A 288358-nucleotide genomic window follows, 5' to 3' on the forward strand; every position below is an offset into this window, starting at 1 on the left:
CCGGCTACACATCACCAATAAATAGCAGCTGTGAAAACCAACATTCTACTGGTAAAATCCAAAATGCTTTTGATATGAACAGAAAAAAAAGATAATAGTATGACAGGGCAACGTTCTCCATTTTAGGAACTAAAAATCAAATGCATCAGTGTAGGATGCTAGATACCTCAGCTGATGATAGTACTTTTTAAAAAGAATATGAAATAACAGTTGATTGCAAGTCAGCTGTGTGATGAGATTGCAGCAAAGGCAATTTTAAGTTGCATCTATGGAAGTATAATTTCCAAATCATAAAAAGCTATTCTACTTTATTTTGCTTTTGTAGTCCTCTTTTTGAATAATGTTTTCAGTTCTAGGCACCACACATTTTAAATAAAGATTCAGAAAAATTAGATCATTTTTTTTGAAAGGGCAATAAAGGTGATCTATGAACTATAAACTCTTAGGTCTAATTGAAAGACTTGGCTATGTTTAGCACTGAGAAAAGATTGAAGGACCTGGTTATGTTTAGCACTGAGAAAAGACCATTGACAGAGGATGCAATAAGAACTCCTAAAATAGCATTCCTAAAATATGAAAAAATTCAACATGAAAGGTCTAGACCTGTTCTTTCTTCTTCTAAAGTACAGGATTTAAATTACAGGGGGAAAATCCAATTGAATGTTAAGGGAAAAACATCCTAAACCTAAGGGCAGTGTGATACTGGTACAGGTTATCCAGGTAGGTGCTGGGTTCCCCTTCTGTGGGATGTATTACAGAGTGGAAAAACCGTCTGCTGTGGATATTTTAATCTAGATTCCTGGCTTGTCAGGGGATTGATCAACTTCATTTCACATCACTGAAGCCATTCAAACATGTATACACCTCAAAATGGCAGAGTTAGAACTAAACACATGATATTTCAGGTGATGCCTTATCAGTACACAATAAAATGAATATGTTCCTATAAATGCAGATAGATCTACAGTAGTGCTTACATTTTTTTTCTCCCTATATCACCTTGTTGATTCAAGTTTAGCTTGTGGTTAACTGTGATACCAAGCAAGATCCTTTTCACTTTTACCATTGACAGGTCAGATAACTGTTCTCATACCTGTGCATTTCTTTTATCTCCAGTGCAAAACTTTGTATTGACCCCTGTTGCATTTCATTTTGATTATTTCATCCTTGGTTTTCATTCTATTGAATTAATTTCTTTTTCCTGAAGCATATCTCCCCTGCATGAGATGACAGGATAATATCTAGCATCCACTTTACAGGCATAATTCTGTACATCAAGGCTGGACACTAGATTAATCACTAGCAGGACAATTGTACAGTTTACTACAATATAATATATGTTTTGAAGACTGAATTACTGGAATGAAACTTAGAATAAATATCCAGAATTCAACTTTATATTGTATAATTTGACTACCACTGGAGACACTAAACCCCTTTTTAAGGGACTTAGAATAGATATAAAAACATTATTATTTTCTTTGGCATTATACAAGTCTAAGCTAGGTGTTTGTAGCATTAAATCAGTCTTTACCCTTGAACACCTGCTCATACTTATCCTTAATGGTGCCAGGAAAGAATATACCAAGTAATGTCCAAAATATGTTTCTTCTCTGTGTAACTAGAGAGGCCATTTTACAGTAGTTAAATAATATTTATGTTGAGGAAGGACCTCCATGAATTATTCACAGGCACTAGCTTAATCACAGTCATTTTCTGCACAACTATGTCTTTTGAAAAGCCCTTGTGAAGGTCAGCTGCCCCCATTAGATGGCAGCAAAACCTGATGTTGTGTCTGGGTACCACTCCTTCTGACGACACATTTTGCTATTCGCTTCCCCTCCTTCCCCTAGCCTAGAACGAGATAGTCTGCCTTTTCAGAACATGTGGAAACCTCTGAGAGCTATGTTTCCTATTTTTCCTGAAGCAGCAATCTCTAAATTGCTGAGCAACTGGATTGTTCTTCTGTCCTATAAGTCACCTAAAGATTTCCCATTTATAAATTGCACATGTTGTTATGTTATTCATTATTCTATTTTAAGTCACTCTGACTCTTGTTTTAATCAGGATTACAAACGATTATCTCTCTCCGGTTCTGACACTAAATTGTTGGTGGGTTTTTTTTAATATATATCTTAAGACCGCTTTCTAATGAGAGAACATATTCCAAGAAGTGAACAATTAGAATGAAGACAAAACCTTCCATTACATTCAAAGGACATTAAAATAATAAAATTGAAACAAACTGAACACTTTTTTATATTAAACCTGTATAAAAAGCTATGGTGGAGGGAGGAAAAAACCCATTCAACCAAGGGCCATAATTATACATGTCTCCTAAATACTAAGGGAGGGACAATTTCAAAACAGAGATGCCACTGCAGGCAAGAATGAAGGTGAAAGTGTGAAGTCAAATGACCTAGACTTTGAGGGACTGGAATGATAAAAAGGCAGAGCTGTGCTGGCTAAAAGGAGTATGGCTTGGCAGCACAAGCCCCTGCTTTTGGAAAGCTAAGATAGGTTGTGATCAAGAGGGTCAGGCAGATTTCCTAGCCCTGTTTTCCACCATTTCTCTGGCACTGTCTATGATTTGAATTATTCAGCACCTACTTTTGTGCTGGGCCAGCTGTGGCTGCATTATTAATTCCATTAGCCCCACGGCAGCTTTCCAACAAACAAATTAAAGACAAGGGAATAAACAAGATGAGAAGAAGTGAAAGCAGCATGCAGGCAAGTGAGTGCCCTTGAGCATGGAGGCATCTTTGCTGAGATGACCTGCACTGAGAAGGGAACCTCAGGATAAGTTTCCTCCTGTGCTAGGTGCATGCTGCTTTCCACATAGTACATAAGCAATATTAATTCAGGTGAGTTTGCATATCCAAGACTACTGCAACAATAACTGCAGAGAGTCACTGTATTTATTAGTTAATAATTATTTGTAACATGCCTACAAATTCTAGCAATAGTGATTATGGGTTGATTTGTTCATAGAAGATACGGGAAAATGAGGAGGAAATTTTTTTCTTCCAGTTTGCAAAGCTCCTTTTTCACCTGCAGGAGAAAAGTTTCCATCCCTAGTGATTAGAGAGGTTTGTGGCTCTAATACTTAATAAATACTAGTTTGGGCCTGATCAAACTCAGCCCTCTTTTAGGGGGAGGGGGGCAGGGAGAATGCTTCATGTCAGTACTGATTCCTGGTTAACTGCCTGGACAAAGCCATGCAAGAGTTCAGAAGTGGTCTGCCATTCCTCAGCTTCCAAAAAAAAGCCAACATTGGTCAGTGCTCTTCTCTCCAGATACATTAGACAACTGCAGCTATTAGCTTTATCTCATTCAGCAAAAGGAGCCACAGCTGCTAATTAGGAAGGCATGACCTTGGGGAAGAAATAATAGAGACTTTGCCAGTTGATAAGATCTAGGTCAGAGGTCACCTCCAAAGGAACTTATCAAGGATTTGTGGTGAAGGAGCCAAAAAGATTGGAAATGGATGAAATAAAATCTCTTTTATCAGCACACACGACTATAGTGATCATTTGGCTCCCAGACAAAAAGAATGCAAAGGAGACCTAAACAAACAGGATTACAGGTTATATACCTTTTATTTCGACCCCAAACCACCCCAGTGATGCCCTCAACGTGATGTCCCGTTGCCTGGAGGCGGTTCGGGTCTGGATGGGGAGGAACAGACTTCAACTCAACCCCGACAAGACTGAGTGGCTTTGCATATCTTCATCCCGGGTCTATTCGGACATTCCACCTCTTGCTATGGGGGGTGAACTATTACCCCCCGTAGATAGGGCTCGCAACTTGGGAGTCCTCCTAGATTCACGGCTCACCCTGGAAGACCATATAGGAGCTGTGACTAGGGGGGCTTTCGCCCAGGTTCGCCTGGTGTGCCAGTTGCGGCCCTATCTTAGCCGGGATGATTTATGCACGGTCACTCATGCGCTCGTGGCCTCTCGTCTGGACTACTGCAACGCTCTCTACATGGGGCTGCCCTTGAGGACCACCCGGAAGCTCCAACTGGTACAGAATGCAGCCGCGAGAGTTGTGTTGGGAGTCTCCCGATACTCCCACGTTACACCTTTGCTCCGTGAGCTGCATTGGTTGCCAGTTGCCTTCCGGGTGAGATTCAAGGTACTGGTAATGGTGTTCAAAGCCCTTCATGGCATGGGGCCAGAGTACCTTAGGGAACATCTGCTGCCGGCATCAAGCTCCCTGCGCCCTGTGCGTTCCCACAGAGAGGGCCTCCTCAGGGTGCCACCGATCAGAGAATGTCGATTGGTGGCGCCCAGGGGGAGATCCTTCTCTGTGGGTGCTCCGGAGCTGTGGAATCAGTTGCCGGTAGAGCTCCGGATGGCGCCCGATCTTCGCTCCTTTCGTCGCGATCTCAAGACGTTTCTGTTTGTACAAGCCGGCCTAGCCTGATGGGGATTGGTGGGGTTTTTATTTTTTTTGTATTCTTAATTTTATTTTTGGGGTTTTATTATTGTATTAATTGTTTTAACTTGGGCAATTATTTAATCTCTTTTTAATGTTTGTACTTTGTATTTGACTTTTGCCCTGTGAACCGCCCTGAGTCCTCAGGGAGAAGGGCGGTATATAAATATTATTAAATTAAATTAAATTAAATTATTACATAGGAATGATGAAGGAAATGTTGTAAGCCATACAACTGGAACATAGCATCTGTCGATACTATGAAACGAGAGCCAGTTTGGTGCAGTTAGGCACTAGCTAGAAACTGGAAGACCGAGAGTTCTAGTCCTACCTTAGGCACAAAGTCAACTGGGTAATTTTGGGCCAGACACTCCCTCTCAGCCCTAGAAAGCAGGCAATGGCAAACTACTTCTGAAAAAATCTTGCCAGGAAAACTCCAAAGATTTGGCTAGGCAGTACCAGGAGTGATCTCTGACTTGAAGGCAAAAAACAAAACTCTCCCCCTAAAACCAATGGGATCATCTTACTACAGTGCCTCTATAGTCCCCTAAACCAGTGTTTCTCAGTCTCAGCATGTTTAAGATGTGTGGACTTCAGCTCCAGTCTTAAACTTGCTGAGGTTGAGAAATGCTTTGTTCACTCAACAGGACTCTAATACTCTCCTAATTACAGATACAAACACCCTGGCCTGTACCATAACAGCAGCATATATACTGCCTCTCTTCACACCAAAAAAGGGACCACACTCTGGTTTCAGTTATCTGTCTCTTTTTCTTCCAAGCTCACTCACATTGCCAGCTCATCCTAATGCCACATACAAAACCACAGTACATGTTATTAAACCTCCACACATCAAAGAAGTCTGACATAGCTATGTTTTCTTTCTTTTTGAAAGTAGCTGCCCATTCAGATTGTTGATTATGCAAAAAGATTCCAAAGAGTACTGCAAAGAAATACACCAAATATCCCAATAAAATCTAAAGTCACAAATATATTTATTAGTTATGGTCCTAGAGAAAATAAATGAAAAGCAACAGTATTTACAGGTAGTCCTCAACTTATGACCATAATTGAGCGCAAAATTTCCGTTGTTAAGTGAGACATTTGTTAAGTGAATTTGCCCCATTTTATGACCTTTCTTACCTCAATTGATAAGTGAATCATTGCAGTTGATAAGTTAGTAACCCGGTTGTTAAGTAAATCTGGCTTCCCCATTGAGTTTAGTTAAGGTGATCACATGATCTTGGGACACAGCAACGGTCATAAATATGAACCAGTTGCCGAGCATCTGAATTTTGATCACATGATCACATGCTAGAAAGGTCGTAAGTGTGAAAAAATGGTCATAAGACCCTTTTTTCAGTGTCATTGTAACTTTGGTCACTAAACAAACTTTTGTAAGTCAAGGACTACCTGTATTAAGATACATGCTAAGAAGAGCACCAATCAATCAGGCACAATATTAGAAAAGAGAAACCTTGCCATCAATCCAGATTGGGAAACTAAAATTAGATATTATGTGGCAGTGGAAAAATTTATTGGTTGGAGATGCTATCTTTCACAATGATGGCTGTTGTTGTTGTTAGCTGCGAAGTCGTGTCCGACCCATCGCGACCCTATGGACAACATTCCTCCAGGCCTTCCTGTCCTCTACCATCTTCTGGAGTCCATTTAAGCTCACGCCTACTGCTTCAGTGACTCCATCCAGCCACCTCATTCTCTGTCGTCCCCTTCTTCTATTGCCCTCGATCTTTCCCAGCGTTAGGCTCTTCTCCAGTGAGTCCTTCCTTCTCATTAGGTGGCCAAAGTACTTGAGTTTTAGCTTCAGGATCTGGCCTTCTAAAGAGCAGTCAGGATTGATCTCCTCTAGGACTGACCGGTTTGATCGCCTTGCGGTCCAAGGGACTCGCAGGAGTCTTCTCCAGCACCACAGTTCAAAGGTCTCAATTCTTTGGCGCTCAGCCTTTCTTATGGTCCAACTTTCACTGCCATACGTTGCAACTGGGAAGACCATAGCCTTGACTATACGCACTTTTGTTGACAGGGTGATGTCTCTGCTTTTTAGTGTGCTGTCTAGATTTGCCATGGCTTTCCTCCCCAGGAGCAAGCGTCTTTTAATTTCTTGGCTACAGTCCCCATCTGCAGTGATCTTGGATCCCAGGAAAATAAAATCTGTCACTACCTCCATTTCTTCCCCATCTATTTGCCAGGAATTGAGAGGGCCAGATGCCATGATCTTGGTTTTCTTAATGTTAAGTTTCAACCCAAGTTTTGCACTCTCCTTCTTCACCTGCAACAAGAGGCTCTTTAGTTCTTCTTCACTTTCTGCCATTAGAGTGGTATCATCTGCGTATCTTAGGTTGTTGATATTTCTTCCGGCAATCTTAATTCCAACTTTTGATTCATCTAGCCCTGCCTTTCTCATGATGTGCTCTGCATATAAGTTAAATAGGCAGGGCGACAGTATACAGCCTTGCCGGACTCCTTTCCCAATTTTGAACCAATCAGTGGTTCCGTGTCCAGTTCTCACTGTTGCTTCTTGACCCGCATATAGGTTTCTCAAGAGACAAATAAGATGGTCTGGTACTCCCATCTCTTTAAGAACTTGCCACAGTTTGTTATGATCCACACAATCAAAGGCTTTAGCATAGTCAATGAAGCAGAAGTAGATGTTTTTCTGGAACTCCCTAGCTTTCTCCATGATCCAGCGTATGTTGGCAATTTGATCTCTAGTTCCTCTGCCTCTTCGAAATCCTGCCTGCACTTCTGGTAGTTCTCGATCCACATACTGCTGGAGTCTAGCTTGTAGGATTTTAAGCATGACTTTACTAGCATGAGAAATGAGTGCAATGGTGCGATAGTTTGAACATTCTTTGGCACTGCCTTTCTTTGGAATTGGAATGTAAACTGATCTTTTCCAATCCTGTGGCCACTGTTGAGTTTTCCAAATTTGCTGGCAAATTGAGTGTAGCACTTTTAAGATTTTGAATAGCTCAGCTGGAATACTGTCACTTCCACTAGCTTTGTTGTTGCTCAGCTTTTCTAAGGCCCACTTCACTTCACATTCTAGGATGTCTGGCTCGAGGTCAGTGACCACCTCATTGTGATTATCAGGGACGTTAAGCTCATTCTTGTATAGTTCTTCTGTGTAATTTTGCCACCTCTTCTTAATCTCTTCTGCCTCTGTTAGGTCCCTGCCATTTTGGTCCTTTATCATGCCCATTTTTGCATTAAATGTTCCCTTCATTTCTCCAATTTTCTTGAAAAGATCTCTGGTCCTCCCTATTCTATTATTTTCTTCTATTTCTTTGCACTGTTCATTTAAGAAGGCATTCTTATCTCTTCTAGCTATTCTCTGGAATTCTGCATTCAATTGGGTGTATCTTTCTTTTTCTCCCTTGCCTTTCGCTTCCCTCCTTTCCTCAGCTATTTGCAAAGCTTCCTCAGACAGCCATTTTGCTTTCTTGCATTTCTTTTTCTTTGGGATGGTTTTGGTTGCTACCTGTTGTACAATGTCGCGAACCTCTGTCCATAGTTCTTCAGGCACTCTGTCTATCAGATCTAATTCCTTAAATCTATTTGTCACCTCTACTGTATATTCAACAGGGATATGATTTAATTCATACCTGAGTGGCCTAGTGCTTTTCCCTACTTTCTTCAGTTTAAGCCTAAACTTTGCAAGGAGAAGCTCATGGTCTGAGCCACAGTCAGCTCCTGGTCTTGTTTTTACTGACTGTATAGAGCTTCTCCATCTTTGGCTGCAGAGCATATAACACAGTGAAGTTGTTGCTTCAGATGCAAATTCCGGAAGACTGCAGAATTGTGTTGGAGAAGAAAACCTATCTTGCTTGCTTATTTATTTATATCCTGCCTTTTTTTACAAATAATTCAAACATATTAAACAAACATTCCTCCTATTTTCCCCACAACAACTGCCCTGCAAGGCGAGTTGCGCTGAGAGAGCATGATGGCCCAATATCACCTAGCTAGTTTTCATGGATAAAGCAGGAGTTGAACTCATAGTTTCCTGCTTTCTAACTATATACTGTCAGGGGTCTTCAAACTTGGCCCTTTTATGACTGGCTGAGGAATTTAAGGTGCTGGTACTTACCTTTAAAGCCCTACATGGCTTAGGACCGGGATACTTGCAGGATCATCTGCTGCCAGGAACGAATTCCCATCGCCCAGTACGCTCACACAGAGAAGGCCTCCTCAGGGTACCGTCGGCTAGACAATGTCAGCTGGCAACCCCCAGGGGGAGGGCCTTCTCTGTGGGAGCACCAGCCCTGTGGAACCAGCTCCCCCATGAGCTTCGGATGGCCCAAGATCTCCGGTCCTTTCGCCGCGGCCTCAAAACACTCCTTTTCCACCTGGCTGACCTGGACTGACAGGGATTTTAATTATGTTTTTAATTTTTAACTCTAACTTTTAATTTATTTTAATTTTAATTTTAATTTATTGTACAGAGGCCTTTAATTTTAATTTTTTTATCTTAACTTCTGTATTTATTATATGTTACTGTTGTTAGCTGCCCTGAGTCCTTCGGGAGATAGGGCGGCATATAAGTCCCAATAATAAATAAATAAATAAATAAATTCTGGGAGTTGAAGTCCACAAGTCATAAAAGGGCCAAGTTTGAAGACCCCTGCTGTAGACCAAACTGGATCTCCAAGTCTGCTGCCTCCAGCTGAGGTGGGAAAACTACAGCAGCTCTATTATCCCAAAAATGCTTTTCAAAAAGGCAACTGGACTTTCTTGGGTTTTTTTCCTTGTTTCATTCTCATCCAGGAAACTTCTTCAGAACAGTTCTGAAGAATAGTTCTGAAGAAGCTTCTTGGAGGAGAAGTAAAACATTTTCAAGGAAAAACAAAACCATGAAAGTGCAATTGCCTTTTGAAAAGCACCTTTGGGACAACCATGACCTGGATGATTGAGAATCTCCATAGCAGCACTATTACGGTAGTTACCTCAGGAAATCAAGTCAAAATTATTTTCCTAAAACGGAGCCTTTTCAGCCTCCCACCCCCTGTGCAGGAGTATAATTTTAACTAGTTGTTTAGCAATAGCATCAATAGGAACTTTTTCAAGATGCTGCAGTCTAGTTTTTGCATGATCTGCTTAGAAAAAAACTTGGCTTTTACTTTTCTTTTCTTCTCTTGCCTCTTAAGCATCACAGATAATCCATTTCTATCCTATTGGTGCTCATTGTTCTCCTCCTCTTCCTCTTTTCCCATCTACTCTGGAGAAAAACATCAGACTTTTCCATGTAATGTAATTATGTATAATAGTAGTAGGCAACATTGCTTCCGTGTTGTGGATATTTTCATATTTCCCTTTTCTCAAAAGTGAAAGCTGCTTCCCCAATTGAGATCTAATTCTGAATACTCAGATTACAATGATGAGCTATCACGTTCAAAGCATACCTCCATTATATCCTAACCCCATAAGAAAGAAAAGAATTTTGTAATGGTAAATGTTGAGATTCATCTACCCCAATTGTCTTGCATAATATGCCTTGGGGATAGTAATTTTCATGGATCAACTTTTCTAGCTGACAGCTTGAATGAGGGCCAACACCTAATCTTTAAGAAACAGGTCGCAACAAAGGTGCTTGCATGGCATATTGAAGTACAAACCACAATTTAGTTTACATGTTGTAGATCCAACCTGTGTAGTTAGTCTAATTCTACTGTATGTGCTGAGCAAATTAGTTTTCCATGGTTAGATAACTATACCGAAAGTAACCATGTTGTACAAGTAAGACTTTGTGTGAATAAGGGCTGCAACTTTTCAGATGTAGATAAACTCCAGCTACCATTACTCCCAATGTTCAGAGAAAATAGTAATAAACTAGATCACCATGACTTGTTGGGTCATTGTTTCAGAGATATTTCCTTGGCTAAACAAGCAATGGGAGCAGGAGCAACTTTTAACTTCCTGTGGGCTTCCTTATTGCCTTTGCTTGTCAAGGGGGGCAAGGGAGTGTTGGAAATCATAATCGAGTAACTTCAGGGATACTGCAACAGCTACACGTTTGTGGATAAAAGTGATCTGAAGATCCTCGAAATTTCAGTACATGGGTTTTGCCTGACTGAAGGTCACAGACGGGAGAGATTTAGCAGTGTATAGAAAACTCATTCAAACTAATCTGATCCCCATCTCATCTCTGACTACAGGTCTCCCATACCATAAGACAATGATAGTTCTCTTGCCTCTTAAAATACTTTGGCATTTTTAAAACTATCTTGCATTATATCCTTTAACTTGGAGGTACCGTAATTTTGAACATGGAATTAAAGAGGAAAGCAATTCTTTACTAAAACTACTGAGTCACAGATGTTTGAATGTCAGTATAGCTGTTATCTCCAGTTCTTAAAAAAGACATATATGCTTATGTAAGAACTCCAACTTTCTTGAATATGGAGATTCTCAATCATCCAGATCATGGTTGTCCCAAAGATCCTTTTCCAAAAGGCATCTGGACTTTTAGGGGTGTTTTTTTTTCTTTGAAAACATTTCACTTCTCATCCAAGAAGCTGAAGAACAATAAACACTAGCTGTATTCTCTACACACTTAAATCTGAGTTCTGAATCCAGTTTTGAATATTTCTGGGCACAGTATGTTCCATAAACTAACCCAATATGGAATGAGGTTACACAAACACAAAATCAGTTAGGTTTACAACCGCAGCAGCTAGATTTCAAAGTTCCACGGTTAAGCATATGTGGAAGAAACCCATCCACAGAAGCGCTTCCACCGCGCAGCATTTAAAGCGCCCTCCCCCAGTGGGCGGAGTTGGCGCACGTGCAAAAACCAGGCAGATTCCGCAGAAATAGCCAATCCCATCAAAGCGAACGCTCCTCTACCACTGCCTTTCTCGCGACAGCATTCCTCCTTCGAGAGGAGGCGTAGGGGCAAGGGGAGAGGAAGGAGGGGGGGAATACGGGAGCGGGAAAACAGGCAGGGAAAAAGGGGGCGTGTCCAGAAAGTTCGCCTCTTTGGATCTGAAGCCCAATTAGCAGCGTGGCCAAATGAATGGCAGCCTATGAGAGCCAACCGGAGGAGCGGCATTGGCAGTCCTGTCAAAGCGCGGAGTGGGCCTTCTTACGCGCCGAGATGGAGCGCTCGAGTAGTTCCATCAGGCACGGATCTAATCCGCTCGCCAAGAGTTTGCGGGGCCGCCGTCGGCTCTCCGGGCCGGTCTCGGCAACAGCCGTGAGCAGCGGAGGTGGTACGGCCGCGTGGGCTGCTGCTGGAGGGGGCCTGGCGGATGTTGCCGAGCGCGACGCCTTCGAGAGAGGGCAGGTACCCGGCTGCGGGAGAACAGTTGCGGCGTGGAAGAGAAGGGAAAGTTGCCGGGGAAAGCGGAGCGGGGTGTGGGTGTGTGTAGGTGGCACAAGGCGGTCCAAAGGGTCAGGGTGTGGTTGGAACTTACCAACTTTTTCATCTAGTCCAACCCCCTGCTCAGGCAGGAAAGTTACACAGATTTTTATGTGGAAGTGGACTTAATTTGTCATAGACCGGAATAAAGAAAAAGTTTGTGCTTGGATGGAAATGTTTCAATATTAACAGCTTCTCTTTCAGTCTTTCCTTGCCTGTCTACGTGAGGAAGAGAAGCGGCGTTTTGCCAATGTCATTTTGAAGCCTAGTTGTTACCCGTCAAAGACCCCGTCAAAGACTCCTAACTAAAGAGGGAACGTGGGTAGAAATATGGTGTGGAGGAAGCTTTTCGGGGGGGGGAAGCTTGATTTTTCCTTATAAGAAACAAATAGCCCTACCACACTTTCAAAAGGCTGGGTGGAGGAAGCTTGTAATTAATTCCATGGTGCAGTGGATTCCTTGCATGAAATTAAAGATCGGGGCTGGAGAAATGGATGTAGCTAAGAAGACCATTTAAAAAAATGTTTTAACCTACCTAAGAAAGTTAACAGTACAGCATCAACAAAATTTCATTTATTTGTTGGCAGTAATAGATGTGGCTAAAAAATATTGATTAGCAATGTGATACTTGTTCAGTTCTGAAACAGAATTGTAACTCTTCATCTGTTGCTTCAGAAACTCAAAAACAGGCCTATGATTTCTTGAAAACCAATACTAGATACTGTTGTGATATGTAGTGAACATTGCCACCAAGATAGGCAATGTAATGAACACTAATAAACTTTCATGTGCTATAACCGATATTGTTACTTATGAAAGTTAGTTGCCAAAATGGTAAAATGTATGCTTTCTGAATTCAGAGAACATTTTAGTGGGCAAGTTAGGCCAAGGCCAAACCACACAAGAGAGTTTTATAGACTGGAGCAGAAATGAATACAAGTCTGTATGTGGATGACCTAATTCTGACTAGCAACAAGTGGTAATGATAAAAATAAAAAAACAGATTGTTTATCATGAGACCTTTGCTCTAAGTCTTTTTTAGGTTGAGAGTGTCTTTGTCAAATTTTCCAGGTGGCTGGTAATGGGTTTTGGAAGATCAGAAGATGATTTGGAAAGACAGAGTGGGAATAGAGGTTACTCTTGTTTCACAGAACAACATTTCGTGTCACTGATGTTATTTTCCTTCTCTCTTATAAGAAACTCTGCATGTGAACAAAAAAATAATTATGAAACTAAACCATCTTATGGTTTCTCTTCTCCTGGTATATAGGATAATATGCCAACTCCTGATGGCATTCATGCTAAGTGGAGGAACCTCATTCAGAAGTGTTGTACCATATTTATATGGCTTACTTTTTTGTATTACATAACTTTTTGGCTCTGCAGGCTTTGAGCAAAGAAAATAATTAGTGACAGACCATAGAAAAAACATAGAAGCATGTTGCCTTCCTAGAAATGAATACAAAACCTATAACTAAATAAATTTTATAAATAAATAAATGGCAAATAAAAGCTGTTCTGTAGGTGTACAATGGTTAGTTGCACACTTTTTTGTTTTCTAGGACTTACTTTCTCTCAACTATTCATTTACAGTGCTAACTGGTAAAGAGCTGGCAAGAATCTCATTTATACCTATATCAGGAAAGCTGTTGCTCATGTCTGTTAAACATTCTCATTTTCTGTTAGAATACTTAATTGTAAAGTTGCAGAATCAGGAATCCCAAACCAAGTGCTCTTTAGAGTTATTAGAATACAGTGCTTATCATCTGGCACTTTCACCATGGCCTTTGTGCTGATAAAATGTAATGGTAATCCAAGATGAGTGAAGGCATCCAGTTATCGACCATTGTGGTGGCTAAACACCAATTTCTGTAACAGCCTTTCTCAATTTAGGAATCCTGGAATTCTGGAAATTTTGATTCCAACATGCAGGACAGAGATTAAATCTTGTTATGGGAGCCTACATTACGGCCTATTGTGGTATATGAAGTTAGCTGTTCTGTTGGCAGCACATCTAACTGCTAGAAACAAGCAATGATTATTAATCCCAAATAAAAATATGTGAGGTATTTGATATGTTTTCTCTGACATGTATTCTGTTTATATCTTGTGGTATCATTGCACAGAGGTGAGCCAACTCTCTTGGTGCAGTATAGGAAGGTAAATAGAGTGTTGCTGAGGACTGTCATTATTAAATACATGTATGTGGCCTGGTCACCAGGTTTGTGAACAGATTACAGTTATCATATAATTTTCTCTAGCTTATATTATAGGGCTTCTTTAGAAATAAAATGTTATATATGAGAGAAGAAAAATATTTTGCTTCTAATACACACACACACACACCCCAATATATACACACATACACACACACACACACATACACGCATACTTCTGAAGGAACTCTAAAATATAAGATGAAGAGCAAATTTAAGAAAAGTAGAAGTGTGAGTTTCTGCATTGGGTTATATAGGTGTACCGAATTCCATTTACAGGTAGTTCTCAACTTATGAACACAATTGAGCCCAAAATTCATGTTGCTAAGTGAAACATTTGTTGTGAATCTTGCCCCATTTTACAACTTTTCTTGCCACAGTTGCTAAGTGAATCACTACAACTGTTGTGTTAGTAACCTGGTTGTTAAGTGAATCTGGATTCCCCATTGATTTTGCTTGTCAGAAGGTTGCAAAGGTGATCATGTGACCTCGCGATGCTGCAACCGATCATGGGGATGCTGCAAAGGTCATAAGTGTAAAAAAAAAGTCATGTCACTTTTCCAGTGCTGTTGTAACTTTGAATGGTCGCTAAATGGACTGTTGTAAGTTGAGGACTACCTTTATCATCTTTATTATTTTTATAAACACTTAAGGTGCCAACATACCTAACATTCCTTCCTCCTCCTGGCTACATTATGTCTTGACTGTACTATCTATTCACATCCCCTCATCTTTGTTATGGGGAATGTAGAGATTTATGAAACATTGTTAGAAATGCAGGGATAAGCAAATTTGTGATCCTATTGAAATTGGGTTCGGTTTATGTTATTGATGAAAGCATCCCAGCACTATAAAAGAGAACCTTGTAATACAATATGGTAGAATTATGTAATATGTTTAGGCCCAGAAACCTGATGAATCTGAATGATTTCCTGCATTTGAAGACTTTTCACTTCAACCTCTATATATTGTGAAATCTTGATTGATTTTATTGTTTCTAAGCATTCACTGCCCTCTTGCAGATTTGCACCAGTCCCATTTACTAAAGAGCTAATTGTAATGAGGAAGATAGAACATTAGCTATAGTACAAGTAAATTATCTCAGGATGCAGCACATTGAGTACACAGTCTGTTTAAATAGAGAAAGCATGCAGAACATACTGCTTCACTGGCTTTATTGCTTCTGCGCAGAACAAGGTGGCATTGCTTTTTCATATTATGAATCACTTATTTTATTAAGATTTACTAAGAGTGGAGGACTGAAACAATTTATGGTTCATCATGGACAGTAATTTAATAAATTTATTTCTGAATAAATTGGCCTTGGATTCTAATGTAGGGGGAAGTCATAGGAATATAAATTGGCAACCATTTATGCTGTTATTTGGATTATTTGGGGCTTGTAAATCTCAAGAAACTCAACAAGGTGTATAGAGAAATTTGGACTGCTACCTGCCTACTCAACACTTGCTCTGACTAGCTGCTTAACTTGGCCAAGATGAGACTTGCCCTTTGATGAAGGAGACAGTCTGTTCTCCTTGCAGATGGCTTACATTTCCCCAAAAGATTAATGAGACTGTAGGTCAGCTTCAAATACTCCATTTACTGGAAAGACCAATGAGAAGACAGTGACCTTGCAGCTTCAGACATAACTAAATGATATTGATTATCTGATTGCTAACTGAAAAGGGCAGTTTGAGTATGTTTTATTGTATGGGTGAATGGGAGGATAGTCTTACTAGTTCATTCTGGTAGCTTTCGGTATGGTATACAGTATTAATGTGAAATTGCTAACTGTTTCAGTGTTTTGCAGAATTCTGAAAGTTGGTGAAATTCAACTCAACTATTCCAGGAAGCAATCAATACATTAGGATTTTGTCTAATAATGACCCAGATGAGGGGAACAAAGTACTATTAAATTTGGACAAAATAAAGATATTGTTCTTAAATGAAAAAAATGGACTTGGAAACTGAGGTGGGTGGGATGGGGATACTTGCCTCCAGAAAGAGCAGTTCCATAACCTAAGAGTTCTTCATCATCAGCTGTCACAGATCCTCAGGTTGGGTTCATAGTAAGGAATATATTTGCACCAGCTATGTCCCTTCCTAGGCTTGTTGAACTTGATGGCAGTTATCCATATCCTGGCTATGTTATGCATTGACTATTGCAACATATACCACATACTGCCTTAGTGCCCAGAAGTGTCAGTAAGTGAAAGGTGCAGCAGCTATGCTGCTAACAGTGCAAGGTACCAATTTTACCTGAAGCTTATATTCCATTTGGTTCAGAGAGTACTGAAATAGCATAAAGAAACAAACAAATCTACCTCCCTTAGCTACCAGTTGCTTACCAAGCATTATTTAAGATGTTAATATTTCTTTAAGTTGATATACCACCAACTATCAAACAACAAACAAAATCTTTTAAATCAAGACAATAACAGTTAAAGTAACAAAACCACAAAGCAAGTAAGAACCAACAGTTACCAGTAACAATATAAGATTCCTTGACTCTGCAGGGAGTCCATTTCAGAGATTTGGTATGGCAAAAGTTAAAGCTTGATCCAGAGTCACCGCCAGATATGTTAGCTGCAACAATTGCTGATCATCTCAATACAGTGTGTATAGAAAAAAATGCTATCTCAAGTAGACTTAATCTTAAGACATACTGGGCATTACCTAATTGTAATAAGCAGGACTTGTTTTTTGCTCATAAGGGACGCGGTGGCTCAGTGGGTTAGGACGCTGAGCTTGTTGATCAGAAGGTTGGCAGTTTGGCGGGTCGAATCCCGAGTGCCGCCTGTTACTCGTCCCAGCTTCTACCAACCTAGCAGTTTGAAAACACGTAAAAATGCAAGTAGAAAAATAGGGACCACTACGGTGGGAAGGTAACAGCGTTCCGTGCGCCTTTGGTGTCTAGTCATGCTGGCCACATGACCACGGAGACATCCTCGGACAAGCGCTGGCTCTTCGGCTTTGAAACGGAGATGAGCACTGGCCCCTAGAGTTGGAAACGACTAGCACACATGTGCGGGGGAAACTTTACCTTTACCTTTATTTTTTGCTCAGAAAAAAATGGCACCTAGTTCTGTGCCAAGTACTGCATGGGATTTCCTTATTTCTGCAAATTCTGCTGCTGAGTTTTATATCAACTGAAATTTCCAGATGATAGCCAAGCCTAAAATCTAAGCTACCTACAAACTGACCAGCCAAGAGATTGCCTTTCCCATTGTGAACTTTCCTGGCTTTAATTTTGCAGGACAGGTTACTTAGAAGATATCACAATCATTAGACAACCTTGGTTTTGGTACGAAGGACCATATTCTTGGCTTTTCTTATGTTGCTCCTGGATTATGGACTGTGCTTCATGGGTGTTGCATCTTTGACTCCAGGCTTTTAATTATAGATTAATTTTTGTACTTTTATTTATATTTTACTCTTTCAATATGTTGTTAATTGCCTTTATTCATTAGAATAGAAAGATAGGATATGTAGTACATTGGATACAGAGTTAAAAATAAAAAAAATCTATAAATAAATCACAAAGGTACTACATCCAAGACGGTATCTCTACTTAAGTAAGCAAATATTAATTGGCCAGCAAGGAAATATACCAAAAGAGAAATGCCTTTAAAAATATTTGATCAATTGATTAGATTTTGATTAATTTGAATACCACCTGAAAATGTATGAAGTATGGCAGTGATCTTAATGGGGAATAGATATACAGATGACACAGACTTGCTAAAGGACAGTTAAAATGCAGTTTTCATGAAGGATGAATGGGATCATTCTCATAGTAGTATTTTCATTTTTTGTGGGCTTCACCACATGTGTGGCAAATCCATTGCATGTGAAGATGAACTACTTCCTGTATGGCAAAGGCATGCAGATTCTGAAAACTGAAGTTATAGCTTCTGATAAAAATAGCTCCATTATTGTGGCCAATATTGACAGCCATCAATTTGTGTTCAGAAGATACTACATTAAATATTTATTATGCAGAAATAAGGCAGCTTTTAACAAACGAGGGGTGGGAGGGGAAAAAAAAACCTCTTAGGGTTTAATGCTTTCCCCCCCAGTACAGATATTGTAGTTCTATGTTTTCTAGAAAGTGCATGGGGTTACTCTGACTTTTATACACTTGAAAACAACCCAATAAAATGGTTTTGGAGAAGCTAATACTGTATCATATGATGGGATTTATGTAGTACATGCGTTAAATATGAAGTATTATCTTTGATGTGAAAGAGTGCATTTCTCACTGAGCTTGATGGTCATAGTGCAGAAATATTATAGGCACAGTGCCAAGCTGATTTATAAGAGGTCAAATTTTCAGCACACGGAGTACACAAAAAAGAATCAAACCATGGCTAAGGGCAGTTTTATACTGAAGTCCAAACTAAAGGAAATAATTGTATAAATTCATCTTGTTAGAGCATTTCATTTAATGTTCTTAGAGGTCTAGTGATAGGAGTACTCTGTAATTCAAAAGTTAGCTTCCCATTTTATGCTAGAAGCCATAATATGATTAGTTGAGCTTTAGCTTTATTATATACATGTAGATTTATACCTTTTTTCCTGAGAACTCAAGGAGGGTGAACTTAGGGTCTCTCCACAATAATATTCTTCAGATATTGGTTGGGCTACAAGAGTATAACTGGTACAGAATCACATAATGAGCTTTGTGGTCAAATGATGTCTTGAACCTGGGTCTCTCTGATACAAGTCTAACAATCATTACAATTATGGTTTAGTGTTAAGTGTCTTTATATTCAACAAGCTATGTGTAAACAAATCATGGCTTAGCACGATTAATGAACTTCAACTGTTAAGCATCACAGTCACTCAAACAAATGTGCTGTTCACAAAGCCATTGAGCTGAATAGCATCTACCATCTTGTCAGGTGCCTTGCCCCAAACCCCAGTGCAGATGAAGACCAATCAAAATTGAGACAATAGCATCTCCAAGAATCAATTGATCAACACCTCATAGGAAATCTCCATTCACCAACCAACTCCTCTAAGTTCATATGTGATGCAGACTACAAATGCTACAACACACCTGTCCTTTCTAAGGAAGTCTCACAGGGAAATGGAGTGAAACATCTGCCAGAAGCCTGCTTAGCATGTCAATACTAATCCCCTAAAGTCTGGAGAAATTTGAGCACAAAGTATGTACAGTATAGCAGCATAGTACAGTACAGTATAGTCATGAAAGAAAACTACATTGCTATCATTAATGGAAGAGCTGGTATTGTAGAAAAAAAAAAGAACAAGCCTGGAATTTCATGAATTTCTATATGCTTCTCTACAGAATTTTGGATTGCAAAATTGGAACTGCCTACAGTCACTTTATTATGAGATTGGTGGCTATATAAATGCAAGAAATAAATAAATACATAACTTTTAAGCAAAATGCAAGAAATAAGTAAATAACTTTTTAAGCATGCTGTTGATCATTTATTTTTCAAAGTTCAGGGACATATTGTTTCCAGAATGCAATTTTTGGACAACATTCAAAAACCCTCATGTTTCTGAAGTCTAGGATGAGCAAAGAAAATATATAAGTACAAATAACTTTCAGAGACAAGTAGGGAGGAATAACATGATATATACATTTCTTTGTTATGCACTGAAACCAGGCTGCATTGGCTGGAGATTATAGTGCTCTGAAATCGGTCTTCATACTTCTGTATTTGATGCTAAATGTCAAAATTTAAGATGATCCCATTTTTTGTGATAGTACATAACTAAACCTGCCTTATTCAAGGCAAGTGAGTGTTCAGTCCTGGTCACATTAAGTTGAGTGTCTGGTGGTAAACATCCTCTGGAGACTCTTGCTGACATTTTCTCTTATTTCTGAAGTCCCAATATAGCATAGCAAATGCTTCAGAAAACTTTACCGAAATTATTGAAAGCTGGTTCTTTCATAATTTGATTTAAGGTTTATCCCCTCTTTTTTCCCATTACTCTTTTTTTTTCAGAATAATCATTACAGTATATGGATTTCCAGTTAGCCCTTGTAAATTCTGCATAATAGCTATTTGGAGTTGTCTAGTAGATTCCAAATATATTTTTCCTTCCTGAATCATTTATTATTAACGAAACATTAATGTCCATGGTTCTGCATTTCACAAATAAAAATTGGTAAGTGAATGCTGCTGATTTATTAAGGGTCAGATCCTCCTAATCTCTAGGATTTTCTGGGTTGGTAACTGTGAATTGACAGATTTGCTTCTACCAATGAAGGAGAATATTTGTAGCTCAGGTTTAAAATGAGGGGTCCTTGGTGCTCTCTGAGCTTGCTTGTTTTCTTGCAAACATTTCATTATCCTAATTAGGTAACATCAACAGTGCTAGACCCCTCAGATTTGCTTCTCATTGCATCCTTTATTGAGCAAGTATCCTACTTTGTCATCTGTCATTTTTTCTTTCAGAGAAAGGCCATTAAAGAAAATATGGTAACTAGCACAATGCATTTTTATAACCATATTTTATTATTTTTTTTATAATCACAAATCCTTAATATTTTATCAGCAACATGTTGTCTGGGTTCCAATATTTAGCTTACTAATACATGTTAAACTCCTTTCTTTATACTTCATTTTTCTAGCCATTGGTAAAATGTATCCCATGTTCTAAAGCAGCGGTCCCCAACCCCTGATTCGTGGACCGGTAGTGGGCCGTGGCATGCCAGCAACCGGGCCACACAAACTAGCAAAGCCCCATCTGCAAGATGCAGGCAGCACACAAAACTACACACCCTCCAGTCCATGGAAAACCTCTCTCCATGGAACTGGTCCCTGGTGCCCAAAAGGTCGGGGACCTCTGTTCTAAAGTATTCTGAATCTTCTTCTTCATTTTCAATGTAAGTCTGTCCATTTCTGCACAGTCCAAAATTTTCCTGATTATCTCTTCCTCCTCTGGTAATTCTTCATCTTTCCAATGTTGAGCAAATATAATTCTTGCTGCCGTTAATACATGTAACATTAAATATATACATTCTTTCTCATAATTTCCTGCAATTATACCTAACAGAAATAATTCTGGCTTAAAATCTATGGTTTTTTTTTGTCATTTTCTCTAACCATATATATATACTTGACCAAGATCTTTTAGCCTTAGGGCAAGTTCACCAAAGATGATAATATATGCCTGGTTTTTGTCTACATTTCCAACAATTGCTAGACATATCTTTAAACATTTTTGCTAACCTCACAGGTGGTAAGTGCCATCAGTAAAACATTTTATATACTATTTTTGTAAGCCACCGCCTTTGTTATTTTAGAATTTCTTTCCCAAAGTCTTTGCCAGTTTTCTAGCTCTATGTTATGCCCAAATTTTTTTGCCCATGTTATCGTTTCTTTAACTTGTTCCTCTTCCATCTTTAAACTTAGCATCTTCTTATACAGTTTCTTAAATCAATTTTTCATCTGATGCCAATAGTATCTGGTCAAATTCTGTTTGTTCTTTATAGAATCCAGATGTTTTAGCATCTTTCATATTTCATTTGAATTTGCAGGTGTGCCACCATGATAGATCAATCCTTGTCTAGATTTTAGTTTTCCTTCAAGCACAATGCATTTTGACAAGTAGCATTAAAAGGCTTTCATCTGGGATCCTTTCTTTGTCATAAAACATAAGCTAAAAGCCAGTGGCAATCCTGAGCCTCTCAAGAAGCAATACTTAGGTGCTGTAGGCATCTCTGCTATAACTTTTTTCTTAAAGCTTGTTTTTCCCCCCTCAAATATACAGCTATAACTTAATAACATTTTTTAATGTTTTTGTTTGATTTGTTTGATTTAAGCAGTGGAATTCACATGCTGTTGGCATCTGTTCCCTGACAAGTTAATCCTAATGCTTTTGAAGGAAAGTAAATATAATTCATGTTTATTTGTTATAGTCTTTTCTGATAGTTTTGTTTGAGAAGCACATTAATCATCTGGAATATTTTTGGCAGGAGTTTGATTTTATGAAAAAATAAGAAAAAGAAGAATTCAGACAGGGATATGGTAAAGAAAATAAACCCTTCACTACTGTTTAAAAACAATTTTGGTTGCTCATGTATGCTCTACTTGCTGTATAGAGAAACAAGTCTTCATGAGATTGGTGCTTTCTAATTATTTCAAAATGTCTTCCCCCTGTAAATTCCATTTTTTAGGACTCACGTCTGAGGTATGTTCTCTAAAAAATGCAGGAAGTAGCTAATGCTAAATAAGTGTAACATTAAAAATAAACTAATGGTATTCATTCATGTTTTTATATGATATATGATAAGGGTCCCGTAAGGATAATACAGTATATGGTATTATCATATAAACAATACTTATATATAAATAAGTATTGTTTATATGGTGAGACAGGATAAATGTTTTTTAAACGGCATTGTAATAGTGAAAAGACATTCTAGACTCTAGAGCAGGGGTGTCAAACTCAATTTCATTGAGGGCCATATCAGCATTGTGGTTGCCCTTAAGGGGCCGGGTGGGTATGGCCAGGGTGGGCGTGGCCTACTGGGTGGGCGTGACTAGAGTGCATATGGCCTACTGGGTGGGCGTGGCCAGCTCTACATCGTTCGCATCAAGGGTGCCTATGGGGGCCTGGGCAGGAGTGGGACAGATCTGAGGGTCTCTGGTAGAAGGAGGGTCTCTGGGCCAGGGCCAAGGCAGTGGGGGCCATTCCCTCACTGTTTCCAGGATGGCTTTGCGGGCCTTGTGTTTGACATGTCTGCTCTAGAGAAAGAAAAGGAAAGAAAACAAGCCACTGGAATAGACAAAAAAACCTACCCTGATTATGCAATCTGCACACACAGTAGAAGGGCCCCCTAGTTGCAAAGCATTGCCTTAGGAAGAGAATCAATTTACCTGCAGTGATTGAAATTATGGACTAAGATTGGGAAAATCCAATCATGAAATCTCAATGGACTATGTTAGGCCTGAGAATATTTCTTAGCCTAGTCTCCCTTAAAGGACAATTGTAATGGTAGAACTGTTATGTATATTACTTGAAATACTGGATGAAACGAAGCAAACAAATTGAATAAATAAAAGCACAACTTATCACACATACCAGTTGTGTACCTGATGTTTGCTTAGATAACATGCACTGAAAGGTTGCAGGTAGCTGTTTTAAGTTGTAAAATTGATAACCTATCAAAGCAATAATTAACTCGTAGTTTTAATCTGATTAATTAATGGGAAAAGATCTATTAAGGGATATAGTCTTGAAAACTAAACTCTACCTCCATGTTGGGCACAGCATGCTTCCAAAAATCAGGTGCGAGTGAACAGTTACAGAAGAGTGATACATCTCTCTTCTGTTTACAAGCACCCCACAGTTAGTGACCAGTATGAGAAAATAATGGAGTAAACAACAAAAACTTTCTTATGATCTTATTTAAAAGTTTACCAGCCATTTGTTCACTTATAAAGCCAACATGATATTTATATTAATCTTTGAAAAGCATGCATAATGCATTGAAAAATAAGCATTTTGATATTCATTTTGTAGTACATTATGTGCCGTAATATGTAGACAAGATAAATTGATGAGGTAGTGCTGCATGATGGGTCTGTCAAGTCCATAATGTCCTCATGAGTAAGAGCTGAATGTCCTATTTCAAGCCACGTATTCCACATATTCACAAACGTGCAGAGAATTTTGTACAGTTTATTAGGGAGTTTTCAAACAGATAAACAAGTGGCAAAGGAAAGTTGCATACAAACATGCACGCACACCCGTGCACAAGAAATCAAGTCCCCTAAAGTCCAGTAAGCATGTCCTGAGAGTCCAAATCCAAAACAGCAGGCACAAGAGTGGTCAGGCAAAGTCCAAAGGTTGTAGCAGGGTTATCAGCCGATCTATATCCAGAATCACAGTCACAAGATTTCAAGTCAAGACACAAGGCACATGGAATCCAGGTTAACAAAGGGTTGTTGCCAATGGAAGGGCTTGAGCTCGCTTCTCTTCTTATCTAGAAGCAACCCTGGTGTTGCTCATTTGGAAGGATGAGGTTCTTTCTTGCAAGGAACCTTTGCTCTGCTCTCCTGTCCTCACAGAGAGCCCTTGCACTAGGAGGGGGTGGCAGCTCAGACTCCTCATCTTTTGAGACCAGCAGCAACAGTGTCTCCTGGTTGGGGGGTGGGGGGTGCACAGGCTCCTCTGCCTGAAGCTGCTCAGCTGTCGGTTTCATCATCATAGAGTGAAGTGGGCATGACATTGAGGATCTTTTGGAGTAAGAATGGTGTTTATGCCATGGCTAGACTACAGCATGGTTAGATTAGAATTGCTGATGTTCCTATGCAGGAAAAGAAAATCTAAAGGAAACATAGTGGAAACATAGAACCATGTACACGGAAAAGCTCAACACAGTGAAAGACTAAGTGAATTGACTACACATTGACATCTTAGGCATCAAAGAAAAGAAAAGGACTTTCAATCAGAATATCAGACTGATTACTACTCAAGGTACAAAAGAAATGAAGGAACAATATTGCTTTCGAAGTCAGGAATGATATAGTAGAGTCTACTTGGGTACAATACCATCAGCAATCAAGTATTATCAATTATACTTTGCAAATAACCCTTTAAAATGATGTTTATTAAGAACAAAAATATACTTAGATTGCAGAACTTAGGAACCTGAAAAGAAGTAGGATTTTTGCCAATCCAAGAATTTCTTCAACCCTAAAACAATCTTCCAACAATTAAAATGATGCCTATATGCATGGACATTACCAGATTCGGTACACAGAAATCAAACTGGCACATTATTGGCACAAGGAAGTGGAGAGCAGTCATAACAGCAAAGAAATGACTAAGGGCTTACTATGGAACAAAAGGGACGCGGTGGCTCAGTGGGTTAGGATGCTGAGCTTGTCGATCAGAAGGTTGGCAGTTTGGTGGGTCAAATCCCGAGTACCGCGTAACAGAGTGAGCGCCTGTTACTCGTCCCAGCTTCTGCCAACCTAGCAGTTCGAAAGCGCATAAAAAAAGCAAGTAGAAAAATAGGGACCACTACGGTGGGAAGGTAACAGCGTTCCGTGCGCCTCTGGTGTCTAGTCATGCCGGCCATGTGACCACGGAGACGTCCTCGGACAAGCGCTGGCTCTTCGGCTTTGAAACGGAGATGAGCACCGGCCCCTAGAGTCGGAAACGACTAGCACGCATGTGCGGGGGAACCTTTACCTTTATGGAATAAAATACAAACTGCTTACATGCTAGTTCCAAATCAAGCTAAAGTGGAGGAAAGCCAATCAGTTTCCAAATATGTTGAACATACATCTTCCATTTTCCAGAAGAGTAATAATCATTTTGAAGTCTTAAACTTCAATGACAGAAAAGCAGAGTGACTGTGGTATGAAACTGAAAAGTTGTTAAGAATGTGAAGAGACATTGCCAGAAACCAAAGTATAAATGAAAGGAAATTGGATGTCAGAATAAATTGAGAATTCCCAAGAAGCAAAGAAAAGCCGAAGTCAAGAAAGAGAGAGATTTCAGAAAATAACAATTTCAGAGAGCCGATTGACAAGAAAATAAGCAGTTTTATGATGATATCTGTAAAGACATGGAAGATTATCTGGAGATCCAGAAAAACTAAGGAAAGTATTCCAAAAGATCTTTGAAATCAAATGGAAGTTCCAGCCTCAAATTAGCATGTTAAAGGATGCAAGTGGACAAAGAACAACTGATTCAGGTATCAGTTAAAGATAGGAGTACACTAAAATTATGAACAGATGACACCTTAGAAGATACTATTTAGAATGTTGAAGAAATTAACTAGATAGACTGTCTAGTACTAGAAGGTAAAGCTAGACCAGCACTCCATTCATTACCAAGTTGGAAGGCTACAGGAATTTGTACAGTGTCTGTAGAAATATAGTAAGCCATTGAAGAATCAATAAACATTCTAATCAAACAATGCCAACAAATCTGAGATTGGAAGAGGTCAGTCTACATTGAAATAGGCAGTAGGAATTGCCTTAAGGCAGGGGTGTCAAACTCAATTTCATTGAGGGCCGCATCAGCATTGCGGTTGCCCTCAGGGGGCCGGGTGGGTATGGACAGGGTGGGCGTGGCCTACTGGGTGGGCGTGGCTAGAGTGTGTATGGCCTACATCAAGGGTGCCTATGGGGGGCTGGGCAGGAGTGGGACAGATCTGAGGGTCTCTGGCAGAAGGAGGGTCTCTGGACCAGGGCCAAGGCAGTGGGGGCCGTTCCCTCACTGTTTCCAGGATGGCTTCGCGGGCCACATGAAACCACTTCGCGGGCCGGATCTGGCCCCCAGGCCTTGTGTTTGACATGTCTGCCTTAAGGAATAAGAGAAAGAGCTACAACTAAGACAATGGTCAGATAAAACACATGTGAATCCATCACAGAAATATAATTTAGAAAAGCATCTCAGACTTGACCCTTCCTAGTTTTCCTGAAGATAGAGGCAAGGAAGAAGGAAGCTTATTCAGACTTGCAAGAATCTGCTACTGTAACCTTATATAATAAAAGTACTATCAACATTGATAACTTTGGTTTCCTAGTCTGGTCTGCCTCAAAAGTGCTGACATACATACCAATACCGAAGAAAAGAGATTGTGCAGTCTTTCATAAAATATCTTTAATTTCCTATGCCAGCAAAAATAATGTTTAGGATTATCCAATCCAGATTATACATCAAAAGGGAGATAACCTCTGTCTTTTAGGATTCACTATTAACAATAAAGGAAGTAGCAGTCAAAAAAAGCCGTAAACTGGCACTTTGTAATTAGCAATGAAAGTCTTGGAAAAAGATAATCAGTATGCAAAGATATTATGACATATCTTTGGTTATAAAGATCAGAATTGTTCATGCAGGCAATGGTTTTCTCTATGACACTCTATGGCAGTGAAAGTAAAAGAACAGAAAAAGGCAAGAACATAGAAAGAGAATTGGCATTTTTTTAACTGTTGAAAATAACTCCCAAGAATGCTATGGACAACCAAGAAAAATAAATGCTTTGTAGAAAAAAATCAATTCAGAATTCTCTCAAAGCATAAATGACCATTATGCCTAGTTCTCTTGAGAAGTCTATAATGTTAGGAGCCATGGTGGTGCAGTGATTAGAAAGCACCATTGCAAGCTAATTCAGCTCATTGCCAGGAGTTCGAGTCTCACCGGCTCAAGGTTGACTCAGCCTTCCATCCTTCCAAGGTTGGTAAAGTGAGAATCCAGATTGTTTGGGGATAATATGCTGACTCTGTAAACCTCTTAGAGAGTGCTGTAAATCAATATGAAGTGGTATATAAGTCTAAGTCCTATTGCTATGGCTAAGGTGGAAGAGAAAAGATGATCAGCAGCAAGATAGATGGAGTCTATTACAGTGATGATGGATGCACTGTTTGAGGATCTGAAAGGGCAGGTTAGGAATAGGTCATCCTAGAGAAAATATGTGGTTGCTAAGAGTTACCATCAATATGCTGGCACATAATCAATACAATATATACTATATATGCATTTTAACAGAATAACAGAGTTGGAAGGGACATTGGAGGTCTTCTAGTTCAACTCCCTGTTCAAGCAGGAAACCCTGTACCATTTCAGACAAATTGTTGTTCAGTCTCTTCTTAAAAATCTCCAGTGTTGGAGCACCCACAACTTCTGCAGGCAAGTTGTTGCACTGATTAATTGTTCTGTCAGGAAATTTCTCCTTAATTCTAGGTTGATTCTCCCCTTGATTAGTTTCCATTCACTGCTTCTTGTCCTGTTCTGCAAGGTGAAAAACTATCACAAATCTTTTTTAAAAATACAAAAGCAAACAGAAAACTACAGTCCAATCTATATGTTAGTTTTGGAGTTGTGAATCATGTTGATTCATTTTCAGTTGCAGACAAAATCAAATTTTCAAGTGTGCTTTGCTACAAGTTGTTCTAGCCTTTGGCAACATCCTGTGATTACATGTTCTTAATGCAGAGTGTAGCCTGGTTTTAAACATAAGTGTATTTGAGTGGCTACTTCTTTAGAATTTGGCAGTCCACTTGGAAAGTGCCTATGTGGATCATTTTCTCAAGAGTGAATTAATTGCTCTTATAAGATTACTGTTTCTTCTTTTCCTTGCTGGTAAGCATAAGAGTACCCTTCTCGTTTCAAGTTGTTGTCATAGAAGGAAGATATTTTTTCTCCAAATAAATGTTAGGAAATAAATAAAACAGGAAGGCAATCTTAGATTCATTCAGAATGTAGTAATAGAAGCAAATTTTGACTAAGCTTTGTGGAAGAATATCATTTTAAATTCAGGGGAACTTTTTATAGTTAGCATGGGACTTTGAAAAAGGGAGACTCTTAGTGAAAGGGAAGGAGTTGCTAAATCCAAGGCTAAAAGGAGGGGGAGTAAAATTGTAATTCACTATTTGCCTGCTGTCAAGTGAACAGCAGGCACTAATAGAACAAAATTTTCTTTATGAGCCATACTTCATATCACTTGCTTTCCTCAATACCCTAATGCAGTTTCAGTAAATTTTGATTCCTGGCTTTTAGAAGAAATGTTTTTTTCTGTTATCAGCAGCCTCACTACTTGTTTTTGTTGAGAGGAATGCAAATTGATACTTAATGAAAAGGATGGTAGAAGTCTTCTGCTTTTAACATTTTGTTACTTCTGTGTGTTTGTGTGCATTCACATAGATTAATAATGAGTTGAGTACTACCTGTAATGGTTATCTCTCTCATTTGCCTTTCTAGTTCTTCCTGAAATATAGTGGAGTGTTTTGTAAACCTGATTTTAAGGAAAGTTACCCAAATGCATTACACATTTGCAAGGAAAAATTACTCCTGGATCAGACTGCCCATTTAAAATGAAAGGATATTTTTTTAAAAGCAAAATAAGTCATTTTTAGTAATTGTTTAATAGTTTTTCCTATTTTCTGTTGTATAAGGTGAGCCACCAGAATTGTGAATTTGAAGCATTTTTTCCTGGATTTTATATTGCTTTTGCATTCTAAATATACTTTGGACGCAGACGTTGGTCTTTGGGCCTTCCGACGAAGGAGGTTTTGCCAATAATTTTATTCTTAGCTGTAGAGAAATAAATAATGGTATTTGTGGCTCTCTGTGTTTAGACCTTCCACTACAATTTCTTGGCATATTCTTAGTTCTTCATTCATATGAGATGGTCCTTCCTTCTCAGTTTTGATTGCAGGAAAGTCTCAACTAAAAAGAAATTTCATGCCTGCTTTTCATTTGCTCATCTGTTTCCACGTTGACAGTAGCCAAATCCATTAGCTACATTCATTCATTGTGCCAATATGACCTGTATAGGTCATAAGCAATGTGAATAAACTAGTTTGTGCCTGAGTGTGATATATTCTACTCAGAGTTTGAATACTTTTCTGTTCTTTCTTAAAATAGGGTTCCATTAACCCAAACTGATCCTACTCTTTTAAATCAGTTGCTGTGAAGACTTGATAAGGATGTGCTATCTATCTTGGTTTTTCCCCTTGGTGTATGGTATTGTGAAAAATGTTTATCTTAAGAACAGTACTGCAAAGTTTTCAGCTACAGGTGGGTACTTCTCTGTACAGACTAACAACTGTTGTTTAGAACTGAAAGGAGGACAGAGAGAAGACGTGTAACTTTTTCCAACGCCGTTGAACTGCAGCTGCTGCTTTTCTTTGTAAATTCAGCCATGGATGAAATTGCAGAGGAGGACATGTCCCTTACATTTGATCTGAAATTATCTATCTGTCTAATTATACACAGCCAGTTCTATCAAGGCTACAGTAAGTGTAGGCCAGGGGTCTTCAAACTTGGCCCTTTTATGACTTGTGGACTTCAACTCCCAGAATTCCTCAGCCAGCGTGCCTGGCTGAGGAATTTTGGGAGTTGAAGTCCACAAGCCATAAAAGGGCCAAGTTTGAAGACCTCTGGTGTAGGCAAATTTGTGAGGTAGTAAGAGGAAGAAGATTCATATAACCGCAGGCAAAAAGATGGTTCAGCTTTTTTTTTTAACATTTAAGAGAAAGGTTGCAAGGAAACAATTTTCTCTTCCTTTGCTTCATCCATTCCATAACCTTTACCATTCCTTAGATTGGAAAGAATCTGGCTACTTAGTCCTCTTCCTTGAGGGAAAGAAAAAGACTTGACTCTTATTTCCTTATCTCATAACTGACAAAGGGTAACATACCGGAATTGGAAGTGATTTGAAAGTTTTTCCTTTTTTGTTTCCCCTTAAGAGTAGTGAGAAACAAGTATTATTGTTTGAGAAGAGGTTTTCCTGTAATTTTTGCAGATTAGCAGCTCTACAGTGATAAATGAATGATTTGGGACTGTTTGCATGTTCTTATTGGGTCAGTTGCTAACAAGACTAAATCTATATGATATAGTGAATATTTCAGAGAAGAGATCAGTGCATTAATGCAGGGGTGTCAAACTCAATTTCATTGAGAGCCGCATCAGCATTGCGGTTGCCCTCAGGGGGCCGGGTGGGTATGGCCAGGGTGGGCGTGGCCTACTGGGTGGGCGTGGCTAGAGTGCGTATGGCCTACTGGGTGGGCGTGGCCAGCTCTACATCGTTCGCATCAAGGGTGCCTATGGGGGCCTGGGCAGGAGTGGGACAGATCTGAGGGTCTCTGGCAGAAGGAGGGTCTCTGGACCAGGGCCAAGGCAGTGGGGGCCGTTCCCTCACTGTTTCCAGGATGGCTTCACGGGCCACATGAAACCACTTCGCGGGCCGGATCCGCCCCCCGGGCCTTGTGTTTGACATGTCTGCATTAATGGCTTATAATTTCAAAAGTAAGTTCCAAGTTTCTAAAAACACTCTCTCTCTCTCTCTCTCTCTCTCTCTCTCTCTCCCTCTCTGTTGCTCTTTCTCAGCAGTTTGAAGCAGTTTATATGTCGTTTACAGGCAACAGTCCTGTTTATCTGCCAATCATTTTTCATTCAAATAAGTGTGCCAGTGGCTTAGAATCTGACAGTTACACAGCCTATTCACAAGCTTGATTCCTAACATTCTGGTGTTGTCTTATTTCAAGATGTGGTGCTGCTGCTTAGAGATGTGAAATATGCCTCTGACACATTTGTTTAACCATGAATGCAAAGTTCCACCAGAATATACAGTAACTCAAGAATTTTTTTGTATTGGAAAGCTAACTAGGCTTTTTGTCCTTTTGGTAGTTTGTGCAAAATTTGAGTTTGTGCTGCTGCTGAAATAGCACCATTGATTTTAATATCTGCTGGTAAAATCTTAGCTTTTGTGATTTTTATTATTTTTAATATTTTTTTAGGTTTTATAATCTTACTGTTTGCTGCCCAGAATAACCTTTTCATGAGATAGGCCATATACATTTGATGGATAATTAATTAAACATTGAGATGTTTCTTCATAAAATAAGCCTCCTATATAATGTTTTGGATCAGCCTGTACTGAGATGAGATTTTTTGCTTCTATTTCTGGAGGAGTTGGCTGTTGGCCAATTGAGATTTAATTGTGAAGGAAATTGCATATCCACCCAAACCCCCATTCAACTCCGCTTGGCGTGGGCACTGTGGAAGCTTTCTGCTCTTGTTCAGTGTTATTTGGACAATTTGTTCCTGTTTGCTGCACATTGCAGCTTCCAGCTATGCTTTTTCAATAAAGAAAATTTGAGGTGGGGGATGTTGTTGAATACCCTAATACTTTAGTTAAATAATCAAGTTGGGGTTGGCAGATATAGTCTTTTATGAATATATACTCTGTATTACTCTTTCTCTAGATCCAGCTGGCTTCAGAGCTGTTGAAGCTTTTTAGCTGCTTTAAGCTTATGGAATCATAGTGTGTTTCATAGTGTGTTTCAACTCTCTCTTCTGAATAATAAGCACAAATGTATATACTTCTATCTTCCCTTTGATACACGTACTTTTGGTTGTGACTTACAGATTCATACAGCGTACATACAAAGCAGTCTAAATTTTCAAAGGCTTTTCTTTTGTGTAAGGCATTTCCCCCCTTTTAGCTTTTTTATTAACTTGTTCTAGTTATGACTTGCTGACTATTTCTGCTTGAAATAATTTTCAGGTATTGACTTTGTGGATAGAAGATTTATTAATTTGGGCTTTAAAGACTGACTAAAAGTGAAATGCTTATAGTCAGAATAAATGAAGCCATGTATTGTAAAAGCATCTGTAATAAATATGTGCTCTCTAGAAGATACCCAAAAACAGAAGATCTTACATTCCCCCCCCTCTGTGTGTGTGTGTGTGTGTGTGTGTGTGTATGAATTAACATATTCTACATATTACAAGTCACTCAAGATTTAATCATCCTTTTGTACATTCACGTAAATTCAAGTAATTTCTTATTTGCAAGGTGGAAATTCTATAGAATTATATGCTGCAGGATGGTAATAATGGAAATATGTTTTTAAAGAAAGATTAAAAATAGATTGTGTAATTTGTCTCATTGGCAGAATTTTATTTACTAGATTGTGAGAATAGATAGAGGAAGCAGGCTTCCCAAATTCAGGGGGGGAGGAGAGGAGGGCTAGTTCCTAGATCCAATTTGTTTTTGTTAGAGGTAAAATATTATATAAAATACTTATTTCAAATCTCCCAGTAGCAATTCTCATGTATTAAAAATAGCACCCCAAACTTTTAGACAAAAATATTAAAAGATCCAACATATGAAATTGTACTGAATTTACTTGACATATACACAAATCATATTATTTTGGCCAGAGTGAGAGCTTTAATTCTTTCCTGTCACTTCTAGATTTTTTTGGGGGGGTGGGGGAAGAGAATGACTTAGCATTTGATGAGGGAGAGGAAGTAGAAATAAGCAGCCATATGCAATTTTTGCAAGACTGCTTTTGCAATCAAGTGGGAAATCTCTGCAGATGGGAGCAGAGGAACTTTAGGGCATTGAATCTGTCACTGCAGTACAAAAAATTGCATTTAGTATTTAGCAGGAGTGTAGGTCCAAATCGTTATGTAAAGTTCAGTGGAATAAGAGGAATTAGCCCCTGGGAGTTTTCTCAGTGTGAAGACAAGAAACCTGCCTCTTTAATCACAAGTGCTTTTTTTCACAATTCTGCTCTGTGCTGCTTCAAAATTCTGGCTACCTATCCTTATTTCAGTTTTCATCTAGTAACTTTGAAGAATCTTTCATACATTTCTGTGCTTAGTCAAACTCAGTTTACAGTGAGATTTACAAGTAAAATCCAATGAGCCTTTTTCAGATTTGCAGCTGTGCATGAAATCGATGTTGGTACTTAGGGTTAGCGGTTGCAGTTGTTTTATTCAGATGACATGAACAACATTCTGTTTTCATCACGAAAGTGAAGGCTTTCGCTGGTGAAGTGAGGACAGTGCTATATTGGGAGTAAGGATGCCGATCCAAAACGACCATTAAAGCATCTAGGCCTGATGTAGCTTTGCCCGAGGCTCCCTCCCTTCAAGCTTCAGAGGCCATGGAATTTGATGGGCGCGAAGGGGCGTGTTGGAAAAAGGCGGGAATGACTACTTGACGGTCAAACATTTCAGCGCCTTTCCTGACGACAACCAAGACCGTTCGGCTAATTTACATGGTTGTGAAAGAAGCGTATTTGCTGCGACAGAGCATTTAACGGGACGGGGGAATGAAGGGATTACCCTTCGGACTCTCCGAAACCCGACAGAGTCACGCGCGCAGGACCTCTCTGAGGAAGCCTCAGCGCCCATGAGCGGCGCAAGCCCCCCCCCCCGTTTCCCGCCAGCCAGCGGCCATCCGTTTGCGTGCCAAGTGGTTAATGTCGCTGAGGCGGCAGCGTTAAACAGTGAGCCGCTCTGGCGATCCCTCCAGGCAGGAAAATCCTCCCTCTCCCGCGGGCGCAGCAAAAAATAAATAAAATAAAAATCTCCTCCTCCCTCCTTCCGCTGGTTTTGTGACGGGCCTCGCCCGGCTCTGGCTTCTGCACGGTGCCTTTGTGCCGCCTGAGCATCTGCTCGGAGGAGCCCTCCCTATCCTTCGAGGGAGGAGGGAGGAGGCTCGGGCTGGGCGGGAGCGCCGGCGCCTTTTGTCATTCAGAGCACACAGGCAGACGCGTCCGCGCTCGCTCCGGCGCTGCGCCTGGCGAGGCGTCGCAATCCAGCTGCCGTGGAGGGTCTCTTCCCGGTCGCCCGCACGCACGCCACCTTCCCACTGCCTCTCTGGAAGTCCTGGTCCTGAGGAAAGAGCTTGGCGGAGGGGCCGAAGATGCCTATCCCAGCGCTGCGGTAGGAAGATTGCGAGAGAGACCCGCCCCGCCGGCCGGGGAGGCGCGGAGCTGCGGGACCCGGGCGACAGCAGCCCTCCCACCATGGAGGTGGGCAAGATGGTAAGGCTAGGGGCATGGCCCAGGAGAAGGGCATTCTGTAACGGTCCTAGAGGATTAGTGGACACGGAGCGGTGGCATATGGCGTTTGAACTCGCCCTGCCTTGTGCAGGTGGCTGATCTCGGGATGCTCTCCCTAGCGGGGCATAGGCAGGAGCTCTGAAAAGGAGGCAGGTCAGCTCAGCTGGCTACAGGATTCCTAGCTGAGCCTCCTTTTCATAGAGTCGGGAACCCTCCGCAGCTGTTCCTTTGGGGCTCGGGACCAAATGCAGGAAACCCGCTGAAGCGCTCTCCTTTCTGTTTGTTGGCACTGGAGAAGGGACTTGCGAGCTTGTCGCTTCCCTTCCATTTTCCGGAGAGAGTTCGAGGGAGGTGCTTCAGCCAGGGCTGAGATCACTCACCGTTTTTAATTCCTCTCCTTCCCTGTAGCATTTTTCTCTCGCTAAACGCCAGACTGGCTTTTTTTTCTCTATACAAGAAGGATCCTCCTGGTTGAACACCTTATCCATAATCGTTCCTGGTGCATCCACTATCATCCTTTCTCACTCGTTTTGCCAATGGACTTTGGCTAGAGGGGGAAGAGCATTTATCAGACAGATAGATAGATAGATAGATAGATAGATAGATAGATAGATAGATAGATAGATAGATAGATAGATAGATAGATAGATAGATAGATAGATAGATAGATAGATAGATGATAGACAGACAGACAGACAGACATGGAAAGGCATGAAGTTTGTAAGAAGTTTGCAATTTGTTTCTGCAATGGAAGAATGCCTGCTGTGGAAAAGAGAGGGAATATTTTCTTCTCTATATCCCTAAGCTAGAACCATGTCAGGCCAGTGCTGATTTTGGGACACAACATGCAAGTACAGGTATTGAGATCTCCCTACCCTCCCTAAGAGAAATGGGAGGAGAGTCCTGCTGCAGCTTTCTGCAAAGATTGGAGCTGCTGTTTTAAAGGCTCTCAGAGACTTCTTGGGTTTGTGGCAAAAAGAGTGGGGGTGGGGCACAGGAATAATTTTCTCTCTTGCAATCATAGCACATAAACGGGAGGAATCAGAACTGCTCAAGCAACAAAAAGAAGGCAGGTTTTATAACACTGAGGGCCAGCATGTGGTCCATCACAGTATACATGAATTGTAAAGATTACTGATTGGTTGTTAGTGACATCATACTATTGTGGTTATTAAAACTTTACTCCTAATTAATATTTTAAGGATGGATAGTACATGGTGTTGACCAAGCAGAGAGTGTCTTGGTTAAAGCTGAATGAAAGTGAGTTGCTGGCATGGTAGCTTCAATGGATTATCTTGGGCAAAAAAACCTGATGCATTAAGAGGAAGTGGAGCTAATGGAAAAGCACTGTGCTTCATATTCTTCTTGCACATTCTGATATTTTCAAAAGGCAAAAATACTTATATAATGAAGATAGACCTGAATATCTGATACTTTCTGGATATTCTGCTATAGTTCAGTAATGTTTCCTTCTTACTAGCTGTATAATAGTAGCAATATCAATGTAATTCTCTTAAAGCAATGATCTTTATTGGAAAGACAAACTCCATCTAGTCCTGATACTCAATATAAATTTTTAACTTTATAAAGTCTAGGTGCAAGCTGCAGGTTTTTGGATTTGGGGATTCTGATAAAAAAGCAGGTGGATCCTATAAGCTGACATCATAATGTAACACATGAACTTACCTTAGCAACAGAAAGTCACTTGACTAATAGGATGTTGCAGTGTGTGAGATCTTTTGCAATGAAAATGTATTTGCCAGAAATATATTACTAGTACTTTTTCTTTCCTAGGTATTGATTTAATATGTATATGGACATAATGAGGAGAATGTATGTTTTTGATTTAATAACTGGATATTATTTGAAATGGAGATAATACCTCATTTACCTATTCAGGATTTCCTAGTTAGCATCAATACCTTAAAAACTAAGGAACAAAAATAGATGGTGGGCTTGTCAATGAAATCTCCTTAGCATCACAGCCTTAATTAGAGGGACCTATAGAGTTTAATGGGCAACTGGAAATAATAACCTTTAAATGATCATAGCTAGAATGTAATCAGATTTAGACAAGGTATTTTATTTATATTTATATAGCCACCCAACTCATGGGACTTCAGGCAGCATAACCAGCGACAATTTAAAACCTCAAAAAGCAAAACAAAACCCAACCCCCTCTGCCCTGCAGTTATGACAGACAAAATGGTACAAGCAACTTGGTCTGCTCTGTATCAATGCAGGGCCCCCAAGCCTACTGATAGAATCATGTCTTCAGAGCTTTTCAGAAAAGTAGCAGGGGGGGGGGGCAGAGGAGCAATCATATCCCCTGGGGAATGATGTTCCACATGGAGGGAGCCAATACAGAGAAGGCCCTTTTTCTTGATCCTTTCAGATGTACTCCCTTAATCGATAGGACAATATGCCTTGTCTTCCCATTCTTGTGGGCCAGGTAGATGTAACTGGGAAGAGGCGATCCTTCAGATAACCTGACCCCAAGCTATGTAGGGCTTTAAAGGTGATAACTAGACCTTGAATTATACGTGGAAGCAAATCAGCAATCAATGCAACTCCTGCAGAAGAAGTAACACATGCTCAAATTTAGGCAAAACTGTGCAGCTTGCTCCATTTTTGAGCCCACTGAAGCTTCCAAATGCTCTTCAAGGGCAGCACTGTGTAGTGTATATTACAATAGTCCAAACAGGAGATGACCAGAGCATGAGTGACTATGAGAAGGGCCCATTGATCCAGGAATTGGATGTAAGTGCGCATAACATGCTAGTGCTGACAATTTTAATCCTTCATTCTATGATAATTTTAATCGTTCATTCTATGCTCAGTAGCATCATTTAATACCATTATTGAGAAGTTAATACTAAATCTTCAGATTAGGAGCCCTGAATCTCAAAGGTTGATATAAATATGGGAGGTGCTTTCTTTAACTGCATTTTTTCCTTAAATTTACCATAGTCTAGATCAGGGGTCAGCAACCTGAAACAGTGAAAGAGCCACTCAGAACCGGTTCCCTCACAAAAGGAAAAACTGGGAGCCGCAAAAAATGTGTGTACATGCGCGTACATAGGCAGAACAGGATTTGACTGAAGAGTGGAGCCAAGGCGAGATATGCACCTACCCTGCATATTTGAATTGATTGGTTGAACTTTTTTAGTCCCACTTTTTTTTTTTTGGACTGCACATGGCAGAGGACTGGGAGCTCCAGGAGATGGCTGAAAGAGCCGCATGCGGCTCCGGAGCCGCGGGTTGCAGACCTGTGGTCTAGATGAAGCAGGATGTAAACAGTTGGAAAAAGGGAAAAAAACAGGTATAAGGCTAGATTTTTTTTGCTTTAATATATAGTAGTAGAAAAGTAAAAGAAAGAGCAAAAATAGTATAATACATATAAAAAACAGCTCAGTTTTAAAACACAGCATTGAACCTTAATCACATGGAGTAATATTGATTAGTCCTTCCATTACATCAATAAAGGACCAATTTATAAATAGAAAGTGAATCCATATCATCAACCCAGCCTTGTAAATATAAGGTAGTACTGTCCATCAGATAGGGGGCTTCATCCTGACATCCTTCCTACATCTGTCCATACTTGTCAAATAATCCTAGTCTTCAACCCTTTTGAAGAATTTTGTTGACAGGATTGGGGGGAGGAGCCAAGAGGAAATGAATTATCCAGATTTCGTTCAATCAGAATTTAGGCCTGGGCATGAGATGGAGACTGTATTGACTTCTTAGTGACCTCCTGTACATTATTGCCTACCAATAGTAGGTAGTTCTACACCTTTTCTATGGGCCATTGTAATCGATAATTATGGCGCAGGAGAAGTTGGCGTGTAATGCAGTTATTTTTAATATTTACATTGTCACTAGGGGAGATCAATTTTTAGTTCAGAATATGATGATGTAAATACGGTTATGATACCCAGTTGTATCTGTCTCAAGGCATTGATGCAATTGAAATGTTGTCCTGATGTCTGAATACTTTGAGGATCTGGATGGAATGAAACATGCTGGAATTGAATTCAAGGAAGCAGAGTTGCTATTTGTTCATCAAGATTTTCTCTGCTCCAAAGTTTATTATTATATAAATTTCCTTTAAAGAAGTTGGAAAAAACCTTTGTTCAAAAAACCATAATGATAAACCTTCAAAGCATATAGAAGCAAAAAAAAATCAATACATGTCTTATACTACTCAGATCCAGGACCTTTTCCTGGTTTCATAGATTTAATAGTATCTATTATTTCCTCAAGAGAAAAAAGTGCAGCCACATAAATTACTTAGTCTGATGTAATCTTTGAAACAGCTATTTTTTAAAAAAAAAACAATTTCTCCAGTAACCTTCAACTCAGTATTATAAAGTTAAATGTACAATTGAAGAATTGTTGTTTTTTAGATCAGTATCATTAGGTAGTGTGTTCTGAGGCTTGGTAATAATAGAGATGACATTACTTTGTTGCTGTTTAACTTAGGAGGCTGATGATTTACTAGGGCTTTCCACATCCTTCCAATATCTTTGCTTGCTCCAATTCAATGAATATTCTACAGCAGGGCTTTTCAACGAGTGGTACATGTACCACTAGTGGTACGTTGGCACCTGGCAGGTGGTACGCATACAAGGGGTTGAACAGCACTGTAAAAAAATGTTTTAATAAAAGTGGATGAGGTGAAGCAGCAGCAGCAGTGCCGCACAGGCTAGTGGGAAAGTCAGCTGGAACTACACGTTGCCTGGGTCCTACTGAGGGCCCAGGATCAAAGTGTGAAGCTCCAGCTGACTGGCGACGGCCTTGGGGGTGGCAGGCAGCCGCACACAGTCTTCAGGTGGAGATTCAGCTGGAGCTGCGCAAGGCATTGCTGCCTGGGTCCTGCGGAGAGCCCAGGATCAGTGCGCAGAGCTCCAGCGGATTGGGGGTGGCAGGTGGCCTCACGCAGTCTTCAGGCAGAGATTCTCAGCTGGAGCTGCGCGAGGCATTGCCTGCCTGGGTTCAGTGCATGGAGCTCCAGCTGATTGGGAGTGGCAAGCAGCCTTGCGCAGTGTTCAGGCAGAGATTCAGCTGGAGTTGCGCAAGGCATTGCGTGGGTCCTGCTGAGGGGGAGGGAAGAGAGGATATTAAAGGGGGGTAGGACTACCTGTACTTTATCACTTTTTTCCGTTGGTTTTTTTTTGTTTTGTTTTTGTTATCAGGTTTTTGACACCTTGCTAGGCAACTGGTGGTACTTGAGTATTGCCATATTCTAAAAGTGATACAATCGGTGAAAAGGTTGAAAAGCCCTGTTCTACAGCATGTACACAAAGGAATGAAGTTCTAGTATAGGAAACAAAACTTCAGTCATATATGTCAAAAGTTTCTTAATTTCCTTCAGTTTATTTTCTTCAACAAATTGTTTCACTGAGAAAATAAGGAAGCAATGTGTTACTGAGTTTATTTAGAAAAATAATCCCAGCTGAAATTAACTTAGAGAAAGAAAAATAATAATTAAAACTTTTATGCTAGGTTTTGAACAAGCAACCTGCTGTTTGTATGATAAGTGTTATAACTATTGTGTTGTTATAGCATTCCTGGTAAAAGTAGCTCTGGAAGATGCTTGATAACAAATGCCATTGACTCAGTTGAGGATGCATTCCTGTTTCTATAAAGTAGGCAATGAACTGTTGGGTTTAGTCCAAAGTGAAGTAAAATGCATCAGTCCAAACAGACAGGAGTGCTTGAGGCAAGGTGGGGTGAGAGTGGGGACACTTTAAAACTGTAGTGGAAAAACACATTTGTAACAGGAAGAATAAGTACATAGCAGTGTCCATTTCTGTTCTTCAAAAATAATTACTGGCCCATCCTGTCAAAGGGGCAATTGGGCTGTGCAGATAAGCAAGCATTCAATCTTCTCTTTTCAGAGCTAAATATTTCCAATTCTTTCAGCCTCTTATATCAATCATATAAGAGCTACTTTGTGTCTCAATAAATTGCATTGGATTAACTGGACTATTTCTACTTAAATTAGGTGTTACTAACTTTTCTCTTTCTGTTGCGCATTTCTAAAGGGAAGAAGGGGAAAGATTGATGTTTAGAAAATTATATTTTAGGGAATTGCTGCATCTTTGAGATGATTTGGAAGTTAAAGCTGTATATCATCAACACCATTCAAGGTTTTGGTAATGGTTTTCAAAGCCCTACATGGCATGGGTCCGGAGTACCTCAGGGATCACCTGCTGCCGGCGTCAACTTCCCTCCGCCCCGTGCGTTCCCACAGAGAGGGCCTCCTCAGGGTGCCACCGGTCAGAGAATGTCGGCTGGTGGCCCCCAGGGGGAGGGCCTTCTCTGTGGGCGCCCCGGCTTTATGGAATCAGCTGCCGGTTGAGCTCCGGATGGCACCTGACCTTTGCTCCTTCCGACGCGATCTGAAGACCTATTTATTTGAACAAGCCAGCCTGGCCTGATGGGGGATGTGTTGGGGTTTTTATTGTGGATTTTTTATTATCATCTATTGTTTTAGCTCGGGCTCCTATTTAATTCTTTTTTAATTTTTGTATTCTGTATTTTTATATGTGCCCTGTTCACCGCCCTGAGTCCTTCGGGAGAAGGGCGGTATACAAATATAATAAATACTAAATACTAAATACCATCCTTGTTTGGTTTCATTGTGTTTTCTAAGTTTGCTTTTCTTCCTGCAGACATTTCATTACCAGGCTTGGTAACATCATTGGTGCATAAGAATGCAAAGTTTGGTGGCTGTTTATCTATGGTAAACTATCCCTCTGTGATGTGAGCTAGGCCTGAATGAAAGAGGAGATCCTGAGGATGTGGGCCTCTTGCATATGGCAAAGACTGAAGGTGCCTGGAGATGGGGGTGGATTGTGTACACAAAGAGCTCAATACTTATCAACCTTACTCTCTGGCACATGATGAATATTCATTCCATTACTCAAGTTTAGTTTAAATGGTATTAATATAATGTTTAGGTTTTCATGTCTGCTTTGATGTATAGTTTTTTTAAAATGTCCCTTTTAGATTATTTCATTGAGATATAATGTCTGTCCTGGAAATATTTTTTATAAAAAATGATTACCAAAGAATTTGCTTATACTGGCTTTTATAATCAGATCTGGAACAAAATAAACACTTTTCCAGATATTAATATCATAAAATCTGCATCCATGCTAGTATTTTGTTTTTTTCCTTCTGTCAGTTATATTGTAAACTGGGCCAGAAATATTCAGGCTGAACAGTTGGACAAATACTGTATGGTCTATATGTCTCAGCTCTAGATGAATTGTTGTGTGGGCAAGCATTATTATTTGAGAGTACAGGGACATGTAATCTAAGGCTTCAGGAATACCAATACCCTCTCGTTTTTCAGCCTACGGACAGTTCTCCTAACATAAAATCAGTAATCATTTCCCATCAATTTGAGGCAGAAACCATAAAATATCATACATATAAAAGCATCAGAATGGGTAAAATAGAGTTTTGTTTTGTTTTGTTTAAAAAAAGCTATCAAAATCTCCAGTGGAAAAATACAAGAAACCCCTGACTTTATTAGTACGTTTGAATGTCTACCTCTCATTATAGCTCTCAAACACTCTCAATAATGTTCATACTGCCTCCAAAAGGTTTCCTACATCACATTAGAAAGTTGGAAGAATAAAGAAGCATCCAGTTTACCATGCATTTGCACTGTATTGCTCTTAACAGCCCAGTTATTAACCAAGCTGTCTACAGCTTGTGAGTCACTCAAATTTGGCATTGGGGAGGAAAAAAATCTTCCTTTTGCAGGATTGGAATTGTCATTTGTTCTTTGATTAAGGCCATTTTATAATTTAAGTGTACCTTCTATTAATTTGCTTGGACAGTTGGAAAGATGGCAGAAAGGACCTGAGTGGTACTGAAATGAAACTTGGAAGTATAACCAAGCTAGAACTGAAGAGTAGTCCTCTACAACTGAGGTTCCACAGCCTCATTTCTTAATAATTTAGATACACTGTATTCTATAAAAGGAAGCAGTGTTCACTGTTTATTATCCCTGAACTTCAGGTTCCCCCTTCCTATTTCTGAGTCTACAGACATCCTCATAAGATGTAATTAGCTGACCCAAAGTTGTGTGCTTCTAAATTTTAGCTGTGGCCAATCACTTATAAGTTTAATGTTTGTGTAGAGCCAGTGGTAAATGTGTCCCTCCTTAGCCCAACTGTGTCTAATTTTCAGCTTAAGAGTTCAGGAGCATGAATTGGCAAGTAAGCCATACAGTAGGACTGGGGTAGGCAACTTTTGGATGGCTGAGGCACATTTTCTTTTCATTTGGCAGCCAATTGGGTAGGTGGCTAGGCAATGGTTTGGTGATGCAGATGGTTGGGTTTATCCTTCTAAATGCTATTAGTATCTGAAAGTCAGCAGGAAATTGCACCTCATTTTATTACTGCTTTGCCACTGAATTTTCAGGGGGTTCAGAGCAGTAAAAAAGGGGGGGTTGGATTTCCATGAGAGATACTTGGCTCCCCTCTAAGATTCAGGAGTGAGCTTTTATTTGGGTCCAGAGTTGCATGTCAAAGTATGCACATGGTATGCCTAGAAACTCAAAAAGATTTCAATCCAACAATTTTTTGCAGATCTTATAATTAATAATAGCAAAGCTTCAAGACATTTCTGTTAAGAGAAAGAGGCAAAGTGCTGGCATTTTGACAGCAGAGATTTCCATATTTGTCTTATACTAGGATCTCTTATATGGCTTTACTCTGTTTAGGGGAGATAATTGAAGAGAAGTAGCAATATTTAGTGCTTGGTTTTCTATTGCTATTCTAGCTGGTGAAGGGAAGGGCACATGTGTGTCACCAAGCAGGCAACATATTGCATGTTGCAGCTGATAATTGTCTTTTTGGATTGACTGTTTCCCTCCTTTGTGAGTAATGGAAGCTTTCAACCCTGAGAATGTCCAGTTCTGTATACAAATATAGAAAAGAGAAGGCTGAGCTCTTCAGCTGGTACAAACAGGAAGGAAATGAGGCTTCAAAAGTGGGCCTTGCACCCCCTAGTCTCTCCCCCAGTTGAGTCAGAGAAATCTCATTCACAACTCTGCAGCTGTGATTAGAATTCCTCCAAAGGAAAGCTTTTTCGGAGTTGCATTTTTGCAGTATTGGCTGTCCACTTGGTCCGCCAGTGCAACTTCCTTTTTCCTTCCTTCCTTCCCTCCCCCTCCAATTGATAATGTTCCTTTGTAAAATGTCAGGGGAGGTTTAAATACCTCATAACAAGGCAAAGGATCAAGGATCTCTGTGGTTTTAAAAAGAGAACTTGATGACTTTCCAAAGAGTTTAAATCTAGACTCCACTTGGCAGAGTCAGGAAGAAAAACATTCTTAGCTTCCTAAGAAGCAGGATCCGGTTCTCAAATATTGCAAATGCCCAAGGGAATGTTTCAGATTCCCTGCAGAAGCACAGTGGCCCAGCATTAGAAGTGCTTTCATTAAATGTTTTAGTTTTTCAGTTTTCCTTCTTGTGGTTATGTGTTAAAATAAGAAAGATTTTTATAATGTTCACTTTGGATTTCTGAGTCATGACTATTTTTTCCCCTATGACAGAATCCTAGAAGTTTATAAAAAAAGGGTGGGGAAACTACCCTTCATTCTACTTACTTGGTTGTAAATTAATCAATTATTAATCTTTCCACTTCCTCCTCAGTTTATAACCACCTTTGTTGTTGGTCCCATATTAAAATCATTTTTGAGTATCCCAAAACAGAAGACTGCATCTCCCAGCACAAGAATAGGACATGATGGTCCTGATACTCTACTTTCGTCATTTCCTGAGGCCTTTTGTTTTGGGTCATTCAGGATGGATTCTCCATATAGCTTATAGCAGGACTTTTAAACCTTTTCACCCATTGTACCACTTTTAGGATATGGAAACATCCAAGTACCACCAGTCGCCTGGCAAGTTGTCAAAAACTTGATGGGAAAAAAAGGAAAGGAAAAAAGTGATGAAGTACAGGTAGTCCTCGACTTACAACAGTTCGCTTTGTGACTATTCGAAGTTACAATGGCACTGAAAAAAGTGCCCCCCAAGCCACAGCCGAGCAAGACACCTGCCTGCCCGCCCGACGGCGCTCTTCCTCTTTTCTGAGGTTTTCATTGTGAGCATTTCTGTTGAGGATTGGCAGCAGGGGTGGGGTGGGGGGTGTTTGGTTTTTATTCCCCCCGTCTGCTGGGTGGTTGCAGAGAAGTTTTGTCACTTCACATCACCCTGGGACACTGTGACTGTCATAAATACGAATCAGTTGCAAAGCATCTGAATGTAAATCACAAGACCCTGGGGATGCTGCAACATTCCAGCTGATCGGCACTTCTGGGCTCAGCAGAAGCACCGGGATCAGCACTGAGCTCCAGCTGGAGCCTGGCGCTGATCCTGGCACTTCCGCTGAGCCCTGACAGCCCTGCAGCTCCAGCCGTCTCTCGCTCAGGCTTGACACCAGTTCAGCTCATTCCCCTCCCCCGCTTCTACTTTTCTAGGATGGTTGCGTACCATGTGCCAGGTGCCAATGTACCAGAGGTGGTACCCATACCACTGGTTGAAAAACTTTGGCCTAGCAAGGTGTCAAAAACTTGATGACCAAAAAAAACATGGAAAAAAGTGATAAAGTACAGATGGTCCTCACCCCACTTTAATATTCTCTCTTCTCTCACCCTCTCTAATATCCTCTCTTCTCTCACCCCCTTTAATATTCCTCTCTTCTCTCACCTCCTTTAATATCCTCTCCTCTCTCACCCTCAGCAGGACCCAGGCAATGCCTTGCGCAGCTCCAGCTGAATCTCTGCCTGTGTGAGGCCGCCTGCCACCCCCAATCAGCTGAAGCTGCGCATGCCGATCCTGGGCTCTCAGTAGGACCCAGGCAACGTGCAGTTCCAGCTGACTTTCCCACAAGCCTGTGCGGCGCTGCTGCCACTTCACCTCATCCACTTTTACACATTTTTTTACACTTTTTACAGTGCTGTTCAACCCGTCGTACACGTACCACCTGCCAGGTGCCAACGTACCACTAGTGGTACACATACCATCGATTGAAAAGCCCTGGCTTATAGCACAGGACATAATAAATAAAGACATTTTAAAAGCAGTTAAGTGTTGTAGCAATAAAATGATGATGTAAACCATGTTATGTACATGGATACGGTCAATGTTATCTGCCCCTTTTGTCTCCTTAAGATGCCATTTTCACTATGGAAATCTGTTTTAGGATTTATATTATGTTTTCCTTAAATGGCAGGGAACCATGCTATTTTAAAAAAAATCTTGGCTAACAACTGCTTAGGATCTATAAAAGGAAGTTTCAGTTGCTGCTTGTTATCTTAGATCTTCTGTTCACCAGCTATGGCATAAATGGATGAACAGTATGTTTTGATTCAATTTAGCAGCAGGAGATATTGAGGCTTGGGAGTCCATTTGACCCTAGACTACATCCTACTGTTCTGTGAACTGAAACAGTAGATATCCAATGTGACAATAGGATGTTTTTTAAAAAATGCTGCTTTTTTTACCAAAGATGAAAGCAAGCTATATACTTCCTTTTATGATATCCAAATGTGGAGCGAGGTAATGGACAATGCTGAGTCATTTGGGGTGACAGCCTTAGTTCACTTTACCTGGATACAGAGATGGCAAAACATATAATTACTCCTGTGTTGTTTATCTCCATCAAGAAACCTCACAAATAGAGTTGTTTTCTAATTGTTGAAATTACTTGTTTTTTCTAGGAGCTATATACACTAGTGAAAAATGTCCCTCCATTCCATTTTTGTAAAATGGTAAGCCACTTTAAAGTGATTATGAGACTGTCCCCAGGTCTCCTGCAGGAGTTTTCTTAATGGAGATGGCTACTAATGAATAAAAAAAAATTCTATTAAAATGAAGTTGTAGTATTTTATAAAGGCAGTTCTTTGGAACTGCTTTCAGTTGTGTTTAAGCCAAAACCTGCTGGCTTACATATAAGCAAAATTGCGAGTCTTTCTATCCTATCTCAATATAGTTCTCTTTTCACCCAATTCCTTGCCTTCTATTGGCAGTTTTCAGCACATCATTGGACTACGAGTAGGTGAGCAGGTCTTCCTACATATTATGGTAACTAAATAGACCAGGGCAACTTACTATCTGGTTCTCCCTCTTAAACATGCCATAAAAGTGAAGTTGGTGTCAGTTGGTTGTCATGCTGCATCCCCAAAATGTTGGTATTGATACTCATTCATCAATTTATGAACCAAACAAAACTAACTTTATGTTTATAACAAGTGGAAAATAAGGGGCTACAAATTAACAAACTTGAAAGAGTTAGAGCAATAATTACTATCTGCCTCTGTGCTCTTGTACCAACCAAGATGGACTGATTTTGCCTTCTTCCAGCATAGGAATTCTTTTTTATTTTGACTGGAGTTTTTGCATTGTTTTAAGCAAACAATTCTTGGCAGTTGCTAAATATGGCAACTCACAGTTGCTTCCCAAAAATGTGTCCAGGAATTTGCAGATTGAGTGCTTGCTGTGGAGATGGGCTTCTGTCTTGATAGGATCACATTTTTTCCAATAACATTTGTCTCCTCTTCCTTCTCTCTCCCTCTTTTAAAGACTGTCAGCATCAACAAGGCCATTAATGCTCAGGAAGTTGCTGTCAAAGAGAAACATGCCAGAAATATCCTTTTAAAATTAGAGCTCTGGAAAAAGAATGGTGAAGCTGGAAAGGTGGGGTATATCTGCCTGGAGTCATATTCCATCATGACGTGTCTGTGATGGACTGGAATGAAATACCTGCATTGTAGTATGAATAGGAGCTTGCTTCTAACTTTTTCTTTGTAAAAAAAAAAGTACATGCTGTGACAGTGTGCCCCCCCACATGAGCAAGATTTGAGTTTTAAGACAAGTACCATTAGAAACATCTGGCATGCCTTTGCTCCGGTTTTCAAGGTCCCAGTAAGCAAGCTTTGTAGGGCCATATTGGAGTAAACATGCTGTCAGCTGTTGGTAGAAGGGGTTGACGATATTTGGTTCACTATGTGCAGTTGTTTTACATAGTTCCATTCATCCCATAGTTGCACATGGGCTTAATTGCTGCTTCACAAATTTGTTATTTAGGGGTGGAAAATTTTCTCCAAGATTCTTAGCTTGAATATTGCAAATCTAGTCTGCCCTGAGAAGCCATCAGTTCCTGGAATATCTGGGATATTTTCCCGCATCTGGAAGGATAATTGACAACTCCTAATGAAAGAAACTCCAGCTTGGTATGGATGACTTACAGTAGGTCAGAGCTTTTCCCGTTTATTTTCAGGCTAGTTTCCCATCTGGAGTTCTGTAATTCTTATCATGTTGCTGGAGAATGAAAGAAAGGGATATATCCGTGAATTCAGTTAAGTAATATTAAGATAGATCTGGTAGAACTTGATTTTCAAGGCCCCACTTCAATCCTGCTCATTGCCACTCTTTCTTTTCGTTATTCTATATCCCTTGTGCTGCCTTTCTCTCATTTTCCTTAGCTTGTCTCCCACCATGCATCCTGGGAACACACCATGAAAAAGGAGCCCACACCTTCTGGTCTGTTGTAAACCGCCTACCCCTTTCCAGCAATGCTGTTCTGTGCTGGAAGTTTTGCCATGTCTTCCACAAGCTTCTCCGTGATGGACACCCAAATGTAAGGCCATAACCTCTTTTCTTTTCCTCTAAAACTTTTGCTTTTTTTGGTAAGATGAAATAAATAGCATATCTCAATATAATGTCACCATTAAATTCCTAAGTGAACCTGGTAAAATCTAAAATGTGTAATAGAAATGTTTTTAGCATTAAAAGATAGTATGGGCATCTTTAGATCAAATAACAAGTGATTAATTTTTGAACTTGTTGGTTATAGAATAGGTTCAGATTTAATCTTCTCTCATAATTTCTTAATGTAACGAGACATATTGTTCTAACAGTTTGCTTTACTCCACACAAACCTTATTTTTCAAATCTGGAGACTTCACTTTATGATAGTTGGAAATATTAGTACAATAGAGACATAATGTTTGACCATGATTAACACTAACTAATGTTGTCCTCCAGGTTATAATTCTAAATTGCAAATCCAACAAAAAGAACCTTATTTAACATATTGAACAAAACTATTCCTGATGACACCAGGAGACATCTGTACAATTTGATTTTCGTAGGCAAGCACACAGGCTAGAGAACTACAAAGCTGGCACTCTGGATGTATTTCCTATGTGCCAGTGAAATATTTAAATATACACATTATTGCAAGATCTAAAACCACTTTAAAACCACTTTACAGTTTACAACCAATCCTTAACAAAAGCTCAGATTTGCGTATATGATAGATATATAATAGTTACTTAAGCAAAGCCAACCATTCTTCTCTCTACATGTCCTCCCTTTTCTTTCAGTTGACAATATTACACAGTTGATTAACCTATTTGCCAACCTTAATCTCTTACATTCATTTTTTTTCCTGGTGGTTCTGTTGTACTGTGGGCATTCAATAGCTTCTCAAATAGCCCATTTCCCTTCTTTCTGAAGGTCTTGAAGGATTCTGTGAGATACAAGAGTGAGCTCAGTGACATGAGCCGCATGTGGGTAAGTATTATTTGGGTCTACAAAGAACTGCTTCTCTTAGTAATAAAACATACCTTTCAAGTTCTTGTTCCTTTTGAAATCAGGAAGGCACAGAGTTGTTTTAGGCCATTTGGGTAATGTAATATATTTTCTGAAAATTTAGGCTAGAGAAGATCCATAGATCAGTGAGCTGAATTTAGATAAATTTGGCAAAGTTTGCCAAGAGGATGGAAGATGTGGCACTTCTTTTTGTGTTTCTTTTGTTATCTTATTTGTTGAACTAATACTCACTGGGAAGCAGTGTATATACTAGCTGCTAATAGTTTCCTAGCTTTAAAAGGTAAAGGTAAAGGTTCCCCCGCACATGCGTGCTAGTCGTTTCCAACTCTAGGGGCCGGTGCTCATCTCTGTTTCAAAGCCGAAGAGCCAGCACTTGTCTGAGGATGTCTCCGTGGTCATGTGGCTGGCATGACTAGATGCCAAAGGTGCACGGAACACTGTTACCTTCCCACCATAGTGGTCCCTATTTTTCTATTTGCATTTTTACATGCTTTCGAACTGCTAGGTTGGCAGAAGCTGGGACGAGTAACAGGCGCTCACTCTGTTACACAGCACTCGGGATTCGACCTGCCAAACTGCCGACCTTCTGATCAACAAGCTCAGCGTCCTAACCCACTGAGCCACCGCGCCCCTTTTTTTGTTCCATAGTAATAAGCCCTTAGTCATTTCTTTGCTGTTATGACTGCTCTCCACTTCCTTGTGCCAATAATGTGCCAGTTTGATTTCTGTGTACCGAATCTGGTAATGTCCATGCATATAGGCATCATTTTAATTGTTGGAAGATTGTTTTAGGGTTGAAGAAATGCTTGGATTGGCAAAAATCCTACTTCTTTTCAGGTTCCTAAGCTCTGCAATCTAAGTATATTTTTGTTCTTAATAAACATCATTTTAAAGGTTATTTGCAAAGTATAATTGATAATACTTGATTGCTGATGGTATTGTACCAGCCTGTTTATCTTTTTCTTGCTGGTCAGTTTCTTGAGTGTTTAGTGGATCTACAGAAAGACTATCTCAGGTGAAGAAAGGGACTCCATATAAGAGTGTATGTTGCTGCTTTTTTCCTTTAAGGGACATTGAAAACTTAGGATTGAATAAAAATAATGGAAATGTTTTTTTCATATTTAGAAAGAAATGAATTCGTTTATTATTAACTGTAAAAATGAAATCAAAGTTCTACATGGAAAGAAGCATAAACTGGCACTCACAAGCTCTCTTCTGTATCCCTGCTCTTAGCAGGTATGTAGAGATCTGTGTTTGCCAAGTTAGCATGTAGACTTTTCTCTAATTGTCTTCCGGATATTAGTTACAGCACTATTTCCCAGGTTTTTATTTTTATAACTAAATAGGATACTATATGGAGAATTAAAAAAATTATAGCTTTATTTTAAAATATACTGTTGTAGTTTTAACAGTTATATGCACAAGAATTTGATGGGTGAAAGGTAGCTAAGTGGAGAATATGTGTATCTTTTTCCTCTGAAAGGGGGGAAGGTTTAAATGCCAAGGAAATTGACCCATTGATAGCAGCAGTAGACCCCTGCTTCTGAGTTTTGTCCAAAATGCTGGCAGTTTGTAAGGTTCTTAAAAAACTATTTCTACATGGCTGATAAATCCCTATTTACAGAGTGTTTTGGTAGATGTGGATATGACCTAACCAGCACAACATTTGTGGAGATCAGTGACAGATACTGTCAGTGGTGCCATACCAGTGGGGATAAGAGAAGAAAAAGTAAAATATACATTTAATGTGTCTTTGAGCTAACTGAAATAATGCTCAAGGTGGTTATGATACACTTGTACACAAAGGGCTGTGAGGTACCACTACGTTCTCCCCAGTTTAAACCATTGTGTAAATAAAGCTGTTAAGACAAAAGTTCTCCAACCTTTCTGGCTTTGCGGACTGGCGGGAGCGGAAGAGGCGATGTTCTGCACAAGCGGCCTGCAGGCGTACACTGCTCCATTTGCGCAAGTGGCATGCGCTTGCCCACTGCTTGTACAAGTGGCATGCGCTTGCCCACCACTTCGGGCAGTCTGGTTCTGAATGGCTCACAGCCCAGTAGTGGGGCCGCAGTCCAGGGGTTGGGGACCCCTGTATTAAGAGATTGATCTAGACTTGTTACTTTATTATTTTTTTCCTTAGGGTCATTTGAGTGAGGGTTATGGACAATTGTGTAGCATCTACCTCAAATTGCTGAGAACCAAGATGGAATTCCACACAAAAGTAAGTTTTTCTTTATTGCTTCTGCGCTTCTGTTGGAGAACGGGATATCTCGCAATTTTCTTTTTCTCTGCAAAGCACTTTGCATAGCTGTAGAGACCGTGGGATGAACAGTAGCCCAAACTTGGTGTCCAAACAAGGTTAGAAGTAGGAGCAGTGTCCTTGATGAAAAACATAGACTTTAATTTATAAATAAGATTCCAGAGTTTTTAAAAGTATATTGTAGCCTTTATGCGTATCATTCATTTTGAAGACAACAGAATATTCTGGACTATGGACTATGTTTGTGTAATTTGTAGTTCTGGTTGCTTTTACTGAAGAATAAGCTAATTGATACTCTTTTAACTGCTCTGAAGATTTGTAGTACAGTACTAATTTATTGATCCCATAAATAATGTGCTAGAGAGGATGAATAGTTGGAACTCTGCTACATTTCTTCTTGTTAATTTTTTAATCTGATTGCTATCTTTACAGTATACTTCAGCATCTGATACAGGCTGATCTTGATAGCATTTTAATATCAGAATTGTCTAATCAATATCTCTGCCTGCTTGAGAAGGATTTCTTCCTTGGGAGACAGAGAAACTTTCCCCCAAATTTCTCACCATGCTGTTACCTATTCTCATGATTAACACAACCAAATATATTTTCCCCCATATATCTTAGAGGAAGATATGGATCAGACACTTCAGATTCTCTGATCTGTAAGAGTTGTGTCCCCAGGTATCTGAATTTAGAGTCAGAATTGCTGATTACAGGAGGATAAAGAGGACTGTGATACATGCATATGTATGTGCATTCACTTATAAATAAAACACCTATAAATGAGGTATGCTTAGCGATGTGGGTAGACCTTCGTTTCCCCCCCCCCCCACTTTATCTGTCTCTTTATCATTTGTATATAGCTCTCTTAATGTTATTCTATAGGCTTCCCTCCACTTCTTAACTTGCATTGTAGTTTATATTATGCTTAACTCCAGGTCATCCCATTTGACTCAAGGCTGTGTCACATTTGGGAGTGGTAGTAGCAGCATGTATTTATAGAATGGAATGTGGCTAGTTAGAATAGGAAGCTTGGATTAAATGAGCATCTTCATGAGAGCAGGCCTCTGATTTTATAAGCAGTTTCATAGGCAAGCAAAATGTAGCTCATATGTATGTGTGAGAGAAGGTAATTCCTCTTATGGTTGGAGGATGCCTGTGAATGGAAGAACAGTAATGAATTACTGCTTTTGAATCTCTGGCAAAGCACCAACATTTCCAGCTGCCTGGATTATTTAATTCTTTTGAGATTCTGTTTTCTTAAAGCCTGCATTGTAGGCATGTCTTTGTTGTTAGCGTTCTCTTGTGTCTTTTGGAGTTGCTTTTTATGATTCTCTATCATTAAGAAATGTCCTTTTTTGTCTCCTTCTCTGCATTCCAAAATGAGATTCAAAGATGCACTCACTTCAGTTTTAAGAGTAGAGTGAGGGAAGGAGATACATATGCTTCTTTTATATTCAAAGCCTTATACAGTCCAAAGTGATTAAATTGCTAAGCAGTCTTTCTTTCAACTCAGTTATCCTCTTTGCTTTTTGGGCACTGAAACTCAGCTGAACCTGAGAACAGTATCTGGCAGGAGCATATTATCCATCACCTGCCTTGATCCAGAGTCCTAATAACTATTCTTAATCTTCGTTTCCTTTTTTTTATAGAATCCCAGATTCCCTGCAAACCTCCAGATGTCAGACAGACAGCTTGATGAGACGGGCGAGAATGATGTGAATAACTTGTAAGTGCTACTGGGGCAGTTGTAGATTTAAAGATATTGTTGGATTGCTGTGCAGAATATTGTTAGTTTACTCTCTTGGACAACAAAAAGAGAAAGTGATTCTGCCAAGTTGAACCTTCATTTTACTTTGTGGGAGTCTCTATTCATTCTCTTCTTTCCATTTTAGTTTCCAGCTCACTGTGGAAATGTTTGACTATTTGGAATGTGAACTCAACCTATTTCAGACAGGTAACATTTTACAAAGGACAACAATTTTAAATATTATAGCAAGATATTTTCCAGAAGCTGTTTGTTCACTCTTTGTAAGTTCCTACATTCATGCATTTTCTATCTCTTCCATGGGGATCATGGTTCATAAGAAGTTATCCTAAACTTTTCTAAATTGTTCCAGTGTGAGACAAATAGGCATTTTAGTTGACGAGAGAGAAAACCTAGGTTACGGAACTGGTAATGTTACATATGAACTCCAATTCCCAGCATCCACAACAAGATGATCAGTTGTAAGTGATCCTGAGAAATTTAGGGGCATTGTGAGGGCTGTGAATTTATCACCCTAACTAATGTGAAAAAAATATATTTGTGATTGTTAAATGTAACCTAAACAAATAATAATAATAATAATAATAATAATAATAATAATAATAATAATAATAATAATAATAATAATAATAATAATCACATACTCTTGGGGCTAGGCAGTTGGATTTTACAGGCATCTTCTGGATTTTTTTCCACATAATCCAAACCTTTTTTCAGCTGCTGATTTTTGTGATTCTTCTATGCTTGCTCTGCAGATAAGCCTAACATCAAAAAAGAATTTTTTAAGTTCATTAAACTGAAGGAAAAACTGCAACATCAGTGTTTCATAATTTTATCTACTCCAGACTAAGAGGAGTAAATATGCCCTTTCCAGACGTCTTAAGACTATCAAGTAGACTTCAGGTTGGGAAAAGGGCCCTTCCCCCTGCTTCTCCATCTCCTCCTGCTACTAAGATGGATACCTTGCATATCTTGGTTCATGACATAGAAGTTGCCTACTGCTGATGTGTGGCCAATATCTGTCCCTTTCCTCATTCTTTCACCCTTTCTCTTGAGCAACAACTGTCGCTGCAAATCATTTAGCACTCTGAATCTCATGAAACACAGACTTTTGCTCTCTGCTACTATAGACAGTTGGTTCGGTAGGACTTTGGTTCTAATATGAAAGGTGTTTTTAATAATGTATAGTTCTTATCTTTAATCATTTAGGAATTAAATCAGTTCTTCAGTTTTTAGAGTCAGTAAATCCTTTCTCTTGGTTGACATTTTTAATGCTTCTCTGCTCATTGCTTGGATCCTCCTTGTGCTGCATAATTTTCAGGATTTTATTGTGTTTGTGTTCTCTTCTCTTGCTTTCCTTGTCGTATAGAGTCAGTTGTTCTATTGCAGATTGGGTGGCCCATGGTCTGTGTCCTCCATTACCCTGTTTTTGCACCCCAAGTGTAAAATTGTACTTTGTTTTGGAGAACTTTTGACAGCTAAAACACGTGTCTTTAACATTTGCAGAGATGTAAAGCAGCCGTAAGATCGCTAGCTCTTTCCCCCTCCCACCACCACCCTAAGTCATTTTTTTCCTGTTTTTGACTTTGTATTTCACTTTTACTCTCTCTTTTTGGAGCAATTTTCCTCAAATTTAACTTTGTTAACTTTTGTTATTTCCACTCTGTAGATTCTGTGACCCTCTTTTGTATAGTATTGTTATTTATGGCATTTCTGGAGGGTTTTTTTTCCTGTGATTAGAACATGAATTTATCCATCCTGTCAAGATAATTGAAATAATCCATGCTGCTGCTGTGGTTCCCCTTCAGTGTTCAGTTCCTTGGACATGTCTCGCTCTGTGTCGGTCACAGCTGCCGGGCAGTGCCGCTTGGCCCCTCTGATTCAGGTTATTCTAGACTGCAGCCACCTCTATGACTACACAGTAAAATTGCTGTTCAAGTTACACTCCTGTAAGTACAAATCTATCTATTCCATTTTGGCCTGAATTCCATCACCACTTTCATTCTTTTTAGCTACAGTAATTAGTATGACAAGGACATTCTCCATCCGATCTCCTACAAGGTTTTATTACTATACAGTAAAAAATGTCCTGGGAATAATATATTAATTCATCATATTTTGCTTTTGTTTTAATCTTGAAATTGTTTCACAGATATATTTTAGAAATACAGTCTCATTTGAGATAGGCCAGTATTATTGTTTCCACATTGGATTTGTTTGTTTACTTTTTAAAAAAAATCAGTGAGGGTAGAGGAAAGGTGATAAAGTAAGATTAAATTAAATGTGACGTGAATCATTCATTCAATCATTATAGGAGTGTCTTGGAACATGAGGTATAAAAGAAGACAGTGATATTTTTTTACCATATACAGTATATCACAGAGTAAACTGAGACAGTCCCTCAGTCTGAGCTTAAGAGAAAGGGTTTTAAAGGCAAAGGATGTAAAGTTCTATTGGGGCATTTTGCAACCTGAAAAGATAGGCCTTATATATATCTTTGTAATTTATCCATGCTATTGGTGTAGTTCCCCTTCAGTGTTCAGTGCCTTGGACATGTCTCCCTCTGTGTGAGTCACAGCTGCTAGGCAGTGCCGCTTGGCCTCTCTGATTCTCTTGTTTGCATGTCTACACAGATATGGCTAGCTGAGCCATCCAAATATTCTCCTGTTCATTCTTTCTCTTCATATCTTTTCTCTAGGTCTCCCAGCTGATACACTCCAAGGCCACAGAGACCGTTTCCTGGAGCAGTTTAAAAAGTGAGTGTGTGTGTGTGTGTGTGTGTGTGTGTGTGTGTGCGTGCGCATGCGGGGGGGGAGTTGTTTGTTGAGATGAGGAGGGAATATGCCTATATAATGGCTAGGAAAGTGGTCACTATGCACTTATATTCAGTGGGCTGTGTCAAGGTAAAAATCACCTTTGTAGAGGGCGACGGACCGTGCTTCAGAGAATGCATGATACACTTGCAGGAAGGCAAGAAAAACACGACGCATAATCTTACTAAATACCTTTTACTTACAAAAATATAAAAACTAAATATATATTATACAGAGCTAGCTGGGCTACATCCTAACGTAACAGACAGTAACAGCAAAGTGAAGAAAACAATACAGATAACAACTCAGAACTTTCTCTAGACATGCGCAGTAAACAGACTGAAACCATAACATAGCTAGTCATATGGGATTCACTATGGTTACCAGATAAGTTATCACAACAGGTGCAGAGAACAGGGGAAATGTACAGTTAGAAATGAACTTTTCTGACGAACAAAAAAAACGTGCAGTGACATTCCCCTTCTTTCGTCAGCAAAGTGAAGACTCAAGTAAGGCACATCTTCTCACGCAGATACTCATGCTGGGCTGTAGGAAGTGGTTTGTTCAGCATGTCAGCAATTTGGTCACGTGTAGGCACATACTGTAATGTCACAAAACCTTGTTTCACCAGTTGCCTTATGTTTTGATATCGGATGTCAATGTGTCTGGACCTTGAACCTGTAAAACGTGTTTCAGAAATATAAACCACAGATTCATTATCTTCCATCACTGTGATTGGTCGAATCGGATGTGTCCAGATATCTGTGATTAAAGCATCAAACCAGGTTAAAGAATTGCATGCATCAGACACACAAGCATACTCAGCTTCTGTAGAGGAACAAGAAACAAGATTCTGTTTACGCACATGCCAGTAAACAGGACATCCATTTAAAAACATCATATAACCTGATGTACTTTTCCGTGACTTCTTATCACTCGCCCAATCTGAATCTGCAAAACAACATAACTCTGCATAGTCAGTATGTGTGGGTTCCAACAACAACTTCATGTCTTTGGTGTTTTTTAAATACCTCAATAACTTTTTAACACATGTCCAATGAAACTGTTTTGCCTTGCCTACGTGTCGTGATAAAAGATTAACACTAAGTGCAATGTCGGGTCTAGTCCAACTACTAATATACAGCAGCGACCCAATGACTGAGCGATAGAGTGTTTGATCTTCGAACTCAGGACTTGGTTCGTGTGCCAAAATGTGAAAATCAGTTTGCATGGGTATACTCACAGGCTTAGCGTCCTCCATGTTACAGTGATGTAACAGTTGTTCAATCTTCTCTTCTTGTGTGAGACTAAACCCCTTCTGAGTTTTGGCAATTTGAACACCTAAATAAGTGTTAATACACCCTAAAGACTTCAACGTGAAAAACTTTTGTAAAGCTTTAGCAAAAACCTCACTCATCTGCTTATTTGGACCAATATAAACAATATCATCGACATAAACAAGAATTATCTCATACCTATTACCGGATCTTTTAGTAAACACGCATTCATCTGTTTCGGACTTAATAAAGCCCATTGAATTTAGTTTGTCAGAAAGACATAAGTACCACATTAAACCAGACTGTTTCAGACCATAAAGACTTTTGTGTAGAAACCAGGTATCCCCTTCTTGCTGTCGGAAACCTGGAGGACCTTTGACGTAGATGTCTTCATCAAGATCAGCGTGAAGATAAGCCGTTTCAACGTCGAACTGGAAAACTTCCAGGCCAAGGATAGTTGCAGTGGCTAAAGCAATTTTCACACTTTCAGTTCGCACTGTGGGTGAGTATGTATTTGTATAGTCCTCAGGATAACGTTGAGCGAAACCCTGGGCTACGAGTCTGGCCTTGTACAACGACTCACCATTCGGCTTCTTTTTGATCCTGTAGACCCATCGAGTACCAATAACTTTCTTGTTTGCTGGAGGGCTTGCAGGCGTAAACACTTGGAGTTTCTTTAGACTGTCCATTTCAGCCTGCATTGCCTCAAACCATTTATCTTGCTCAGATTCAGGAAGATGTTTGATCTGTGTGAACTTCTCAGGTGGAAGTGTAACATTACAAATCAAAGGTACAGGTGTTTTTGTTACTTGCCACGAATACCGTTTTGGAGGGATTCCCTTTGTGGACCTCTTGGAACGTCTCGGGCCAACCGTCCATTCTTCTTCCGTGTCGTCCTCGTCTTCATCGTCGCCAGCAGCAACATCGGCGGCTTGCGAAGACGGAACAGTAGGTTGAGAAGAACTCGTGGAAGGAACATTCTCCTGTGCATCTTGATCAGGTTGCGTGGCATCAGCAACATCATCTCTAGGAAAATAAACTCCAGGATCATTAGAATGAATCCTGGACCAGTCAGCATCTTCCTCAAAAGTAGCAGATTGTGAAACCACAATAACATGATGAGAGTCAATGTATTTGCTCCATTTTGAATTATCATCAATGCCCATAAATCTCATCCTCTTTGCTGCAGGACCCCCTTTCTTTCTTTGGGCTAAAGGAATATTCACCATAGCATATGAACCAAAAATATGGAGATGTGAGAGATCAGGCTTGTGTCCATACAACATGAAATAAGGGGTCTGATTTATCACACTACTCCAAGTACGGTTGATGATATGGTTAGCATATTTGATAGCTTCACCCCAGTATGGAAGACTGAGGTTAGCATCTTCAAGGAGGCAACGCATCATGGTTTGCAAAACTCCATTTCTGCGTTCTGCCACCCCATTTTCAGCTGGAGTATAAGGAGCGGATGTCTGATGTACTATCCCATTCTCACGCATCCAGTCCTGGAAACGCTGAGACATGAATTCAGCACCGCGATCACTCTGGATTCTGGCAATGTTGACCTCGAATTGGGTATAGACAAGACTAGCAAAGTCTTTAAAGATCTGAAAGGTCTCAGATTTTTCTTTCATAGGATATACATATCCATATCTAGAATAATTGTCAACGATTGTCAAGAAATATCTTTTACCACCAAGTGTTGGTGCAAAAGGACCAACTATGTCAGTGTGTACCAAATCAAAAATGCGTGTTGACAGGCGTGTAGCGCGTTTTGGAATTGCTGCTGCCTTGGATTTGGCTTTCTTGCAGACAGCACAGTCCAAAAACACCTTACACCCCTTTAGATCCAAACCTCTTGCGAACTCTGGCATCTTCTTCAGAACACGGAAACTGGCATGACCCAATCTTCTGTGCCACTTATGGATACACCTGGAATGCAAAGGTTTACCTGTTAGTGAATTCTCAACATTAGCATTTTTAGTAGGAACCTCAGGCTTGCTGTGAGCAACCTGTGTCTTTTTTGTCTTTTTATCATTATTAGGAACCTTTGGAGTAGCAACAGGATCTCTCTCTGGGACGTCTCTCTCTGGGCCTGTGCTCTTTGGAACGTGTATACTTGCCTGCTCTTGCTGCTTAGGCTTTGGTTTTAAGTAATAAACACCACCAATCAACATGGTTTCAGCAACAATATCTCCGTCTTTGACTATATAACTTGCTTTTTCAAGATGGTGGACCTGAAAATGAGAAAACCTAGACAAATGACTCTGACTAAGCAAATTACTACTGGCAGACGGAACGTAGTAAACATTTGGAATGAGAGCACCGAGCTCTTCAATATAAACAGTTCCTTTTCCCATGACCTGAACAGGATGATTGGAAAAAGAGTAAAGTTCACGAAGTTCAGGTTCAGGCTCGTGCATCTCTGTGTAAAGCTCTTTTCTGTAGGTAACATGTAATGCTGCTCCACTGTCCAAAGTCCAAAGAAGTCGTCTGTCGTACTCTGGTTGAGGCTGTGGATCGTTGGTCACAACCAATGTGACAAGTGGAGCTTGTGAATCACGCCTGGAACCACGACCACGACTTTGTTGTCTGCCTCTACCTCTGCCTCCTCTGGAATCTGTTCCTCTGGGCTGGTATGTGACGGGCGCTGGAACTCGTTGGGGACAATCCCGGGTGGCATGTCCCACACAATTGCAGATGTAGCATCTTGGCATTCTTGGAACGTAGGTCCTTCCACGGAAGGCACGCCTCGCTGAAGCTCTTGATGCAGGTGGTTCCCTTAAATGTGGCGCAGCTTGCATAAGTGCCTCTTCTTCGGCTAAGATCCTGCATACATGATCCACTGTGCGTTGAGCAATAGGCACTTGATTGATCTTGGAAATAGCATCTTTCCACTCATGATTCAAAGAATTGATGATAATGCTGATCATTTGAAAATCATCAATAGGATAGCCTTTTTCACCCAATTCTTTTCTAATACCTTTCATTTTAGTCAAATGTGCTCCAATATGTTCACCAGGTTTTAATCTGGAACCATGGAACTCAGACAAAAGCAAACATGTAGACTCAATTGATGTAGGCCGATAACATGTCTCTAACTGAGTCCAAATTTGTTGGGCAGTTGCATCTTGTAAAAACGTGAGCTGCAATTCAGTGTCCATTGACATCAATAATGTTGTGCATGCTCTATTATCCAAGTCCCATATGTCAGGAGTCCATGGCTGGGCAGGAGGATTAAACACCATCATGTGAGTACCTTCTCTGCGTAGCAAAAGTCCAACTTCACTGACCCATGCCCTGTAATTCTGTCCTGACTTCTTTAATTTTGAGTCACCAGCCAGTGGTACAATGGAAGGTGTTTGATGAGGAATATACAATTGAGGTACTGGCTGTGCAGGTTGTGCAATCCGACCATAACCTGCAGGGGGCACCAGTGGCGTCTGTGCCTGGACATGCGGCAGTTGCATTGAAGCTGCCGGTAGTCTTGGTGCTGGCTGTGACTGTCTTTGAGCTGCTATTCCACCCTGGCCAGCAGGAGGCGCTGGCGCTGGGGCTGGTGCATTAGCATAATCTGCAGATGACACTGGCCTTCGCATATAAGAACCCGGTGGCAATTGCATGTGGGTTAAATATGGCTGTGCTCTGCCAGGTAGAGGGGCTTGCATAGAAGCAATATTAACAGGAGAAGCAACAGTAACAGGAATCCTAGCACCATCAGGGGCTGGAGCCTCAGATAACGGCAGAAATCTTGTATCTCTGAGCAAAGACTCCTCCATAGACAATTGCGAGAGTGAGAGCTCCAATTCATGTCTTAATGCAGCTTCACCAGTAGATGGTGCTATAACATTTGCTTCAGGCATCACTGTGGCTCTGTATGGCCTTTGGGACAGCCCATAATCATGTGACATAGGAGCCTCCGGTTCCCAATCGTCTTGCATGACACTCAATGATGGGCGTGACTTAGGCTTTGGGGAAGAAGGAGGCAATATGGCTTCTCCTTGTGGGTGTGGCAATATGGCCGGTTCATGCTCATAATTCCTCTCATATTGCTGAACCATTGACACATATTTCTTTGCCTGCTGCAAACGCCTTTCAAAAACCCCAATTTGTTCACAGTAGCCTTGCATAGCCCTATCTCGCATAGTTTGCTTGGGGCTTGAAGGAGCAGAAGGAATTTTCTTCGGCTGAACTTTAGGTTTCGCTCCAAGCCTTTGAAATTCATCTTGAGCCCCTGGAGTGTGAACATTTCCAAAAGCAGCTGCCAGGGAGCTTGGAAAAGTAGAAAAAGGAGTGACTGACCTTGCATCGTAGACAGGAGCAGGTGCGTCTTCTCCAAGGCGTGTGGCCGAAGCTATCGGAGTTCTTAAGGTCGAAGGGAGATGCCCAACAGACAAGCTCCTGGCCTCCCGTTTCAGCCGTGGCTTCCTTCCTGACATGTTTCAGCAGTTAATCACCGCTGCCTCACTAGCACTAACTAACTGATAACAGCCGCAGAAACATGCATCTCCAAAAACATAAATCAAACCATCCTCGATACCAAAATGTCAAGGTAAAAATCACCTTTGTAGAGGGCGACGGACCGTGCTTCAGAGAATGCATGATACACTTGCAGGAAGGCAAGAAAAACACGACGCATAATCTTACTAAATACCTTTTACTTACAAAAATATAAAAACTAAATATATATTATACAGAGCTAGCTGGGCTACATCCTAACGTAACAGACAGTAACAGCAAAGTGAAGAAAACAATACAGATAACAACTCAGAACTTTCTCTAGACATGCGCAGTAAACAGACTGAAACCATAACATAGCTAGTCATATGGGATTCACTATGGTTACCAGATAAGTTATCACAACAGGTGCAGAGAACAGGGGAAATGTACAGTTAGAAATGAACTTTTCTGACGAACAAAAAAAACGTGCAGTGACAGGCTGTTTATATTCAGATGTCAGATGTTCTGTCTGATTGTTGGAAAATGCACAGTCCTCAACTTTGCAGGAGGCAAAGTGTTAGAATGAGTGACTTTTGGGGAAATACAGTATTATGTGAAATGTAGAACATCCAGCAGAACATCCAGATTCAGCCATAGTTTCATCCCATACAGCATTAATCTTGTGAAATCTCAAGCTTCCTCTTTCCGTTATACATTCAAGATGGACCGTATTTAATATTTATTTGTTATGTATATGTAGGGGTGTGGGTCTATACATATGTTGTATATAGTATGTTTAGGTGTGTGTCGTGTATGTGTTTCACTTTGAGAGCAGGCAACTAAATTTCATTTTTGATGTGTGCCGTTGTGCCCACAGTAAAAAAATGACAATAAAGGTTATCTTATCTCTAAACGCAGAACCAGAACTAAAACACAGCACTATTCCATTTCAAAATAATTCCTGCTCTTGCTCTGCTCTGCTCTACTCTACACTACTCTACTCTAGAAATCTAAACAATTGGATAAATTGGATAAAGAATAAAGAATTCTCTAGCCATCCATTGAGCCCAAAATTTCTGTTGCTAAGTGATATAGTGGTTAAATGAATTTTGCCCCATTTTATGACCTTTGTTGCCAGAGCTGTTAAGTGAATCATTACAGTTGTTAAGATAGTAACCCGGTTGTTAAGTGAATCTGGCTTCCCCATTGACTTTGTTTGCCAGAAGGTTGCAAAAAGTGATCATATGACCACAGAACACTGCAACTGTTGTAAATATGAGTCAGTTGATCACATGATCATGGCGATGCAGCAGCGGTTGTAAGTGTGAAAAACAGTCATGTCACTTTTTTTAGTGCTGTTGTAACTTTGAATGGTCACTAAATGAATTGTAAGTCAAAGACTACCTGGATTTGAAGTTTCTAAAAATATTTCTACTTTCTGACACTATAACCATTTGGGTTCAGTACAAAATCTGATTTATTCTCATGATATTATCTATATTTGTTATTGAGCTGAAAGTGGTACTGGGTTCACTTTCTTTTTTGAATCACAAAGTTTCCAGGGATCTCCTGTTGCAGTTATGCACTCTTGTTGGTAATATTATCATTGGAGGGAATTTCCCCCCTACTCTCAGCTCCTGAGTCCAACTCAGTCATTGTACAGCAGGTGCAATAAAGCTGCTCTTCCCCATAGACGTTCAGCATCCTATTCTTAAAGCTGTTCTGATCTCTTTTCATATATGCATCATTCACGTCCTGTCCCCTCCCTCCCCCAACTGGCAAGTAATGTGCTGCCTTGGTCACAGCCAAGTACCTGGATGAAAAATTGGTGCATGCTGTCCTGCCACCTTTGTAAATCACAAGGACATTGACTTTCCCTCCACAGCAATTTAAGATTTATTGATTCATTTTGGCAGACCATAAAAATGTATATAAATAGAGTTGTGAGATATGTTGCATACAAATGTCCCAGATAAATAAATAATATGTACAAAAAAATAGAGGTCATAGAAAGGAAGGGTTATTTCTTTTTGTGTGATATGGTAAGGATATTTTTATTTTTCATAAACAGTGGTAATTCATGGAGAGGACACCAATGAAAAAATATTATTTACTTTCTTCTATTGGTCAGCTAGAAGGAAAAAGGGAGAGCACTCATTGGATTATGTTCTCTGTGATCATTAAACTTACAAGTACCACAAACTCTGGTAATGTTCAGCCTAATTGGATGTTAGGATGATGTTGACTATGCTTCAAGTTTCAAATTACCTTGTGAGGGAATGGGTTGTATAAATTTTGATGGTGCGAATGTGCTCTTTCACAGCACTATCTGATTAAGGAATCTCCTTTAAACCTATCTTCAGAAGGAACCAGCCCTGTCAAAATAGGCTGCATACTAGTTCCCAAATGAGCAAGTCCTCTGATCAACACTATTTCTCATTTTGACTATATTTCTGTTTTCTCCTCATTCAACTCCTTACAGCCATCAAATCAAGAGTTAGGACTTTTTAACTTCTGTTAACAAATGTGTCCCTTGAAGTTATATCTTTATTATGGTCATAGACCAGCATAAGGAGAGTGGGATACAAACATTAATTTAAAAAATGATATTATTAAAAAGATATTAAAATGTATACACACATACAAACACACACCAACAAAAGAGGGTGGAGTGCACAGGATTAAAAAGCATAGAAGATATATCAAAGTCTAATTTAAAAGAAAAAAAGCCATAAAAATATGAAATGTATATAAAAGTCTAAAAAAGAGCATAAAGAAGAGTCTAAAAAAATCTAAAAGGAGAGGTAGGAATGTTAGATGGATGTAGGTGACCATAAAAGTTAATACATAGCAAACTAAATCTATCACATTACAAAGCACTTTTAAAGAAACTACTCATTAAGACCAGTTTACGGCACAGGCATCATCTGGCAGATTTTAAGCACTGCTCCACAAACCTTGGCAACATTATTCGTTGTAGTGGGATTAGTATTTTCAAGCAATAGGGAGGTGTAGAATTTTCCTATGCACCCTGGGTATTTTATACAGTGATGATGAGGGGAGGTAGTACCAAATCAATTTTGACTCCTGACAATAGCGTAGACTAGTCTGCAGGTTTCTTGCAAGATCTTTTTGAAGTGGTTGCTATTTCCTTCTTCCTAGAACTAAATGAGTCACTTGCCCAAGGTCACTCATTTAGATGGTTTTGTGCCTAAATCAGAACTAAAACTTATTCCCTGGTTGCTAGCGTGGCGTTTTGATAACCACTCTGCACAACTGGCTTTCCCCCCTATTTTTATAGGATTTAATAAAAATAAGAAATTGTGAGCTTATTCTATTTAGCTTTTTCATCTGGCTTAGATAAGAGGGGATGACCGATGTTATAGTTATTATTTGGTTGGCTCGGTTCTCAACGTACCATATTTGAAAGGCTTTGGTATCTTCCGTCTTAGTGTTGCTTTCTTCAGTTTCTATTGGTTTTTGAATTGTAAGTTTTATAGTTAAAATCAAGATTTGGGCATCAAGGTTCTCAATACATTGCATTTGTTGTTCTTTAGGATCTCCTATTTTGATGTTAATTTCCTCTTCTGTTTGTTTTTGGATTGTCAATTCATCATTTGAAGTCAAAGTTTCATTTGGTGGATTTAAGCTGTCAGATTTATCTTGCAGTCTGGCTTTCGTTTGCTCAGTCAATGCCAGAATTGTTTCAAGTATCAGTTTATAGTTAAATGGTGGAATATAATCCTCCATTTCTTTGATGTTTACAGGTAGGTCTTTCGTGGAGGCTATTTTAATAAGAGTCAGTGAGTGTCCACCTCCACTATTCCTAGAGATTGTTTTCGGTGCCAGGTGTTTCCAATTCTTATCTTTAAAGATAGTGTCAAAGACAAATCTGTGTTTCAGCCAGCTCTCACAATAAAGAAAAGGTTTACTTAGTATACCAGGTTTTGCCACAAGATGTCATCAATAGCATATAAAATAAGATTTAAAATCTTTTTCCAGACTGATATGAAGCTTTTATCCAATTAATCAATATTTTTCTTTCCTCTTCTTTCACAGCTTAAGCAGAAAATAGGGTAGTAGGTCCCCGCAGAAATGAAAGCTTTTTAATAGCCCAGGAATTTCAAAGGTACAAATAAGGTTGCTTATTTTTTAGCTTAGTCATTTGGTTTCTTTTAAGGCTTTAAAATTTTTGTTCTTGAAGTAAGCAGTCGCCGATCTTTCAAAAGAGGGGGAGAAGATTTTCAAAAAGGTCCCACAGGAAAGTAGTTAGGGGAATAAGAAAGGTACGGTCTCACCCAGATCCTCCAGATTGCTTCGTTGTACTTGTTGGTGCTTTTGGCAGGGAACGGCTTAGTGATCAGCCATCTTAATGGCCGATCTCTTCTTCTTTGGGGCAGAGGTTTAGGTTTTATTAAATTTTTATACCGCCCTTCTCCCGAAGGACTCAGGGCGGTGAACAGGGCATATCATAAAACTACAAAAATACAAAAGTTAAAAAAGAATTAAATTATTGCCCACAATAAAAACAATAGAAAATATATATAAATATTAAAACCCTAAATAACTCCCCATCAGGCCAGGCCAGCTTGTTCAAATAAATGGGTCTTTAACCCGCGCCGGAAGGAGCGGAGATCCGGTGCCATCCGGAGCTCAACCGGCAGCTGATTCCACAAAGAGAAGGCCCTCCCCCTGGGGGCCACCAGCCGACATTCTCTGACTGGAGGCACCCTGAGGAGGCCCTCTCTGTGGGAACGCACAGGGCGGAGGGGAGTCGACGCCGGCAGCAGGTGGTCCCCGAGGTATTCCGGACCCATGCCATGTAAGGACTTAAAGACCATCACTAAGACCTTGAACCTCACCCGGAAGACAACTGGTAACTAATGCAGCTCGCGGAGCAAAGGTGTAACATGGGAGTACCGGGAAACTCCCAAGACAACTCTCGCGGCTGCATTCTGTACCAGTTGGAGCCTCTGAGTGGTCTTCAAGGGAAGCCCCATGTAGAGAGCATTGCAATAGTCAAGACGAGAGGTCACGAGCGCATGAGTGACCGTACACAGGGCATCCCGGTCTAGATAGGGCCGCAACTGACGCACCAGGCGAACCTGTGCGAAAGCCCCCCTAGTCACGGCTACTACATGATCTTCTAAGGTAAGCCGTGCATCTAGGAGGACTCCCAGGTTGCGAGCCCTATCTACGGGGGGTAAAGACTCACCCCCCATAGAAAGTGATGGAACATTTTGAATGTCCCGGGATGCCGGAATGTACAGCCACTCAGTCTTGTCAGGGTTGAGTTGAAGTCTGTTCCTCCCCATCCAGACCTGAACCGCCTCCAGGCAACGGGACATCACAGCGAGGGCATCACTGGGGTGGTTTGGGGTCGAAATGAAAAGTTGGGTATCATCAGCATATTGATGATACCCAACTCCAAAACCACGAATGATCTCACCCAGCGGTTTCATGTAGATGTTGAACAGGAGAGGTGAGAGAACCGACCCCTGAGGAACTCCACAAACGAGAGACCTAGGGGCCAATCTCTGCCCCCCTGCCAACACCGACTGCGAACGTCCCAGGAGATAGGAGGAGAACCACCGAAGAACTGTGCCTCCCACTCCCAATCCCCTGAGACGCCGCAGCAGGATACCATGGTCGATGGTATTGAAAGCCGCCGAGAGGTCTAATAGGACTAGGACAGAGGAATATCCCCTATCCCGGGCCCTCCAGAGATCATTCACCAGAGCGACCAATGCCGTCTCCGTGCTGTACCCGGGCCTGAAACCCGATTGGTGCGGGTCCAGATAATCCGCTTCATCCAGGACCAGAGGGAGCTGATGCGCCACCACACTCTCAACAACCTTCGCAAGAAAGCGAAGGTTGGAGACTGGACGAAAGTTGTTCAAGACAGCTGGGTCCAAGGCAGGCTTCTTGAGGAGAGGTCTCACCACCGCCTCCTTCAAGACGGTGGGGAAATTACCCTCACTCAAAGAAGCAGATATCACCGCCTGGAACCAGCCTCGTGTCCTCTCCCTGGCTGCATAAACCAACCAGGAAGGGCACGGATCCAACAAACATGTGGTGGAGCTCAACCTCCCCATAATCCTGTCCACTTCATCAGGGGTCACAGAATCAAACTCCTCCCAGATAACATTGACAAGACCGCCCGTGTCCTGATCCAGAGGAGCTGCTCTGGATCAAATGGAGGGTTGCCGCCCTTCCGTGATCACAAGGAGGGCCTCCTCACGGTGGTCACCCCTCCAGGGCGACTTTCGACCCTTTTCAGGGTCCTCCAGGAAAATAGATCGGACGGTGGGGAGAAGCTTCTTCCTGTGTGTCTGCTGGCATCGTGCGTGCAAACCGGAAGCCGGCTGCTTCTTTCTTTAATTTTCCCTTAACAGGATTATTTTCGATTATGCTTTCAGTATATTTAGAACCTCTCATACACCTTGAACTCTATTTCGTATTTAATTTCTCTAATCCTATTTGTGATTGCTTAGATTATTAAAGTCTACTATTTTAAAGGTCCAAGTTGCCCATTTTCCTACGCTTGCCTTTAGTTCTAATTAAAATCAAAAATTCCATCATTATATGGTAATTTTCCTCCAATATTTCTGTTAGTTCCACTTCCTCAACTAGTGTGTTAGCATAAAGGACAAATATAGCTGATCTTTCATTTTCTGAAATAGAAAATGATTAGCAAGGCAACTCAGGAATTTCCTGGAGGGACCAAGAAATAGTGGCTCTTGCTCTTATTTAAAATTTTTCATTCCTATGCTGAGCTTGCCAGAGCTGCCTCAACTGAACAAGGTCTTGGGTTCATGTTTTATTCAAATAAGAACCTAAGAGAAACACTATTGATGGATTTGTAAAAAAAACTATAAACAGAATATGTAAACAATGGTCATGTATTGTTGTTGCTTGCAACAGTTGATACTCAACCTATTGTTCCTTTTAAGTGACCTGAATCTCATTAGGTGAGTTTAGCTATAATATTATGAAAGAGGGACGGCAATATCTGTTTATACCATATGCTATTTATGTTTGCACCACATGAAAGTAAGAACAATCATTAATGGAACAGCTTGCTTCCTGCAGTTTGGGTGCTTCAACACTGGATGTCTTCAAGAAAAGTTTGGACAGCCATTTGTCCAGAATGCAATACATCTTGGGCAGGGGGTTGGACTAGAAGACCTCCAAGGTCCCTTTCAACCCTATGATTCTATGATTCTATTCGTTTATGTATGCATGTACATATTCAATTTATATGGCTGTACATCTCAAACAAGTGTTTCTGGAGATGCTAACAATAATTACTTTAGAAAAGCAAAAAACAAAATATGCAAAATAAATAAACAATTAGAAGCTGAAATAAGAACAACACCCATAAATGCAAATACAACACCAAAATCTCAAAAAAACCTAATTCACAGAGTCTCACACTGTTTTGTATATTACAGATTTAATTAATTTTCCCACTGGCAGCTTTCTAAACAATCTTGAATCTAGTACCAAAATCCCCACAAATTTGGATTCAGTTTAAATAAATACAAAATTCTATCAGTAGGACAACATTGGACCCCAGTGCTCTTATTTGCTGAATAAGATGGGTTGTCTTTTTAATCTAAAAATTACAGTGAGTGGTAGGATGGGTCAATATGCCTGTACCGGTATTGCAAGTGCTCTGCATTATCATTTCTACATTGCTGCTATTAAATGTCTCTTCTCTGACTTTAAATAACCAGCCTGATTCTGGATTGCCATTTCATTTTGCTTCCCTCTGAATCTGACCAACTGGCCAGATGATTGTTTAAAATTTGCTAAAGTGTAATATATCTTTCCTTAAATTTTGTAGGCTGAAGGATCTCTTCTATCGCTCCAGCAACCTGCAATATTTCAAAAGGTTGATTCAGATCCCACAGCTGCCTGAGGTGAGGTTCATGGCTTTTTGTGAATGTCATCCATAGAGTTGCTATTCTCATTTTCGTTCATGGTATTTATGCTGAGGCTGCTTCAGCTATGACTTAAGGGAACTGTATGACATTTGGATGTATGAATAACAGAATAAAAGGGACCTTGGAGGTTTTCAAATCCAATCCCCTGCTCAAGCAGGAGATCCTATACTATTCTAGACAAATGTCTGTCTGATTTCTTCTTGAAAACCTCCAGTGATCGAACTCCCACAACTGCTGAAGGCAAGCGATTCATTGGTTAATTGTTCTTACTGTCAGGAAATTTCAAGTTCGAGGAGTTCTTAGTTTTTCTTTTGGTCCCTCCTGTGGCTAATGTTGAAATAGAATTAGAATTAGAATTAGAATTAGAATTAGAATAGGAATAGAATAGAATAGAATAGAATAGAATAGAATAGAATAGAATAGAATAGAATAGAATAGAATAGAATAGAATAGAATAGAATAGAATAGAATAGAATAGAATAGAATAGAATAGAATAGAATAGAATAGAATAGAATAGATCTGGAAGGGACCTTGGAGGTCTTCTAGTCCAGCCCCTGCTCAAGCCAGAGAACCTATACCATTTCAGACAAGTGACTGTCTAGTCTCTTCTTAAAAACCTCCAGTGATGGAGCGTCCACGATTTCTGGAGGCAAGCTGTTCCACTGGTTAATTCTCCTCACCGTTTCTCCTTAATTCCAGGTTGCTTCTCCTTTGGTCAGTTTCCAACCATTATTTCTGAAATGCAAGCGAGGTTGCACTGTAGATATAGTTTGCAATCCACAGATGTATTAAAAAATGACAGATGAATAAAAGATGAAAAGTAAAATCTCAGCTGAAAAGAAAAAATAGCATCTCAGCCGAGAGAAAAAAAAGGAAATATTAGCTTATAGTTAGTGTAAAAGATTATAGAAAAATAGTAATTTGTAATAATACTGAAGAGGGTCTTTTTTCTAAAAATGTTGTAGTCTTTATATTTTGTAATCCACAGAAGAAAGTAGAGTGATAATTTCAGATAAATAGAATCTGCAGTATCTTATTGCAGTTTAGGGCAGCGTTTTACAATCCTCGTAAATAAGTTTATAATCTCATAAATTTGCAGTCTTGCTTTGTTATTAGTGTAAATAGCCTTCTTTTGTAATAGCCAGAGGGTTAGTTTATAATTTAAGCAGAGCCTTGTAGTGTAAACAAAGTCTTGAATAAATGATCATTCCATTTTTTTCAGGATCATTCAATATGTATAAAAATTCATATTCAATCCATATAAAATACAGTTCAGAAATTATAATCCTTATAGATCCTTATAAATATGCAGCACTTGTGGCTGGAATAAAACACCTTTGCAAACAGAATTGCACCTAATTCATTTGCAATTATATCTCTGAAAGTATGCAGAGTTGATGGTAAAAAGAACTATGCAGTTAACATTGAAAAATTAAAAAGAATACAGTTTATGTAGAGAAAATAAGGAATAATAAATGCTGAGTTGCTGTGATTTGTCTCCTCTTTCTCTCTTCAGCATAACAAAGGGGAGGGCTCCTCTCTTCCCAACAGTGCCAACAGCCACACTACTCAGCTGAACTCACCAGAGTAAAATTTTGCATCCAAGTAAAACTTTGTTTACCACAAAATCTTCTCTCCGAGTCCAGTCTTTTCTTTATTCACTCATTCTCCTGTAGGTGCAATTCTGTGCTTGTTTGAGGGTTGTTGTTGTTGTTTTTTTTGAGGCTTTTGAAAAGATTATTTTTGGTTATCAGTGGGGATAGAGGTTGTTACACCTCTGCTCCCCACTTGACGTAGTTTTGGAATGCCAAAATGAGCAATGTGCAATAACCTTGGGCACTACAGTATTGACCTAGTATATGCAATAAGCCTCTTCAGTGCAACAGTTCTGTATCATTCTTCGTTCCATGCACTAGAATCCCCCCAACTTTCTGCGGGCTTCAGCACTCTCTGAACACATCAGCCCTGTCGTGGTCATCCCATTGGAAGCCTCATCCCCAGACAGTGAACCCATCATGGATCTTGTTGAGATGGAAACCTCCTCACAGCAGGTGAGTGGAAGGAAGTTCCTTTGAAGAATGGAGAATCTAGACCCATCCCAAGAAAAAGGTATTTGTTCTGGTTATAATGATGTGAAATAGTATTTCAGTTTAGCAAACTTTGTCACTATTTAGCCTTTGCCTGTCTTGTTGACAGAGATTTTCAAGAGTTGGAAAATCAGTGCTAAGATATATTTTTTCTAGGATTTTCTGCTTCTGGAGAGCTATTTTCTATGAAATAGAAAGATCTGATTACTCTGAAAAAGATGGGGGGAAGCAGAGTGGAGAAATCAAGTGGATTTGAATTGTTTTTCTGGTGACAAAATAATGGGGAAATTATTTTCTGTGTAGCTGATTTAGAAATAATGCCTGCTGTTCACTATCTATAAATTCAGCTCCTACATATGCTTCAGTATCAATAATTCTTCCCATCGTCTCTTTCTGATTAGTCCTCTATTGAAAATTCCCTGAGATTTAAGTCAAATCCCTCTTTCCTTGAGTTGGGATGGTGTGCAAGGCAAGTTTATCTTTTCATGAAGCTAACTGCTTCCATCTTCACTTCCAGAATCCCTTTGACAATAAATTTGATGACATCTTTGGAAGTTCTTTCAGCAATGATCCCTTTAACTTCAGCCAGAATGGGATGACCAAGGATGACAAGTGAGTGAGTGATTATTGGACAGTCATTTGTCTTGAAATGATATAGGGTTTCCTGCCTGAGCAGGGGGTTGGACAAGAAGACCTCCAGGGTCCCTTACAACTCTGTTATTCTGTTAAAATGCATATATAGTATATATTGTATTGATTATGTGCCATCATATTGATGGTAAGTCTTAGCAACATTATTAGTATTAGTATTAGTATTGAAGGAAACTTTACTTCCATTATTGCTGAAGAGATTTTTTTTCATATACAGTGTACCATGAAAATGAAAAAAAATAACTTACCAGGAAGCATCTTCATAATCTGTGCTTTATGTATGGGACAGTGACAAATGCAGATCCTCCTTTTGGGATGGGAGTAGAGTAACCTCTAAATATAATTACGCAAATAAGTACCTTGTTCCTCTCTGCAGCATGTGAAAGTGGAATATACAGTAATTAATTTAATTTAATTTAATTTATATACCGCGCTTTCCCGTAGGATTCAGGGCGGTTTACAGGGCATAAAAACGTCAATACAAAAATTAAGAACAATTAAAAAGATTAAACTAAATCCCTGAAAAAATATAAAACATATAAAACCCCAGTTAAAACCCCAATTAAAACTCAGCCTGGGCCGGAAAGCTCGAAGAGCCAGGTCTTCAGGTCCCAGCGAAATGATCGAAGGTCAGGGGCAATCCTAAGCTCCACGGGCAGCTGGTTCCAAAGGGCAGGCGCACCCACTGAGAAGGCCCTCCCCCTGGGTGTTATCCGCCGGCAATCTTCTTTTACCGGCGGCACCCTGAGAAGGCCCTCCCTGTGGGAGCGCACAGGACGAAGGGAACTTGATGCCGGCAGCAGGTGTTCCCTCAGATATCCTGGACCCAAGCCATTTAGGGCTTTATAGGTGATCACCAGCACCTTGAATCTCACTCGGAGGGCAACCGGAAGCCAATGCAGCTCATGGAGCAGAGGTGTTACATGGGAGTAACGGGAAACCCCCATCACAACTCGCGCAGCTGCATTTTGCACCAGCTGAAGCCTCCGAGTGGTCTTCAAGGGCAGCCCCATGTAGAGAGCGTTGCAGTAGTCTAAACGGGAGGTCACAAGCGCATGAGTGACTGTGCGTAGGGCATCTCGGTCCAGGTAGGGTTGCAACTGGCGCACCAGGCGAACTTGGGCAAAAGCCCCCCTGGTCACGGCTCCTATATGGTCTTCAAAACTGAGCCGCGAATCCAGGAGGACACCCAGGTTGCGAGCCCTATCAACGGGGGGTAACACCTCACCCCCCATCGTTAATGATGGAATAGCTTGGTTAACCCGAGATGCCGGTATGCACAGCCACTCAGTCTTGGCAGGATTGAGACGAAGCCTGTTTCTCCCCATCCAAACCTGAACCGCCTCCAGGCAGCGGGACATCACGGTGAGGGCATCACTGGGTTGGTTCGGGGTGGAGAAAAAAAGTTGGGTATCATCAGCATACTGATGATACCCCACCCCAAAACCACAAATGATCTCGCCCAGCGGCTTCATATAGATGTTGAACAGGAGGGGAGAGAGAACCGACCCCTGAGGGACTCCACAAACGAGAGGCCTCGGGGCGGATCTCTGCCCTCCCGTCAACACCGACTGCGAGCGGCCCAGGAGATAGGAGAACCACCGTAAAACGGTGCCTCCCACTCCCAACCCCCTGAGACGCCACAGTAGGATATCATGGTCGATGGTATCGAAAGCCGCTGAGAGATCTAATAGGACTAGGACAGAGGAATAACCCCTGTCCCGAGCCCGCCAGAGATCATTCACCAGCGCGACCAATGCCGTCTCCGTGCTGTGCCCGGGCCTGAAACCCAATTGGTACGGGTCCAGATAATCAGTTTCCTCCAGGAACAGGGGAAGCTGATGCGCCACCACACTCTCAACAACCTTCGCCAGAAAACGAAGGTTGGAGACGGGACGATAGTTGTTTAAAACAGCCGGGTCCAGGGCAGGCTTCTTGAGGAGGGGTCTTACCACCGCATCCTTCAAGGCGGAGGGGAAGATACCCTCCTTCAAGGAAGCAGTTATTACTGCCTGGAACCAGCCTCGTGTCTCCTCCCGGGCCTCAAAAACCAGCCAGGAGGGGCACGGGTCCAATAAACAGGTGGTGGAGCTCAGCCTCCCCATAATCCTGTCCACATCATCAGGGGAAACAGGATCGAACTCAGTCCAGATAACATGCTCAAGACCGTCCGATTCCTCCACGTCAGACTCCGTATCTGAGCGATTTTGTCCGTCAGATGATGATAAACTCCTCGGCCCGACCCTGCAAGGGATCCTCCCTCACCTCCTGGTTAAGAAGGGAGCGAGTCACTCTAAACAGGGCGGCCGGGCGATTATCTGCAGACGCGATGAGGGCAGCGAAATAATTAGCCTTCGCTGTCCTCATCGCCGCAAGATAAGACCTTATGAAGGTTCTTAACTGCAATCGGTCAGATTCGGATCGGCTGGACCTCCAACCGCTCTCCAGACACCGTCTCCGACGCTTCATCTCCCGGAGCTCCACAGAAAACCATGGAGCCCAACGGGATCTGCGCCGGGTCAGGGGTCGCAAGGGTACAACACGGTCGAGTGCCTCGGTGGCCGCCCTTTCCCAGGCATCCACCAAGGCATCGGCCAGGCTGTGAATGAGGGCGATGGGTATAGACCCAAGCGCCATCTGGAACCGTTCTGGGTCCATTAGGCGCCTGGGGCGGAACCACCTGGTCGGTTCCGCAGCCCAGCGACGGGGGGTGGCATAGCGGAAGACCAGCCACAGGAGATAATGATCGGAACATGACAGGGGGAAAATGGCTGGCAAACCCTCTCCCAGATCATCCAACCACTGCCCAGATAAAAACACCAGGTCGAGAGTGTGACCCCCCACGAGTCGGGCCCTGAATTACCTGGGTCAGGTCCATGGCTGTCATGGAAGCCATGAACTCCCAAGCTAACTCTGACAACCCTCCCAGGGAAGGCAGGTTGAAGTCACCCAGCACTATAAGCCTGGGGAACTCCACCGCCAACCCTGAGAGGGTGTCGAGCAGCCCAGGCAGGGCTGTTGCCACACAGCTGGGTGCCAGGTATGTGAGCAACAATACAAGCCAGTAACATAGAAATTTGTTTCATTTTTGGGTTTATATTTTCTTGCTTCAGAATGTGGATATTTTTTCTTCTGCATAATATTTCTGGCACTGGCCATGCCCTAAATCCCCCACATAAATGGCATATAGCAGAAATAATAGCATGACAGCCAAGTATCTATAAACTTCATTGCTTGTGACAGAGGACTTAATGTGTTTACTTTGAAGCACCAAGAACCTTTTCTTAAAATATATTAATTCAGCTCCTTTCTTCATCTGTATATGGTCATGAGGTCTGACTTTGCTTTCCTCCCATCCAATTTAAAAAAAAAATTAATATCCAAATTGCACAAGTGTTTCTCCCTCCTTCCAGGGACAGGTTAATTGAACATCTGCACAGAGAAATCGATACACTTAAGGATGAGCTCAAGAACTTCAAAGCTGAGGTAAATTTAAAGCCTATTACTACAGGGATGTTTTTTCTAAGCCCAAATATAGAAACTCACATTTGCTTTGGTATTTCCATTTCACCTTCTCTGCTCTGAATTACATGAGACCAGGATGAATTGATCCACAGGTATGCTGGTTAAAAATATGGGGGTTTTGCATCTGTTATCAGTAAATATCTCATAAAGCAGCATTGATAGCCTGCATGTAGGCTGCTAGGAAGTTGAGACTTCCTTCACAGACCATTTTTCAAAAGCAGTAACCAGAAATATTGATGGAATTTACCTTTTTCTGTTTGTCTATATGTTGTCTGCCTCTCTCCAACAAAGTTTTGGAGTGGCACTTTTTTTAAACCTAACGGTGGCAGAGTTCCAAAGTCGAGGATCAAGCTTCAGGTTGACATGCAGTCTTGATTTATGTGTTGCAGTGTGTGCTTAGCTGTACATAACCAGAACAGTATACCGTATTTTTCCGTCCATAAGATGCACCCTTGTATAAGATCCGCCCCCCCAATTACTGGTACTTCTCGGTACCATCACACAAGGGAGGCGACTTCCTTCAATCAGATGGTGCTCTGCGGGCTTAGTCCCGCCTACCCCCTCGGCCGTCAATCACTGTACCGAGGTGACTTCCCGGGGTCTCTTGCAGCTTCAGCCCGAGCTGCGCCGGTGAAAAACGGGTCATAGAAGGCAGCTTCAGTGGGAACGGTGGCATCCTTGGGGCAGTGTGATCCTCCAGCACCAGGCAGCATCTCGGGCCAGCAATATCCTCCTGCACCAGGCGGCATGGCAGCGGCATGTAAAGAACCCATACAGGCATGCCCTGGGCTGCGGAGGTTACCATTATTTTTTCGTGTATAAGATGCTGCACTTGTATAAGACGCACCTGATTTTTGAACAGGGTGTTTGTAGGAAAAACTAGCATCTTATACACGGAAAAGTAGGGTAATTGCTTTAATACCATGAGGGTTTCCCAGTGATCTTTCTGTTTCACCCTCTCTTTAAATACGGTACCTGCAGAGTCACCGCCTGGTAATGCAGCTGAAGGGTCGTATCAGTGAGCTGGAAGCTGAGCTGGAAGAGCAGAAGCACCTAAAGCAGCAGGCACTGGATGAGAGTGACTTCTTGCGCACGGAACTGGATGAATGGAAAAAGAGGCACGAGGATACAGAAAAAGCCCAGCGAAGCCTGACAGAGATTGAGAGTAAGCAGTGAAAACAATGCAACAGCTGGACTTTTTTCATCAGAGATAGACTGCAGTTTAGACATCATTCACAAACTGTAGATATGTGGCCCATTCACCTGAACAGTCATTAGACTAGAAACAATTAAAATTAATTTCCTATAGAAGCCTCATAGACCATGGTAACAAACTGATAAATAAGGTAAAGGTAAAGGTTTCCCCGCACATGCGTGCTAGTCGTTTCCGACTCTAGGGGCCGGTGCTCATCTCCATTTCAAAGCCGAAGAGCCAGCGCTTGTCCAAGGACGTCTCCATGGTCATGTGGCCGGCATGACTAGACGCCAAAGGTGCACGGAATGCTGTTACCTTCCCACTGTAGTGGTCCCTATTTTTCTACTTGCATTTTTACATGCTTTTGAACTGCTAGGTTGGCAGAAGCTGGGACGAGTAACAGGCGCTCACTCTGTTACGCGGCACTCGGGATTTGACCCACCAAACTGCCGACCTTCTGATCGACAAGCTCAGCATCCTGAGCCACTGATAAATATTTTGGCTCTAATTTTTAGGGAACATTTCAGAATGTAGTAGAGTAGGCAGCTAATAATCCTGTCAGCCTCCTTAAAATACTATAATAAACCGATTCACTCTGGCTATCTGGCCTGAGTTTATAGAAGCAGGAGTTGTATTTGGATTAAAATGCCGTAATAACCGTGCCAGAGAAGAGTTTAATGAGTCCCCAGTGAGTCTTCTTTGGGCTCTCCAGATGTGCCACTCAAACTGTTCTAAAGCAGGGCTTCGAATTTATAATTGACTTTCCAGCTTAGAATTGGAGCATGTGAGAGAGAAGGATCGTTCAGATACCTCGTGCGTATTCCTTTGGCAGAGGGGCTGCCTTGTGAGGAGGGAAAAGGGCCCAGTCCTCCCTTGTTCTGTGCTGAAGTGAGAGCTGCACTGGAGGGAGGCGGCTGGCTCAGCTTATTTTATGGAGTGATTATCCCTCTCTTGCTCTCAGTCACAGGCCAGGTCCTGTCTGTTTCTGTTACAGGGAAAGCACAAACCACAGAGCAGCGCTATGTAAAGCTAAAGGAAAAGTACAGTGAGCTGGTGCAGAATCATGCGGACCTCCTGCGCAAGGTAATGCTGCATCACTTCCCTCCGTTGTTCAATGCTAAGAGTTGAAATAGGATTATTCACTGATTGCAAAGCAAAAAGCCTGTGAAATGAGTTAAGGTTAAACCCTTATTAACCGTTGACATACTGTCACAAGAGATTTGACAGTCTGGGTCGGCTATACGCCTCTTTGCCATCCTCTGTAGTTATATATTTTTCGTTCACTTAGACAACCAATTATAGTTTTAATTAAATCTGTCAAAGAAAGTCTAAAAAAATAACAGTCAGGCAAAGATGGAAAGAGGGAGGAATATATTTTTGAACTAGGCTAAGTAAAATTTGAAAGAGATCTACAAAATCTTCCAAGTATTAATCAGAAACTAAAACGACTGAAGAAAAAGTTCTGTTGAATATGAGGCTTCTCCAGGAACCTTCAGCATAGCACATGGGCTCCAAACAGAAAAGTTGCTAGAATTCCCCCCAAAAAAACCTTTTACAAGGTGAAGAGGCAAGGGAAATTTTATTTGTTTATTTGTCTTCTGTTTTTATTAGTTTTACAAATATTAGTTTTATGAACATACATAACATTCCTTCCTCTTCCTATTTTCTTCATAACAACAACCCTGTAAGATGGCTTGGATTGGGAGAGAATGATGGGACCAAAGTTATCCAGCTGGCTTTGATGCCTAAGGCAGGCCTATAGCCAATGCACTCCCAGTTTTTAACCTGATGACTTAACTACTAGACCAAACTGGACACTCCCTTTGGACTGTCCCACAAGGTAGGAGGACTCCACTTATTAGGACAATGATGACCAGTGGCTAAAACCTCCCTTTCTTTCTTTCTTTCTTTCTTTCCTTGCCTTCCTGTGCTGCCCTTTAGAATGCTGAAGTCACCAAGCAGGTGACTATGGCAAGACAGATCCAAAGTGACACAGAGCGAGACAAGAAAGAGCTTGAGGACTCCTTTCAGCGGTTGAGTGAGCAAGCCCAGCGAAAGGTAAAGAGATGTCAAGAGAAGTAGAAGGATCATCATTTTTATTGGAAGAGAAATGGAATTCAGGATGATAATGGTAGGAATATAGAAAATGGTAGAGGGAGCTGTTTGGGAAGAACACACAATCATTTTTTCATGCTCCTATTATTTTCTCTGTAGACACAGGAACAGGCAGAGATCTTGGAAACACTGAAGAGAGAGCTAATTGCCAACAAACAGGAGCTTCAGTGTCTCCAGAGCACTGTTGATTCCACTGCACAGGTGGGTCTTTCCTTACCATTCTGTGATAAGTATAACCGTAAAAGAGCAGGACTCCAGCAAACATTCAAAAAGTAGAAATGAGCAGAAACAAAAACCAGAAGCATGTGGAATGAAATAGAAAATTAGATCAGGGCTTTTCAACCTTTTCACCGACTGTACCACTTTTAGAATATGGCAATATTCAAGTACCAGCTAGCAAGGTATCAAAAACTTGATGACCAAGCCCCCCCCCAGAAAAAAGTGATAAAGTACAGGTAGACCTCACCCCCCCTTTAATATCCTTCTTCTCTCATCCCCTTTAATACCATCTCTTCTCTCCCCCTTTTATATCATCTCCTCTCTCACCCTTTTATATCCTCTTCTCAGCCCCTTTAATATCCTCTTTTCTCTCACCCCCTTTAATATCATTTCTTCTCTCCCCCTCAGCAGAACCCAGGCAATGCCTTGCACAGCTCCAGCTGAAGACTGTGTGAGGCTGCTTGCCACTCCCAGTCAGCTGGAGCTGCGCGCGATGATCCTGCTGATCCTGGGCTCTCCGCAGGATCCAGGCAGGCAATGCCTCACGCAGCTCCAGCTGAATCTCTGCCTGAAGACTGCGTGAGGCTGCCTGCCACCCCCAAGGCCGCCGCTAATCAGCTGGAGCTGTGCGCTTTGATCCTGGGCTCTCAGTAGGGCCCAGGCAACGTGCAGTTCCAGCTGACTTTCCCACAAGCCTGTGAAGCGCTGCTGCCACTTCACCTCATCCACTTTTACACCTTTTTTTTTACAGTGCTGTTCAACCCGTCATACGGGTACCACCTGCATACCACTAGTGGTATGCATACCGCCGGTTGAAAAGCCCTGAATTAGATGACTCAGAGAGAGAGGACCAAACACAAATAGCCAATGGCATCCCTGGGGTTCTGGCTGCCATTTTGTATGCACATAAACATTTTGTATTCTTTGGAAATGGTATGCTCAAAGGGAAAAGAAGATTCCACTTCTCCTCCACTCTCCTCCCTTGCCTATCTAGTTTGAAGCAGAGCACACCACTCAGCTGGCTGCCCTGAAGCAAGAGAAAGATGTTCTCACTGAGACCGTGGCTCAGAGTGATCAGCAGATGGCAGCTTTGGAAGCTGAAGTAGAGCAGTTAAAGGCTACCCTTGAAAAAGAAAAAGAATACAGCAGTAAGACAATCCAGGAGCTGCAGAACCGCTTGGGGGAAACAGTAAGTTGGCTGTGACTACATGGATAGTATGTTACTGAGAGTCCAGAACCAACTTTCCTTCAAACCATGGAAGATCTGAAATGTTCTCAGCCTTCTCAGTTGGGATTTTAACTTCTTTCCAGACCCAGCAGAGAAGATGGGCAAGGACATAGATTTATTTATTCCAAAGTTCTCTTCAACATTCTAATATTATTTTATATCTTCTATGAGCCTCACCAACCACAATCCACTTAATTTGCAAGCCATCCCAACAGAAGATATACCTGGTTCACTGACACTTTGCATCACTGTGTCTCTTCCTTTGCTCTTAGGAAGGCAACACACAGGCTCTTCAGCAGGAGCTCCTGGACAAACAGTTTGTACTCCTTCAGTGTGCTGTGAAAGAGGCTGAACAGATGGTACAGGATGCTCTCAATCAACTCGAAGACCCCACTCATATCAGTAGCACAAGCTCTGCAGGTTAGCAGGCAGGGTTAAAATGACTTCTAAAGCCAGTTGCTGTTTCCTTCCCTACCAAAATGTCTAATTTAAAAATGGATATAGTTGTGTATATATACTGCTCAAAAAAATAAAGCGAACACAAGATAAGACATCCTACTATTAAATATAGTACATTGTGTTGTTTAAGTGTTCCCTTTATTTTATTTTTTGAGCAATATATATATCACATCAAATTGTCCTTCAAGTTGTACTTCTTAGAAGAGCTTATGTAATGCATACTTTTGTTGTTGCATAGATTACCTTTTATCAAGGACTCATGCAGCTTCTGAATGTGTGGAGCGGCTACAGGAAGCATGTAGCCAATACCTTTCTGACCAGTCAGGTGAGACATTCATAAATACAAGAGTGTACATATCAAGCATGCAGATAGAAAGCCCTGACAACATATACTACTAAATCATTCCTGAATTGCTGGACTGTAACATTTTGAAAATGAAAGATGGGAAAAAGCATACATCACTGTGTTTTTTGTGTGGCCTTAAACAAAAACCTTGGTGAGCCTAAGCAGACTTCATGTGTTTCACCCTTGTCCATTTTGGTCCATTTTGGTTCAAAAGGTTCAGGATTTTGTTAACATTCCCTTAATTTGGGTGCTGTCTTTTTGCTTCTAGATGTGAGCAGTTTGTTATCATGTGTGCCTCTTTTTGCTCACCTGATTGGTGATGCCATTCTGCAGGCTAGTGCCACATCGCACAGGGCCCCCATGGAATCCGCTGATTGTGAGTATACATGGTAGAGGGCCTGATTACTTAAGGGACTATCTGTTGCTTCCAGGCCTGTAAAACTGGGTAGAATTGGCATGCTTCAGGTTCTTTCCATTAAGCAGTGTTGCCTGATGAAACCTGGAAAACATGCCTTCTGTGTCACATTACCTGCCCTCTGGAACATCTCTTTTGAGTTACATCTGGCCCCCACCCTGGCTATGTTCAAAAGAATTCTGAAAACATGGCTTCTTTCTTAGGCCTTGAGTGGTGGGTCCTGGGCGTTCTATTGTTTTTGAGTGGTTGTTCTTCCAGATGTTGTGTTTTTAATTGTATATCAGAAATGATTCACTGTATGCTAGCCAGAGTCATCATAGATACATAGATACACACACTTGCTGATTGCATGTTTACAAGAAGCAACGGATGGAAACTAATCAAGGAGAGAAGCAACCTAGGAGAAACTTCCTGACAGTTAGAACAATTAACCATTGGAACAACCTGCCTCCAGAAGCTGTGAATGCTCCAACACTGGAAGTTTTTAAGAAGAGACTGGACAGCCATTTGTCTGAAATGGTATAGGGTTTCCTGCCTGAGCAGGGGGTTGGACTGAATTATGATTATGATATACACACCCATCCATATCTATGTATATCTGGGGGAGAAGAGATGTAAGAATCTTTTAGGTCATGCATGTGAAATTAATCCTTTCTTTGCATGCTTCCAGTGTTGTTAGAGACCAGCAAGCAATGTGGGAATGAAACCTTGCACTACCTGGGAATGCTGAAAGATAAAGCAACTCTGGAAAGTGCTGACTGCACTGCTGTCAGGAATTGTCTCAACCAGATCACTGCAATTGGACAGGTGGGATACCCCATGGCGTAACTAAGGATAAGAAGCAGGATTCTTTGTCTGATCCAGGGGCAGCTATCCAGATCAGTGAGCCTACTGTATTATCCACTGAAGAGAAATCTCTCTTTGGGGAGTTTTGAGCTCCTCTTTTGCTACAGTAGAAGATTCATGTGAAGACAGGAGGAACAAGAGAAAAGGTGTGTATTGTCTTTCAATCTGCAGGAACTGCGGCCCAAAGGCCTGGATGTTGAGGAAGAGAAACTGGGGGATCTGGTTGATGAAGAGATGGCAGCAACGGCAGCAGCCGTTGAGACAGCAGTTGCCAGGATCGAGGTGAGATGCAAAAATGTTAGATTCTCGCTCTGCCCCACCCCCTCATGTGAAATTATTATTTTTTTAAATTTTAATTCCATTTATATCCCGCCCTTCTCCGAAGACTCAGGGCGGCTTTACAAACTTAGCAGTAGCCTTCATTCTATGTATATGCCTGCTTATTAGGGCTTTCACACACACCCCAAGCAGCATTATTACAAAGTCAGCTTAATTGCCCCCAACAATCTGGATCCTCATTTTACCTACCTCGGAAGGATGGAAGGCTGAGTCAACCTTGAGCCTGGTGGGATGCGAACCTGCACTAATTGCAGGCAACTGGTGTTACTTAAGGAGGCATTAGCCCACTGCTCCACCAAGGCTCTTACTTTAGAAAGAGTTTTCAGATTGAGAAATTAGAGTTTATTTGCAGTTCCATGTCCTGAAAGAATGGGTTCTGGGGTTAAGATTTAAGTGGAAATGGTTTCCCATTGCTGTTTGAGATATTGGATGTGTTAATCTGAACTCTGGCCCATCCCTTCCCCTTGTTGAAACAGGAAATGCTGAATAAATCACGAGCAGGGGACAGAGGAGTCAAGTTTGAGGTCAACGAGAGGTTGGTATTAAAGGCTGGCACAAATGTCTTCAGATATTAGGTTCCTCCTGCTGCTTATAAAGAAGTTTGAACCTGAGCGATCTGCCGTGCATTTTTCCCCACGTGGCATCTACAGTATTTGAAAACTGGGCTGAATTGCTTTGTCCATTTAGCATCTCTTATTCCTGTGCTTGTCTAATGGATTGCAGGCCCACATATGCCCTTGCAACCTCCCTCCCATTCGCATTGGGATACCAAGGAAAAGTCAGACAAGCAGCAGCTGTATTTATCTCCTCCAAATTCCTAGCATTTTTGAATCTCTCAAAATGGGAGAGAAGGACTAATGCAGAATTCCAATAGGTTAAAGCAGAGATTATTTTTTTAAAACACTAGCTCATTTCCTACTCACACATACAGTTTTATCAATTGCATTTTTTAGGATACACAATTGTAGAAGGGAAAGACAAGCCTCCTGCTGTCACCCTAGTTGAAGTATTTAATTGTATTACTAGAGATTAAGCTCTGCCAAAAACATGAAAAATGCTTTTGGGAATCCTACAGTAGGATTGCTCCATTTGAACTGAAGTCTGTCTTCTCCTGCTACCATTGGTTTTGTATCTTGCAGAATTTTGGGGTCCTGCACAGACTTAATGCAGGCCATCCAAGTTTTGGTGTTGGCTTCCAAGGACCTCCAACAAGAGATTGTGGAGAGTGGAAGGGTGAGTCTGTACTAGTCTTGTAACACCTGCTCTACTGTCACCACAACTTATTTTTATGAAAAAATATACCAGCAATCATGGTAGTGCCGATTAAAGGTAAAGCAGGCAAACATACTAATCTCACTGAATCACAGAGCTAATGAAGCCTCCTGCTGTTCATTCATTTATTGAATTGTGTAATAAGACTTAAGTATTAATATTTTAATTTATATTAGATTTTTATCCCACTTCTATTTGGTCAACTCAAGGTGGCATACATACCAAATACTTCTGTTTTCCCCACAACATCATCCCTGTGAGATGGGTGAAGTCGAGAGAGGCCCAAAGTACTTGTCTAAGGGAGGACAGTCTCCTGGTTTCTAGCCCAGCTCCTCGGCCACTAAACTGGTTGCCTCTATATATTTTACTTATAACACTTAGATGTGATTCCTTTTCTTCTGTAGGGAGCAGCATCCCCCAAAGAATTCTATGCCAGAAATTCCCGTTGGACAGAGGGCCTGATTTCTGCTTCCAAGGCTGTAGGCTGGGGAGCAACTGTGATGGTGTAAGTTTCTGCAGCATGGCCCCAGCCGATTGTGGCATTGTCAGGTTGCCATTCACCTTAGGGACAAAGGTCTGTGCAGTGTTGCTTTGACTCATGGCTAGAAGAGTGGAAGAAAAGGATTCACTGGTTCATTTGTATTTGTCTCCATAGAGATGCTGCTGACCTTGTAGTTCAAGGGAATGGGAAGTTTGAAGAACTCATGGTTTGTTCGCATGAAATTGCAGCAAGCACAGCTCAGCTTGTTGCTGCTTCAAAGGTAGGCTTTTTCACAGAGAAATTCGGTGCTAGAGGATGTAATTAATGACTATTCAAAGTAATGAATTTTTACTAAGTGAAGGAATTGTTTCTTGAACATTAAAGAAGGACTTTTAGTCTGGGAGCTATTTCATTCCTTTTTACGTATTGTCAGAAACAAATTGCAGAGGTGAATGGATCTGTGCTCCCTCAAAATATAAAAAGTTTGGTTCCAATGCTTTCTTGGCTTATGATCTCATAACTCCATGCCAATCATTGGAAGGATTCCCTGCTGTTACCATTTTTTATGGACTACTCTACTTCCATTAATGGTTATAATGACTGAGACATTCTGGGAGTAAAAATCCACATGTTCTGGATGTTGCCAAAACTGAAGAAGATTGTTGAACAAAAACTATAATAAAGTTTTCTGAAAACACAATTTCGGTATCTTGGAAATAGGGAATTTGAGATAGATGGAGAGAGAGAGAGAGAGAGAGAGAGAGAGAGAGAGAGAGAGAGAAACAGACAGACGGAAAATAAGACAAATTGGGATGGACAGAAGCACTTTTTGGTCATTTTGTTTTAGATAATGGCATTGCCATAGTATCGCCCCATATGCTTATGATTAATTATTGAATGTTGTTTTCAGTACCTCCCTGTCTGTCCTGTTTGTCTGCAGGAGATTTGTCTTTTTTAAAAAATAGATTTCTAAGTTTCTGCGAAGGCGCATATTATGGAATGACTATTTTTTTTATCCCATTTGTATCATATAAATTGTTATTTCCCACCTGGAAAGAGTTATCTGAATCTCCCATTTGATCTCACAGGTAAAAGCAGACAAAGACAGTGTAAATCTCGGCAAGCTTCAGATTGCCTCTCGAGGAGTCAATCAGGCAACAGCCAGAGTAGTGACTTCCACTAAGTCAGGAAAATCACAAATACAGGAGAAAGGTAATTTTTTCTTCAGTGCACAGGTGGATGACAAAATTCCCTTTCCTTTCTTGAGAAGTAATTTTATAAGGGTGAGTGTTAAAAGGCCTTTGGCTCTCTCTGAATATAGTTAACTTTCATATTCATCCAGTGGCCTATGGTCCATTGGCACAATTATTGTTGCCAGCTATGTGGCAAGAACTCTCAGCCAATTGAGGGTAGGGCTGGGGAGCGGCATCTTTTAATGAGAATAATAGTGAGATATTCCCCTACAGATAGCATGGACTTCTCTGACATGACACTAACACAGATCAAACGCCAAGAAATGGACTCTCAGGTAAAGTGGGCAAGTAATAGAGAAGGAAGAATGCTTGGCCAGTTGGAGAAGAGACAAGATGATAGTATAGGAAGGGGTCAGAAAAGGGCCTGGTGCTATGAAAAGTAGTATCTTTCCTGCTAGGTCCGAGTCTTGGAACTGGAGAGCCAACTGCAAAAGGAACGCCAGCACCTGGGTGAGCTCCGTAAGAAGCACTATGAGCTGGGAGGCGTAGCTGAGGGTTGGGATGAGAATGGTAAGTAAGGCCTATTAAATGTCTCTCCAAATAGGTGTTTTTCAAGCTCATGTATTGAATTTTGGGCTCCAGAAACTAGAGTTCATTTATTGCTTCAGCCACAAGTTTTATTGTTCAGTTGCAATGCTTTAGCTGTTCTTGCAATTCTTACCTTCTCTGGTATTTTGGAAATTAAGAGGAGAAGGAACATCATTGCCATCTGCCCCTTAACTCTTTGAACTAGAACACTTTGAGATGACACAGTGATCCAGAAGTAATTCATTCCAATCTGATATATCTGTAAGTCCAAGACTAACAAGGAGTCAGTTAATGGGAATGGGGGCTGCGTCTTTAAACTTTGCCTATAAACGAAATATTTATGTACACTACGGCTGGGGATAACTGTGCTAGGATTTTTTTACCCACATAAACAAAGACAATGATTTCAGGACTACAGTCCTGGATAAGGACTTCCATGGGAAGCTATACAAGTCACACCCTTATAATTGGATCTTTCAGGTTTGTAATCCTTCCATAAATATTTCAGTTGCCTTAGCTCACAAAGAGTTGAAACCTATGTGAAGACTTGCCCCCTTTCTGATAGAACTGAAATAATAATTGTTCCTCTTGTTCTTCAGGTGCAGATTAGGATCTCTGAGAAAGCAGCCAGAGAAGATCCTTCAGTTGGTGTGATTACTTCTGCATATGAATGATGAACTCATTTGAATATACCACAAAGCCTGTGCTCATCAACAATGCATTCATACTTGGGGCTGGCCCTGCAGGGTCCTCTGTTGACTAAGAAGAGAGCAGCAAAGCTGTGGGGGAGAAAAATAGTTTCCTAGCCACAACAGCATCCATAGCATTGCCCTGCCATAGCCATAAAACACAAATCCTGCATTCATCTGTGTGTTACAGCATTTCTGCAGAGTTGGATTTCCTCTTCCCAGGTCACTTCCTTATTTTGCACAGCCTCTGATTTGTTAACGTTGGCTCTGTATCAGACCAGGGACAGTGCTGATCTTGCTGCTCATTCTCTTTGCTTGCCTTTTCTCAGACCCAGGATGGTGGCAGGGTGATGGTTAAAAGTCTGAGTCTACCCATACCGATAAAGGTACCCATCTCTCTGAGGGCCACGTTAGCCTCTACAGAAGAGGGGTTTATGTAACCTGGTCTGCCACATCTCAGGAACTGCGATCTTTTCTCTTCTTATTCTGCTGCCCCATCCTGCCGTGCTCCAACAAAGGGGAACCCTGTCCACTGCCTCAGAGTAGTTCACTGTGCTTTGAGCAGCAATAAACAACTGAGAATCTAGAAGTAGGAATTGCTAGTGGGGAAGGGGAGGCTGAAGGGGCCCAAGGAACTGACTTTATATTTGACAGTTGTTAGGGGTACCAGCTGTTAGTCCACATACCAGCCAGTTGGCCTTTTGATCACCTGTACTCCATGAGCAAAGCAGAAGCTGCCTAGAGCCAGTTGACCTCAGCACAGCTTGTTAGCTTTCCTTCAGCCATCGAACAAATGACCAGTAGCAGTAGGCAGCTGTGCCACCTGGAAGTTGACCTGGATTCTTTTATAGATGATGTGGTTTCCCACTGCCTTCTATACCTCTGCCTTCCATGACAGCTGCCTCAGGCACCTCATGATCACTGTGAGACTCTAAGGAAAGAAAAAGCAGAAGAAAGAAGAATAAAGATGCTGTTGCCCATATATTGGATATTTCCTTTCGGTCTTGCTTTTGCTGTATAGGGAAGGGCCTGAGGACTACGCTCTTCCACCAGCATCAGGCAAAATCTTATACCAAAGGAAGTTGTGAGTGAAGAACATCTGTAGTCTGGCATTAGATTAGTAAAAGCTGTCTTAGTGGTTGTCAGATACAGAACGTTTTATTTACTTCCATCATACTTGTGTGGACTAGTACTATTATCAGCCAGACAACAGAAAAACATGAGCAGCAAAACCTATACTGTCTCCTAAGTGAAGCAAGACTGGTGAGGGAACAATCTAACCAAGTCTGCTCCATATCTCCGATGGGGCAATCAGCATGAAGCCATGTATCTTTCTGGTGTTTTGGGTAGGGCTGCCCTACACCTGATTTCTGCAAGCTGGCTGATGTATGTCAGACATAGGGTTGGGGGGCCTTCAGGATGTGATCAAAGTAGAATAATCTGGCTAACTTGTGTTGCCTAAAATGTCTCCGAAGTGGTGCTTATGTTTAGCAGGTGCTGCCAAGGGACCTGGGGTTTTTGGTGGGTTTTTTTTGGAAGTTCTACATTAGAAGAAGCCATGAGAAGGCTACTGAGCCTAGTATCAGCTATTTTATGGAGACTAGAGGCCGTTTTGGCTTTGCCTTCAACTAGAGAAGCTCATAAATCTGGTTCCTGAATGAGCTGCCATGGCCTTTGGCATATCTAACTCCTTGCCAGTCTCTTAACTCTGTCTCCAACTCAGATAAGCTTATCTATTGCACACTGCCATTTGGGGAGGTGGCAAAAGACCTAGGGCTTCTTCTTTCTCCAAGGGTCTTTCCACCTATCTTCTCTTTTCCCCTCAAGTTTTTTCCCCCTAAAAGCACTGCATAGGCCAACCAGCCTATCAAATACCGGTGCCTGCTATGCCCCAGGTCGCCTTGCCATATGGCTGGCAACCCAAATACCAAATAGCACTTCTCCCACCGCCAGCTTGAATGAAGCCAATCAGCTGCCTGTCTGCCTCACTCCAAAACGTCAGGTACTATCCTGCTGCCACAGCACATGAGGCATTTCCTATGGCGCTGAAATGCCCTTGCTCAGCCTTTCCAGGGATGTCCCTTCAACGTCTGGTGCCCTCCCCAACTACCTCAGGTTTTCAGGCTGACTGGCCATGCATGTGGAAGATAAAAAGGAAGAAAACTAAGAAACATTTAATGTGAGGCTTGGATAAGAACAGTTTTGTTGTGCTAGAAAATTGACTTCCTCAGTGCTTGTTTTTTTTTAACTTTCCCTAAACTGAGCAGGTGATAATAAATAAACTTCCATTAGAACACTTTTCCTTAAATGACAAAAAAAAATGCTACCTAGGGCCCAGTCTCCAACAACTGACCCAGGCAGCCAGCTCTTTTCTTTCCAACAAAACTTTTAATTATTGTATTAAATACATTTTTCTTTGTATAATATGTTACATGTGTGTGTTCAATTTTTAAATAAATATTTCAACCCACTCGTGTTGGGTGTTGATTTTTGGAAGTTTTTAAGAATTGTAGTACTGCCTTTAGTATACTTTTTTTTACTAGCTATGAATCCTGCAAAAAGCAGCATCCAAATTTAAATTGGCTGAACAAGATATTATATAGATCAGAAAGGCACAAGTTGAGGGGTCACACCTTGCCCTATAAAATCTTAGCCATAGATTTTTATTTTATTATTCAGCTGCAATTTTTAATATAATAGGGTGGGAGAAATGACTAAATATACTTCACATACATTTAAGTGGTATTAAATGTATATATATTATCAAATATTTTAGTTCTGACCCACTGATTTTCAGGGTGACCTTCAATACATTACTCAAAACCAAGGGCAACCTCTAGGCTAGAAAAAGTTGCATTCATCTGAGAAAGTGACAGTTTCTCATTAGATTGCAGTTCCCATACCTAAAAACATAATATTGTGAAATTAATGTCAGAATTATGTAAATTTGTAGCAGCTGATTTTGTTCTCCTATGTTATATTATGATGGAAAGCTAGTACCCAAGCATTAGTGCAAAAGCATTGCCTGACTACCACAATAGAAATAACCTGTGTAGCATTAAAATATTGATTCTAGTTGTGTGTGGTTCAGATGAGAAACTGGACCTTGCTCTTGTGCTAAGATTAAAAAACATTGTAGAGAAACAGTGAATACTTTATTTTCTATCTTCACAGGAGAAAAACGGGGGCTCACCAGATTCTCAAGAAGGGGATTAGATAAAATGAGCCATACAGGGGTGACAAGGTTTTATTGATCTTCAACAAAGCCACCCAGAGTAGCCCCATGAGATAAGCAGCAAATAAATTTAACTAAATAAAGCACCAGGCCCCAGTGGCATGTAAGATTGCATCTAAAATACTGTGTGCAATTCAGGTTGCCAGTTATTAAAAAAGGGCATAGAGGAGTTAAAGAAGGTTCAGAAAAGGGTAACCAAGCAGGGGCTGGATCCAGGAGGGTACCGCTTATCCTCACATTTTGTTTCCTGCTACCCTTCCTGAACCTCCTCTTACTGGTTGTCAAGTATATACTCAGTGCTAAGACAGGATGAAAAGGATGAAACTGACCGGTTCTATGAAGCCCTACAGCACCTTATAGAACTAACACCAAAAAATGATGTCCTTATCATCATGGGGGATTGGAATGCTAAAGTAGGAAGCCAAAAGATAACTAGAATAACAGGCAAGTTTGGCCTTGGAGTACAAAATGAAGCAGGGCACAGGCTGATAGAATTTTGTCAAGAGAATACGATGGTCATAGCAAACACTCTTTTCCAACAACCCAAGAGACGGCTCTACACATGGACATCACCAGACGGTCAACACAGAAATCAGATTGACTATATGCTCTGCAGCCAAAGCTGGAGAAGCTCTATACAGTCAGTAAAAACAAGACCAGGAGCTGACTGTGGCTCAGACCATGAGCTTCTCCTTGCAAAGTTTAGGATTAAACTGAAGAAAGTAGGGAAAAGCACTAGGCCACTCAGATATGAATTAAATCATATACCTGTTGAATATACAGTAGAGGTGACAAATAGATTTAAGGAATTAGATCTGATAGACAGAGTGCCTGAAGAACTATGGACAGAGGTTCGCGACATTGTACAACAGGTAGCAACCAAAACCATCCCAAAGAAAAAGAAATGCAAGACAGCAAAATGGCTGTCTGAGCAAGCTTTGCAAATAGCTGAGGAAAGGAGGGAAGCGAAAGGCAAGGGAGAAAAACATAGATATGCCCAATTGAATGCAGAATTCCAGAGAATAGCTAGAAGAGATAAGAATGCCTTCTTAAATGAACAGTGCAAAGAAATAGAAGAAAACAATAGAATAGGGAGGACCAGAGATCTTTTCAAGAAAATTGGAGAGATGAAGGGAATGTTTAATGCAAAAATGGGCATGATAAAGGACCAAAATGGCAGGGACCTAACAGAGGCAGAAGAGATTAAGAAGAGGTGGAAAAATTACACAGAAGAACTATACAAGAATGAGCTTAACGTCCCAGATAATCACAATGAGGTGGTCACTGACCTCGAGCCAGACATCCTAGAATGTGAAGTGAAGTGGGCCTTAGAAAAGCTGAGCAACAACAAAGCTAGTGGAGGTGACAGTATTCCAGCTGAGCTATTCAAAATCTTAAAAGACAGTGCAGTAAAAGTGCTACACTCAATTTGCCAGCAAATTTGGAAAACTCAACAGTGGCCACAGGATTGGAAAAGATCAGTTTACATTCCAATTCCAAAGAAAGGCAGTGCCAAAGAATGTTCAAACTATCGCACCATTGCACTCATTTCTCATGCTAGTAAAGTCATGCTTAAAATCCTACAAGCTAGACTTCAGCAGTATGTGGATCGAGAACTACCAGAAGTACAGGCAGGATTTCGAAGAGGCAGAGGAACTAGAGATCAAATTGCCAACATACGCTGGATCATGGAGAAAGCTAGGGAGTTCCAGAAAATCATCTACTTCTGCTTCATTGACTATGCTAAAGCCTTTGATTGTGTGGATCATAACAAACTGTGGCAAGTTCTTAAAGAGATGGGAGTACCAGACCATCTTATTTGTCTCTTAAGAAACCTATATGCGGGTCAAGAAGCAACAGTGAGAGCTGGACACGGAACCACTGATTGGTTCAAAATTGGGAAAGGAGTCCGGCAAGGCTGTATACTGTCGCCCTGCCTATTTAACTTATATGCAGAGCACATCATGAGAAAGACAGGGCTAGATGAATCAAAAGTTGGAATTAAGATTGCCGGAAGAAATATCAACAACCTAAGATACGCAGATGATACCACTCTAATGGCAGAAAGTGAAGAAGAACTAAAGAGCCTCTTGTTGCGGGTGAAGAAGGAGAGTGCAAAACTTGGGTTGAAACTTAACATTAAGAAAACCAAGATCATGGCATCTGGCCCTCTCAATTCCTGGCAAATAGATGGGGAAGAAATGGAGGTAGTGACAGATTTTATTTTCCTGGGCTCCAAGATCACTGCAGATGGGGACTGTAGCCAAGAAATTAAAAGACGCTTGCTCCTCGGGAGGAAAGCCATGACAAATCTAGACAGCACACTAAAAAGCAGAGACATCACCCTGTCAACAAAAGTGCGTATAGTCAAGGCTATGGTCTTCCCAGTTGCAATGTATGGCAGTGAAAGCTGGACCATAAGAAAGGCTGAGCGCCAAAGAATTGAAGCCTTTGAACTCTGGTGCTGGAGAAGACTCCTGCGAGTTCCTTGGACTGCAAGGCGATCAAACCGGTCAGTCCTAGAGGAGATCAGCCCTGACTGCTCTTTAGAAGGCCAGATCCTGAAGCTAAAACTCAAATACTTTGGCCACCTAATGAGAAGGAAGGACTCACTGGAGAAGAGCCTAATGCTGGGAAAGATTGAGGGCAATAGAAGAAGGGGACGACAGAGAATGAGGTGGCTGGATGGAGTCATTGAAGCAGTAGGAGTGAGCTTAGATGGACTCCAGAAGATGGCAGAGGACAGGAAGGCCTGGAGGAACGTTGTCCATAGGGTCGCGATGGGTCGGACACGACTTCGCAACTAACAACAACAACAACAAAGACAGTCAGGTCAGCCAGATGTCCATTTATTTCCCATAACTCAGTTATGCTGGAGAATTTCATCTAAGCCTTTTTATGCCATTTTAATACAAATAAAAATGGTTGTTTCTATTTAAAAGCAGGGATATAATTTTCTATGGTCCCAATTCTCAGCCCTTAAGAAAGCCAATCCAAAAAAAAAAAATTGGAGGCAATTCCTTCAACTTAACTCTGCTTTTTCAATTTAAAAAAAACCCTGAAATTCCCAGTACAAAACAACATTTCCTTCGAGAGGAAGACCTTCCTATCCTGCTTCTTCAAACCTTGGTTTCCTTAACAATGTCGGAGTGAACCATGGCTTGCACAATTCTGATTTTTACAGGTATAGACAGACACATTACGGCATCCAAGGATTTCATGGATGCTCTCCCAAGGACTAGTCTGAAGTGTACCTTACCTACTTGTTCCTTTGCCATTGATGGTTGATCCTAAAATGCAGAAGCTATCCACCACTTCAATATCATCTAAGACAGATTGTCCTACTTGCGGCCATTAGTTCAGCGTTTATATTTTATTTATTTATTTTATTTTAATTCCATTTATATCCCGCCCTTCTCCGATGACTCAGGGCGGCTTACAAGCTTAGCAGTAGCGTTCATTCTATGTATATGCCTGCTTATTAGGGCTTTCATACACCCCCCAAGCGGCATTATTACAAAGTCAGCTTAATTGCCCCCAACAATCTGGGTCCTCATTTTACCTACCTGGGAAGGATGGAAGGCTGAGTCAACCTTGAGCCTGGTGGGATGCGAACCTGCACTAATTGCAGGCAGCTGGTGTTACTTGAGGCATTAGCCCACTGCTCCACCAAGGCTCTTAGTCCCATCATGTTTTCACTTTGCTCCATGACTCATTACTTTGGCTTACAGATCTTTTATATTTTCAGCTATCATCAGCGTAGTGTCATCAGCAAAGCATTGGTGTTTCTTTTTTCCAATTCTCTTCTTCCAACCAGGCTCATCTTCCAACCCGGCTTCCCTTAGTATATATTTTGAATATAAATTTAATAAGCAAGAGGAGAATATACATTCTTTTCTCCTTTGCCAATGTGAAGTCAGTTTCCCCATGTTCTGCCCATACTGTGGCTTCCTAGCCTATATATGTTTTTCATTAGGACAATGAAATATTCTGAGATTCCCAATTTTCTGAGCACTTTTCAGTTTAGTATGATTGATACATTATTCTTGGCTTTCTCAATTATCTGGTCTTCATCAATAGCAATGTCTCGTGTGCCTTGACCTTTTCTTAAACCAGCTTTGAACATTTTGCATACCGAACCTTTACACCAGGGGTCTTCAAACTTGGCCCTTTTATGACTTGTGGACTTCAAGTCCCAGAATTCCTCAGCCAGCAAAGCTGGCTGAGGAATTCTGGGAGTTGAAGTCCACAAGTCATAAAAGGGCCAAGTTTGAAGACCCCTGCTTTACACACTATTATCTTTTGAGAATTCTTGAATTGTTGTAGAAGTGCTTTTCACACCAATAACTTCTCGAAAACATTAATTTTGCCGATAGACATTAGAAGTGCTGGAGACTCTGCCCTCGGCAGTAAGTTGCTCTTTATACTACTACGGTAACATAAAGCGCCATCAGCAGGTATAATACAAAATTATTGCTCCAGTATTCCCCATCGGAAATAAGTGAGAGAGAGAGAGGAGGGATTTTGCTTGTGCAGTGGCTTTTATTTCCCATCTAGGGTGACATGAGCTGTTCCTTCCCTTCAGAAGGAAACGGGCGGAAAGAGAAGCCGCAACGAGCGGGCCTTTTGGTCAGTTAGCTAGTTCAGACACGAGTCAGTAAACGCGCAGCGCTCCCTCAGGTCTCTCTCGCTCTCTACGCCGCCCGCAACGAGACACCCCGCCTCCACGAGTCACGCCTCCTTTCTCTCGCTTCGCGCTAATAACTCCTTCAACCTCAAGGCCACGCCCACCCCAGCTCGCCTGCCCGGCTGCCGCCTCTCGCTCGCTCTCTTTGGCGCGCGGTGCATGCTGGGCAAGGGAAGGGGGAACCGTGAGAGGAAGGAGGGAAGACAGCCGCCGCGGCCTCGATGTCTCGGGCCGGCTCGGCGCCCGGCTGGGGCTGGTGGCCTCCGTCGCGGCGGCGGGGGCGGCAACAGCAGCGGACCAGGAGAAGGGTGGCTGCCGGTTCCGGCTTTCTGGAAGGAGCCTGGGCCTTTCCCGTGGCAGTGCTGGCGGTGGCGGGACTGGCAGCAGCGTCGCTCTCTTTGCTGGTGCTCGTGTTGGGCCTCTCTGGCGCTACGCTCTCTCTGATCGTGGCAGCGGCGGCTGCGGGATCCTGGATAGCATCCTCGGGATTAGGCGGCAGCAAGGACCGGAGGGGGACCCTCTTGCTGACCCACCGCATCTCCTTTGCTTCCAAGAGTAGCGATACGGTCCTGGCCAACGGCGGCCCCTCCATGAACTACTCCTCGCCCGGACTGCTCGTGCCTGAAAGGAGGCGGGGGCAGGTTTGCGGGTAAGGGAATTGTACTGGAGCCCCTCTCGCCCTTTCCGCTTTTTTCCTAAGACGAGCCCTGCTGGGATTGCATTGCAAATCTATACACCTTCCTATTATGCCTGTGCGGCCAGAATGGAGGTGGAACTTGGAACAATCTTGCCCGGGTTCTTAGGGGTTTTCCAGTTGTGAAAGGCAAGAGGCGCATGCACTTGACTGGATGGATGTTTCTCCTTCCTTGGGTACCCAGCAATATTCCAATGACATGCTTTCTCTTCCTTCAAACTTGGTTAGGGAATCACGGGAGAAAATAAGGCTAGAACCTGCTTCTCTTCTCCTCGTCTGCTTGTGTACAGTTTGGGAAAATGTAGCTGTATACATTCAAACTGCATGCGCATATTTGCAGCATGTATGCTCTAATTTGAGTGGGTGTATTTATATGAAAATATAAATACACACACACACACACGCAGAGGCATATGGAACAAAGCATATTTTGGACCAGTCGGTTGAGCTTGGTATTTGGTAGAGCTCTAAGTGTTCAGAACAAGTCATTTCTCCTATAGAAGTTGGACTAACTTTTTGCTGTTCATAATGGCATTCTTTTTGTTCTTTCTGCTTTGTATCTTCTCCTATTTTATGGGCTTCCTGTAATTAATAGTTTTTTTTGTGTGTAATTGTTACAATTTCATCCCGTCCCTCAGATACCCTGTTCTCATCCCATCCTTTCCCCTTTACTGAGGCTCTTTTTCTTCCTCTTCTATACATGTTTCATTCTGTTGGTCAGAGATGTTTGCTGTTTTGCTTGACCTTGGTTTTAGGGAAATAAAAAACAGATTTGGAAAGGTGAGATGCTCTACATTGCCTGGGGAAAAGGGATAATTTAATTACAGCATCTTCATCATACTATGTTTTATTGTTTAATCTCTCAGTTCATTCTGATATTAAACTTAGCTTGATTTCACTGCCTTCTCCAAGATGCTCTTTTGTCCTTTTCCCTCATCCATTACCATTGCCTTATCAGAGCTCTTCTCAGTTTCCTGTTCCATCTGTGCTCTGGGTTTCCTGGTGCAGAAGCTCAAATTCCCTTGCTGCTGCATGTGTCTATGGCACGTTTGCCACCTTTCTCATATTGTATTCAAACCAGATGGGATGGTAGTAGGGAGAGAGCTGGAAGTGGATCATGCTATTGACTAAGAATCAAGGTTTTTCTCAAGGTTGTAAGCCAGGCTGAATATATTAACTGAGGTAAACAGCTATTATGTGTGCATGACAGATGTTCTGTCCTTATTGTAAATCAATATTCTCCAGTGATTCAGTTTTCACTTAAATTGGGTAATTAGATAAAAATTCAACTCAAAAATAAGTGAATGAATTCCGTGACTGAAGTTTGCTGCAAACCACCTTGAGTACACAGTGCTCTCACTATCTAGATTTATTGATCTTCAGGTTGATGTTCTGAGAATAGTGTGATAGATTTTCTATTTGCACTTCTAAAATAACTTTACAGTATGAACTGATGGGAAGTGATATCTCTCTGTTGCTGAATGAGGAAACAGGACTTAAAGCATTTTGGTTTTCTGTACCCATCCTTTGCTGACAAACTAAGTAATGAATATAATGGATATAAAAGGTGCTGTATATTTGGTCTGAGATGCATTTTCTGCTGGCATTTTTTACAGGAACAGGCTTGCTGCTTATATCATTTCTCCATTTTCTTTGATTACATGCTTTATTCTCCATTCTTTCTAGGGATCACCTGAGTCCTTCAACTCGTTTTATGCTGACTCCTCGGCGGCGCTATCCTATCCAGCAAGCCCAATATGCTGCGTTGGGAACCCTGCCTTCAATTTGCTGGGATGAGTATCGGCGAAAAAATAGGCTATCTATTCACCATTCTAGCATGGCCCACAGCCCTGTAACAGTGAAGATTGCTCGGCCAGAAAGCAACTTTGGCCGTTCTCCACTGTGAGTTTGCTTCACTAATTGCTTTTGGGCAGTTTTTAGGATTGCAGGCTTGACAGCAGAAAAGTCTTCTCTTAGAGTGATCTCATTTCTCATTCCTCTTCCTGATTTATAGTGATATATGTAAATATTGTGGAAAGCCTAGCAGTCTCTTAAGCTGTTTCCTTGTAGCCCAGTTACTTAGGACACATCTTGGTTATTTTATTGGTTGAACTGACTGAGCTATTCTTACTGTCATCACCCTCCACAATTCTTGGCCTTAAAATGACTTCTTAACCACTCATCATATTGCCTTAGAAGTGTTTTGTGAGGTCACAAGTAAATCCTGAACTGATGTGAACAGATTACCTATATTCAGCCAGTTTTCAACCAGAATCTCATTGGATAGGTCCTGTGGGCATGAGGAATGGGTATAACTTAGTTCCTGGGGTATCCTATGGACAATGAGAGGAAATTCACATTTTTGTGACTACTGCCATTTCATCTGACAGGTTGGAGCAGTTGGTTTCTCCTGTGGCTTTCTCTTCAGCATCTAATACTATCCTGGATCCATGCGCAAAAGAAACTGTCTTGAATGCTCTCAAAGAGAGCCGGAAGAGAGCTGTGGAGGAAGAAGAGGAGGAGCAGAACTTTCCAAGTGGTCAGGAGAACAAGAAGAGGTAATAGCTAATGGTCTCCTTCTGGTTGCTGCAGAAAATTAGCACAGTAGTTAAAATGCTTTGGTTCAAGTTGAATGGAGCTCAACATTAATCTGAACAAAATACTTTCTGAGATGGATCATAGCAATACTGTTTACATAGGGAAAAGTTTTAGTATTTTAATCCTCAGATCAAGACAGATATTCTTCCATATTTCTTGTAAAGGTTCTGCATGAGAGATTTAGCAAGCTCTGCACTCCAACAAACAAGTAATAGATTTGCAAAACATATAGTTTTGTGTGTAAACAAATTGCGATCAGGACTTGTTCTGCCAAGCAACAAGACTTACAAGAATCAGAATGCTTTCAGCAATATTTTCTCTAGTACCTTCTGTAAGTTACTATCAGATTGCCTCATGCTTTACTTGACTCCAAATACTACCATGCTAATGATTGAAAAAAATCTGTCGCAGGCAGGAATGTGCACCTTAGTATGGTTTTGAGCCATCTAATATCAAATGTTCTCTGTAACAAATGTATCTGGACCAATCATTTGGGCCTGTGTTTTGGGGGATTTTTCATCTTTGTTAGGAAACCAACCAGTTATTTTGACTACAGATAACTTATTTTCAGAAATTGTAGCTGTATTTCTTGCTCTTCTAATATTTTAGGACATTTATCTAAAGCCAATAAATTGTTTCATAGACTTTGTACACATTTTCAATAAGAGTGCTATACCTGGAGAATTTTTCCCCCTGCAGTGAAGGGGTATAGCAGATGCCATAATGAGTACTGGAACTTTATTACTCATGGCATTTTAAGTTTGAAAACAGTTTAAATATTTAACATATTAAATAACTTTTCCAAATTGAAATCTGTTTCTGATTCAACTTTTAAAAATTGCCAACATGTTTTTTCCTTTGATCATCCTCCCTATTGATGGAATTGAGTATGTTCATTATAGTGAACAAGTTGGACCAGAGATTTTTGGGATTGCTGAAAGACAGGATATGTTCTTGTTCCCACCAGAAATCATCCTTTTAATCTTTTTTATTTTCTGCAGGCGCCATGATAGTACTGGAAGTGGTCATTCTGCATTTGAGCCTTTGGTGGCCAATGGAGCACCTGCATCTCTTGTGCCCAAGTAAGTGCCAGGAGCTTTGCTGAGAATGAGAAATGTTTTCCTTTTATAATGCTAACAACTGATCCCATGTATATTCTGGAGAAGAGACCGTTGATTGAGGGACATGTTTAAACCGCTTTCTCCTCAGTTGTTACTTCTGTCAGTTGAAGGATCCAGATTATAGTATGTGTGTAATCCAGTTAAATGAATTAGTGAAGTAGATAAAATGGGAATTTTTAGGAAAGGTGGTAGAGAAAATGGTGACATTGCAATTCCAGAGGATCCTGGAGGAAATGGATTATCTGGATCTTTTCAGTTAGCTTACAGGCCTTTGTCGCACTTATGGATGATTTCTGGCAGGAGCAAAATGGAGGTGGTGCTTCCATCTTTATTCTCCTTGACCTCTCAGCTGCTTTGGATACCATCAAGCATGGTGTCCTTTTGGGCAACTTGAGGAGTTGGGGTTGGACAGCACAATTTTGTCTGGTTTACTTCCTTCCTTTGAGGCCAGTCCCAGTTGGTGTTGATAGGGAGTAAGAAGTTCAACTCATGGCCCTTCCTTTATGGAGCGCTACAGGGTTCAGCGTTCTCTCCATTCCTTTTCAACATCTGCATGAAACTGCTGGGTGACATCATCTATCTCCATGGGGTAAGGTATCACCAATATACTCATATATATATCCGTCCTGGGTGAAGTGAGCGTTGCAGTGGACCTTCTTTCACAATGCCTGAAGGCTGCAGGATCTGGATGGGGAAACAACAGACTTCAACTGAACCCCGGTAGGACAGAGAGGGTTAGGATTAGGGTACCCAGGAATTTATCATCTTTAGTCTTGGATGGGATTGTATTATCCCAGACAAACCTGATGCATAATGTGGTCCTCTGCTCGAAATTCTGGTGATGGCCATGGCTAGAAGGGTCTTTGCCCAACTCTGTGTTGTGCTCCAGTTATGCCTTTTCCTGGAAAGGGAGTCTTTATCTCTGGTCATCTCCTGATTGGACTATTGCAACACGCTCTATATGGGGCTACCTCTGAAAAGTAAGTGGAAGGTTCAGTGGTACAGAATGTAGGTGCACGAGCCATACTGGATGCCTGAAGAAGGGAACATATAATAACCCTTGCTCCGCAAACTGCACTGGGTACCATTTTGCTTCTGGTCCAGTTCAAGGTCTTGGTTATCATCTATAAAGCCTGCATGGCATAGGACCAAGGTACCTACGGAACCAGCTTCTGCCAATCTCATCAGTCCATCTGATTCAACCAGGCAGGGAAGATATGCTACAGACCCTGTCAGTCAAAGAATTTCGACTGGTAGGGTCTAGGAAGAGATCGTTCTCTGCTACTTTCCCCGCTTTATGGAACATCCTGCTCCCAGAGATGAGGAAAGGACCCAGTCTCTTGGCCTTCTGCAAAGGGATCAAAACTGCGAACTTGCATGGAGGGCACACAGGATCACACAACCGTGGGACTGGCTAGTCCCTTGAGAGCCTCTTCCTCCTTTAATAATCCAACATTAAAAGGCTATCTTAGGTTTAATTTTTAATTTTACTATTAATTTTTCTATGTTGTTTTATTTACGGGTTATATTATGTTGTACATCACCCCAAATCCTCCTTGGAGGGAGATGGGGAAGGAGGGGCTCTAGACATATGAAAGGTAAATTATATAAATAAGTTTTTAAATGCCTGACTAAAGAGATGTAGTTTCACAAATCTTTCAAAGGTAGGACTGAGTACAGCACCTGGGAGAATGCATTCTGTAGCTTTGAAGTTACAGAAGAGAAGGTTGTTGTTGTTGTTGTTGTTGTTGTTGTTGTTGTTGTTATTATTATTATTATTATTATTATTATTATTATTATTATTATTATTATTATTGATAAATGGCCTCTGAAAGCTGGAACATAATTCCAAGGGCTTTTTCCCGGAGAAATAATTACAGTTTGGCTCTGCTGGAAATGTATTGTGTAGTCTCTGTGCTCGTAAAACCGTAAGAAACAAGATAAGTTTCTTCATTGGACTTTGGAAGTTGTGCTTCTGCAAAATCCATCTGATTGCCTTGCAGTATGCCTATTATCTCTGTCTCTTTTTCTAGGCCTGGCTCTCTGAAGCGGGGACTTGCTTCTTCCCACTGCCTAGAAGATTGCTCCTCCAAGAGATCGCGCACTTCTTCCCTCAGTTCTGTGAACAGTCTGTCTGTGGGTGGTATACCAAGCTCTCTCCGCAATGCTATTGCCAGCTCATACAGCTCCACCAGAGGTCTCTCACAGGTGCATTGTTAGATGATTAACTCCTTTAATGCATGAGACACTGTAGGTATTTCCCAGCTGTGTTCCCAGAACAAAGATGTAATGATAACTGGCTGTTCTCTTCTCTTGAACAAAACTTGATTAATCTGCATACAAATATTAGTTTTCCAGTGTTCTCACATTAGAAGAACACATGGCAATAAAGGGATTTTACTCTTAAATTGTGAAAATATGACTGCAGATCAGTGAAGTTTAGTTTGCCAGTTTACATAAGTTATCAAAAAATGATCTATGAATTCAACCCAAGCTTTTCATGGGATCTGATGAGTATGAATAGAAGTTATCAGAAGAGGATCTGGAGTTGCTTCTTAGTTGGTGGATTTATCAGCGGTGGACAAACCTTGCTACTGATTTGTATGCTGCGCATTATACTGCTACATTAAATCCTTTCATCCAGTCTGATAATCATTATCCAAGTTGTTTACTAAGATCTTAGCGACTTTGACAGTCCCAGTTGATAGTTGAATCTGCAGGGCACATATGGAAATCCATACCTGGATGATATCTTCATCACATATCCGTCCAAATAATAAAAGTGGAGTACATGTTCAAAGTCCCTTGGCTTTTTACCCGCCAGCCATTGCAGAAAATTATCAGGGAACTTGTAGGCAACAGACAGAATTAGAAGAGCCTATTGGGATCAAACAGCCAGCAAATCCTAGCAATGGCTGACAGTTCCACAGGACCTGAAGGTAGCCAGTTGCAATGGCTATACTCAGGCAGACTCGTCAGGGGAGTAAGTCTAACTTTCTCCTCAAAACAAACTATCCAGGCAGAGACTACCAAGAGACTGAAACAAGGAGATACAGTTGAGTTGGGGAACCTAGTAGAGCAACAGTGTCACGGGGACCAGTAATTGGATAGTGCTTCAAGAATAAAAGTGGCACAAGGGTTCTTAAGCAAGTTTATTATAACTCTGTAAGTTTTAGACGGCAGCATTTAATCGCGGAAAATTCTTCTTGCCATTCAACTCCTGTGTAAGTAGATTTCAAAAGGGACTACGTTAATTTATATGTAAACGTCCTGCTTAAAACCTAAATAAGGTATTAAAGAGATTCTTCTTGTTTCTAATAGTACTTCTTGCTTTGTTTTCTCTCCTTTAGCTATGGAAGAGAACGGGACCAGGTTCCTCTCCTCTTTCCAGCCCGGCATCCTCTCGGTCTCAAACACCTGAAAGGCCTAACAAGAAAGCAAGATATCCCAGCTCCAACATCACGTAAGTGCAGCTTTTCTTTACCCTTTTGATATTCCTTAGACTTAGGGTTATCAGAAACTGGAAGGATCAAGTATGATACAATTCTTTTAAGGCCTTTTTCTGATCTTGTCGTTTTCCATAAACATGCTTTTTTTGTGTGTGCCATCAAGCCAGTGTTGATTTCTGGCAACTGCCTGCACAAATCCATACAGTTTTCTTGGCAGTGGTTTGACATTGCCTGCTTGCTAGGGCTAAGAGTGAGTGACTGGCCCAAGGTATCCAGTTCACTTTTTGCCTAAAGCAGGGCTCGAACTCACAGTCTCTCAGTTTCTAGCCTGATGCTTTAGCCACTACATCAGCAGTTGGCTCTCTGTAGATATATCTGCAGCATATGATTCCTCCCTTCTCTTGTTTAATTGGCAAGGCTGAACCAAGACATCTTTCCTGCATTTAAACATCGTGTGAAGATCTGTCTTCTGCAAGAAAGAAGGTTTTTGTCTGTGGTTTTAATTAGGCAAGATCCTGTCTGAGCTTTTATTTTTATTTTTTTATTTTTTTGGGGGGAAGGGAATGTATTTATTGAAAAAGGAACCGGCTATTAAATTGAAAGCATTTTCCATGACATTTTACCAGAATGCAATTCTAAAGCTTACCTGACCATTAGATAAATTGAAATGGCTAGTAGTGATTGAGGATGTGCAATGTTTTCGGTTGTTGTCTTGCAATCTGTTGTTTGGAATTTTTTGTTAGTGGGGTGGGGTGGGGGTCTTCAGAGGAACATAATCGGGTGACTGCTTTCATAAGATGTCTGCTTGCATTACCCTGAGAATCCTCAAACCAACATCCAAAGGGCATGCAGCCAGCTACTGTCCATAAAATGAATGACAATAGTATATGGGAGGAAAAATGGTAGGGATGAGAGAAGCAAATCTTCCTCCTACCTCTGATCGCCCTTCTGCAAATCTTCGAGCCAGAAGTTCAGAAGAGGAATTGCTTAACCATTCTCTTTCGCTTGGTTTCTCCTGTTGCTACAGTGAAGAAGAGCCTCAGAAATCCAACTCGCAAATGCCTGTGACAGCAGACAAAGACACGCAGGAAGAGAAGAGTAAGTTCAAGGGGTGGGGATGGGATGGGCCAAGAAGGATTGGAGAGCAAAACTGAGGTGCAACTTTGAGTCTGGGGTGTGAAGGGAGGATCCTAAAGCAAAAAAAGAAGTAAATAAAAATTACATTGTCGGTAAGGCAGGAGAATGTCTGTTTCACAACAAGCTACTCTAGAGTGACTTACACAGATGGATTGGGATGAGTTTGCATCTTCTCATAATATAATAATAAAAAAAATCACCTCAGTGCAATAATGGCAATGTGGTGTTTCCACATTTCAGACCTATATTCTGAGTCCCAATTCTTACCTGTGAAGATTGCTAAGAGGACTTAACTCTCTTATCTTTTTCCCCCTCTGTTGAATGCTCTCTAATCAGTTGGGAGATTCCTTTAAGAGCACTTAAGAATATATTGATATCTCTGGAGGAAATGTTGACATTTTCATTGCTAATACTGAAATATAAATATTCTTACAGTACATCAGCCAAATTTCTTTCTATTTACTTTTTTGTAGCCTCTGTGTTCATATTATGCTTGTCTGTTTTTAAGCCTTCAGAGATGTTGCATTCAGACATGGATAATTACTATTGCAGAGAAGCCTGAGCTGCTTCTGATTGGGTAGCCACATGCATAATTTGTCAACTTGGTCTCAGTTTCAGACTCACCCTTGAAGAATAAATGCAACTATGTGAGTTCACCATCATCAGGAAGCAATGGCAAGCGGAAGCGGAAGATTCAGCTACTTTCAGCTCATCATGGAGATAATTTTGCCTTGGTATAACTCTTCAGTGACTTCTTTCTTTCCCTCCTCCTTTCTTCCAGGAATAAGAAATGTTGGCACATAGTTGAGACATCATATGGCAGGTGATAAGATATCCAGCCAAGAAAACAAGATAGTTAAATTGAGTAGGATGGGTGCTGCTACGCTTTTGACTTTAGTCAAACACACCATATGCCTTGATGCTTGAGAAAAAAGTGGGAAGCATTAAAGTAATGTAATCTTTCGGTTTATTTATACATTCCCAGAGCTAAGGGAAGAATACCTCTGTCTTTTGTTTGGTGCTATTTATGAAAGTGCTGTCTTGCTCCTTCAGAACAAATGCTTAAGATATTTTCTTGGCAGCCTCCACCACCTCAGCTGGGCTATACAGTCACCCCAGAAGACTTAGATGCAGAGAAGAAAGCAACACTACAGTGGTTCAACAAAATCTTAGAAGAAAACATTGGTAGGTGTTCTCGTCGTCTGCTCCAGGCTGCACTTTAAGAATCTGCCACCCAAATAAGAGATTTATACAAACTAGATAGGGGGTGCGATACTTCAGTGGTTAAAGAGACTAAGCTTGTCAGCTGGAGAGCTGACAGTCCAGGTTCAAGACCCAAGCTCTACACAATACTGTAGAGCTGAACTCCCATTATTTGTCCTAGCTCCTGCCCACCCAGCAGTTCGAAAGCATACAAATACAAGTAGGTTAATAGGTACCACTTTGGTGGGAAGGTAACAGCGTTCCTTGCACCTTTGGCATATAGCCGTGCTGGCCATATGACCGTAGAAATTGTCTTTGGACAATATTGGCTCCCTCAGCCAAGAAACAGATGAGCTCCGTGCCCTAGAGTCGGATATGACTGACCAGGAAGTCTTTACTTTTATGAACTAAAAGTGGGTAATGATGGTGACTCTCTCTCTGTGCAAGTCCTTAAAATGTCTTCTTTGCTTGTTCTATTGGTTCTTGCTAGTCATAGATTCATTAGTTGGCTTTAATGTCAGCAGATGCTAGATGGTGGACTCTTGTGATATTGAAATTTCCAGAAAGCTCTAATGGTTTCCCCAACAGATTCCGCCCCAAGTCCACCCGTGGAGACTACCTCTTCATCTCAAACTTTGAACTTTTCATTGATGTCCACCAAACCAACACCTGTGTCATTGCCCATCTCTACTGCCGCAACCAATCCTCTTCTGGAGAGCCTGAAGAACATGCAAGAAGGAAAGAACTCTTCAGCACAAGCAGGTGAGCAATTTCAGAGGGAAAGGGGTACTCATTGCCTCTCTTTAAAGAACCCTTGAGTGTGATAAAGGCCTATACCAGGGGTAGGCAACCTCGGCTCTTTTATGACTCATGGACTTCAACTCCCATAATTCCTGAGTCAGCTATGCTTATGGGAGTTGAAGTCCATGAGTCATAAAAGAGCCGAGGTTGCCTACCCCTGGCCTATACTCTGAAACTGGTGGTTCTGAAGCTGTTCTTAAGTATTTAGCAGCTTCCTATAGAATTGGATGTTGATGAATGGATACAAGGGGATCAGGGCTATGATTCCTGTAAGAAATCTAGGTCTAATCTGATGACTCTAGAAAGGGATAGGGTTAGAGTCTTGATTTATGTTCATTAAAATATTATGGATGGTTCCATTAAAAATGATGTTCTGAACAAGTTTCAAAGTACAGAACCTTGCTTCTCTCTTTCTTTCCAAAGATCCAGAGATAGGCTGAATTTCATAGCCTTAAACCTTACCTTTAAAAAAAAATCACATGGTCCCACAAATTCATGAATTCTTTGTATTTATAATGCAGAAACTATTCAGCCAACAGACTTAACTGACAAGGCTGTTCCTTTCTCCTCTTGAGCCAAAGGGGAAAGGCAGAAGCAACTTAAGAAAAAGGGTTGTTCTTTACCTCTTCATATAGAAAAATGTTCTCTTTGTTCAAAAATATTTTTCCAGTTATTAAGAGAAAAGGACTGGAGATCTTCTCGCCCAGCAAAGATCTTCTGGAGACCAAAATGTAATCTTTCCCTTGAACTATGTTCTCCACTCAAATGGTGGGGATACTGTTGAACTCCTTAGGCCTGGCAGATTGCCAGCTTTGAAGCAGAGCTTTTTACTTTTGAGAAATTCCCTCCTCCAGGGACCTATTCAGTCCATTCATTGGTTTTCTTTTTAAATGATTATATTCTTTTTCAGGGGACATTTAGAGCAATTTGGAAAATCCTTAAACATGTTTTTAATGTTCAGTTTTGTAGAATTATAATCTATTTCTTTCTGCTTATTATCTGAAGAATTTCTAATTAGATATTTGTAATCCTGCTAAGCTAGCTCCTAAATGCCAAATAGCTGACTGTTACAGACCATTTTCTAGAGATTAACAAACAAAATGGCCTATAACAGATAAGAGAGGATAAGATAAGATTGCGAAATATTTATCATGCAACCTAGAGAAATGTTCTCCACACTCAATCCACGCTGGACAATAAATCCAGAATATTTTTGCCTTTTTGATGCGTCTAGATTTGAATTTGTCCCAAACTAGAAATTTAATTCTTGAACGTTTCCCTTGGTTGTAATGACAGGTTGGATTGGTTTAAGAAAGATGGAAGTGTGGAAATATCACTCCTTTTCTCTGTCTATAAAAAAGTGAAACAAATTCTATTCTGCAATAAATACAGAAGAGGGGGGGAAGATAACATTTATGCATTCCAGATTTACTGCGGAACAATGTCTCCTAATTACAGTAATGTGCTTTTCTCCATTTTCTCTTCCCTCCATTCTAGCCAAGACAGTTCCAGGGACTAAAGGGAGTCCTCAGATACCAGCCTTCTCTGCCTCGCTGGATTTGAGCTCCTCTGTGCCGGTGACATCCCCTGAGGCACCTAAGCCTCCGACACTCAACGTACCTGTTCCCCTGTCCACTGCTTCTCCTTCTTCAGGCCCTTCCCTGCCCACCAGTAACCCGGGCACTTTGGTGACAGCTTCTTCTGAGCTGGGCCACACTCCGTCCAAGCCCTCGTCTGCTCCAAAGCCCAGCATCCTCTTTGGGATCCTCACCAGTCCTCCAGTCGACAAGCCCTCCTCGGCTGCAACAGCGCCATCTTCTTCTGCACCCAGCACGGTGCCTATTTTCAAACCAGTGTTTGGCAGCCCAGCAAAAAGTGAGAACTTTGGCTTCTCCGCAAGTAGCACCATGGTGGTTTCTGCCACTGCGCAATCTGCGCCTTTGGCACTTCCTGTTGCTCCCAGCAGCACATTCAAGCCCATCTTTGGGTCACTGTCCACACCAGCAACTGCTGTCCTGCCCACAACCACATCATCTTCTCCCTTCACATTCAGTCAGGCCCCTCAGCCAGCAGCAGCAGCATCTGGCCTTCCTGCCATTAATGCCTCAAGCAGTCTAGGGCTCCCCGTTCTCTCAGAAGCGACTATTGCCACCTCAGTGTCACCCCCTGGATCAGCAAGTGTGACATTTGTCTCCATGAGCAAACCTGTGTTCAGTTTCGGGCCGGGCATTCCATCCTCTGCCACTGCCCCCAGCAGCAGCAATAGCACTCCTGCCGCTGTTGTCTCCACATTGGCATCTCAGCCCTTGCTATTTGGGGCTGCACCCAGTGCCAGCGCAGCTGCCATGCCTCTTTTCCAGTTTGGCAAGCAAGCTACTTCTACAGGCGCCACTGTCAATCTCTTGGCACCCCCCAGCACCACTAACTCTGCTCCCACTGTTACTGCTGCTGCTGCTGCTGCCACCACCACAACCAATGCTGGCTTCAGCATTTTCAGTGGCGGCGGCAGCAGTTCCACACAGGCTTCTTCAGCACCATCAGCCACCACACAGGGTCCACTGACCTTCGGGTCTTACGCCTCTGCATTCAGCAGTACCTTTGGAGCCGCCTCAAAACCACCCCCTCCATACCCTGCAGTTACAAGCCAGCTGGCTTTTGATGCAGGTGTGCCTGAGGGCCAGCAGGCAGCTCTCAAGCCACTGGCTGCAGGGCCACTGAACTTTGGGACTCCTTTCAGCTTCACTGGCTCAGTAGCCCAACCTGCAGCCCAGCCAGCATTTGGTAGCTCTACACAGACCCCTTTTGGAGGGCCTGGCCCTTTGGCATCTTTTGGAGCCAAAAATACTTCCCAGCCGGCATTTGGAGTTGCATCGTCCATCTTTTCTTTTGGGACAGCCACCACATCCAGCACTCAGACTACAAGCAGCGGCCCAGGAAGCTCTGTGTTTGGAGGTTCAGCCCCAGCTCCTTTCACCTTTGGGGCATCGAATCCCCAAGGGGTAGCAGGCAGTGCTTTTGGCGTTGGTGCCAGTGCTACAGGCACAGGCGTGCCCACGGTTGGATTTGGCTTTGGCAGCGGGCAGAGCGGAGCCGCAGACGGAGTGACACCCTTTGGAACTTCCTTGGCACAAAACCCTCTGGGTACCCAGAACCAAAACTCTGCCTTTGCTTTCAACGTCCCAAGTACACCTGAGAGCAAGCCAGCATTCGGAGGTGAGTCCCCTTTGCTTGGCCTCTTGGTTCTTCAATATTCCTACTTATTCTTTAGCAGGGATTGCTGTTTTCTAGTTTCACTATTCCTGTAGGCTGTTTTGATTCCTAGGGCGTGGTCTAGAAGTCCTAGCTTTATATTTGAGGCCATCGAGAGGAGGTGAACTCGTATTTCTGTTCAGGCAGATGCACACGGATCAAATTCTGTTTCCATTCTGTCTCCTAAATCCAAGTCTCATTTCCTCCAGCCCTATTTGTTTCCCTATGCTCTCCTTGAAAAGTAGAATGCAGGAGAGGAAAGGGCTGGTAGACTCCTTTGGTGCTCTTGTATTGGGGTAAAACAATTGTCTTTTGTATAAAACATTCAGAGAAAGTAGTTCCTGTCATTCATGTATCCCTGACAGTGTCAGGCAGGGATTGGTGATCTTGTTTCTCCATAATGTGAACACATTCTCTAATAGACACTTCATTTTGCTACTATTTTGTGGTTAGGAACTCCCACGCCTACATTTGGGCAAAGTACACCTACTCCAGGTGGTGGCACAGTAGGGAGCTGCAACCTTTCCTTTGCGACACCCATCACCCCCACCTTTGGAGGAGTGACACCTACTGCTTTTGGTAAGGATTTTGGAACTTGGTGGGCAGGGGGCCATTCCGTTTATACAAGGCGGGCAATCTTTTTGCAACATTTAGAATGCAAGGATCAGACAGAGAAAGTTAAATCACCTCAGAACAGGTTTTTTGGCTTGTTTTGTGGGCAAGGGGATGAGGGGGATTTAAAACAAAATACATTGTTAAAATAAGGAAGGGTTGACATTATAGTTCTAAATCTAAAATTATTGGCATTAAGTACCAGATGCTGATAAGGGACGCGGTGGCTCAGTGGGTTAGGACGCTGAGCTTGTCGATCAGAAGGTCGGCAGTTGGGCGGGTCGAATCCCGAGTGCCGCGTAGCAGAGTGAGCGCCTGTTACTCGTCCCAGCTTCTGCCAACCTAGCAGTTCAAAAGCACATAAAAATGCAAGTAGAAAAATAGGGACCACTCCGGTGGGAAGGTAACAGCGTTCCATGTGCCTTTGGCGTCTAGTCATGCCGGCCGCATGACCACGGAGACGTCCTCGGACAAGCGCTGGCTCTTCGGCTTTGAAACGGAGATGAGCACCGGCCCCTAGAGTCGGAAACGACTAGCACGCATGTGCGGGGGAACCTTTACCTTTATCAGACGCTGATGGCACATTCTTCGAAAGAATCCAGAGACTGAAAGTCACTTAAGAGTAGCATGCTACGCAATCCCACCGGTTATTTGACATACTTTCTATGCCCAAACAACCTCTTGTGAAAACCTTTTGCTTTTCTGTCCCTGCAGGGCCAGCAATACCCACCTTCTCAATTGGAGCAGGATCCAAGACAGGAACCCGCCAACGGCTGCAGGCCCGGAGGCAGCATACTCGTAAAAAGTAACCAGGAGCAGCTTCCTACCTGGACTTCAACTCCCAGTTGATCTGCTGTCAGATCCTCCTAATACTACCCAAGGAAGACTTATTCTGGTGTGCATCTTCAGCTGGACTATCCTGGGAGTCTCTTTTCTGTAACAGCCACAGGAAGCTATTCTGGAGTGATTTTTACCCCTTCAAACGGGATAGGAGAAACTAAGCCCTTTTTACTTGAACAGTCTACAGCTGAGTCTGGATGAAAAAAATGTACATATCCTCTATTTTCCCTTCTCCATGTGGACCTCTCCCATTAATCTTCCCTTCTTTCTCTGCCCTTAACTTCATTCCCTTTTGGCTGCTTAGTGAAGGGAGTAGGGTGTCGGGGAAAGTATTTGGCTTTTAGCCATTTAAATATTTCTGATTGAAACCAATTGTTAGTTCTCATCCTCACTCTCTTCCCTCTTTGGAAGCCTTTTCTAGAGAATCTCCAGGGCTTCCTTGATCCAAATTCTCATCAAAACATAGTCCACAGTAAGACCCCTATGTCCCATTGGGATAGTCACCCTTTCTTGCCAAAACCTTTTGGCTTCATGTGTTTTAGCCAAGTTGGGACAATCATGGTTAGCTGTGGCTACAGAGCCTAACAGCAGAGAAGTGGTTGGATGGTGACATGAAATGGAGAAACGTCTTGGCATCAGAGGTCCAGGGGGATCTCCCCCACTGGTATGCTTCTTCCATGAGCGTTTGGTGAGGAAGACTGCCATTCACCCCTACAGCTTTCCATCTATGCAGCCTTTCCTTTCCCCCTGCCCTTCCCTCTCCTTGCCTTCAAATGTCTGTGTTTTGCTCACAGTATGTTTGTGGTTTTTTTATTGCTCTGTGAATTGAGTTTGGAGGAAGAATTGAATTGTATGTGTGGCGGCATGTTGGTAATGCCGGACTTGTTGTAAACATTTTTCAGGGGACCTGTCTCCAACGGAGACGAACCCTGCCTAATTGGGTGTGGACAGTCACTGCATGGCTACATGTGCTGAATGAAGTGTGAAGACTTCAACTTGGAAGGCTGGAAGTGCCAACTTGGGTCTGGACTCAAAAGCCTTCAGAGGAAGACGGGAAGGATGCCTCCCTGATGTTTGGTGGCTCCAGGACTTTGTGGGAAGTTCTTGTTCTGTGCTGGGTCTTGGAGTAAGGAGGAAAAATGTTTCTAAGGCAGAAGAGTAAAATCATAAGCCCCATGGGGCTCTGGCTGAAATCTGGTGTTTTTTTTTCCAACTTAAAAAGAGCTTGAGTCACAGCAGTCAGCCATTGCGGGTAGACAAGCAGCTCGGCAACAAAAAACGGTTCTTCTCAGCCAATTTTCTTCTTGGAAGTCAGGCCAGCTGCCAGTGGTGTGAATGTGTGCGTGAGCCTGCCTAATTCTAAATTTAAAAAAAAATATTTAAACATTTTTTAACAAAGTGAAACTTTATTTTTATATTTAAGCTAAATTGCCTTTAAATTCCTTCAAGCTTGGTTCATAGAGGTGTGAAAGTACAAAGTTGTTCATTAGCAAATTGCCTGTGCTGTTACAAGACAACAGGGCTTATAGGGAAGTTGTATGTGTGTGGGGGGGGACATCTGCTTTCTTGCTGCCGCCACCCCTCGGGCTTCACAGGTCAGTGTTTCATGTGTTTGTTGAATAATGTGAGTGTGGCTCAGTCTGTTCCATAATGCTTGAGAGCTCTTGCACGTTTAAGTGGTGCTGGGAAAGTGAATTCTGGGTCAGCGTTTGTCATTTGGAGGGAAGGCAGATGTGTGGCTTGTAAAAGAACGGCCACTCCAGTGATTGCTTGGGACAGAGACTAACTTTGTTGGGGGAAAGGGTCATCTTCAGGAATCCCATCCAACATTTAATATATTAGTTAATATTGACCAAATAACTAGTATTCTTCATAATATCAGCTAATATTTCATCTCTCCACCTAAGGCAGGGGTGGGTGGTTAGTCCTCTGCCAGCAATATGGGGAGGTGTTTTCTTGGTGCCCCAAATCTGCAATGAACCAGTCATTTCTCCAACTGGGAAGCAACTGTCCCCACCCACCCTAGAAAGGTAGAGCACCTTTTTGTTACCAAGATATTGCTGTGTGTGAATGAAATGAAGTATGTAAAAATAAAAAGAATGGGCTGACTTTTTTTAAAAGTTGCATTGGAGACTTGGATCATTCCTGTCAAGGGTTTTAGTGTGACTGTGCAATTCCTTTTCCTTGCTTATGTTGATTTAAAATAAAACTGCTTGAGCCAGAATGTTTTTTACTCTGCTTTTTGGCCAAATAGCCTCCTGGAGTGGCTTGACAGATCAATAAAAGATGCTAGTCTCTGTTCCAGTGGTTTTCACTTTCCTTTCCTACCTGTTTCCTACAAATATTGAAAAGAGGCCTCTTCCACAGGATAGGCATCAACTTTCCAGCTCAATTTCTCTCAAGACCTCCATACAGGTGGTCTTTTACACACACACACACACACACACACACACACACACACACACTCAAAGGTAATTACAGCCTGGTTTCAAGTTCTGATGGCTGCCCCAACCTTGGGCGCTCAACAGCTGCCCTGCATTTATGAGTGTTGCAGTATCCTGTGGTTACATGTCCATGGTTTACAATATTTTTGCCAAAAACCGGTATTCTGCAAGTTCCCATTTCAGTATGTCCACACTGACTGACTGAAAAGTTCACTTTTATTTCCATCCAAGGTCTTTCTCTTGTAAAATCCATTGATAAAGACCAGTAAGCTTCTAAAGAATTTCACTTATTTGAAAAAGCCATCTGTTTCTTCTTTTTTCGTTTCCTGGTTGCTGGATTGGGATTTGTTTCTAATTTACTGCCAGCCTCTGAAAGCAGCACTGCAGAACTATAAGCAAAACCACAAAGAACAAAAAGCTATTTCCTATATAAAAAAATGCAATCAGGACATAAGTATTTGAAACATATATTAAGACTAATTCAAAATATGCAAAACCATCAAGCAAAATAATAAAACTCTGAAGATACAAGTTATGCATAGAGTAGATTAACATAAGGGGAGTCTGTGGCCATGCAAATGGAACTTTCATCTAGTGCAGAGATGATGTTAAATTGCACCAAGGACTCTCCCATGACTGACTTGAGAAGACAGGCAGATGGATGTTGGCTGCCTATTTGTAGAAATAAAATCTGTTTCCTGCCTGTAACATTTGAGTCTTGTATTATGTGGAAAAGAAATTACTGTTTCTTCCTAACAAGATGTGCTTTGACAGAACCACCTCTGCACCTGAAAAAAACCTCAGTTTCTATTTAGACTGCCTATTGTCTAATTCAAGACTGGCACATGGCTTATTGGGCCCGATAATGCAGGTTTGTAAGATAAATTGAAGCTTATCTCAATTGTGAAGTAGGATCCTGTTGCCAGGATTGAGGGCAGAGAGTCACAAACTTCATAGGTTTGACCTCCAGAATCCTTTAAGACTTTCTGAAAGATGGGAATCATACTTTTTTTTAATAACAGAAATATAGAGCATAGAGAACATATATAAGAGTATTTATGCTGTAGAGCAGGGGTGTCAAACTGCCGGCCCGCGGGCTGGATGCGTCATGCCGAAACCGCACCCACCCCATTGCCGGCAATGGAAAAAAACTCACGATATGTCGCGACATGTCGTGTGACGTTGCGAGTTTGACACCCCTGCTCTAGAGCATATAGGTAGTTCTTAACTTACAACCACAACTGAGCCTAAAATTTCTGTTGCTAAGAAAGTTAAGCGAGTTGTGCCTGATTTTGCAACTTTTGCCACAGTTGTAAAACGAATCACTACAACTGTCAAGTGAATCATGCGTTTGCTAAGCAAATCTAGCTTCCTCCATTGACTGCTTGTCGGAAGCCAGCTGGGAAGTTTGCAAATGGTGATCAAATGACCCTAGGACTGTCATAAATACATGCCGGCTGCCAAACACCCAAATTTTGATCACATGACCATGGGAATGCTGCAATAGTTGTTCAATGAAAACTGGTCATAAGTCACTTTTTCCCCATGCCATCACTAACTTTGAAGAGTCACAAAACAAATAGCTGTAAATCAAGGACTACCTTTACAGGGTACAAAGAGAGCATTCTTTCACCTTGCAGCATGTGCTTCTGTGTGCTTCCTTTCCAACACTGCTACAAAGAATCCATTAGTCAGTGTTTCTTCTGGCGATGCTCGGAGAAAGCACTTAGCTTCAGGAAAAACAGGTAAGCCACGAGGGGTCCAGGATGGCAGGACTTCTACCAATCTCCAAGGAAGAAAAGCAGAGAAGTACTTTAAAGAACTCAATGCTTCCCTGTCCTTTTAACACTGCTGCCTACTACCTTGCAGTCGTACCAGGGAAGCAAACTTCCACCTTTCAAAATTGTCTAATGAGCTGCATGGCAGCATCTAACACCTTGGCCGATCCGGGGTCCAGACCTTGTTATTCTTGAATACCAGGTAGCCCTCTAGACTGGGAAATCTAACATCCTAGAAAATGGCAATAGCAAACCACTGCTATGCTGCCGCCATGGTACCTACATGGAATATCCCTGAAATCACCAAGAGTTGCGTTTAACTTAGGAAGCTTTACTTCCTAATGGCTATAAAACTGGAAAGTTTCGTCCCTGTCCCCAGCTGTCCCAGCCCCTAAAATAGAAGATAGAAGGATTGTTGATTTCAAATGTATTTGTCATGAATGGCCAACAAGATGAAAGCACTGGAGAAATCCAGTTAGTTTGATCATGTTTGGAAACATCAGAGAGCTGTAGGTCTACACACTAGGAGGGCATCAAGTATCAAGAGGATGATCTGTACCAGGGGGAGGCAACCTTGGCTCTTTTATGACTCGTGGACTTGTAACTCCCAGAATTCCTGAGCCAGCATGGCTGGCTCAGGAATTCTGGGAGTTGAAGTCCACGAGTCATAAAAGAGCCAAGGTTGCCTACCCCTGATCTATACTGATTTCCAAGAGACTTCTAGCTTTATACAGTCGTTTCCACCACCAATCCTTAAAATAGTAGCAAGGAAGACCCAAGCCACTTTTCAGCCCAAGCTCTACCAGCTCCAGGAAGGCAGACCCTGGTTTGACCACCTTCTTGTACCTGAAGGCTTCTCCCTCCTGCTCCAACACATCTTTCACCACATCTTCATTCTCCTCTTTGTGCACCGAGCATGTGGAATAAACCAGCCGTTGAAGGGCAGGGAACCGCAATGCATGTGCCAGCATTTTTCGCTGGAACCCAGCAAGCGACTGCAGTCGCGTAGGCAGGGAGGTGCTTTCCTCCTCTGCCAGGCGGTTGACCATACCTGCCACAGAAACAGACATCATACGCCTCAGTAGCTGTCGAAACGTGGCCTCCAGGGAGGCAGCACACTGGTATATATTGGGCTCTCAGTCTTGATATCTACTTAAAGATACCCGTCTTTATTTACCTGGAGAAGTAGGAAATTTGGCTCTGGAACCATATAGTTATCTTTTTAAAATTTGCTTGTAAATCTCTGTATACAAACCCAGATCAACTCCGTTCTATTACACTTAACCTGGAAAAAAATCATCATTATATCTGAAAGTCAAATCATAAATGGCCCTCCTCCCAAAAACCATTTCCAATTGCTCTAATTGGCTGTCAACTTCCTATCTTGGATAAAAAGGCACAATGTATGGCCTTGGGGCTTTTAGAATATTCTTGACTGTTGCAATTGCAGGCGGCAGAGAAAATACCTTGATGATCTCTCATCCATTTTCCTAATAAGCTTGTATTTAATATAAGTCCAAGCTGGAAATCCACCTCCACCTTTACTCACCTGAACCGCTGCATGAAGGATCCAGGAGAATGTATCTCACTTTGCTGTACTTGGAGTCAGTGGGATCTGTTGCTAAGAAGTCTTGGTGTGCCAGCTGATGGCAGGTGACCCCTGCCCGTACCAACATAGTGCTCATGGTGGCCAGCCGCTTGGCATCAAGATCAAAGGCAAAGATCTGTCTGCATTTCAAGAGACGGAAGGAAGTTTTGAGTGGCCATGGACACATGGGCATAAGATCAGATACCTCCACAGGAGAGAAAGGTGAAAACAGTAATTTCACCACAAGCAGTTTTTCCTTTCCAAGATAAGTGACCCAAAGCTTAGTCATCTGCAGGGCATTCCGAAGGACAGACTTGAGAAGACAGGATCTATTTTCTCTAACCTGACTTCTTTTTGCTTTCTAGTTGGAAGAATCAAATGAGAGCTGCCTCATCCAGAAACCTACAAAGACTGGAAGCTTATTTCTTCAAAGTTCATCCCTCTGTGTGAAGGGTGTCCAGGAGTTACATTACAAAAGATAATAGTAGTTTTGCAGCCAATAGTTAGTTCTGTCATTAAACCAACAAAAATATAGACTGGGTTCAAGCAACAAAAATATCCAAGGTAACCATATTCTTGTGGCTTATAAGGATACACTTTAATTATTTTGTCATCCCATAGACAGGATGAGGGGGAGTGGGCAAAACCAGTTTCCCATTGTGTCTCTTTGGGGCAGTTAGCAAGAAGCCTCCAAACCGTTTTGTGGTTTGCAGGCTTTGAAGGGAAGAAATGGGTGCTTAAAAACCACTCACAACCTTGTCCCAAAGATGCTTTTTCACAAGGCAACTGGACTTTGTTTTTTCTTTGAAGATGTTTCACTTCTCATCCAAGAAGCTTCTTCAGCTCTGACAGGATGGTGGGGAATGGAAGGATTTATACTCCTTGCAGGCAGCTGGTAATTTGTATTTTTAAGAGAGTCCTTGAGGCCACTTGGAGGTTTATCTGTGTCATCAGGGTCACCTGAGTAGTACAAATGGGTGCGGAGCAGGGGTCTTCAAACTTGGCCCTTTTAAGACTTGTAGACTTCAACTCCCAGAATTCCTCAGTCAGGCACACTGGCTGAAGAATTCTGGGAGTTGAAGTCCACAAGTCATAAAAGGGCCAAGTTTGAAGACCCCTGCTGTGGAGCCTTCTTGGAACTATTGAAAGGACTGTGTTGTAGACTGGAGAAGGATGATATCGTATCCTTCCCCCTCTGTTGAGAGAGGGCTGTTCAGTTTTGACACAGATGGCCTCTTTGACCCCTCTTTCAAACCAGCAGTCCCGTGTCCAAAATGTGGACTTTGCTGTCTTCGAAAGAGTGGCCTTTGTCTTTTAAATGCAGATGGACTGCTGAATCTTGCCCTGATGAGTTTGTTCTGCTATATTGTGCCATGTGTTTATAAAGTGGCTGTTTTGCTTCCCCACTGTACAGATCTGCACATGGCTCACTGCATTGTACTGCATATACCACGTCGCTCAATTTGTGTCTGGGTGTTTTATCCTTGGGGTGGACAAGCTTCTTAGTGTATTCTTGAGTTTGAAGTGTGCATGTATGTTGTGTTGGCTGAAGATCCTCCTGAGCTTTTCCAATATTCCTGCAATGTATGGAATGACTACATTGCTTCGTTTATTGTTTTCTTCTTTGTCTGTTATGGAGGAACATCTTCAAAGAAAAACAAGAAAGTCCAGTTGCCTCATGAAAAAGCATCTTTGGGACAACTATGACCTGGAAGACTGAGAGTCTCCATAGACATTCACAACCTTCAAAACTCTTCAAGTAGTGTTCTTAGGGTCACAAATATTACGGGTTCTTTCACCGGTGAAGATACCTTGGGTTCACACACACTATTAATCCACAATCTACAATGACCAGATTCATGCAACATACTAAGCCAATTAAAAACAACAAAAAAATCATTTTAGAATGATTTGTATGAATCCAACTATAGACACAAGCCCCTCTAGATTACAAAAGTAAACTCTCCAAAAATGTTGAGGCCATGGTAAAAAAAAAATGATGAAAATGTTAAATTTAAACAGAAACTTTCTTAGCAAACACAGACCTGACTTAATGTTCTTAATGTATCATTTATAAACAAGTAATATGTTATTTAGTGTATTTATAAAACCTCCAGCAAAATCCAGTGGAGATTTCCTCAGATGATCACTCTTTTAATTTGCGCTTTTGGATAAACTGATGCAGAATGACAAGCATAAATGTATGAATGCTACAAAATAAGAGTTTCATCAAGTAATTTAAGAGGCAGGTGAGATAGATATTTTTTTCTGCTTAAGAATTTCTTGAGGGAAGGCTGTTTTGTATAAATATGATTATTTACATGAATTAAGCTGTGATCAAAGTCTAAACTAAACTAAATATACTAAACAAACAGCTGCAAACTGTGAAATAACTCATATTTAGCCATGCACAATTGTCTCAGGGGTTTCTCGCCTAAATCCCAAAATATAAATTGCAAATGAAAATTGCAAATTTGGGAGTAAATTGAAAAAACTACTGTAATATTTATGACTGTATCCCATGGTTTCTATAAAGATCACTGGCATATTTTAGATCAGGGGTGTCAAACTCAATTTCATTGAGGGCCGCATCAGCATTGCGGTTGCCCTCAGGGGGCCGGGTGGGTATGGCCTTGGGTGGGCGTGGCCTACTGGGTGGGCGTGGCTAGAGTGCGTATGGCCTACTGGGTGGGCATGGCCAGCTCTACATCGTTCGCATCAAGGGTGCCTATGGGGGCTTGGGCAAGAGTGGGACAGATCTGAGGGTCTCTGGCAGAAGGAGGGTCTCTGGGCCAGGGCCAAGGCAATGGGGGCCGTTCCCTCACTGTTTCCAGGATGGCTTCGTGAGCCACATGAAACCACTTCGTGGGCTGGATCCAGCCCCCGGGCCTTGTGTTTGACATGTCTGTTTTAGATAATAATTTAAACTTTTAACACATTGGAAATAGTTGAATATTATTTAGAGAATACAGAGAACTACTATTTTCCAGTAGTAGAAATTGCTTTATCTTAAATGTAAAAATCTAAATTATACATTTGGAGTAAATTAAACTTTGCCTTGGAAAATTCCCATTATTCCAAAAGAGAGTATGGAAGGAGAAAGGTTGCAGAACTGAGAGCTGCTGGAAGAAGAAAGCAGATACTAAGCAGCTAAGAAATGTAGAAAAGAGTTTTGAGATTGTATTATCCTTTCTCATACCACTCAACCACACAAGTGTTTGGTGTTTTTTTTTTTTAGAAAAAATCAACCTGCAACTGGGATGAAATTTAGGTTACAATAGCAGACATGTCAAACACAAGGCCCGGGGGCCGGATCCAGCCCGCGAAGTGGGTTTATGCGGCCCGCGAAGCCATCCTGGAAACAGTGAGGGAACGGCCCCCACTGCCTTGGCCCTGGCCCAGAGACCCTCCTCCTGCCAGAGACTCTCAGATCTGTCCCACTCCTGCCCAGCCCCCCATAGGCACCCTTGATGTGAACGATGTAGAGCTGGCCACGCCCACCCAGTAGGCCATATGCACTCTAGCCACGCCCACCCAGTAGGCCACGCCCACCCTGGCCATACCCACCCGGCCCCTTGAGGACAACCGCAATGCTGATGCGGCCCTCAATGAAATTGAGTTTGACACCCCTGGACTATAGCAAGGAGATCTACAGAAGGAATATATTGTTGGGGGGGGCTGATTTGAGGCTGCATAAATTCTTCACCTCTGCTTCCAGAAGGAGGAAACAAAGGAGATTGTCTGGAGCAAAAGGAAGCTGGAAAGGCAGATACATAATGCTCAGCAGCACCAGAGGTAGGGATTAAGAACTGAGCAACCTTCAATTCACCAATCAGATCTGCAAAATTGACTAGATGAGGGGGGAGGAAATGGGGAAAGGGGGGGGGGAATGCTAATACCATGCAAACCTAGAGAACAGGTGCTCCCAAAATTTATTCCAGGTCTTTCTGGAAGCCTAATAAAAATGCTACATTATCATTATCAGCCGGATCTTTGTAGAAATTATTGTTGTGTTGTAAACTGCCACAGAGGATTCTGTACCCTAGAATGTTGCCTAAAACATTTTCATATATATACATGGTACTGCCTTTCCTTCCCCTTACCCTTTGTTCTTCATGATGGCAGCCAGCTGGCTGGTTTTATTGCCAGGAGCAGCACAGGCATCGATCACATGGGACCCTACAGTAGGATTCAGGAGAAAGGCAGGGAGGCAGCTGGCCTAGGGTTAAAATACACACAAACACACACACACACGTGAGATAAATGCACTTATCCATATATGGCAGGCCCATCACCCTCTTTCCATATCCCCCAGCCTCAAGAGCAGCTTCTCAAACATTGTCAAGAAACATTTAATGCCCACTGAAAGGAAAGCGCCCCAGAGACAGACCAGAGTTGTGATATAAGGATATCTGCTAGAGGGATCTAAAGGCCCTGGGAATGGACATTAACAGCTGGGAAACCTTGACCTCTGATCGCTCAGGTTGGAGGCTAAAGACGCAGCATGGCCTTCTCCAATTCGAAGACACTTGCGCGGCAGGCTGAGGCAAAGAGGCAGTCCCCAAACCAGCGAAATCTGGGGGCTGGACAGGGGACAGATTGTATCTGCCCTCAGTGTGGAAGGGACTGCCACTCTCAAATTGGCCTTTTTAGCCACACCAGATGCTGCTTTAGGACCTCTTTCCAGAGCACGATACCATAGTCTCTCGAGACTGAAGGATGCAATGATGAATGATGTCTCTCTCTCTTTTTTTTTGGCGAGTAACAGCTTATTAAAGCTAAGCAGACATTTCTATATTTCATCTGGAGAATTTATCACAAAATGAAAAGTGGTAAGATATCGCAAGATGAAATAGGAAACACTTCCAATACAATAGCATAAAAGTCTAAAAGCCTGAAACCAGCCAGAAGCTCACTTGGAAGGAAGAGGGAGGCCATCAAAGAGTCTGACTATGTTGGGCAACTTCATCAAGGCAGATCAGCTGGCAGCTAAACAGCTCCACCAGCCCTTCCCACTGATCCAGGTGGAGGGACCAGGCCATCGTGTCCTATCCCAGCTACTCACTTTGTCCTGGAGAATGATGTGTCCAGCCTGATAGAGCTGGTTCTCATGAAGGTCTGCCTGAGGAGGGAAGATCAGCAGGTCAGGAAGATGGAGGTCCAGCAGGAATTTCTTCCCGGATAAGATCACTTCCTCCATACTGAAAATGATAGTAATAAAGATGGAAAACTGTTGCTTCTTCACCAAGCTAAGAAACTCTTCCCTACTGGAGTTAGAAAGCAGAGCTCTCTGAATGCAAGCAGCATGACACAAATAAGCCTGTCCATCAATGAAGAAAGTATCTATCAGGTAAGTAATGTGGAGAGATACTTGGTCTCTTGTCAAAAGCCTCTTGCTCTGCGGCAGAAAAGCAGGATCAGAGATGAAAGAGCCAGCAAAAGTTGCTTCAAAAAAGGGGTTATGGGAGGGAAGAGAGTCCCTTGGGAGAGGGGCGGTATATAAATCCAAATAATAATAATAATAATAATAATAAATTGGTGCAGAGTGGCAAGCACAAATGTATTTGGTCTACTTTTGTATTATGTGGATGAAAACTAACTTCCCCCAGACTCCAAATCCTTTTTCCTCTTTCAATCTGGCCTAAAATCGAGTAAGGGTGCCAACTGCAGCATCTTACGTTACCCTTTACTGGGGTAAACTCAGCTTAACTGTAGCCAGTGAGCACAGGCTAGTTTTAAGCAAACCTAAGTCTCCTTCAAGCCAGGTTTGCCTCACAGGCATGCCTATGTCATCTCCTTGGCAATGGTCTGACAGTGATGTTCTACTGCCTACTTCTAGGTTTGTTTCTCAAAATCCCGCTAGCTTAAAAGTCCTCGCATTTCCTGGTTGTGTCTCATCCATTATAACCAGATTGGACTCAGTTTTTTAGGATAAGCTGCAGATATGAAAATTCAGGCTTTCAGTCTCTTCCTTGTGGCTGCACATGAGAGGAGGAATGGTGAGCAACTGCTGATTCCCCCAAGTCTGCAACACTACAGTCTGGAGACAGAGAGCCTGCCTGTTCCTGAGATACGGAGCAGAGGTTGGAGAAGACTAAACTAACCGGCCTGCTTGGCCCTGGTAAGAGTAACCCTGGCGTTTGAAGTAATCAACGACATCATCCACACATGTCTTCAATACGTTCACTCGGACATAGCGCGGCACCTGAAGTGCTGGAAAACAAAGAGACAGGGATCTTCTGAAATCAAGTTCCTGGGTTTTCCGTAACATGTAACTGCTTTGTCTTTTGTATCCATTTTGATCTGGCAAGAACATCATCTCACATAGCCAGAATACAGATTGTAGCCAGATTGGAAGAAAGCTATTCACAGGCATTGCCCTCGTTCACACATTATACTTAAGTTTGTTTCACCACGGCCTGAGTAGCTTCCAGTTTTCTGGATTCGGTCAGCACAGTAATTCATAAGCCGTATTTTATGAACCATAATGGCTGGTTCATACAAGCCAAACCAAATAAATCTCATTTATGACTTAACACAAATCCAACTTTGGCTGGCTAACTAGCTGTCCCTAGTTTCAGACGCACCGTATTAAAGCCTGCACTATTGCTGCCACATTTGGGCAAACACTTTAGACAGGCTTTCCAAAAGCTGTAAAGTTTTTTTCCCTATTTTTTTTCCAGTTGCAGCTGATATAACACTGCAGTCTATTTAAATTCTACCTCTGACCTCTTCCAAAAATTCCGAGCATCTACCTTTGTCAGAGTTTCCTGCTGGTGGCAGAAGATCTTCATTGCGGCTCACTTTTTTCTGGACTTTCAAGCGGGCAAGCTCAGCCTGGAGACGTGCGTGATGCTTCAATACTAGGGCCTTCCCACGTCCTCCACCACGAAGCCCCTTGCCAATGAGTAAGTCATATACCAGCACCTAAGAAAGGAACGGAGCAGGAGAAAACAGCTTGGATCTGAGCCCAAGAGTGGGTCATCTGGCTCTACATCCAACTGGATTGGATTGAGGAGATACCTGCCGTATTGATTCCAGGAAAGCTTTTTAAAGACCTGGAAGATGCACAGGCCACACCTGGATAGCATCAGCAAGGAAGTAAGAACATGTCTTCAGTAAGACAGAATGAAAGAAGGCACTGAAAGTTTTGAGTCATGGATTTATTTACTTGTCATAATTAAATGATACTTTTTCTCCACATGTTCAAGACACATTATATGGGCTTGTGAATATAATTACTGAATTATCTGTATTCTCAAATTACAAGCTGAGCTGAGAAAGGATGGGCCCAATGACTTTTTATGGCTTAGGGAAGTTGAGTATCCTCAATCCTAATCCAACACTTTTACCACTATTACCACACTGATTATTCTACCCATTGCAATGATCTCCTAGTAATATGAACAGCATATTTAAGAAACAGACTAATGAATTTGGGTAACAGTAATCCCTTGTCTCCCACAAATCCGTGAGAAATGGCTTGGGTGGAGAAAGAAAGAATACTGAATAGAATACAGAATAATAGAGTTGGAAGAGATCTTGAGGTTCTTCTTGTCCAACTCTTTGCTCTAAACAAGAAACCCTATACCAGACATGTCAAACACAAGGCCCAGGGGCCAGATTCAGCCTGTGAAGTGGTTTCATGCGGCCCGCGAAGCCATCCTGGAAACAGTGAGGGAACGGCCCCCACTGCCTTGGCCCTGGCCCAGAGACCCTCCTCCTGCCAGAGACCCTCAGATCTGTCCCACTCCTGCCCAGGCCCCCATAGGCACCCTTGATGCGAACGATGTAGAGCTGGCCATGCCCACCCAGTAGGCCATACGCACTCTAGCCACGCCCACCCAGGCCACTCCCACCCAGCCCCCTGAGGGCAACCGCAATGCTGATGTGGCCCTCAATGAAATGATACCCCTGCCCTATACCATTCCGGACAAATGGCTATCCAATTTCTTCTTAAAAATGGATGGGCAACTTCTGGAAGCAAGAGAAAACAGTGAAAGAGGGGGAAAAACCAAATAGCTGACATTGTATGCTTTTTCTACATTCCACCCCATTCATATTGTTGGACTTTCCCTTCTCTCACTGTTCCACTCTCCATTTCCAAAGGTCTTATCAAGGACCAGAAAAAGGGTCTGCTGTTGCAGATTCCCCCAAATCTGTCCATGTGAGCAACCCAAGGGTTGAAGTCACTTACAAGCCACTGATTGTGTATTTCCATGCAGAATGGTGCCTGCAGTTACCAAATGAAAGCAACCCCATGGAATCTAGCTTGTAATAAAAATGGCTTCAACCTTTCTCATAAGTAATAGTCATACCAGTTCACCTTGGCCAGATGTGGCTGCAGCTTTTTTTCAGCACAGAACAAACCAGCAGCATCTATGATGGAATCCAGTACAGAAGAATAACGAAGTGTTTCTGAAATAAGTGCATAGAGCAGCCGGGTATTCTGCAAAAGGAAGGAACATTGTTGATGGAATCAGAAGAATTGATAACGATACTAAGCGAACAATGCCAACAAATTGGAAGACCATACAGGGGACGACATATTTGAAGAGGCCAGTTTTACCTACCAAAACCAAAAAAGGAGACTTAACAGTTTGTGGAAACTATCACACAGTATCTTTAGTTTCACATGCTAACAAAATAAACTGTGAAACTATGGAAGGTTCTTAGCAAAATGAGAATCCCAAAACATTGCCTCTTTGACACAAGACAGAAAGCCATAGTCCAGATGGAACGTAGGAGAAAAGACTGGTTCCAGGTCAGCAAAGGAGTGAGACAAGGTTGTATTACTCTCTCCTCATTTACTCATTCTATATGCTAAGCACATTTTGAGGGGGGGAAAGTGTGGTTTTAAAATTGGAAGAAAAAATATCAATGACTTGCATTATGCTGATGATACTACTCTGATACCTGACAATGCATATGGTCTGCAATCTCTTGTAAGGAAAGTCAGTGAAAGTGAAAAAAAAACACCTGGATTAACATTATTTATTTATTTAATGTTTCACATTTCTGAACCGCCCATATCCCTCAAAGATTAATATAAAGAAGATGAGGACAATTAAATATAAAGAAGAGAAAATTCATGTCAATAGGTACAGCAACCAGTCCTAGAGTTGGCACTGAAGATACTGAAGTGGTATATTGTTGTGCTTTTTAGGATCAACCAATAGTAAAGGAACAAGCAGTCAAGAAATGAACTACAGGCTAGCTAGCACTTGGTACAGCAGCCGTGAAGATCTTAAAAAGATATTCAGATGCTGTGATTTGTCAAAATGTAGAAAGATCAGAATAGCACAAGCATTGGCATTCCCTGAAACACTCTATGCAAGTGAAAGTTGGACTTTGAAGAAGTAGGATAGAAAGAGTATTGACACTTTTGAATTTTGGTGCTGGACAAAATTCTGCAGAATACCATGGATAGTCAGGGGGAAAAAACAAAGCACAATTGAACAAATCAACTCAGTACAATAACCAGGCTCAAATTATATTTTGGACACATTATGTAAAGACCTAGTGCAGGGGTAGGCAACCTTGGCTCTTTTATGATTCGTGGACTTCAACTCCCAGAATTCCCGAGCCAGCATGAGCCAAGGTTGCCTAACCCTAGCACAAGGGTTTTATAAAGCGGTACTAATACTTCACGAGATCTTGGTTCTACGCCTCTGTTTATGCAACCCAGGATTGTATTAGCTTTTTTGGCTTCTGCTAGGTGATCGTCCACTCTCAGAGTTACTGTTTTTGAGCCAGGTCTCACCTAATCTGTACTTATATCTTTGATTTTTCCTGCCTAAATGTAAAACTTTGCTTTTCTCCACATTTTGAGCATAAGAAAATTTGTTTTAAATTGCACCCAAAATATTCATTAAACTGCTTCAAAAAGTTCGCTTCCTAAAAAAAACCACGAGCACACACGAAGGTAACTATCGTCCCATAGCTAGCACTAAAAAGATAGTCTATCCTCACACGTGGAGGATCTATTACCCAGCCCCACTCCCCATGTTTTTTAAAAAAAACTCTTTTAAGTTGTACAAAGACCGTCTACTTGCCGGGAAGTGACTTCCATAGACTAGAGTCTTAAGGGAACCTTCCCGACGTTCCAGCCTTGCCAGGATTGAAGCAGCGACCCCATAAAGACCAAGCGCCGCGCCGCTTCCCTGCCGACGCTGCCGCAGCATGTTTGGACCCGGACTCCGGGAGCCTCAGTGCGCACGCGCTCAGAAAAGAAATGAATTGCGCGTGCGCAAAGCAGGGAGGCTTTCATAGAGCAATATTAGTTCCACAGCTTCAAGCGTTCAACTCGAGGAGTTTCGAGATTACCTTTTTGTTTCTGAACTAAAGCAAAATGCCACGCACAGAAATGAATGGGGAATGCTCAGTTTTACTGTAGCCATCACTCTACATCCGTAAAAAAATAAGGGTAGGCTTAAACTGAGTGAAAAACAATCAGTTTGAAGAAGCGTTCCGAGTTCTCTCACTTCTGCCTGCTGGAACTGAGGAATTCTGGGAGTTGAAGTCCACAAGTATTAAAGTTACCAAGTTTGAGACCCCGATCTAAGGCTATCAGAACTGGTTATAAGAATCAAGTCCATAGATGGCACTAAAGAGAATAGAATAGAGCTGGAAGGGACCTTGGAGGTCTTCAGCTCCCTGCTCAAGCAAGAGAACCTATACCATTTCAGACAAGTGACTGTCTAGTCCAGGGATAGGCAACCTTGGCTCTTTTATGACTCGTGGACTTCAACTCCCAGAATTCCTAAGCCAGCCAGGCTGGCTCAGGAATTCTGGGAGTTGAAGTCCACGAGTCATAAAAGAGCCAAGATTGCCTACCCCTGGTCTAGTCTCTTAAAAATCTCCAGTGATGGAGCTCCCACGATTTGTGGAGGCAAGCTGTTCCACTAGTTAATTGTCCTCATTGTCAGGAAGTTTTTCCTTAATTCCAGGTTGCTTCTCACTTTGATCAGTTTCCAACCATTGTTTCTCGTCCTTCCCTCTGGTGCTTTGGTGAATAACGTGACCCTCTCTTCTTTGTGGCAGCCCCTTAAATACTGGAATACTGTTTTCATGTCTCCCCTATTACTTCTTTTCTTTAGACTAGCCAAACCCAGGTCCCGCAGCCATTCTTCGTATGTTTTAGTCTCCAGGCTTTTGATCATCTTAGTTGCTCTTTTCTGAATTTTTTCCAAACTCTCAACATCTTTTTTATATATACAAGTTTTATTGATTTTTAATATTTACATATACACGTATTTGTGAAACAATATGGTGGTTGGGTAATTAAAATCAGAAATAACCATTTGTAAATAGTTCAGGTTACATCAACAGAGATACCCTCTCTAATTCCCTTAGTAATTACATAGTCAAAATAAGCAAGTTAGTATATTTCTAGTTATAACCAGGTCAATCAAGAAAATTCAAAATATATTTTCACTAATACATATCAATATCCTGTTTTTAAATTTTATCTAATTGCAATAGGATATTTTATTTTTATTATTATTAGCATAGCTTAGCAAATCACCAGTTATTAAAAATAAATTTTTGCCTTAACAGTTCAACAATTATTAAAATGCTATCTTTTATATATCAAATTCTAGATTCTATACTATAGTTCAAAAATAGCCACTGAATATTCTATAAGGCATCTTAACTGTACATCAATTATTAAAGTATTATCTTTTAATATGTCATTCCAAATTCTATAATATAGTTTGGAGTTATATTTCCTTTACAAATGTAAAAGCTAAATGTAAAATCAGTGATATATTTTTAGAGATTCCCCTTAATCCATAGAGAGATATTTTTATAGTCTTTCTTTAGGAATCTCAAAAAAGAAACAAGTTCAGTCTTTTAAGTCTAACTCTTGCCTTCTTTTTCTGCCAATCATGTTTTGGTTTTGGTATCTTTAAATTCTCAAATGTATCTTCCTTTCTTCCTATACCCCTTATTTGAATCCAGGGAGCGTATCCAAATGTCAGTTTTGCAAGGAACATGTCCCCTTTGTAACTATTGTATTTTTGCTTTGGTAGTTCAGTTTTTGATGGTTGATATAATATAACTGTCATTAAATCAGTCAAATCTTTTTGTTCTTCCAATTCTATCTGGGTTAAAAAAGGAGCAGAAACACAAAATAGAAGAACAGCTTAAAAAAATGGAAAAGAGATTTACCAACAGTATATACCGTAAGTGAATTTAAAAATTCCAGATATTAGATTAGCACTGAATATGAAGATGAATTTACACCAAATCAATCAAATCTTTATTACTGTCACAGATTACCATAATGATACGATATCAATTTAGCATTTTAAAACCATTATTAAAATGATTTAATAATTAACAAAGAAAGCTAGCAAACTAATAATAATGGAGCAAGGTGAAGAGGACAAGGAAATCTGTTCTACAAGGTGAACATTCAAGGAAAGACTGTGGGGTTTGTTTGTCTCCAGTTTTCCAAGTATACATTGGTCAGTCAGCGATGTAGCTGGGGAGTTGCCTCTACAAGTGCCAAGGATTAGCACATGACTGAAAAGGTGGTTGCCATTGCAGTTTGCTTTCTGGAGATCCTCCCCTGAACAGAGGGCCATCAACTCCAGAAGTTCTCTTTTTTGAAATTAGACAGAGAGCCTTTCCTTGTCACTTTTGATGGAGAAGTCTGAAATCTACCATAGTAAAAGAATTATCCATCAGGAAGTCTTAATATATCATTGTACAGAGGTTTGTCTAGATAGAAATACTCTGATTACAGGAGAAGCATCTGAAAGAAGAGCAGCTGAGCTGTAAAAGGTAGGGATATTTTCTTTGACTTCTCACTCTAATGGGTTTAGAAAATATACAAACTAAGAAAGATGTGGTCTGCGGGTGAAGGTGATGCTGCTCCTAGAAGGATTCCAATGGAATTTCAGCAAAAACATCCTACTGGTAATAGATTCAGACCACTGACCCGAACTACTATCAAAAGTTAGATATCCTTGGATATTGGTTTTCAGTTTGTACAATGTAAAGAGGCGGTGAGACTTGCCTGCCCTAAGAATTGTGGTGCATATAACAAAGCATATGCTTTGGGTCATGTACTTCGAGTATTCAAGAGTTAATATAAATAGAAAATGTGGGATACCTTGATAGAAAGATTATGAACAGATCTGGTCTACGTGACTGTTGGAAGGTACTTTCTTCAATTTCCACTCCTCATCTTACAATAAAACAGCGGTCCCCAACCTTTTTGGCACCAATTTTTCCACAGACTGGGGGGATGATTTCAGTTTCTCTCTCGCCCGCCGCTTACCTCCAGCTGTGCAGGCCAGGGGTTGAGGATGCCTGCCATAAAATATTGAAAGACTACTATTTTCCTTCTTGATAATATTTTTTTCTTATTATTTTGAAGTTTGTCGCATTTACTTTCAGTTTAGTTTATTCCAAGAACTGATTTCAGGGCCAGTACTTCTTGTGAACCAAGGTTTCATAAATACATTTATATGGGGGGGGGAACCTACAGAGAGCACAGTTTCCATAGAAGTCTGCAGCTTGGGGCAAAGGATTCACAAAACTGAATTTGGTCATCAACAAAATGTACAAAATTGAAAACATTACCTCCTTCTAGTACCTGATATATCTGTTATGGCTCATTCCTCTCTGAGATTCCTTTCTGGACATTTATACTCCCAGATCATTTATATTTTGGGCTGGCATTTAAATGTCCTAAATTAATCATACATTTGTCAACAATATTAGCAAAGCATATGCCATTATTTTATCAGCTCTATAGCAGAATTTCTCAGAATACGTAGGCATTACTTTTTGGCAAATAGCAGTAGCTGATGAGATCCCAAAATATTTTTTTAAAATATTTCCAAAACAAAGTAGCAAGGAGGCAGAAGTTGTTTTGTTCCTCTTGATAGTTATAGAATAGCAGTTAACTGAATATTACACTTTCAGCTTTCTTCCTCCCAAAACCTTTGACATCCAGAAGTTCCCAAAGTTCCTTAATCTAAGTTTGTTATTACTTTCCTGAGTGTATGTTTTAGGGTACTTTTTTCTTCCTGTACCCTAAGATTGTATTAATCTCTTTATCCTTCCTTTTATTGCCTATTGCAGGAGATAAGAAGGAAGAAAGAAGGGCTATTCTTATCTTTTCCCCAGCTAAATCCACATTTGACGTCTATTCCCTTTCGGCACTGATCTTCCAGGATTCAGCCAAGAAAAGAAGAAGTAAATCAGCCAAATGGCACGGAAATTGAGCATTGATCAACTTGAGGACCAATTGATATGTCCTATTTGCTTAGAGCTCTTCAAAGAGCCCTTGATGCTACAATGTGGACACTCTTACTGCAAGTCCTGTGTAGTATCTCTCTCAGGTGATCTGGAGAAACAGTTCCTTTGCCCAGTATGCCGAAAGGCTGTGGACTATAGCAGATCACCACCCAATGTCAACTTGGCTCGCATCATTGAGGCAATTCATTCCATCGGCAACTCAGATGATAATCAAAACTCTTGCTCTGATCACCACAATCCCCTCAGCCTTTTCTGCGAGCAAGACCAGGAAGTGATTTGTGGTCTCTGCGGCACCATTGGTACCCATCAGCAGCATAAAGTCATGCCCATCTCCACTGTCTACAGCAGGATGAAGGCAGGTGCTTGGAATGTGTATGTATGTATATGACTGCACGGATGAAGTGAGGGCTTAGACCATAGGCAGAATAGAGACAATTGACCATCCTTGGTGGGCCATCTTGTGTCTGTTGATTGGTGGATTAGGTGAATCTTGGTGTGATTCAAACAAACAACTTTTCACTTAAGGGAAAGTTCTTGAGTACTTGAATTCTAGTAAAAAATTGTGTAGCTATTATAAAGCAGAAATCTATACTTCCCTTAACAGAATTTTTGTAGCTCTCTCCCTACGCCGTATATCCCAAGTCCCTCTCTGTGTGAGTAATGTTTTCAAAGGGTGGGAATTATGTAAGTCTAAGGATCATATATAGGGACGCGGTGGCTCAGTGGGTTAGGACGTTGAGCTTGTCGATCAGAAGGTCGGCAGTTTGGCGGGTCGAATCCCGAGTGCCGCGTAGCAGAGTGAGCGCCTGTTACTCGTCCCAGCTTCTGCCAACCTAGCAGTTCGAAAGCACGTAAAAATGCAAGTAGAAAAATAGGGACCACTACGGTGGGAAGGTAACAGCGTTCCGTGCGCCTTTGGCGTCTAGTCATGCCAGCCACATGACCACGGAGACGTCCTCGGACAAGCGCTGGCTCTTTGGCTTTGAAACGGAGATGAGCACCGGCCCCTAGAGTCGGAAACGACTAGCATGCATGTGCGGGGGAACCTTTACCTTTACCTTTTAAGGATCATGCGTGATAGTACCCTGTTCTCAAGGGCAGCAATAGAAAACAATGAATAACATTGTTACAATGAGGGTGATTCGCAGAAATATAAAAACTAGGTGCAGCACTCCCCGTGCCTATGAGTGCCTGATACTGAGTGAGATAAGAGATAAAATGTGAGGCACAAAATCATGCCCAGAAAAGGGAATATTTGAATGGTAGCATAGCCAAAGCTGATCCCACTAGTGAAATACACGTTTTAATAATGTGATAGTTGTAGATCCTGACCTTGATCTCAGATGGTCTCACCTTCCCTTCCATGCTGAGCCAGCTATGAAGGAAGACACGAGTTTGCATAGGAGCTGAACTGTGCTTACAGTTCAGCATATTTTAAGAATTCAGACACTGTCTCACATGTTGTATAAATCAGACCAATCACATGAAGCCATAATTTGACTTTTTTGCTGGAGCATAACCTGTGGCACTTTGTGTTAACCCAGGCTTGAAATTCAAAATGGCTTACAGTCTATTTGAGGGACCACCTTTTCTTGAGTTCAACAGTTAAAGGCTGCAGAAGAAGGCCATCTAAAGATGCTTCTGGAGTCAGAAGACCATCCTTCTGGAACTCTAATTCCAGGCTCCCAGGCTATAAGGCTATAAATCACTTTTCCTTAGCGTAGTATTTGGCCATATTCTCAGAATTTAAAATATCCACAAAGATGCATTTCTTTTACCAGACTTTTAATCATTAAGGTCACAACCTGTGACCAATTGGCTCATCATTTTAGGGATATTTCCCTACCTAAACAGAGAAACCTAATGACCATGGGCAAGCAGAAAAGTAATGGGAGCAGGAACAACTTCCAACTTCCTTGTTTTTTTTTCCTCGCATGAAACTGACAGAGAGCAGTTGAAATTACGATCCTATGACTGTGGCTGATTATAACAGTACAGCAGGGTAATAGCACTAAAAATTTCAATTCCATGGGAGTCCTGGATTTTGGCCACATTCTTTAAGTTACCCCATTTGAAATATATTGATTCAAAAATTGTTGTCCTATCATATACTGTTTCACCCAATTGAAGGTTACAACAATAAACATGAGAGCTCTAGTAGTATATAGACTGCTTTTACATTTAATTTTATATTTTAATTAACAACTCTGAAAAATTGCTTGTCTAAGCACAAAATCAGGATGCAAATGAAATAATAAAATTATTACTCAGATTGTTTCAAGCCTAGATCCTACCACTAAAAATAAGTTCAAAGTCAGAACTGAATCACAAATTAAACTCTGCTCCAAAACTGTCATAATCTCCAGATGTTTCAAAGTTTGTGCTATGATCATCTTTCATCTACTTCCTTTCTTTTAAATGTAAGCTAAAAAAAAAAGAGCCACTGAGTCAGATTAAACGCTGCATTGCAGAATTCATATTCTATAATAAGGCACTGTAGTTTCATGGTAGAAAGATTAGTTTTGCATATTTGAACATTGAATATACCTCAAGTCCTGCATATCCAGTTTGAAGGATCTAATGACCCTTGTCTGACTGAGTCTCTGGGGATTTGATAGTATCATTAATATAGATGACTCAAAATCTTAGTGGAAGGTTACTTCATGTGATCTCTGCAATTTCTCTTTTTCATATCTGAATGTTTTCTAATTTCACAGTCCTTTAGAGCCCTCTCAAAGCGGTTTACAGAATCAGCATATTACTGTTCTGTACCAGCCTGCTACCGGCCCTGCAGAAAAGACAGGGACAACCCCTTTACAAGAAGGCAAGAGGCTGGAACTAAGCCTGCCAAATTTATTAACATAAAACAGAGCAAACAGAGCAAAGAGAGCAAACACGAACCATGAAACAGGAGCTATTCAAACGGTTGCCTTCAGCAAACCAGCCCTCCCACACATTCCCCTTTTAAACAATTCAGGGCGTGGCTTCTCTCTGCCTCCTTCTGAGGTGCCCCATTGCCTTCCTCTGTTTACTCCTGATTGACTGCCTCCTGTGTCGGGCGTCCTTGAACAGGGCCAGCTGTGGGTCATCTTCATCCATGCTGTCAGGCTCACACAGCTTGGTCTGCATCGTAACCAGGTGGGAGGGGCCTGGCTGAGGGCTCTCATCAGCAAGCTCTCCAACACCCTCAGCAACCTCTCCAACACCCCCCTCCTCCTCCTCTGAATCGTCCGACCCAACTACCGAACCCACAGGCTGACCCTGAATCACAACACTATCCCGCACTGCAGGGCCCTTCCCCCGGGTCTGCCGATCCGGATGCGGTCGGGATGGAAATTGTTCATGAAAAGCGGTCACCAAAGCAGGGGCATGAACGGTGGTCGCGTCTTCCCAGGTGAACTCCTCTGGTCCGTAGCCTTTCCATTCAATCAGGTACTGGAAACGACCTTTCAGCCAACGGGAGTCCCTGATGCTGGCAACCTCGTACTCGGGGGTGCTGTCTCCATCATGAGGTCCTGATGGGGGAGGTTCCGCTCGGCGGAGTGGACAGGCCGGTTGCTCGGGGAGCAACAGAGACCGATGAAAAACTGGGTGCACGCGCAGGGAATGTGGCAGAGTTAAGCGATAGGCAACCGGATTGATGACAGCCTCGACTGGGAACGGTCCTAAATATCGGTGATCTAACTTTCTCACCGGCTGTGTTGACGGTAGGTTCCTGGTGGACAACCAGACCCGATCTCCCACCGATAGTGGAGGCGTATCCCGCCTTGACCGGTCAGCAAACCTTTTGTAATCGGCCTTGGCCTTCTCTAACTGACGTCGCACCAATCGATGGATCACCTGTAACTCTGCCATGAAGTCGTTCTCTGCCGGCTCCGGTGAGTCCACAGGAGAAAGGGGGAAAAACCGGGAGTGATATCCCACATTGGCCAAGAACGGTGTCATCTGTGTGGAGGTGTGCTGCGAATTGTTAAATGCAAACTCAGCTATGGCCAGATAGTCCACCCAATTGTTTTGCTGCAGATTGACGTAGCAGCGCAGATATTGTTCCAGGATACCGATGACCTTCTTGGTTCCCCCGTCAGTTTGAGGATGATGCGCGGACGAGAGGCAAATCTTGATATCCAACGCATGCATCAACTCCTGCCAGAAGCGGGAGACGACTATCAGGGAGGCCGTGCAGCCGAAACACCTGCTGAATGAACATACGACTAGTGGCACCATACACTGTCGTAAAACCAGAGGATGGGGGTAAATCCATCAAGACATCCATGGACACAGCCCCCCAGGGTCTTTTGGGTGTCAGCAAGGGCTGCAGTAATCCAGGCGGGGCCCTTGACGCTGACTTGGCCTGCCTGCATGGGATGCAGGAGGTGACATAGAACTGGATGTCATTTCAGACTCGGGGCCACCAGAAGGTACGGGAGACCAGGTTCAGGGTCTTGAACAGGCCAAAATGCCCTGCCGCCGTTTATCGTGACACTGACTGAGGATGAGTCCCCTGAGTGGCCCTCCTGGAACGTAGAGCCAGTCGTGATAATACAAGAGTCCATCCGTGACTGTCCAAGGAGAATCTGGCCCCACCTCCTCCTTCCGCTGAGCCACCCACACCTCCTGCTGCTGTGCTTCCCGGATCCGAGCCCGTATATCAACTGGCTCCCGCACCACAGCAAAAGACTCGACGGGGATCACTGTCCTGGGCAGAAGCTTGTCTTCCACTCGGGAACATTCGGGCTTCCTGGACAGAGCATCCGCTCTTTGATTGTGCCCGCTAGGTATGTACCGAACTCGGAAGTCGAACCTCGCAAAGAAAAGAGACCACCGGATCTGGCGTTGGTTCAAATTCCGAGCGGTCTGCAGGCTTTCCAAATTCTTATGGTCCGTCCGGACCTCAATTTGATGCCGTGCTCCCTCCAGATGATGCCTCCAGGCCTCGAACACCACTTTGATGGCCAGCAGCTCCTTCTCCCAGATTGTATAATTGCGCTCCGAAGGGTTCAGTTTACGTGAATGGTACGCGCAAGGGAAGAGGGTACCGCTGGGCGTCGTTGCCTGGAGTAACACCGCCCCAATGGCAATGTCGGAGGCGTCTGCCTCCACGACGAACGGCCGTTGCAGGTCAGGATGCTTCAAGATGGGCTCCTTCATGAAGGCTTCCTTCAAAGTCTGGAAAGCCCGTTGTTCTGGAGCGTTCCACTGGAACCGAGTCTTCTTCTGCAGGAGCCGGGTGAGGGGGGCTGTCAAGGCAGCAAACCCAGGGATGAAAGTTCGGTAATAGTTGGCGAACCCAAGAAGTCACTGAACATCCTTCACGCGACGCGGGGGTTGCCAACTCTGCAAAGACTCAACCTTACTCGGCTCCATGGCGATGCCCTCAGGAGAAATGCGGTGACCCAGGAAATTGATGGTCACCCGGTAGAACTGGCACTTCTCCAACTTGGCAAACAGCCGATGTTCTCGGAGTCGCTGCAGGACCTGATGGAGATGCTGATGGTGCACCTCACGCGACGGGGAGTAGATCAGGATGTCGTCCAAGTAGATCACGACAAACTGATCCAACAAATCCCGGAAAATGTCGTTCATGAAATGCTGAAACACGGCGGGGGTGTTGGTCAGGCCAAACGGCATCACCGTGTACTCAAAATGTCCATAGCGAGTACCAAACGCCGTCTTCCACTCATCACCTGGCCGAACCCTGACGAGGTTGTAAGCTCCACGCAGGTCCAGTTTCGTGAAGATCTTAGCCTCCCGGAGTCGGTCCAAGAGTTCGGGGATGAGGGGCAGCGGGTAACGATTGTGCACCGTGATGGCGTTGAGTTTTCTATAATCGCAGCAAAGCCGCAATTCGCCGGACTTCTTTTTGACGAAGAGCACGGGTGCAGACACTGGCGAGGACAAGGGCCGGATGAAACCGCGAGCCAAATTCTTCTCCAGAAAGTCCCGCAATGCAGCCAACTTGGGGTCCGACATGGAGTACAAACGCCCACTGGGAGAGGCGCATCAGGGACTAAATCAATGGGGCAATCATAGGGCCTGTGCGAGGGTAATTGATCCGGCTCTGTCTCGCTGAACACATCAGCAAAGTCGGACAGTTCGGGAGGCAAGGAAACCCCTGGGGAACCCTCCACCTGGCCGGCACAGATATGGCGGGAGTGGTCCACGCACTGCAAGCTTGGGAAGGTGACCAAGTTCTGTGACCAATAGATCTGTGGGTCATGCGCCCGGAGCCACGCCAGTCCCAAGACCACGGGGAAATGCAGATCTGAGGTGATATAGAATTGGATGGCCTCCACATGGGAACTGATGGCCATACATAATGGTTGCGTGGCGGCCATAATTGGCCTAGACAGGAGCACTCGACCATCGATAGTCTCCACTAACATGGGCGGATCCACCGGGCACTGGGGAACAGCCGATTTGGCCACAAATGCTGAGTCCATAAAATTTGTAGTGGCCCCAGAGTCAATTAAGGCATGGACTGGAATCCCCTCTGGCTTGCCAGGAAGGATCAGACGTGCCTCCAATATCAGATGCCGTGGAGGTCCACAGGCAGCATCGGAAAGACGTCGCTCAGTTTTGTTGTGGGACGCCCGATCTATCACACCGTCTAGATCGGGCTCGGGGCGTTTCCCGACAGAAAAGTAGGGGACTTTCTCGGGGCAGACTCGGTCACTGATGCCCGCTGTCGCTTCTTTGGGCAAAAAGCAGCCAAATGCCCAGGGTCCCTGCAGTAAAAACACAACCCCCCCGATCGTCGTCTGTTCATTTCAGTCACCAATAGACGAGACCTGGCGGCACCCAGCTCCATTGGCTCCTCCCTTTGAACTGGGGGCTCACACACAACAGGGGCTGCAGGGGTCTGTGGGGTGGCACGGCGACTCCTTCGCTGCTGCAACCGAGCATCGATCTGCAGGCAGAGATGGATCAGCCCATTCAGGTCTGAGGGAATATCCACACGGGCCAGCTCATCCAACATCTCCTCTGACAATCCATCCTGGAAGGCATCCACAAGCGCAGCCTCATTCCAGGCGGAATCCTGGCTAAGCAGCCAAAAATCGCTGATATAGCCCTGTAGGGGGCATTGACCCTGCCTCAGAGCTTTCAGGCGTCGAGTAGCAGTCTGCGTCTTAATAGGGTCCTCATACATCAGACGCATATGATCACAAAACCCCACAAAGTTGTCCAACTAGGTTGAGCCAGCAGAGGCGTGCCCCAACGAGCTGCATCACCCGAAAGAAGGCTTAACACAAACCCCACCTTATCCCGGTCAGTGGGGAAATCAGCTGCTCTCACGCTGATAAAGAGCTGGCATTGTCCCAGGAAAGCAGGAAACAGTTCTAGATTGCCAGTAAATTTATCTGGCATCACAACTTGTCATTTTTTCCTGGGTGGGGGTGATGGTGGGGGTGCAGCATGGACCTGAGCTTGCAGTTGAGCCACCTGTGCTGCCAGCAAAGTGAGTTGCTGGGCGAGCTGGGCATTCTCAGCACGTAGCTGCTCCATAATAATAGTAAGGGGTGGTTGGCTGAAGGCAAACTGTTCTGTACCAGCCTGCTACCGGCCCTGCAGAAAAGGCAGGGACAACCCCTTTACAAACGGCAAGAGGCTGGAATTAAGCCTGCCAAATTTATTAACATAAAGCAGAGCAAAACAAGACACCAACCATGAAACAGGAGCTATGAAACAGGAACTAATCAAGCGGTTGCCTTCAGCAAACCAGCCCTCCCACGCATTCCCCTTTTATACAGTTCAGGGCGTGGCTTCTCTCTGCCTCCTTCCGAGGTGCCCCATTGCCTTCCTCTGTTTACTCCTGATTGACTGCCTCCTGCGTCGGGCGTCCTTGAACAGGGCCAGCTGTGGGTCATCTTCATCCATGCTGTCAGGCTCACACAGCTGGGTCTCCGTCGTAACCAGGTGGGAGGGGCCTGGCTGAGGGCTCTCATCAGCAAGATCTTCAACCCCCTCAGCAAGCTCTTCAACACCCCCCTCCTCCTCTGAGTCGTCCGACCCAACTGCCGAACCCACAGGCTGACCCTGAATCACAACACTTGGCATTGTCCCAGAAAAGCAGGAAACAGTTCTGGATTGCCAGTAAATTTATCTGGCATCGCAACTTGGCATTTTCTCCTGGGTGGGGGTGATGGTGGGGGTGCAGCATGGACCTGAGCTTGCAATTGAGCCACCTGAGCTGCCAACAAAGTGAGTTGCTGGGTGAGCTGGGCATTCTCAGCATGTAGCTGCTCCATAATAATAGTAAGGGGTGGGAGGCTGAAGGCAAACTGTTCTGTACCAGCCTGCTACCGGCCCTGCAGAAAAGACAGGGACAACCACTTTACAAGAAGGCAAGAGGCTGGAACTAAGCCTGCCAACTTTATTAACATAAAACAGAGCAAACAGAGCAAAGAGAGCAAACACGAACCAGGAAACAGGAGCTATTCAAACAGTTGCCTTCAGCAAACCAGCCCTCCCACGCATTCCCCTTTTAAACAATTCAGGGCGTGGCTTCTCTCTGCCTCCTTCCGAGGTGCCCCATTGCCTTCCTCTGTTTACTCCTGATTGACTGCCTCCTGCGTCGGGCGTCCTTGAACAGGGCCAGCTGTGGGTCATCTTCATCCATGCTGTCAGGCTCACACAGCTTGGTCTGCATCGTAACCAGGTGGGAGGGGCCTGGCTGAGGGCTCTCATCAGCAAGCTCTCCAACACCCTCAGCAACCTCTCCAACACCCCTCTCCTCCTCCTCTGAATCGTCCGACCCAACTGCCGAACCCACAGGCTGACCCTGAATCACAACAATTCCCCCCCTACAACCTGGGTCCTCATTTTATGGACCTCGGAAGGATGGAAGGCTGAGTCAACCTTGAGCTGGTGAGAATCGAACTGTCGAACTGCAGACAGACGGCAGTCAGCAGAAGTAGCCTGAAGTACTGCATTCTGACCACTGTGCCACCACGGCTCATGAGCAGTCACATTTGTTTTGGCCCTCCTTGTGAGCTCTAAGAAGCATTTGGTGGTCATCAATGAAAAATACATTTTAAAATGGATAAATAGTTTTGTTTCTCTTACTTCCTTTCCCCACAAATTTAGCTAATGCAAATCTGCTTTTTTCAGGAGGAACTCTCCATGTTGATAACAGATGTGCAACAGCAGAAGAGAAGCCTTGATGAACATGTCAGCAAATTGATGAATAACAAAACTCGAATTACGGTGAGCTTACACAGGCAGATGACATTATGCCAGTGACTTTCTTGTCTGCCTTTCTTTTCATCCAACTTGTATATATGACTGTCGGTATAATATGTTTTGTTGTTGTTGTTATTATTGTTCATTCATGACTGATTCCTAGCTCGGTCTGGACAACTGTCTGGCCAAGTCCCTGAAGTTATCTTGGCAAGGATTTTCAATAGTGGATTGCCATTCCTTTCTTCCTAGGGCTAAGAGAAAGCGAATGATACAAAGTCATCCAGCTGGTTTTGTGCCCAAGCAGGATTAGAACTCATGGTCTCCCAGTTTCTAGTCTGATCCTTAATCATCATGCCAAACTGGTTCATAGTACTATTTTTACAATAAATAAGCACATTGAAGGGAAGGTATGGATGTTCAGACAATTAATTTTAGTTTTCTAGTGATTATCTGCTGTATATTCTTGAGTGTTTGGGGCTGAGTAAGGTGCCTTTGGCAGTTGTCATGTTTACCTCAGTTAAGAGGGGTGAATCTTGCTAAAGTTTCAAATGTGAAATTACCTGACATTTTTCTGTTGCTCCATTTCTTAGACCAGCAGTCCCCAACCTTTCCAGCTTTGTGGATTGGTGGTGCCAGCGGGGTGTGTGGGTATGTGTGTGTGTGTGTGTGTGTGTGTGTGTATGGTTTTGAGCATTTGCATGCCACTTGCACAAATACAGTTTCATTTGCTCATGCGTTCGCCCACCACTTGCGAGGCCTGGTTCCCAATGGACCACAACCTGGTACCAGGCCACAACACAGAGGGTGGGGAACCCTAACTTAGACAGTAGCCAATTTGTTATAGTGGGTAAGACATCAGGCTAGAAACTGGGAGACAGTGAGTTCTAGTCTTGTCTTAAGTACAAAGCCACCTGTGTGACCTTAGCTAGTCATGCTTTCTTACCTTAGGAAGTAGGCAATGGCAAACCTCTTCTGAAATTTTACCAATAAAATTGTAGGGATTTGTCTAAGTCAGGGGTAGGCAACCTTGGCTCTTTCATGACTTGTGGCTGAGCATGGCTGGCTCAGGAATTCTGGGAGTTTAAGTCCACGAGTCCTAAAAGAGCCAAGGTTGTCTACCCCTGGTCTAGGCAATCACCAGGAATCAAGATTGATTCAAAGATAGCAAACAACCCCACCCCCCACTCCACTGTGGCTTAACTGTTCATTTTAGATTTTTGACACAAAACACCCTGAATCCGCAAACAGATCAAGGAGAAATGACTCTGTATGTACATCCAGCACTTTAGTAAATTCTGAAAATTATCCTCTGATTCCTAACACTTCCAGGGGGGGGGGAATCCCTAAATCTTTGTGGAATAATGTTCAGTATGATTCAATACATATTGTCTTTTTTCTTTAGTTCCTACACTCAGCTAAATCTCAGATCTCAATATTGAATCACATGGAAGAACTAAATGTAATTATTAGTTTTTCTGAGGCAGTCCAAGTCAAGAGGATATGCTTAAACTACTATAATAATTTCAAACCAATTAAGTAATAGGAAAAGCCAAAGCTTTCAGGTGAAAAAAGGAATAATCTAGTTTAGTAAGTTGACCAGCATCTTTTCCAACAGAATTCTAGAAAGTCATAGACTTAACAGAAAATACCTCCCAGGAAATTAGCTCATAATAAAGCCACTCTTGGAGTTCTTTTCAAAGCACCTGACATTTATTGTCAATATTGATTTTGTTGGATTACTGGCAATAGTTAGATGTTTTTCCATTTCTAATCTTCGTCTTGAGGACATTAGGTCATAGCTGAAAAATTCTAAATGTGCACCACCAAACACTACAGACACAGAATGCTCAATCAGGGAGTTGCTTTATACTTGTCACAAAAACTCCCTGGAAATGGCCATCTGAATTATATCACATAATGGAAAGGATCCCAGCAGTAATTTTGTACAATCAAATAGCTGAGTTGCTACATATAACACTTTACCCAACAGGCAATATTTGGAAATGATTAAGTGCCCTCACATTGTTGTGTAGTGAGTTCTTCGCACAGGAAAGGAGACGAGGCAAGTGAGTTCAACGAAGCTCATGGTTTATTGCTTGCAAGATCTGAACTGAGAATTGGGCTGCAGCTTGCAGCAATTTATAGCCTGGCCCCTAGGCGGCAGGCAATAGGTTTAAACCATTGCCGCCTAGGGACAACCAATAGCAGCACTGGAGACCTGGAGTCTGGGTTGCTGGAGAGCCGTTAGTTGCTCCAGTTTACCACGTGGTGTTACAACTGAGCCCAATACATAACACACATGATTTCAAGAAATTCTGATAAGTAATCTGTATTAAAGTAAAGAAGCTTGTTATGTATCCAGGTGAAGAGAACACATACACACTTACATAGCAGTCACCACCAGGGGGTGTTGAACTGTATCTGTTTTGGCGGGAACCCAGTTTCAGCGGGAAACAGAGGTTCAAACCGATTGGCCGGCTGCTCACCTGGTCAGGTATAAAAGGAGGGCAGGTAACCCCTATTCCCCAGTACAGTCACTTCCACCTAATAAAGATCTACCATGCTGTACTCATCGTCTCGGTGTACTTCCTGCTCTCCAGAACGCACAACACAACAAAGCCAATATTTAGAAACTCTATATTTAGAAACAATAATCAAATCTTTTTGCATGTTTCTTGTACCCTTCGCTATGAAACTGATTACTTAATAATGGTTTCTGTCTCTTTTTTTGCTTAGATGCATCTTATAGTCAGTGTTGCCTTTCACTGATGAAAGAGAATGCTTCTAATACAGGTAGTCCTTAATGGACCCCTTCCAAAGTTGGAACAACCCAGTTCCAAGTTGCAACAGCTGCCCACCCCCAGTCACATGACCAGGTGCTCAGCAAGCAGCCCGCATTTATGGCCATTTGCAGCGTCTTGCAGTCAGATGACATTTTACAAAGTTTTGTCTGAAACCTGGCCTTTACTTCCATTTTTTGGCAAACACAACTCATAGCAAAGGATGGGTTCAATTTACGACCATTGCACTCACTTTATGACTGCAACATTCATTTTACAATTGCGGCATTTGCTTAATGATCACTGCAAAAAAGTTCATAAAATTGGTTCAACCACATGGGCGACCCACTTTATGACTGTCATGGGCAGGCTCCATTATAGTTAGAAGTTGAGGACTACTTCAATGTACATGCAATCTATCTCTCTCATTCTTTTCTATCATCATTAATTTGGCAGGCAACTCCAGATTCATAGACTGAAGACACATTATGCCAGGCTGTGGCTAATTTAATAACAGTTTGTGTGATAAATTACTGTTTACATAATTCACCATAAATGTGTTAAAAATAATAGTTAAGCTCTCAAAATATGCTAGGTCAAAAATTAACCAGGTACACTGCAGCGTTTGAACTCAGTAACAGAGTATTCAGAAATAGGAAGACACTAGGTTCTGTTCACATCTAAACTTTTCTGGCCAAAAAATTAGCTCACTGGTCCTTGTGTCCCTTCTTAATGCAAACTGTGTAACAGAAGCTAAGCAGTTTAGGCTGCATGGGAAAAGCAAAAATTATTCTTGTAAGGTATTACAAATCCAGTCTAGTCCCATAATCCAATTAAAAATTGTTGAGGGGAGGAGGAATACTGGAGAGTAACAGGTATGTAAAGAGGGAAATAATACTATATCAAATTTGTTAGTGTGCAACCTATTCAAGCAGATTGAATTTATTTCAAGATCAGTGTATCTCATGCTGGTGAGACATGGACAACTGACATAAAGATTTTGTCATATTTCTGCCAGTTACTGATAGCTGCAAAGCAATGGACTCCTGAACTAAGATTGCAGGCAGGAGTGGCTGACAGCATTAGAGTTTACATTGAGATGGTCATCAGATTTCTCACATTTTAGTATTATGCCCACTCCTACCCCACATGGGCCCAACTCAAACTCAGGATTGTATTACTCTGGTGATAATTGTTATATTTTGTCCCACACAGAATGAATCTGATGTCTTCAAGTGGGTAGTCAGAAAGCAGTTCCAGGATCTGCATAGGTATATTGATGAAGAGAAAGCTAAATTCCTGGAGCAGGTAGAAAGGAAAACAACTCGTATCATTGCCTCTATTGAGGTTCAGGTGAGGCAGAGAGCAGACACCCTTCAGAAGCTAAAGGAGCTGGAAGACTCTCTGGAGAAATTCAACAATGAACACCAGCTGGATTTCATACGTGTACGTTTGTCTATCTGCTTGCTATAAATAATCAGGGACATGCTAAGATGTGCTGCCAGCAGCAGAAAATCAAAATTGTTAAAGACCCCTACTCAGAAGTAACAAGCAGACCGAAAGAGGCATACTGGAATCTGGAGAACCTAAGAGACATTTAGCAAATTGCTTCTATTAAAGAGTCCAAATTTGCTTTGCAGTTTGTTGACGCTTAAAGGCCTAGGCATATGGAAGAAGCTTGCCTATTAGGAGAATAAATCTTCGGATGATTGAACTACAGTATAGGTAGTCCTTGACTTACAACAGTTCATTTAGTGACCATTCAAAGTTACAACAGCACTGTAAAAAATGACTTATGACCATTTTTCATACTTATGACCATTGTATGATCACGCGATCAAAGTTCAGATGCTTGGCAACTGACCCATATTTATGATGGTTGCAGTGTCACAGGATCATGTGATCACCTTTTGTGACCTTCTGGCAAGCAAAGTCAATGGAAAGCCGCATTTACTTAAAAACCACTTTAGTAATTTAACAGTTGCAGTAATTCACTTAACAACTGTGGCAAGAAACTTGATAAAAAGGGACAAAACACACTTAACAAGTGTCTCACTTAGCAATAGAAATTTGGGGTCAGCTGCGGTTGTAAGTCGAGGACTACCTGCTCTCCATACTATGAAGGGCCAGGAGCCCTAGTAGCAGAGCAATGATGCAGACTAGGCAGGCTTACATCACACAAGTCACACAGATTAAGGATAGGATTTCTCATTTTCCTCAGGCTTGGTGGAAGAATTTGGAGGGTTTACTTTTTTATACTTTAATATGAACCCTATTTAAGTTTTTATATATTTCAATCTTTAAAATAGCAGAAAACTCTACAGTTTGTGCAATTATGGTTAGAGCAATCAGTTATAATTGATATTAAAAAGGGAGGTTTTCCACTTTTGACCTAAGAGTAGGCCTAATTCCATATAGTCATGAAAGCTTAAGGTACTTGTTTACAGCCTAGATTTTGAAGAGTACATGCAAATAAGGGCTTGTAGTTCTATTGCAGTTAAGGAATGTATACAGTAAGTATGCAAGAATTCCAAAGTTTACCGGAGTAAATATGGATTCCAATTGCTCAGAGAACTCAATAGTCCCATTAATTTTCTCCCATCTTCCTCCCCTCTATACAGTCTTCAGTATACATTTAAATAACACAAGTGCACTAAATCTGTCTACATCTCTTCACAGAAATATGGATCTCTTCCCTCCAGGTATGTAAAATAAGAGTGTATGAAAGAGAAACAAAACACTGTAATTCTAGTCTCTTTTCTATGGATCTTGGAAGGCATTTCAGAAAATGCCTTCACAGAAAGTGTCAAGGAAGAGTTGATCAGATACGTTTGTTAGCTTTTTTGAAATTCTTATTAAGAAACATGGTAACAGAATCCACGCTTTTTTTCAAAGCAAAATATGTGTACAATATTCCACATTGTCCGCAAAGAATACTGTCTCAGCAATTCCAATGTGCTGAAGCATATTTACTCAAAAGTAAACTCTGCCATGTTCACCAAAATTTAATGACAAATATGCAATGGATTGCAAGCTCCTGCAAAGTTGATGCTATGACATAAAAAATTGAAGAAGTCTTAATAGTATTCATTTCCAGCCCTGAACTCCTTCATCCCAGAGCATGTGGCTTCCAATCAAAGTGTGATTTTTAGGCTTCAAGAATGGAGAGATCTGTTTTCCAGATCTTCTAAATGAGATTCTTGAGATGTGTGCTTTGAATCTTGAAAATTATATGCTCTGCCACTGAACCAACGTTCTCGTAGATATATACCGTCCAGCAGAAGGATAAAGTAACTGCTTTTATATTCTGAGTACTTCCTCAGAATTTTCAGTCCCATCAATTAATAGGATAAGATAAGAATTGAATATTTTAAAAGCAGATTTATGAAGTGTTTTGAGTTTGGGAAAATATTAATGGAAATTAATACATATCCAGGTCTGAACTTCTCTATCAGCACCCAGCCGAAGGCATATACAGTGCAGTTTCTTTTAAGCCTGACTTCCACCAAGAGGATGTAAAGATGATGGTGTGGAAGCGTCTGCTCCGTAAAATCCTCCCAGGTATGGCTGCTGCTGGAGGAGAGGAAGAGGGGAGGCTGTTTCATGAGCACTTCCACATACAGCACTTAAAACATTTGTGAATATGTGTCTTTATCATGACGTCCAAGGTCCCTTCCAACTTCTTCTTCTTCTTCTTCTTCTTCTTCTTCTTCTTCTTCTTCTTATTATTATTATTATTATTATTATTATTATTATTATTATTATTATTATTATTATTTCTTTTCAGAGATCAGAGCTAAGATAAATGGGGTTGAGACTGTAAAGCTAGCAAATGGCAATGGATTTTGAAAGTGCTATCTGTGTTTCCTGAGTTCTGCAATCCCATTTTGACTATTACAAAAAACTGAGGCCCATTCATAGAATTCTATTCTATTGAATAGAATTCTATTCTATTGAATAGAATTCTATTCTATTCTATTCTATTCTATTCTATTCTATTCTATTCTATTCTATTCTATTCTATTCTATTCTATTCTATTCTATTCTATTCATATAAAGGAGGAGGCTTGATCACCTCAGCTGATTTTTCTGAATATTACCCAGGATTCCTCAAAGAATTTTGATTTTTATCCCTTCTCATAGCACCAGAAATGCTGAAGCTGGACCCTGCGAGTGCTCATCCTATGCTCGAGCTGTCCAAGGAGAATACTATGGTGAAATATGGACTATTCCAATGGCGAGACAGCAATCCTGACCGCTTTGACTACAGCAATTGTATCCTGGCTAATAAAGGCTTCTCTTGGGGAAAGCACTACTGGGAGATTATTGTGGGCTCCAAGAGTCACTGGCGCCTGGGCATCACCAAGGGCACAGTCAACCGCAAAGGCAAACTGAGTAAGAGCCCAGAAAATGGGGTCTGGCTCATTGGCTTAAAAGAGGGCAAAGTATATGAGGCCTTCAATACCAGCAGACTGGTTTTGCCGATTTCAGCCCGACCCCAACGAATTGGAGTCTACCTGCACTATGAGAAGGGAGAACTAACCTTCTACAATGCTGACAGCCCAGATGAGCTGATACCAATCTATACTTTCCAAGCAGAATTCCAAGGCAAGCTGTACCCCATTTTGGACATGTGTTGGCATGAGCGGGGTATCCATAACAACTTACCCATTATACTACCTACTCCCAAAATGCTGCAGACTGAGGATGACTGCACCAATACTGATGAGCCCACCAAGTTATAATACGATATAATATGCTACTATTGTGTCAAGTTACTGGGAAAGCTCCAGACTGTCTTAGTGGGAGCAATAAATGCAAACTAAACTGTTCCTCTGAATAGAACTCATTCAATTTAAAGAATTCTAGGCAGAATTCTGCCTCAGGACTCTGTTTTGTTTTTAGCGCACCTGACTATATAAGGGCATTTTGGCTTTAAGGGTCCAAATCAAGACTACGTATAAAGCAACAGAGCGAACTCCATGCTGAAGTGTGGAATCTCAATGACATCTATACTTCCCTGCTAATTAACTACTAACTAGGGCAGGGGTAGGCAACCTCGGCTCTTTTATGACTCATGGACTTCAACTCCCAGAATTCCTGAGTCAGCTATGCTGGGAGTTGAAGTCCATGAGTCAGCTATGCTGGGAGTTGAAGTCCATGAGTCATAAAAGAGCCGAGGTTGCCTACCCCTGAACTAGGGGATAGTTTAGTCCAAAATTACAGATCAGTTGAAAGGAACACTATGTTTCCATTGTTTTCAGTGGGTTTTTGCAGAATAACTTCCTTGTGATGCATTGTTTGTGCTTATTTAAATTAAATTAAATTTAAATTTAAATTTAAATTTTAATTCCATTTATATCCCGCCCTTCTCCGAAGACTCAGGGCGGCTTACAAGCTTAGCAGTAGCCTTCATTCTATGTATATGCCTGCTTATTAGGGCTTTCACACACACACCCTGAAGCGGCATTATTACAAAGTCAGCTTATTGCCCCCAACAATCTGGGTCCTCAGATGGAGGAGTTCAACTGGCATTCTAGGAAATGATGCTCAGACTCTTAATGCTTGGAACAAACATCTGACTTTGCCTCTAGGCTGCTTCTGGGAACCCTGCCAGGCAATCTATTTCAAAGGCCATTTTTCCCCCTTCTTTCTGTTTTTCAGTCTTCTTTTTTCCTCTATTGTTACCCATTTTAGCAAGTTTTACAAATCTGAAAGGCTAGTTCTATTTAATGTTATTTAAATTAAAATGCCCAAATTAATATTTTATATTCTAGACCTTCATGCAAGAGTATAATGAATGCAGTCAGTACATATTTCATCAAGATTGTAAAAAAATGGCAAGCCAGCACAAATAACTTAGTGCTATCACAATGCAAGTATAGCCTAAAAGGTTGAGGGATTCATTAATTTCTATCTGTACATATTAATGCATTAAATTTGTTTACTTGGAGGATTTCTTTCAGTTGTGGCACCTGCTTATTATGTCTCGCTTCTTCTCTTTGCTATTGGTGGTTTCTATTTGCTTTTAGTGATTTAAAAGCCAATACTGTTTTTTAATCTTTTATACTGAATAAAGTGACTTTACAATCTTTTTACTGTAGAGCTATACTTTCATATTTTGCAATGCAAAATTAGAAGTTATAGAATTTTATTGCAAGTTGTTTTAAAGCCCTCCTCTCCTTTTTTTATATTATGAGCATAATGCTCTTCCATCATGCTACTCCCTTTCAAGGTAAGAAAGTGCAGAATAGGTGCAAGACTAAGCAAAATAAGTTAAAAGTATTAGGTAACAAAAGCCAAACCTACTTTATACCAACTAATTTCCCCCTTATACATATTTATTTGGAAATTACGGAATTTTCCCAAAATTCATCTCTGGATGTTCCATTACATTTATTACAATGACATGCAACTATCACCAAAATTCCCGCTTTCAGACATACCCACAACAACTTTTGTGTGTGTGTCTTTGAGTCAGTTTTAGACTCCTGGTAACTGCTTGACCAGTCTCTACAATTTTCTTGGCAAGGTTTCAAAAGTGGTTTGCCATTCCCTCCTTCTTAGGGCTGAGAGTATGTAGCAGGTCCAAGGTCTCGTTGCTGACTTTGTGTTTTAGGTAGGACTACTAATCATAGTCTCCTGGTTTCTAGCCTGGGGCCTTAACTATTGTTGGAAGAATCATGGTTCATCATGGTTCATCCAAGCGGGCAATAAACATGGCAACTGCTTTGGGAAGAAGGTTGTAGTTTATTGCAGAGGAAAGCCAGACAGAAAGATGGATCCAACAGAAAAAAAGGGCTGACCACATGTGGGTAGTGGGTTTTTATACCCCCTGGACTCTATTGTTTGGAGTTATTTCCTGTTTCAAGCTTTGTATTTCCTTTGTCACATATTCTGTCCTGAGCCTAGGTGTGCCCCTCTAGGAATCTTGATGGTTGTGGATATGTCCTATTATGTTTCCTGCTTCCCTGGGGCTGTGGCTGATGTTGACTCTAGAGATCTTTCTTCCTAATCCCAGTTTCCTGACAAGATTATCACATCTGCTTTCCCGCAGACATGGTTTCTGCTTGGGACAGAGAGACTTGGGGACAGGGTTGGTTTCTGCTTTTAAAATCCTTTAGGGAAATATATTCTGCCCTTTTAATATTTCCTTCTCTGGGGAGCTGACTTCCCACACTATATGCCACAGTGACTCTCCACAACAATCTAAATATCAATTCATGCTTTCTCTCATATCAGTTCCTAGAGTACACAATTCATAACAGAGTTACAAAGTACTGTTTCCCATGCAAAAAAGTTCTCTAACTCACCTGGCCCACTTTATTTTGTGCTATAAAGCAGAAAAAGAGGAAGAAGCCATATTATGAAAGAGAAAGGCTCGAAATCCATTTGAAACTACGTATTATTAGCCTCACTGAAGCTGAGAATACAAAACACAACCTTTGGAGTTTGAAAAGCCTCTTCAAGGTTATTCTCAAAAGCACAAGAAAGCAAAGACAAGCAAGACAGAATATATGCCACGTGCTAATGTGGAAGTAAACAGCAAACGTGTAAAATGTCAAGAGACAGAAGTGACACTGGCTGCATTCCCAACCCACTTAATACGGTTGCGCCGTAAACTAAACACGCTAAGCCGCAAACAACTAAGTTTGTGTTTCGCATGTTGCACCTTAAGATGTGTAACTGACCTGCTTAAGAGCGTTTTGCATGCACAATCATTAAACTACATATCCGATATCAAAAAAATTAGAGTATTTTTTTTATTGAAAAGTTTTACAATACATTTTTGAATACAACCCCCCCGCCCTCCCCCTCCCCTCTCCCCAACCCTCCCCTCCCCCCTCCCCGACTTCCCAGAGCTAAATACAGGGTATAAAAATACAAACAAACATAATCTAAAATATGCAAACAATAAAATATTAAATTCTATCGCACTTTAACTCTCAGTAAAATAACTACAAGCTAGTTATACATCATATATATCCACTACTTATTCAAATGCTAAGTGAAACTTTTTAGTCCCATATTTATTCTGAATATAATCAATCCATCTCCTCCACTCCACAATGTATCTCTGTTGCGATTGGTCTTTCAAATATGCTGAGATCTTTGCCATTTCCGCCAAGTTAGAAACTTTTAAAGTCCATTCTTCTATAGTCGGCAGTTCTTCCTTCTTCCAATATTGCGCTATTAAAAGTCTCGCTGCCGTAATTAAATTCAACATCAACTTAAGTGTCTACAACGGTGGTATCTGTGGTAATACCCAATAAAAACAGTTGCGGAGAAAACTTTATCCTCTTCTTGAATATTTTTTGCATGTTCCACCAACTAAACAAGTATTATGACCGAATACGGCCCATTATGTTTTTCTCCTCCTCTTCCCTGGAGTTTACGACATGATAATATAGCTCTCAGCTCTTCCATTGTTCACATAAGTTTCACGTTGCAGTTTTCTGTTCATATTTCAACACATTAAACTCCCCAGACGTCAATCTGATTGGAATAGGTGATTAAACAGGATGTTTACATAAGAAGAAGCCAGGTTCGATAGTTAAGCGCTGCAAAGTCCCAGTTTGCAGGATACTCCAGGGCCTTCCAATTTAAGCCCTCAAAGCGCTTGTAAGACTGCGCCGGTGGGTGGCCTGACATCTCGACTATTACTCGCATCCGATTGGTGGAGGGCAACGATTTGGAGGGACGCCTTCCTATTTGTTCTGGCGGGAAAGGGGCAGACATTAGGGGGACCGTCGCTCCGACTGCTGCTTCGGAAAGCCATGGAGAGGAGGCGAAGCGGCGAGCGATACTGGCAGGGCAGTGGAATCGGTCTGCGAGGAGAAGGCACCGGGGTGGGAAATGTCGGGGTGAGCCGAAGGAAAACGTTTCTCGGTGTCCTCCGGCCCCTTTCTTCACGGCTGCCGCCCTCCCCTCTCAATTCCCGCCTTCCGATGAAGCCGCGAAGGAAGGGGTGGCCCTCGACAGTGGCTTATGCGGACTGGTTCTGCTTTGACGGGGATGGAGGAGCCCAAGTGTTTTTGGAAAATGGATCCCGATAGCTCTCGGTGTTGCTTCGTGTCAGGGTACCATACCGATATACAAGCTGGCCTTGAAGAGGGTGTTTTTTTTTGTGTGGCCCAAATCTGGTAGATTTATCTCAAAAGTCGCATCATTTTGGAGGTACTCCTGGGATTGAATCCTAGGACCTTCTTTGCTGGCCCTTCTTTCCTCTAAATTATTTTATCTCGCATCACAACGCATGGGTTTTCACATATTAAAATGTAGTTTGCTCAAAAACCTAGAGATGCCTAGAGTTCCCACATTTCATAACCAATATTTACAAACCGTGGTTAATGGACTCTCTGCCTCCTAAGCAAGAACTAATGACATTAAAGCTAGCATATGAGTTGGCCAGTGTTTCTCCCTTCTTCGCCCAAAGTCAAGTGAATGTGCTTTATATCAAAGAGAATATGTGAACTGTTTTAGTCAACCTTTTGGTTATACATCTTGATAATTTTAAATGCGGTTTTATTGTAATTTACTATTTAAGCCAAATGCAAAATATACAGTATAGCAATGACAGAAATAAAATTTTACATGATTGGCTCGGTAAATAGAATGAATTACCACAAATTAGAGATTAAATTAATAGGAATTTAACTGAAACTCTGAATGCAGTCTTTCTTCAATCAAAAGGCTTATAAACCGCAATCTCGATTCAAGAAAATAAGGATTATATAGTAAATAATACACTAAACAAGTCTGTTGATTCTGATATTTTATGTACCTTCAAAACAGCTTACCCAAAGTAAAACATTTAGCACATATTTTATTAAGTTCACTTTAATGTAAGTGCATTTGATAAAAGGCTAACAGTCGTGCAAAGCTCTTTCAGGATGGATTTGTTTTTGCAAAAGAGATTAATATTACGTTTAGCATATTCTTATGTTTGTTGTTCCAAGTCTTACCAGTGGTTGGGTCAACGTATGCAGGATATTACTGGTGACAGAGGAGTCTTGAAAGAAATAATCCGAGATGGCTCTGGTGAGACAGTCCCTCGTGATTCATCAGTATTAGGTAATGTAGTTGCATTGATTTGTTTGTGGCTTTAGGGTCTATTGAATATTGATATTGTATTATGTCTATTTTCCTTATTAAGAGCTAGTGAAGGATAATTAAACGATCAGATTTTTAATTAGCAAATGAATCATGTTTTTAAATTAATATTTGTACCATATGTTCTGAAAAATTAGGCAAATGATCATTAATTAAGAGGTTCTTAAGGCTGCACTGTGCTTTAGATTCATAGGTAAAAAAAACGCCAGAATACTCACATAGCATTTGTGTAACAGTACAGGTAAGCTAAAGCATATGTGCCTCGAATCTATCCTAGAAACTTAAGCAAGATACCTGACTCAGTCATGTCCTTGATGGATGAAGAATTTTAAAAAAATACAAATGCTTATAGGATAGTTGGTGCTGATTAGTGTATAGTCCATTAGGAGGAATCTGTGTGAAATAAAGTAAAAGTGACAGTATATACATGTTTCTGCTTATATGCATATATAGAAATAAGCGCATGTGGAGGAACAAAAGATGAGTGTAATGGGAACTGAATACTTATGAAATGTGTGTAGAAAAAGCTGCAGATGTCAGGTTAAGAATAAATGGGCACTGAATGTGAATGAAATACAAAATAGAGTGGCAGGTACTTTTGAAGTGGATTGGTCATATAAAGAGAATCAAAGGTTGAAATCACACAAAAAAAGGCAAGATCAAGTAAGTTGTGGTTGGATAGAGTTGATGAGATTAACAAAAAGAAAGGTGTCAAGTTTAAAGAACAAAACATAGCATGTGTGGATATGGTAGAAGCAAGGTTGTTTGCAAGAATATAAAGTTTTGGAGAAGTATAATGAGTGTTAGTATAAAAAGCATTTTCCCCTTTTTTCTTAAGTTCTTTGTCTTTCTTTTAATATTTCTTCTTCCACTTCTGCATTTTGCATAACACCATATTCTGTATTCCAAAAGGGAAAAGCGAAATGGATAATGTGTTCCGTGATTAAGGAATTTAATACAATGCTAAGCATCAACTTCAAAGAAAACATAGCAAAACTATTCCTAAGCAAATTTATGCGGATAAAATTAAATATGTTCAATGCTTTTCATTGAAACTTATTTTGTCGTCTCTGATTCTGATATTTTCAGTGAAATTTTCAGGATATTTGGAACATGCGGACAGACCTTTTGACACAAATTGGTTCAAGAAAAACCCCAGACTCATGAAACTTGGTGAAGGTGAGGGAAAGATAAATGACTTAATGGATATAAATATAATTTGAGTTTAATCTAATCATTAAATGCGTACGTAGATATCTGATCTTGTGCATTGTAACACTTTATCCTCGGCATATTCTCCATTGTCACTTCTTGAATTATTTTCTGTCACTCATTTTCTGTTTTGTTTTCTTAGACATTACTCTAAGGGGTATGGAAGCGGGATTACTCACAATGAGAAAAGGAGAGTTGGCAAGATTTCTTTTCCAGCCAAATTATGCTTTTGGAACCTTGGGTTGCCCTCCTTTGATTCCCCCCAACTCCACAGTCTTGTTTGAAGTTGAGCTTTTGGACTTTTTGGACTCGGGAGAATCAGACATGTTCTTTGGCCTGTCTCCTGTGAGTAGTCAAATTTATATCTAATAGCCTGTATTAGTACCATTCAGTTACATCTTCTGAAATAAGTTAGAGCAGACATGTCAAACACAAGGCCCGGGGGCCAGATGCGGCCCGCGAAGTGGTTTCATGCGGCCCATGAAGCCATCCTGGAAACAGTGAGGGAACGGCCCCCACTGCCTTGGCCCTGGTCCAGAGACCCTGAGATCTGTCCCACTCCTGCCCAGGCCCCCATAGGCACCCTTGATGCGAATGATGTAGAGCTGGCCACGCCCATCCAGTAGGCCATACGCACTCTGGCCACGCCCACCCAGTAGGCCACGCCCACCCTGGCCATACCCACCCGGCCCCCTGAGGGCAACCGCAATTTTGATGCGGGCCTCAATGAAATTGAGTTTGACACCCCTGAGAGGTTTTGACATATAATTTATATAGCAATGGTCCTTGTGAAACTATTTTTTACAAATAAGCCGCTCAGCGTCACCTCAAACCACGAGATGGGCAGCATATAAATTAAATAAAATTAAAATGTTGCCACTGAGTTGCTATTGAAGTTGGAGATTGCTCTCTGCCATGACTATAGGAAAAGGGAAAGCATGAGAATTGGAGATAGCCGTTGAAGGGCCAAAATAATTAAAGACAAGGCAGCTTTCCTTGCTTCTGACTTGTGGTAAAAATCAACTACCTTGTTGGTCTCACATTCAATCTAAGAATGGGTAGATCTTGGCAATTTTCTTTTCATGCATACTTATTGCTTTCATGTTTGATATTAAGTTCTTTCCATATTGTTTATGAAGAAAAATGTTGATTTTGATAACACTAAGAAAGATGAACCAAACAAAATTATCCCCTATTTCTAGCCAGGATACAAAAACACCAATCGGTCATTAATACATAGTGTCAAATCTTGTGGGGTTTTTTCCCATTTAGCTCTCTCGAATATAGCCGGAGGGGAATAGACTAATGGGAAATAAATAATAAATCACAGATAATCCTTGATGCTTGTTAGTTTTGCTGCTGTTATTGAGTGATCAAACTTTTCAGTTTATGGAACTTCCCTAAATGGGCATTTACAGTTACTCCTTGGGTTACAAATACTCATTCAGTGACCATTCAAACTACAACAGCGCTGAACAAGGGGGAGTTACGATCAGACTTTGAAGTTGCAGCCATCATGGTGTTGCACGTTGGCAATCCAGGCACTTGGCATCCAACTTGCTGCTAGAATGGTTGCAGCGATTTAAAGTCACATTATCACTATTTGCAACCTTTCCTGCTGGTTTCACGTAAGGAAAATCAAGGAGGAAGCCAGCAGGAAGTTGCAAGTTCCTCTGGGTTTTTTTTTCTTTCTCCCAAGGAGCTCCAGATGGTATGAGGATCTCATACTCTGTAGCACCCACCCACACTCTGGCCTGTTTGGAATGCAGTTTCAGTGCCTGTTCCTACATCACGGACATATGAGGTCCTCAGAACCCACATGGTCCTTGCTTAATGATGGCAGCGGAGACTGCCAAGATGGTTGTCATTAAGCAATGCAATCACGCGATGTCTTTGCATGCTTAGCAAGGATAGGAAGCAAGCAATTTCTGTAGGCCATCTCCTTTGCCTTTCCCTCCACCCCTTCAGGGCGGATCGATTGGAGAAGAGATTTCAAGAGAGTAAGCTGTATGCCTACAAAACTTGCTTTTTTTCTCCCCATTCGCCTTGTAGAGTGGACAGATTGGAGAGGAAGAGATTTAAAGAGCATAGTTTAAGCTACGAAGCATGCATGTGGCTCTCGGCCCTGGGCTGTGGCATGATCACGTTGCTTTCAATGTGTGCAAGACAATAAGCAGGGACCTGAGCATTCCAAAAGATGGAGGACTGGTTAGGAAGCAAACAAAAGTCAAGATGTGAAAGTGAGTAGTTTTGTCTCTTTCCAGCTGGAAAGAGTTGCAGTCACATGATTTTCCACTTAGTGATATTTCGCTTAGCAACAGAGTTGCCAGTCCCAATTAGGTTCATTAAGTGAGTCTACCTGTATCTAGTGGTGTAACTCTGAAATCCCGGAAGAAAGTAGGGCATGGTTTTTTGGACTTCAGTAAGGACAAGTCTTTCTAATTTCTGCAGGATTACAAAAATGAAACCAAATTTCCATGTGATTCCAGTGTTTCCCCATTAAGTCTAAGATGACTATTAGTAATTAGGCTGCCTTTTTATATCCTGTTTGTAGAAGACAAAATCGCATACACCTACTTATACATTTTCTACTTCAGCTGATATATCTTCATATCAGTCATGATTAAATTTACATTCTGACTTATAAATGTCAAACGAAAAGGCAAATTAATGCAAGTCAATTTATTTAGCAATGATACCTTAACAAAAAAGGATACATTTTTGCATTTTTCTAAATGCCGGAAGAGTGGGCCAAATATACCTTGCTTGGTAGAGAGCATTCCATATTCTGGACAAGACCCTCTCCTACCAGTATGTTCACAATATCACTGAGCTCCTGATAACGGGAAATAATTAAAATGGTCCCTAAAAATTGGGTAGACTTGTAGTAGGAGAGGCAGTCTTAAGCCATTTAGGGCTTTAGAGAATTAACTTGTGTAGGTTTCCAGTATAACAACTCTAGCTTAAACTTGTAACTTTTGGGACTAGTTTCTCTAACTAGATTGTTGCTTCTCTGCATAGGAGCATCAGGATACATTTCCACTGGAGAAAATTATAAAGATAGCAGAAACAGAACGTGAATTTGGCAATTACCTCTTCCGTCAGACACGTTTCCTGGATGCCAAGGAGAGGTACAAGCGGGTAAGTAACATTCGTGGAATACGGGAATGAATCACAAATTACACCTAGAAATTTAAAATAGAAGTATGTAGTACATCCTACACAAAAATCTTCTCTTCCTATTTACACCAAAATGTGAAAATTTTTAAGCCTATGCAGTCCTAGGCTGCATCAACAGAGGGATAGCATCAAAATCACAAGAAGCGATAGTACCGCTCTACCCAGCATAAATGAGGCCACATTTGGAATACTGTGTTCTGGTTGCCTTGATACAAAAAAGATACTGAGATTGTAGAAAGAGTGCAGAGAATAGCAACAAAGATGATAAGGAGTCTAGAGGCTAAACCGTATGATGAAACAGTTAAGGGAACTAGTTATGTCTAACCTGACCAAAAAAAAAAAGGATTAGCAGTAACATGATAGCTGTCCTCCAGTAGCTGAGGGGCAATCAAGACTTCCTGCAAGAACTCCATTGAAGAATGAGGAGGAGAAGGAAGCTAGGGTGCTAAATGGCAGGAAAGATAACCCAGATTGTTGGGGGCAATTAAGCTGACTTTGTAATAATGCCGCTTGGGGTGTGTGTGAAAGCCCTAATAAGCAGGCATATACATAGAATGAAGGCTACTGCTAAGCTTGTAAGCCGCCCTGAGTCTTCGGAGAAGGGCGGGATATAAATGGAATTAAAATAAAAATTAAAAAAAATAAAGGAGGAGGGGGTCGACTTATTATCCAAAGCACCCTTGGGTGGGACTTGAATCAGTGGGTGGAAGCTTGTTAAAGAGAGATCCAGTCTGGAACTAAGAAGTTTCCTGACAATAAGAACAATTAAAATAATGGAACAGCTTGCCTCCCAGAGTTATGGGTGCTCCATTGCTGAAGGTCTTCAAGAAAAGATTGGACAGGGATTTGTCTAGGATACAATAAGGTCTGCTTTGAGCTGGGGTGGGTGGGTGGGAGATGGGCGGGCTAGAAGACCTCCAAGGTTGCTTCTAGCCCTATGATTCTATAAATGTAAGCTCTAGAAAAATGCTGCTTTCTGGAAGTTGTAATAAACATCAGATTTTATACATGCTATCTTGCAGTTGGTATGGTTCTATCATAGTCTTTTAGAAATACAAAGCTAAGTAAAAAAAAGTCACAGTTGATTGGAATCATCATTTATTAAATGTTGGTAACCTTGAGCAGAATCTGAAAAGAATGATTTTTGTTTGAGCACTTGTGAATTTTCTAAAGTCTTGTTCCCAAAATTAATAAGATTGGGGGACAGCTACACAGAAGAAACAATAAAATTGTCGTTTAAAAGCCTGTGTGGTATAGAGTTAAGATGGGTGAAGAAACCCAGGCTCTAGTGCTACTGTAGAAGCCCAGTGGGTGATGGGACCATTCATTCTTTCTCAGCCCAACCAGCCTGAAGGAGTGGTCATGAGAAAAAAAAAGTGGGGTCCTTAATAGAAGGTAGGATAAAACCTTTAATAAATAATACATAAACATTTATTTGAATTCTCTCCCAAGTCAGCATCCATACTACCCAACACACATGGCAGTCAGTACATTTGTCTAACGGGAGCATTTCTAGCAATTCTCTTATCACAGATCTTTTTGCTGATGTAAGCTTATTGTTTTATTTCAATTCACCAGGTTTTTTCAGTACTCAATCGTATATGTGCCAAAGAGACTATAAAAGACAAAGCTGATGCTGCCAGGCTTCTGGTTCTCCTGAACTTATCTTTTGTTTGCTTGAAGTTGGAACGTCCAGATCGAGCCCTAGTCTATGGCGAAAAAGCCTTAGAGCTAGATAAAAAGAATGCTAAAGCCCTCTTCAGATGTGGCCAGGTAAGGAGGTTGTTTCCCCCCCCCCATTTTGTATATCTAGCAGAATTCTGAGAGGTTTTTTTTAATGTCAGACTAGCTTTCCTTCCTGCTAAGAAATTGTTAGGACAGGTTTGGGTATTGGAAACCAAGAACTAAGAGTGTATTAAAATGTTTCAGCTTCTTCCAACATCATCTGACATAATTACTTGGTGTTTCATATTGTAAATTTCATATTGCAAATTGACTAAAGACCTCTGAAATCGGCACAACAATCCTCATTTTAGGATGTGGGTGTTTCCCAAGTTTATTCACCATGAGATACTTAGACAGTGTCAGTGAATGTCATCAATATATGAAGAGATTTAAAGTAAATGATTTTAACAGTAAAACAATTTTGTGGAGAATCTGCTTTACTCTTTACAGATTACATTCTAGTATACGATGTCTATTTCTGCTTTACTTTCCTTATAGAGAAATCTCACTTTGGAAATTATGTTAATATTTTTGCTTTCCTGTTTCTAATCTAGTTAACATCTGTTGACAGAAAGCCAAACAAAAGTAGTTAAGCAATGATTTAAATTACATATCTAATCCATAGTTTGTTAAAACAATTCTTACTTAAATAAAATTTCTGGGAATGCACAACCAGTTAAACCGTGACCCATGATTTACAAACCACAGTAACTAGATTTACACAATATTAAACCCATCTTTTAAACATGGGTACTAATATGGAGACCATGGATGCTTAGTGGCTGCAGATCTCTGCTTTGCTTGTAAATATATCCAATTTGACATAAACAATGGTTTGCAGAAAGTTTTCTAGGGGTGGGAGGAAATAATCTCACCAATTTGACTTGACAGATTGTCTCGCTATGTACTATTTTTTGATAAGTTCCCCCTCCCCACACTGTATAGCCCTCATTCTTTATGTGTCTGCAGCATGCCCTCAAAACTGATGTCCATTGTATGAACCTATCATTATGTGCAAGACTTCTAGATTTTTTTTTTAATCCCATTTATATCCCGCCCTTCTCCGAAGACTCAGGGCGGCTTACAATCTAAAGCACAAATCAATGTGCTTAGCAATAGCCTTCATTCTATGTATATGCCTGCTTATTAGGGCTTTCGGGGGGCCCCAAGTGGCATTTTTACAAAGTCAGCTTATTGCCCCCAACAATCTGGGTCCTCATTTTACCTACCTCAGAAGGATGGAAGGCTGAGTCAACCTTGAGCCTGGTGGGACGCGAATTACGATCAATAAGGCAGAATTGTAAAGAATTCCAGCTTGCTGTATGAACCTGACAAAAAAAAATCCTTTACCTTGTTTTACTCTTCAAGAGAAGTGATCAAACTGCAATTGCAATTTACATACATTCTGCATTCTTAATTTCCAGGCATGCTTTTATTTGGCAGAGTATGAGAGAGCCCGAGAGTTTCTGGTAAGAGCGCAGAAAGAACAGCCCTTCAACCAAGATATTAACAATGAATTGAAAAAGCTGGCCAGGTGACAGAGCACTTACTTGACTGCTATATTTCTGTAACAAATTAGCTGAATTGGAAACTCACTTACCACTTAGATTCATGGTAATGGTTCAAACGTATTCCTTGTAGCTATTCAATCCTCTATTCTTCTAATGACTAAAGGTATATTGGACTGAATAAGGGAGCATACCAAACAGGCAGAAATAGCACTAGTTTACTACAAAGTACAAGTGACCCTCAACTTGCAATCATAAGTGAGCTCGGAGTTGTAGTTGTAAGTTGTGGCAATTGTTAAAAAAAAATCACTATGTAACCATGCCTGATTTTATGACCTTTTTGTGGTTGTGAAGCAAACACCTTATTAGCAATGGACATTTTTGCTGGGAAACAGAAACAAAAGCTGAAAATTATAGTCATAAGACAGGCCCTGCAAATGACCGTAAATGTGAGCCAGTTGCTGAGCACCTAAAATGTGATTCAATGACTGAAGAGAGATGTGTGGCCACCAGGTCATAAGCAGGTCCATCCATAAGGGAGGTCGATCATAATTTCAAATGGTCATTAAGTGACCAGTTGTTAAGTGAGGACTACTTGTAGGTTAAATCTCTTTGAGATAGTGAAGCCCACTGAAACACTGATCAAATGCCAATAAAAAAATCTGTTTCACTTATCCAGAGTTTGGAAACACTCCTCTTAGGATATGGGAAAGTTTCCCTCTGAAGCTCCTTGCTTGTTTCTTTAGATGATTTCCCGCTCTGTTCTTGGTTTTTTCTGGATAACACAGCTGAAAAAATGCCTTTATTTGGACAGACTAAAATGCATTTTCCCCTTATGCTAGACAGGACACTTTAATACTAACTATCTTTATAGCCTTTCAACAGAAGGCTAGAAGGGAGAATTTCATTGGTTCTTTCAGCTTAAAGGCTTTTGCAAACCTACTCACAAGAGAACAGGCAAGGTTTTGGTTGGCTTTTAGCACAACTGGCTTCTTTGTTTAGCAAATATTTTCCTTCTGCTTTTACAAACACTGGGAGTCTTCTGGAATTTCATGCTTAAAGGGTCATTTACCAAGTGGTCATTTTATTGGCCTTTGGAAATGTATTAATACAGTTTAAATGATGCACAACATATTCAGCTGTTAAATTATTAAATTAATTTTAAGTGTTATAAATAAAGATAATATAAATGAGAATAGAGCTATTAAATTTCATTAAACGATGTTCATTATATTCAGCTGGAGACCTCAGTTGTGGCTTCTGATGAGTATTGCACTAAAATCAGTCTGATTTTAAGGCTCATTAAACTAAGTGCAAACCCCAGTTCTTGATGTGATTAGCCACACTCAAACAGTTCTCTAGTTCCAGAGTAGACAGTTGCATGTTTAGACTCTGTTTCAAAATGTCTGCTTTTTAAAAACAAACTGATGGCATTCCAGTGCTGAAACAATTTGCTTTAACTTGCAGCTCTTACAGAGATTACAGGGTGAAAGAGAAGGAGATGTGCAGTAAGATGTTTGCCTCACTGAATTTTCATTCATCAAAAGCAAACTTGGAAGGTAATAGGATTGCTTGGAGAGTTGGAGGTATTGGTCTTTATGTGGTTCTGGATTGCATCTTGAAGATTTACTCTCTCTTATGCATATACACATCTGTTTATGTGTGACAATTGCATAGATCAGACAGTGCCTTGCTCCTTGACAAGAGCATGCCATTCATTTATTCTGCAGTTAGTCAGTGAATAGAACAGAATAGAATAGAAGCTGGAAGGGACTGTTGTGATTCAGGGTCAGCCTGTGGGTTTGGCAGTTGGGTCGGACGACTCAGAGGAGGAGGAGGGGGGTGTTGAAGACCTTGCTGAGGGGGTTGAAGATCTTGCTGATGAGAGCCCTCAGCCAGGCCCCTCCCACTTGGTCACCACGGAGACCCAGCTGTGTGAGCCTGACAGCGTGGATGAAGATGACCCACAGCTGGCCCTGTTCAACAACGCCCGACGCAGGAGGCAGTCAATTAGGAGTAAACAGAGGAAGGCAATGGGGCTTCTCGGAAGGAGGCAGAGAGAAGCCACGCCCTGAACTCTATATAAGGGGAATGTGTGGGGAGGGCTGGTTTGCTGAAGGCAACCGCTTGGATAGTTCGTGTTTCTTTTTTTTTTTATTTAAAAAGTTTTACAATACATTTTAACTTTAATCCCCCCCTCCCCCACCCCCATCTAACCCTCCCTATCCCTCTCCCCCATTCCCACCCCACCCCCCCACCCCCCGACTTCCCAGAGCTAAATACAGGGTATAAAACTTACTTGTTCCAGCAGTCCGGCCTGGCCTGATAGCTCTTAATAGGGGTTTCATTTATTTTTACTATTGTTTTTACTATTGTTTAACTGTATACCTACCTTGCTCTGTACACCGCCCCGAGTCCCTCGGGAGAAGGGCGGTATAAAAAACAAACAAACAAACAAACAAATAAATAAATAAATAAATAAATAAATAAATAAATAAAAACGAAAAACAAACATAAGCATCCATATGCTATCAACAATAAACTATTAATTCTATCACCCTCTGGCTCATGTAAAATGATTACAAACAGTAATAATATTACAGATAAGAAAAAAAAGAAGTAATAATATTACAGATAAGAAAAAAAAAGAAGAAAACAGAAAAGGAATTTTACTCAAATACTAAATAAAATTTCTTAATCCCAATCCTTATTCATATTAATTTCAAAGAAAAAACTTTCATCTACTATTTACATTCTCCCACATTTCTCTAATCTCTAGACAAATTCTCAATTACGCACCAAAAGCGCCTATCTCTATTAACCTTATTAATCTCCAACCAAACTGAACTATAATCAAAAATAGTTCTTGCATATATCACACCAAATATCTCGCAGTTCCAGATCATCCATCTATACGTCATGGACACCATTCCAATCTCCAATAAGAATAAAATAAAAATTTTTAAAAAAATTATAATCCAATTAGGTAACCTTTGTTTATAGTAAGTTAAGAAAAATCAACTTGTTGTTGATTAGAAGCTTGCGTACAAATACTTTTAGTCCACAACCCTAATATACGTTTCTTGCAAACAGATAACATCAGTCTTAAATTGTTTTAAATATTAAAAAGCTTTCTTTCTCTGTGATGAATTCAATCCATTGACATTCTAATTAGAAATTTAGTCACCAATCTTGACACTCCAAAGCTTTTGGAGCATATCTGAAATGACCCCTTCAACTTCTTTAGACCGCGCCCCTCCCACAGCTTCACTGTAAGTACGCTTTGGAGGTTCCATAACTTTCTGCTGGTCTTGCTCTTGCTCTCGTCTCGCTCGTCTTAGGGCGGCACGCGTCATCCTCTGCTCTCCTGCAGCAACCGATGAGACTGTAACTTGATCCCCTCCAGCACCATTCTCCTCTGTCTGTCTATCTGCAACTTCTTGAAGCTTTCCCTCACCATATCCCTTTGCAGCTTCCAAAAGTGGTAGGGGGATTACTTTTAACACATTGCTATAAAAATCACGTGCCTGAGCCACAGTAACCAAACGATGTCTTTTACCTTCATGCATCACCACCAGTCCAACTGGAATCTCCCATCTGAACTTAATATCACATTTCTTAAGTTCCTGTACAAGAAATGCAAAATCTTTCCTTCTCTTTAAAATCTTTGGAGGAATCTCTTTTAAAACCAAGACTTCTTGCTCAGCAACTACCAATTTAGTATCATAAGCAGCTTGAATGACTTCATCTCTAATTACTCTCTTTGTAAAATAGACCACCACATCTCTGGGTAACTTCCTCTGTCTTGCAATCCATGAATTAACACAAAAATTTTTATCCATACTTCCCTCAATTTCAGATGCTGGCTGGCCCAATACCGCTTCCAAAGCTTCAGAGATCAGCTGCTTTAAATCTTCTTTAGAATTCTCCTTTAAGCCCCTAATTCTAATAGCATACTGCATCTGATGATACTGAGCGAGGCTCAATTCTCCGTCCACTTTATCCCTTATATTTTCATTCTCTAATACCTTTGCTTCTAATATAGAGTTCTTTTGACTGAGATCCTCCACTTTTGCATCCAGCTGTTGCACACATTCAGCTACACTTTCAATCATAGACAACATGTCTACCCTCATTGCTCTAAACTTCTCTTCCATCTTCTTCTCCAACTTCTCCTCCAGCTTTTTCAACTTTTCATCCATCATGTCAGATATTAATTGTGAATGCTTTTCAAGGGCATCTTGTAAATCCTTAGGCGTCAACGCCGGAGGAGGTACAGGAGGAAGCAAAGCTTGCAACGAGGTCTGTTGCACCGGGGAAAACCCCGCATTCCGAAGAGCTTTAGAAGTTTTGGCCGCCATCTTTCGTCACTTTCACTTATTGCGCACTTTCACTTTAAAGCTATAAAATCCGTTGAGCTAGAAAGTAAAAATAAAAGTCCACATCACCTTGACCTCCTGTACCGCTCTGCCTGCATCTTTATACTCAAAAGTATTCCTTCTGGCAGGGGTGGTTGCTAACGCCTGGCTCTGCTCCAAAAATCACGGAGCAGAGACACTGCGCAGCTCGGAGCAACCCAGGCTTCGGGGGGGGCTCAATCCTTCAGCCGCCCAAACTCTCAGTTCAGGCGGCCCCGGAGAGCTCAACCCCTACCTGGGGCCTCACCCCCTCCTCTTCTCCCGAGGAGGGGGCTTCAAATCCATCTAAACAGCTGATCGGCGCTGTTTACGATGGAAAAACACAGCTGCGGAGCGGACAGCCCGGAGGCGGCTGTCTTCAGCGCCGCGTCGCCACCGGAAGTCCGATAGTTCGTGTTTCTTAAAGCTCCTGTTTCTTGGTTCGTGTCTTGTTTGTTTTTGTAGCTATAAATTTGGCAGGCGTAATTCCAGCCTCTTGCCGTTTGTAAAGGGGTTGTCCCTGCCTTTTCTGCAGGGCCGGTAGCAGGCTGGTACAGAACAGGGACCTTGGAGGGCTTCTAGTCCAGCCGCCCACTCGAGCAGGAGAACCTATATCATTTCAGACAAGTGACTGTCTAGTCCAGGGGTCAGCAACCTTAAACACTCAAAGAGCCACTTGGACCCGTTTCCCAGAGAAAAGAAAACGCTGGGAGCCACAAAACTCTCGGGCGCTTGCACGGGGGAGCTTGATTGAAGAGTTTAATTAAAAAGAAATAGAGGCTGCTGTGCATGAGTTCTCTCTCTCTGTCTCTCTCTCCCCCCCCCCCTTTCTCTCTCCCATCTTCTGCTCACCTGGCAAGCTGGCTTCATGCTGTTCTCTGACAAGCTCAAACACATTTGTTATTGGGCTGGCTCTCCTGCCCTTGGAGAGAGAGAGCGAAGCGCAAGTGCCTGTCTCTCTGTCTGCTAACGGCGGAGGATGGCTGGGAGCCACAGGAGAAGGCTGAAAGCCACATGCGGCTCCAGAGCTGCAGGTTGCCGACCCGTGGCTTAACCGTCACAAAGAGTTAAAAAAGAATAATCAACATTTTCAAACTAAGGTCAGTGACTGACCAATAGGCCTAACCTAGTCTACATGCTTAGTCTATAGTGGGATTTAGTTATAGTAAACTATGGAAATAGCCATGACTAATATTACTATCTAGTAAGAATGGACAGCTGCCAATTATCCCAGATAGTTGAAGGAACTATAAAAAATGAAAACAGTTTGATTCTTATGCAGGGGTGATTAACACTTTGGCCATTTAAATAGAATGACAGGTGGGTGTGTTAGGGGTTTGATAGCAAAGCAACGTTTAAGTCTAAGTACAGATAAGGTGAGACGTGCCTCAAAAATAGCAACTGTGAGAGGGACCTTGGAGTCCTAGTGGACGATCCCTTGACTATGAGCCAGCAGTGTGCAGCAGCAGCCAAAAATGCTAATACAATCCTGGGTTGTACAAACAGAGGGATAGAAACAAGAACACACAAAGTATTAGTACTGCTTTATAAAACCTTAGTGAAACCACGCCTGGAACACTGCAACCAATTTTGGTCACCATACTACAAAAAAGATGTTGAGACCTTGGAAAAAGTTCAGAGAAGAGCAACTAAGATATACATAGAATGAAGGCTACTGCTAAGCTTGTAAGCCGCCCTGAGTCTTCGGAGAAGGGCGGGATATAAATGGAATTAAAATAAATAAATAAATATGAAGAATGGCTGCAGGACTTGGGTTTGGCTAATCTAAAAAAAAGAGAAGAAATAGGGGAGACATGATAGCCGTATTCCAGTATTTGAGGGGCTGCCACAAAGTAGAGGGCGTCCAACTATTCCCCAAAGCACCAGAGGGCAGGACGAGAAACCATGGTTGGAAACTGAACAAAGAGAGAAGCAACCTGGAATTAAGGAGAAACTTCCTAACAGTGTGGACAATTAACCAGTGGAACAGCTTGCCTTCAGAAATCGTGGGTGCTCCATCACTGGAGGTTTTTAAGAAGAGACTGTAGGGTTTCCTGCCTGAGCAGGGAGTTGGACTAGATGACCTCCAAGGTCCCTTCCAATTTTATTATTGTTATCATCATCATCATCGACTTTTTGGGCTTGATTTACCACCATCATGTATTTGGGAGGGAGTGATTTCCTTCAAGACTAATTTTATCTGTCTAGTACTAGCATGACAGTAGGAAATGACAAAGGCATTTGTTTATAAATGCAGATATAATGATCAGTAAGAGCAGAATTAGGAATAGTTTTCCGTGTAACTTGCATGCTCATTTCCTAACCTAACCTCGTAAAGTATTAACTATACTATTCATTGTTTGATTGTCTCCCCTCATCCAGTTCCTTGCCTTTCCTTCAAAATTAAAAGTTTAATTAGAACTTCAATGCACTGATTTAAAGACACGGGGTCTTGGTAACTTGCTAATTTACAAAATTTCTGTTACATCATTATAACATATTGTTTATAGTTTGACAAAAGAAATTCATAAAGATTAAATCATTATATACTGCTAATTTCAGAATCTGGCTGTGCAGAAGAAAGCTGAACCTAAAACAGAAGGAAAACCATTTCACTTTACCTATGATGCTTTTTTTTTAAATATATGGAAGAGCTATACTTCATTTGAAATATTCAAGATGGCGTGAATTGTATGCAAATTATATGCAAATAAGCACCAAGTTTGCATAAGGAATACTCTTATTAGTGACATTATGTTGACAAGAAGACTCATTGTAAAAGGAACCCTGTCTCCAGTGAAACATTGATAACTGATTACTTGGAGAGAAATTTGTTTTCCCTGTAATTTCCTGCCCTATAGGATTAGGTACCTTAGGAGGATGTAAGTTTGAAACCATTATGTGTTATGATTGTTTGAGAATGCTCTTAAAGGGTGATATTCATGAGTTAGAAAAATAAAAATGGCTTGAAAGAAAGTTTCAGCATGTTTGGCGTCTTATTTATTATCCAAGTTCTTTTTGATGCAAATCATAGAAATACAAAGGTTCTCATTTTTGCCTTATGAAAACAATTCTTGCCTAGGGCTTGAAGTTGCTGTTTATGGGTTGGATACAGGGATACTGTTTATTACTTGTTGTTTTTGTGAAGCTGCCTAGAATGGGAAATGTTAGAAATATAATACCGTAAATAAAATTTAATAGTATAACACCACAGATTTTTCTAGATCAGGCATGTCAGACTCGCGACGTCACGTGACGTTGGGTGATGTATCGGAACTTTTTCCCCATTGCCGGCAATGGGGTGGGGGCGGTTTTGGTGTGATGCATCCGGCCCATGGGCCGGCAGTTTGACATGCCTGTTCTAGATATTAAAGCTTGGTGACTGACATGAACTCTTACATTAGATGTGGTGGCACAGTGGTTAGAATGCAGTAATGCCGGCTAATTCTGTTGGTTGCCAACTGCTGGGAGTTCGGCAGTTCACCGGCTCGAGGTTGACTTAGCCTTCCATCCTTCCGAGCTGGGTAAAATGAGGACCCAGATTGTTGGGGGCAATTTGCTGACTCTGTAAACCACTCAGAGTGCTGTAAAGCACTGTGAAATTGTATATAAGTCTAAGTGCTATTGCTATTAATGCTGTTGCTACAGTACTAGTATTTCTTTAGGTTGCACTGGCAAAATGCAATCATTTTAAAATGTATTTAAAAAGAACAGTGGATGGGCATTAATTACATAGACTTTGCCTTAAGCAGAATTATGGGCATATTATTGTAGTAAAAGCAGTGTGAAAATTGGTGGCAGCAGGTGGCAGCAAATCCCTTCCTAATTTGCTTTTATAATTATAATTTTTATCTTTGCTTTAATATATATTCTCAGATGTATTCACTTTCACACATACTGGTTAAAATTCTACAAAATACTGAATATATTGTGTGAATTGTATCTGTAAATATATCATTTAAACATGCTTGACTTAATTTGATTAATGGGTTATTTTGAAGAACTACTTTCAATTTACAAAATACAGAACACTGGACTGTGTCAAAATTAGTAAACTGATAATGGGACTGAAATCCTCTCTGTACTTTAGAGGGGATTGATAGAAGGATGAATTTCCATGCATGATGGAAATACTATTCTTGGGACTAGAATTTCTTTCAATTTTATATATTTAGTTCAGAACGTCTAAGGACTAAAACCTTGAAATTTATCATCCTAAAATACTGCAAAATGATACAGTGTAGTATTGTGTCATCCTAATCATGCAGTTTCTCAGCTTACTATCTATTGAACATATCTAGAAAATTCCTGGAAGTGTAATGAGTAGTTGTCCTTTCTCCAAGTAACCAAAAGTTTGAGAACCTATATACATTTTTTTCCTGCCTTGAGCTCTATCACCTCCCTAAAAATATCTGTATAATTATGTCCATTAATTTTCCTGTGCTATTTTTATGTTTCCACAGAGCTTCTGAGACACTTTCTTCTCTTCTATTGTATTTCATTTATTAGATAGCTGCCCACCTGATGTACAAGGCTGTGAATGGTTCATAGTAATTAAAAACAATAAAAAATATAAACTCAACAAACATGCAACGATATTTAAAACTTCAATCTATCCAGCTCAAAGAATATCTCTTACTTTGAAGTTTTTAAATCACACTTTAGTCCTCACCCCAATCAACATGTGCTTCAATTCTATTTTATTCCTGCATGGAAGTTGCTTGGCTTTCTCCCACTTCATTAAAATTACATTTGTAACTTCTACAGAACAAATACCACATTTTTCTCTGGTTGAATTTAAAGGGTTGTTGGAAGAATACATCATGTATATGAAGTTTTTTGAATGAGGCTAAGTTTGGGAAATTGAGATAGATTAAAGGGGCGTGATGGCTCAGCGGTTAAAGACACAGCTTGTCAACTGGAAAGCTGACAGCTTGGGTTCAAGAACCAGCACTCTGTGACACTGAGCTCACGTTATTTTCCCCAGCTCCTGCCAACCTAGCAGTTCAAAAATATGCATATGCGAGTAGATAAATAGGTACCACTTCAGTGGGAAGGTAACACCATTCTGTGCACCTTGGCATATAGTCATGCTGGCCACATGACCACAGATAACACTGGCTCCCTCAACTCCCTCAGAAATGGAGATGAGCACCACCCCCTAGCCTAGAGTCACACACAACTGGACAGGGAAAACTTTTTTTTAAAGGAGAGATCAAAGGAACTACTTTACTCAGTTCAATTAGCTGTGGAATTGGCCATCAGAAAATACATCTTGAAGAAACTAATAGGGACAATCATAGAACAGCTTCATTAAACTGAGCTGAAGAACAGGCAATATTTACTGATTTATTTTCTATCCTGCCTTTATTTTCACAAGGTGGTGAACATATCCAATGCACCTTTCTTCTATTTTCCCCACAAAATAATCCTAGAAGATTGAGAGTGTGCTGCCACCAGAAAGCAAATATTTCATCTCCAAAAGGTGGTGGTGGGGGAAGTATTATCCAAGAAACTACAGAGCTGTTGCCTTGATCTCTATACTGGGCAAAGTCCTTAAACAGAATATAAAGGCAACAGAATTGTGAGCCCTTGGGAAAGCATCCTGTTACAGGAGTTAGTGTGGGCTTGTTGCAAACAAATCGTGCCAGATTTAACTTAGCTCCTTTGATAGGGTTATTAGCTTTTGGGAGATCAAGGGAATGCTGCAGACATAATATATCTCAACAGAGCTTTGACAGAATATCTCCTATTCTTAACAAGAAGGTAAATATAGATTAAAAGATATTATTGTTAAAGGGACTCACAATTGGCAGTAGGACTACTCAAAGCATTCATTAATGTCTCAACTTCAGCTTGGAGGAAAATATTGAGAGCAGTGAGCTGAAATGAAAAGGATGAAATTTCACAGCAAGGTAAAGTTCTGCATCTGGGAATAAAAACAGGTGAAAACATAGAATGGGGAACATGTAAAAGAGATCTGAGTGGTTGACCACAAGGTAAACATCTGCTAGCAGTGTGGTGCAGATTTTAGAAGCAAGTGTTTTTCCCCCCTCAATACGTGTGCTATTTTCCCTGAATCCAACTATATTTGATGTGTATCCTATTACTGGGTGAGGAGGAAAGGTGGGGGGGGGGAGGGGAAAGAAGGGACAAGAAAGGAAACGTCTATCACAATTCAAGGCTGGTACTAATAAACAAGTCTTTATTTCCTTCAAAAGGAACTAACACAACAAAGTAAGAAAAAGTACAAGACCAGAACAAAGGGAACGCTCATGAGATTCAGCAGAGATAGCATGACCTCTATACTGTATAAAAAATAGATTGTGATGTGAAAATGCTGAGATTCTTCCAGAAAGCAGCTTTTGGAAATTTCAGCCTCCCTTTCATCTACTTGGCCAGCTAAGAAGGGGTGATCTCCCTTTATTTTCTCTCTACTTTTCTTTATGGAACGAACTGTGTGTATATGAATAGGCATGCGTGTATACATGCTGCTGCCTTCTTTGTGTAATCTTGACAAGTCTTTTGACTTTGTATCTAAAATCCTATATATTTTGTCACACTTAACAGACGTAAAATCCTGATCATAGAAAATAATGGCCCCATTCTGGGGTGTTTTTTTTAGTCTCCACTTGAAATATTGTCAGCAGTTCTGGGCACTGTTGTTCAGAAATGACATTGAGAAATAGGAGTGACCCTCACTTGACACACCCATACCTGACACATCAGACCTACTGACTACATGAAACCCTTATAAACAGAAGAACACTGACACTGACATCCCCTAAACTCTGCTGAAGATGTTATAGCCTGGTAACGAAACGTTTGGAAACCAAGCTCGGAGAACAACTCCTCACCCTCAAATGAGTGAGTTTAGAATGCAGAGAAGAGCAACAAAGATGATAAAAGATCTGGACACTGATGTCATGGTTCCAACTAGTGAGACACTTCAAAGAACATTCAGGCATTGTTTATTCTAAAAAGTCTATAATAAGGAGAATGAAGCATCGGCACTCATGGATGGATGCCAAAATCTGAATTTCCTCCCCTGAACACATCGTGTCAAACACAATTCCCTCCCTTAATTTAAACGTCGTCAATCACATTCTCCAATTAGTTTAACATGCAAAGCTTCGCTTCCGTTCTATTTTGCGCCATGCCTTATCTTATTAAGAAAACAACCGGGGTAGCATTCTCCTCCCCCCAGCTTCATTTAATTCAAAAGCAAAACAGTTTAAAGGGAAAGGCTGCCTCTTATATTGTCAAAGCAAAAACGGACCAATGTTTGCAGCGTTGACATCCGACTCATACGACAATTGGTTGACGTAGTTAAGTATGTCTGGCCTATCAGAGAAAGATTGGAGGGGGTATATGATCACTGTCTTTCCAGTACTTGTGGGATTGTCCCAGAGAAGAGAGGATTGACTTATTCGCCAAAGCACCAGAAAGCAGGTCTCTCTTGTTAAAGAGAGAACAAACCTGGAAGTAAGGAATTGTTTTTTTCTGACAGAACAGTTAATGAAATGGCTTGCCACCCAGAGTTGTGGGTGTTTCATCACTGGAGGTTTTCAAAAATAGACTGGACGGCCATTTGACTGGGATCATATAAGGCAGGGGTAGTCAACCTTGGCTCTTTTATGACTCGTGGACTTCAACTCCCAGAATTCCTGAGCCAGCTGGCTCAGGAATTCTGGGAGTTGAAGTCCACGAGTCATAAAAGAGCCAACATTGCCTACCCTTGATATAAGGTCTCCTGCCTTGAGCAGGGAGGGGGTTGGATTAGAAGGCCCCCAAGGTCCCTTTCAGCCTTATGCATCTGTGATCTAGAGGAGAGCTACTACAGTAAAGTGGTGAAGGCTCTAGAAATTAAATAATTTATTAATGAAATTACTAAAGAAAGTGATATGCTTAATCTTCAGAAGAGATGATTGAGAGGAAATAGGATAGCAGTCCTCAAGTCTGGGTTCACATAGAAGAAGGAATGGATTTATGTTCTATTGTCCCAAAGAGCAGGGCTAGGTGAACTACAGGGAAATAGATTCAAGGTAAGTATCAGGAGGAATTTCCTGACAGCTGTCAAGCAGTGGAACAAGTTTCCTCAGGAAATGGTATGCTCCCTTGCACTGGAGGTCCTCAAGATGGTCGTGCTGGAATGGAATTTGCACTGAGTTGCTTTTTAAGGTGTCTTTCACCTGTCAAGATGCTACTAAGAGTCATACTATCCAAATGGTATGTATAGTCCACCTTCCTTAAGTGCTCATAGATACAGATGCTACATTGGAGGAGAGGGAAAATGTCTCAATTTTTAAAACAATGTAGCCAAGAAATTAAAAGATGCTTGCTCCTGGGGAGGAAAGCCATGGCAAATCTAGACAGCATACTAAAAAGCAGAGACATCACCCTGCCAACAAAAGTGCGTATAGTCAAGGCTATGGTCTTCCCAGTTGCAATGTATGGCTGTGAAAGTTGTACCATAAGAAAGGCTGAGTGCCAAAGAATTGAGGCCTTTGAACTATGGTGCTGGAGAAGACTCCTGCGAGTCCCTTGGACTGCAAGGTGATCAAACCAGTCAGTCCTAGAGGAGATCAACCCTGACTGCTCTTTAGAAGGCCAGATCCTGAAGCTAAAACTCAAATACTTTGGCCACCTAATGAGGAGGAAGGACTCACTGGAGAACAGCCTAATGCTGGGAAAGATTGAGGGCAATAGAAGAAGGGGACAACAGAGAATGAGGTGGCTGGATGGAGTCACAGAAGCAGTAGGCGTGAGCCTAAATGGACTCCAGAAGACGGTAGAGGACAGGAAGGCCTGGAGGAATGTTGTCCATGGGGTCACGATGGGTCGGACACGACTTTGCAACTAACAACAACAACAAATATTCTGCATAAAAGCCAATTGGTTAAGGTATCAGGCTAAAAACTGGGAGATTGTGAGTTCTAGTCCTGCCTTAAGCACAAAGCCAGCTGGGTGACTTTGGACCAATCACTTACTCTCAGCTCTAGGAAGGAGGCCGTGGCAAACTTTCTAAAGAAACTTTGACAAGAAAACTGCAGGCAGTCTCTTAAGAATCAAATATGATTGAACGGAAGGAAAACATATTCTATGTGATGTTTTCAGTTAGATTTACTTCCTGGTGGTCAACATAGGCTAGCCACCAGCTGGCAAAGATTTCAAGGGGGAAGGGCTCATTTTTTACAAAGTGTATTTTAGTTATCTTGGCTATATGATCACCTTGGGTAACAAAGGGCACCTCTGTTGTGATTGTAACTTTCTATCTTTGCCTTTCATTGAGTTGGTAATAGGGATCAATAAAGGTGGTTCTGTTCGGATCCTGCCCAATGGCTAAATTCTTACAAAAGTACGATTCTCTATCGCAACATAACTCCTGAATTGAAACCAAGGAGGTGGCCTTAACTTCTAGCAAAAGCCAACTCTTCCAGCTGTTTCAACCTTTCCGCCTTTGCTGCTTCCGAACAAAAAGACTTGGGTACATTTTCTCTGCAAGGCTGCTGCTTTGGTGTTATAAAGGTAAAGGTTCCCCCGCACAGGTGTGCTAGTCGTTTCCAACTCTAGGGGCCAGTGCTCATCTCCGTTTCAAAGCCGAAGAGCCAGCGCTTGTTCGAGGACGTCTCCGTGGTCATGTGGCCGGCATGACTAGACGCCAAAGGCGCACAGAACGCTGTTACCTTCCCACCGGAGTGGTCCCTATTTTTCTACTTGCATTTTTCATGTGCTTCCGAACTGCTAGGTTGGCAGAAGCTGGGACGAGTAACAGGCGCTCACTCTGCTACACGGCACTCGGGATTTGACTCGCCAAACTGCCGACCTTCTGATCGACAAGCTCAGCGTCCTAACCCACTGAGCCACCGTGTCCCTTTTGGTGTTATAGGCAACCCAAAATTAAGGCAAATGAAGAAGAAGAGGGCAACTTTCTCTGGAATTCTGCTTTCTGCCGGGGTTCCCACTGAAGTACTTCTATGAAGATGCCGGTTGGCACCTTTTAGCCTTCCTGGGTTTTTTTTCTTTTCTGGAGGGGGCATGTGAGGAAGAAAGGAAGATGTGAGGCTGGTTCAAATGGTCTTCTGTGCCGGCCTTTGAGTTTGTGTTGGCAAAGCCTGAGGAATGAATGCTGATTTAACTGGCAGTTGTTCTGTGGCCAGGCATTATGAAAAGGGTTTCTGTCTCTTCTAGGTTAATGCAGAATGTTTTTCTTCTTAATATACTGTTCAGTTCATTATTAGCTGAAAGAAACTCTTTTTTAAGCTTTTTTTAAAAAAAAGAACTCCTTTTTTTCCCCCTTCTCCCAATTCTCCAAAAATATATAAAAGTCCCTTCATAATTCTGGGAGCCGGGAAGTCCTGTGGACAGGAAGTGAGAAACCTGATGGTTGGTGTGATTTATACAGACATTCTTTTCTTCCTCAGTGAGCTGGAACAGAGGGCCAATGTGTCAGTTTGTGGCTGGCTGGCTGCAAACTCCATCTATTGTTGCTCCTTTTGTCCAGTCTAGCAAGGAAGCCACTTTGGTTTCAAATTGGTTTAAAAGGAGGTGTTCTTTGAGCAAGGAATTCAGGCAAGAGTCTTGAAGTAGCTTTAATAGTATGGCCACCTTATTCTGGTCTCATGTTTCGGAGCCTTCCCCTGTTTTTGCACCCAAGGGGATCGCTTCTCTTCTCTTGACCCGCAAAACAGTGGTGGGTGGTTGTGTTACTGTCGCTGTCTTGACTTTCTTTGGCACAGCTTTTCTCCCTTGCTACTTCTGCTGATCAAACACATCTTCAAGAAGTTCTTATTCTTTGCAGGAATTACTCACCCGGGTCTTTCTGTCCTTGTCAGAGCCCTTTTTCCCCCTGCCTCAGCAGTATTTAGGAGGAAACAAATGTCCTGAAATTCTTTCTTGTTAACCTTATTGAGAGAAAGAAATTATGAATCTCAGATGATGGGGAAAAATGATAGAACGCATTAGTTGCATACAGGGAATCCACAATTCAGCTCTCCACTTGGCATAAACTGAGCCAATATGTCTCACAAGACGTTTCTCAAAATCCTTGGAGAATCACTGAGGTTGGAAAAGTCTGAGATAAGCATTCATAGGCTCAAGTCCAGTAGGAAATGGGGCACCCATATACATGTGAATTAGTGTCCCTCTGACTCCTTGATCAGCTTATTTGACTAGTTTTTTCAGAAACGTTTTCTTAAAGGAGACACCTGAGAAGCCATAAAACCCCAGGCTGTTCTTCCAGGCTTATCCTACATTCTGATCTTGTCTTTCTGTTTTTATTTCTACAAAAGTTGGCCAGTCAAATAGTCTCACTCATAGGATATATGTGGACAAATACAGTATTTGTCCATCAAATACTGCTGCAGTAATTCCCATCTGACCGAGTTTGTAAGCTGACCGGTCATGAGTTGAAGTTCAACAAGGAAAAAAGAGTCTTAGTTTCATATTTCTGCAATCAGAAATCCCACTACCATTTTTGCGACTAATCATCACCATAAGAACCCCTACTTAGCTTCTGCCCTGACCTCTTAAGATTTCAGAGTGCTAGTCACATACTCTCAAAAAAGGTTAAGGAAGAAACGGCCTAAAGACCAGGTTTTAATTTCCAAAGTCACATCTCAAAGCCAGTCTTCTGAAGATATGGAATATGCATAACTCCAGCATGGTAAGTTCCCAAAGATTCCCCAGAAAAAAACCTCTGCAATCACGGTAGCTCTGTGATTGCATCCTCTTGGAGAGGAATGTAAATACAGCAATCCTCCCACAGAGAGTACCTGAAAAAGAACAAAAAGCCAATATCATGTTCCCTTCTGCCATGTAATCTCTGTTCTAAAATTAAAGAATGATCCACAGATCAGACTTGTGTCTCTGTGTTAGTAGTGGCATCTAACTGATGCCACTAACTGATGATACAGCCTGCAGACAAGCAAGTGTAGATGATTCCACTCATCGTTTACAAACAAGCTAGTCAGATAAGCAAGCCTAAAACATTTTCAAGCTAGTTTAGTTCAATACTTTTGCAAGGGTTTGCAAAAACAACCCTTTCTCAGGAAACAGTGGGGTGTTTTATGATTCACTTTCTTGGCAATTGATCAGTTGCACAGCTTGGCACTTGGTTTTGGTTTTGCTCTGAACTGTTCTATATGTAGGTTTGGCTCTATTTTAACACCACTGGGTCTGAGATGCTACGAAGGTTGTGCCTCTGATGGTATGCCCTCTATGTTGAATTGAGGCTCTTGAGAACGTAGTTGACATTGGTTGTCCTAGGTTAGTCTTTCTCAACCTTGGTGCCCTTAAGACTTCAACTTCCAGAATATCGTAGGTTACAGAGACCTTTAGTGTGTTTTTTTCTCTCCTTTCATACTTATGATAGAGAATCTTTGTAAAAGTGTGTATATAGCAAAAAAACCCTTTTAGTCTCTTTCCAAAATGGAACTTTATGAGACACTTTATAGAAATTAGAAAGATGGTGGAATAATTGATCACCTTCTACATCTTGTGGTGTGGGCCATTTTCTCATTTGCCTGACCTTATCTGCTCTGTGCCTATACTTTTACTTGCTTATCATCTGTACTGTATGATGTTTCTTGACTGAAAGGCCATATTTTTATGACTTTTCTCTTTAATGGATTCAAGGATTTTTTATTTGTTTGTATGATTCCCCCTGAGTCATCTTTCTGTTATGTAGAGGTATCTTTAGTCTTTAATGGAGTTGCTGTTCTCCATCCAACACCGATGTGCAACCTGTGGGCTTTCTTGGACTCACAGCACCTGCTCAAAGAGCAGGTGGCAACTGCGGCCAAGAGAGTTTTTGTGCAGGTTCAGCTTGTGTGCCAGTTCCGTCCATTCCTGAGTTGGGCAACTCTTCAGGCACTCATACCTTGTAATGCAGTCTACATAGGCTTCCTTTGAAGATCATTAAGAATCTACAGTTGGTCAAGAACATAGCAGAGAGGTGGACAGTGATGGGTGTGTTGTGATATGTGCACATGCCCTTATTAGCTGCACTGGTTGTCAGTTGACTTCTGGGTGCATTTTAAGATGCCAATTATCACTTATGAAGCCCTGCATGGCATAAAGCTGGCTACACCACTGGATGACATCGCCAGGGCTCGTTGCCTTGGAAGAGTGAGGAAAAGTCTCAGGGATGACTCACACCCTGGACGGTATCTCTTTACTCTCCTACCATCGGGTGGGAGATATAGGAGTATAGCCAGCCGCACCAACAGGCTGAAAAACAGCTTTTATCCATGGGCTGTTAGGCTTTTGAATGAGAAATAACTTTTGTGAATTTTATGCAGAATTGACTTGGGAGGCCAGTGTGTGGTATAGTTGGTTCACATGGGGTAGTAAGATGGAGGGTTTGTTGTCACTGTGTGTAGGGGGGTGGGAGCACAAAGGGAGGCTCAGCTAATCTCAATGTACACATAGTCGTACTTTGACAATAAAGGTTCATTTCACTTGGTGGACCACCCATCTCCATTTGGTTCCACCTGTCCAGTCAGGTCAGCTAAGAGTGAGCAGGCTCCAGGCCCTGCCTCCTGAACACTGTCATCTTACAAGACCTAGGAGGCATGACTTTCTCTACAACTGTTCTCACCCTGTGGAATGATATCTCCGGATAGATTCATACCATCCTGTTCTTCTAACCCAGGGGTCTTCAAACTTGGCCCTTTTATGACTTGTGGACTTCAATTCCCAGAATTCCTCAGCCAGGCACGCTGGCTGAGGAATTCTGGGAGTTGAAGTCCATAAGTCATAAAAGGGCCAAGTTTGAAGACTCCTGTTCTAACCTTTCATAAACTGCTTAAGACCTGGTTGTTCTTTCAGACCCTGGTCTACAAACCACTTTGCTTGGTCGGATGCTATGTAATTGTTTCCAGTTAGCCTTTGCCTTGGTCCTCTTGATACATTTTGTTTTCATTTTTATCTGTAAGCCGCCCACACAATCACTACGGCAACAGGCAGCCCCCTCCCCCCCAGATGAAATAGTAAATAAATAAATGAAGCCCATCTTTGTCTTTCTCATAAGATAAAGAGACATGCGCAGACCCAGTCCTTTACAAAGCAAAAGCTACATTGTTGTTACCTTCTCTGTGTGTGACGCCTGTTCTGGCAGCCCACCAGAGCTTGGAACTTTGAACCTGAACGAGAGTAAACAAACCACAGTGAAGACGGTCAGGCTGCTCTCCATCTTATGGACATTTTCCAGAGGGGTAGCTGGATTAGTGTTTTGCAGTAAAATCAAGAGGCTTGTGGCACCTTAAAAGACTAAGAAATTTACTTTGGCAGAACTCTGTGGTCCAGGGAAGCATGGCCCATAATAAATCTCCTGTGGCTGTACTAACTCCCTTCATTCCCAGCATTTCACTTCTTCTCCAGCAGCTTGTTGTCTTCATAGCTTTGCTCTGCTGCTTTGCTCAAACTTTGGCAAAGGGGAGATGAACATGGCAGAAAGCCAGATTCTTGCAAACCTAAGTCATATTGTCTACAAGCAATTACACCCACCTTCTTGCTCAGTTGCAATTATGTTTCACATTGGGGAGGGACAGGGTGAGTTTCTCTTGTCAACTAAAGATCAAACACAGTACATCCAAATACTACTTAACTTGGACTGAGGGGTGGAACTCATGCATATTTTGCACAGAATATAATTGGAGGTGTTGTACACATGTCTTCCCTTCCCCTGTCACAAAATCTATTTTTTTAATGAGGCTTTCTTTTTTTTCAATTTCTTTTTCTGATGCCACTAGCTGAACCCCCAGAATTGTCACATTTCCTTTAAGAACATAGTCTTTTTCCTTGCAAGGTAGAGAGCAGGATTACCAACTAAACAGGCAATTATATTTTGATTTAGCGTATCAAAAAAAAAATCACTGTGAATTCATTTGTGACCCACATTGGTGAATTAATTTGGGGGTGGTCATGGCGATGGCTGAAGAGGGGAAATTCTCTGAATCTTTAGGACTTTAAATAAAACAGAAAATGATCTCTCTGAAATTTGCTTCTTACCTTGTATAAACTGAGACTTTCCATTTGTGTCTGGTTTGTGAGGAAGCAAAAGTTGCTCTCATAGCTTAAGTCTCTCCAAGATGATGGTTCATGCTTGACAGGGATGGGAAACTCAAGGACCCCGATGCCAGTGAAGCCTGCCACTCTCCACGGACCACACTTTGAAAGGGCCAATGCCCCCAATATACCTAAAGATCTTTATTTCACTTAATAATTTTTCATATTTCAAAAATACAATTCTTGAGGTAATGTGCAATTTCTTAAACATACAAAAATGTAACTGCAATGCCCCAAGCAGTAAAATCATGCCCCAAACAAGCATGATTTAAACAACTGAAATGAACTCATGAAAGAGAAAAACCATATTACTCATTTCTGTTCTGCGTCCTATTAGTAAATGGCATAGTAGGAATATGCAGTTAAAATCAAATCCCCACTTAGAACCAAGGCAGAATTAGCTCACTGCAGTAATCTCGAACAGCAGAAAAAGGAAGCAAGCATCTATACAACATCTCCCAATAAAATGGATATCCACACAACCTTATCAAAAAGTGCCTGACCGTTCAACCCAATATAGCACAACCAATACAAGCCATACAACGATGCCATACATCACAACCTCTCAAAAACCAGCAATAGACTAAAGCCACATGGAATCAGCGTAGCACATGACCCTACTAAAGCTCTCTGAAACATCCTAAGTAAACCAAAAGACCCAGCAGCCCCAGGAGAAAAAAAAACAGGTGTCATTTACAACATATAGTGTAATGACTGCAGCTGGCATTTTGTAGGGAAAAAAAGCAGAAGACTGGCAAAATGCACCCATGAACACAGACTAGAAATCAGAAGACATGATGAAAACTCTTCAATTTCACAACACAGAGACGGGCTTAACCATAGTATCAACTGAGAAACTGTGACCATCTTAGACCAAACCAAGTCCAAAGATGCTAGGAAATTTCTAGAACCCTGGCACTCTGACAAATTAGCCACCAGTAGACACTTAAGGTAAAGGTAAAGGTTCCCCCGCACATGCATGCTAATAGTTTCCGACTCTAGGGGCCGGTGCTCATCTCCGTTTCAAAGCCGAAGAGCCAGCACTTGACTACATTGCAACACAATTCCACTCAGAAGATCACACCAAATGCTGAACATTTGTAGTATGGTCTGTGACCATTCTCCTTTCCATCATCCTGACTTATGTCTGAGCAGAAGGAAGCTCGGGCAAAATCTGCATCCTAATGTGCATTTCCTGTATGTGGTTTTGGAAGAGACCAGAGTTAGCTTGTACATTCTTACTTAGGTTGTTGGGATTATTGCTTCCTCATTTTGGGTCTTCTTCCTACAGTGCAGACAATTTGCCAGAGAATTGTGCCTTGTTCTTAGCCAGCATTGAATCAATGATTTCTAAACTTCGGTCCTTAAAACAAGAAGAGCTTGCTTTCAAAAGTGCATGAGTTTCTGTAAGCTTATCCTGAGTGTGACATAATTGGTCAGTGCTGAAAATGGAATGAGTTAATAAAGAGAAATTAGCTCAGAACTTTCACAATACAGTATTTGCTCACTTTCAAAGAAGATAAATAGGAAAATAGCCATCCTAGATTCTTAACTGTGTCCACTCTCAAAATAATGTAACAATCTGAACCAGGGACTATTCAGATAGGATTTGGAATACAGAGAATTGAAATCAGATGGATTGCTCAGTAGTAGACAAACTGATAAGTATGCATTTGTCCTGAAAATTAATTTAAAAAAATTACCCTGTTTAATTCTGGGTTGGATGACAGCTGAGATTTTAGCAGAGTATGTCACAATTTATTTGCAAGTCAGTTATGGTTTAACAAAGCTTTCTTCTTTGATATTTGCAAGGCCCATAAGGGCTAGCTGCATTATAGCAATATCTTTATGAATACCACCTAGTTCCTTTACAGATTGACAAGGAGATTAACTGTCTGTGGAATATTTCATCTCTTTCCTTTCGTTAATAGTCTTGGAGGAGTGCTTTAAAAATCTTTATAGAAAGAGGGCTGGTTTAAAAAAATTGTGATCCTGAGATCTTAAAATGAAAGGACATGTCACTTGGTTTTAAAATCCAAAGGGATATAATGAAATGAGCAAGTGAACAAGCTTTCTCGGGCAAGTGAAAGAAGAGATTTAATAAGGACATAGGAGAGCTTCAACAATGAGAACAGAAAGCCTTCTATAGTTGACAATGTAGTAGAATAGAAAAAAAACGTATTCTCCATTGAAGATACTAACATACTGTATATTTAATAAGAAAGCAATATTTTGATCATTGTTGTTGTTGTTAGTTGCGAAGTCGTGTCCAACCCATCGCGACCCTATGGACAATGTTCCTCCAGGCCTTCCTGTCCTCTACCATCTGCTGGAGTCCATTTAAGCTCACGCCTACTGCTTCAGTGACTCCATCCAGCCACCTCATTCTCTGTCGTCCCCTTCTTCTCTTGCCCTCAACCTTTCCCAGCATTAGGCTCTTCTCCAGTGAGTCCTTCCTTCTCATTAGGTGGCCAAAGTATTTGAGTTTTAGCTTCAGGATCTGGCCTTCTAAAGCCCCTGAGCGCGTCACACACGTCCCTGAACTCAACGCACACAATCAACAGGAGGACCACACTCCAGGAGGGGTCAACCCAGCTGAGGATGTCACAGGGCAGGGACCAGAGGAGGAGGACCTCCTTGCAGCCCTGCACAAAGGCCTCAGGAACCCACGGTCCAAGCCCAGGGGCCAAGCACACCCAGACGATCCACCCGTCCACACAGGACACCAGCCTACCTGTCGGACTATGTGTGCAAGTGATCCTCACACAAGGACACCACTGTTTTTTTTATATATATATACTCATAGTTATAGTAGTTGCATGTTGTTGTTGTTATGTGGGTCTTCTCTAAGGGGGGAGGGGTGTTATGTATGCAGGCATCTGCATAGCAACAGCCCTCAGGGGGCGTTGGCCTGGACAGTTTCGGCGGGAAACCTAGGGCCAACCCCATTGGCTGTTAGCTTACCTGGCCAGGTATATAAGGAGGCCAGGTAGCCCTCATTCCTCAGTTCACTTCCCCTTCCAATAAAGAGCTGAACTCACACACCGGCTGGCGTCTCTCTTGCGTCGGACCCACTACACAATAATGACCATCGTATTCTCTTGACAAAATTCTATCAGCCTGTGCCCTGCTTCATTTTGTACTCCAAGGCCAAACTTGCCTGTTATTCCAGTTATCTTTTGGCTTCCTACTTTAGGATTCCAATCTCCCATGATGATAAGGACATCATTTTTTGGTGTTAGTTCTATAAGGTGCTGTAGGACTTCATAGAACCGGTCAATTTCATCCTCTTCAGCACTGGTGGTTGGGGCATACAGTAGACTTGGACTACTGTGATATTGAATGGTTTGCCTTGGATTCGAACTGAGATCATTCTGTCATTTTGAGGGTTGTATCCCAGTATTGCTTTTCCTACTTTTTTATTGACTATGAAGGCTACTCCATTTCTTCTGAGGGATTCTTGCCTGCAGTAGTATACCTGATGGTCATCTGAATTAAATTCACCCATTCCTGTCCATTTTAGTTCGCTGATACCTAAGATGTCGATGTTTAGTCTTGTCATCTCTTGTTTGACCACGTCCAGCTTTCCTTGATTCATGGATCTTACATTCCAGGTTCCTATGGAGAAAGAATCTTTACAGCATCGGACTTTCCTTTCACCACCAGACACATCCACAGCTGAGCGTCCTTTCGGCTTTGGACCAGTCGCTTCATTCTTTCTGGCGCTACTAGTACTAGCCCTCTGCTCTTCCCCAGTAGCATATTGGACACCTTCCGACCTGAGGGGCTCATCTTCCAGCGTCATATCGTTTTGCCTTTTGGTACTGTCCATAGGGTTTTCATGGCAGAGATACTGGAGTGGTTTGCCATTTCCTTCTCCAGTGGATCACGTTTTGATCATTACATACTGCATAACATTTGGGAATAGCCAAGGGCACAAAGATAGCTGTGATACATAGTGGGCAGATGTATGTCACATGTAGGAGGATTTTTCCCCTTCCCCACTCTGAATTTTGGACTCTGTTAAATGTATTTGAACTACACCCTGTTTTCCACTCAAAGTGTCAAGAAACTGTCATTAATTTTGGCGGTTATAGACTTGGAAGATGGGGGAGAACACTCTGCCATAAAGATTGGGTCCGGGGGTTGAATGCAGCTCTAGGGAATCAAATTCCCTGTTCTTAATGAAAGTAAAAGATTTAACCTGGTTAAATATATAATAACTGCAAAATTTGTGCACTCTATAATAAACTTGTTTAGTTTCAATTTTGTTTAATTTTTTTTCTGGCTTGGCCTTTTCTGTGTCTCAGGGGTTTTTGTTAGTTAACTGTCTAGTGTATTTTGTGAACCTAGAACCTGGCTTAACTTAATTCAGTGGCCAAAATATGGCCAAGGAGGAGTATTTTTTTTATTTATCTCATATGGTGTAACAGAATACAGCATTAGTGCATAAAATTCACAAATACAGCATATAAAATGCATATCACAATATAAAACACCAGTACAGTGAATTATTTTAAAAACATGCAAAACGAATGAATAAAATTAAATTGTCCATGAGCAGTAACTAGAGTGGCTAAGCCTATTGGAAGAGTACTGAATAAAAAAGAAACAATTTCACAACCAGTGTGAATCTTTTGTATGTATATTTTGATATTTATTGCCCTGTACACCGCCCTGAGTCCTTCGGGAGAAGGGCGGTATAAAAATTTAATAAATAGAAATAGAAATCTATGGTGGACAGGCTGGGCAGACAAAGTTTGTGCATATGCTACTGAAAGTGAAACTGTCAGGGGTTCAGCTGGGCTAAGAGGCTTCTTGACTATAACTGGTCTACTTGTCCATGCTGAGATCCTCCAGTCTTCCCATCCATTATCCCAACCAGGCTATTTTATAAGAAGGTTCAGTCGCAAGGTCTTAGATTTCTATGCAGAGGAGGCTCCAAAATGTCCTGTGTTTCTCTTTTTATTTATTTACTTTTGTTGGGAATGTAATAAAACTCTTTCAGGAAATGGATCTGATTCCATGAAATTCTCTGCAGCCTGCTGCTAGGAAAACTGAACAAGGAGGCACTTGTGTGAGAAGAGAGTTTGCTGCCAGGGCCAGCCTCTGGACAGCTGGGGGATTGGCAATGTGAGGGTAGGCAAAGAAAGAAGAATCTGTGCTGAATTCCACTCCAGACTCAGTTGCCTTTACTTTCTTTTTTCAGTCTCACAGACACACATTCCTACCTACCTCTCTCATCCTGGGATAAAAAAAATGCAAACATTCGGCTCTAGAATCTGGCCTTGGGAGATTACAAGTATCTGCTGTATAGCATCCCAGGGAAATTTAGCAAACAGTTGCCCTACAAGAGGCAAATAGAACTCATACATAAGTAAGAGGGAATCCTGCAGTCCTTTTTTTTTAGGGATAAAGTGAATACAGTGCAGTCGGCTAGCTTTTGGCCTATGAGGGTCTGAAGGCATCTCAAGTCAGGATGCAGTAGAAATGAAGAGCACCTACCTTGAAAATTGTAAAGGTACAAAAGTACTCTAAGTTGACAAAGTAAATCAAAGCAGAAGATTGAATACAGAATGCCTTCAGCAGTTGTCTAAAGCAAAAGATAGGCAATCTTTCAGATATTTGACTCTAATGCTTATCAGGTTTGGCTAGGAGTGGAACCAAACAGTTGATTGTCCTTAGGTTTATCCTAAGACTATAGGAGAGGGGCCCAACTGAAGCGTCCCAAGGAAAGGCAATGGAGAGGAGCATATAAATCCTGCTTAACACAGAGGCAGAAACATGTTATTTCTTCTACCGCTCTTGAGATAACCACAATAAGAGATGTTGATTCTGATCTGTATTTCTCACATTCCCTTTTCTCTACTAAGCCAGCATCATGTGACTTGATTAAACTTCTTGAATTATGTTCATGATTTTTCTGCTTGTGGTCTTTGGATCTTCCAAACATGGCTTAGTTTTACTCACCAGTCTTTGAATTCCCAGAGTATATTTCTGACCATGTTAGTTTTTACTCCTAGCTCTTCACTTTGACCTTAGAACTCAGGACCAGGCCAACAACCCAAGAATCATGTTGTTTTTCCTCATGCCAAGAAATCTTATTGAGTTTCCTAATAAAGTTGGTTGGACTAAAAGGCAATTTTCTGCCCCATGGACAGTTCTATACTTGCACCTAACCATGACATCAACATGCCATGAGACTATCTTCTCTCTGTCATGTTCCCATGTCTTTCCTTTCAATTTGTCTCCAGCCAATGAAGGAGACAGACTTAACGTATCCTTAGGTGCATCTGTGTTTAAATAAGTTTTATAATAATAATAATAATAATAATAATAATAATAATAATAATAATAATAATAATAATAATAATAATAATAATAATAATAATAATAATAATAAGAAGAAGAAGAAGAAGAAGAAGAAGAAGAAGAAGAAGTTGGAAGGGACCTTGGAGGTCATCTAGTCCAACCCCCTGCTAAGGCAGGAAACCCTATACCATTTCAGACAAATGGCTGTCCAGTCTCTTCTTAAAAACTTCCAGTGTTGGAGCATTCACCACTTCTGGAGGCAGGTTGTTCCACTGGTTAATTGTTCTAACTGTCAGGAAGTTTCTCCTTAGTTCTAGGTTGCTTCTCTCCCTGACTAGTTTCCATCCATTGCTTCTTGTCCTGCTTTCAGGTGCTTTGGAGAATATTGTCTAAAGGCAGCCTCAAGATAGGTAAAATCTTTTAGCCTGTCATCTATTACCTTAATGCAATGCTTTTTCTCAACCTCAGCAACTTTAAGATATGATTTCAATTCCCAGAATTCCCCAGTCCACACATCTTAAAGTTGCTGAGGTGAAGAAACACTGTCTTAATGGGAAGTTAGGTGACTCCAGTGAATTTTATCAGAAGCAATGGAAATAAAATTGTATTGAGCCATGGGAACAGAAAGTTTCAAGCTGGCAGTTTTCTGATTCACAGAAGACTGAAGAGCACCAACTCAACAGTGGAGAATAATACTATGATACTCTACGCCTCAACTATTCAACATAGAGGTAGTCCTTGTTTAGCAACTATAATTGAAACTGGCAACTTAGTCATTAAGCAAAGCAGTTGACAAGTGAAACCACAACTGTGTTTACATCTTACACATTGTCCTTGACTTACAACCAATAATTTAGCAATCATTCACAGTAATAACACTGGGTGCTTTACAACCTGTAAACATTTCGTAAAAGATGGCACTGGCCCCCAGTCACAGGACTGCAATTTTGAGTGCTTGGCAACATGCTCACATTTACAATCAGTTACCAAGTCCCCTATAGTCATGTGATTGCCATTTCCAAACTTCTCTGCCAGCTTACCCAGAAAGTCAATAGAGATGCCAGCAGGAAGATTGTTAACTGGGGGAGGGGAATGTTGGATTTGTGTGACAAGAGATTTCCCCTCCCCTCCATGCAGGGAGGGGAAATCCTTCTGTGTGCTGGAGGAACAGACCTCAAATCTGGCAAAAATGCTAGCGAAGGCCAGCATCTCACAATTGTTTTCCCCAATGGGGCTGAAAGAGGGTCCAGGCCATCTCCCAGCAGCAATACACACAGGAAGCCCAACACTCTACTCCTTGCACAGTTGACAACTGGGAGAGCCAGAAATGTGGTCACTGAATGAAGCAGTTAAGTGTCTCATTTAATGACTGTTTTTTTTCCAAAGATTGGGATTCTGGGCCTAACTGTCATCATACGTGGAGGGCTACCTGTACTTCAGCTTTCCTTTGCCTTACAGACCTGCAAAGTGACTTTTTCATCACTGTTATAACTACTAATTATTGCTAAATGAGGCAGTTACTAAGCAAAGACTACCTGTACTGCATAAAATGTGCCACATCTTCACTACACCACACCAAGAAACATTCCAATTGTCATTCCGTAAAATAAGATTTTTAATAGAGAATTTTAAGGATTAAACCAGGCAAGGGTAAATTGTGGTAGGAGAACTCCAGATAAAACTGGTATCAGTCTGGAGAACGCTTTATAAGAAGAGTGAGGGTGTCTCCATATCAGCATAGCAGGCAGGGACATCTTCAGGGAGATGCAAAGAGTTAAGATGGCCTGGGTGTAAAATGTGCATGCCTGTGAAAACGGCAGGATTTTGCATGGTTGCAACCACTGTCTATTTTTTGGTCTCCCCTAATGGGAGGGGAATGAAATTAACATATGCCTGTTATCATTGAGTGAATTGCTCTATAAGCAGCAGGCAGGAACACCTTCCTTCATAGAGGAATCTTTTCAGTTGAACTTGCCTTGGAAAATGTATGGCAATATGAAATCCAGCATTTTTCCCCCTCCTGGCCACATAGCACAATCGACCTTTCAGGTGAAGCGTGAGCAGCGGGGGGGGGGGGGGACATAATACCACACTTTCCAGAAAGCTGGAGAGAGAAACAAGGGAGGAGCCTAAGCCATGCTGCAAAAGGCAAAGAAGTGGGTCTCCTGTCCAACCCACATAGAGTTCCCCACAGTGAAATTCAGGTGACCTCAGGATTGTGTGCTCTTGGTTTGGTTCACTCCTTCCACAAAGTTTTCCAGCATATGGTGGGTGTTGGGCGCGGGGGGGGGGGAGGGAGAGAGCTTTGCACAGAAATGGCACACATTCATCTTCCTGCCCAATTTAGTTCTCACAGCTGCTGGAATGCTCAAAGCCACAAGGAAACACAGAAGAACCTTACAACACAACCCTCAGAGTGGGTGTGAATCAGCAAGGTGCAAGGCGGAGGACATTCCAAGGGGAGAGATCCTGTGATATCAGCCAAGGGTCAGGTTTAAGGACAAATGGTGCTTTTGTGTAAGAGAGGGGAGAGAAAACAACCATCCTGTAATCCAAAGGTGAGAAACTATGGCCCTTTTATGACTTGTGGACTTCAACTCCCAGAATTCCTGCGCCCTCGCAGGAATTCTGGGAGTTGAAGTCCACAAGTCATAAAAGGGCCATAGTTCCTCATCCCTGCTGTAATCTCTAGAGGTGGCAAATAAGGAGGCTGGGATTGTGAATCCAAAAGGGTGGCTTTCCTTTTTCCAGCCTGGAATTTCACACTGAAAAAGATGCGACAAGGGCACCAGTTTCTGGGCCCGTTTATTCTGAAGAACCATGAAAGGGATGCTGATGGCCCAAATTTGGACCCTTTGTACTGCCTTGAGGAAATTCCAGAGATGGTTGCTTTGAAGGGTTCCAAGAAAAACGAGGAAGCAATTCCAGGAGATAACTTGATAGACCCCAATTAAAGAAAGGTCACATCTCAATGTTGAGATAGAAGTTCAAGAGAGAGAAAGTATGGGCAAAAAGGGCTTTCCAGGTCATTCAGAGAACTAGGGCTCAAATGGAAATAGGAATCTTGTACCTCTTATTTCCTCCTCCAAGTTCTTTTCAAAACACCCCATCATATCACCCCACAGCTTTCTCTTGTTTTGCTCCAGCCTTGATCTGAAGGGTTGGAGAGCTCTTTCTTCATGTCCTTTTGCTGTGCTGCCTGCCTGGTTTCTGAGAAGAAAAACATTGCCAAGTTTCAAATTCTATCCTCCTGGGATTAGATTTCCTTCTCAGTACCTGCACAGTGCAGAAAGAGCACAAAGCTTGAACTGGCCCCTAATAATGGCAGCTCTTATTTATTCGTATTTGATTTCTATAGCCACCCAACTCTGCTAAGTCTCTATTATTCACAGCAGGTGGAGCTGTGTTGGCCTTACCTTAAGCTCCTGCAGCTAAGGCAGGGGTCTTCAAACTTGGCCCTTTTATGACTTGTGGACTTCAACTCCCAGAATTACTCAGTCAGTGTGCCTGGCTGAGGAATTCTGGGAGTTGAAGTCCACAAGTCATAAAAGGGCCAAGTTTGAAGACCCCTGAGCTAAGGTGTGGCTGGGGTGTCACTCAGAGCCAATTTTCTGGTTAGGGGTGGAATTAAGCCTTCCCCCTTCCTTCTTTAGTCTGCTTGCTTTATCCTTCCAGAATCTTCAGACATCACTAAAGTGATATGAAAGTTGAAAGGATCTCAACAGAGGAAGAACACAGAAAATCTGAGCCTTGAACTCCAAAGTTGGCCTTGAACAACCCAGTGCTATGCACCTGGAATAAGAGAATGATTGGCAACCCACCTTCTCACAGGTTCCAGTAAGATAACACCTGATGGTGTTTTGAAAACTCACAGGCAGGGTGAGCAACCAGCAATAAGCAATAGCTACTTTTGAGTTGTATCCAGTCTCCTGCCTCTCTTTGCAGATTCCAGGGGTGGGGAATATATTTTTAAATTTTGTGTTTGTATTTTATGGTTTACAATAGTTAATGATAGCATTTCATCCCTTCAAAATTCCAGTTCTCCTCTCAAAACCAGGAAATATTTCCCTGTTTGGAAATAGGGAGGAATTTCATCTGAGTTTAGCACATTGGGCAAATGCATCTGCTAGGTCTTACCTGAATCTGGTTAAGCATATTATAGAAACCCAGCCACTGCCATCTCTCCCTAACTAATCATAGATTGTGAAGCTTTCTTTCCTAATAGTTAGATCTGAAGAGTCACTTACATGCTCCATCTCAGCAATACTATATAGACAAGTGCTAAAATCTAGGAGCAGGGCTTCTGGATTATCATAGTGGGGGAAAAAAATCACATCTTGTTTTTCCTGTGGCTACAAAAAGAAGTCCATGATCCAGTAAATCAAAGCTCTGCATTGAATTTGGAATTAAGTTGATCAAAGTTTTATTTTACAATATGCAGCTGCACAGGATAGGTAAAGGCTGCAATTACATAAAAGGAGTGTTGAGTTTTTCTTTTTTCTTTAATGTTCCCTGATAATGTTCTCCTCCCCTTCCCTCCCCCTTGGTTTTAACAAACAAAACTCTTCCCTACAGTTAAATAAACTTAATACATTAGGAAACCGATTTTAACCCCGAATTCTGAACCCTTGTACCAATTCCATGTAGAGATAGGATGTATTATATTATCCAGTCAACTGTCAGAAATGATACTATTCTTCATGTATTCAGCTACCCTTCTCCATTGTTCATCCTAACAAACTATGATGCTGTGATTTATGGAAATTGAAGTCCAGCATGTTTGCAGACCTCAGTTCAGAAAAGGATATGTAGTTGACCATAATGATAATAACATGACTCTAAACCTTTAGGGATTGGGATATTTGCTCACCTTCTCCCTCCTTTCTCATCTACCTTCCTTCTAAAGGCTTGTTGGCTCCATGTGCCCTGTTTTCTCTAGTATCCCTTTGAAACTTGATGCCTTAGGCCAGGGGTAGGCAACCTCGGCTCTTTTATGACTCATGGACTTCAACTCCCAGAATTCCTGAGTCAGCATAGCTGACTCAGGAATTCTGGGAGTTGAAGTCCATGAGTCATAAAAGAGCCAAGGTTGCCTAGCCCTGCCTTAGGCCTTTTGCTCCATCTATATCTGTAAAATTCCAGAAGAAGATAAATTTATCTCCTAAGGATCAGTTTGAATGAGTTCTTTATCCTTGGCTGTGGACCTCTGTCTGAATGGTGAGCTGATGCATGGAGCACAGGCTGGAACAGGAGCTGGCAAATATGGCAAGGTGGGCTCCATACCTTTAATTTTGGGGTTTGGATAGCATAAAGATCACTATAGAGTCTTAGACTGGAGATGGCTTAAGCAGGACACTCTTCCCTGCTATCTCTCTCCATGATGGTTCAGTATAGTCTTCCATGTGAGAACTTCTCTCAAAAGCTCACTATGATGGAATTTTTTTTATTTAAGAGGGAGTGGTTTCAGCAAAGCCTTAGCTTGCTCATTTAATGTTAGGTCAATAGCCATAAAAGTTGTCAGATGTGGCAGGACAGCTGGAAAGCGGGTGCTTTTTGTTCATATCTCCACTAGTAATCCTTATTATTACTCAGTCGTTGGGATACTTGTGGTATCATGATATGTTGTCCTGAATCTCATTTTGGTTGAGGAACCAAACTTATTGTCAGAATTGGTGGATGGGAATATTTTAAGATGCTAAGTGACTGGTAAATAGCCAGTGGCACACATTTTCTTCACTCCTAACGTATTTCTTGAGAACAGCATCTTAGTGTAGAAATTGTAAAATAATTTAAAACTGATCTTGGGAAAGGTATGAGAGAACCAGAAAAGAAGAAGCGAGCTGTTAAAAGTGGACAGAGATTTTAGTTCTGAGACAGAAGGAAACATGATACAAACCCAAAATAACTCCACTTTGATTATAATATGGGACAGTGAGAAACTTAGGCAGGCTTTCAAGATTCTATTAGTCTACCTCACTACTATATTCTGTGACTGTTTTGGCCAACCTCAAAAGGTTGACAGCAATCTTGAAAGCTTTTTGTTCCAAGCTCTCTTTTCCAGATGCACCTTATCAATTGGCGTTGTTTGCTCGGTAAGCAAAAGGAGATAACTGCAGATGGGTTAACATACTTTCATATTTGAACAAGGTACTAAAAATGGAAAACAGAAAAAGAATATGGTCAGTGTTTTTCTAACACAGAAAAGATGAGCAAAAACTGTTAGAGCAAAACTGAAGGGACGTTATACCAAGGTGAAATTTAGAGAGTTGATTTTTAACCTGCAAAAACTGTAATACACACAGTCCTTTTTGTTAGAAAAATGATGTAATATGATCAGATAAAATAGTTTTAGTATCAAAAACTATGACCCATGACATTAATGCTATTGATATTTTTTCAAACTTTCACCATGCCAACTAACTAAAAAATCTTTCTATTCCCTAACTTGCAACAGAGATCTGAATAAAAGCCTTGAGTGGACTTGAATGAAAAATGCCATTTCCTCACTTGTACACTGATGGTCTCATCAATGGTTAGGTAATGCTATTCTATAAGATCTTTAAATCGCTAATAAGAAAATTGCCACTGAGCAGCGGGGAAATGTTAGAAAATCAGAAGTGAGAAGCGGACTGAAAAATGAAAGGTGAAAAATTCCACTTGGAGTATATCTATAGAACACTTCTAACCAAGGAATTAAAGGCTGAACTTTGTTAGTTTAAACCTTTGTTTTTTGTTCCCAGCCTCCGTATTGGAAGGTCAGGGGGTTACCGAAACTTCCAATCTTGATTTCTCCCCATTGGCCTGGCAATATATTTAATCCTGGGTTGGCTAATGACATGGCAAGGAAGGGTAGGGAACAAAAAAAACCTGCAAAACAATTTTCTGCTGTTTGAGAGTCTGACATATTTTCAAGCCTTACGGGGCACCAGAGAACACAACAGCTTGGGAAGGTCACCCATAGCAGCTGAACTTCAGGAGTTCACATTTCATATCATCTTTCAATCGTCCTCCTTTGTGTTTGAACATAACTACCCTTCTTTGCACCTTCAGCAGGCAGAAACAATATTTTTGCCTTGGGGGGGAGGGGGGAAACAGGATTGTTGGTGAACAAAAGGACTACTCTTGTGTAATTTAATAGCTCTTATAGCCCTCTATTTCCTATCTGGACCCCAAAATGGTACCAGAATGCATTTTCCTTCTGCTCCAGCTTTTCAGATGGTCCACCTTTCTCCTAAAACAATCACTCTGCTTGAGACTGGCATTCTTTTGCTAACCAGCTCAGCTTCCCATTCCTTCAGCTAAATGAGAGGCAGACCAATGTACACGGCTGCCTCAGAGCCTCACTCCGGTGATGGAGGATGGTTTTGTCTTGTCTATTTATTTAACTGACTGCTAGGTTGCCTCAAGAGAAATGGCACCTCTGCATGTCTTACAAAATAAAAGTAATTAAATTCAACAACAAAGAAAAAAAAGTCTACTGGAGTTGGGCAGCCAATATGTTTAAATAATAATAATATTTTTAAAAAAGCAAATCGAAACAAATAACCCTAATGTTGGGAAAACAGCATGACCAATTACAACCCATAGAAAGCAATCAGTGAGAAGCAGGTTACAGAGTTCCTGCCTGCTGAAAAAGCCAGGATATCTCCATGAGAACCCGATACGGCTTTTGTGGTGGAAGAAGGCGGGAATATCATCCTTTGCTCTGTTTTTTTCACTCCAATATATGGTTTGACTCAGTGCCTCTCAGGGTTGATTTGTATAATGAAATTGCCTCAAAAAGTTATAAAAATTATATCTATAATCCATATGTAAATTTATAATAGATTTTATCTTTCATATTTTTATCTCTTGTGTCTTGTGAAAATAAATGTGCCATACAATAAATAAATGCATAATTGACTCAGTTGAACTGTGGGGCATGAACAATTTCTTGAAGGCACAGGATCATCCCCAGCCTGCTGAAGCAACATCAATAGCACTTAGACTTATATACCGCTCTATAGTGCTTTACAGCCCTCTCTAAGCGGTTTACAGCGTCAGCGTATTGCCCCCAATGATCTGGGTCCTCATTTTACCAACCTCGGAAGGATGGAAGGCTGAGCTGAGTCAACCAGGATCAAACTCCTGGCTGTGGCCTAGATAGCCTGCAATATTGCATTCTAACTACTGCGCTATCGTGGAAAGGCTGTCATCTCCTCCTCCATGTTATAACTAGCATTTTCCCACTTATGAAAACTCAAGTTGTGCTGACTGGTTGGCTATATACACTGTAGTGGGAACATCCTCTCATATCCTCTCATTGTTCTGGATCACAGTAAACACTGTTTTACAAGTTCACTGAAGGTGAAAGGTGAAAGGTGAGTGCCTTTTGTCTTCACTTTTTAATTGCAATTGGGATCTGCAACTCTGTCATGATTGTTGAGTGAAACATCACATGACTGTGTTGGATTTACAATATGAGTTCCACTATAGTCATTAAGCAACTCACCGCAAGTTGTTAAAAGCAATGTTACATGATTGCGACTACTGCTGGCTTCTCCATGGATTTTGCTTGTTGAAAGCCAAGTGTGAACATTGCGAATAGTGATTCTGTGACTGTCATTAGTTTGAGAACCAATGGTTAAAGTGGTTTTCAGTGGTATTGTAAGTTTGAATGGTCACTAAACAGGGCAGTTTTTAACCGAGGACTAGCTGTATGCAAAATTGACAAGACTTCTTTTCAATTTTCCTTCTAGCCCAAGTGACAAGGTTACAACTCTTTTTTTTGTCTTTGCCTTTTTGGTGTCTTTTTTACTTTTTACTGCATTGGTCCACTAAACTATGCACCAAGTAGGAAAGTATTTAGTACAAGGGGGAATCAACATAAAGGCCTATTAGTGGAAACCACACAACCCTAAAGACACTCCAAGGACAAGAAACCAATTGGTGCTTCCTTTCCCAGCAATACCAGGAAAATTTACCAAGCAGAGCCCTGGGAAATTCAGTCTGGACAAAGCTTTTAGACCATCAGTAGGGTCCCATTGGAGGAAAGAGTATTTAGAATGTAGAATAACAGGGTTAAAAAGGACCTTGGCAATCTTCTAGTCCAGGACTTTTTAACCTGTGGTACATTGGCACCTGGCAGGTGGTACGCGACCATCCTAGAAAAGTAGCAGGGGAGGGGAATGAGTTGAACCGGTGGCAGCACCGCACAAGCCTGAGCGAGAGACGACTGGAGCTGCAGGGCTGTCAGGGCTCAGCGGAAGTGCCAGGATCAGCGCCAGGCTCCAGCTGGAGCTGGGCGCTAATCCTGGTGCTTCTGACCCCGGAAGAAGCGCCGATCAGCTGGAATGTTGCGGCATCCCCAGGGTCTTGTGATTTACATTCAGATGCTTGGCAACTGATTCATATTTATGACGGTCACAGTGTCCCAGGGTCATCTGAAGGGACCAAAACCTGCTGCAACCACCCAGCAGAAGGGGGGAATAAAAACCAAACACTGCCCCCACCCCACCCCACCCCCATTGCCAATCCTCAACAGAAATGCTCACAACAATGAAAAACTTGGACAGGAGGAAGAGTGCCGCCAGGCGGGCAGGCAGGTGTCTTGCTGGGCTGTGGCTTGGGGGGCACTTTTTCAGTGCTATTGTAACTTCATTAAGTTCAGTGAAGTTACTAACTTTTTTCAGTGCCATTGAACAGTCACTAAGCAAAGTGTTGTAAGTCGAGGACTACCTGTACTTCATCACTTTTTTCCTTTTTTTTTTTTTGGTCATCAAGTTTTTGACACCTTGCTAGGCGACTGGTGGTACTCGGATGTTGCCATATCCTAAAAGTGGTACAATGGGTGAAAAGGTTGAAAAGCCCTATTCTAGTCCAACGTCCTGCTCAAGCAGGAGACCCTATACCATTTCAGACAAGTGACTCTCTAGTCTCTTTTTACAAGCCTCCAGTGATGGAGCACCCACAAGACATTACACTGGCTTATTGTTCTCACTGTCAGGAAATTTCTCCTTAGTTCTAGGTTGGTCTTCTCCTCAGTTAGTTTCCTCCATTGCTCCTTGTCCTGCCTTCAGGTGCTTTGGAGAATATGTTGACCCCCTCTTCTTCTTGGCAGCCCCTCAAATGTTGGAACACTACTGTCATGTCACCCCCCAGTTCTTCTTTTCACTAGACTAGCTTTGATTTAGGCACCAAAGTCAAACACCTTAGGACTGCTCTGTGTGAAAAGCCCCAAGCTTCTTCCTCCCTCCTTCTTCTCATCCCACGTTTCCAAGCTTGAGAAATGGAGGAAACCAATAGCTGCAAGGATGCCAGGAACCACAGTCTCCCCGCTTCCCAAGATACAACTTTTCCTGTGTTTGCTCCTTCTGTCCCGAACAAGTTCTGGGCAGGCTTTCCACTGGAGTTGTATGCCTCTTTCTTCTGGCTATTGATACTGGATCTCCTTTGAGGACTATAAAGAAAGGCAATTCAGCCTTTCACCAAGAAAACATGTTTTTGTTTCCAGAAAAAGCTTTCAGGCAAAGATTGCTGATGTGCAAGAATTCTGGATATTGAAATCTATATGTCTAGAGAGCAGCCGGGTTGGGAAATGCTGTTTTAGGGCGATGGTATTAACTCTGAGGAAACTTTTTCTACTTGTCCCACATGTTATGGAAGGTGCTAATGTGGCATAAGGATGAATTAGACAATCCTGTTGGCTGGTCACCTGGACCGAACAAAGGAGATCGTGCCTTAAAAGTCTCTGAACCAAGACCCTCGAACAATTTCAGCCAAGAACGAATGAATCCAAAGGAAAAGAAAACACTTTCAAATTGCAGGAAGTATATATCTCTTACTTGCTTGACTTTCAAAGTTACAGTATGCATAAAACCTAAATGCACAAGGATTTGTGTCTAATGCCAGGACCTGACTGATTGCTTTTGGTAATAGGGTGCTAAATAGATAAGCCCTCCTTGGGCCAGTGTCAATAATAATAATAATAATAATAATAATAATAATAATAATAATAATAATAATAATAATAATAATAATAATAATAATAATAGGTTGGAAGGGACCTTGGAGGTCATCTAGTCCAACCCCCTGCTCAGGCAGGAAACCCTATACCATTTCAGACAAATGGCTGTCCAGTCTCTTCTTAAAGACTTCCAGTGTTGGAGCATTCACAGCTTCTGGAGGCAGGTTGTTCCACTGGTTAATTGTTCTAACTGTCAGGAAGTTTCTCCTTAGTTCTAGGTTGCTTCTCTCCTTGACTAGTTTCCATCCGTTGTTTCTTGTCCTGCTTTCAGGTGCTTTGGAGAATAGCTTGACTCCCTCTTCTTTGTGGCAGCCCCTGAGATATTGGAACACTGCTAGTAGGTTCTACCACAAAGTAAAAATATTAACAGCCAGCCCCTTAAACTGAGAGGTTCACAGCAGCTAACAATAAAGTTGAAGCAGAAAAGTTTCTTTGAAGGCTACATAAACAGAAAAACCTGAAATGCCAGGGAGAAGGGATTGGTAGTGATAGACAAGCATCTTTCAGGATCTTTTGTCCTGGACAACAGTGTCCTCCCAATTTGGATCAAGAAGCCAACTTTCCCCTTACCCCTCTTGCTGTCCTTCTAGCCAATTTGTGCCCCTTCATGCACCTTTCCATCAATCCTTCTGATAATTACCCTAGTCTCAGTTCCCTCTCACTGAAAAAAGTAGGCAGAAACAGAGCTCTTGATGGCTTCTTCCAACACCACTGGCAGGTTAGGCGGCTACAGATAGCAGAAACAATACCTGGAGCTGGGCCTATAAGTAAGACAAACTTTCTTTCCCGGCTTCCTTCTTCTACTGTATATTATTTGTGAAGGAGATCAAACCAAAGGGGTTGCCTGTGAATGAAGCCCCAGGCCCTGGGTTTCCTGCCTGATACCCTGGGGGTGTGTTTAAATGCAGCCCTTGACTCTGAAAGCCACATATTACTCTTGGCAAAGACTTGATGTTGCCAGCCAACAGCAACAGTTTTACATATTTAAGTAAAATTAAATTAAAAGACATGTATTTTTTTTTTAGATCTGTGTCCCATCCAGTTCTCCCTCCGTGCAAGTCTTTGGCCCTTCTTTGCTGCTAACTCTTTCCTTTCTGGCTTTCTCTGAAAAGAGGGAGCATCCCCAGTGGGGTGGCTGTGTTAGATGGTTGTTTCTGTCTGCATTCAAGTTGGAAGTACCTACAGAGACGACCGAAGGTGCTTCTGGATTGAAAGGATTTGCCTGTGAAAACACCTTTGCCCAGGGCAGGGGTAGGCAACCTCGGCTCTTTTATGACTCGTGGACTTCAACTCCCAGAATTCCTGAGCCAGCCATGCTGAGGGGAAAGGGAGAGGTTTCCAAGCTGAGCCATGCTGCCTCAGGAATTCTGGGAGTTGAAGTCCACGAGTCATAAAAGAGCCAAGGTTGCCTACCCCTGGCCCAGGGGGACGCTTGTTTGCCAAAGTAACTAAGTCTTCAGAGAGGTTCCTTTCATGTCTCCCTGGTTGGTTGTTGAAGGAGCTACAACAGTTCAATTAGACAAATTGGTTTGTTTTCAGACTTTCTCTACAATGAATGTGTTTTTTATTGTCATATTATAATAGTAAGATAACGATATATAGGTTTGGTTCGTTACAAAATGGAGCTGCAACAAGAAAAGGCAAAGGAGTAAACTAAAGATGAACTCCAAAGAATGGGCTGCATCCTTTTCTTAACCCCGCAGAACCGTTTTCCAGCTGTGGACTGTCCTTTGGCCATAGGTGGTACACCAGGAGCATTGCAAGAAAATCTGGACCGGTTGCATCAAGTCAGCTGGACAGAGAGACCAAAAAGTAGGGAGAACACCGAAGGCCAGCCACTCCCTTCACTCCCAAATAGAATAAATCCAAACTGACATAGGTAAAGGACTGGGGGAAGAGGGAGAATGACTTCCTAATTTTGATAGCAAACTGCACTGTCAAATTTCACTGCCAAATCACATGGCCAGTTTTCAGCAGTGAGTGTTTTGGGGGGACTGCATAATACAGCTGGAAGGTGTCCCTTCCAGTTTGAATTGGAAACAAGAGAGCCCCATGTCCAGAATCCATCCAGCCTAGCCCTGGCTACTATAACTGGCAGTGGATCTCAAGATCTCATGACAAGTAATCTCTCCATCCCATTGACTCAAGATTCATTTTGACAAGAGATGGCGGCAATGTGTTTGGACACTGGGCGGGTTGGAGCTGGGCTTGCTTTATTTGTCAGATTATCAAGATGTTTTGGATAGACATTCTACAGACACATATAAAAGCAAATTCATCTCGGCTGGCTGCAAGAGAGGGAATAAATCCAAAATCTATATTAAGGCAATATATTTCTCCGGCCAACTTAGGTTTACAAAATTATGTGAAGACTTTCAACTTGTAAAAAATATTGGGTTTGTTACATCTATTTCCTACCATTTTCTCTAAGAGCTCAAGGCAATGTACGGGGGTGGGGTGGGGGTGTCTACCATTACTTTATTCCCATAGTAACAACTATATTGTAGAGTAGTTGGGCTGATCAAGAACTGTCTCAGGGACACCCAGTGATTCCACTTTAACACCCAACACACAGTCATTTATGTTTTTGTCACTTCCTGCAATAAACTCTACATGGGTCTCCCTTGAAGAGTACTTTGAGGCTTTAGCTAGAGCAAAATGTGATGGCACTGGATGTTATGGGTGCTGGTCATTCAGCACGTCACACCTCCATGAGCTACGTTGGCTATCAGTATGTCTCTGGGTGCAATTCAAGGTGCTGGTGGCTTATCTTTAAAACCATTCATGACTTGGGGCTGAGTTACTTACAAGACCACCTTACCCAGCAGCATCAACCTATTAGAACTGGCAAGACAGATATGCTCTGGGTCCTGTCAGTGTGGGGGTGTCATCTGTTGGGACCCAGGAGGACAACTTTTTCTGCCCTGGGGTGAGCTTAATTCCCCCAGAAATTAGATTGGCCCCAACCCTGCTGGCCTTTCACAAGGCACTGAAAACCAGACTGTGCTATTGAGCTTTGGCCCCTGATCGCATGGAGGCTTATTTGAGTGTTTGTGAGTTTTCTCAGCTGCAGTTTTAATATTTTTGTTGGTTTTAATTTTGGTTGCTTCTTATTGTTTCTATTCTGTCTAACTGTAATCTGCCCAGAATAATATATATGAGACGGGCCACCTGTAAACTTAATAAATAAATAAACTTTAATTTGGTTCACCCAAATTCGATTCCAGCACTTGAATTATTACACAATACTGTGCTAAACAAACAGGGGGCGAGGGGGGGGGAAAGAAAAAACATTTCCTGTCAGGAAATGCAGAAATAGAGCCTAGTGACGTGACCATGGAATTCGTGCCTTTTCTTCTGAGTTGCTTCTATTAGATTCCTTTTATATGATGTTTTCTTTCTTTTAAAATATGAAGTACCTGGAATGTTTTGATGGAAATATTTATTCAAGCTTGAAAAAGAAGATGAAAAATCCACCAGAAAATATCTCCATATCCTTGAGAACAATTGTTTTTTTTTTCCCCATCTCCCCGCTCTACTTTAGAGGTGCTGATGTGCCAGTTCATTTGCATCAATATTTATAAACGGAACAACTACATAACAATGCGAAGTGCCCGTCTCAAGCCAGTTTAATCCTGGGAAATGGTAGCAGAGCCTTTGTTTTCCCCCCGAAGCCATTTCTACTGAGCCCCACTTTCTCCTCCAGCCCATCCATCCTGAGCTGGACAGCTAGTGTTTTTATTATTATTACTTGATCAATACTCATCTTTCTATCCAGGGAGTACTCAAGACAGAGTTAAAAGTAATAAGAAAATGATATTTTGATAGTGTTCAGACAACAACCACCCAAAGTCTCTGGGGACTGAATGGCATATAAATTAAATAAATTATTATTACAAAATGCTTTAACCTTAATGAATTAATCATTCTCCATATTTGCACAATACACAACTATACAATAATCAAAGATCCAGAATTCATGTGACATGCTAAACCACAAAATAAAAGAACAAAAACTCCAAATTTAACCAGGTTAATATTAGCTAAACTAGCACACTTAATATGGGACGCGGTGGCTCAGTGGGTTAGGACGCTGAGCTTGTTTGGCGGGTCAAATCCCGAGTGCCGTGTAACAGAGTGAGCGCCTGTTACTCGTCCCAGCTTCTGCCAACCTAGCAGTTCGAAAGCACATAAAAATGCAAGTAGAAAAATAGGGACCACTGCGGTGGGAAGGTAACAGAGTTCTGTGCACCTTTGGTGTCTAGTCATAGACATACATAAATCCATACTACGCATGCCCAAGATGGCGGACGTGCTGGGCTGAGCTCCATGGAGTGTTTCCAGTTTTGGCGTCCTTACCGGTCTTCTGGGGTTCCTGCAAGCCCGCGGAGATGTTTTTCCTCTGTGTCGTGGCTCGGAGAGTTGATTGAACTGAGAGAGAAGAAGAGTCGGCATGTTGTTGGAGTTGCAGCCCTCCATTTTCCATCTAAGCTTCGGTGTCTTCATCTCGGAGGTCCCCGGTGGAGCTGGGAGGAGCCGCGGCTTGGAGGGCTCCGAATGGTGGATCCTCAGGGCCGATAAAGCCGCGGCCTAGAGTGGCCTCTTATACTCCCGTATGCTTTGTAATGGAGGTTGACTCGGCGTTGGGATAGAACGGTGGAGTGATCGACAGCGAGCAGAATGGGGAGCGCTTTGCTGGCTCGTGGCCTCTGCGCGGTCTGTGGAGGATTGTTTGAAGTTACTTTTGCCTGTTCTCGACCGGGGAGACCTGTGGCTGGCGTGGGATTGCCTGACTTCTGGTGCTGTGTGTGGCTGGCTGGGCGACGTGCTTTTTGCCTCCGGTTTTCAGCTCCCTGCATCGGGGTCCATCTATCTGCCATCCAGCGTCTCCTGCTCTCCCCGCTTTGCTCTTCCCGCCTTGAGATGAACCGTGCTCTCCAACCTAACTATGGTTACCCTCAGGTTAACCCTGATAGCTGCTGCTCTTCTCCTTCTCTCTCTATGGTCCCTACTGTAGCAAGAAGGTCTTGGACGAGCCTCCATGAGAGGGCGGCTCGTATGTGTTATCATCGATACCAACCAATTACCATCTGCTGCCTCCCTAGAGGTGAGAGATCTAGGGAGGTATGCCTTACTGAGTTGGTATTTGTCCATCCCATGATAGATCCGGGCCCTTCGTGAGAGAGAGGTGCCTGTTCTATTTCGGAAGTCATCTGATTGTTACCCAGCTCAGTGGCAGGGAGCTGGTGAATTGGACACTCTCGACCTTTCAGCTTTTCAACTTTAGACTGATGGACTGCCTGACTGGACTCCCCCGGACTAATGGTTTTACCTTACTCCAGCACAGCCTTATTGGCGTTCAGGGGTGCCCCCCTCTCCTGGGCATGTCCCGCCTTCCTCTCCATCGTTCCTCTTGATGACGGGCCCAATTATTGGAACCCTGAGAGATGGCTGGGCAGGGACAGGAGCCTCTTTTCCAAATTTAACAAGAGGCCCCTGGTGTGTTTTTTAGCGAAATATTTTGTGGGGTTAGGGAGGGGGGTGGGTTTACAGGTTCGGTTGGAAACTAGGGGGGGTTCCACCAACCGTTTCTCAGACCAGGTCGGGGATTAATCGCGCCGTGGTGGGGGTTGGGCTGGGGGCCTACGGGGCCCCGGAGCGGGGTGTGGGATTGCCTATTCCCACGGCGGTAGGGAATGGCCGCAGGTGTATGAACAGAGGGCCATATCAATATCCGGGAGTGCGTCCCCGCTGTCTCCAAGCGGTGATGCGCTCCGACCCTCTGATTTCAGCCCGTGGTACCGGGAGCGAGGATGAGCAGCCACCTGAGCTCAGGCTCGTGTATTTCAATGCCAGGTCCATAATGAATAAGGCACCTCTCATTCGTGAGCTGATTGAGGAGGAGCATGCAGACCTGGCTTGCATTACGGAGACCTGGTTGGGCCCAGAGGGTGGGGTCCCCCTGGTTGATCTTTGCCCATCAGGCTTCCGGGTGCTGCACCAGCCTCGGGCTCAGGGTAGGGGCGGTGGAGTGGCAGTAGTTGTGAGGGAGACCTTATGTCCGCGGGAGGCCACCATAGTCCAGATAGTCGGGTGTGAGTCCCTCCTCCTGAGATGTGGCCCTAGAGCTCAGTTGGGCTTGCTGCTGGTGTACGTTTCGCCTAGTCGCGTAGCAGCAGCCCTGCCTGAGCTTCTCGATATCCTCTCAGGGTTGGTGGTTGAGTTCCCCAAACTTATAGTTTTGGGTGACTTCAACCTACCATCCCTGGGGGGATCATCTGAGTTAGCTCGGGAGTTCATGGCTTCCATGACGGCCATGGACCTGATGCAGGTTATTCAGGGCCCAACTCATGGGGGGGGGGTCACACGCTCGATCTGGTTTTTCTATCCGGACGGTGGTTAGATGATCTCGTGGGGGGGGTTCCCCAACTATTATACCCCTGTCATGGACCGATCATCATCTCCTGCGGTTGGTCTTCCGTTTTGCCACTCCCCGTCGTGGGGTTGCTGAGCCAATAAGATGGTTCCGTCCTAGGCGCCTGATGGACCCTGAGCAGTTCCAGATGGCACTGGGGCCCCCACCTGCCTCCTTTGCTCACAGCTCGGTCGATGCCCTAGTGGAAGCCTGGGAAAGGGCAGCCACGGAGGCACTCGACCAAGTTGTACCCATGCGGCCCTTGACCTGCCGCAGATCCCAATGGGCTCCATGGTTCTCCATGGAGCTCCGGGAGATGAAGCATCGGAGACGGGGCCTAGAGAGCTGTTGGAGATCCAGCCGATCCGAATCCGACCGGTTATGACTAAGGTCGTTTACGAGAACTTATCTCGTGGTGATGAGGGTGGCAAGGTCTAACCACTTTGCCACCCTCATCGCGTCCGCAGATAATCGCCCAGCCGCCCTGTTTAGAGTAACTCGCTCTCTCCTTAATCAGGAGGTGAGGGAGGAACCCTTGCAGGGTCGAGCCGAGGAGTTTAGTCGATTTCTGTCGGACAAAATCGCTCGGATCCGGACCGGTCTGGACTCCGACTGGGCAGAGCCTGACGATGAGGATACGGGCAGCCTTGTTGATGTAATCTGGGAAGAGTTCGACCCTGTGACTCCTGAAGAAGTGGACAAGATCATGGGGAAGCTGAGCTCCACCATGTGTTTGTTGGACCCGTGTCCCTCCTGGTTGACTTATGCGGTCCGGGATGGGACACGAGGCTGGCTCCAGGCAGTGATTACTGCCTCTTTGAGTGAGGGTAGCTTTCCCGCCGCCTTGAAGGAGGCGGTGGTGAGACCCCTCCTCAAGAAGCCTGCCTTGGACCCAGCAATATTGAACAACTTTCGTCCGGTCTCCAACCTTCGCTTTCTGGCGAAGGTTGTTGAGAGCGTGGTGGCGCAACAGCTCCCTTTGTTCTTGGATGAAGCTGATTATCTAGACCCGTACCAATCGGGTTTCAGGCCCGGGTACAGCACGGAGATGGCATTGGTCGCGCTGGTGAATGATCTCTGGCGGGCTCGGGACAGGGGCTGCTCCTCTGTCCTAGTCCTTTTAGACCTCTCAGCGGCTTTTGATACCATCGACCATGGTATCCTGCTGCGACGTCTCAGGGGGTTAGGAGTGGGAGGCACAGTTCTCCAGTGGTTCTCCTCCTACCTTCTGGGACGCTCGCAGTCGGTGTTGGCAGGGGGGCAGAGATCGACCTTGAGACCTCTCATTTGTGGAGTTCCTCAGGGATCGGTTCTCTCGCCTCTCCTGTTCAACATCTATATGAAGCCGCTGGGTGAGATCATTCGTGGTTTTGGAGTTGGGTATCATCAATATGCTGATGATACCTAGCTTTTTATTTCGACCCCAAACCACCCCAGTGATGCCCTCGACGTGATGTCCCGCTGCCTGGAGGCGGTCCGGGTCTGGATGGGGAGGAACAGGCTTCGACTCAACCCTGACAAGACTGAGTGGCTGTTCGTGCCGGCATCCCGGGAAATTCCGATTATCCCATCTTTGGCCATGGGGGGGTGAGCTATTACCCCCCGTAGATAGGGCGCGCAACTTGGGGGTCCTTCTAGATTCACAGCTCTCTTTAGAAGAGCATATCGGAGCTGTGACTAGGGGGGCCTTTGCCCAGGTTCGCCTGGTGCGCCAGTTGCAACCCTATCTAGACCGGGATGCCTTGCGTACAGTCACTCATGCGCTCGTGACTTCTCGTCTAGACTACTGTAATGCTCTCTACATGGGGCTGCCCTTGAAGTCCACTCGGAGGCTCCAACTGGTGCAGAATGCAGCCGCGCGAGTTGTGCTGGGGGTTTCCCGATACTCCCATGCTACACCTTTGCTCCGCGAGCTGCATTGGCTGCAGGTTGCCCTCCGGGTGAGATTCAAGGTGTTAGTAATGACTTACAAAGCCCTACATGGCATGGGTCCGGATTACCTACGGCAACACCTGCGGCCGGTGTCAACTTCCCTCCGTCCAGTGCGCTCCCACAGAGAGGGCCTCCTCAGGGTGCCTCCAATCAAAGAATGTCGATTGGTGGCCCCCAGGGGGAGAGCGTTCTCTGTGGGCGCACCAGACCTATGGAACCGCTTGCTGGTTGAGCTCCGGACGGCCCCCGACCTTTGCTCCTTCCGGCGCGATCTAAAAACGTATCTATTTGAGCAGTTTGACCTGGTCTGATGGGTTAGGGTTGGGGTTTTAAATACGTCTTAATTATTGTTTTAACCTTGGGCATTTATTTAATCGCTTTTAACTTTTGTATCCTCTTTTGTATTTATTGCCCTGTACACCGCCCTGGTGGTGAAAGGAAAGTCCGATGCTGTAAAGATTTTTTCTCCATAGGAACCTGGAATGTAAGATCCATGAATCAAGGCAAGCTGGACGTGGTCAAACAAGAGATGACAAGACTGAACATCGACATCTTAGGTATCAGCGAACTAAAATGGACAGGAATGGGTGAATTTAATTCAGATGACCATCAGGTATACTACTGTGGGCAAGAATCCCTCAGAAGAAATGGAGTAGCCTTCATAGTCAATAAAAAAGTAGGAAAAGCAATACTGGGATACAATCCTCAAAATGACAGAATGATCTCAGTTCGAATCCAAGGCAAACCATTCAATATCACAGTAGTCCAAGTCTATGCCCCAACCACCGGTGCTGAAGAGGATGAAATTGACCGGTTCTATGAAGCCCTACAGCACCTTATAGAACTAACACCAAAAAATGATGTCCTTATCATCATGGGGGATTGGAATGCTAAAGTAGGAAGCCAAAAGATAACCGGAATAACAGGCAAGTTTGGCCTTGGAGTACAAAATGAAGCAGGGCACAGGCTGATAGAATTTTGTCAAGAGAATACGATGGTCATAGCAAACACTCTTTTCCAACAACCCAAGAGACGGCTCTACACATGGACATCACCAGACGGTCAACACAGAAATCAGATTGACTATATACTCTGCAGCCAAAGATGGAGAAGCTCTATACAGTCAGTAAAAACAAGACCAGGAGCTGACTGTGGCTCAGACCATGAGCTTCTTGTTGCAAAGTTTAGGCTTAAACTGAAGAAAGTAGGGAAAAGCACCAGGCCAGTCAGGTATGAATTAAATCATATCCCCGTTGAATATACAGTAGAGGTGACAAATAAATTTAAGGAATTAGATCTGATAGACAGGGTGCCTGAAGAACTATGGACAGAGGTTCGCAACATTGTACAAGAGGTAGCAACCAAAACCATCCCAAAGAAAAAGAAATGCAAGAAAGCAAAATGGCTGTCTGAGGAAGCTTTGCAAATAGCTGAGGAAAGGAGGGAAGCAAAAGGCAAGGGAGAAAAAGAAAGATACGCCCAATTGAATGCAGAATTCCAGAGAATAGCTAGAAGAGATAAGAATGCCTTCTTAAATGAACAGTGCAAAGAAATAGAAGAAAACAATAGAATAGGGAGGACCAGAGATCTTTTCAAGAAAATTGGAGAGATGAAGGGAATGTTCAATGCAAAAATGGGCATGATAAAGGACCAAAATGGCAGGGACCTAACAGAGGCAGAAGAGATTAAGAAGAGATGGCAAAATTACACAGAAGAACTATACAAGAATGAGCTTAACGTCCCTGATAATCACAATGAGGTGGTCACTGAGCTCGAGCCAGACATCCTAGAATGTGAAGTGAAGTGGGCCTTAGAAAAGCTGAGCAACAACAAAGCTAGTGGAGGTGACAGTATTCCAGCTGAGCTATTCAAAATCTTAAAAGACGATGCAGTAAAAGTGCTACACTCAATTTGCCAGCAAATTTGGAAAACTCAACAGTGGCCACAGGATTGGAAAAGATCAGTTTACATTCCAATTCCAAAGAAAGGCAGTGCCAAAGAATGTTCAAACTATCGCACCATTGCACTCATTTCTCATGCTAGTAAAGTTATGCTTAAAATCCTACAAGCTAGACTCCAGCAGTATGTGGATCGAGAACTACCAGAAGTACAGGCAGGATTTCGAAGAGGCAGAGGAACTAGAGATCAAATTGCCAACATACGCTGGATCATGGAGAAAGCTAGGGAGTTCCAGAAAAACATCTACTTCTGCTTCATTGACTATGCTAAAGCCTTTGATTGTGTGGATCATAACAAACTGTGGCAAGTTCTTAAAGAGATGGGAGTACCAGACCATCTTATTTGTCTCTTGAGAAACCTATATGCGGGTCAAGAAGCAACAGTGAGAACTGGACACGGAACCACTGATTGGTTCAAAATTGGGAAAGGAGTCCGGCAAGGCTGTATACTGTCGCCCTACCTATTTAACTTATATGCAGAGCACATCATGAGAAAGGCAGGGCTAGAGGAGTCAAAAGTTGGAATTAAGATTGCTGGAAGAAATATCAACAACCTAAGATATGCAGATGATACCACTCTAATGGCAGAAAGTGAAGAGGAACTGAAGAGTCTCTTGTTGCGAGTGAAGAAGGAGAGTGCAAAACTTGGGTTGAAACTAAACATTAAGAAAACCAAGATCATGGCATCCGGCCCTCTCAATTCCTGGCAAATAGATGGGGAAGAAATGGAGGTAGTGACAGATTTTATTTTCCTGGGCTCCAAGATCACTGCAGATGGGGACTGTAGTCAAGAAATTAATAGACGCTTGCTCCTGGGGAGGAAAGCCATGGCAAATCTAGACAGCACACTAAAAAGCAGAGACATCACCCTGTCAACAAAAGTGCGTATAGTCAAGGCTATGGTCTTCCCAGTTGCAATGTATGGCAGTGAAAGTTGGACCATAAGAAAGGCTGAGCGCCAAAGAATTGAGGCCTTTGAACTATGGTGCTGGAGAAGACTCCTGCGAGTCCCTTGGACTGCAAGGCGATCAAGCCGGTCAGTCCTAGAGGAGATCAACCCTGACTGCTCTTTAGAAGGCCAGATCCTGAAGCTAAAACTCAAATAGTTTGGCCACCTAATGAGGAGGAAGGACTCACTGGAGAAGAGCCTAATGCTGGGAAAGATTGAGGGCAATAGAAGAAGGGGACGACAGAGAATGAGGTGGCTGGATGGAGTCACTGAAGCAGTAGGCGTGAGCTTAAATGGACTCCAGAAGTTGGTAGAGGACAGGAAAGCCTGGAGGAACATTGTCCATAGGGTCGCGATGGGTCGGATGGGTCGGACACGACTTCGCAACTAACAACAACAACACACCGCCCTGAGTCCTTTGGGAGAAGGGCGGTATAAAAATATAATAATAATAATAATAATAATAATAATAATAATAATAATAATAATGATGATGATGATGATGATGATGATGATGATGATGCTGGCCACCATGACCACGGAGACATCCTCGGACAAGCGCTTCGGTTTTGAAATGGAGATGAGCACCAGCCCCTAGAGTTGGAAACGACTAGCACACATGTGCGGGGAAAACTTTGCCTTTACCTTAGCACACTTAACCAGAGTCAGTGGGTTTGAGTTCATTTTAAATTAAATGACTATAAACTAATTCAGACTGAGAAGCCTGTCTCAGGGCTTCACTGCTTTTTTAAAACAAGCATGGGTGCTGCATCCCATAGCTTGGTAGCTACCTTCTTCCAACATGCCAATGGCCCAAATTTGTTTCCACAAATGTGTTGACCCAAATGTTTAACTTCATCCCTGAATTAACCCATTTTTGGGGATCACAAAAATACAATGCATCGTAAACTAGTCCAATAGGCACAACACAATAAATCTCACCACATACACAAACCGGTATTAATCAAGTTTCTTTGCTCATAGAGCGTATATGGTGTAAACATAAGTGGCATAGGGGTGACAATAACCTTGCATGGCTTGATTGGATTCAGCAAGAAATGAGCAAGGATCATTTGAAAGGGGAGCAAACTACAAGATATTGGAGGACAGAGCTGTATACCCTGTGACTTCTATGCACTGAATGTAGTGGTGGTAAGCAAAGCCCATTCTTGCAAGACATGATTTTCTGCCAGCCCAGCCTATTTTAGTACCTAGACTTTTGAAATGAGATGGGCAAATAAATTTCATACATACATACATACATACGTAAAGGTAAAGCCTTGGTGGAGCAGTGGGCTAATGCCTCCTTAAGTAACACCAGCTGCCTGCAATTAGTGCAGGTTCGCATCCGACCAGGCTCAAGGTTGACTCAGCCTTCCATCCTTCCGAGGTAGGTAAAATGAGGACCCAGATTGTTGGGGGCAATTAAGCTGACTTTGTAATAATGCTGCTGGGGTGTGTGTGAAAGCCCTAATAAGCAGGCATATACATAGAATGAAGGCTACTGCTAAGCTTGTAAGCCGCTCTGAGTCTTCGGAGAAGGGCGGGATATAAATGGAATTAAAAAAAAAAGGTTCCCCCGCACATGCGTGCTAGTCGTTTCCAACCCTAGGGGCCGGTGCTCATCTCCGTTTCAAAGCCGAAGAGCCAGCGCTTGTCCGAGGACATCTCCGTGGTCATGTGGCCGGCATGACTAGACGCCAAAGGCACACGGAACGCTGTTACCTTCCCACCGTAGTGGTCCCTATTTTTCTACTTGCATTTTTACGTGCTTTCGAACTGCTAGGTTAGCAGAAGCTGGGACGAATAACAGGCGCTCACTCTGCTACGCAGCACTCGGGATTCAACCCGCCAAACTGCCGACCTTCTGATCGACAAGCTCAGCGTCCTAGCCCACTGAGCCACCATGTCCCTTATACATACATACATACATACATACCCTCAGGTGGCAAAATGCCATTGTCCAATCCCGAGCGCTGATAGAGTGGTAGCTTTCCATCTGAGCAAAAGATTGCTAGTATGCTTAATTGTATCAAGTAAAGATCTGAGAGATGAATTACACATCATGCTAAATTTGATGACTGTTAACTTTGTTTTGTTATGGATTAGGGACGTGTGAATCTAGCCTGACAAGTTACTGTCTGGTTCAAAGGATTCTGCAAGCTCCGAAAATACTTTAATTCAGCACTCAGGTTCATTTGCAAGAATTCACCTACATCTGTTTGATGATTGATTCCATCTTCAATCATGTCTATTGACTGGCTCTTCTCTTCCTTTCTGCTCAAATTGTTTATTTCAAAAAGCGCGCTTGTTTCCATCACATGCTTTCTAGGTCAACTTTACTGTGGCAGAAATGGGCAACCAGTAAACTTGTTATTCAGCTTCCAGCTCCTAAACCTACAGCATGCAATCTGAAGGCTGCCCCACTTCAGCAACAAAATAGTAGCTGAGTTCACAGGTTTCACTAAGCCAGAATGTGACCTGTTTACTGAAATGTACTGTTTTAATTACTAAACTATAGCTTGCACCATATTTTTTTTAAAACTTGTCAACTTTTAAGATGTGTGGACTCAACTCCCAGAATTCTCCCTCTGCTCTAAAGCTTTAAAGGGCAGCTGATAAGATTCAGCTATTTTCACAACAGCCTGTTTCAATGGGGGAAACTATTCTTTAAGTTCCAGATGGCAGCTGCTTGTAAGGAAACCTTTAAACGTGCTTTGGATGCCCTAGTTTGTATAGCTTTTCTTTAGGACAAGGAAAGGGTACATTTGTAAAGTCATGCTGAGGCCAAACAGCTTTCATGAAAGTACCAATTTGTTATCCTGACTGATGAATATGAGAAGCATTTCAGAGCAGTAATGGGGGCAATTTAGGGTTGCAAGTGGAAACACAAATCTGCATATACAGCTGTGGTTGTTAGGTGGTTTTCTTTCAGACTTATGAGCAAATGACCATTCGGTTTTATTTGGGCAAGTTCTCCAAGTTCTAACATTATGGAATAGGGAATTCTCTCCGACTATATCCGTGACCCACCCACAATGCATTAATTATTAAATCACATTTATCTAGCCACCCATCGCACACAGTGACTCTGGCTGGTATACACATTAGAGCAACAGCCCAGAATGGTAAACAATGGTCTTATTTTATTTGCTGCCCATTAGAGAACCAATGTTCCCTAACATGGTGCTCTCAAGATGTGTCAGGGTTGTATGCACCCTAACCAACCTGGCTGCAAATTTTGGGAGTTGGCATCCCAGCACTTCTGGAGTGTATCAGGCTGAGTTGATATAATTATCAACTCCTTTATGCTGGCCAGCTAAAGAGATAACTTGTTCCAGAGATTTCTGAAATGGTTAACCAGCAAAAAGGGGCTCAAGACATGACACAATGGAGCTTGCTTACTTTTGGATTTTAAGTATAATTATTTAATTCTAAGAATGGCGCTATAAAATTGTTGTGCTACAGAGGCTGTCATTAATTTCTCCATGGAATTTTTTAAAAAGAAAATCATCTGAAGGAACCAGCTTGAACTAAATAGACCATACATTTATTGAATTATCAAATCTAAATTGTGAGTGGAGGAAAGGTCAGCTCTGGTCAAGCTATGGCTGTGTGGTTCTTTTTCCCTGCCCTTTTGGGTTTCATGTGTCTTGTTGGAAAGCCTGTGCTCATAGCTACAGTCAGGGCTTTTTTTCTCATAGAACGCTCAGAACGGAGTTCCGGCACCTTTTTTGGATGGAACCTTGTAGGGTAGGCAAGGCGGGTTGTATGACATATGTGAGTTCCGGCACCTTTTTCTTTTACAAAAAAACACTGGGTACTTAGAAGGTCAGGAAAGGAAGAGTTACCATCCTGATTATGCTAAACACCCTTTTCTTTCTTTGCATTTGCTCTCTGCTCTCTGCTTGTAAATGCAGCCTGACAGTCAGATTGGACTGACAAGTATCCCTCCAGGAAAAGATGCAGATAAGGCATAATGCCAGAATGTGGCTGGAATTGCTTAGATAGTCTCTCACATTTGGGCACTGAACTATTATTTTAAAGCTAACCTGAAGCACTCGCTGACAATTATGACCTCAGAAGAAACATTACCAGTAACTTACGAGTGAGGCAGACTTGTATTATTATGTTGATCTGTGCGCTTAATATTTCTATGTCAAGAGGCAATGAGTTCCATAGGTAGATTATGCTTTAATCTGTTTTTGATTTGAACAGTATAGTAGACTAGGCTAAAACAGAGTTGAGTATCTGTGATTCAGCATGTTGTGAAAATCAGGCCATTATGTTAAGGCATAAGATACTTTATTTGTTTGTGTATCTTTTTAAACACGCCCGTTACGAGGAGACAAACAAGGTACTAAACCTAGGTTCAGGATTTAATGTGATGCAAGAATTCAGCCTTAACATTCTTGCAACATCTCTTGTCAGAAAAGTCTGAAAGGAGGGAACTGCAATACAGATCCCTGAAATTAATATATTTTCATCTGCATGGGCTGTAGATCAGCCACAGGGGTCTTTGATGAAAGAACAGAAAGCCATAAAGCAGGTGGAGCCTTTGCAGTTGTGGAAAGCAGCGTCTGACATCAGGGATCCTGTCAAATAACACTGCCCAGATTTTTCCAATGCGTCGCCCCCTCCCCCCTCTACCATTGAAAGACAAGTTGCTGAGAACAGTTGGCGGGCAATTGATCAAGGCAACCGCCTAGAGCTGGGAGAAGTCCCCCTTTTTAGTAAGAATATTTGCATTAAAGAGGAGGAGACTGGCTAGTGGCAGGCTGGTATTAAATATTCTGTTTATTATCTTTCTTTTTTTCCTGAGCAGATCTGCACATCCCCATTCCTTGTCTACACGTGCTGCATCCATAATCATTCTGGGCACTTAAGAGAGAACATTTCATTTTCAAAGCTGTTTCTAAAGATTCCCTAATGCATTAAACATGCCCACCACGTCCCTCTCATTTAAAGACGGAAGGTAGCTCTGTTTCAAATTTTGAGCTGCAGGTCTCAGATCAACCTTTTGCATCCAGAAAATTGACAGGTTTCTTTTTTCTGTCTCTTTTTTAGAAAGGTCTGGATGAAGGGGGGGAAAAAGGTACCCCTTTGACTGCATCTTGAGCTTCAAAAGTTCCCAGGAGAATCCTGCCGTCATTGGAAGAATATGTTAATGTTAATATGCAGAAGCAAAGTCTTGGGATAGAAAGCACTGTGTGGAAGGACGCTTTTCCATCCATACCAAAAACAAAAACCAAAAGGGCTCATGCAAGAGTCATTTATAAGGCTGCCAGAGTTACTCACCATGGTAACAAAAAGCAGCTATAACAGTACAGCTCAGCTAGTTTTATTTTATTTTATTTGTGCTTAACATATTCTATAAATTCAGGCCAGTTGATTAATTAAATTTATTAATTTATGGTTGGATCACACAAGTCAAGGCAATGGATTAATTCAGAAACAGCTTAAACATTGGTGCTCAGATTAAGATCAAATTAGAATGGCTTTCAGGGAGGCGGTGGCTCAGTGGGTGAGGACGCTAAGCTTGTCGATCAGAAGGTCGGCAGTTTGGTGGGTCGAATCCCGAGTGCCGCGTAACAGAGTGAGCGCCTGTTACTTGTCCCAGCTTCTGCCAACCTAGCAGTTCGAAAGCACGTAAAAATGCAAGTAGAAAAATAGGGACTACTACGGTGGGAAGGTAACAGCGTTCTGTGCGCCTTTGGCGTCTAGTCATGCCGGCCACGTGACCACGGAGACGTCCTTGGACAAGCGCTGGCTCTTCAGCTTTGAAACAGAGATAAGCACTGGCCCCTAGAGTTGGAAACGACTAGCACGCATGTGAGGGGGAACCTTTACCTTTTTAGAATGACTTTCCTCTATAGGCATGTTCTGGGAAGGGGAGGGGGCAAGTGATACCCCACATGTTAAATCATTGTACCAGTGATGTAAATGACATATTGTACACCATTTGGCTGGTGCAAATTACATAATTTACCTTATCTGCATGATATTGTGTTTCCTCCCATTAATTCACCTAAGGCCAATTGCTTTCCTTCATTGGGATGGGAGAAGGCCCCACAGACCAGATCTTTCTTGCTTTCTGCCCTCGATAACCATGTCCCAGTCCTTCATTCCCACTGGGCTTCTTCTGAGACATCTGGGCAGGACCAACTGCTCAAGTTTGACTCTAGTAGATGGGCACAGACTCCTTCCCATTAATAGAACAAGCTTTAAAGTGGCTTTGGGCTGCCATTCTGCCCCAGTGTTTTAACAGATCTGTTGCAGGCTGCAGCCACCATTAGTTTGATTCAGACTGACTGAATGTGACTTGCGGAAAGTAAGAGTGACACCAATGTGCAGTGGCATAATGTGGGATGAGAAATTGAAGGTTCCTGAGTGTGAATTATATTAAATGGAAGGGTATTATAATTTCTTTGGTAGGGGACATCTGTCATTAGAGATTTTATAAGGGTAGGAACAACTTCCTAGGGAGCATAGGAAGTGGTGGGGTTTTTTATTATCATTTTATTGGGGTTTTTATTAATGTATCAACTGTTTTTATGGGCATGTATTTAATTATCTTTTAATTTTTGTAACTCTTGTTTTATTCTTGCCCTGTACACCGCCCTGAGTCCTTCGGGAGAAGGGCGGTATAGAAATATTAATAAATTAAATTAAATTAAATTAAATATTATGGTGGTTTGTTTGGTTGGTACCTTTGAATCAGAGTTGACTCCTGGAGATTGCTGGGACTAGGGGCCTTCAATTTTCTTGGCAAGATTTCAGAAGCAGTTTGCCACTGCCTGTTTCCTAGGGAGCAGAGGGAGTGGCAGGACCAAGATCACCCAGTTGGCTTTATGCCTAAGTGCACTCCTGGTTTTAGCCCAATGTCTTAACCACTACAAGAAACTGGCTCTCCATGTAGAACTTTTTCAGGGAGATTTTTTTTTTAAAAATCTCATTTATATCCCACCCTTCTCTGAAGACTCAGGGCGGCTTACAATCTAAGAAGCACAAATCAATGCGCTTAGCAATAGCCTTCATTCTATGTATATGCCTGCTTAGTAGGGCTGGGTCCTCATTTTACCTACCTCGGAAGGATGGAAGGCTGAGTCAACCTCCTGGTGGGACTCGAACCTGCACTAATTGCAAGCAGCTGCAGCTGGTGTTACTTAAGGAGGCATTAGCCCACTGCTCCACCAAGGCTCCTTTCCCTTTACTAGCTTAGTTTTCCATTTCTCCAGTAGTTTACTTCTGCCAATTTTAAGATGCGTGGACTTCAACTCCCAAAATTTCCCCAACCAGCCACGCTGACTGGGGAAATCTGGACGTCGTCGAAGTCCATACATCTTTAAAAGCTGCTGAAGTTGAGAAACGCGGGTTTAGGCTACCTCATTTTCTGCCAACTATTACTACCGCAGCAGGAGGGCAAACCAAACTCAGCGGGGCTATTGCAGCCTTGACCAGTGCAATAAAATGAAAAGGCGAGGTAGGGAGAGGATTTTCACGAAGGCGGACTGGGAAACATCACCTGGCAACTTTAGCTTCCCAAGGCCACGCGGCGAAAGGCTTCAGACGGGGCCGCCTTTGCGCCGAGAAAACCAGCGCTGCCCCGCCTCTCCGGAGCCTCCGCCCGTCCAGTCTCGGCAGGTAAAAGTCCTGCCGAGCGCAAACCTCAGGTAGATCGCCGAGAGGCCGCCTCTCCGGCTCCCGAAAGAAACAACCCGTCTCTTCGCCCCTCGCTTGGAGTTCCGGCGGTCTCCTCCTCAGAGCGAGTCCCACCGCCGCCTCAATCCAGCTGGGAACGGATGCGGGGACAAGGCGAGGCTCCCGGGCTACGGGAATCTATCGCGCCGTTCCGCGCCTCTCTGTGGCTCCCCGGCAGCAGTTTGGCGATTACAACTCCGCGCCCCTCGGAGCATCGGCGGAGTCCATCCAGCAAAGCGCAGCGGAGCGCGGCGCCTGGGCTGGAAAGCGCGCGGCTGCGAGGGCGGCGCGCTCAAACTTCCCTCGCCCAACCGGCCGGCTCCGCGCCCTTCCCCCCCGCTCTGCCCCGCCCTGTGCGGGGTGTGTCCCGCCAGCGCCGGGTCCGCCTCTCGGGGGTGTAAGGGGGCTGCAACAGCGGCGCCCGCGAGCTAAGCGCCGGCCTCGGCAAAGACGCGTGGGGAGCTGCCGCCGCCGCTTCGGCTACCGCTCGCGCGCCATGCGGCGCAGGAGGCGCAGCTAGCGGCAGCGATCCGGGGCGAGGAGCGCAGTGAGCATGGCCGCGCCTGTCCTCCGCGCCGGGCTGCTGCTGCTGCTGTGGCGGGCGATCGCGGCGCTGCTCTGCCAGCTGGTGGTGGCCGGCTCGACGCTGGAACTGCTGGGCGGCAGCGGTGTGTACGAGGCGGAGCGTGGCCGGGGCGGGCGGTGCCAGGCCATCGAGATCCCCATGTGCCAGGGCATCGGCTACAACCTGACCCGCATGCCCAACCTGTTGGGCCACGAGCACCAGCGCGAGGCCGCGCTCAAGTTGGAAGAGTTTGCCCCGTTGGTGGCCTATGGCTGCCACGGCCACCTGCGCTTCTTCCTCTGCTCGCTGTATGCGCCCATGTGCACCGACCAGGTATCCAGCAGCATCCCTGCCTGCCGGCCAATGTGCGAACAGGCACGTCAGCGCTGCGCACCCATCATGGAGCACTTCCACTTCGGTTGGCCTGACGCCCTGGACTGCTCTCGCTTGCCTACCAAGAATGACCCGCACTCCCTGTGCATGGAGGCACCCGAAAACGCCACCACGGCTGAGCCTCACCGGGGTCAGGGCATGCTACCTGTGGCACCACGCCCTGCCCGACCTCCTGGGGATGGCCCCAGTGAGAGCCGACCAGGCAGCAGTGCTTCATGTGAGAACTCCGACAAGTTCCAGTATGTTGCCAAGAGCCTGTCATGTGCACCCCGCTGCTCCCCTGGAGTTGATGTCTTCTGGTCACGGCGAGACAAAGACTTTGCTTTCATCTGGATGGCCGTCTGGGCCACGCTCTGCTTCGTCTCCACTGCCTTCACCGTCCTTACCTTCCTCCTGGAGCCCCACCGCTTCCAATACCCTGAGCGGCCCATCATCTTCCTCTCTATGTGCTACAATGTCTATTCGGTGGCCTTCATCATCCGCTCGGTGGCTGGTGCGGAGAACATTGCCTGTGACCGGGAGAATGGGGAGCTGTATATCATCCAAGAGGGGCTGGAAAGTACTGGCTGCACTATTGTGTTCCTCATCCTGTACTATTTTGGCATGGCCAGCTCCCTCTGGTGGGTCATCTTGACTTTGACCTGGTTCCTGGCTGCTGGCAAGAAGTGGGGGCACGAGGCCATTGAGGCCCATAGCAGCTACTTCCACATGGCAGCTTGGGGAATCCCCGCTATGAAGACCATTGTTATCCTCACCATGCGGAAGGTGGCGGGGGATGAGCTGACTGGGCTCTGCTACGTAGGGAGCATGGACGTCAATGCCCTGACAGGGTTCATCCTCATCCCACTCTCCTGCTACTTGGTCATTGGCACCTCCTTCATCCTGACCGGCTTTGTGGCTCTCTTCCACATTCGCAAAATCATGAAGACCGGTGGTACTAATACCGAAAAACTAGAGAAACTCATGGTGAAGATCGGGGTTTTTTCCATCCTCTATACTGTCCCAGCCACATGTGTCATTGTCTGTTATTTCTATGAACGTCTGAATATGGATTACTGGAACCTCCAGGCCTTGGAGCACAGCTGCTTGCCTTTTCCAGGCCACCGAAGTGTGGACTGTTCCTTGGATGCCTCGGTGCCCACGATGGCCATCTTCATGCTGAAGATTTTCATGTCCTTGGTGGTAGGCATCACCAGCAGCGTTTGGGTGTGGAGCTCCAAGACTCTGCAGACCTGGCAGAGCCTGTGCAACAGGAAACTGGGAATGAGGACTAGGGGGAAACCATGTAGTGGGGTGACCTGCACTGGAGCGCACTGCCATTACAAAGCTCCTGCTGTTATGCTGCACATGACCAAAACAGACCCTTATCTGGACAACCCAACACATGTCTGAAGTTGGACCGGCCCCAGAGAGGCACCTCTGGAGAGCAGAAGCATCAGGGAACACCGTAGTGTCATGGATCTGCCTAATGCCTAGCAGGTTTCAGCAGATAGCATGGAGCTAACGTGTGGGTTAGTGGGGGCTGGAAGAGCAAGAAAGATGGCAATTGTGGCTGGAGAGAGGCATCAGCAGATTTTGAGGGCACCTTTACCGTACTTGCTTGGGAAGAGCAAAAAGATTTGCTCACTCCTCTCTGCCTCTTTCTCAAGTAATGTTTTTCCCCCCTAGTGTTATGGTTTAGCTGTCTCTGTTTGCCAAAGTCCAGCAACTACTTTAACGTTTTATTTTGGGAGATGGGTTGGAAGAGGATTTGTCCAAAGTTATTTAATTCTGTAATTTATTTTAGTTTTGTTTTTTTTAAGTAAATTCATTAGCTGAAAGTAATGGAAGAGGAAAGAGAGACCCAATAAACTCTGGCTGTGTTATTTCAATCGAGGTTGGTGCCGTTTGCAGAAATTCAAGAGGCTTTGGAAGCAGCTGTTGCAAAAGAAGGGGAGCCAGGGAAGGGAAAAACATTCAGGCACAGCCGTTCTCATCTGAAAGTCTAGGCAGGCGGGAGGGGGAGAAAAGGAAGGAAGGGGTGAGCCCCCTCCCCCCCTTTGCTGATATCCTCCAGCATGAGTTGGGCCACAAGACTACTAGGGCCAAAAGGCAACTGGTCTTTTGGTCTTCTGAAAGTGCCCTGCCCTGCCCTCGTGGGGAAAAGTGGTTTCAAGCAGATGCAGCAAAGAGGCAGGAGGCTCTCGACATATTTTTAGTCCAGCTGGAGAGTGACAAAGCAGAGCTGGCCGTGCCAAGGCTATACAAGGCATCGCACAACCAGCCCCCTCTCCACACCCCCACTCACTGCCAATATGCTGACCTTCAGCTCATTCTGCAGTTGAAATCCAGGCAGGCAGCTGCTTGGGGCTTGCGAGCCTCTTGTGTGGTGACATTCCTCATTCTGGGCTAAGGGTTTAACCAATCAAGCATCTCTTTTCTCTGCTGGAGACCTGGGTACAGATGCCCTGACTTTTTCCAGGGTCTTGAAGGCTGGGAATTATTATTTATGGATTAGGAAGGCAGTGAAAAGCATTGATCCAAACAGCCGTAATCTCTCCCAGCTCTACCTGAAAATGCTTTCCATGTGCAGAGCTCTGGGTGCTATCACTAAGTTCTTCCCCTTGGGGACGGGCAAGAACCCAAAGGTAACCGGAGGCTGTGGGGTTAGGGTTGGGCGGGCAGCAGAGTATCTCACGAGTGCGGTGTTGCAGCTACCACGGCAAAGCTACCGCTCGGAGTGGCTTTGGGCCATCTCTGGGAGTGATGGGGTCGTGCTTGTGAATCTCCTTTGCTGAGAGGGATGCTTAGAATGACGTGGCTGCTCTTGGAGCCTGTTGACAAGTTTTCCAGAGTTGGCTGAGGGACCCTTGTAGGAAAGAGAAGCAGGGAACTCGCCTGAGCCAACCTGGGTTGTCTGAGGTCGGTCCTTCAGGCACTCCAGCAGCAAGTGCCATCCAAAAGACAGATGAGATTAAATCTCACAGCCGTCCTGGGGGAGGAGGGCACTATTCTAGCCCCTCACTCTCCCGTTTATCCTCTAATCTAGCTCCAAGAATGAAGCCTCTGATGGAAGAAGCTGGGTGTGCTTAGCCTGGGAAATTGAGGATAAGCTAGTACAAGTAGTCCTCGACTTACAACAGTTCACTTAGTGACCATCCAAAGTTACAAGGGCACTAAAAAAAAGACGATTTATGACTATTTTTCACACTGACAACTGTTGCAGCATGGTCACATGAACAAAATCCATACACTTGGCAGCTGATTCATATTTATGACGGTTGCCGTGTCCCAGGGTCTTGTGATCACCTTTTGCAGCATTCTGACAAGCAAAGTCAATGGGGAAGCCAGATTAACGACCGCATTAGTAACCTAACAACTGCAGTGATTCACTTAACAACCACAGGCAAGAAAGGTTGCAGATTCGGGCAAAATTCGCTTAACAAATGTCTCGCTTAGCAACAGAAATTTTGGGCTTGATTGTGGTTGTAAGCCGAGGACCACCTGTACTTTTCCAACACCTGAAAGTCATTGAAAAGGAAGATCTATCTTTTGTTTTAGGGGGTAGGTCACAAAATAATAATTGCCTGTTGAAGGAAGGTCATTTTTGACTGACTTTTATTTTTAAATAATCTGTTTGTGGAACAGCGGTAGACTCCCCTTCACTGGATTTATTTAAGCAGAAGGTAGATACACGTTGGTCAAAATGCTTCCATTTGGATCCCTGCCTTGAGCAGAGTGTTGGCCTTGAGAGGTTCCTGGCTCCCTTCTACTCGTGAGTTGACAGAGTCCCTGTCCAGAGAGAGGCGTCTTTCCCTCTCTGATTGCCAGGAAAGAACATCCCACCCTGAGGCCACAGCTGCCTGGACCACTTTCGCCAAACTGCGCCCCCCCCACCCCAAAGCAGGACCAGTAAATAGCACAGATATGGACACACACCCTTCCCTGGAGAGCAGTTGGCCACTTGCCAAGATGGAGCCAGTTGCTGAAGGGGGGGGGCACTGTTTGCCAGCCATGCGGGACACGAGGCAGACTGGAAGCAGGCCTCTGGCGGGCAGCTGCTGATTTTGGCACGCCTGCCTCCCCCTCTGGGCCTGCCAGGAGCCAGCCTTCCTGGAATGAATAATCCTTTCCAGGCTCCCCCACCCCCTTCCAGGTGAATTGAACTGGTGCCTCACACACTGACACCCAAAGCCCCAATGGCCTGAAGTTCAGTGGGAGGCAAGCAACATTTGGCATCTGGTGACATGGATCCCTCAGTCACCAACTCTGCAGGGCTTTTGATGCTCCCTCCCACCCCCCACCCCCCATTTTGTGGGGAAGAGACTGCAGTGGCATTTTTCCCCTGTGGGGGACGGAGGGATGGGCAATGGACCTCAAATAATGTCAAATATTTCATATTTTTGTCAAAATATATTTGTTTATTTATATAACCAAAGAGTCCCACCCTTCATATGGTCATCTGGAGCAGATCTCAGTCTTCAATTGGAGGAGAGAGAAGACACTGAAGAATTTATTTATTGCACCTATTCAGGAGCACAGAAAGGCAGATTCCAGTCCATATATGCAGATGTTTAAAAGTCTAAAAATTTCCAGAGGAAATACATTATTCCAGAGCCTCCAGCACAAACAATGCTGGTATGGCTATGTTCACGCAAAATAGAGCGAGTAAAGATTCTAGATCAGTGGTTCCCAACCTTTTCTGTACCCCACACCCCTAGAACGCTTCTGATATATTCTCGCACCCCTTGCAAAAGTTCAAAATAATGGCAACAAATTATGAATATACACTATAATGTTGAAAAGCCAAGTTTTTGCACCCCCTGGAATATCATCTCGCACCCCTGGTGGGGAACCCCTGTTCTAGAGGCACAACGTGTTCACTTTACTTAAGGCCTTTATGGTTTAGCCCAGTGCTTTTTTTATAAAAGAAAAAGATGCCGGAACTCACACATGTCATACAACTTGCCTTGCCTATCCTACAAGATTCCATCCAAAAAAGGTGCCGGAACTCCGTTCTGAGTGTTCTATGACAAAAAAAAGCCCTGTTTTAGCTGTTTGCACAAAACCTGCCAGTGAGTGGACTGAGGGTTTGTGCAGTTTGTCCACTGTAATCCATAACTGAAACCATTATTTATATCACGCTTTATAGAAGTAGGGGTGAGCAACAGGGCACTAATGAGTTCCAGTGTAACTTCAGACACTTCTGTTGCCGTCTGCCAGTTCCCTACACCAAGGAGAGAACCAATCTAGAACTAAGGAGAAAAATCCTAATGGGGAGAACAATAAACCAGCGGAATGAATGCCTTGCCTTCAGAAGTTGTGGGTGCTCCATCACTGGGGGCTTTCAAAAAGAGACTGGACAACCTTTTGTCTGAAATGGTATAGGGTTTCCTACCTGAGCAGAGGGTTGGACTAGAAGACCTCCAAGGTCCTTTCCACCTGATATTATTTTATCATTCTTTTCTTAAAAAAAAAGACTGGAATGCAATAAAGCAACACATCAATGTCTAGCATCATCTTTGTTTCCAGCCCTAATTCTAGATTTAGTTTCTGATCTCAGGTAAGTAAAATAGTCGATATTTGGATACTTTTGAATTGGGCACCTTGTGTGGTGTCCTTTATCCCATTTAGCTTCCCACCAACCCTTTTTGCTAGGCCACAAGCCTGCAGATGAGTCTGAGAGTGAGGAAGCTCGCAAAATACATTAAATTGTGTGTGTGTTGATTAGCAGTCCAATTGGGAAGAACTGCGGTTGCCAGCAGAACCTGCTTTTGGCCAGCTGTTCCAGTGGCCACTTTGCCAGTCAGATGGACTGCTGAAGGTGCCTCCTCATCACCCAGCAAAGATGAAGTTGAAGGCAAAGGGCTGTCATTTTGATTAGTTCAATATCCTTTGAGTCAAGATCACCTACTAATGACCACCTGGACACATTCTGTTATTTTCTTAATAACCGTATAGAAGTTTGGTACTATAATCACCTGATTTTTTAAAAACTTCCAGTGTCACCTACAGCTTTTGGGTGTCTAGTCGCTCCCCATCCGGACACTAAAGAGGTCTGATCTTGGCTACCTTTTCAAGATCAAAAGTCCTCTAGTGATAGGAAAGATTAAGAGGCTTCTCCTGGGATGGGGCCTTTCTGGAAAGTACCAGAAAAAGATTCCCACCTACGCATCTGTAAGATAGCGTGCCTCACTGGCAGTGGCAATAAAGTAGGCTGCAGATTAGTGCAGGATGTTTACGAAGAACAGATACAGGAATTGGGTATGCTTAGTCTAGTAAAAAAGAAGGACTAGGAGAGACATGATAGCAAGGGCTCCTGCAAAGAAGGGGTCAACCTATTTTCCAGAGTACCAAAAGGCAAGACAAGAAACAATGGATGGAAACTAACCGAGGAGAGAACCAACCTAGAACGAAGGAAAAAAATCCTAACGGTGAGAACAATAAACCAGTGGAATGAATGGCTTGTCTTCAGAAGTTGTGGGTGCTCCATCACTGGAGGCTTTCAAAAAGAGACTGGACAACCATTTGTCTGAAATTTATTTATTTATTTTATTTATTTGTTGAATTTATATACCGCCCTATTCCCGAAGGACTCAGGGCGGTTCACAGGGCAATTAAAACCATACAAAAAAGAATAAAATAGAATTAAATTAGTACAGCCCACAATTCCTAATAACAATAAAAATTAAAATTTTAAAATTAATTTCATATAATTTAATTAAATACTTTAAAATCATGTAGGGTCTCCTGTTTGAGCTAGGGGTTGGACTAGAAGACCTCCAAGATCCCTTCCAACTCTATTATTCTATGTTCTATGTGTCTGAGGGCAAGGTGTTATTGAGCATGGCATATTCATTCTCTCTTCCTTGGCCCTGCCTAAGAAATGTGTACATTGCAATAGCGAGGATGCAAACATGGGCAAGGCCGTCCCTAGAGACTCTGGGCTGGGGTTTATTTATTTAATTGGAATTGCATGCCGTTCCAGTCACTGCCAATGCCGAGTTTCCCATTGGAGTGATTTCAAAACCTACGCTTTCTCTGTATAGCAGAGAAGGCTGTGCGATAGGTCTGAGTTCTCAAAGCCTACTTGACTACCCCTAAAAAAATTTATACTTCTGCCCCTCTGATTGCCCACCCAGTACTGGGAGATCAGTTGCAACATGAGGATAAGCAAACCAGTCCTCTATTGATGACGATGAAGATGACTGTGACAAAAACCCACTTTTGTGCGTAATGCAGGCTTAGCTCCCTGAGGGCTGCCTCCCAGATCTGGGCTGATATCTGCATTCTGCCAAAAAGTGGTAGTCTGGATTTTTTTTGCCACCCTACTTTAGGATGATATTTTTGCCCCTTTGCTTATTCGCTTGGGGCTATAATAATGCAGATATTGCGAGGTGCAAAGATGTTCCCAACCAAGCGAGCCTGGCCTGGGGTCTTTTGTCCTCTACTTTCCTTGGCAACACTGCCAATAGGTGTGTGGGTGGGAGGAGGGGTTTTCATGCACCAGGGGAGCAGCAGGTTGCAAAAGAGGCAGTCAGTGTATTTGTGCATTTATGGGACCAGAGGATGGCAGCGGGGGGAGGAGGGGACTTCTGAAAACAGCTGTGAGGGTTGCCTCATGCAAAGGCTATGCGATGCCTCCAGCCCTCTGGTTTTGCCCTTGCTTTGAGGGCCAATAAGGTTGTGGATGGGCTTCCCTGCCTTTTGTCCCTTTCAGTGTTTCTAAACTTTGTCAATATGTCTGGGAAATTCTGGGAGTAGAAGCCCACACATCCTAAAGTTGCCAAGGTTGAGAAATGCTGATCTAGACCTCAAGTGGGTGAAAATGAAGCACAATTGTTGCTTTTCCCAGCTCTCTACAGGAGTCCACGCGAGCTCAGATATGAGCTTTCAAGAGACTCCTCTAAGTGATCAAAAGTTAGATGCTGCAAAACATCTCCACTAGGATGAGGCTAGCATTACTTTGATTATAGTTAGAGAGCCCCCTTCCCTCACCACAGCCACCAGAAGCAGCCTATAACACTGTAGTTCTTTGGCAGGGAAATGCCTCTGCACAACCTCCAAATGCCATGCTTTTTCATCCCTATTGCTATTTCCAAACTCTCCAGGGCCTGCGACTTACAGAACTCCAGAAAAGATGAGAGATCAATACTGCCTACTGCCGTGGTGGCGAACCTATGGCACGCGTGACACAGGTGGCACGCAGAGCCCTTTCTGTGGGCACGCGCGCCATTTCCCCAGTCCTAGGCCTTCAGTTGGGTTTTATAAAACCTTTTCGCTTTAGGACTCCAGCGCCATGTGCAAAAAAAAAAAGAGGTCCAATCAATCAATTTCAACTTCTAGCAGGGAAAAAAAAGATCTCGCAAAGTTGGAATTGATTGATTGAACTTTTTAGTCCCATCCAGTCTGCCATTACCACTGCAGCCATGCCCACCCAATGGGCCATGCCCACCCAATTGGCCACACCCACCCAAAGGGCCATGCCCACCCGGCACCCGACAATACATGTGGGTTTTGGTTTGCAGTTTGGGCACTCGGTCTCTAAAAGGTTCACCACCAGTGGCCTAGTAGTGCAATGTTTCTTAGTCAAGATGTGTGGACTGGCTGGGGAATTCTGGGAGTTGAAGTTCACATATCTTAAAAAGTGAGATTGAGAAACACTGGGGGTAGGCAACCTTGGCTCTTTTATGACTGGTGGACTTCAACTCCCAGAATTCCTGAGCCAGCTGGTTCAGGAATTCTGGGAGTTGAAATCCACCAGTCATAAAAGAGCCAAGGTTGCCTACCCCTGAGAGATGGGAGCCTGGATTCTCAAATACTCTCTTCTAAACCTTAACATTGAGCCTAAATTCCAGTGGATGCTGAATCTAACATCTTCTGGTTAATCCTCTATGCCCACACCACCCTTTTCACTTCAGGATCTAAGTCCAGCTTGTACTTTTGCACACCTTGCTCTAGCCACCAGTCTTACCAGCTACTTCCATCTGCTTTTTTAATGTTTTTATGGTGTTTTCAGAAAAGGAGAGGGTGGGTTTGCAGTAACATCTGTCTCTTGCTTTCCCCCTGGGGAACTGACATGCTCAAGCCTGCTGTGGCAGAAACCTTTCTTCCTTTACAACTAATCCAGCCCACCAGTGTTGCTCTCCTACTCAGGGAGGGCCTCATTTCAAAAGTGTGGCAAAGGAAAGGTGACAACAACTCAATGGCTAAGTTTGAACAAGTTGTGAAACCTGGGCAGTGAATTACCCATGTTCCAGGTTCACACAGCACACTGAATTCTACTCTAATCAACAGTTTATAAACAGTTTGAACTTATATACCACAATAGTCCATAAACACCCAACAAAGCAAAACAAACAAACGAAAAAAGAATCAAGGTCAACACTAAGAATTTAGTGCGTTTTAGCAGCTATTGCATTTTTATTGAATTGCTTGAGTTTGTTATGAGAAGATAACATAGGGCAAACCCCCCAAAGTAAAGATGGTGGCCAATTTCACCCAATTTTTACATGCTGCGCTGGGTGGATCATTGATCACACTGTTGTGGTGCCATACTGACCTTTTTTTTTTTAACCAAAACCTGCGAACACACCTGGGAGGCAGTTAGAGGCAGCCTTCTGGAGCTGAGAGGTGGAGGTGATGTGGAAGATGGTGGACCAAAGACATGCTGTTGGGTTTGTACCCATTCTGACCTTCTCCCTCTGCTGCCCACATCATGGTGACAGGGAAATTCCAGGGGAGAAGCATTCTTGAAAGCTTAAAAACTTATAAATTCAGCACCATCCATATCTTGATGGCTACTGTATTACTCTTTGGGAGCTCTGGCTTGTATTTTGTTCAGCAGTTCTTATATCACACACTGCATTAAGTTGGGCTTCCTTTTGTATCAAGGAAAATCCATTCTCTGCAGCAGAAACATTATGCCCAAAAGTCTTTTGCCCAGGACAACTTTCCTTGATTTAATAAAGGTTTCCACCCAGAGGCACCAGACAGGCAGCTCTACCCATTCCATATGCACTGAGAGGTCATCCTGAGTACAGTTTGAAGCTTCTAACGGTCAGCATTAAAAGGAACCAATTTTTATTTATTTATTTATTTGCTGTTAAAGGTCAGCTTTTTTTTTAGGCTGCACTTTAAACTGATGCCAAATTCAGCACTTGTGTAGGTTTCTGTTGGTGCGTTTGGCACTGCTGGTGGTTATAATTAACTCCTTAGTGGTTTGGAACTCACACATCTAAGGAAAGGAAACAACATCAAATGCAAAGGAATAGGACACAGCTGTTGGCTTGGTATGGTCAAAAAAAGCCCAGCCCTGACGATGCAATCAAAACGCTGGTACTAACAAAGCTTGGGGTTTTTTTAAAAAAAAATGGGTTGCAACGGACATGAAAAATGGGCTGAACTTCAATTGCACAGTTGTAGCCATCATTTTAACTTTTTGGATCATGCCCTGTAGACATCCCTGGTAAAGGATAAGAAATATCTGGCTCTCCAATGTATCTTTCTTTGCAAAACATTAGATTAAGACAGGTTTTTTTTTTGCTTAACAACAGTTAAATATATAGTTTCAGAAATTAAATGAAATTAACATATGGAATATAGATTATATAAATTAATTGTTAAGGACTGTCTTATAAATGTTACCCGGACAACATTCTGTTTTATAATGATTTATGTTATGTTAAAAAAAATTCAATAAAATATTTACAAAAAAAAAGAGATATCTGGTTCTATTGCTGCAGATTAAACAAGGATCTTAGAATTATAGCTGATTGTGAAAAAAGACTCCCTGGCTTGGGGCCAGTTATCTGAAAGACCACCTCTGTCCCCAGTTACATCTACCTGGCCCACCAGAATGAGAAAGCAGGACATGTTGTGGGTCCTGGCTATTAGGAAGTACATCTAATGGGACCAAGAAAAATGGTCCGTGGTGGCCCCTTCTCTATGGAACATCATTCCCCTGGAGGTAAGACTGGCTCCCATCTTGATACTTTTCCAGAACTGTTTCCCAGTTGATCAAAACCTGAATCGGTCCAAATGCAGTACAGGCCTTTCCTGGTGAATAAAACAAAGCAAACACAGAGCTCAGTCAGAAAATGGGATGACATCAAAACCATCTTTCTATGAACTATGTTCTGTGCCACCCTTCAAGCCAACGGTGATTTCACGGAGCCCAGGAAAGCCATCAAACACAATCAAAAGGACCCAAGCACAAAGGCCCCTCCCTGAGTCCCTCCCCCCTCCCCCCAAAATGTGCAGTATATAAAGGTTCCTGGAACTGCTACTAGAAGTTGGAGGAAAGGTGCAGTTACACAGTGAGGCAGCAGCTATCCTGCCTCTTTCCAGAGAAGGCCCTGCTTGACCTCCAGCCCACCTTTGTCCTAAGTGTTTTCATGTGAAAATGACCCTAAGAAAATCTGCCTGCCATCCCTGGGGCCATATCAGAGGGACAAGCTTGAGCTGCTCACCCCCACCCCTTGCTCTTCATTCCAAGTAGCAGCTAGCAGTCTGGCCAAAGAGAGGAAGCTGTCATGGAGGAAGGCATGCTGCCCTTGGTTCTTCCACACGCTACTGATAAACATACCAGAGCAGTGTTTCTCAATCTCAGCAGCTTTAAAATGGGTGGACTTTAACACCCAGAATTCCTGAGCAATCCTGGGAGTTGAAGTCCACCCATCTTAAACGTTGCTAAGGTTGAGAAACACTGCATCCTGGTGATCTAAGGGCCCAAACCAGGACTTGAAACAACTCAGAGGGAGACATATATTATCATGAGAAAAGGAAGCTCCAATCTGGAATTGGGGAAGAATTAGCCGTTTGCAAGGGAAACAGGTTCAGATTGAGAGTCAAAATGTTCAAATGGGGTAACCTACTGCATGACAAACCTGCATTTGGTGAAAGAAAATGACACAACTTTTCTACTCTGAGTTCTGTTAGGAGCAAAGTGCTGCATTTTGCAACAGGACATCACTGTGGCCAATTCACAAGCACTGAAATGTGCATACCTGTGGCAAGACACATGACTTGGCAAACAGACTGGAGGAGAACAAACAGATGGGTTCACACAAAGCGTCAAAACAGTTAATTCAGGAAGCAAGCTCATTCACTGGGTTCACATAATTCACTGAAGTATAAACATGTGGGTTTGCACAATGTGCTTAAGCCACAACCAGTGAAAGTAAGGTTGTCATGAGCCCAGCTTAGCAGGCTTTGCAAATGCAGCTGCTGGTCTCTTGACTGTCCGGATTAAGGGAGTTGCATGAAGCCAGACATTTTGTGAGAACAGATGCTGGCTGCTGCTACCTAAAGGACCTGGAAAATTATGGAGAAAATGCAGGGAGAAGAAACGCGCATGCATGCATGTGCGCGCGCACACACACACACACAGAGAGAGACCATTGGAAGGTCATGAGCTTTAACCCACTCCATTTGGTCAACACACCACACAGAACAATACTAATAATAAACCTTTATTGTCAAAGTACAACATGTGTACATTGAGATTAGCTGAGCCTCCCCCTGTGCTCTCTCCCCCCAACACACAGTGACAACAAACCCTCCATCCCACCACACTATGTGAACCAACTACACCACACACCGGCCTCCCAAGTCAATTCTGCATAAGATTATGTCCCATTTAAAAGCCTAACAGCCCACGGATAAAAGCTATTTTTCAGCCTGTTGGTACGGCTGGCTATATTCCTATATCTCCTACCGGATGGTAGGAGAGTAAAGAGATACCGTCCAGGGTGTGAGTCATCCCTGAGAAGATCCTTATCTAAAATAGGGGGCTTGGGTAGGCAATTGCCCATGAGAAGGAAGAGGAATTACTGTAGAGAGTATTTCTAGTTAAGCAGATTCTCTGGAAAGGCAGAGCATAGGAAGTTACAATGTTTGGAAAGCGAGACATGTATAATGCTGTCATCTTGGATAATTGTTAATGAGTAACAGAACTGTACCATCTGAATTCTGATTTTGTGTGACAGGTCGGGCCCTAGTCACAACTGCCCTAAGTACAGCCTTCTGTTTGAAACCAGAGCAGAGAGAGAGAGAGACGCAGAAGAAATGAGCCCCCAAACAGGGCACATTTGGAAAGCTCTTCTCCTTTGCTTTTTGGCAAGTTGACACAGTCTCTAAGGCGAAGTGGTTATAACCAGGAAGGTTATAATCACTGTGGTCAGTGCCTTAATTTTTCTAAGTAATGTCACCATTACGTGCAGAAACCTCTGAGTATGTCCTAATGCTACCTCTATAAATCTTGACTGATTTAGAGGATGACCTCAGAACAAAGCCTTTGAAGAAGAAGAAAAAAAAAGAAGCAGAAGTGCCAAAACCAATGATTGGGAGAAGTAATAAATCAATGCAAGCAAGGACTGCTTTTGTGACAGTTTTTTCTCCCTCCTTCTTTGTATCCAGGAACAAATCACCAAGCATAACGTAAACACACCAGGAACTTTGGCTGCAAAAATGGCCTTTCTGCAGATTCGGAAGGTGGAATTTGGCCACCTTTGACTGTCCACTCACGGAGTGCTCATATAATCATCCTGGCTTGGACAATGGAGTAACTTTTCCTCATCTGAAGTGGCAGCCACGTAATTGTGCCCGCTTGATCCTGCAGTGGTTTTCCGTTTTGGAAAAGCTATGAGTTTCCTCCTTTTCCTCCGGTATTAATCTTATATTTCAGTATGAAAAGGACTTTTGTTCGTTTGTATAACATCACTATGAGATTCTTGTATCTCAAGTCTTGTGGTGTGATCTAGAACGAGTTTGAATTGGTGACTCCTGAAGAAGTGGACAGGATTCTCTGCATTAAGTTTAGCCACTTGTTTATTGGATCTGTCTCTCTCCTAGGTTGTTAAAGCAGTCAGGGAGGTGACCTGTAATTGGATTCATGCTGACGTATCACCCTCATTGAGAGGGTGTATATGGACTTCAGTCATGAAGGAGGCAGTGGGGTGCCCTCTCCTCAAAAGGCTTGTCTTGGACCCAACAATTTTAGACAACTGCTATCCTGCCATTGCAGAGAAACCCTGGAAAACACGAATTACCCAGACCCAGTTGAGTCTCAATCCAGGACTCGAGACTCAGACAGCTTTGGTTGCACTTATTGATGACCTGTGGTGGTATATCCATCCTTTTGCTCCACAGTGGCCTTCAATATCATTGGCCCCCAGCATACTTTTGGAATACAGTGGGGGTTGAGGATTGGGAGGCCTGCCACCCCACCCCTCCCCTCCCCTCCTCTCCTTTCCCTTTCCCCTTCATTGCTGATGGAAGGGAAGAGAGGTCATCCCCTAGTCCAGGGGTGTCAAAACTGCTGGCCTACGGAAGCCACACCCAAAAAAAGTCACGATGGGAAAAAAGTCACGATGCAACGAGTTTGACACCCCTGCCCTAGTCCATTCTTATGTGATTTGCCACAGGGCTTGATCTTCTGGTTTAACATCTATATTATGTTATTGACTGAGTTCATCCACTCGTGATTGCTCAAGTAAGGCTGTTTACCTTCTGTCCCTACGCCTGGAGGCTGTGCAGGCCTGGGTGGGAAGGAGCAGACTCAATCTTACTAAAGGATTGTAGATATTAGGGCCTCCTAACCTCAGGGATTTCCTGTCTATACTCTAGGATGGAATAGCCCTCTTGGATTCACCGCTCTTCTTCAAAAAGTACAGCTTCATTGGGTGCACAGTTGTACCCCTTCCAGGATCATGAGGATCATGAGGCTTTTCAGATGGTCATTCAAGCCCTAGTTACCTCACGGTGCCATACTCAGTGATGGGCATGCTTTGAAATGCTTATGTGACACCTCTGCTTCATAAACTATGCTGGTTGGCAGCACACTTTCATACACAATCCAAGTTGAGAGTTATCACCTATAAAGCCCTATATGGCATAAGGCCTGTTACTTGTAGCACCATTTATCTCCCATGCTTCTTGACCAGCTGGTATATGCCGGAAGAGTTGGTGTGCTCCAGGTTCCTTCAGTTAAGCAGTGGTATTTAATAAAGCATCTTATCAGGATTCAGGGAGCGGGTCTTCCCTGCCTTCTGGAATGAGCTTCCTTTGAAATTAATGTGGCTGGCACTTCGTTGGCATTCCACAAGGCCTTGAAGGCCTGTTTGTTCTTCTCGGCCTTGGCTTAAATTGGAGCTCCTTATTGGATATCTTTTCTGTATAGTGACCAGAACCCATCTTGTTTTGTTCCGTATTGTTATTTTTATTGTGAGCTATTTAGAGTTGGAGGCAGGCAGGCCTAAATAGGTATTTTTGTTTCTGGGATGTTCCCTTGATATTTCACCTCAGTCAACAGTCCAGTTGCAGTTCCCTATCCAAATGCTACACCATACCAACCTTGTTCAGCATTCTAGATCAGCCATGGTATATTAATCCACATTTCAGAGTTTACAGCAGTATTTACCAACCTTGGCAACTTGAAGATGGGTGGACTTCAATTCCCAGAATTCTCTTCAAGCTGCCAAGGTTGAAAAATGCTGGTTTACAGAAATGAACCTGGGAGGAAGTGACTCACCTCTGGTAATGTAGCAAGCTTGAATACTCGAGTGTCATAAGGAAAAAAGATTTAAGTAGGATATCTGTGTGCCTACAAGAAGCAGTAGCTGGTGGACAATCCTTGCAAAATTATGTCCATTGCATCAGAAAAGGTTGGAAGCAACTGAATGATTTAATAACAGATGAATTATAGGGAGGTCTCACTTTATCCAATTAATAATAATCTAGTTATCCATTTCCTTCTACCCCAGAAAAATCACCTGGTCACAATTTTCAACTCCTGTATATTATAGCATATTTTGCAAACCCAGAAAAATAGTTAATTCAATAACCAGGTTAAATATGTTGCATAAGCATAACCAAGATGTTGTGGAACTGTTGTGGTCTCAGTGCCCACTTTAGGCATATATATTACTCTCCAATCAACAAAGCACTTTTGAGTGATAATACAGTTCCATGAATGTTAACTTTACCTAGACTTGATTTCAAAGTTTCTACTTTATAGCAAGTGAATGATATGCTAAGATCCAGGTCTTTATATTGGCATCCCTGGCACATAAATATCATTCCTATTATAATTCTTTCAGGACAAGACAAGCCCCACTGAAAAAGTCAGAACCCAAATACGCCTAGATTTCACTTGGCAGACCATATAAGCAATGGGTGTTGATGGTGCTGGCTGAGGTGAAGGGGAGAAGCCCCAACCGTTATCTGTTGCCAGTGTTTGCAGTATTTTTGTGCTACAGAAGTCACAAGTGTGTACCCTCCTCACCCCTAGCACAGCAAGCCTCAGAAAGCATCTGAGATTAGAGCCTAATGCACTTGTATTTCTGGGACTGTTTCTTGCTTTTTTTGCAGTCTTTCAAAATATTAGTTCCCAAAGAGAGCTAATAAAATTGGGTGAATATTTGAAAACCTCAGCTGCTCCATCCCATCAGGAAAAGGGCAAAGTCCCAAGCAACTCTAAACCATACAGCCAGGCAGAGCCCTGTGATGGTCTCCATTTTCCAAGGCAAAGTTTTAGGGAAATGTTACTTTATATGAAAAAGACTTTGTTGAAAGCATCTGCTTTTGCATGTAAAATCTCCTAGCTTCAGGCTTAATAGTCTTCCATTTAAATTCTTGGAGAGCCCCTGCTAATAACACAAGGGTACTACTACTGGATCTGCTAAGGATCTATGTAGCCTAGTTTTTAATGCCACCCAGCAACACACTGAGACCTACAAGAAACTCTCAGAAGCACTGACAGAAAGATACCAGTCCTCTGGTAGTGATTTAAGGGATGGTTCCCATAATTCATGAGATATGATTAGCAGTCACCTATAGCCTCCCCTCCTGTCCCCCAAATTGCTGAGTTCCTTTAAAATTATTTCGGACAAGGACCATCATCACATTTTGATGGCCACCACCTTTTATTGAGTTTGTCACCCTGCATTTGATTAATGAACCACTCTTTTAATATACTCGAGTTAGAAAATAATTGCCATTTCCATAAGTTTATGTACCTCTAAAATATCCCTTAAAAGCCCCAATTCCCACAATATTTCCCTTAACATATGATTTTGATTTTTTTAAAAAATATTTTTCAGCTCCACAATATCCATTTTAGGTAAGAGGACCGGAATTATATTCAATATTCACAGCATTTCCATAGATGTATTAGGATCTTATATCAAAGCTTTATTTTTAATTCCTGTTGTAATGACTTTAAACCTGGAATTTGACTTTTATACTCAAGCCACACATAGGGTATTTTCTTTCAGCTATGGTGTTGACCCCAACTTGAAGGTTTCTGTCCAATTGCTGCCAGCCCAAAACTCACATATAAAAATCTGGATTTTTAAAGCCACGTGTATAATTTGCATGTTTACACTAAATTAAATGGCCACTTCATCCAGAAATCTTTTATGCTTCTACACATGCTGTCTAGCCTCAAACCAAGTCTTTTGCTATAGCTCAGCCTTTTATAGGGTTTGCTGTGTCCCCACTTTTTTTTCTTTTAATCTAGCAATTTTAGTAATGCTTTGCAAAACTGAGCTGATAGCCTTTCTATTTATTTCTATCATGCCTGTCTAGGCCTGCCTTTGCAGAGGAACAGGTAATAATTTAACCCAGCATTCGAGACTGTAATTCTGTTGCTCGGGATGTAGAAACAAGCATGGAGGAAGACCAAATAGGCTCCAGCAAAGGAACTGCATTGTGGCATGAGAGGGGTTCTTAGCCACCTATTCTAGGGCAGTGAATAGACAGAAAGCCTTGCTGTAAAGATCAAGGCCATTCAACTCAAGGACAAAGGTCAATACCTGCCAAAGGAAGCAAAAAGCAGTTTCAGAGCATGCAAACACTCACAGGCACTCCTTACATTTACTGTATGCTTTGTCTGCATTTCTATATGATCATCTTTGAATTTATACAACTCTTCATCCAAACTCTTACATTGCTTTCCACTTGTGGCACATTAAAATATCCTGTATTTACCTTCTGGATCAAGTCAAAATCAGAAGGTAGATGAATTCATTCTGATAGCTGTCAGTTAGTCTCCTGAGACAGAATCAGAAAATTAAAACTCTTTTAATGAGAAAAACACTACATTTCCAGGAGCAATCCAAGTGGCTGCTTGCAAATAATTTGGCATCTTGTAGAACTGCCCTGAGCATATTGAGTCACATTTCCTTCATTTCTTCTTTCAAGAGCTGGGCATTGTAATGTCATTTTAAAGTATGCTATTGTGCATATAGGTAAATGACAATAAATGTTATATTACCACATTACACCTCTTGCCCTGGGGGTGGGGTGGTGGTGGTCAAAAAATGTAACGATCAGGAGGCAGCTTATTTCTAAATACGTATATATAGACGGTCCTGCATCTGGGTCAGGGAAAGAAATCACACAATAAAGATATCCAAGATACCAACACAGTAGAATAAAAGGAGAATGCGAATATAAATTGGGGAAATATTTACATAAGGCATCAAGTGGCAAAAACCCTTGGTTGTGCTGCCCCCTGCTGGACCTCTAAATTCAGTTGCCAAAACAAAGGCAATCCAAGACTTAAAGCAGTTATTAAATGTTTCTAATCCTGATTAAGGTGGTCCAAAGGTTAGGTGCAGCTAAGTGGAGGCTAAAAGAGCCAGAATGCTCAGCAAAATCCTGGTCAAAAGAAATATCTAAGAATACTTCTCCTTACGCAGGTTTTCTAATTTTGTACCATTAAGAGTCAAAATGCTGTTAATTCTTCCCCAGGGCCAACAGTCTGCTTTATCCTTGGCCTACACTACATGCTTAATGATGTGTTTGAAACTGGTGCTTGTGGGATCAATGTATCTATTGCTTTATTGCTGGTGGTTCATCTGAGACAGGAGATGCCGTATCTCAGCTCTTCTTAGAATTAGGGTTTTGCTGCATGGAGTGCTCTTGTACATACACATAATGGCAGCTAAGCTAAAAGTTATTCTTCTAGTGCAGCAAGCTCTAAAGAGCTACTATGGCCCACTATACATTTAGGACAGGGGTGGGGAACCTTGGCTCTTTTATGACTTGTGGACTTCAACTCCCAGAATTCCTGAGCCAGCACGGCTCAGGAATTCTGGGAGTTGGCTCAGGAATTCTGGCTCAGGAATTCTGGGAGTTGAAGTCCACAAGTCATAAAAGAGCCAAGGTTCCCCACCCCTGGTTTAGGAGAACCTCCCTCACTTAACATATACGCTAGCAATGACATCCCAAGGTAGCTGCTGTCAATTTCAAGTTAGGTGTCCCAATAACTAAAACGCATTTACCTAAATACTGGAAGCTTCAGCTTTGCCAGGTTTAGAATTCTCCTATCCAGAAATGGAAAATAAGTTAAAAAAAAAAAGTTCTAGAACCAGACCCTCGACGTTTAAAACTTCGGGCTAGCAAGTGTACCAGAAGGATCTGAATCCTCAAGCAGGCAGAAAAACAAATTCAGTTTTTGTATTTCCAATTTATTACAAGTACAGCCCTTAGCAGATCCCCCTCCCCCAAACAACTTTTTTTAAAAAAAAATAGTCCAAAAAAGCCCCATTGTGTAGAAGTTGGGAAAATAAAAGTAAAACATGGGAGAGGGAATAGGAGGGGCAGATCGCACTGATGGATGTTTGGCAGCAAAAAGGGACCTTGAAGACCTGATGACGCTCTTGTGGCAGGAATAATTCAGAAGCGTTAATCCAAGAGATAAGGATATAATGCCAGGCTATGATTATTAGGTATCACATACTTCCTGCTCCAGCAAAGAGAAGCTGGAGAGAGAGGATTCATTTCAAAGAATGAAAACTCCATCTTCTCAGCCCCACAGCTTCCAATACAAAGCTAAATATATATATATATGTTTCTTGAAATGACAGAAAGATGAACAGAAATCCTCAACTGAATGAAATCTTCACAAGGTAGCCCAGGCTTCCAAGGGACCCCCTTTAACAGATCCCTGTCTCTGGGCTGGGCCATTAGTGTGCAAGGTCAGACTCTCTTTCGGCCTGATCTGGAACCCAGCAATGGAAGGCGGAGACGAGACAGGTCAGAGGTGACATGACTATAAAAGGAGACAAGAGCAAGTCTACAAAAGGGGACAACCCTGACAAGATTTCCTGGGTCAGCTCCAACTACTTTAAGAAAAAAACAAAAACAAAAAACCAAGTGGCTTATAGAGGGGGAGGAATATAAAGCGAACACATCCTCGTATAAACTGTACAATGCACATCAAAGTCAAGGCGACTTTATCTTACACGGTGTTTTTATACAAGATCACTGCTGGACAGGAGATTCTTTCCTTAACTACAAAAAAAGATCTATAAAGTTAGAACCAGTGTCCCATTTCCCCCAAAAACTCTGGGTTTCACGACACTGTTCTCGCGCACCGGGCGCCAGGAAGTGCTGGGAGGAGGAAACAACTCTCCCTGCTGCCCACGTGTAGGAGGCTGGAGAATGATAAGCACCCCAAAAGCTGGCCTGCATAAAGATGCTGGTGAAAGGTGACTGCCTAAGAAAGGTAAGTGCTTGCCCATTTTAAAAGGTGGCTTCCTCAAGGGTCGGTGGAGAGGGCTTGTGGGGTAGTAGATTATAAATTCACATGTGGCAGCTCATTTCTCTCACTTGCCATTAGGACAAACTGAGAGGAGGAAGATGGCAGCTCTGGTTTAGAGAAAACCTGCACCATCCCCCAGCTGAAAATGGCTCCATCCACTCATCCCGGTGTCCGTTGTGTCTCCTTAATTTGCACAAACTATGTGCACAGTTGAGGAATCAGAAATCCATCTTTTCTGTTGACAGCCGGTTGATTAGTTGCTGACAGCAGCAATTAGAACAAGCCCACGGAAAAGCTGGTGAGAGGAATGGGGTGGGGGAGGACAGTGTGAAGCTGAGCAGCTTCCACCTCTGAACTCCCATCAGGGCAGTGGATCCTGCTGAGACCTGCTCCAACCGTGTCCCATCCCGGACCCTTCATTTCTTCCTCTTGCGCCCCCTCGTGTACTCCAATGCCTCAGGATCGCTGTCCCCATCAGCTTCCCCGAGTTCCTGACCAGGCTGGACCAAGGATCGCTTGCGTTTCCGGCGCATGTACGTGTGGCCAGGCAGATGTTTGTGCAACATGTCTATCAAACATTGTTCCGTCTTCTCCAGGCAGGTAAGGACATGGCTGCCATTCTGGTTGTATTGCTCGGCATTGGCAAAGACCTGCTTCATGTCGGAGAGAAAATCCTGCACAGAACGGTAGCTGCCACATGAGCACTTGCTCTGCATTGTCTGGAAGTCCATGGGGCTGCTGATCACTTCAAAATAATCTTCTGCCTCTTCTGTGGTTACTGGCTCCCTGACAAAATAATGCTAAATGTTAATTAGGGCATCATTTACTGTAACCAAGTGCTAGGCTTCTGTTTTTAGTTCCTTGCTTGCTTTTGACAGTGGCATACTATGCATATCCCCATCTTATCGCACTGACAAGGTTTAACACACTATGTACTCAGAAAAAGCTATTACCATCAAGCCAAAATATAATCCCAAACTCAAAAGAGTTAAAGAATGGGAGGTAAGCCATACTGTCTACCTAGTGTGATTAAAAGAGAGTATACCCCATCTCCGAAAAAGGAGTTACCTATATTTGGCATATGAAGAACTTTTCCTTGGTGGTGTTAGTTATGTGACAAAGCACTTCCTTTAATCCATTATTCCCACTCAAATTGCACGGATGCAAAAAGGTCCTTCCTGTCTGCCTGTGTTACCCACACGACTGATTATTCTAGAGCAAGTATCAAGTCAGGATGCTATGATTCAGAGCAGAGCGTTTTACATTGGCCATTTAAAGATATGTGGATGCTGGTTGGGGTATTTTAGGAATTAAAGTGTACACATTTTAAAGTTGCCAAGTGTGAAAACACAGGGTTCACTTTCTCGAGTTGGAGGGGGGTTGTTAAGAATGATCCATGTTGCTTTCAACTGTCCACCAGCATAAAATATGCAGAAGACATAGACCACAAGCTGGGGGCTTTCTGATTCTATTCAGTCACGTTTGTGCATACGTGGGCAGGGGTGGAGATCTGCCATTGGTTCCTGATACCTCACCTGAAAGGCCAGCTAAACCGGTACTTGACAAGTTTATTTAGGATTTCCTCGCATTTTTGCAGCTCCAGGGCCTGCCTGCGAGACATCTTCTTTGTCTGAAGCACCTGTATTACAAAGACAGTCAGAAAGGAAGAACAGAACAGCACAGATCCAAACCATACAAGAATCAACCTCTTCACGATGTTCGGCAGAACCCCAGTGAAACAAAATGTCTCTGGTGACCAGTACATATTACTGGCAATGTGCCCAGGAGCTCCTAGCTGGGGAGAGCAGTCTGTCTATGGGAAGCTTGGCAATGTTGTTGTTGCTGTTAGCTGCGAAGTCGTGTCCAACCCATCGCAACCCTATGGACTATGTTCCTCCAGGCCTTCCTGTCCTCTACCATCTCCTGGAGTCCATTTAAGCTCACGCCTACTGCTTCTGTGACTCCATCCAGCCACCTCATTCTCTGTCGTCCCTTTCTTCTCTTGCCCTCAACCTTTCCCAGCATTAGGCTCTTTTCCAGTGAGTCCTTCCTTCTCATTAGGTGGCCAAAGTATTTGAGTTTTAGCTTCAGGATCTAGCCTTCTAAAGAGCAGTCAGGGTTGATCTCCTCTAGGAAGCTTGGCAATGCTTTCTATTAAAAAGCAAGGGGAGGGGGGCAAACAGAGGAGAAACCATTCCACAAAGACTTTCAAGACTTGCTATCCTACCAGCAATAAGCATGAAACAAACCAGGCAGCTGCTGCAGCTTTGATGGGGCAGCCAAAGAATGCCTCCATCCTAGCTTGAGTTTCAGTTTTGAGCCCTAGTCAGAAAAGCAGCAGGATACCTTTGAGGCAGCCTAGTGACTCTTTGGGGCAGCAAGCTTCTTCAAAAGGCTTTTAGGTCATCAAGGCAGGGCACCAGCCAACAAGCACCGCTGGGTGGGAGCCACAGCTCACTTGCAGTGCACAGCATGCAGCGCAACAGGGAAGCAACCTGAAGAATCGGGATAGCAACGTTCCTGACACCAGATACCAGTATAGGAAGGACAAAAGGGCCCTGGCAAGCTCCTTGCTCTCCAGACACAGAAGGCCTCTCTCAAGTGATACAACTGATGGGACAAAAATTACCTCCTTGGCATCAATGCAAGGGAAATATGCACAAGAGAAAGTAAGAGACAGGGGTTTATGCTAAACTGTACCTTGGCAAGAACTTATAAATGTGCTTTTTTAGATTTCAAATAAAAAAGGAAGCAAACATGACCCGTTCTAGATACCACAAACCACTCTGTACGGCATAGCGTCTCCTAAGTGGAAGTTGCTAACTCCTCCATTTTTCTGGGGCTAAGTTCTCTGGCTGCAGTTTCAGTCATCCAAGACTTCAGGAGACAGGGGTAAGGAAGAGAATAATTCTCAAATGAAGGCCCAAAGCTTTCTTCTTTTAAATGTCAAGTGAAATGTAAGATAGCTGAATTACTTTTTTGGCAGGCAGGCTGCACAGGCAACAAATGTCCTTAAGAGCTGCTTTGGAAGTGATGGTGGTGTTTTGCATTGCCAGCATACCAATGAGCTTCCGTGCCTCATCACTTAATAGAGACTCACAGCTATTTAAAAACCTTTAAGCACTAATCAAGTGAAAAGGGGGGGGGGGGAGAAAGCAGGTAATCTTGAGAGAGAAAGACAAAAAAACACACACATACATATCAGGTAGATGCTTAACTCTGCACACAGGGAAGAGCTTCTTTGGTAAAGGCAGGCAGGCAGAATGGATACAGAGTCCCCTGTTCCACTTTTAACTACTAAAACGGTTATATGGAGATCCGTAGCTCTTACCAGCTCATCAATGTCAGTTTCAGTGACAGGTGCAGTCTGCTGTCGGGACCCTCGAGTAGCATGGAGGGTTCGCTTCTTGCCTTGATGCCTGCCCCGCTTTGGAGGATCTGCTGCAATGCCACCTTGCTTCCCCTTGGCTGCTTTCCTGGGTCTCACTGTAAATCAGAGAGAGGGTGTAATGATTTAATACTGGAGGAGTGGCAGAAAGGTAATAGGATGCAACCAGTCATTGTGTCCAGGAAAGATTCCAAGCTACTCCTAAGGCACTCATTCTATTTCCAGATATTCCTAATAACTGATCCTTATTAATAGGAAACAAATGACCAGTAAAAAAACAACCATTATAAAAGCTATTTGAGCACCGGTAGGTCGTTTTTCTCTCTCATTCTCCCAAGATAGAATCACATGTAATCAATTTAAGTTCCTTCATTCTTGATCCAAAAACGAACTTGAGAGCTCTATATCAATGATTTTTTTTACACACAATTCAATTAAAATTAGTACACTGTCTAAAGCATTCAACTGTTCTGTCAAAGGGCTATCCTTCTGCTTCCCTCCCAATCCTCCATTCCTGCTCATCCTGACTCAACTCAAAAGGCTACGCTGTTGATGATGCAAAAGCAGCTCTCTCATTCAGCTGGCTCTCATTATCAGATCTCAATGCAAGAAGTCAAGAACAGGTTTGCACGATGCCCCAGAGACTCTTTGCTTCCATTTCTCTGCTGATCAGATGTTCACCAGAAAAGAGTGATTGGCTGGGCTAAGTATCATTCCAAGCATTCATAATTGGCCCACACAGTGGGTTAAGGCAGCTGCTAAGCCCCCTCAGCATCATGCATCTAGTATTGAATTTCTCCTGCCAGCTGACAAGGAGACAGTTTGAACAATAGAACTTCACTGCAGCAAATACTCTTGCTGACTATTTTATGTCAAGAGGTGGATGCCGTTTCCCCCCCCCCCCCAGTAATGAAGGAGAATCAACCTTCATAGCAAGTTTTCAACCCACAGCAGAAAAGACACTTAATAGGGTACAATTTTCATTCATCACTGTCCAATACAGCAGTTATTTCTGTTAGGGACACCATCTGTTTAAGGGTTCCTTCCCCTTATGTTGAGAGAGCAACATGTGCTAAATATCTGGCAGTCCAACATTCTCCATGAGAATACTTTGGATCAACGCTGTACCAAGGATTAAACAGGACTCTGCCAAAATGAAAGATTTCTCCATCATGACCTTTCCAAATTAAATGCTTCATAAAGCTGTGGCTGTGGCGCAGGCTTTATTTTTAGTGACAGCGGCACTCACCTGGGCCTGGCCAGGCCGGCAGGAAGGAGCCTGAACAAACTTCAAAAGCAGACATAAATACTTATAATGGATGAGCATTCTTTCAAGATTGGAAAAGGCTCCACAAAAATCTAGACAGCAATTATAAACAGAAGCTCACATGCTGACAGCTCTGAATGGGAACCAGGTGCCACCAGAGTAGGGACCACTCCGAAAGCTGGATTCACCCTATCCCTCAGACATCAAGAGAGTCTGTTTCTTTGGGTCTCTCTCTCTCTCTCTCTCTCCCCTGGGCTTTATTTCCCAACAAGGAAATAATTATGATCTACCTATGAAACTGTTACAGGAAACAGTAAGGATTGAACCCCAGAGTACAAGTGATTAGTACTACAGTATTAAGACTTAAATGGTTTTCAAACCACATCAAGATGAGTACCCAGGGGTGGAGAACTGACATTTGAAATGTCAGTGAAAGATTCTCAAAAAGCTGACCACATTTGCAACTGGTCAGTTCAACAGGATCATCAGAATCCAAGTGATGACAGTTTACTGGGGAACTAGATGGATGTATATCATCAGCAAAACCTTTCAACTATAAAAATAACAAAGAACTTTATTTCTTCTCAAAGGGAACATTTTCTCCAGTGCAAAAGCTTTTTTCACAAGCACTTGGATGCGGTAGTGTTTTATTTTTTGCATGAGGCATAGTTCAGGCATACGTAGTAAAAGCTAAATTTTGATATGAAACACATTCTTTTTGACTTTCAGAGTTCCATCCCAACAAGGAATGTTACAAAGACCTGATCTGCCTAGATAATTACTGCAATGCCATAATATAGTGGTATGAACTTCACAGAGGTGGCATTTCTGAACTTTTTATAAGCCTGCATGTTATCACAGGATTCTGTTTTGTGTACCACTGACCTGAAAATTACCGCACGCTCTGTCTGTCTGTCTACCTACCAAAATCTGGAATGATTCTGGATCCACAGAATAAATAAGGACACTCTGCAACAATCCATAGTTTTCAAAATTTGGTAGTAACAAAAGGCTGATCACATGAACCTAGAAATTTGAACCTTGCTTTTTAAGATAGTCTTGTTTTAGGTGCCGCCATCTAAAAGTGAAGAAGTTCTACAATTTAATCCCTAAAAAGTGTTTCAATAATTTGTTGCAATAGATTTATTGCAATTACATACTGCCTTAAAAGACAAAGTGCCCACTGTTCACTTCTCATTCTCCTCCCTGGAAGCAATACCTATTTTGGGTTACTTTTCAAGCAATGCAGAACTATCACAAATCAGGAAACTGATCCAGAAACAGTCAGCAGCACCTTCCTAGCTCAGGACTGTTAGTAAGACATTCACTGCCTGCAGTTTAGAACTGGGAAAGAGAAAAGATCCTTTGTATTAAACTAATAGGAAAGGAACTGCTCAGTCCCTCAGGGAAGACTTGTTGCCCTTTGATTTCAGTATAACGTACATTTTAATCCAGCAACCTCATAGCCTTCTTCCTCTTCTTCCTCCCCATCATCATCTTCCTCAGATTCATCTTCCTCAGTTTCACTCTCCTCTTCAACTGAATCTTCAGCATAGTTTCTAGAGGAAAGATTCGATATTCAAAATCCTGCTTTCCCCACATAGCCATTCTATAGGATTGTACCCCACCAGGCTTCATGTTTGCATTCCATGTTATATCTAGTGAAGACAGTCTGGACAAGCAGCAGCCAAAACAACAAAGGCACTTAACTGATAGGCATTATTTTAAAAACAAAAGCTTATAATGTCATGTCCAAAATAGCTAGGAATGGCACTACAAATCCTACTGCACCCAGTTCAGTGAACCTAATGTAGAGTAAGAGGATATGGGCAAATATGTCATCTGCCAACCAAAGAAGTCTTACCTGACCCGAGAGCTCCGCCTGGCCACTGAGGGCTGGCAAGCAGGGCACTGCCATTCTCTTTCTGGGATGTCATAGAGGGCTGGTCTCAGGCAAAACAGGTGGAAAGCTTTGTTGCATTCATCACACAGGATGAGTTTGTCATCCTCACCTGGGGGAACAGGGCAAAAAACAATTTGGTAATCCAAAGAACAAAGAAGGGAAATAAACAACCAGGCATGTTGGAGAACAGCCTTTGACAGGATTGACCTTGGTAGGTGGCTGTAGTTCAGTTCTTTGGAAATCTGCCCATCTACTAAGAAAAGAAAAAAGCTGAGATAATTAAAATGTATGCTGGGGAGCCAGGTGATGGCAGGTAGAAACTCACCAGATTACTCACTAGAGGGGGCATTTTGTATTGCACAATCACACAGAACATGTTTTCAAAATTCCAGATACAATGTTGGATCTAGTAGTCAAAAGGGGTTCCTATCCCAATGTATACTGTACACTAGGCTCCTTGAGAGTAAGCATGGGACAAAAAACATAATGAAAATCCAAAAAAATAAAACAGTGGGGACCCATATCTTTCTCTGGGGGTATGGAAGGGCAACTGCTTTATGTATTCACAGGATGTCTCCTTTCAAGGTTTTGACAGCACTGGAAATCTAGCAGTTGATTCAAAGCCTGGAATACCCACCTTTCTTGCGACATACTTTGCATCTGGCATTTTCTGCAGACATGTCCCACTTGATGCAGGCATCCAACATACCAAGCAGCACGTGCACACGTGAGAAAGTTTGTGCCTCACGGATTGCCACTTTCCATTTCTCCACAGCTGAAGCAACCTAGGGGCAGAACAAGGACCTTAGGCCAAAATTCCCAGCAACTGGAAGGCACTTTGTGCTCATTCCCTAGGATTCACAGCAGCTATCTTTTAGGCACTACTAAAAATTCTTCTTCCCCACAGCCTCAGAGGTTCATAACTCTCGTTCAACTTTGCATGGCCAGCCTGAAACTAGCTGCATTCTTGACTTTGAAATCTGAACTAAATTCTTGCTCATCAAAGAGAAACAAATAGTAGAACTTTAGCTGTTAACTCTAGGGACAGCTGGGGAGGCAAGGGTTAGGATATAAATCCAAAGGATTTGCTAGGCTGCCCCCTAGTGGAGACCTCTGACAACATACGTAACAGCAGTACAATAGCAGAGGTAAAACAGGGTGGACAAGCAGCACCAGTGGGGACCACGAAAATGCTCAAACACAAGAACCTTCTGAATAACTATGCTCAGGTGCTAATAGATTTACAGTTTTAACACAAGCAAAGATCATAAAAACAAGCAAATTCAAATAAACTTGCTGTTAATGCTAGTTAGAGGATATGCAGCCTTCTCTATAGATATAAACCTGTTACTGCATTAAATAGAAAAGGTAACATGGGCAAATCTTAGCATGCCTGAGTTAATATTCTCCTAGTAAAGGCAACTGAATGACAGAAGAAATGGCTGAGCTCTGCTGTTAATAGCAGTTCAGGAGCCAAATAAAACCAAATATTTCTGCAGAGTTGCACATTCCCCTCCCACTGAATTCAAGGAAATGCCGAGTAAACCGGACGGCTAAGAAAACAAAATTTCACACCAGTCTAGAATTCTCTCCTCATTGCTCATTGGGACAGACCTAGATTGAGAAGTAGCCAGGATTGTGGAAAATTGTGAGAGCTCACTAGTTAAGTCTTTTTTTCCCTCCCGGAATGCTCAGAATGCTAGCTTCTCGGACACATTAGCTTTCCAAAGACCTACTCCTAGAGATTTGCTGCTATCAGACCGGGCCAAAATAAACTTGAAGCTCTTGGCGGCTTTTGCTTCCCCATACTGGAAAAAGAATCAAGCACTCAGCATATCTTCCCCCCAAAGTAAGAGTCAGTGGTAACCCCCTAGGACAGACATGTCAAACTTGCGATGTCACGTGACATTGCGCAACGCACCCAGCAATGGGGTGGGCATGGCTTCCGGATGACGCATCCGGCCCATGGGCCGGGAGTTTGACACCCCCGCCCTAGGATCTCAATGTCAAAAATCTTAAGATTTCAGTACCTTAGATGAGAGGGGAACAAGGAAAACAGGACTTGGATGAATAGCCCAAAGGCAAACACATTCATAGGTAAGGGACCACTTTGTAGTGTAGTCTAAATTCACCAGCCCATAATGAAGCAATTTATAATGTCCTGTAATCTACAATATGCATCAGACATTAAATGAAAAAAACATTTGCAGCCGAAGAACTACAATGAAAAGAGCAGTTAAGTTGGTAACATTTTGTCCCTTGGGCCTGGCTGCATTGATTCTTTCTAATCTATAGTATAGCCTCCATTCTCAATGCATTTGGTCATATAAACATCAGTCACAACACTGGCCAAGTAGGGAAGAGGAGAAACAGATGACAACATACAAGCCAGACAACTACACAGTAGCAAAAAACAGCCAAAGAGAAGCAGCTGTTCTCAATGGAGACTTCTAGAATAAAAATAAACAGGAGTCATTTTGAAAGGCAAACCAAAAGTTTGTAAATTTGAAACATAAAGATTGTACTTTTCATATGTTGAAAATGGTGACCATTTCTTAAGAAAGTCTCTCCATTAAAAATATAATGAAAATGACCACAAAGAATTAACATCTCGTGTGTTAGATACTCATGTCTACTTGGAAACACTGATCTTAGACAAGAATGACAACCGTTCATAAATTCTAGTCTTTGAGTTTTTTTTGTAGCAGACTCAAAGGACAGCAGCTCCATTTGACTTTTTTTTTTAAGTGGGAGGGGAGAAGATGCAGCCTCTCTTAAACCTCACTGTAGAGAGGAAGACCATGCCATGAAGTACACCAATAACTTGAACTCTCAGGCTCAAACAGCCCACATATGCAGCAACAACTTCATGCAATCAGCTCAGCTTTTGTCGCCTTTTCAATCCAGAGATGTTTAGCTTATATCTACATTAATCAAGACCTTGGCTTCTTCTGCTACTCTCTTCTCTTCATCCACTTCTTCAGCCTTGGCAACAGCATCCTCCCCTTGAGGTTTTCTCCTCTTCTGTTTGGGAGCCATGAAGCCTTGCAAAAACTTCTTGATGACACTGGCCTGCAGAGCAATCACACACTCCCCAAACTCTTTTAGGCTCTCCAATGAACAAACCTAATTAGAAAAACATTGCTGTTAGTGATTTGTAGCGTGTGCAGGACTTTCTATTTCTTATCTGAATACTTCTGCTTCCATTCGACAGGTGAGAAAACCACCACAGAAGCAAACATGCCTACAGGCATTCTAGGCAAAACTAACAGTAAAATATGTTGACTAAAAAAAACCCAGCGCTTTAGAACACCCTACTACAGTGTTTTATCAATTTTAAACCCAACTTTGCTACTGCAAATAACATGTTAAGTTTCCACAGAACATGTCTATATTCTCTATTTCAAGTGCTATTTCAAATCTTCTACTTCCTTGAACAGTCACTAAATGAATGCTTGTAAGATAGGAACTACCTGTATTTAAAACAAAACACTTCCAGAACAGCTTCGGGGGAAAGTGGCACATTTCAATGAATGTTCAGAATTCAAGATCTGGAGTTAATAAGGCGTTCCCTATACTTTAGAACTGGAAACTCGGTTCATATATTCCCCATGTGTCTATATCAGTATTATTACTCACCCTGGCTTCAAATTCTCCCTCACTGATGTATCCCAGACCTCCTTTCTGCAACCGCGTGGCAACTTCAATAAGATCACTGCGCAAGAAGTTTAGCAATTCCTGGCTGCCATCACACGACTTCAGACCTAAGTTCTGCTTCCGAGCCAAATGAATGGAATGTATGATATCTTGATACCTGAGAGGAGAAGATAACATAGTGGATAACGTCCACCCTTGTGAGCCACGGTGGAAACTATTAAGAGATGTAGGTTGTAAGCTCTGTTCAATTCTATAAGCTGAAAAATTATAGCTGATCCAAACTGCAAGCACAGAGTAACCAAAGTACTGCTTGGTCCAGAAATCAAATGCTGATGCTTAGGAATTCTTAATGTTTTTGCAGCCCTGCAAAAGGTTATTTTATACTAGTGCTTCAGTTAAATTGTTTATACAAGCTTGCTAAAAAGTACGAAATGTCCTTTGGAAAGCAAAGCTAATCCTTTTGTACAGGTATGGCTGTTAAAAAGTTCTGGAAAGACTTAATCTATACTTGAAGCAACATTACAGAACTTCTCAAATCTTTTATCCATAAGCAAAAATTAGCCCCAAACAATATCAGCCCTCCGGTAAACTATTTCTTTTTTCAAACTGTCATGTAGGCTGCTGGCATTAAAGTGACAAAACCACAAAATTTCACAAAACAGATGTTAAAAATCATCAATTTCAGAAATCCATTCTATCTTCAGTAGCCGTATATAAGTGCCATATAGTTTTGCAGCAAGTGAAGAGGAAGCCTCACCTAATCTGTAACCGATCTTTCAATTGGCTCTCTCTTATCCCCTGGGAATGCAAGCAGGCTAGCAGTTCGTCCAACTCTTTCTGACTGTCACAGAGAAACCTGGAAGAGAGGATAACTTGTTCAATACTCTGACAGTAATACAACAAAAAGCATATTTCAATCGTGCCAGATAAATTATTAAGTCATCTCACTATTGCAGACCATCTATTAATTTAGGTACTTATGCAGTACGTGACATTTCCTATATTATATAAAAAAATCTCTATTGGTTTCAAGGATACGATGGCTTACATGCATGTAAAGTTTTATAATACTGAAGTTTTACAAAATACTGCAGTGAATTTAGCTGTGTTGGGTTACAGGTAGTCCTTGACTTACGACTATTCATTCAGTGACTGAAGTTATGACAGTGCTAAGTGAAGGGATTTACAACCCATGCCCAATGTTATACCTGTGCATGTTTATACCCATGCCCCCATGGTCATGGGATCAAAATCCTGGCACTTGGCAGCCTGTTCGCTCTTATGACCACAGAAATACTGGAACTCCCCCACTCCATTATCTCTCCCCCATCTATGCCCTTTTGCCCCAGCTAACTTATTGCTCCCACTATTGACAAAGCAGGCCAGGCTACTGGGTCATATGAGGCTGGCTTCACACAACAAAACCCCCCAAATAAATGCACAAAGCCTCTGAAAGGGGCCAAAGTGCACCAAAATTTCCCTTTGTGCTGCACTGCTAGCCATAAAATTCACTTAATGATAGCAACAGGAATTGCCTGGGTTTCAGTCACTTTATAACTGATCATTTAGTAATTAAAATTGCAGGCCCAATTGTGATCATAAATTGAGGGCTGCCTGGACTATTTCAGATATGTAGTTTAGCATTTTAATGACTTGGAAGTAAAAGAAGAATCATATAACTCAATATTTCGACACCTATTTCACTGGAAAAATTATACCGCTCTTTCTGCCCTCTACTGGTAAACAAATACATAGCTCTGGAAAAATGAGGACTTCAAAGAAGCAGGCAACAAAATGTTCTGCAAGCAGGAAGTAGATCTTGGCACCCTTCAAAAGAAAGAACTTGTGGTCTATATTTTGACAAAATTCTGAATCAACAGTTGTTTAAACCAAACATTCTAATTAAAGATTTATATATTTCAGTTCTATGACACAACACTTCCCAATCAGAATATAGAATAACAGAGTTGTAAGGGACATTGGAGATCTTCTAGTTAACGCCCTGCTGAAGCAGCAGATCCCATACCATTCTGGACAAATGGCTGTCCAGTTTCTTGTTTAAAGCCTCCAGTGATGGAGCACCCACAACCTCTGGAGGAAAGCCGTTCCACTGATTAATTGTTCTCACTCACCTCCTTAATTCTAGATTAAATCTTTGTTAAGTTTCCGTTATAAATTCAATGCATGACAGTTTTCAAAATATATCAGTTTCTAAAATAATTAAATGGTAATGGCAATGAAACTACAGGTAGCCCTTGATTTACAACCGATCACTTAACATTCAAAATTACAACAGGCCCAGAATGGGTGCTTTACAGCCTGTAAACCATTTCTGTCCATTATAAAATGTTGTGCCACAGATCCCCAGGCTATGTGACCGTGCCTTTACAAACAGTTGCAGTGCTCTGTGATTATGTGACCACAATATGTGACTTTTTTTTTTGCCAGTTTCCTCAAAAAAAAAATAGCCATTCAGAAAATACACTATATTGATGGGTGTGTGAAATTGAGGATGATTTAGAAGAACAAAACAGTATGGGGAAAATACAGTGAATGGTCCTTTTTGTTGCTTAATTCCTTTGGATTATTAATTTTTACTCTTTTCTATTCTGCATAATGATCCTTACCCCAAAGGGAATAATGTAAACATGTATATAAGCATCCAGAACATTCTGAATACGTCTCCAAAGGTCTAAATACCTAAATTTCAATCACGAATAGATGGTACGAGGATAGAAATACATCAAATATTATTCCCCACCCAATTTTTTTGTTGATAGGTATGGGGAAAAGTCTATCTCACCACAGGTTCTGTCCCTGTTTTGGTACTGATGTCTCAACAGGTACTTCTGGAATATGCAGGATCCCTTGTGGGGTGTTCAAAATACTGCCTTCCACCAAGTTTTCCTGTGCATCTGTAAATATTATAAGCATTAACAAAACAGTTTCATTTGCAGAGCTTCCAGTGCTACTTTAGCATACAATAAAGCAAAGCCTCACAACACCTCATTAAACTATTTTGTAACCATCCATGGAAAGCATAAGTGTTTACATGCACAATTTTATTATATTAGTGCATTTTTCAACATGTTTCTTTAACTGGAATTATAGGAAGCAAGCTACATTTAATATTATCTTAACAAATAACTTTATAAGAATAAGACATTAAAAATTACATCATGTACTTCATTTTTTTCAAATTTTACTACTTCTGGCCAGTAAAAAATATATATTTTGGCTATCTATAGTGTGTGTCCCCTTCATGGATTACTGCCTTGTTGTGGCGAAGGGGCTTGCGTAATTCAATGAAGCTATGAGCTATGCCGTGCAGGGCCACCCAAGACGGACAGGTCATAGCCGAGAGTTCTGACAAAACGTGATCCACTGGAGAAGGAAATGGCAACCCACTCCAGTATCTTTGCCATGAAAACCCTATGGACAGTACCAAAAGGCAAAACGATATGACGCTGGAAGATGAGCCCCTCAGGTCGGAAGGCGTCCAATATGCTACTGGGGAAGAGCAGAGGGCTAGTACTAGTAGCGCCAGAAAGAATGAAGCGACTGGGCCAAAGCCGAAAGGACGCTCAGCTGTGGATGTGTCTGGTGGTGAAAGGAAAGTCCGATGCTGTAAAGATTTTTTCTCCATAGGAACCTGGAATGTAAGATCCATGAATCAAGGAAAGCTGGACGTGGTCAAACAAGAGATGACAAGACTGAACATTGACATCTTAGGTATCAGCGAACTAAAATGGACAGGAATGGGTGAATTTAATTCAGATGACCATCAGGTATACTACTGCGGACAAGAATCCCTCAGAAGAAATGGAGTAGCCTTCATAGTCAATAAAAGAGTAGGAAAAGCAATACTGGGATACAATCCTCAAAATGACAGAATGATCTCAGTTCGAATCCAAGGCAAACCATTCAATATCACAGTAGTCCAAGTCTATGCCCCAACCACCAATGCTGAAGAGGATGAAATTGACCGGTTCTACGAAGCCCTACAGCACCTTATAGAACTAACACCAAAAAATGATGTCCTTATCATCATGGGGGATTGGAATGCTAAAGTAGGAAGCCAAAAGATAACTGGAATAACAGGCAAGTTTGGCCTTGGAGTACAAAATGAAGCAGGGCACAGGCTGATAGAATTTTGTCAAGAGAATACGATGGTCATAGCAAACACTCTTTTCCAACAACCCAAGAGACGGCTCTACACATGGACATCACCAGACGGTCAACACAGAAATCAGATTGACTATATGCTCTGCAGCCAAAGATGGAGAAGCTCTATACAGTCAGTAAAAACAAGACCAGGAGCTGACTGTGGCTCAGACCATGAGCTTCTCCTTGCAAAGTTTAGGCTTAAACTGAAGAAAGTAGGGAAAAGCACTAGGCCACTCAGGTATGAATTAAATCATATCCCTGTTGAATATACAGTAGAGGTGACAAATAGATTTAAGGAATTAGATCTGATAGACAGAGTGCCTGAAGAACTATGGACAGAGGTTCGTGACATTGTACAACAGGTAGCAACCAAAACCATCCCAAAGAAAAAGAAATGCAAGAAAGCAAAATGGCTGTCTGAGGAAGCTTTGCAAATAGCTGAGGAAAGGAGGGAAGCGAAAGGCAAGGGAGAAAAACATAGATATGCCCAATTGAATGCAGAATTCCAGAGAATAGCTAGAAGAGATAAGAATGCCTTCTTAAATGACCAGTGCAAAGAAATAGAAGAAAACAATAGAATAGGGAGGACCAGAGATCTTTTCAAGAAAATTGGAGAGATGAAGGGAACGTTTAATGCAAAAATGGGCATGATAAAGGACCAAAATGGCAGGGACTTAACAGAGGCAGAAGAGATTAAGAAGAGGTGGCAAAATTACACAGAAGAACTATACAAGAATGAGCTTAACGTCCCTGATAATCACAATGAGGTGGTCATTGACCTCGAGCCAGACATCCTAGAATGTGAAGTGAAGTGGGCCTTAGAAAAGCTGAGCAACAACAAAGCTAGTGGAGGTGACAGTATTCCAGCTGAGCTATTCAAAGCTTAAAAGACAGTGCAGTAAAAGTGCTACACTCAATTTGCCAGCAAATTTGGCAAACTCAACAGTGGCCACAGGATTGGAAAAGATCAGTTTACATTCCAATTCCAAAGAAAGGCAGTGCCAAAGAATGTTCAAACTATCGCACCATTGCACTCATTTCTCATGCTAGTAAAGTCATGCTTAAAATCCTACAAGCTAGACTTCAACAGTATGTGGATCGAGAACTACCAGAAGTACAGGCAGGATTTCGAAGAGGCAGAGGAACTAGAGATCAAATTGCCAACATACGCTGGATCATGGAGAAAGCTAGGGAGTTCCAGAAAAACATCTACTTCTGCTTCGTTGACTATGCTAAAGCCTTTGATTGTGTGGATCATAACAAACTGTGGCAAGTTCTTAAAGAGATGGGAGTACCAGAACATCTTATTTGTCTCTTGAGAAACCTATATGCGGGTCAAGAAGCAACAGTGAGAACTGGACACGGAACCACTGATTGGTTCAAAATTGGGAAAGGAGTCCGGCAAGGCTGTATACTGTCGCCCTGCCTATTTAACCTATATGCAGAGCACATCATGAGAAAGGCAGGGCTAGATGAATCAAAAGTTGGAATTAAGATTGCCGGAAGAAATATCAACAACCTAAGATACGCAGATGATACCACACTAATGGCAGAAAGTGAAGAAGAACTAAAGAGCCTCTTGTTGCGGGTGAAGAAGGAGAGTGCAAAACTTGGGTTGAAACCTAACATTAAGAAAACCAAGATCATGGCATCTGGCCCTCTCAATTCCTGGCAAATAGATGGGGAAGAAATGGAAGTAGTGACAGATTTTATTTTCCTGGGCTCCAAGATCACTGCAGATGGGGACTGTAGCCAAGAAATTAAAAGACGCTTGCTCCTGGGGAGGAAAGCCATGGCAAATCTAGACAGCACACTAAAAAGCAGAGACATCACCCTGTCAACAAAAGTGCGTATAGTCAAGGCTATGGTCTTCCCAGTTGCAATGTATGGCAGTGAAAGTTGGACCATAAGAAAGGCTGAGCGCCAAAGAATTGAGGCCTTTGAACTATGGTGCTGGAGAAGACTCCTGCGAGTCCCTTGGACTGCAAGGCGATCAAGCCGGTCAGTCCTAGAGGAGATCAATCCTGACTGCTCTTTAGAAGGCCAGATCCTGAAGCTAAAACTCAAATACTTTGGCCACCTAATGAGAAGGAAGGACTCACTGGAGAAGAGCCTAATGCTGGGAAAGATTGAGGGCAAGAGAAGAACGGGACGACAGAGAATGAGGTGGCTGGATGGAGTCACTGAAGCAGTAGGCGTGAGCTTAAATGGACTCCAGAAGATGGTAGAGGACAGGAAGGCCTGGAGGAATGTTGCCCATAGGGTCGCGATGGGTCGGACACGACTTCGCAGCTAACAACAACAACAACATAGTGTGTGTAAAATTAAGACGATATGCTTCTTCAATTTGTTTACTAAATGTAAATCAAATACCAATTACTGCAATCTTATCCAGAAAACCCACATCATTATACCAATGGCTAAACAGGTAATTCATGGAAAGTAAAAATACTGGAAGCGTGTCCATGTACTTGTGTGGAAAATATGTAAATTAATATTTTCCTTAAGAAAATGCATAATGCTAAGCAAAATGTCAGACAGAAGTGCAAAATTGGAAGTCCGTATTTTCCCAAAGATAAGACCTGATCTTATCAAGAAGCACCACGTCTTATTTGGGGTGGATGTCACATTAGGACTGCCGCAGCCAGGCCTCCCATGACCCAACACCTATTGTGCCACTGTCCAAGTTCTTCTGTGGCCACTTGCAGTTGCACAATGTGACACGTCGTCCCGCTGCTGCCACTCGTGGCAAGCCATGTGGCTCATCATGCTGACGCCGCCACTTGCAGAAGGCCGCATGGTGCATTGTGCTGATCACATCGGTGCTGCTATTCGTGGCAGGAGGCCGCACAGCACATTGTGCCGATCACACTGGTGCTGCAAGTGGCTGCAGAAGAACTCAGGCAGTGTGGCGCATCAGGTGTCACGGCATGGCTGCAGCAATCCTAAGGTAAGCCGGTGCAGGTGCATGGGGCAGATCCACCCCCCCATCCCAGCTTGATTTTTATGCATGTGCCTCCCCCCCCCACAAACTAGGGCTTATTTTTGGGGTAGGGCTTATATTGGGCGCACGTGTAAAAATCAAGCTAGGGCTTATTTTCGGGAAAACACAGTATAACTGCATTTCACAAGATACTGTACTGTGATTTCTACAGAGCAATGTGGCTTGCTTCTTTGGGCAGGAGATAACAGACTGCAAAATGATTTATTTCACTATTTTATCTGAAGTCCCTGGATTACAGCACTCTTTTCCATATAAATCCTACTGTGAATATAAACTGACTGAACAAAAAGATCCTAATGAGAAGCATTATCTAGAGAAAAATGATCAGTGAGTGATTACTTTAAAGAACATAGCACTTGATGTTACATATTGATGCTAAATATAAATATTTAATATTTGTAACATAAATACAATGTATAGTCTATGTAGCTGAAGGAAAAGGTTTAGTTTTCCAATGATATAAACATGGTTCCATCAAATTTGGAATCTACTAATCCAAAAGAAAGACAATTCTGAGTCAGTGTCACCAGTCTAATAAAGGGATTTTATATTTGATATTCACAACAACAGTTCAGACATTTCACTTGTTTCACCTATGAGAGATGAGAAGTAATCAAGCTTACCTTGCTGGTAATCTTCATCCTCCTCCTCCTCCTCTTCCTCCTCCTCACCTGGAGGCGTAAAACTATAATCTATACCATCATGTACCCACCCTTTCTCTATGAATAAGCCAGGAACTTCATCAGAAAAGAGCCAATACCTAAAATAAAGTGATCGTATTAGATATGAGGGAGCAAAGCAGTTCAGCTTTCTACATCCAACCCTCAGAAACTGGATCAATTGCTCTGCCAGTAAACATTCCTGGCTGCTCAGATAAAAGCAGAAAGCAAGGTTTAACTACGTAAAGCTCTTAATGAGGAAAAACAGGAGTACTTAAAATGTCCTAGAAAGCCAATGTGGTGCAGCAGCTAAGACAATGAGCTAGTTCAGGGGGAAGAAGGCAACGGGACAAAAATCAAAGCCCCGCTTCAACCATACAAACTCTGCTCTCACATCAAGGTATGCTAGAGGGTCCTTATTGAAGGGTAAAATGGTGGTGCAAGTGCTACTTTGTGCTCTCGAGGAAAAGTGGGGTATAAGTCTACCATATTCATGTGTAGCAATAAGTAATAGACAGCTGAAACGTAACAAGAGAGTTTGCAGTAGTGACTCAGGAATAAAATAAGCAGAAAATGTGAGAAAAAGTAGAAGCACGAGGGAAATGGGGCAACAGGGAAGTGAAGTAATTAGGCAGTAATAAAATGTGGCCTTGATAGTTGGGAGGGAATAAGATTCCCTGAGACTTCCTGAACAGTAAGGTAAGAAACACAGTTACAGAGAATGATACAGTATGGTGGAGATATCCGAGCAGACAGGCTCTGTGCATTAAGATGCAGCAATTTGTGCCCTATAATTATGATTACATTTGAGTAAATCAGGCCCTCGCCTAGTGGTAAGAAAAGTGATACAAGGCCAGTAACCAACACTTCAGAGGAAGGACCAGCATCTTCAGTTAAGTCCTGATATAGGGTACTTTTCCACAGTCCTCATCACCCACAAAGATATTCCTTCTTTCCTACCTGTTGTGATTACGGTCTGTGCCTATTGGTGTCCTGCGCATGACCAGCTTTGCTTTGGCAATACCATCTTGAAAGGCTTTTTCTGCTGCAGCTTTATGCTTGCGAATTCTTTCCTCCTCTGCTTCTTTTTCAAGTTTTACTAGCACAGCAGCAGAAAAGAGTGTATTAATTCCCCACAGCATTAAACTGGTTTAATTCTTTTTTTTTAAACTGGGCACTTAAGTTCCCACTGTTGAAGTGTCACATGATTATCATTTATGACATTCCTTACTGGAATCAATGGAAGTCAGAAGTTGGGGACAAGTGAGGTCCTCACTTAACAATGGTAACTGGGGACTGCCAGAACTGTTGTCATAATTCGGTGCAGTCCTGTGACCAATTCTGGTTCCAGTTGCCACTGTAAGCTAAGGACTATCTGTAAGCAGGGCAAATATTCTAATATTCAGGTATTAAAAACATACTATTTTTCCTAGGAATTCATTTACACATTTATTTGCCAGATATCCAAGATACCAACCAATGCAACTGCAAGTGCAAATTTTCCCCAGATGAGTAGCTGTTATACAAGGGAAATTCAGAAATAAACCTCCATTTGGTTATCAATGACAGACACTCGCAGATACAGAACTTGTATTATAGACATTAGAAACCTACATTACTTTTTGACATAATCGCCATTCAAATTGAGGCACTTGTCATAACATCTTACAAGGTTCGAAATTCCTTAGTAGGAGTCACTCAGCACCAAACCTGGGCTAAAGGGGGGTGGGGGTGATCAAAAACATCCCAATGGAACTGCTTCAAAAGTTCTTGGGTGCGTCTAGCAGTGTGCAGGTGAGTATTATCATGAACCAGCACCACACAGGAAGTGGTGCCATAGAAAATCCCGCCAAATGTGAAGATGCCAAAGGAGTGCTGCTAGTGAAGTTCATGGAGTGTGGTTCGACCATCAATTTAGAAGCCTACTGTGAAACATTACGAAAACTCAAGACGAGCCATCCATAACAAGCGTCGGGGCATGCTGACTTCTGGTGTGATGTTGGTTCATGATAATGTTAACCCGCACACCGCTAGACGCACCCAAGAACTTTTGAAGCAGTTCCGTTAGGATGTTGATCACCCCCCACCCATCGCCCAGATTTGGCGCTGAGCGACTACTACTAAGGAATTTCAAACCTTGTAAGACCTTATGACAAGTGCCTCAATTTGAATGGTGATTATGTCCAAAAGAAATGTAATGTTGTAGTTTTCTAATGTGTATAATAAAAGTTCTGTATCTGCGAGTGTCTGTCATTGATAACCAAACAGAGGTTTATACTGAAGACAAAAAACCCCAAAGGCTCCCTCAAATTGCTACTGATTCCCAGTGTTTAAATAGAAGCTCCTGGCAAAAATGCAGACCTGCCAGTACCTTGAGTTTTCACAGGCTACTCTAGCTAGGGATTTCCAGGTAGCCCCCCATCTAGCTAGCAGTTCCAATCTGCTCAGGATTTGAGTTTAGCAACTGCTAAAGAAATTGGCAAAAGATAGCATCAGGCTACTCCATTCTTTCAATATTTTCAGAGAGACTACTCTTCTGAATTGAAATGGATTGACAGCCTGCATAACATTGATAGCCAAACTAATTGTTAACTGTACGTTATTCCTGGCCCAGATAGCTTTTATGGACCAAGATGAATATCTGAATAAATAGTTCAGATGTTCCTGTTCCTCTATCAAATTTAGCACAGGTATGGACAAAGGCAAAAAGCAGCAGGTATGTTTATCTGTTAGCAAGCATCCTTTCTCTACAGCAGGTTGGAGATTTGAGTCCTACAACTGGCAGTGATAGATGCCAGTAGCCCAATGGAAACTTTAAACTCTCTAATCACAGTAAAAAAACCTGCTCTTTTAATTACCTCGCATTTCCATTTCCTGCTGCTCTTTCTCTTTCTTGGCCTGAATTGCCATAAGCCTCCTGCTTTTGACTGTGCTGATCATGTCTTCTGCTTCCATATCCACACGTTGCTCTGATTTGGCTGTTTTCTCTGATTCCCCTTTCTTTTTTTCTCCCTTCCCCAAACCATTTTCCTCTTTGCCAGACTCTCTGTTTTTGGCCACCATCTCTTTCCGTTTTTGCTTTTCTGCCCTCTTCTTATCATTCTCCTCTTTCAACATTGCCAGCCGCTCCTTCCACAATTCAGCTGACATCTGCTGCTTTGCTTCCACGTGATCCTGTACTGAATATGTCATCAAAATCCGATGGCAAAGAGCTGTGAGGATTTGCAGTTTCTCCTCGGGGGTCAGCTCAAAGAACTCTGATACCTCCAACTTCTCCAGGAATTCATCCTGTACTTCATTGTCTTCAAAAGCTGCCAAGTCTTTGTTCTCTTCTGCATTTTCGGAAGCTTCACTTTCCTCCTGTATATCTGACTTGCGCAGACAAAGACGAACTAATTCAGAAGCAGAGTGCAAAGTGAGGGGAATCTCAGACAGTTTCATCCCCAGCTCCAAGTAGTCTTCTGCAATTTCATCTTGCAGCAAAGTCTGGAGAAGAATGACCAAAATTCTGTTCAAGTACAGAAAACCCCCCTTTTCAGCACAAAGAGCTTCCATAAGAGAAACAGCAGTGATGGGATACTGAGCATCTGGAAGCAGCAGCCCTGAGTAACAACTCAGAAATTCCACAACCATAGCCACATCCCCAAAGAGGGTATTAGGGAGTCCTTCTGGAGTATCCACCAGCTTAAAAGTGGGCAAGTTGTTGTCTTTGATATCCTGGTCCTCGTATCGCTTCTGCTTCTCTAGCCTCTCCATCATTTCCTTTTCCCGACGTTCTTTGGCTTTCTCCTTCAGCTTCTCCTTCAGCTTCTCACGTTTCTTCTTCATGTATTCTTTGCGTTGATCCTCTGTCATGGAAGCCCAGTTTTTCCGGTGCTCTAGTAGTTCGTAACGCTTTTGCACTATGCCTCGCAGCTCCTCAGGAAGACGAGCACGATCCTCACTGGACAGCAATCGAGCAGTTTTTGAAATGATGCAGGACAGGGCGCTCTTCTTGTCCTCGCGGTCTTTGTTCTCTCTATAATAAGCAATCAGGTGAAGTGCAGCAGGTGGAAGATGTTTCGGAGGTTTATTGGAAGACTTGGGGCTTCCAGTTGAGTTTCTTGGTGCTCTTGGCACTTTAGAAGTACCTTTTGTCATGTCTAGAAGTGTCATCTGTTTCATTTTCATCTTTGAATCTTTTTTGGGAGATCTAGATTTTCCAGATTTCTGCCCATTCAGCACTTTTTTATTTTTCTGTTTTGGATCCAGTGATTTCCCAAGCTTCTTCTTGTTGAAAGTGCCAAGTTTTCCAGGCGCCATAATATTCATCATCTCCTCCAGCTCCTCGGTAGACAGTTTGTGGGGTTTGGAGTTCTTGATTTTTAGCGGGCCGTCCACAATTGATTTATTTAAATGCACACTGCACCAAAGTGAAGGATTCAGCCCCTGTGCTGTGGAAGAGCCATCTGATTTGGGCTTCTTAGGTTTCCTGTCAGGCGATGAAGTGCTCTTCCTCTTTGTCGAAGGATTGAGTGTCAAATACTGGAATCAAAGCAATGCAAAAGGTAAATTACCTGCATTTAAAACTGTACGTGGATTTTGCTTGCACTAGGGAGAATCTACCCCAAATGTGCGTAAGCCAAAATACAAAATAAACAGAGAGCTCTTAACTGACTACAGTATATACCTTCTCTATAAACATTCAATAGCCAAGAAAATCTAGTAGTGCTCCAACTGTTTCAGATGGAAGGCCCTTTGAAATGTTTTATCAAAAGTCCGTTAAATGTTTGTACATCCTAATATCTATTCTTACAAAATTTAACTATGAATTGTTAAATGACATTTTAAGAAATTTCTACAATCTGAGGCAACCCAGCAATACTGCCATCTTTGATAAAATATTGACAAGGCCAGGTATCAAACTGGGCTTCCCAAAAAGCAAACAAAACTAAGCATGTTTATTAGCTATAGAGCAGGGCCTTTCAACCAGTGGTACGGGTACCACCTGTGGTACATTGGCACCTGGCAGGTGGTACGTGACCATCCTAGAAAAGTAGTAGGGGAGGGGAATGAGCTGAACCGGTGGCAGCACCACAAGCCTGAGCGAGAGATAGCTGGAGGTGCAGGGCTGTCAGAGCTCAGTGGAAGCTCCAGGATCAGCGCTTCTTTGGGGCTGTCAGGGCTCAGTGGAAGCGACAGGATCAGTGCCAGTCTCCAGCTGGAGCTTGGTGCTGATCCTGGTGATTCTGAGCCCAGAAGAAGCACCAATCAGCTGGAATGTTGCAGCATCTCCAGGGTCTTGTGATTTACATTCAGATGCTTGGCAACTGATTCATATTTATGACGATCACAGTGTCCCAGGGTCATGTGAAGTGACCAAAACCTGATGCAACCACCCAGCAGACGGGGGGAATAAAAGAACAAACACCCCCCACCCCACCCCCGCTGCCAATCCTCAACAGGAATGCTCACAACAATGAAAACCTCGGACAGCAGAAAGAGCGCCGCCGGGCGGGCAGGCGTCTTGCTCGGCTGTGGCTTGGGGGGCACTTTTTTCAGTGCCATTGTAACTTCGAACAGTCACCAAGTGAATTGTTGTAACTCGAGGACTACCTGCACTTCATCACTTTTTTACTTTTTTCCTATCAAATTTTTGACACCTTGCTAGGCGACTAGTGGTACTCGGATGTTGCCATATCCTAAAAGTGGTACAATGAGTGAAAAGGTTGAAAAGCCCTGCTATAGAATGTATGATGTCAATTGGGGGGAAAAAGCCCCAAAGGTGACTAGAGTGAATGAAAGGATCATTCGATCTTGCCAAAGGAGTTGGGCGTCCCACTTATTTTAAATACTACGGAGAACGGTCCATTCTACAGCAAGACATCCAGGCAGTAGCTCAAGGCTTGTGGGTTGCTGCAAAATTCAGACAGGGTTTGCTGTTGAATCAGATCATTTAGAGGGCATCTCTATACCAACAGGAAAATTAAGATTTCTGAATTATGAGCTTGATTTCTGTCCTGCAAGAACATGGCAACACAAAAACTTCAAACATGGAGCTCATCAGACATAATGTACCCAAGCTCCCTACCTTCCCGTCTTAAAACTTTTACTTTAAAATTATGTGGGAAATATACATATTGCAAAATATATCAGGTACCAGCAATATTTTGAATTCTCAGAATACTTCAAGTCGTCATATTCTTAAAAAGAAAAATGGGAAACTGTTATCTACTACATACTTTATTCTGAAACATATCCTAAGTCAAGGATGGAAGGAATATCTGTGAGCTAAAGGTGATGGATTGCAAGAAATATGAATGGTGCTTGCTTTTCCTTTAACTTTTTCCCTTTTCCTGCTTTGGTTTGTGGTTCAGGAAACTGGGAAATTCAGTAATGGTTTGAAGATTAAAATCAATGTCAGAGAGATGTGAATTTTCAAAATATAAGCTCAGCAAAATAGCTGAAGCTTTGATTTCCATCTCTATGTTGAATTTAAGCTTTCTTGAACAAGTTAACTTTGTCTTCCCTGTTTCAACTATTGGATATATAGGTAGTCCTCAACTTAAAGGTAAAGGTAAAGGTTCCCCCGCACATGCGTGCTAGTCATTTCCGACTCTAGGGGCTGGTGCTCATCTCCGTTTCAAAGCCGAAGAGCCAGTGCTTGTCCGAGGATGTCTTCCGTGGTCATGTGGCCGGCATGACTAGACACCAGAGGCGCACGGAACACTGTTACCTTCCCACCGTAGTGGTCCCTATTTTTCTACTTGCATTTTGACGTGCTTTCGAACTGCTAGGTTGGCAGAAGCTGGGACGAGTAACAGGCGCTCACTCTGTTACGCGGCACTCGGGATTCGACCCGCCAAACTTCCGACCTTCTGATCGACAAGCTCAGCGTCCTAACCCACTGAGTCACCGCGTCCTCAACCTACAACCATTCAATTAATGACTGTTCAAAGTTACAATACTATACAATCAAAATTCAGGTGTTTGGCAACCAACATTCATGTAACAACAACATGGCAGCAACCCATGTCAAACATTAGTGCCAGTCAATTTGAGTGTTCAGTTGACTGTGTTTCATGTCTTATGAATAAAAGTTTTATAATAATAATAATAATAATAATAATAACAACAACAACAACAACAACAAAAACTAACTAAATAAATAAGTTGGAAGGGACCTTGAAGGTCATCTAGCCCAACTCCCTGCTCAGGCAGGAAACCCTATACCATTTCGGACAAATGGCTGTCCAGTCTTTTTTTAAAAACTTCCAGTGTTGGAGCATTCACCACTTCTGGTACAACAGTTGCAGTATTCCAGTGTCATGTGATCACTGTTTGCAACTTTCCCATGGGGGCTTTCAACAAACAAGTCAATGGGGGATGCCAGATTCATTTAACGATCTCAGCAAAAAGGTCATAAATTCATTTAATGATTGGATTGCTTAGCAATGCAAATTGCAGCCCAAGTTATGACTGTTAAGTCGAGGACTACCTGTATCTATATAGGAGTCATTAGACCAGACATGTCAAACACAAGGCCCGGGGGCCGGATCCGGCCCGCAAAGTGGTTTCATGTGGCCCGCGAAGCCATCCTGGAAACAGTGAGGGAACAGCCCCCACTGCCTTGGCCCTGGCCCAGAGACCCTCCTTCTGCCAGAGACCCTCACATCTGTCCCACTTCTGCCCAGGCCCCCATAGGCACCCTTGATGCAAACCATGTAGAGCTGGCCACGCCCACCCAGTAGGCCATATGCACTCTAGCCACGCCCACCCAGTAGGCCACGCCCACCCTGGCCATACCCACCTGGCCCCTTGAGGGCAACCGCAATGCTGATGCGGCCCTCAATGAAATTGAGTTTGACACCCCTGCATTAGACAATGGACAAGTGCCTAACCCTGCATCCTAACCAATTCTGGCATAACATATTCTTTAAATTCCAAATGTGTTCATCAACTAGGTTAAGCATCCCAGGATAAAACAATGAATATATAATTCAAAATCATTATTTCAGTGCCTGATGACAAACAAGGGCTTGCTCCTCTGAAAAAAGGCAGAAGGAGCCAAATTTCACTTTTGCCTTATTTTCAATACAGGCCTAAGAATAAGTACCCATGTGAAAATGACTCCTATTTTTCATCATCACACAACTCAGACAGATCTTGTCTCATTTCTCACTTTGTGTGGGTCAAGCAAGAAGTCACTGAACTTGCTGGGAAGGGAATACTTCTTCACCAACTCATCTTCAACTACCCAGGGAGCATTCTCGCCTGTTCCAGCACGAAGTGCATTATGACGAATGAAATAACGCAGAATCTCTTTGTTTGGTGGCCGTTCTGTTCGAATCAGGCTGTCTGCTGGCACATTGTTAATAATCTTGAAAGATAAAAAACAAATGTTTCAGACAGGGTTTTTAACTGATGGTACAGAAACAATAAGTAAGTAGTTTAGAGAGGACACAGGTAAATCGCTGAAAGTTTAACACTTGTCTTAAATGATACATATATTGTAACTAGAAAGTTTATAAGCATATAAATATACTAGCTATATGTATATATGTGTATGTACACACAAACACAAAACTGTATTTAAATATAGTTGTTTATAATGGTTAACTGCTTCTTAAAATGTTAAGACAGTATTGGTTAACAGGCAAATCTACTCACCTTATCTTCATTCTGCAACTTGACATCATATTTGTGTGGTAAGAATTTTGGTGGAACCCATTTCCTTTCTTCTTTTTTCAGAGAAGTAGGAAGCTTCCGAGGAGATCGCCGTGCCCGGTCACCTGCCCAATGAACAAAAAAAGCAAAAATATTAGTTCTGTATAACAGTTTTATATGTATGCCTGCACCACTGTGTTTTAGAAAAAACTTTCAATAATGCTGCTGTAAATACAAATATTATTAATACATTAGATCAGGGGTCCCCAAACTCTGGGCTGTGGCCTACTAGTGGACCGTGAGTGATTTGCAACTGGCCCACTGAAATGGTAGGCAAGCACGCAGCTCCCCAAATGGAGCTGCGCGCGCTTGTCAGCCATTTGCACAGAACCATCCCCTCCCACCCACCAGTCTAAAAAGCCAGAAAATTTGGGGAACTCTGCGTTAGATCATTAAACTCTGTTGTGAAAGTGTATTCTGTGTATGCCCTTAATTGATATTGACACTTAGCTCTGAGATACTGTACATTTAAAATTCTTTTCTACAGGACGAACATTTCAAATTTTGAGTTCAGATAAGAGTGCTGGATAAAACATTGTCTTTTATGTTCAGAATTCAAACCAAGCACTTTTTCCATTTCGTGCATAACAGATAAATTTATGGCTTATCATAAACAGTTGACCATAAAAAGCACATGCTTAATACCAAGTAGTAACAAGTATGTAATACTGCTTGATCAGCACAATTATTTATCAGATTTTTGTCCTGCTATTATTTTATAAGTAACCCAAGGCAGAGAACATATCTATTGTGACAACAATAATTCTCTCCAGATCAAGATTGCTTTTAGCAGTCATCAATTGGCCATGCATGCAATTTGGCAGTTTACTCCTAAATAAGACTTAAAGCTGGTTCTTTCATTTCAGTCCATGGCTTACTTACTCAGACTCTCTCTTCTGTTGTCATCTTCTTTCAATGCTGGCTCCTTTTGATTTTCTTGTACAACCTGGCTGGTATTCTCTTTGTCACTGGATGGGGAATCACAGGCTCCATCTGTTTTCTTCTCAGTACTCTCCTCTTCTGCTACTTTCTCCAATGGATGTATTTTTACCACCTTGACACGTAGTACTTTCTCTTTTCCAACCTGAAAAAGAAAGAAGCAAATTAGAACTAGGTAGAAAATTATTTCCCACATTCAGTAATAATTTATGAAACGATTACTGAGAAGTGGAAGTGTTATGTCTGAAGGTAGCAACACCAAGCTTTGCACCTGGCAACCTATTAAGACATAGCTGCACTTTCGGGCTTACCTTAGGACAGGGGTGTCAAACTGCCGGCCCATGGGCCGGTTTCATCATACCAAAGCCACGCCCACCCCATTGCTGCCAATGCAAAAAGAGTCGCAATACATCGCGACACGTGACGTGGCGAGTTTGACACCTGTGCCTTAGGTGATGTAACTGATTATGTACAGTAATAAGAGAAACCCTTTGAACTATTCCTAATCCTTCAGTATTTTGACTTTCAATGTGTTCACAGGTTCATCGAGGTTATATTCATAGATTTCAAAGAAATCCTGGTAAGCAATACACAAAAGAGTGTGCTAGGTAAGTCCCCACACTCTGTCAGTATTAACCATCTTTACTGGGGAAAAATGAATTCCTAGGATAAGTTTAATCCAATGAAAATCAGATGTCAATTTGATGGGTCTTCAATATTGGTTGTCACCAATGAAGCCTGCCTGTAATGACAGTTTAATGAAGTGAAACATCTTTTTCATCAAGAGATCTGTATGTGTCTCATAAAATAATCCCATGATGATTATGAAGCTGGAAAGAACGATAAAACCAATACCTAAACATAACCCTCCCTGAAAAATGAGAAAAGTAGTAATAATTGGAAGAAAGTGGCAATTTTAAGGGGATTAAATCTCTGCAAGCTTAAGGCATCCATTTTAACCCTTAAATGCATCACCTGTAAAACGTGCTAAGATGTTTGCCTCAGGATTCTAAGAGACTCTATAGGCCACAAAAGGATGCTTACAGTTCTAAGGCAAGATTACTCACAGGTTCATCTATTACTTATCCCATTCGGAACTCACTACACCCTCTTTTTTTAAAAAAAAATTCAAGACCATCATGTCTAATACTTTCAACCATTTCTGGAAATCAGCTATGTTAGAGATAGAGCCACTATCACGTTTCTGATGTGGTATTGTTATCTCCACAACTGTTTCTGAGAGATGAATTTATACCTGATCCTTACCTCAAAATCGCACTCTTCATCAACAGCAAATTTTGTCATAATCTCCAGCCAGGAAGTGTCCACCAGTTTTTCTAAAGAGATTGTATTATGGTGAACCATTTCCAGAACAAGCTTTTCATACCAGACTGGAAATTCCTCTTTTAAACTGAAAAGATAAAAAGAAAATGGATGTAGCATACTTATGATAAAATAGCAACTTAAAGAATCAACTTCAACTAGAGAAATAGCAACATTCAAGAGACAACAGAAACTGCTACTATGACTTGCCTACCAATATAATTCTATCAATAACCTTATCTTAATCCCCCTTTACTTAAAAGTGGTTAGTTAGTATTTAGGCATATCTCTAATTTGAGTTAATAGCCCTTAGGAAATTGTGTATTACTGAACTTAATTACGGTAAGCAAGTATGACCCTCTGCACTGACTATATAAGGATAGAATATTGCACTGTTGGAAAATTGGGAGGATGGAGGTTGGATACATATTTCTGCACATTGGTAAAATGATAGACAAATCAGAATGGTGAAACAAATTCTGTTTACTATCAGTGAGAGCCAGTTTGATCTAGTGGTTAAGGCACTAGATTAGAAACCAGAACATCATAAGTTCTAGTTAGACATGTAAGTCAACTAGATGGGTGACTTTAGGTCAGTCACTTTCTCTCAGTGCAATCACCTCACAGGGTTGCTGTTTTAGGATAAACAGGAGGAGGAGGTATAAGATATGGTCACCACTTTGAATTACTTCTGTATTGAATTTCTGATCCATCTTTACAACTGCAAATATGTGAAACTACAGATAATAAGGTCATCCCGTGTTTGATTTTTTTAAACATAATTATTGAGGGGGACAACATTCCTACTACAAACCAGCAATATGACTTGTATTCAACATGTTATCAAAACACACTAATAATTTTTGCCTGAAACCCTGATTCCTAATGGAAAAATGCCTTAAACAAATATACAACTATAGTATACTAAAAATGCATGGGTTAACATGAATGCATGATTCACTGACAGAAAGTTTTTGGAGTTATATACATATAATAGATTACATTCTGTATTTTTATGCAGGACATCTATATTTGCTGTCAATTGTGCTATTTAAGTAGATCAGAATTTTTTGAGAAAGGCCAGTGAGAACTGCAACATACACTGTGTAATGAGGGGGGGGGGAATGTCAGAGAGTCAGGCAATACCCAATCAGAAATATTTTCTTTAGAGTTTAGATATAATGCTTATGTAGATGAAGAAATGTTTTTTTCTTGAGACAAGTATTTTTCACAGGAAGCGCACTATTTGTCAAATATCCCGCCCCCTCCAATCTGTCTCTAAAAGCAAAAGCATTTGATATGGCTACTTACAGCTCAGCAACTTCCTGTTCCTCTTCCCAGGCTTCTTTGTGTGTCAGCTGACTACTCCCGGTACTTTTGCAGGTCCATATTCGTTGGTTATATTTCTCTAGCCTTGCTTCATACTCTCTGAAGGAGCAACAGCTCAGGAAAATAAGGTGCCCTTAGTTTTTAAACTATTGGATTAAATCAGCATTTTTTGTCATTTACACCTACACCCGTGAACACATTACTAAATCAAGGTTTGACAATGATATTTTAACATCTGAATATTTTAACTATAGTCCTTGGATCTGGCATCATGCCTAGTTCTCTCCTTAGTACTATTTTTTGCTTCATAATATAAAAAGTGCTGCATATATAGTACTACTTTTCATCTTATTCCTATTCAAGTTTATGAAAGCAGGATTTTATCATCATGAGAAAACACAGCCTCAGTAGCATGAATTGTGTATTTTAATATGTATTTACCTAGATATTTTCTAATACATTTTAAAATACATTTCATATTCCAATAAAACACTGTCTCAAATCAGATACCATAGTCAAACAACTTTTTAAATTAGAAGTGATCAACTTTTCAGAAAACAAAACCATATTATTAGTTGCAAACAGCTACACTTTGTCCAGTACTAGCATAATGATATGACAGAGGAAAGCAATTTTTGCCTCATCTCCTCCCTGCATCACACAGAATTTTAAAGTTGCCTAGGTAAAGTACACTTATGATAATCACCCACCATCACTGGCAATATGATTTGGGAACACTAAATAACATATAATTGAGAGTATATTGGCTAAATCATCAGGCAAAAAACTGGGAGACTGTGTTCTAGTCCCACCTTAGGTACAAAGCCAACTAGGTGATCCTGGGCCAATCACTCTCTTTCAGCCTCAGGAAGCAGGCAATAGCAAACCACTTCCCAAATCTTGCCAAGAAAACAATAGGGACTAATCCAAGCAGTTGCTGGGATTCAACACTGATATGCAGATAAAAAAGTGAAAAAAATGCAGTCACAGCTAGCAGGTTGCTTCCCATCCAGTTCACACCAGAATGTTCTGTCTTTCAATTACTTATTTTCTTCCTAGCTTTTAATTATTTGGTCATTTAATCATAAAGGTATTTAAATCGTTGTTGGCCATCAAATAAAATTGAAACCATATTTTAGTAGATATTTCCAACTGTACTTTGAAATTAAACAGTAGTAGCCACAGTAATTCCAACTTGGGCATCACAAAAAACTATGATTACCTTAAATTTGGAAATGAAAAATCTTAATACATAATAAAAACTGAAATAAGGAATACTATGAAGCTATGTTTTTATTGTCGCGTTGGAGCAACAATATACATATAAACAGTCACAGAATTCAGTAGTTACTGAAAAATGTATTTAATAAGAACTATTTTGGGTTAAATTTAATTAAAATTTTACTATGTACTAAGCACCAGCCAAATTATCAAAATATACAGCATACGTAGTTGTATTCCTATCAAATAAGCAGATTAGTCCATTCTTAGCTGTATTTCCTACTCAATTCTATAAGCAAACACCTCTACTGTGATTTGCTAGAGAATATGAGAGAGAGAGAGAGAGAGAGAGAGAGAGAGAGAGAGAGAGAGAGAGAGAGAGAGAGAGAGAGAGAGAGAGAAGTTGGCACAAATAGCCCAGGTTTTCCATTCTATGAATTTGATTTTTTTTAAAATCCCATTTATATCCCGCCCTTCTCCGAAGACTCAGGACGGCTTACAATCTAAAGCACAAATCAATGTGCTTAGCAATATGGTTCACCTGACAAAGTATTGTTCCCCTTAAAGCAGGCGTGCCCAACCCACAGCTCAAAGGCCTCAGGCAGCTCTGGACAGTTAATATAGCTAATATACACTGAGGTAGTCCTCAACATATAACCAAAATAACCCCAAAATTTCTATCACTAAGCAAGATAAGGAAAGGAGGAAAGCCGGCAAATCTAGACAGCACACTAAAAAGCAGAGGAGGAAAGGAAAGCCATGGCAAATCTAGACAGCACACTAAAAAGCAGAGACATCACCCTGCCAACAAAAGTGCGTATAGTCAAGGCTATGGTCTTCCCAGTTGCAATGTATGGCAGTGAAAGTTGGACCATCAGAAAGGCTGAGCGCCAAAGAATTGAGGCCTTTGAACTATGGTGCTGGAGAAGACTCCTGCGAGTCCCTTGGACTGCAAGGCGATCAAACCGGTCAGTCCTAGAGGAGATCAACCCTGACTGCTCTTTAGAAGGCCAGATCCTGAAGCTAAAACTCAAATACTTTGGCCACCTAATGAGAAGGAAGGACTCACTGGAGAAGAGCCTAATGCTGGGAAAGATTGAGGGCAATAGAAGAAGGGGACGACAGAGAATGAGGTGGCTGGATGGAGTCACTGAAGCAGTAGGTGTGAGCCTAGATGGACTCCAGAAGATGGTAGAGGACAGGAAGGCCTGGAGGAACATTGTCCATAGGGTCGCGATGGGTCGGACACGACTTCGCAACTAACAACAAAGCAAGATAATTGTTAACTCTTCACCTATCTGCAAAATATCAATCTTTAATCAACTTTTCATTACTAGACATCTAAATTTTCCTGATGCTGGTATAGGGACAGTCTTACAAATAACGCAGCCCTGTGCAGTGAATGGCTTTATAGATAACAATCAGTCCTGGAAGCAAAGTAGCACAGGTGAACCAAGGTGCGCCCACAGCTGCTAATACAGTACCTCTGCATTCTAGACCACCTGATCCTTCTGAATACCATTCAAAGGCAGCTCCTTTGCAATAATCTGTTGCAATAATCCACTTGGGAAATGACCAAGACATGACTGACCATGAACAGTGTCTTCCAATCCAAAAAAGGATGTAACTTTTGCATAAGCTACAAATGTGCAAAAGCCCTCCTACCTATGGCTGCCACCTGCTCTTCAAACCAGAACTTCAAGTCAAGGACAATCCCAATTGTACACTGATTCTACATGGGATAGTGCTACAGCCTCCAGATGCCAAGGAACGATATTAGCACTGCTTGTTTGGCCTGAAGCAGTTGTATAACTGAGTTTTATCAACCTAAAACTAAGAAGAAATTTCCTCACAGTTAGAACAATTAACCAGTGGAATAAGATTTCTAATCTGGGCTTTTGCCCAGGTTCGCCTGGTGCGCCAGTTACGGCCCTATCTGGACCGAGATGCCCTACGCACAGTCACCCATGCACTCGTGACCTCCCGGCTAGACTACTGCAATGCTCTCTACATGGGGCTGCCCCTGAGGACTACTCGGAGGCTTCAGCTGGTGCAGAATGCAGCCACACGAGTTGTGATGGGAGTCTTCCGATACTCCCATGTAACACCTCTTCTCCGCGAGCTGCATTGGCTTCCAGTTGCCCTCCGGGTGAGATTCAAGGTGCTGGTGATGACCTATAAAGCCCTAAATGGCATGGGCCCGGATTATCTAAGGGAGCACCTGCTGCCAGCATCAATTTCCCATCGTCCTGTGCGCTCCCACAGGGAGGGCCTCCTCAGGGTACCACCGGTCAAGGATTGCTGACGGGCGATCCCCAGGGGGAGGGCGTTCTGTGGGCGTGCCTACCCTATGGAATCAACTGCCAACGGAACTCCGGACTGCCCCCAACCTTCGTTCATTTCGCCGGGACCTAAAAACCTGGCTCTTTGAGCTATCTGGTCTGGACTGAGGGGTTTAATGTTTTTAAATTGTGATTTTAATTTTTGCGGCTAGACTTAATTTAATTTTAAATTGTATTGTTTTTAAATTTTGCCTTGTAAACCGCACTGAGTCCTTTGGGAGTAGGGCGGTATATAAACCGAATTAATAAATAATCAAATAATAAATAAATGACCAAATACTGTCATCTTTTGCCTTTGTAGTCATGAGGAGTAAATCCTGACACCTAACTAAATTATGGACAGTTACAATTGAGGGCGTTGAAGATATAACAGAAGTCATTACCCAAAACTGGATTATGATAAATTGTGAACTCATATTTAAGCAAAGTGTCAAGAGGTTTCTCTTGTTCTCAAGCTTACTTTCTACCTTTTTCAGGCAGGTGGAATTTAAACATATTTCAGAGTAGCATCTGTGCTGTATCCAATACCATACAATATCTATTAACTAGATTGCAAACAGAAAATCAGATAAATTATGCAAGTCCATTTTCTATACCACTGAATCTCTAAGGGTAACATATTTATCACAATATTGTAAGTAGATTCACTTTAAAAACCGCCTGGTGATCAGAAATGAGTCAAGGCTGTTCTAACAGATGGGGTAGAGGGAGAAAAGGTTTTGTAAGAGGAAGGGGCTCTCTTGGGTACAAGACAAAGAGGAAACGCTGAAGAGAAAAACAAAGCATTATCCTTTGAGGACACTAAGTGTAATTGCTTAGGCCTACATAAAAACTAGCTCTTTGGATTTTTTAAACAATAAAATATAAATTAATTTGCACAGAAATACCAGCAGTCTCAGTCCTTAAAATAAAGCAGCCTGAGATAAATTTTAGGAGGAAAGAAACTAGTATCCACTAGACTAGGGGTCCCCAACCTGTGGGCTTCAGCCCACTATTGGGCTGTGGCTTACTGGCCACCAGCCCACAGGACAGGCTGGCAAAGGTGCACACCCACTTGTGCTAGCGCTGCCACTACAAAACGGGGCTCCGTGCAGTGAAAACGGGGTGGCTCTAGCAAGTGTCATGCAGGCGCTAACACCACCCCGTCTGTGTCATGCATGCTCGCAGCCCCGTTTGTGTGTGCATGCAAAATGCTTCCCCCTCTCTTTCCCTCTGGTCTGCCAACCAAGATTGGCGACCTCTGCACTAGACCTAATAAATGAGATATTTCAAGTGCAGCCCACCTCTTTAACTATGTCACTTGCTTAAAGAACATGAATATCTTCACCAGTCTACCATGTACAAAATGAGGTAAATACCAAAAGTACTATCATCCCCAATCACATATTAAAATGCTTCCTTGCTAATCATTTTTTTCTCCAGAAAAGTTGCTAAATAATGTGCTTTGATGCAAACTGTCTAACCATTAAGTCTTGAGTATTCAGGGTAAACCTATTTTAAAAGCATGCAGTCATTGCAAAAAATTGTCAGAAAGGTACTTATTCAAGTAAGTACGTCAGGTTTCTGCAAACAAACACTGTAAACAAACTCTTTGCAAACTTTGTAAACTGGACTATGCAACGCCCAGTTACTTCTTCATTCTCCTTCAGCCAGGTAGGTACTTGAATACAGGGTTGAAAAATACAATGGAACATCAACAACACAGGTCTTCCTTAGGCATCACAAAATGCAGCAAAGTTATACTAACAGATGAAGTGACCATATATAACAACATTGCTTATAAAAAAATACTACAATATCACTTCATTTAGTTATAAACAAACTTCTATTTAACCTTTAATCACATGCCACAATGAACACGGAATAGGAAAGCAACACTAACCTTCCCTTATCATCCACAACTTCTAAAATATAGAAGTGCAAACCTTTGGAAATTGGGTGCAAGGAGACTATTTTATCATCCGGGTTAAATTGCTGTGTAGGGCCAGACAGGGACATCAATTCCTGCTGTGATGGTAAGTTAATTTACGCAGATAACTCATCACAAAATATTAACAAGCACTATAATCATTCTTGAAATGTCTTTCAATCAAGCTTACTACTTAAAATTTCTAGGTTTTAATTATGGAAAAATAATTTTCTGCTAAGCCCACAAGTAAGACAAGTTAGCAATAAACATGGTAAAAGGTTTCTGTCCCATTTGGCCCAGTTGGTCAATTTAATGTTAACATAGTAGAAAGTTGTCAAAAGGGGCACTGTAATGATAAACGTTGCTGACTTGAGCCTTTACTCGAATGATTCAGAGGCAGATCCTGTCTAGAGTAACATCCTACTTTTAGCAACCATTAAGAGGCATCTAACAAAACAGTCTTGCCCTGCTGAAGAGCCACACGCCTACCTAATTTGTTTCCTGCAGGGGCCAGCCCGAGCTCTACCCGAAAGTGAAAATCTTCCTCCGGTATCCACCCTCTCAAGCTTGCCTCCAAAGTTAACTGCTCCTGGACAGCAGCATCCAGTCCAAACTTAGGCAGCTAGTGAGAATAACTTAGAACCTTTTCAGACAAAAAAAAAAGATCTTCCCTCTTTCTTCCCAATTCGACAGTTATTGACATTCACAGTTAACTCCTCTGCCGGCCCCGCTGCACTCTCAAGCCTAGGGAGCGAAGTCGTCCTGCCCTGCTCCATCTTGCGTCCGAGAAGAAAAAGATGCCAAGAAGGGGGAGGGGGAAATAAAGAGAAAAAGGGAACAAAGAGACCGGGAGTCAAGAAAGCAAACGAAGGCCTTCAACTGCTCTACGTTTCCGATTCGAGTTCAAGTCGCCAAGACAGAGAAGAAAAGAGAGCGACGCTCCTTCGCTGCCTCTCGCCCATCCCCCACTGCACTGTGACTGAAAAACAAAAGTCCCCTCCCCCCCTCCCCAACCCTCCGCGCATAGTTCTCGCCACCGTCCAGATCGGATACTCGCTGGAGCGGAAGGCCTCCTGCGTGTGGGTAATGACGAAGCGCTCCCCCGGCGGCTCCCCCGGCGGCAGCGGCTTAGCCAGCGGGAAAGGTTTGCGGCCCAGCAGCGGCGCCATCACCGAGACGAGGGAGAAGTCGGTCCAGGAGCAGCGCTGGAAAAAATGGCGGGAGAAATCCCCTTCTTGCTTCCTCGCGGGAGGGCGAAGCCGGCAAGCCCCTCAGCCTCTTTCGCTCAGCCCCCCCCCTCCCTTCTTCACGCTCTCTGTGCGCGCGCAAATCACCCCCCCCCTCCGATATATATGTATATTTTTAACACTGCCCACTTTTTCGGTCCCTGTGTTTTTCCGCGCGCGGTGATTGGTTCAGTGCTGAACATCGCACAACCTCATTGGCTAGAAAGGGCGACATTCAAATTAGGTTTTTTTTTCTTCAGGTAGGTTGCGCCGCGCGCGGGCAAGAAATAGAAAGGTCGCGTTATGTAAGCGCAAGAAAGGAGCGCGGCATTAAGCATTAGTCCCGCCGCCATCTTTGGTCGCCGTTATTATGTCCCGCCTTGCTTGGCCAATAGGAGCTTATCGCTTCGTCCGGGGAATTGGCGAGAGGTGGAGGGGGAAAGCCCTCTTCGAAGGCTTTTGTCTGGATGCCTGAAACACAGCCTCGCCTTAAAGCAGGGGTCTTCAAACTTGGCCCTTTTGTGACGTGTGGACTTCAACTCCCAGAATTCCTCAGCCAGCCATGCTGGCTGAGGAATTCTGGGAGTTGAAGTCCACAAGTCACAAAAGGGCCAAGTTTGAAGACCCCTGCCTTAAAGGAACAGCGTCCTTAGAAGTCTTCCCTAGGAATCATGGGGAATAGATCCAATTACTATATTGTTTTCCGCACGCTGGGTGGATTCTTCGATGCAAGCGCAGTTTGGCTTGTTTTTATTGGTTGAAGCCCCAGATCGCAAACGTTAATTAAAGCATACAATATTTGAAAAGATTGTGCAGAGCAATTCAACCCCAGAACCTCGTCGTGGTCAACTATTCAGACGTGCGCCACCCTCGGCCACTCTGGATCAGCACTTTCCATGCTCCCTTCAGATCCACCGTGGTCATCCCGCTGTCATCCTTTATAGCGTCCAGAGGGCGGCTCCTCCTTTTTCCGCCGATCATTTCCAGCATGAACTGGAGTAGGCAGTATTTTTCCAGGCCAGAGTCGTGTTGGCCAACGTAGCAGGCTTATACCGTCCACCCTACCACCACTATGGTGAGGTTGTGTTAGGCTTTATGGGAGGGGGCGGGGCAGAGCCTACTGGTGCTTAATTTTAAGTCCCATTTTCACGCTTTATTTAGAATATGTGGCTTTCTCCCCTCCACTTTTCAAGAAGCGGCTAATTCACTCTTATGACTCTGCTAGCCCAGGCCTTGGTCATTCCCGATCTTCCATGTTTTATTTGCATAGCGCAATGAATGCAATGACTCTTCCCAGTGCTTTTTTTGTAAAAGAAAAAGGTGCCGGAACTCACACATGTCATACAACCTGCCTTGCCTACCCTACAAGGTTCCATCCAAAAAAGGTGCCGGGAACTCCGTTCTGAGCGTTCTATGACAAAAAAAGCCCTGACTCTTCCAAGTGCTTGCAATGTTTTCACAGCACTCCCTTTGTTTAGGATACCATTCAGGGTTCCCTTCAGAAGTTGTGGGTGCTCCGTCCACCCATAAGAAGAGATTAGACAACCATTTGCCTGAAATGGTAGGGTCTCCTGCTTGAGCAGGGGGTTGGTCTAGAAGGCCTTCGAGGTCCCTTTCCAACTCTGTTATTCTGTTATTTTTGCTCCCTGGTTGTTCGCCTAATGTTAATTGTAAAAATACAAAGTAACTGTGTAGCTGCATTACAGTACAATAGTTATTGTGTAGTGACCCGTGAAAATAGTGAATTCCCTGCCATATACGTAGTCATGAAATTTTTTTACTCCCGTCACTATTGCCAGGGCTTCCTTATCTATTTGGGCATAGTTCCTCTCTGCTGTTGACAGTGTTCGGGAGTAATAAGCAATGGGTCTCTGCTCCCCGTTGTCCTCCATGTGACTTAGGACAGCACCCACCCCATAGGGGGATGCATCACATGCGATGCAGATGGGTTTATTTTCTATAAAGTGTGTGACAGTTGAATTACAGGACAATAGGCCTTTTAGATTTCAGAAACTATGCTCGTGGACCTTGGTCCAATTCCAAGGAGTTTTCTTGTCTAAGAGCCTGTGTAAAGCTCAGCAATTGCTGCTTTGTGGGGCAAGAAAGCATGATAAAAATTAAGTAACCCCAGGAAAGCTTTCAATTCAGCTTTGTTTTTAGGGGTTGGAGCCATCTTAATTGCTCTTACCTTGGAATCAGTAGGGTGAATTCCTTTGGCATCAATTCTGAACCCAAGGAATTCAGTGGATGCCACTCCAATGCTGCATTTGTCCTTTTTTAGATTTAACCCTGCAGAGCGGAATCTGCTTAAAACAGCCTGCAGCCTGTCAGCCAGGACCTCTTCAGAATCTCCAGCGATAAGGACATCATCAAAGTAAGGGCATACTCCAGGTATGCTCTTCAGAATCCTCTCCATCACCTCCTGAAAAATTCCAGGAGCTACAGAGACACCGAACTGCAAACGGTTAACTCTGAAATCTCCTCTGTGTGTTACAATTGTCTGAGCGTCTGCCGTCTCCCTGGTAACCGGGAGTTGCTGATACGCCTGCGCCAGATCGAGCTTGGCAAAGATGGCACCATCCTGGAGTGAGGAGAGAACGTGTCTTACCGTCGGAACTGGGCAAGCATGCGGATTCAGGGCCCGGTTCACTGTAGACTTATAATCTGCACAAATTCTAACCTCCCCGTTAGCTTGGAGTCTCCCACTCTCCCCCTTCTACTGGTTGTAACACCCCTTGGTCCACTAATTCGTCCAATTCGCTCTCAATCTTGTGCTTGAGAGTGAAGGGGACTCTTCGGGCCTTAATTCTCACGGGAAGGACATTAGGGTTCAACTTAAATTTTATGGGGGGCCCTGTGTATTTGCCGAGCTTGCCATCGAATACGTCTGCAAACATTTTGCAGATGGATTCGAGGCTTTTGGACTGGGTGTTATGGATCCCTGAGATCCCTATTCCCAGAGCCCCAAACCAATTCAGCCCCACTAAACTGGTCCTCTGGCCCTCGGCTACCAGGACATCCAAGGGACCCTGGAAGTCTTTGAACCCCACTAACATGGTGGCCTCCCCCTTAACCTTAATAGGGGCATGCTGGAAATCAGATAACTGAATGCTGGTGGGCTTCAATGGGGCCCACCGTTTGTTCCAGCCGCAAACTGCTTTAAATGTCTCATAAGAAATTATGGAGACTGCGGACCCGGAGTCGAGTTCCATCTTGCAAGGTACACCTTGCAAACGGACCTCCAGTTTGATTTTTGGTGTGAGTACCCGGTGGATCTCCGTGTGAGACATGGTCCTCCTACTCTCAAAAAAATTGGTAGAGGTGAGCTGAGGGGACTCAGTACCTTTTGGCAACGCGTCCATCGATTGAAGTTCATACAGGCTGTCCCGTGTGTGATTCCAGCAGATGGCTGCAATGTGTCCCGTCTTGCCGCAGGACTGACACTTTGCAGTTCGGAATCGGCAGGTCGCTCTCGGATGATTTCCTCCACAACTGGCACACTTTTGGACGGTTTCTCTGCAGCTGCAGCCGGTACATTTGGTACATTTGTTGGCCATTGTGGACTTCCGCTGGCTTCCATTGTTGTCGTGCCACATTTGATGTCTCCCTTGCTTTTGATGTAATACATCAATCTCAGCCTCCTCCAACGTGTCCCCGCTTCCGCACTTCGCAGCCTCTCCGAAATGAATGGAACCACCTGGGCTGCTGGGTCGGGCTTGATGGGTCGCGTTGACTGCTCCACCAGCGGCTTTGCTGGCCAAGATCTCATCCTGAGCATCTTGGAGTGTGATAGTCGGTTGGGCATATAGTCGCTGCTGCAGCTGTTTGTCCTGGAGCCCACACACCATGTGATCTCGCAGCCTGTCTTCTAGGTTGCTAAATTTGCAGAGGTGAGCGGCTTCCCGCAGGGCTGCGATAAATTCAGAAGCCGACTCACCTGGCCGTTGGCACCGCTGCTCGAACTGACCTCGCCAAGCCAGTTCAAACATTCACGGCTTAAAGTGATTGTTCAGCTTCTCTACGATGTCCTTGTACGACACAGTCTCGATCGCTGTCGGCGCACACAGGTTAACGGCCAGATCGTGGATCGCTGGGCCACTCAAACAGGTCAGGGCTGCTGCTTTTTGAGTATCGTCGGTGATCCGGTTAGCCCGCAGGAACGCTTCTACCTGGCTCAGGTGTGAAGCCCATCTCTCAGGGTGACGGGTGTTGAACAGTGGAACCTGTCCGAATTGCACCATGGTGTGTCCTGTTTCTCCGCTTTGACTGCAAGCGCTTGCTTGGCCGGCCGTAGATGGTTCGGGGAAAGATGCTTCTTTCATCCGATCCTTAGTGACTTCAGCTCCTCAGGAAAAACAGGATCCCACCTTCGTCGCCACTATTGTGTAGTGGGTTCTCGACCGCATGGCAATACGACGGACAAAGGGTTCAGCATGGCAGCTCTTTATTAGTGGAAGTACTGAACTGAACAATAGGGGTTACCTGTGCCCCTTATATACCTGGCCAGGTACGCTCGCAGCCAATCCCCTTTATCTGGTTTTCCCGCCGAGCGCTAGTCAGCCAATCCTGTCACAGTACAGCGCCACCTGATGGTGTCAGTGAGCCGCTGCTTGTGTTCATTCATCCCCGTACATAACAATAGTGATCCTTCTCCAACCAACTATGCTGACTGGGGAATTCTGGGAGTTGAAGTACACATATTTTAAAAGTTGCCAAGGTGAGAAAAACTGTTTTATACTTTAATTTTTTTAACAAAGGACAGCAGTCTTTCTCTACTGTAAAACATTTTTACCAGACTGCTTCTAAAACTCATGTAGCACTCAGATTTTTTTTAGAAATTAAAACAGGATGTTTGTAAATCAGTGTTTTGTGTATGCAAAAGATCCCATCTCAGGATGAAGTAAACTGGGTTGGGGTAGGCATAGAGGCTGAAGGGGAGGAGATGCAAAAAGTAGCCTCCTGTTTGCCTTTTAAAATATATTTTGCAAGTATTTTAAAAGTAGTTTAATTCCATAGTTGTCAAAAGCCGTGCTACAGTCAAAAACAGTGGGAACCATTTAGTGTAAGTATTTGCAACATGCTTTCAAAATTCCCATTTTACCTACTTTGCCCCACAAATTGGGGACTGTGCCAAAATCATTGATATTTTGGGATCACATCAGATGACAAACACATGCCACAGCAACTTAATTTATCTGGGGAAAAAGGCAATGCAAATCTGCACATCAGAATTTCCTAATACTTTCCATTATGCACAATATTATATCATTTCTGCAGGATTTCCAGGATGATGACTTTTAACAATTGGCAAATCAGTCGTAATTGTCAGAGCATTGCATACATGATTTCCTTGATGGAGAGAAAACAGTCTGAAAATTCAAAATATATTTTAAAAATACATATACAAGCAAATATGTTTTCGTATTGTCAAATTTCACAAAGTTTTGAGTAAGAGAGGCAAATTCTTCACACATTTAATTATGTGGCAGCCTATTTAGAATGTATTCATATTTCTAGTAACTCAGACACCACCAGTGACCTCTTAACTCCAGCTTGAAAACTATAGATATGGCAACTAAATATATCATTTATTCATTCATTCACTCTCATTCATCCCCATCTATCTGTATAGGTAACAATAACAATTTAAATATGGATATATTTATTTTATATGCCACATTTTCTCACTAGAAGAGCCCTGAGTAGCTTACACAAGAACCATAAAAGTCTTAACTTACATCAAAATAAAAATCACCCATGCACTGAAAAAATGAAAACAAAATCTCATATTAAAAGCCATTTTCGCTGATTTCTTCCAAAGAAGCCAGTGATAAAAGTTTAAATATGGAGAAAATAAGTTTAACTAGGAATTCATTACTATCATCATCATCGTTATCATCATCATCAAATTTGTATGCTGCCTGACTTGGAAAAAGTGACTTACAACTTGTCTTGCAGTCATGTGATCAAAATTTGCAACCTCAGACGGCTTCTGACAAGCAAAGTCATTTGGGAAAGCCAGATTTGCTTAATAACGGTGATGATTTGCTTAACGACCACAGTAAAAATGGTTGTATGTTTCTTGTCACGTGATGACTCATTTAACAACTGCATGACTTAGCAACTGAAATTCTGGTTGTAATCATAAGTGGAGAAATATTTGTATGCTATTGTCCAGATAGCTTTCACACCACCCTGTACAATTAGGTCTTGGTGATTTCCCAAATTGAAAATCCAGTTCCACCCTTCTTGTTTTCCTAGGAAAAGCTCCCATCAATTGCCATACAAAATGTGTATTGAGGCAGTGCTTGTATTATAGTTCCAATATTGTTTCATCAAAATTATTTTGAACCTTTTTTTAAACAAAGGATTAGAAATACCTACGTGCCGACCACGAGATGGCAGCAAAAAGCAGGGGCCTGCTATTTTGAGGGTGGCTGAATGATCAGAGAAGATTCTCACCACCACCCCAGAGGCCCCCATCATCTTGGTTTTTAACTTTTAATTTTGCTATTCAGGAGCCAGGATGAGAGGGAAAACATCACTTCAGTATCAGAATATCTAAAGTTGACCAGGCTGCCTCAGCAGTAGATGGGTGATCAGAAGGAAATTTTAAAAAATCAGGTTGCTTTAAGTAGTGGTGTGGTTGACTGTGCGCAAAATTCAAAGCACGATCAATTCACCCAAATTATTTTAAAAGTGTCCACCATCCTAATATATGTAATAGTAGTTTTTAGGTGTCTTTGGGGACTGATAGGATAACCTTCCCAGTAAAGAGTAATGAAACAACTGATATTTGCACACACAGTGTGACTTGCAGTTGTTTTATTTTGCAGGACAGCTAAAATCCAGATGAATTCAAGATCTGAAGGAAAAAAAACAGACAATAGCGTTATGTTTTCACAAATATAATAAAAGCATTAGCCAAAAACACATTGATGTTCTTCATATTTAATTCAGTCAGACTTCAAAGTGTGTATCATACACTGCAAAAGATTTCCCAGTTCAAAAATGCTGGTCATTCATTAAAATTTCAATAGTTTTCTTGCAAACATTAAGAAAATATTTGCAATTGGCATGTTGTAAAAATGTTTTTGTTTCATTTTTCAATAATTACCTCAATGATGTTACAGCACTATAATAGGTCCATATTATCCCAAAGTTTCAAACAGGAACTAACCAACCATGGTTCACCTGAAACCTTTTTATAGGTCAATAGCAGATTTGGGGGGAAAAATCTCTAATAAAGTCATTTGTTAGAATCACTTCTCACACTGAGAGGAATGAGGTATCAGAACAGTGAACTGATGTAGACTTTGTTTTAAAAGAGGCAACCTTCCAGACCTTTGTATGGGAAGTGTGAAAAGAAACAGACGAGAATTCTACTGTTCTAAATTGTCTAAATTTGGTGTGGTAGTTAAGCAACTGATTAGAAAGTGGGAGACTGTAAGTTCCTGTCCCGTCTTAGGCACAAAGGTGACTCTGGGACAGTCACTCTCTCTTAGCTCCAAAATGGAGACAATGGCAAACCATTTCTGAAGCCTTGCCAAGAAAACTGCAGGGACTAGTCAACTCAAAAATACGCACACACCTGGCCCAAATCCTCTCTATATAAAGGAATATCAGCCGAAAGCAGGGTACACTACTTGCTGGGATTCGTAGGTTGCAGTCTATCTAAATCTTTGTTTCTAATAAACATTAATAAAAACTCTTAAATACTCGTTCTTTGATTTAACTGTTTTCAGCAAAGACTGCAGGGAGGAAAGTCTGACAATGTACATGTTTTTCTGTCTTGTTTAAAACTAGGACAACTTTTTTTATATAGACTGGATTGAACAATAGATACTAGTTTTAGATTTATGGAATAAGAGTGCTAAAAGAATGCAAATAACTAGCTGTCTGTAAGGAATATAAATCTTTCCATTCCCCACCATCCAGTCAGAGCTGAAGAAGCTTCTTGGATGAGAAGCAAAATGTCTTCAAAGAAAAGCAAGACAGTCCAGTTGCCTCATGAAAAAGCATTTTTGCGATTTATGGAATATGTTAAAATGCTGGTATATTGCACCATTTCAACAATGAATAAAAATGCAAGCATAATTTTTGTTTATTATTTTTTCCAACAACTAGACCAGGGGTAGGCAACCTTGGCTCTTTTATGACTTGTGGACTTCATCACCCAGAATTCCTGAGCCAGCACTGGCTCAGGAATTCTGGGAGTTGAAGTCCACGAGTCATAAAAGAGCCAAGGTTGCCTACCCCTGACCTAGACTAAGTAGTGGGAAAGGGCCTTGGGGAGATTATTTTGCAGTGGCTTCAGTCCTCCATTCAAGATGTGTCCAGGAGATAATGCAGGGAAACTATTGTTTGATATCTAGGATATTAACCTATAATGATCGTCAAGAGTTCTACCTTGTTACCTGTGGTATCCAACATTGTATTAATACTGTTACATTAACCTAAAAGCACTGGAGGAAATCATTAGATGCTTGGGGACGGGGACATCAGGAGGCTGATGACCCACAGCTCTACTGCCCCTTACTATCTAATTCCAAGGAAGCTTTAGTTCTGTTGATTGTTGTCTAAACTGGGTTACAGGCTGGATGTGGACAAACAAATCCAAACAAACATGCAGGCGAATACCAGAAAGGAGAAAACTACTCAGGTTTATGGTGAATTAAACTGGAGATGGGAATATGCTCCCAGAAAGACCAGGTTCATAGTTTCAAAAGGTTTCATGGCAACTGTCACTGGATTTGCAACTAGTGTTTCTGTCAAGGAACATTTCCTCGCTAGAAACATCTCCCCTCTTTATAGACTTTCCTTAATTCCTTTTTCCCTAACTCAGTATTAACAATGAACAAAACAAAACAATCTTGGGAACAAATCTCACTATGTTCCCTTCTCCCCAGAGATCCTCTTCCCCCATCAAAAACTGGAACATCAATGCAAATCACTTTTCTACATCCTTATTTAAAATACATGGTCTTAAGTCTCAGAAACATAAAAAGCAACCATTTGTGCTAATATTCTGCACACAAGGGACCCCCTACTAAACTCACAAATGTGATGAATATATTCTCGACAACTATATATAATGCATGAAAAGGGTACAGTAGTTGACTGTAAAGGTATGTGGGAATGACATTGGGAGACAGAAGAAAGAGTCACAGAGTAGACTATTATGCAAAAGGTATCTGAACTCACAGAAGCAGAAAGGATGTGGGAAGTGTTTCAGAAGGAGCCTTCTCTGGTTTTCCAGGGAGAAAAAGTAAAGGATGGAAGAAATATTATCTGACTTGCAAGATTCTGTTAATGTAACATTATAATAAAGATAGAACTAGTATTCATTGTTACGCTGCTTCTTGTCTGGACTATCCAAAGGGTTAACAAAGACAATCCAAATAAATCCCCTCCCTTGAAGCTACACTTATGTTTTTCTTGACCATAAGGTCTAAAACTACGCACACTCACCTCAAATGAAAGCAAGCAGACCTGCAGGGATCATGTCAGGTGGGATCATGCCTTGCTGGTAGAGGTACCATCCTGCAACAGATGCCATGCCGATGATGCACAAGGTCCCCAAAATACCTCTCATGACAATGACAGCCCAGGAAGAACCTGCAACGGGTAGGGGATCCTTAGTGACCTCCTCCGGAAAACCTGCACAGGAATTCTCTGGTTAACTGAATTGAGTGGATGGTTCTAACTTTACAACATTTAAAGAAAAGGCGTATTGGAGAATGAAGTCCCAATTGGGAGGTGGGGTAGGCCGAATGCCAAAAGATACAAATTGACATGCTAGGAATGAAGCTGGCTTAGATGGAAACAGTGGTTCCCAGATTAGTGAGAGCGCTTGTTTATTTATTCCTGTCCCCTACAAGGTGACTCTTACGTTAACAAATCTCAGCTGCTTTGATGGTATTAGCCACCTATCAATTATTGCACATTGGAAAAGCAGGAGGAAAAAGACTAGACCACTGATGGTGAACCTTTTCGGGCTCAGCATGTTAAAAATTCAGAAGATACCTAACTTGACTCTGCTGGTGTGTCATTCACACACAATACACCCCCACACACAAGAGAAACATTTCTCCTCCTAACAACAAGAAGAGTTGTTGTTGGGTGTTGGTGAATGCTGACATGTCACCCAAAGCATGAGGTATCACCTTTGACACATCTATCATAGGTTTGCCAAAAGTGGACTAGAATGTAATCCCGGGAACACTGTTATGCACACAAGTTATGCTTGCTGCATGCTGCATTGAATAGGTCTTCTATTGTAGCTGGTTTCATTTGGTTTCCAATAAAGATGATAATAGCCTCAGAGATCAGATGTTGTTTGGACCTTTTGCAATTTTTGTTTTTTTAAAAATCGTTAATCCAGATTAGGCAATGTATAAATTTTGCAAATGAAGGGAATGTTGCATCTATTTCTATAGACTTGGCTAATCATAGAGTACAGATTCTGAAACTCCTTCCAAACCTTTTTTTCATTTTGGAGATTTTTAACAAACACCACCAAGATGTTTATAAGTTCATCCGTAAAGCCATAAGGATCAGGAAGTTCACTTTTTAAGTGTGCGTGCACACATACACAAATATGGTTCATATCACACTAGGGTTTGTTTGACAAGACTTAGCAGTCTGGTTCACATGTAAGATGGAGCCATAAATCATATTTTACAAGCTACATATGCTGGATTCACATATCTTGCTAAGACAAACCAAAGAAACTGCATTATGTCTTATATCCCCATTACTTTTAGTCCAAAAGAGTTGCCAAAGCTGTAAACAGCATTTCCAAACTAAAAGAAGACTGCAAACGATTCTTGCCAGGCCTCATACAATTGAGATGACAGTTTAAAAACCCTACCTGCTGTCAATGCTATGGCCAGGGATGGCTGTGATCCCTAGGAACATCCCAGACCATATCATCCATATTTTGTGGCTAACCACTGAAAATTATGCCTACTTTAAAAATAGTAACAAGTGGCTCAGTGGGTTAGGACGCTGAGCTTGTTGATCAGAAGGTCAGCAGTTTGGCAGGTCGAATCCCGAGTGCCGCATAACAGAGTGGGCGCCTGTTACTCGTCCCAGCTTCTAGCAGTTTGAAAGCACGTAAAAATGCAAGTAGAAAAATAGGGACCACTACGGTAGGAAGGTAACAGCGTTCCGTGCGCCTTTGGTGTCTAGTCATGCCAGCCACATGACCACGGAGACGTCCTTGGACAAGCGCTGGCTCTTCGGCTTTGAAACGGAGATGAGCACCGGCCCCTAGAGTCGGAAACGACTAGCACGCATGTGCGGGGGAAACTTTACGTTTACCTTAGCATATATATGGGTTAGGTTGCTGATAAGGAGACAAAAATACAAGCTCCTCTGCCTCTTCTAGGGACATCATGGTCTTACTGTCCTCCTATTTCTTGAAGCACTAGGACATCAGCCCCCAACCTTTTGGGCATCAACGACCAGTTCCATGGAAAGAGTTTTTTCCATGTACCGGAGGAGGCGTGGTTTTGCAGGCTGCCTGCCTCCCATGGATGGGGCTTCACTTATTTGCACTGCCCAGTTTCTGGGCATTCCGCAGACCAGTGATGGTCTAAGGTCCAGGTATGGGGGACCCCTGCACAAGACCAAAAATAAATATACCCACCCACTGGGAAAAAAGTAGCCTATTCTTAGTGTAGTCTCCCACCTCTGCTCAGGGCTTCCGAAGCACGACAGGCTGCCTTCATGATGGCCAAGTTACCCCGAGGATAGCCTGGGATGTAGATCTCTGCTTCCACCTCCACTTCTTCCAATTCCAATGACCCTGCCTGGTCCTGATCTCGTTTGGTAGCTGGCTGTTTGCCCCGTTTCTGTGGTGAGGCCTTTGGGAAGATGCCGCGCAACAGTCGAAGCAGGTGGACCCGGGCTTCCTCGGCCTCCCCTTTCTTGGGTTCCATAATGATTCCTACTAAGGCACAGGGGGATTTCTGGACATACTTCTTCACCTGCTGCAAAACTTTCCTCAGCTCAGTCTCCTTGCCCTTCATGCAGGAGGCACGGCATAGAAAGAAGATAAGCTGGCATTGCTTGCCACCAAAAGGGCAGGTGACACAAGGCTCCTTCAAAGCTTCGGCAGGGTGGACTGGGTGACAAGGGGCAGAAAACAAGTCCTTAACAAAAGTGGACATCATCTTATGAATGTCCTTGCCTTCCAGGGTTTCCCCAATAAGAAGAACCTCAGGCCTCCCCCCCACCTTCTGCACCAGGATCTGAAAATCCTGTAAGATCTTTTCCCCAGGACCTGGGATGCATGTTGGTGCAGGAAGCTGCTCCGAGCCCTGCCCCTCCTTGGTCATGTCCTGCTTTCATGGAGTCTGTGTCCAGCTGCCCTTGACTATCCTTTAAAGGCCTCTAGGCAAACCCCCCAGGTGATGTCACAATGCCCAAGCTCAGCTTGTAAACCTGGATCAGCCTGTCCCAAAGACCACTGATAGCAAAATTAATTATTTAGCTTGGAATTGAAGACAAATTATTATCTAGCTAGTGGACCATAGATGATTTCTTTCTGGACAGAGCATCACAGTTAGAACTAGCTGTTACTATCAGGGCTGAGATAGGCTGCAGCCAAGTCAGGCAAACATAGCAAATCCCAAAGTCTTGCAACAAAAATCTACTGTGAGGAACCACTTTGTCAATGTGTTGAACTTTTAGATATTGCCTAAATGGATCTCCAGAAAATGTAAAGGAAAATGTATAAGCAAGTGAGCAGAGAAGGCAAGAGTCCAAGGATGAACACATTAGGAATCAAAAAGAATTATAACAGCCACTATAAGAAAGCTATAAAGAATAACACCTGGAATGGGAGAGAAATCCATACAATTATTATTATTCTTTACTATTTATTATTCTTTAGTAGATTTAAATTCTACTTTTCCTCTCTTTTAAGGAAACAGCATCAAATTTGCTGATGAATCTAGTGAGAGTCATCTTGCAGTTTCTTTTTGAATTTTTTTAAATACATATTTTATTAATTTTCTAATTTTGCAATCATGAGTACTTAATAAACAATGTGTTGTCTGGGTCCATTGATAATTCAGTAGTACATATTAACATTCTCAGTCTAGTTCCAATACTACACCATCCAGTGCTTCTTTGATCCTCTCTTCTTCCAGTAGCATGCATTTTTCCACATTGGGAAAATACAATTCTTGTTACTGTTAATACAATTAAATATAGACATCTTCATCACATTTTTCTGGTATTATAATAATATCAATAGAGTCAGTTTCTAATACCCCTTCATGGATTACTGCCTTGTCGTGGCGAAGGGGCTTGCGTAATTCAATGAAGCTATGAGCTATGCCGTGCAGGGCCACCCAAGACGGACAGGTCATAGCTGAGAGTTCTGACAAAACGTGATCCACTGGAGAAGGAAATGGCAACCCACTCCAGTATCTTTGCCATGAAAACCCTATGGACAGTACCAAAAGGCAAAACGATATGACGCTGGAAGATGAGCCCCTCAGGTCGGAAGGCGTCC

The 288358-nt window shown here is 42.3% G+C and overlaps 7 protein-coding genes across 9 annotated transcripts; 5 read left to right on the forward strand and 2 right to left on the reverse strand.

Moving 5' to 3' along the window:
* Nucleotides 1–54551: 54551 nt before the first annotated feature.
* On the forward strand, nucleotides 54552–89623 carry HIP1 (huntingtin interacting protein 1). Its single transcript, XM_081344481.1, has 24 exons — nucleotides 54552–54971; nucleotides 55721–55778; nucleotides 69405–69480; nucleotides 71422–71556; nucleotides 72110–72204; nucleotides 75657–75729; nucleotides 76750–76933; nucleotides 77958–78046; nucleotides 78905–79021; nucleotides 79178–79279; nucleotides 80292–80486; nucleotides 80798–80945; nucleotides 81223–81309; nucleotides 81599–81706; nucleotides 82416–82552; nucleotides 82763–82873; nucleotides 83407–83465; nucleotides 84070–84163; nucleotides 84607–84707; nucleotides 84858–84963; nucleotides 85772–85895; nucleotides 86150–86211; nucleotides 86335–86446; nucleotides 87064–89623. Exons 1-24 carry the CDS (start codon nucleotides 54848–54850, stop codon nucleotides 87072–87074), a joined length of 2508 nt encoding a protein of 835 aa, XP_081200607.1. The 5' UTR covers nucleotides 54552–54847; the 3' UTR covers nucleotides 87075–89623.
* A 5634-nt stretch (nucleotides 89624–95257) lies between these two features.
* Nucleotides 95258–113078, forward strand: LOC308665506 (nuclear envelope pore membrane protein POM 121C-like). The gene is made up of 13 exons (XM_081323567.1): nucleotides 95258–95724; nucleotides 97456–97671; nucleotides 98160–98327; nucleotides 99369–99449; nucleotides 101522–101696; nucleotides 102839–102951; nucleotides 103965–104035; nucleotides 104687–104808; nucleotides 105157–105259; nucleotides 105866–106039; nucleotides 107576–109291; nucleotides 109781–109906; nucleotides 110654–113078. Exons 1-13 carry the CDS (start codon nucleotides 95297–95299, stop codon nucleotides 110746–110748), a joined length of 3588 nt encoding a protein of 1195 aa, XP_081179693.1. The 5' UTR covers nucleotides 95258–95296; the 3' UTR covers nucleotides 110749–113078.
* A 148-nt stretch (nucleotides 113079–113226) lies between these two features.
* On the reverse strand, nucleotides 113227–126775 carry NSUN5 (NOP2/Sun RNA methyltransferase 5). Of its 2 annotated transcripts, none has more exons than XM_081323578.1 (10): nucleotides 126645–126775; nucleotides 124916–125038; nucleotides 123345–123516; nucleotides 122694–122802; nucleotides 121655–121790; nucleotides 120693–120808; nucleotides 116551–116729; nucleotides 115848–116052; nucleotides 114857–115009; nucleotides 113227–113612 (listed from the first exon to the last, which is right to left on the reverse strand). In XM_081323578.1, exons 1-10 carry the CDS (start codon nucleotides 126771–126773, stop codon nucleotides 113507–113509), a joined length of 1428 nt encoding a protein of 475 aa, XP_081179704.1. In that variant the 5' UTR covers nucleotides 126774–126775; the 3' UTR covers nucleotides 113227–113506. The 2 variants fall into 2 exon arrangements, with proteins under 2 accessions (XP_081179704.1, XP_081179705.1); XM_081323579.1 differs by lacking the exon at nucleotides 113227–113612 and adding an exon at nucleotides 113632–114209.
* A 4041-nt stretch (nucleotides 126776–130816) lies between these two features.
* On the forward strand, nucleotides 130817–147641 carry TRIM50 (tripartite motif containing 50; the record flags this gene model as incomplete). The annotated part of the gene is made up of 6 exons (XM_081315434.1): nucleotides 130817–131221; nucleotides 139975–140070; nucleotides 144042–144272; nucleotides 145506–145528; nucleotides 146263–146387; nucleotides 146970–147641. The coding sequence occupies 6 exons, from the start codon at nucleotides 130817–130819 to the stop codon at nucleotides 147569–147571; spliced, it is 1482 nt and encodes a 493-aa protein (XP_081171560.1). The 3' UTR covers nucleotides 147572–147641.
* A 3962-nt stretch (nucleotides 147642–151603) lies between these two features.
* Nucleotides 151604–216703, forward strand: FKBP6 (FKBP prolyl isomerase family member 6 (inactive); the record flags this gene model as incomplete). The annotated part of the gene is made up of 9 exons (XM_081313061.1): nucleotides 151604–151690; nucleotides 152786–152900; nucleotides 154029–154118; nucleotides 154294–154496; nucleotides 157173–157292; nucleotides 158910–159104; nucleotides 160481–160590; nucleotides 162032–162123; nucleotides 216237–216703. The coding sequence occupies 9 exons, from the start codon at nucleotides 151604–151606 to the stop codon at nucleotides 216701–216703; spliced, it is 1479 nt and encodes a 492-aa protein (XP_081169187.1).
* Nucleotides 216704–216763: 60 nt separating this feature from the next.
* FZD9 (frizzled class receptor 9) lies at nucleotides 216764–219347 on the forward strand. Its single transcript, XM_081315365.1, has one exon. It carries the CDS (start codon nucleotides 216856–216858, stop codon nucleotides 218650–218652), a length of 1797 nt encoding a protein of 598 aa, XP_081171491.1. The 5' UTR covers nucleotides 216764–216855; the 3' UTR covers nucleotides 218653–219347.
* Nucleotides 219348–236693: 17346 nt separating this feature from the next.
* Nucleotides 236694–274908, reverse strand: BAZ1B (bromodomain adjacent to zinc finger domain 1B). 2 transcript variants are annotated; one of them, XM_081317090.1, is made up of 19 exons: nucleotides 274658–274908; nucleotides 268115–268231; nucleotides 266747–266891; nucleotides 265424–265625; nucleotides 264485–264606; nucleotides 263997–264194; nucleotides 258694–260359; nucleotides 256796–256934; nucleotides 255800–255936; nucleotides 250809–250920; nucleotides 248763–248861; nucleotides 247988–248162; nucleotides 247289–247474; nucleotides 244986–245133; nucleotides 244310–244457; nucleotides 243889–244004; nucleotides 241122–241276; nucleotides 239326–239429; nucleotides 236694–238576 (listed from the first exon to the last, which is right to left on the reverse strand). In XM_081317090.1, the coding sequence occupies exons 1-19, from the start codon at nucleotides 274771–274773 to the stop codon at nucleotides 238207–238209; spliced, it is 4455 nt and encodes a 1484-aa protein (XP_081173216.1). In that variant the 5' UTR covers nucleotides 274774–274908; the 3' UTR covers nucleotides 236694–238206. The 2 variants fall into 2 exon arrangements, with proteins under 2 accessions (XP_081173216.1, XP_081173215.1); XM_081317089.1 differs by having other exon boundaries at nucleotides 247277–247474.
* Between the last annotated feature and the right edge of the window lie 13450 nt (nucleotides 274909–288358).

This window comes from Vipera berus (genome assembly GCF_964194415.1).
Source record: "Vipera berus genome assembly, chromosome: 1".
NCBI classification, from domain to species: Eukaryota; Metazoa; Chordata; class Lepidosauria; order Squamata; family Viperidae; genus Vipera; species Vipera berus.

Excerpts from the sequence above, each read along its gene's own strand:
- HIP1 (XM_081344481.1), top strand. The coding sequence starts at position 54,848 with ATGTCTCGCTCTGTGTCGGTCACAGCTGCCGGGCAGTGCCGCTTGGCC. Across the intron at positions 79,280-80,291 it reads CTGTTGATTCCACTGCACAG|TTTGAAGCAGAGCACACCAC; the intron begins GTGGGTCTTTCC and ends TTGCCTATCTAG. Across the intron at positions 81,310-81,598 it reads ATACCTTTCTGACCAGTCAG|ATGTGAGCAGTTTGTTATCA; the intron begins GTGAGACATTCA and ends TTTTGCTTCTAG.
- LOC308665506 (XM_081323567.1), top strand. The coding sequence starts at position 95,297 with ATGTCTCGGGCCGGCTCGGCGCCCGGCTGGGGCTGGTGGCCTCCGTCG. Across the intron at positions 98,328-99,368 it reads GGTCAGGAGAACAAGAAGAG|GCGCCATGATAGTACTGGAA; the intron begins GTAATAGCTAAT and ends TATTTTCTGCAG. Across the intron at positions 101,697-102,838 it reads CCACCAGAGGTCTCTCACAG|CTATGGAAGAGAACGGGACC; the intron begins GTGCATTGTTAG and ends TCTCTCCTTTAG.
- NSUN5 (XM_081323578.1), bottom strand. The coding sequence starts at position 126,773 with ATGCTGCGGCAGCGTCGGCAGGGAAGCGGCGCGGCGCTTGGTCTTTAT. Across the intron at positions 122,803-123,344 it reads AGCAGGAAACTCTGACAAAG|CACTTCAGGTGCCGCGCTAT; the intron begins GTAGATGCTCGG and ends TTTGTTTTCCAG. Across the intron at positions 113,613-114,856 it reads ACAGAAGCACATGCTGCAAG|TTCTGCAGTGCTGCTTTCAG; the intron begins GTGAAAGAATGC and ends TTTTGCTTATAG.
- FZD9 (XM_081315365.1), top strand. The coding sequence starts at position 216,856 with ATGGCCGCGCCTGTCCTCCGCGCCGGGCTGCTGCTGCTGCTGTGGCGG.
- BAZ1B (XM_081317089.1), bottom strand. The coding sequence starts at position 274,773 with ATGGCGCCGCTGCTGGGCCGCAAACCTTTCCCGCTGGCTAAGCCGCTG. Across the intron at positions 264,195-264,484 it reads AGTTGCAGAATGAAGATAAG|ATTATTAACAATGTGCCAGC; the intron begins GTGAGTAGATTT and ends TTATCTTTCAAG. Across the intron at positions 244,005-244,309 it reads AGGCGGAGCTCTCGGGTCAG|AAACTATGCTGAAGATTCAG; the intron begins GTAAGACTTCTT and ends TCTTTCCTCTAG.